The sequence below is a fragment of the Ranitomeya imitator genome, chromosome 1 (genome assembly GCF_032444005.1).
Source record: "Ranitomeya imitator isolate aRanImi1 chromosome 1, aRanImi1.pri, whole genome shotgun sequence".
In the NCBI taxonomy this organism is placed as follows: domain Eukaryota; kingdom Metazoa; phylum Chordata; class Amphibia; order Anura; family Dendrobatidae; genus Ranitomeya; species Ranitomeya imitator.
Window position 1 is genome coordinate 450,377,128 of NC_091282.1, and position 288,358 is coordinate 450,665,485.

The following is a 288,358-nucleotide window of genomic DNA, read 5'->3' on the forward strand; positions in this document are numbered from 1 at the left end:
CCCACGATCATGTGAAGGGGTCCCGGTGGGCGGATTTCCAGCACTATTGCCTGAAATGCATGTTAAATGCCGCTCTCAGTGTTTGACAGTGGCATTTACCGGGTTAATAGCAGCGAGTGGATCACGATTCCACCCCCGGCTGTTCCGGGCCCATGTCAGTTGTTCAAAACAACCGACATGTATCGGGAAAGTGGTTGGCTCACCGCCGGAGCCCACATCAAAGGGGTTAAAATTGCAAAACAAATGTGTGTGTAAGTATACCACAAAAGTAATTTAGTGATCAAAGTGCGAGTGCATTTACGGTAAGTCCAATTTTTATTATTCATTGCACTACCCCTATTGGCTCTAGTTGTAGAGGGAATTTCAGTATTACCTTTCAAGGTGAAATTCCCCAGAAGCATCCCTTCACCCCAGGCTCACGGTGCTAGCGTGGATGTCACTGCAGCTCAGCCCAGCTGGGAATGAAGCCCAGTGACCGGTGGTAACCTCTATTACGTCACCCCCCGGTCACTGACACTGCGTTCCCAGCAGCTCATTCACCAGTGGTTCTCAGCCTGAACGGTCACATCTTTGCACCGTCCAGGTTGAAAACGAATTATCCCCCAGACATGGATTAAGATGTGGGACAGAATGACGGTCAGTTATAGTATATTATTGTTTTTTATAACAGGAGATCGAGGGCTTTGGTGGAATTAGGCGAGGTCGTAAGTATGGTTTAACCCCTTTCTGACATCAGACGTACTATCCCGTCGAGGTGACCTGGGCAAATATGACCATCGATGGGATAGTACATCATATGTGATCAGCCACGCTCACGGGGGGGGGAGGGGGGAGTCACGGACCGCTCCCGGAACTTTAACCCCTGGAACACTGTGAGCAAACAAGATCACAGCATTCCGGTGGCATATAGTATCGTGCAGGGAGGGGACTCCATGGGTTCTTCCCTGAGACCCTCAGAACAACGCGATGTGATCGCGTTGTTCCGAGGGTCTCCTTCCTGCAGGCTCCCGAATCCAAGATGGCCACGGGGTCTTTCTGGGCCCTGCAGGGAGGTGGCTTCTCAGTGCCTGCTGAGAGCAGGCACCGGCAAGCCTCCTGCACTGCCTGTCAGATCGTTGATCTGACACAGTGCTCTGCAAAGTGTCAGATCAGCAATCTGACACTATATAGTGATGTCCCACCCTGGTACAATGTAAAAAAGTAAAAAAAAAAAAAAAAAAATAACATGTGTAAAAATATATATTTTTAAATTCATAAAGAAAAAATTATAATAATAAAAACATTTCTTTATGTAAATAAAAAAATAAATAAAAGTACACATATTTGCCCTTGACCGTAATGACCCGACCTATAAAACTTTCCCACTAGTTAACCCCTTCAGTGAACACTGTAAAAAAAATAAATTAAAAACGAAGCAAAACACAATGCTTTGTCATCATCCCGCAGAACAAAAAGTAGGATAACACATGATCAAAAAGACAGATATACCATATATACTCGAGTATAAGCCAAGATTTTCAGCCCATTTTTTGGGGCTGAAAGACCCCCTCTCGGCTTATACTCAAATCATACCCAGGGTTCGGCAGGGAAGGAGTGGGGGCTGTCTAATTATACTCACCTGCTCCTGGCGCGGTCCCTGGCTCCCCAGCTTCTTCCTGTACTGAGCGGTCACATGGTACCGCTCATTACAGTAATGAATATGTGGCTCCACCTCCCATAGGGGTGGAGCCGCATATTCATTACTGTAATGAGCGGTAACGGTGACCGATCAGTACAGGAAGAAGCTGCAGCGCTTGGGAAGCAGGGACTGCAACGCACCAGAAGCAGGTGAGTATAACGGGGAGCGCAGCGCTGCGCGATATTCACCTGCTCCCCGTTCCGGGCGCCGCGCCGTCTCTATGGAGCATCTTATGGGGCCATTATTAAAGGGACACTGTCACCTGAATTTGGAGGGAACAATCTTCAGCCATGGAGGCGGGGTTTTTGATTCACCCTTTCCTTACCCGCTGGCTGCATGCTGGCTGCAATATTGGATTGAAGTTCATTCTCTGTCCTCCATAGTACACGCCTGCGCAAGGCAAGATTACCTTGTGCAGGCATGTACTACGGAGGACAGAGAATGAACTTCAATCCAATATTGCAGCCAGCGGGTAAGGGTGAATCAAAAACCCCGCCTCCATGGCTGAAGATTGTTCCCTCCAAATTCAGGTGACAGTGTCCCTTTAACCTTTATGCAGGATTATATGGGGCATATTTTAATATGGAGCATCTTATGGGGCCATCAAAAACTTTATCGAGCACTATACGGGGCAAGTGTCTGTATGGGGCCATAATCAACGTTTGTACAGCTCTATATGGGGCAAATATCTTTATGGAGCATCTTATGGGGCCATAATCAACGTTTGTGGAGCATTATATGGGGCAAGTGTGTATGGAGCATCTTATGGTGTCATAATCAAGGTTTGTGCAGCACTATATGGGGAAAATATCTTTATGGAGCATCTCTTGGGGCATAATCAACATTTGTGCAGCATTATATTGGGCAAATGTGTCTATGGAGCATCTTATGGGGCCATTATTAACCTTTATGCAGGATTGTATGGGGCATATTTTAATATAGAGCATCTTATGGGACCATCATGAACTGTATGGAGCATTATATGAGGCTCCTGATTCAATATGGATATTCAAAAACACTTAGCCTACTGATGTCTCAATTAACTTTACTTTTATTGGTATCTATTTTTTCTTTTGACATTTACCGGTAGCTGCTGCATTTCCCATCCTAGGCTTATACTCGAGTTATTAAGTTTTCCCAGTTTTTTGTGGCAAAATTAGGGGGTCGGCTTATACTCGGGTCAGCTTATACTCGAGTATATACGGTAAACATGGTACCGCTGAAAACGTCATCTTGTCTTGCAAAAAAAGCAAGTCGCCAGAAAGCATCAGCAACAAAAAATAAGTTATAGCTCTCAGAATAAAGCGATGCAAAAACAATTTTTTTTTATATAAAAGTTTTTATTGTATAAAAGTGCCAAAACATAAAAAAGATATGAGGTATCGCTGTAATCGTACTGACCCGAAGAATAAAACTGCCTTATCAATTTTACCACATGCAGAACGGTATAAACGCCCTCCCACCAAAAGAAATTAATGAATTGCTGGTTTTTGTTCATTATGCCTCCCAAAAATCGAACAAAAAGAGATAAAAAAATGTCATGTGCCCGAAAATGGTACCAATAAAACTTGTCCTGCAAAAAAAAAGACCTCACATGACTCTGTGGACCAAAATATGGAAAAATGATAGCTCTCAAAATGTGGTGATTGCAATAAAAAGCGTCTTTTAGCGTGTGACTGCTGCCAAACAGAAAAACCCGCAATAAATAGTAAATTAAACCCCCTTTTTTCACCCCTAGTTTGGGAAAAATAATAAAATAAAAAAAGGATTTCCATTTTCCCATTAGGGTTAGGGCTAAAGCTAGGGTTAGGGCTAAAGTTAGGGTTGGGGCTAGAGTTAGGCTTAGGGTTTGGATTAGGGTAAGGGTTTTGGATTAGGGTTGTGTCAGGGTTAGAGGTGTGGTTAGGGTTATGGTTGGGATTAGGGGTGTATTGGGGTTAAGGTTGTGGTTAGAGTGTGGCTATGGTTAGGGTTGGGATTAGGGGTGTGTTGGGGTTAGGGTTGGAGTTATAATTGGGGGGTTTCCACTGTTTAGGCACATCAGAGGGTCTCCAAACGCGACATGGCGTCCGATCTCAATTACAGCCAATTTTGCATTGAAAACGTAAAACGGCACTCCTTCCCTTCCGAGCTCTCCCATGCGCCCAAACAGCGGTTTACCCCCACATATGGGGTATTGGCGTACTCAGGACAATTTGCACAAGTTTTGAGGTCCAATTTCTCCTGTTACTCTCGGTAAAATGATCCCAGAGGGCACAAACAACGCCTAACAATCAAAGTATACCGACATACAGCGGCCACTTGTACACCGCTAGGGCAAGCATTCGGTGTCTTTGCACTCTGTGTATTGCCTCCTTCAGCATGGTGGCCTTTCTGAGGCGACATGGCAGCGCACTGACCAGCTCGGTGTCCGCACCATATTGGACATGCGGGACACGGTATACTGGGTCCCTGACAGTGTACTGGCGCCTGTGGTAGAATTCCCCTCAGGCTGCCCCCATATGTGAGCCATGACAGGACTATTCGTCAGGCCTCCTGCTGCAGTAAGCGTTCCCTGAGGCGCTCTCGTACTACTCAGTGAGAGGAGGAGGCGACGACATGCTGCGCAGACAGAAGCCGAGGGACGGGACACACGCAGCACCGGGAATGGGGCGGGGAGAAGCCCAGTGCTCGCTGCCTCTGCTGTGCTCGCTGCCTCTGTGTGCTGGGGGCCGGCCTCGCTTTCATTACGCGAGATTTCAGCTTGGCGCCGTGACCCCCATGTGAGAGCAGCAGCTCCTAGTAAACACTCCCAGAGCCGCTCAGACATGGCTGCCCGCCGCTTCCAGCACTGGCACTAATAATAATAGCAGCAGCAGCAGCAGGCTGGTGCCAGTAGTGCGCGGCGCCCCTCTCCTCTGCAGCGCCTGCTCCGTCCGTGCAGCCTGCGCTGCTCCTTTGTTGTGGTGCTGTGCCTGTCATTGCCAACTCTGATGCATTAGCCAGTGACATTACTCCGAAGAGCAGGCACGGGGACCGTCCAGAGAGGTGATTTCTGTCTATTTCATCCCACAGCCCGGCGAGTGTGTGAAAGATGTGGATCCAGGTGAGGACCATTGACGGAACAGAGACCCGCACCATCGATGACCTCTCCAGGCTCACCAAGATTGAGGGGTTAAGGTTAAAGATCCAGGAGAGTTTTAACGTGACCCCAGATCGCCAGCGACTCTTCTACCGGGGCAAACAGGTAAACAATGGCAGGCGGTAGCACATGCCACCGTGCACCGACATCGCTACGTGCACTCATTGCATTACACATAAAGTGGATTCCAAGTGCAAGGAATACGCCAACTTTGTAAAATATCACATGGTTTCACGCACTGATATTGTGGGCGACTGGCACTAAGGATGGAGGGCATGTGGGCATGCAGTACATCCGTGGACATGGAATAAACACTCATACCCAATCGCTGGACGCTGTGCGTCTATACCCTTACTCCCTCACAAGATCCTCAATATACTGCTACAACTCATTGATACACCCTCATTCGATACCCACAATATAGTGCTGCAACTCATTGATACACCCTCATTCGATACCCACAATATAGTGCTGCAACTCATTGATACACCCTCACTCGATCCCCACAATATACTGCTACAAGTCATCGATACCCCCTCACAAGATCCTCAGAATATACTGCTACAACTCTTCGACACCCCCTCACTCGATCCCCACAATATACTGCTACAACTCTTCGACACCCCCTCACTCGATCCCCACAATATACTGCTACAACTAATCGATACCCCCCTCGATCCCCACAATATACTGCTACAACTAATCAATACAACCCTCACTCGATCCCCACAATATACTGCTACAAGTCACTAATACCCCCTCACAAGATCCTCACAATATACTGCTACAAGTCATCGATACCCCCTCACAAGATCCTCAGAATATACTGCTACAACTCATCGACACCCCCTCTCGATCCCCACAATATACTGCTACGACTCATCAACACCCCCTCACTCGATCCCCACAATATACTGCTACAAGTCACCAATACCCCCTCACAAGATCCTCACAATATACTGCTACAAGTCATCGATACCCCCTCACAAGATCCTCAGAATATACTGCTACAACTCATCGACACCCCCTCACTCGATCCCCACAATATACTGCTACAACTCATCGACACCCCCTCACTCGATCCCCACAATATACTGCTGCGACTCATCAACACCCTCTCACTCGATCCCCACAATATACTGCTACAAGTCATCGATACCCCCTCACAAGATCCTCAGAATATACTGCTACAACTCTTCGACACCCCCTCACTCGATCCCCACAATATACTGCTACAACTAATCGATACCCCCCTCAATCCCCACAATATACTGCTACAACTAATCGATACCCCCCTCAATCCCCACAATATACTGCTACAACTAATCGATACCCCCCTCGATCCCCACAATATACTGCTACAACAAATCGATACAACCCTCACTCGATCCCCACAATATACTGCTACAAGTCACCAATACCCCCTCACAAGATCCTCACAATATACTGCTACAAGTCATCGATACCCCCTCACAAAGATCCTCACAGTATACTGCTACAAGTCATCTGTATCCCTCACTCGATCCCCACAATATACTGCTACAACCCATTGATGGATTGAAACTTATGCTACAATACAAACTTTAAGCTGGTTGTGCACTCCCTTAAATAAACCCTATTTACCTAGGCCAGAGAAACCTTTCACCCTGCATTCCTTCACTGTAAAGTAGGCGGACAGTGCATTAACCCTTGCCTCCCTGACACCTGTGCCTTGTTCACCATTTATCGTTGAGTTCCCCATGTTATTTGAGAGACCATGCATTTATCCTAGCTTACATATGTGGCTAGGATGCCAATATGTATCATTTTCGCGTAGTAAAAGTAGGACTTCCTTCACTGATGATGCAGATTAAAATATATCATTGCTCATCCCCTCTTTTTGCATTGTTTTCGTAACTATAGACAAAAAAAAAAAATTGCATCCTCGTTTCAACGTATGCAATGGATTTTATTCAGGCTGTATCAGACATCTTTGCCGAATTCCTAGGTTACTGAGCTTTGTTAACGCCTTGTCTGTGACATTATTTTTTTTTTCCTACTTCTCTTTTGTATTTCTATTTTCTTGGCTTTTAAATTGATTCAATAACGAGAATTAACCTCCATCAGTGAATGCTAGATGTCTACTGTTCTACTTCCTTCTGGAAAGGCCTAGAAGCCGTAACTTGGCATGCAGACACACAAGTACTTTCCTAGCGGACAGCTAGAGGCCTGTAAAGCATTCACTTTTGTGTCTCTGATTTGTAGTTTCGTTGGCTAAGGCTACAAAGGTAGTCACCGTGGAACATAAGAAGTCATATTCATTTAAACGTAGTCTTATTAACACAGGCTAATTAGCTATTAAAGTACCCCATCCGTAGTGTTCGCATGGCATCGGTGTTTGAGGCTGCCCACTCATGCCACAGTCAATTACAAAGAAAGCTACACGGAAGGGGGCGGCTGTGAAGTAAAAGTCTGATTGCTCAAACCTTGAACTAGCGGTTTTAGGTTACTTAGTAAACATTACTATTAAGTGTTATTATTTTATTTGCTCTCAATTAACATTTCTGGATATTCTATGACTAAAGTCTCAGTTTATATTGTGTCTATGTTTGTATAACATAAAGATACATCCGTAAAAGCTTGGAAATCACACATTGTTACAATGTGATTTCAGACATTCAATAAATACTGCATTGCTAACTACCATTATACAATAATCTTGTGTCGGAACCTTCAGTTTTAAGATTAACCCCTCTGGATTTTTGTTTCGGTGGCTAAACCAGAAGGCAGTACTCTGCCCACAAGCTGCAGAAGCCACTAAGCTGTGGCTGCCTCCGCCATGTGACTCGCTTTATGAACAATGCGTGCTGGAAATGTCAGCAAGGCCCTATGCGTAATGCCAGTGTACGGATGCCATGTTTAACTGCTAATGATCCAGTTTCCTATCCTACTAGTGGATTCACTATGAAATTTGCTAGAAATCTTACTTGATGGCCTGATAAAGTAAAAGAAAGCAACAAACTTCTTTTTAGTAATGTTAATACGACTTGATAAATGTTAATTTTATGCGTCAAGGATGATTAATGTCAATGGTTGTCAGTTAACCACAACAGATTTTTTTGAAATAGTGGGAAATGGTCTACTTCTAATTTTAATGTCTGTAAGAATTGATCAGTTTTTGTTTTTAACGTATTTCACGTGGCTTTGCATTGTTCGGAGAGCGCGGTCCATCAATGGTAATTGTACAGGGCACGATGCTTATTGTATTCATCTTATCTCTCCCGTCAGTAAAGGTTTTTTTTTTAAATTCCTTTCCAATGTGCCCAATTAATGAGAAGCATCTGGCATAGTATGGTTTGCCGCCTCCTCGCATTTGAGCATGTTATGGTTCTGTAATCACTATACTGCTCAGTATTTGGTTACTTTGACTTTGTTCTGACACATGTAAAACAGTAGTTGGATTTTTATAAGTTTTCAGGTTTATTAGAGTGAAGAGTTTTTTTGTGGAAAATCCAAGTTTTAAATGTTAAATAATTTGCCGTATATTAGTTTATAGACCCTGAAATGTTAAATTGTGTTTTTGAAAATTAGTTTGACTGTACTATGTTACTTAGATATACTGTTCTTTTCTGTAATCCTCATGGGTGTGGTTTGACTTCTCTGTAGGCCTACAAGCCTCAGAAAAAATGGTTAAAAATTATCATGAGGTTGACAGCCACACATCTTGGCTTGGGATGAGAGTGGAGTTTCTTTTTAATGGAATTTGTCAGCAGGATTTCACCTCCCAAACTATATTCTGTATTCATGTAGCTCTTCCAAAGGCAAGTCCAGCTGTACCTTTACATGACCAATCCATTCCTCCATCACTGAGAAATCAGACATGCAAATGAGGCTGTAGATTTGAAACCTCTGTCACTGCGACTCTATTCCTTGCCTAGCACCACCTCCTCCTGCTGGACTGTCTGCCTCTATGCTGTATTAAGCCACGTGCACACGTTGCGGAAAGTGGTGCGGATTTTTCCAGACAGATTTTGGTGAATCCGCAGGTAAACCACACTGCAGATTTACCACGATTTGTTTGCGTATTTTGTGCGGATTCCACCTGCGGATTCCTATTATGGAGCAGGTGTAAACTACTGCGGAATCCGCACAAAGAATTGGCATGCTGCGGAATAAACAACGCTTATTTTTTATTTGCAGCATGTGCACTGCGGATTTTGTTTTCCATAGGTTTACATGGTACTGTAAACTCAGGGAAAACTGTTGCGAATCCGCAGGGGCCAATCCGCTGCGCATCCGCAGCAAAATCTACAACGTGTGCACATTCCCTTAAGCAAAGGTGCTGTCACTCAAGCAGAAGGCAGAGAATAGAGCTGCAGTGACAGAGGCTTTAGTTTCACATCTTTGTTTAGTCTGTTCCTCAGTTTTCTTATATAATCATGTAAATGTATTGCTGGATTTATCTTTTATATGTGCATGTAGCTCTCAATAATAATTTTGGGGTATAAAATCCTGCTGACAGATACTCTGCTGAGATGATGTTTGATCAATAATTAAATAAGTATATTTACTCTAAGCTTTTAATCTATGATTTAACCCCTTCTCACTGCCATTGATGAGGCTTCACACGCTGAGCCCGCATCTTTCACCACGCATGATGACTGATTTAATTAGTCATCATGTGCCTTTAGCAGTCGCAGGTGGAGCGGTGCTCTGCCTATGGCTGTTAACCTGTTAAATCCTGTTGCCAATAATTGACAGTGGGCTTTAACACGTTCTGGTCAGAAGCGTGTCATCCATCGGCACATTGAGAAGTGGTCGCGGGACACTGATGGGTTGTCATAACAGTCGAGGGTCTGCTGATGAACTCCGTGTGGGTTATTACGATCCTCCTGTGAATGCCAGCATTACGGTAATAGATTGAGATTTTTGATATCAGTGCTGAAGAACTGCTACAGTGAAATAAATAATTATTTAATCCCTTGCTGATTTTGTAAATTTACCCACTGACAAAGACATGAGCAGTCCATAATTTTAAGGGTAGGTTAATTTTATCATTGAGAGAACATCAAAAATAAAATCCAGAAAATCACATTGTATAAGTTATATACATTTGCATTTTGCAGTGAGAAATAAGTATTTGATCCCCTACCAACCATTAAGAGTTCTGGCTTCTACAGACCAGTTAGATGCTGCTAATCAACTCGTTACCTGCATTAGACAGCTGCCCTACATAGTCACCTTTATGAAAGACTCCTGTCCAGAATCTCAATGAGCCAGGCACTAATCTTTACAACATTGGCAAGACCAAATAGCTTTATAAGGATGTCTGGGACAAGATCCTAGACCTGCACCATGCTGGAGTGGGCTACAAAACCATAAGTAAGACGCTGTGTGAGAAAGACAACTGTTGGTGCAATAGTAAGAAAATAGAAGAAATATAAAATGGCTGTCAATCGACATCGATCTGGGGCACCATGCAAAATCTCACCTTTGTATCCTTGATCATGAGGAAGGTGAGAGCTCAGCCTAAAACTACATGGAGGAGCTTGTTAATGATATCAAGGCAGCTGGGACCACAGTCACTAAGAAAACCATTGCTAACATATTACACCGTAAAGGTTTAACATCCTGCAGTGCCCGCAAGGTCCCCACTACTCAAGGAGGCACATGTGCAGGCCTCTCTGAAGTTTGCCAATGAACACGTGAGTGATTGGGAGAATGCGGTGGTTAGTTGAGACAAAAATTAAAGTATTTGGCATTAACTCCACTCGCCGTGTTTGGAGGAAGAGAAATGCTGCCTATGACCCAAAGAACACCATCCCCACTGTCAAGCATGGCAGTGGAAACATGTTGTGGGGGTGTTTCTCTGCTAAGGACACAGGACTACTTCACCGCATCAATGTGAGAATGGATGGAGCCATGTATCGTAACATCCTGAGTGACAACCTCCTTCCCTCTGTCAGGTCATTAAAAATGGGTCGTGGCTGAGTCTTCCAGCAAGACAATCACCCAAAACATACTGCAAAAACAACAAAGGAGTGGCTTAAAAAGAAGCACATTAAGGTCATGGCGTGGCCTTGCCAGTCTCCAGACCTTAATCCCATAGAAAACTTATGGAGGGTGTTGAAGTTCCGAGTTGCCACGCGTCAGCCTCAAAATCTTAATGATTTAGAAATGATCTGAAAAGAGGAGTGGACCAAAATTCCTCCTGACATGTGCGCAAACCTCATCATCAACTGCAAAAACGTCTGACTGCTGTGCTTGCCAACAAGGGTTTTACCACCAAGTATTAAGTTTGCCAGAGGGATCAACTACTTATTTATCACTGCAAAATGCAAATAAACTTATTCAATGTGATTTTCTGGATTTTATTTGTGATATTCTATCTCTCAATGTTAAAATTAACCTACCCTTAAAATTATAGACTGTTCATGTCTTTGTCGGGGTAAACTCACAAAATCAGCAAGGGATCAGATAATTTCCTTCACTGTATGTATAGTACAGGCTATCGGATGATCGCCGTTTCAAACCTCCTAGGGGGACTATTAACCCCTTCCCGACCTGTGACACAGCGTATGCGTCATGAAAGTCGGTGCCAATCCGACCTGTGACGCATATGCTGTGTCACAAAATCATCGCGTCCCTGCAGATCGGGTGAAAGGGTTAACTCCCATTTCACCCGATCTGCAGGGACAGGGGGAGTGGTAGTTTGGCCCAGGGGGGTGGCTTCACCCCCCCCGTGGCTACGATCGCTCTGATTGGCAGTTTCACTTTCAACAGCCAATCATAGCGATTTGTAATATTTCACCTATTATAACTGGTGAAATATTACAATCCAGCCATGGCCGATGCTGCAATATCATCGGCCATGGCTGGAAACACTAATGTGCCCCCACCCCACCGATCGCCCCCCCGATCTGTCCTTTACACTGCTCCGCTCCCCCCGTCCTCCTGTCCGCTCCCCCCATGCTCTTGTCCGCTCACCCCCGTGCTCCAATCCCACCCCCGTGCTCCAACCACCCCCCCCCTGCACTCCGATCCACCCCCCCTGCAGTCCGTTCCACCCCCCGTGCTCCGATCCGACCCCCCCCCCCCGTGCTCCGATCCACCCCCCGTGCTCCGATCCACACACCCCCCCCCCCCCGTGCTCCCCCTCACCCCATCATGCTTACCGAGCCTCCCGTGGTCCGTCCGTCTTCTTTCCTGGGCGCCGCCATCTTCCAAAATGGCGGGCGCAAGTGCATTTTGATCACTGCGATAGGTTTGATCAAAATAAAAAAAATACTGAATGACCCCCCCCCCCCTTTGTCACCCCCATAGGTAGGGACAATAATAAAATAAAGATTTTTTTTTTCTTCCACTAAGGATGGGGCAAGAACTAGGGTTAGGGTGTCGGTATGTGCACACATATTCTGGTCCTCTGCGGATTTTTCCGCTGCGGATTTGATAAATCCGCAGTGCTAAATCACTGCGGATTTATGGCAGATTTACCGCGGATTTTCTGCGCATTTCGCTGCGGTTTTACAACTGCGATTTTCTATTGGAGCAGTTGTAAAACCGCTGCGGAATCTGCAGAAAGAAGTGACATGCTGCGGAATGTAAACCGCTGCGGTTCCGTGCAGTTTTTCTGCAGCATGTGTACAGCGATTTTTGTTTCCCATAGGTTTACATTGAACTGTAAACTCATGGGAAACTGCTGCGGATCCGCAGCGTTTTCCGCAACGTGTGCACATACCTTTAGAATTAGGCCATGTGCACACGGTGCGGATTTGGCTGTGGATCCGCAGCGGATTGGCCGCTGTGGATTCGCTGCAGTGTTCCATCAGGTTTACAGTACCATGTAAACCTATGGAAAACCAAATCCGCTGTGCCTATGGTGCGGAAAATACCACGCGGAAACGCTGCGTTGTATTTTCCGCAGCATGTCAATTCTTTGTGCGGATTCCGCAGCGTTTTACACTTGTTCCTCAATAGGAATCCGTAGGTGAAATCCGCACAAAAAACACTGGAAATCCACGTTAAATCCGCAGGTAAAACGCAGGGCCTTTTACCCGCGGATTTTTCAAAAATGATGCTGAAAAATCTCACACGAATCCGCAACGTGGGCACATAGCCTTAGGGTTAGGGTTGGAATTAGGGTTGTGGTTAGGGTTATGGCTACAGTTGGGATTAGAGTTAGGGGTGTGTTGGGGTTAGTGTTGGAGGTAGAATTGAGGGGTTTCCACTGTTTAGGCACATCAGGGGTCTCCAAACGCAACATGGCGCCACCATTGATTCCAGCCAATCTTGTATTCAAAAAGTCAAATGGTGCTCCCTCACTTCCGAGCCCCGACGTGTGCCCAAACAGTGGTTTACCGCCACATATAGGGTACCAGCATACTCAGGACAAACTGCGCAACAATTACTGGGGTCCAATTTCTCCTGTTACCCTTGTGAAAATAAAAAAAATGCTTGCTAAAACATCATTTTTGAGGAAAGAAAAATGATTTTTTATTTTCACGGCTCTGCGTTGTAAACGTCTGTGAAGCACTTGGGGGTTCAAAGTGCTCACCACATATCTAGATAAGTTCCTCGGGGGTCTAGTTTCTAAAATGGGGTCACTTGTGGGGGGTTTCTACTGTTTAGGCACACCAGGGGCTCTGCAAACGCAACGTGACACCCGCAGACCATTCCATCAAAGTCTGCATTTCAAAACGTCACTACTTCCCTTCTGAGCCCCGACGTGTGCCCAAACAGTGGTTTACCCCCACACATGGGGTATCAGCGTACTCAGAAGAAACTGGACAACAACTTTTGGGGTCCAATTTCTCCTGTTACCCTTGGGAAAATAAAAAATTGCAGGCTAAAAGATCATTTTTGAGAAAATAATTTTTTATTTTCATGGCTCTGCATTATAAACTTCTGTGAAGCACTTGGGGGTTCAAAGTCCTCACCACACATCTAGATTAGTTCCTTTGGGGGTCTAGTTTCCAAAATGGGGTCATTTGTGGGGGATCTCCAATGTTTAGGCACACAGGGGCTCTCAAACGTGACATGGTGTCCGCTAATGATTGGAGCTAATTTTCCATTTAAAAAGCCAAATGGCGTGCCTTCCCTTCCGAGCCCTGCCGTGCGCCCAAACAGTGGTTTACCCCCACATATGGGGTATCAGCATACTCAGGACAAACTGGACAACAACATTTGGGGTCCAATTTCTCCTATTACCCTTGGCAAAATAGGAAATTCCAGGCTAAAAAATCATTTTTGAGGAAAGAAAAGTTATTTTTTATTTTCATGGCTCTGCGTTATAAACTTCTGTGAAGCACCTGGGGGTTTAAAGTGCTCAATATGCATCTAGATAAGTTCCTTGGGGGGGTCTAGTTTCCAAAATGGGGTCACTTGTGGGGGAGCTCCAATGTTTAGGCACACAGGGGCTCTCCAAACGCGACATGGTGTCCGCTAACAATTGGAGCTAATTTTCCATTCAAAAAGTCAAATGGCGCGCCTTCCCTTCCGAGCCCTGCCGTGTGCCCAAACAGTGGTTTACCCCCACATATGAGGTATCTGCGTACTCGGGAGAAATTGCTCAACAAATCTTAGGATCCATTTTATCTAATTGCCCATGTGAAAATGAAAAAATTGAGGCGAAAAGAAATTTGTTGTGAAAAAAAAAAGTACTTTTTCATTTTTACAGATCAATTTGTGAAGCACCTGAGGGTTTAAAGTGCTCACTATGCATCTAGATAAGTTCCTTGGGGTGTCTAGTTTCCAAAATGGGGTCACTTGTGGGGGAGCTCCAATTTTTAGGCACACGGGGGCTCTCCAAACGTGTCAATTTTTCATTCAAAAAGTCAAATGGCGCTCCTTCCCTTCCAAGCCCTGCCGTGCGCCCAAACAGTGGTTTACCCCCACATATGAGGGATCAGCGTACTCAGGACAAATTGGACAACAACTTTCGTGGTTCAGTTTCTCCTTTTACCATTGTGAAATCAAAAAAATTGTTGCTAAAGATAATTTTTGTGACTAAAAAGTTAAATGTTCATTTTTTTCCTTCCATGTTGCTTCTGCTGCTGTGAAGCACCTGAAGGGTTAATAAACTTCTTGAATGTGGTTTTGTGCACCTTGAGGGGTGCAGTTTTTAGAATGGTATCACTTTTGGGTATTTTCAGCCATATAGACCCCGTAAACTGACTTCAAATGTGAGGTGGTCCCTAAAAAAATGGTTTTGTAAATTTCGTTGTAAAAATGAGAAATCGCTGGTCAAATTTTAACCCTTATAACTTCCTAGCAAAGAAAAATTTTGTTTCCAAAATTGTGCTGATGTAAAGTAGACGTGTGGGAAATGTTATTTATTAACTATTTTGTGTCACATAACTCTCTGGTTTAACAGAATAAAAATTCAAATTGTGAAAATTTCGAAATTTTCAAAATTTTCGCCAAATTTCCGTTTTTATCACAAATAAACGCATAATTTATTGACCTAAATTTACCACTAACATGAAGCCCAATATGTCACGAAAAAACAATCTCAGAACCGCTAGGATCCATTGAAGAGTTCCTGAGTTATTACCTCATAAAGGGACACTGGTCAGAATTGGAAAAAACGGCAAGGTCTTTAAGGTCAAAATAGGCTGGGTCATGAAGGGGTTAAATAAAGTAAAAAAAGAGAGTTTTTAAAAATATGAAAGTAAACAAAAACACAAGTTCAAATCTTTTTTTACCCATTGAAAAATACAATTAAAAAAATACACATTTGATATTGCTGCGTCCAGAAATGTCCAATCTATCAAAACCTAAAATAAATTGATCGGTAAACGGCATAACTAGAAAAAAATTATTTATTTTCTGGTCCCCCCAACATTTCAATAAAATGCAATATCGGGATTAAAACATTGTATCTACCCCCAAATGGTATGAGTAAAAATGTCAGCTCAGGATGCAAAAACTGAGCCCTCACTCAGCCCCAGATCCCGAAAAATGAAAATGTTAAGAGTCTAAGAAAGTGGCGACAAGCAAAAAAAAATTTCGTACAAATTTCCAAATTTTTTTTTTCACCACTGAAATAATAATGAAAATATACATGTTTGTTATCTGTGCAATTGCACTCTTTTTTTTTTTTTTTCAATTTCACTGCACTCCATTTTTTCCCTGTTTTTACGTACAATATATGGTAAAATCAATAGTGTCATTCAAAAGTTCAACTCGTCCTGCAAAAAAAAACAAACCATCATGATAAAAAAAAGTTATGGCTCCTGGAGGAAGGGGAGGAAAAAATGGAAAATGGCCGGGGGTGAAGTGGTTAAAATGCTTTTTGATGTTTAGCTGTCTTCATTGACTTGCAGACTCCATTCCCCTGTGTGTGTGGTACAGAGAAGGAATATGCAGCCCTTCACTTGCTCCCTGATATCGGCTGCAGACAGATAATGAGTAATGTTCATAGAATTAGAATATTCTGGAATGGTAAAGGCCCCGTCACACATAGCGAGATCGCTAGCGAGATCGCTGCTGAGTCACAAGTTTTGTGACGCAACAGCGATCTCAGTAGCGATCTCGCTATGTGTGACACGTACCAGCGATCAGGCCCCTGCTGTGAGATCGCTGGTCGTGTCGGAATGGCCTGGGCCATTTTTTGATCGTTGAGGTCCCGCTGACATCGCTGAATCGGCGTGTGTGACGCCGATTCAGCGATGTCTTCGCTGGTAACCAGGGTAAACATCGGGTTACTAAGCGCAGGGCCGCGCTTAGTAACCCGATGTTTACCCTGGTTACCATCGTTAAAGTAAAAAAAACAAACGCTACATACTTACCTACCGCTGTCTGTCCCCGGCGCTGTGCTTCTCTGCTCTGGCTGTGAGCACAGCGGCCGGAAAGCAGAGCGGTGACGTCACTGCTCTGCTTTCCGGCTGCCTGCCGCTCACAGCCAGACCAGAGAAGCACAGCGCCGGGGACAGACAGCGGTAGGTAAGTATGTAGCGTTTGTTTTTTTTACTTTAACGATGGTAACCAGGGTAAACATCGGGTTACTAAGCGCGGCCCTGCGCTTAGTAACCCGATATTTACCCTGGTTACCGGGGACCTCGGGATCGTTGGTCGCTGGAGAGCTGTCTGTGTGACAGCTCTTCAGCGACCAAACAGCGACGCTGCAGCGATCCGGATCGTTGTCGGTATCGCTGCAGCGTCGCTAAAGTATGACGGTACCTTAAGTTCTTGATGTTACCCACAGAGGGAACTTACCAACTAACAAGGCCTGTAGTCTCTACACTTTTGGGTATGTTCAGACAGTTGTTTTTTGAGGAGGAAAAATAAAAATTTTTTTTTTTTTAAAGAAAATCTATGGCAGAACTACTTGTGGTTTTTAATGTAATTTTCAGTATTAGGCCACATGTTGAGTGTTTAGTCAGTTTTTACCTCAGTATCTGTAAGCCAATACCAGGAGAGTGTGATAAATACAGAAGTGGTGATGTGTTTCTATTGGGACAGATTGACACTACCACCGTATAACGTGGCCGAGTGCTAAAAGCCTCACGAAACACTCAACGTGTGCATAAAACCTTTTTTTATGCAAGTTTGAATACATTTTATTGTCACATGTTGTTTTTTTTTTTAATATAAAGTCTTTTGACTTCAATTTGTAGTGACGTGTATCGAATATCTTCTCTATAGGCTCATACTCACATGCAAGAAATGTGGATGAGTCGCACACGTGAATACCCGGCACTCAGAAGCGGAGCGTGCGGCTGCCTGTATTGCTATGCAGCCGCCCGCTCCGATCTGAGTGCCGGGTATTGACGTGCGCGACTCATCCGAGTTTATCGCATGTGAGTATGAGCCCTTAGCCTTGTCACCTGCTGAGGAGCAGTTAGCGATCTGAGCAATGTTCCATCAAAGGTGGGCAACGACCTTATGACTAATAATAAGTATAGCAGATGGTTACTTCCAATTCAGTTTACTAGGATCAGCGTATTGGAGTAAAAGTAAAACATAACCTTTAATGAAAATCATTAAAAGTGGTAAGACACTTCTTATGCAGTATGTTAGCGTGGGTACAAACGTATAGAACCTGTTGCCATGGTTTGAATTAAAATACAGCCGCATTTGGTGATATATTAACCAAGCATGCAATACTATAGTTCCTACGTTTGCACGTAGGTGGATTTCGCACATGATTATGCTATAACTGGTGCGTACTGGCACAGTGTCTTAGGTATTGTTGCCTTTGGATAACAGCACGGTTATCCTACTACAGAAGATAGGACTGGGAGTCCTCCAGGTCCCACACGGACCACACATTTTTTATGTGTGTGTATACCAATGTGTCTGTTGTTTGTCCTTGCACGTGCACTTTAGTTAGTCATGAAATTTTAATGATTTTCATTAAAGGTTATGTTTTACTTTTACTCCAATATGCTGATCCAACGGCCTTAACACCAAGCAAATCCCATCCACCTGTCTCATTCTAATTACTGGGACGCTGAACGCTATCCAAGCATTGGGCACGTGATGTCATTCTACACCAAACCATATGAAAGTTAGCATCCACACTATTTTGTGGCCAAATCTGCAAAATTGTGCAACAATTAAAAATATTTACCAAGCACTTTTTATTTACATGGCCAAAGGGTTTTCATTTGCTTCTCTGGGGCTGTTCAGCTACTGCTTCGTTGAAGACGGAACCACAGGCAAAACACCCGACGTTTCAGACCCCAGACTAGAATGCTAAATATAGTCTTCAGACCATAGCCCTTAAATTTATCAGGCTTATTAGAAAAAAAATGGAGGTGGGCAAAGTCACAAATTGTGACATCACTGTAAATCTCCAGTACATGACATACCCCATTTAATACTTTGGCGTACTTGATTTTCTCATCTAATATCACCAGTACGTGGTATCACTTATCTAATACACCCATTACATGCCATTCTCTCTCTATTTATGCCAGTTTGATTTCATATAATATTTCCCTAATTCATCCAGTACATGCTATTCTTTATATATCTGTCAAGGAGTTACCGCGACAGAGCAGTACCAGAAGACCGCAGCGTCTGACAGCTTCTGCTTCTTCGCTGAGAAGAAGCACTTCTCCTGTGTATTAAAGGTGTTTTGTTTTCTTTCAGCTGGACAGGGGTTAATAGGCCATGTGGAAATTCCTGCTTTCAGCTGTGCTCGGTTAACCACTCCTCTCTCCTATAAAAGCTAGGCCTTCTGGTCAGATCTTTGTCTGAGATAGCACTTGCTTGATAGACCTGGAGTAGAGAGGAGCTGGTGTTTGGAGAGCTGTAGGAATTTATTGTGCGACAGTTGTATGGTTTGTTCGCTTGGAAAATTCCTCATCCTTACCTGCTTTATTTACCTTCCCCATCCTTCACACCCTGGTGGATACCTTTTTTATTTGTGAGAGCATATTTTGTGTGAGTGGAGTTTTCTTTTACCCCTGTCTTTGTTCCCCTGTTAGTCGGGTTGGTGTACTGTTGTACACGGTAGCACCTCTCTTCCCCGGGTGGGGAGGGGGACAGACGCGGGGCGGCAGGAGACAGGGCGAGGGCGGAGGCCCTGGTATCCTCGCCATCTGAGGTATCCCGGGGAACAGGGCGATTTAGGGTGCCCCCTAGAGTTAGGGCCAGGAAAGGTGCCCCTGGTCCCAGTTTACCCGCCAGTCCAATCGTGACAATATCACTAGTATGACATTTCCCATCCAATAGAACTCTGCATATGACACCCCCCTTCTCAGGGGCGGATTATCAGAGGGTCAATATGGGCGGTAGCCCAGGGCCCAGTGGTCTGGGGGGGCCCTGGGCTGCCGCACAGATTGACCCTCCACTAATCGTCTGTGATTGAATGCCCACCGCCGGGCCGGCATGTATGTGCCCCCGGATCTGGTGGGCAGAGAGAGGGGGCCCGCATTGGGCCCCTTCTCATCTGCTCACCGGGCCCTTTCCGGCGCTGCGGCGGTTTCCTATTGATGTGCGGGCGCGCGCCCGCACATCAATAGTTAACAACAACAGCCGCCAGCCAATTGGAGGCTGGCAGCTGATGTCGGCCGCAGCGCACACGTCGCCGGCGTCTGACGTCATTGTCAGTCGCCGGCGAGTGTGCGCTGCTGGAAGGAGCTCGCCACCTGGAGCGCGGACATGTGAGGAGACTGTTTTTTTTTTTTTTGTTTGTTTTTTTGATAAGCTAACGGTTACGGTGGACACACTGGGGGGCAATGCTGGAGGACACACTGGGGCAATGCTGGAGGACACACTGGGGCAATGCTGGAGGACACACTGGGGGCAATACTGGAGACACTGGGGCAGATTGCTGGAGGACACACTGGGGGCAATACTGGAGACACTGGGGCAGATTGCTGGAGGACACACTGGGGGCAATACTGGAGACACTGGAGCAGATTGCTGGAGGACACACTGGGGGCAATACTGGAGACACTGGGGCAGATTGCTGGAGACACTGGGGCAGATTGCTGGAGACACTGGGGCAGATTGCTGGATACACTGGGGCAATATGCTGGACACACTGGGGGTAGTATGCTGGACACACTGGGGGTAATATGCTGGACACACTGGGGGTAATATGCTGAACACACGGGGGTAATATGCTGAACACACTGGGGCAGATTGCTGGACACTGTGTGGGGCAATGCTGGACATACTGTGGCAGATTGCTGGACACACTGGGGGTAATATGCTGGACACACTGGGGGTAATATGCTGGACACACTGGGGGTAATATGCTGGACACACTGGGGGTAATATGCTGGACACACTGGGGCAGATTGCTGGACACACTGGGGCAGATTGCTGGACACTGTCTGGGGGCAATGCTGGACACTGGGGCACATTGCTGGACACACTGGGGGCAATATGCTGGAGTCAGACACTGGGACAGATTGCTGGACACACTGGGGCAGATTGCTGGACACACTGGGGCAGATTGCTGGACACACTGTCTGGGGGCAATGCTGGACACTGGGGCAGATTGCTGGACACACTGTCTGGGGGCAGTGCTGGACACACTGGGGCAATATGCTGGACACACTGGGGGTAATATTCTGGACACACTGGGGCAGATTGCTGGACACACTGGGGGTAATATGCTGGACACACTGGGGGTAATATGCTGGACACACTGGGGGTAATATGCTGGACACACTGGGGGTAATATGCTGGATACACTGGGGCAGATTGCTGGACGCTGTCTGGGGGCAATGCTGGACATACTGTGGCAGATTGCTGGACACACTGGGGGCAATACTGGAGACACTGGGACAGATTGCTGGACACACTGTCTGGGGGCAATGCTGGACACACTGGAGCAATATGCTGGACATACTGGGGCAGATTGCTGGACACACTGGGGGTAATATGCTGGACACACTGGGGCAGATTGCTGGACACACTGGGGGCAGGACTGGAGGCATGGGCAGAATGTAGACACGTGGCATGATTGGAGACACGGGGCAGGATTGGATCATGGGGCAGGATGGATACGATGGAGACAGATGGGGCAGGATGGGGAGATCATATGGTGTAGAATGGATAGTCATGAGTGCAGGATGGGAGAACATATGGCTGGAGCCAGGAATGAGACACACGGGGCCAGGGTGGGGAATATTATTACCATAGGGGCTAATTAAGGGATATTATTACTGCAGTGATGTATTTATTTTATTTTTTTGAGTATACTGTTTTAAATGGGGGGGGGGGGGGGGGTCCTGTTACTGTGCAGAGTGACACTGTCGCCTTTTTTTCTTCGTGTTGTAATGTAGAAGTTGTGAAAAATTAAGTAATGTGTTCTGCAAGCGGAGCGCGAGATAACTGTGTTATTTCCTGCAGAAACGAGTCCTGGCTAGAAAAAATGATGGCGGTCTTTGCTGGATGAAAGATGAAGGACTTCACCTAGAGACGTCACTGGTGAGTCAGTGTTACCTATACACTGACACTATACACTGTATACTATATACAGAGCTCCTGTGTACTATGTCACCAGTGATCACTGTATTCCATATACATTATATACAGAGCTCCTGTGTATAATACCACCAGTGATCTCTGTATTACCTCTACACAGACACTGCATACTAAGTACAGATCTCCTGTGAATACTGGCACTTATAGTGTTATAGTATTGTGTTTGTTTGTTTTTTGTTTTCTTTTTTATTACTGATCAGTATTGTAGTATTCAGTCACTATGTGGTGGTAATATGTGGTCTGGAAATGGTGTTGTGGTATTTGTCCCTTGTATGTGCAATTTGGTCACCAAATGGTAATATGTGGTCTTGACATGGTGCGGTGGTATTTGTTCCTTGTATGTGATATTATTCGATCACTGTGGTTGTAATTTGTGGTCTGGTCATGGTGCGGTGGTATTTGTTCCTTGTATGTGATATTATTCGATCACTGTGGTTGTAATTTGTGGTCTGGTCATGGTGCGGTGGTATTTGTTCCTTGTATGTGATATTATTGGTCAAAATATACCTAAATTGTATTGCAGATTTTAACAAATATTTAATAGGTTACAGTAGAGTAGGGCCCGGCCATTTTTCTGGAATAATCTGGCTCAGGTATGGCACATGACCCCCGTCACATGACCCCCGTCACATGACCCGGGGGGCCCACAGTGTCTGAACAGCCCGGGGCCCTGGCTACCCTTAATCCACCCCTGCCCCTTCTAATACCACCAGTTCATAACATCCCGAATATAATGCCTCCACGTACATGACATGCCCCATTAAAAGCTCCCTCAATATGACATTCGCCAACAATACTACAATGTACAAAATGCCCTGTTAAATATCTCATTATGTGACATCCATTTAATACCTCATAATACATGATACCTTCCATCTACCCTTGTTTCGTCTTATCATCCAGATTTGATACAGTAGACCAGTCCTCATGAGTCTGTGGGTAATCTTCTCCATTTGCTATTCTCTGGTCAGGGTACATTGATACATTGCAGATTAAGCATTTCTGAATTCCTACTAATGCCATTGACTGTTTCACTTTCAAGACCTAGGTCAGATTGTTTTATTTTATTTTTTTAAAGCTACCATGCAGCCACATGTGCTGTTTAGGGTGCAAGTCTGGATTGGAACTACTCAGTGAGAGCTCGCATGCTGCACGTACAAACAGCTTAGGGTGCTTTTTTATCTACTATACAGTTTTTGTTTTTTTTTTAAACAAAAGTGTAAAATGAATGGCACAGTGAACTGCCAAGTCAGTCAAGTAAAGGGAGGTGGGGATGGGCAGGGAATGGAGGCAGAGGTTTGGGAAGTGCTTTGATAATCTAAGTGCACTTAAAGGGGTTTTCCCACAAACAAAAGTTCATTAAAGGGATCTTGTCACCAGTATTGTCATATAACTAAAACTATGACCTTACTCAACGCCTGTACTGCATTCCATAATGCTTATAGAACCCCCAAAAATCCTGTATGGAAATTGAGTCTGGTCCAATGGGCCTATCCATCTCCCCTACTGCTCCTCACCGTCCTCCCTTAATTGACGTGGAAGATGCCTCGTGTGATCCACATTGCCAAGTAAAGTCTTGCGCCTGCACACAGAAATTGCGGCTTCTCACTATGCTTTGCTCTACTGCGGGTAGAGCCGAAAACAAAGTGCGCATACGCCAGCAGTAGAGCAAAGCATAGTGCACAGGCGGCAAGATTTCGTCTGGCAATGTGGATGATGCGAGGCGCATTCAACGTCAATTAAAGAACGACGAGCAGCAGCCGTGGGAGGGATGGAGAGGCCTTAACTCACACCTGTTGGACCAGACATACCCGATTTCCATACAGTGCGGGAGAACTCAAAAAAGGTTTTGGAGGTTTATACAGCTGAACTCGAGGAGGTTATGTAAGCTTTTATGGAATGCAGCACAAGTGCTGAATAAGGTCACAGTTTTATTTGTTACATGACAAAGCTGGTGGCAGGTTCCCTTTAATCAGTAAATCTTGGGATGTTAATAAGTTCCATAATTGAATGTGTTAAAATGTTCCTGTCCTAAGATAATCGTATAAATGTGCCCCTACTGTGTAATGGCTGTGTCTGACCGTACAGGGACATGGTCTGATCATACCACATCTCCTGGGCAGGGGAAGAAGGGAAAAAGACAGTATACAGATATTACAGCACAGGATCGCAAATTATTCTCTTTGAAGTGAAACATTGTTTGACCCCTTTCTGCCATTGGACGTACTATTCAGTCCATGTGGGGTGGGCCCTAATTCCCAATGACGGAATAGTGCGTCCAGGGCGATCAGCCGCGCTCACGGGTGGAGCGCAGCCGGGTGTCAGCTGACTATCGCAGCTGACATCCGGCACTATGTGACAGGAGCGGTCACGGACCACCCCCGGCACACTGCGATCAAACATGATCGCAGTGTTCTGGCGGTATAAGGATGCATCGCGCAGGGAGGGGGCTCCCTGCGGGCTTCCCTGAGACCCCCGGAGCAACGCGATCGCGTTGCTCCGAGGGTCTCCTACCTCCTTCCTCCCTGCAGCACGCCCAGATCCAAAATGGCCGCGGCATCCAGGTCCTGCAGGGAGGTGGCTTCACAGCGCCTGCTCTGAGCAGGTGCCGGGAAGCCTCCCTGCTGTGCACGTCAGATTGCTTATCTGACACAGTGCACAGCAAAGTGTCAGATCAGCGATCTTACACTATAACATGATGCTTTATGAGAGGCCTTATTTTTTGCGTGCTGAGCTGACGTTTTTAATCATACCAATTTGGTGCGGATAGGTTCTTTTGATCGCCCGTTGCCTGCGGTGACCCAAAAAACGTAATTATGTCGTTTTGATTTTTTATTTTTTTTATTTTTGCCATGCCTCAATAGCATCCATGGCTAGAAGCTGGCTCAAATTGATTGGCTCTGCTACAGTAGTAGAATTACAGCATTGCTATGAGCGCCGACCACAAGGTGGCGCTCACAGAAATCCGGCATCAACAACGATAGAGGTCTCAAGGAGAAGGCCGATGACCCCCGATCATGTGACAGGTGCACGCATTTCCGGCCTGATGGCCGGAAGCGCTTGTTAAATGCTGCTGTCAGTTTGACAGCAGCATTTAACTAGTTAAATAGGTGCGGGTGGATCGCGATTCCACCTGCACCTATTGTGGTCACATGTCAGCTGTTCAAAACAGCTGACATATCCTGGCTTTGATGCGGACTCACCGCCAGAGCCCACATCAAAGCAGGGTACTGCCATCGGACGTACTACTCTGTCCAATGGCAGAAAGGGATTAAGGGTAAGTTAATGTTAACACTGCGAGATAGAAAATCAAAAATAAAACCCAAAAAATCACCGTTCTGGCTCCTACAGACCAGTTAGACGCTGCATCGATACCTGCATTAAAGACAGCTGTCTTACATAGCCACTGTTATATATATTTATTATACTTGTTATAATATGTTATAATAATAATTTTTTTTTTTTTAAATATCGAAATGACTTGAAAAAATACCAGCTCCAGTTACAAGGGAAATGTATGATGTACAATAACAAATTGTGTTGTGGTACTGTGTTAGCCAGAAAAATCGATGTGAATACTTTTCTGCCCAATGATGACAAAAGTATTCTAGGAGTGATACCTTTTATTGGCTAACCAACTGGCTAAGGGAAATGTATAGCAGAGTTGTCTGGCTTTCCCAAGACCCAGGAGCTCCTGTTCCCAAAACTATAGACAGCCATCACAAGACCACCTTGTACGGAGGAGGTAGCGCCTCTTATTACTTCATATTGTTTAGTTGAGCCTTCTTTATGGGGACTCCGGCTGTCTTCGACACCGGATTCCCACTCTAGCAGCTATTCTGTTGTGTATAGTTGTGCTCCTATGAAATGATGTTATAGAATGCCACTGCAGAGTAGGAGTGGTATTGTCCGAATGTACTGTATATTGGCAGTCCGGAAGCAGTTAAAGTAAAGGGGATGTCCAGCATAAATGAAAAGTCTGTAGTCTCTTTGCGAGTGCAGACTTTTGAATCCACCCAGCGCACGCACTGTTCGCTTCCAGGATTCGCTGTTTTTTGAGTCAGAAACAGTGGTGATGTGTGCGATATGGATACTCCAGGACAAAAGCTGTCTAGTGGGTGCGGCCTCGCCCATACAAATGTATGGAGCTAGGGCGCTGTTGTCCATTGCATGCATCATTAGTGAATGGATCTGTTGGGGATTTTATCTGAATCATGTATTTCAGAAATTTAGATGGAAACCTCAATAATTGCTCAGTATAAATGTGAACAGATACAAAATGTACTGTACCCCAGAATAGCACATGTAATTTTTCATTATTTTCTTCCACTTTGCTTTTTTACATGTGAAGCTCCTGAGTGCGTTTTTTTTTTTTTAAATATATATTTTTTTAACCCCTCTCTGACATCTGACGTACTATCCTGGGCTTGTCTGACCATGGACAGGGTAGTGCGTCATCGCGATCGGCTGCGCACACCAATCGTGATACTCACAGCTGACACCCGGCACTAGGTGCCAGGAGAAGTCACAAACCGCTCTCGGCACTTTGACCCCTTCATGACCCAGCCTATTTTGACCTTAATGACCTGGCCATTTTTTGCAATTCTGACCAGTGTCCCTTTAGGCCGGAATCACACTACAGCGAGATACGGCTGAGTCTCGCTGGTTAAAACCAAGCTCTGGCACCTGCACTCCGGAATGGAGCGTGCAGCTCCATGTATTGCTACGCGGCTGCATGCTCCGCTCTGGAGTGCCGGTGCCAGAGCTTCGTTTTAACCAGCGAGACTCGGCCGTATCTCGCTGTGTGTGATCCCGACCTCATGAGGTAATAACTTAGGAACGCTTCAACGGATCATAGCGATTCTGAGATTGTTTTTTTCGTGACATATTGGGCTTCATGTAAATTTAGGTCAATAATTTTAGCGTTTATTTGTGAAAAAAACGGAAATTTGACGAAAATTTCACAATTTTCAAATTTTGATTTTTTTATTCTGTTAAACCAGAGAGTTATGTGACACAAAATAGTTAATAAATAACATTACCCACATGACTACTTTACATCAGCACAATTTTGGAAACAAATGTTTTTTTGCTAGGAAGTTTAAGGGTTAAAATTTGACCAGCAATTTCTCATTTTTAGGCTATGTGCACACGTCAGGATTTTATGCGGAAATTTCCTGAGCAAAAGCGGAGATTTTCCTCATAAAATCCGCACGCGATTTTCTCGTAGTTTTGACGCGTTTTTTGTACGGATTTTGTGCGGATTTTTCGTGTTTTTTTTCCGGTGCTTCCCAATTCAATAACATAGTGGGAAATCCGCCAAAAATCTGCAAAATTAATGAAGATGCTGCGTATTTTTCCTCATGCGTTTTTTTTCGCGGAAAAATCCGCAACATGTGCACAAAAATAGCGGAATGCATTTTAAATGATGGGATGCATAATGGATGCGTTTTTTATGCGTTTTTGCCACGGAATGCCGCCGAAAAATCATGCAAAAAATGCGAAAAATCCGCTAATAATCCGGAACGTGTGCACATATCCTTACAGCAAAATTTACAAAACCATTTTTTTTTCGGGACCACCTCACATTTGAAGTCAGTTTGAGGGGTCTGTATGGCTGAAAATACCAAAAGTGACACCATTCTAAAAACGCACCCCTCAAGGTGCCCAAAACCACATTCAAGAAGTTTATTAACCCTTCAGGTGTTTCACAGCAGGAGAAGCAACATGGAAGGAAAAAATGAACATTTAACATTTTAGTCACAAAAATGATCTTTTAGCAACAATTTTTTTTATTTTACCAAGGGTAAAAGGAGAAACTGGACCCCGAAAGTTGTGGTCCAATTTTTCATGAGTACGCCGATACCCCATATGTGGGGGGGAACCACTGTTTGGGCGCACGACAGGGCTCAGAAGGGAAGTAGCGCCATTTGACTTTTTGAATGAAAAGTTAGCTCCAATCTTTAGCGGACACCATGTCGTGTTTGGAGAGCCCCTGTGTGCCTAAAGATAGGAGCTCCTTCAGAAGTGACCCCATTTTGGAAACTAGAACCCCCAAGGAACTTATCTAGATGCATGGTGAGCACTTTAAACCCCCAGGTGCTTCACAAATTGATCCGTATAAATGAAAAAGTACTTTTTTTTTTTTACACAAAAATTGTTTTTAGCCTCATTTTTTTCATTTTTCACATAGGCAACAGGACAAAATGGATCGTGAAATTTGTTGGGCAATTTCTCCTGAGTACACCGATACCTCACATGTGGGGGGGAACCACTGTTTAAGCGCACGACAGGACTCGGAAAGGAAGGAGCGCCATTTGACTTTTTGAATGAAAAATTCACTCCAATCATTAGCAGACACCATGTCGCGTTTGGAGAGCCCGTGTGTGCCTAAACATTGGAGCTCTCCCACAAGGGACCCCATTTTGGAAACTAGACCCCTCCAGGAACTTATCTAGATGTGTGGTGACCACTCTGAACCCCCAAGTGCTTCACAGAAGTTTATCACGCAGAGACGTGAAAATAAAAAATATTTTTTCTTTCCTCAAAAATTATTTTTTAGCCCGCAATTTTTTATTTTTACAAGGGTAACAGGAGAAATTGGACCCCAAAATTTGTTATCCAGTTTGTCCTGAATACGCTGATACCCCATATGTGGGGGTAAACCACTATTATTATTATTATTATTATTATACATTTTTATAGCACCATTTATTTCATGGCGCTTTACATGTGAACGGGGCAAATATAGACAAGTACAATAAACAGGAGTAAAACAAGGCATACACAAGTACAGGAGGAGAGAGGACCCTGCCCGTGAGGGCTCACAGTCTACAAGGGATGGGTGAGGAAACACTAGGAGAGGGTAAAGCTGGTCTTGCGGCGGTTCAGTAGACTGGGGATCACTGCAGGTTGTAGGCTTGTCGGAAGAGGTGGGCCTTCAGGTTCCTTTTGAAGGTTTCTGTGGTAGGCGAGAGTCTGATGTGTTGGGGTAGAGCGTTCCAGAGAATAGGGGAAGCACGGGAGAAGTCTTGGATGCAGTTGTGGGTGAAAGAGACGTGAGAGGAATAGAGCAGGAAATCATGAGATGATCGAAAGTTGCGTGTAGGTAGGTAACGGGAGACCATATCACAGATGTATGGAGGAGTCAGGTTGTGAATGGCTTTGTATGTCATTGTTAGTGTTTTGAACTGCAGCCTCTGGGCAATAGGAAGCCAGTGAAGGGCCTGGCAGAGAGGAGAGGCTGGGGAGTAACTGTGAGACAGGTGGATTAGTCGGGCAGCAGAGTGTAGGATGGATTGGAGTGGTGCCAGAGTGCTAGAGGGGAGGCCAGAGAGTAGGAGGTTGCAGTAGTCGAGGCGGGAGATAAGGGCATGTACTAGTGTTTTTGTGGTTTCATGGTCAAGGAATGCACGGATCCGGGAAATGTTTTTGAGTTGGAATCGGCAAGATGAGGCAAGGGCTTGGATATGTGGCTTGAAAGAGAGGGTAGAGTCAAGGATCACCCCGAGGCACCGAACGTGTGGGACCGGGGAAAGTGAGCAGCCATTGACATTGATGGATAGGTCGGGTGGAGGGGTAGAGTGAGGTGGGGGAAAGATGATGAATTCTGTTTTGTCCATGTTCAGTTTTAGAAAACGAGCAGAAAAGAAAGATGAAATAGCAGACAGACATTGTGGTATTTTGGCCAGTAAGGAAGTGAGGTCGGGTCCAGATAGGTAGATCTGCGTGTCATCAGCGTAGAGATGATATTGTAAACCGTGGGATTCTATGAGCTGTCCCAGGCCGAAGGTGTAGATGGAGAAGAGTAGGGGTCCTAGAACTGAGCCTTGGGGAACACCGACAGACAGGGGGCGAGATGAGGAGGTGGTGTGGGAGAGGGACACTGAATGTCCGGTCTGTTAGATATGATGAGATACAGTATAGGGCCAAGTCTGTGATGCCAAGAGATGAGAGAATCTTTAACAGGAGGGAGTGGTCCACAGTGTTGAAGGGAGAAGACAGATCCAGGAGGAGGAGGACAGAGTAATGTCGCTTGCTCTTGGCGGTTAGTAGGTCATTGGTCACTTTAGTCAGGGCAGTTTCAGTTGAGTGATGTGGTCGGAAGCCAGATTGTAACCGGTCAAAGAGGGAGCAGGAGGAGAGATGGGAGGACAATTCAAGATGGACATGCTGTTCCAGTAGTTTTGAGGCATAAGGGAGAAGGGATATCGGGCAATAGCTGGACACGGAGGATGGGTCGAGGGAGGTTTTTTGAGGATAGGTGTGATTAATGCGTGTTTGAAGGATGAGGGGAAGACACCATTTGTAAGTGAGAGGTTGAAGAGGTGTGTTAAGGTTGGGATGAAGACTTTTGTGAGGTTAGGGATGAGGTGGGACGGGAGCGGGTCAAGCGTGCAAGTGGTGAGATGTGATCTTGACAGAAAGATGGAGAGCTGATCGTTTGTCATGGTGGAGAAGCTGGCTTTGGAACAGGGCTGAGAAGTCAAGAGGAGGGGCATTGGGGGCTGCGGGCCAAAGCTTTGTCTGGTGTTATCAATCTTCTGCTTAAAGAAGGAGGCAAATTCTTCAGCCGAAATGAGAGGGGAGGGAGGAGATGCTGGGGGACGGAGTAGAGAATTGAAATTGTTGAAGAGCTGTTTATGGTTGTGAGTCAGGGAGGATATGAGAGAAGTGAAGTAAGTTTATTTTGCGGCAGTAAGCGTTGACTTGAAGCTGGCGAGGGACTGCTTGTATGCAGTGAAGTGCTCAGCAGAATGAGATCTCTTCCATCGCCGTTCAGTGATCCTGGAAGCCCGTCTCAGTTCTTTGGTCAGGCTGGTTAGCCAGGGCCGCCTATTGATTCTGCGAGTTTTGCTGTGCATGAGCGGGGCAGCCAAATCGAGTGTTGCTGTTATTGTGGTGTTATAAAAAGTGGCAGCAGCATCTGTCATGGAAGGAAGCTATGTCTGTAAGAGGGAGAAGGGACTCAGAGAGTGAGTGTAGATTGAGGTGTTTGAGATTTCTGCAAGGGTGAATGAGTTTGTGGAGTGGAGGTTTCGCACTAGGAGGGGAGAAGGAAGAAAATGTCAGTAGGTTGTGGTCAGACGGGGAGCGGTGAGTTGGTGAGATTAGTAAGGGAACAGATATTGAAGTCACCCATGATGATAGTGGGGATGTCGGCTGAGAGGAAATGAAGTAGCCAGGTGGGGAAGTGGTCAAGAAAGGTGGAGATGGCTAGTTCTGGGGGGCGGTAGATGACAGCCAGCTGGAGGTTGGAGGGGGAGTAACATAGTAACATAGTTAGTAAGGCCGAAAAAAGACATTTGTCCATCCAGTTCAGCCTATATTCCATCATAATAAATCCCCAGATCTACGTCCTTCTACAGAACCTAATAATTGTATGATTGAGTAGATGCGGACGGAGTGCACCTCGACCGAGGGAAGAGTAGCGGAGGGTGGTAGTGAAATTGGAGTAAAGGAGCAGGTGTCAGACAGGAGCAAGCCAACCCTTCCACCACGTTTGTTGCTGGGGCGAGAGGTGTGAGAGAGGTGGAATCCACCATAGGAAAGCACAGCTGGAGAGGCTGAGTCAGAGTCAGAGGGGATGAGCCAGGTTTCAGTGATGCCGAGGAAGGTGAATTTGTTATTGATAAAGAGGTCGTGGATAAATTACAGTTTATTGCAGACAGAGCGTGCGTTCCATAGAGCTCCATGTATGGGGATTGGGGGAGTGGGGGCTGGATGAATGGGTATGAGGTTACTGTGGTTGCGAAGACGTGTAGAGGATTGTGGCAGGGGGTTAGAAATGAGTGTGGGGATGTGTTGGGGAAGGCCAGGATTTGGGGATATGTCACCAGCAATGAGGAGCAGCAGACAGAGCATTAGAAGGTGTGAGGTGGATAGGACATGATGTGGCCGTGTGTGTCTGGAGAAAAAGGACTGTATGTGGAGGAACAGTTCTGTGGAGGAGGTGAGGTGGCTGGGGAGGATGGAGGAAGAAATGACTAGTTCCTTACTGGGTGGAGGGATTACAGGAGATAGGAAGAAATAAAGTAGTATGGGGGTGAATGTTAAAAGAAACCGAAACATTATAGTAGTTTTCTGTTCTTTTACCTCCCAGTCAATTCCAGTCCAATTCTAGTCTAATTCATAGTAATTCAAAATCTGTAAGTTAAAAGATGGAATTTCAAAGATGGTCAGACACGTCTGGTCAGACTCATGGCTATGAATTTATGTGCACCTAAGGGCTCACAGCTGAGAGGGGATGTGGGTGTGGGTGTCCACAGCACATGGTCACAGTTAGGGTATGTGCACACGTCAAGATTTCTTGCAGAAATTTTCCTAACAAAAACCGGACATTTCTGCCAGAAATCCGCATGCGTTTTTACCGCGTTTTTACCGCGTTTTTTAGGCTACGTTCACATTAGCGTTGTGCTGTGCACCGTCGGGCACAGCCGCGACAACGCATGCGTCATGCGCCCCTATATTTAACATGGGGGCGCATGGACATGCGTTGTCTTGCGTTTTGTGACGCATGCGTCATTTTGGAGCAACTGTCAGGACGCAGAGGACGCTGCATGATGCAGTTTTTTCTGCGCCAAAAATCATGCAAAAAATGAACACATGCGTCACAAAACCCTGCGTATTGCATGCGTTGTGCGTTGTCGCCGACGCTGCGCCGCACAACGCAAATGTGAACGTAGCCTTATGCGTTTTTGATGCGTTTTTGGTGCGTTTTTTGTGCGTTTTTTGCCAAATGCATAGAGTTGCGGGAAAAACGCAGAAAATCCGCAAAAATAATGAACATGCTCATTTTTTTACTGCCATGCGTTTCTTTCACGGAAAAAAACGCATCCATGTGCACAAAACATGCAGAATGCATTCTAAATGATAGAATGCATAATGTATGCGTTTTTAATGAGTTTTTATAGCATTTTTAGCGCGACAAAAACGCGAAAAAACCTGAACGTGTGCACATAGCCTCAAGCCAGGTCATAAAGAGGGGGTGGGGTAGAGTGACCACTCAGCTATGCAAGGGAGATTTTTGCGGTGAAGTACATATGGATAGAAAAGAATGGGTAAGCAAAGCATGCCAGATGGCAATTACATGCACTTCATATAGAAAGACATAGCAGGAAAAGCTGAGTAGATGAGCAGCATACCAGGTGGGAATTATTTGGGCACACGTCGGAGCTTGGAAGGGAAGTAGTGACGTTTTGAAATGCAGACTATGATGGAATGGTCTGCGGGCGTCACGTTGCGTTTGCAGAGCCCCTGATGTGCCTAAACAGTAGAAACCCCCACAAGGGACCCCATTTTGGAAACCAGACCCCCCAAGGAACTTATCTAGATGTGTGGTGAACACTTTCAACCCCCAAGTGCTTCACAGAAGTTTATAACGCAGAGCCGTGAAAATAAAAAATCATTTTTCATTCCTCAAAAATGATTTTTTAGCCCACAATTTTTTAATTTCACAAGGGTAGCAGGAGAAATTTGACCCCAAAAGTTATTGTCCAGTTTGTCCTGAGTATGCTGTTACCCCATATGTGGGGGTAAACCACTGTTTGGGCACACGTCGGGGTTCGGAAGGGAGGGAGCACCAGTTGACTTTATGAACGCAAGATTGGCTGGAATCAATAGTGGCGCCATGTCGCCATTTCTGTCTAGAAATTTTTCTGGGCTCTTTTTTTTTTTTAACCATTCGTATTATTTGTCTCTTGGATTTGTCATCAATTTTCCTCCTGCGGCCACGTCCAGGGAGGTTGGCTACAATCCTATGGATCTTAAATTTATGAATAATACGTGCAACTGTAGTCACAGGAATATCAAGCTGCTTGGAGATGGTCTTATAATTTTTACCTTTAACATGTTTGTCTATAATTTTCTTTCTAATCTCCTGAGAAAACTCTTTCCTTCGCTTCCTCTGGTCCATGTTGTGTGATACACACCATGTCACCAAACAGCAAAATGAGTATCTATAGCCCTATATACAGGCCCACTCACTGATTCCAAGACTGTAGACATCTGTGATGCTAATTAGTGGACACAGTGTGATTTACATGTCCCTTTTGTCACATCATTTTCAGCGGCACTATCATTTCTGTCCAGGCCTATTTCATGAGTTTTATTTATTTATTTTTTTAATTCTGTGTAAGCATGGTTGAAAAGCAATGTCTGACTTTCATTTGTTCATTTTCATAGCTTTTTAATTTATTATTACTTTTGTCAGATACAAGTTATTTCTGTTACCATTGTGGGTTTTTCTGTCATTAAACGAGGGGTACCAACAGTTTTGACCACGTGTTTATATAGGGGTATCGGCGTACTCAGGACAAATTGCACAACATTTGGGGTCGAATTTCTCCTGTTACCCTTGGGAAAATGAAAAATTGGGGGCAAAAAGATCACTTTTGTGGAAAAACTGACTTTTTTTTTATGGCTATACGTTATAAACTTCTGTGAAGCACTTGGGGGGTTCAAAGTGCTCACCACACATCTAGATAAGTCACTTGTGGGGGTTTCCACTGTTTAGGCATATCAGGGGCTCTCCAAAAGCAACATGGCATCCAATCTCTGTTCCAGCCAATTTTGCATTGAAAAGTCAAACGGCGCTCCTTCCCTTCCGTGCTCTGCCATGCGACCAAACAGTAGTTTACCTGCACATATTGAGTATCACTGTACTTAGTACAAATTGCACAACAACTTTTGGGGTCCAATTTCTCCTGTTACCCTTGGTAAAATAAAAAAAAAAATTGGTCTGAATTAAAGGGAACCTGTCAGCAGATTTTGCTATTCTGTAGTGCTGCAGATAAGCCCCCGATCCGACCTGAAAGAGAAGAAAAACAAATTTTATTATACTCACCCGGTGGTGGTCCGGTCCGATGGGTGTCGCAGTTCCGGGTCCGGCGCCTCCCATCTTCTTGCGATGCCGCCCTTCTGCTTCTTCATCGCTCCCCGGCATCGGCGCTCCTGTGCAGGCGTAATTCTCTGCCCTTTTGAGGCCAGATTAAAGTACTGCAGTGCGCAGGCGCCGGGAAAGGTCAGAGATGCCCAGCGCCTGCGCACTGCAATACTTTCCTCTGCCCTCAACAGGTCAGAGAAGTACGCCTGCGTAGGAGCGCCGATGCCGGGGAGCGATGAAGAAGCAGGAGAGCGGCATCGCAAGAAGATGAGAGGCGCCGGACCTGGACCTGCGACACCCATCGGACCGGACCGCCCCCCCATTCCCGGGTGAGTATAATATAACTTATTTTTCTTCACTTGCAGGTCGAACCATTATAGAATGCTGTAGATAAGCCCTGAGAGGCAGTGGCCGCATATTACAGTGGCAAAAATCTGCTGACAGGTTCCCTTTAAATTTTTGGTGAAAAAAAGTTAAATGTTCATTTTTTTTTTTTTTTTTAAACATTGCAAAAATTCCTGTGAAGCACCTGAAGTGGTAATAAACATCTTGAATGTGGTTTTGAGCACCTTGAGGAGAGCAGTTTGTGTCACTGTTGGCTATTTTCTGTCATATAGGTCCCTCAAAGTGTCTTCAAATGAGATGTGGTCCCAAAAAAAAATGATGTAAAAATGAGAAATCGCTGTTTAACTTTTAACCGTTATAACTTGCTAACAAAAAAAATTTTGGTTTCAAAATTGTGCAGATGTAAAGTAGACATGTGGGAAATGTTACTTATTAAGTACAGTGTATTGTGTGACACATCTCTGAGATTTAAGGGCATGAAAATTCAAAGTTGGAAAATTGTGAAATTTTCGCCAAACTTCAGTTTTTTTTCACAAATAATCTTAAAGGGAACCTGTCACCCCGAAAATCGCGGGTGAGGTAAGCCCACCGGCATCAGGGGCTTATCTACAGCATTCTGTAATGCTGTAGATAAGCCCCCGATGTTACCTGAAAGAGGAGAAAAAGACGTTAGATTATACTCACCCGGAGGCGGTCCCGCTGCTGGACCTGTCGGATGGGTGTCTCTGGTCCGCTGCGGCGCCTCCCATCTTCATTCCAAGATGTCCTCTTCTGATCTTCAGCCACGGCTCCGGCGCAGGTGTACTTTGTCTGCCCTGTTTTTTATTTTTCTGTCAATATGGCCATGTGAGGGCGTGTTTTTTGTGGGACAAGTTGTATTTTTGAATGATACCTTTGATTTTACCATATAGTGTACTGGAAAAAATTCCAAGTGTGCTGAAATTGCAAAAAAAAAAAAATGCAATTCCACAATTGTTTTTTGGAGTTTTTTTCACCATGTTCATTAAATGCTAAAACTGACCTGCCACTATGATTCTACATGTCATTACGAGTTTGCAGATACCAAACTTGCATAGGTTCCTTGAGTGGTTGAAAAAAATTTCAAAGTTTGTTAAAAAAAACAAAGCAAAAGAAACACAATTTTCCGGAAGCTTGGTTAGGTCTTATTTTTTTGGGCACCGAGCTGATGTTTTTATTGATAATATTTTGGGGTAGATACGATGTTTTGATCGCCTTTTATTGCAATGTTGCAGCGACCAAAAAAAACCAATTCTGGAGTTTAGATTTTTTTTGCTTATTACGCAGTTTACCGATCCGATTAATTCTTTTTATATTTTGATAGATCGGATGTTTCTGAACGCAACAATACAAAACGTATATTTTTTTATTTTTTTTTTTATTTTGAATGGGGCAGAAGGAGGTGAGTTGAACTTTTCATATTTATTTTTTTTTATACTTTTTACTTGCTTCAATAGTCTCCTTAGAAGACTTGAAGCTGGAATCAGAAGCTCATGCTTCACATAGCAGGGCTTCAGCCCTGCTATGCGTAGCAGAAATGCTAATCTGCTATGAACGCCGGCCACTGTGCGGCACTTAGAGCAGATCGTCAATGACAAGCTCTGGGGTCTTCTGCAGACCCCTGATTGTCATGCCAATCCACTGCCGCCGCACGATCATGCGACATGGGCTCTGACAGGCTGGGTTAGTGAGGCAGTTCTGCGGCATTTAACATAAAAGCTGAGGGTGGATCGCGATTCCTCCCACGGCTGTTAGGGGCACATGACAGCTAATCAAATCAGCTGTCATGTGCTGGAAAAGATGCAGGCTCAGTGCCGCAGCCCGCATCAAAGGGGAATACACGACATATGACGTGAAAAATAGGATTTGTAAATTTTGTTGGCATAATGAAATATTACTGCTAATTTTGTAACCCTTCTAACAAAAAATGATTCAATATGATTCTGACATAAAGAAGTCATGTAGTACATGTTTATTTTTTGCATTGAGTATTTGTTTTGAGGGCATAAACTTCAAAAATTGCACATTTTTCTAATTTTTTGACATTTTCATTAACACAAATCATATCGACCTAAATTTACTACTATGATGAAGTACATTGTGTCACGAAAAGACAATCTCAGAATCACTGGGATATATAAAAGATTTCCAGACTTATTACCACATAAAGTGACACTGGTGAGAATTAAAAAATTTGGCCTGGTCATGAAGGTGAAAACGGGCTTGGGGGGTGAAGGGAGTTAAAAAAATCAGCTGGCTAGTTTTGTTTTTATTACTTGATCTTATTGTAATAATAGATTGAATGACTATCAATGTATCATCAGAAAATGACCTGTTTAAATCAGATCTTTGTGTTAAATGTTTTTGGCATTTTTTTCATATCACTTTATGTATTAATACAATATGAAATCTTGCAATCACATTAGCCAGTAGAACTATTTTAAACTAATACTTTCCGAGAATGTCTTGGCAATCTCATTATCGTCATAGATAGCATTAAAATGACAGAATAAAAATGTTTAAATGCCCTCCAACTTTATGAAGGTCACAGCGTGTAAAAAAAAAAAAAATCGCTAAAAACTAGGTAAAAAATAAATTAAACATAAATAATGCTTCTTTAAATCCAAATCACTGCTAGAGTTAATGTGACATTATTATTATTATTATTATTATTATTATTATTATTATTATTATTATTATTATTGCGCCATTTATTCCATGGGCCTTTTCATGTGAATAAAGTTAAACCCTCAACCCCATGCTAGAAAAAAACTTAAAATGAGCCTCATCAGGAATCGAGGTGGGGGGTTAAATAACCTGGTCATGAACTGGGTAAATATGCTGACTACAGAGGCACTGTTAATCAAACTTTGAACCTGTCCAGGAAATGTCATGATGGGTACAATAAAAGAGGTGCTTCAGTTGCAACCAGTTTGGGAGATAAATGGGGCACCAAAAATCCAGGCAAAGGTTGATTTTCCAACTGATATTTAACTTCAAAGGAAAAAAGCCGCTAGAAATTATCTTTTGTATTACCATAGCAGAAAAGTAAATCTATGAAGTCTGTGATCTAAGTCCTCCACTAATTTCTGAAGAAAAAAAGGCTTGAAGGGATTTTTGCTCATATTTATGCTTTTTCCTGCTGACGTTTTGGAGGAATAGGTGACCTTGTCAGGGGAAGCCGTGGGGGATACATATTTCCTGTTCAGTAAAAAAAAATTTTCTCTACTCATGTAGTACTCAGAAGTTTCTTTACTGGAAATCTAACTCGAAGTATACAATATCTTCAAAGGGCTACTAGCTAGAGCATTGGCCATTTGCTTTGAATGTTGTCAGAAATTTCTATTTTCTTACTGATTTTTGGTTTCCCTCCTGTGGACTCGCGAACAGGCCATGTATACATAGCATAGGAAAGGCTGCTATGTGCGTAATGTAGAGGAGTTCAAGGATTCCCAACAGCATGCAGTGCGAGATCAGAAACTCGAGTACTAATATAGAAGAAATGCCTTGGGCCTCATTCACACATCAGTATTTCATCATTGTTTTTATGCCAAAATCAGGAGTGTCTCCAAAACACAGAACAGGTGTCAATCTATCAATTAGAGTAGGTGCACACGATCAGTAAATGCTGCGGGTTAGACCCTGCGTACTTGCGCAGCGTCCAGATGTTACAGCATAGTGGATGAGATTACTCTGCGTCCATAGACACCCGCGGATCACGGCAGCGAGCGCTTTGGGTGCAGCGATCATGCTCTGTGTCCAAAGCGCTGCCAATTCCCAAACATGTGCATGACATACCTTTAGTTTTTCTTTGTAAGGTAAACTTCTGGCTTTGAAATACAAACACTGATGGAAAATACTGGCATGTGAATGAGGCTTTAAGCTTTGTTCACACAACTGTATAAAAAATTATCAGTTTCATCCAGAAAAGCTGGGATGATTTTTTTTTTCTCTCACTTGTCATCCCTTTGCCGCTCATATGCAATGTGTTTTTATACATCAGCAGTTATTAACCCCTCTGTGACCTTAGACGTACTATCCCCTGGGCCTATCTGACTCTGGACGGGATAGTACGTCATAGCGATCGGCAGCGCTCACGGGGGGAGCGCCGCCGATCGCGGCCGGGTGTCAGCTGCTTATCGCAGCTGACATCCGGCACTATGTGCCAGGAGCGGTCACGGACCGCCCCCGGCACATTAACCCCCGGCACACCGCGATCAAAGATGATCGCGATGTGCCGGCGGTACAGGGAAGCACCGCGCAGGGAGGGGGCTCCCTGCGGGCTTCCTTGAGCCCCCCGCAGCAACGCGATGTGATCGCGTTGCTGCGAGGGTCTTACCTCCTTCCCTCCCTGCTCCAGGCCCGGATCCAAGATGGCCGCGGATCCGGGTCCTGCAGGGAGGGAGTTGGCTTACCAAGTGCCTGCTCAGAGCAGGCACTTGGTAACGCTCCACTGCTCTCAGACAGATCGGTGATCTGTCAGAGTGCTGTGCAAACTGGCAGATCACCGATCTGTATTGTCCCCCCCTGGGACAAAGTAAAAAAGTAAAAAAAAAAATTTCCAAATGTGTAAAAAAAAATTAAAAAAATATTCCTAAATAATGAAAAAACAAACAAATATTATTCCCATACATTTCTTCATCTAAATAAAAAAAAAAACAATAAAAGTACACATATTTAGTATCGCCGCGTCCGTAACGACCCGACCTCTAAAACTGGCCCACTAGTTAACCCCTTCAGTAAACACCGTAAGAAAAAAAAAAAAAAGAGGCAAAAAACAACGCTTTATTATCATACCGCCGAACAAAAAGTGGAATAACACGCGATCAAAAAGACAGATATAAATAACCATGGTACCGCTGAAAACGTCATCTTGTCCTGCAAAAAACGAACCGCCATACAGCATCATCAGCAAAAAAATAAATAAGTTATAGTCCTGAGAATAAAGCGATGCAAAAATAATTATTTTTTCTGTAAAATAGTTTTTATCGTATAAAAGCGCCAAAACATTAAAAAATGATATAAATGAGGTGTTGCTGTAATCGTACTGAACCAAAGAATAAAACTGCTTTATCAATTTTACCAAATGCGGAACGGTATAAACGCCTCCCCCAAAAGAAATTCATGAATAGCTGGTTTTTGGTCATTCTTCCTCACAAAAATCGGAATAAAAAGCGATCAAAAAATGTCACGTGCCCGAAAATGTTACCAATAAAAATGTCAACTCGTCCCGCAAAAAACAAGACCTCACATGACTCTGTGGACCAAAATATGGAAAAATTATAGCTCTCAAAATGTGGTAACGCAAAAAATATTTTTTGCAATAAAAAGCGTCTTTCAGTGTGTGACGGCTGCCAATCATAAAAACCCGCTAAAAAACTCGCTATAAAAGTAAATCAAACCCCCCCTTCATCACCCCCTTAGTTAGGGAAAAGTAAAAAAAATGTATTTATTTCCATTTTCCCATTAGGGTTAGGGCTAGGGTTGGGGCTACAGTTAGGGTTGGGGCTAAAGTTAGGGTTAGGGTTTAGATTACATTTACAGTTGGGATTAGGGTTAGGGGTGTGTCAGGGTTAGAGGTGTGGTTAGGGTTACCGTTGGAATTAGGGTTAGGGGTGTGTTTGGATTAGGGTTTCAGTTATAATTGGGGGGTTTCCACTGTTTAGGCACATCAGGGGCTCTCAAAACGCAACATGGCGTCCGATCTCAATTCCAGCCAATTCTGCGTTGAAAAAGTAAAACAGTGCTCCTTCCCTTCCGAGCTCTCCCGTGTGCCCAAACGGGTTTACCCCAACATATGGGGTATCAGCGTACTCAGGACAAATAGGAAAACAACTTTTGGGGTCCAATTTCTCCTGTTACCCTTGGGAAAAAACAAAACTGGGGGCTAAAAAATAATTTTTGTGGGAAAAAAAAGATTTTTTATTTTCACGGCTCTGCGTTATAAACTGTAGTGAAACACTTGGGGGTTCAAAGTTCTCACAACACATCTAGATAAGTTCATTGAGGGGTCTAGTTTCCAATATGGGGTCACTTGTGGGGGGTTTCTACTGTTTAGGTACATTAGGGGCTCTGCAAACGCAATGTGACGCCTGCAGACCAATCCATCTAAGTCTGCATTCCAAATGATGCTGCTTCCCTTCCGAGCCCTCCCATGCGCCCAAACGGTGGTTCCCCCCCACATATCGGGTATCAGCGTACTCAGGACAAATTGGACAACAACATTTAGGGTCCAATTTCTCCTGCTACCCTTGGAAAAATACAAAAGTGGGGGCTAAAATATAATTTTTGTGGAAAAAAAATATTTTTTATTTGCACGGCTCTGCGTTATAAACTGTAGTGAAATACTTGGGGGTTCAAAGCTCTCAACACATCTAGATGAGTTCCTTAGGGGGTCTACTTTCCAAAATGGTGTCACTTGTGGGGGGTTTCTACTTTTTAGGTACATTAGGGGCTCTGCAAACGCAATGTGACGCCTGCAGACCATTCCATCTAATTCTGCATTCCAAATTGCGCTCCTTCCCTTCCGAGCCCTCCCATGCGCCCAAACGGTGGTTTTCCCCCCCCCCCCCCACATATGGGGTATTAGGACAAATTGGACAACAACTTTTGGGGTCCAATTTCTCCTGTTACCCTAGGGAAAATACAAAACTGGGGGCTAAAAAATAATTTTTGTGGGAAAAAATTTTTGTTTTATTTTTATGGCTCTGCATTATAAACTTCTGTGAAGCCCTTGGTGGGTCAAAGTGCTCACCACACATCTAGATAAGTTTCTTAGGGGGTCTACTTTCCAAAATGGTGTCACTTGTGGGGGGTTTCAATGTTTAGGCACATCAGTGGCTCTTCAAACGCAACATGGCGTCCCATCTCAATTCCTGTCAATTTTGCATTGAAAAGTCAAAACACAGAGACTTAAATGGGCGAGTCTCCCCTGATTTATGGGAAAAACTAGTGCATGCGCTGATTGTTTTATTTTCTTGTTTCCATGCAGACTCGCTGTTTGAATTAAGTCGCCCGTCTGCCCTGAACCATTGAATAACATTGGTCCTGGTGTAGTTGGTTTTATTATGGACAGCACTCGGACCAATAATGCAATCTAGTGAATGAGTCCTTGGATGAATAATATTTTCTCTATAAAAACCGAGCATTCTTTTTATACTGGCTTTTTCTGATGTAAACTGCACAGAATTGGTTTATTACCCACAGATATCCTCGCATGACAGATTAGAAAACAGAGAACATGCCATGCTGCTCTGATCAGAGGCAATTATGTCCAGGAAGTTCACCTAGTTACAATGGCAAAGGTCAAAGCAAAAGAGAGGATGGTTTTTCGGGATTTCTTGCTTCAGCTCCTATTTCAGGCTTTAAGCTCACATTTCTCCGAAATACATTTATGGTTTAAGTGAGTTCTAAAAAGGCAGATAACGTATTGAGATAATCAAGTCTGTATTTGTTTTAAAAGTTTTCCTTTTTTATCTGCTATTTTAATTGTCTTCTGTATTTACGGTAGTTGTTTGTGAACATGTCTACTTCTTGTGGCCTATTGTTAGCCTTCTGGAATTTTAAATGAAGCCACACAAATGTGTCTAATTTTAAATATTTTGTGTCATCACAATATAAAAAAAAAATTAAGTTCATAGCTTTTTTTTTTTTTGTATGGAAGAAAATGTGTACTGTACAAATTTAGAATGCATAATACGCATATCAGTGCATCGGTATTTTAATTAAAAAATTTTTTCATCAGGGCCAGGACCTGGCACAGTAATTTATGATCTAATAAGATCTTTTATTTGCCTGTTTTCCTGGTGTTCCCTGATTGTTACTGCAGATGGCTGTACATGCAGCAGTCTCAGTAAAGGTATAAAAGAAAACTATTAGCATCCTAATGGTTTAATGCACTGTTGTTTTGCTCCAAGCTGACAAGTATTGTCTGGAAGATCTCTAGAAGCCATAGCAAGATCTGTTAGGCTAACATTTTATTAGCACTACCAAATTTATGTTTGTGGTTGTAGGTACTTTTTAGTGTGTTATGTATTCTTAAATCCTTTGTTACACTCAGAGCTGGCATTGTCATTAGTTATGAGGAATGTGCTCGGCTAAGGTATTATCCGAGTATGCTCATGTGCTGGCTGAGTGACTTCAGTCTGCTTGAATAATATGTTCAAGTGTCTGCGACTGCATGCCTCGTGACTGTTCAACAGCCGCAACACATGGAGGGATTGCCTAACAGCATCAAGACATGCAAGTGCGGGGACTCGAATATATTATTCGCGCTTGCCAAAGTCACGCGGTTTGCACATGAGCATGCTGACCCATCACTAATTGTCATTTTTAAATGTCTTTGTCAGTGACTATGCTAAACTGTTCTACCGGTAGTGTAAAAATTATGAAAATGTTGTAAGGGTTAATCAGTTTACTGTATTGTTGGAGATTTGTAAGATATGTAATATATGATCTGGCCCGTAGAGGGCGGCGTAAAGGCTGCAGTTGCAGTGCGGGGGATTGGCAGTTGGTGACATTTGCTAGGAGTTCAAGGAGAGAGTGATGCTGGGTATCATTGAAAAAAGATCTGGATTTGTATTTGGTAACTCTGGGATGCATTGTTCGGCTTGACGTGAGCCGACTTGGTGAGGACAACCAAAGACACAGCATCTTGATCTAGCCGGCCACGTGAGGCCTTTTTTCTAAGGACTTAGGCTACGTTCACATTAGCGTTTTGCGGGGCTGCGTCGGGCGCAGCCGCGGCAACGCATGCGCCCCTATATTTAACCCCTTAAGCCCCGAGGGTGGTTTGCACGTTAATGACCGGGCCAATTTTTACAATTCTGACCACTGTCCCTTTATGAGGTTATAACTCTGGAACGCTTCAACGGATCTTGGCGATTCTGACATTGTTTTCTCGTGACATATTGTACTTCATTTTAGTAGTAACATTTATTCGATATAACTTGCGTTTATTTGTGAAAAAAACGGAAATTTGGCGAAAATTTTGAAAATTTCGCAATTTTCCAACTTTAAATTTTTATGCCCTTAAATCACAGAGATATGTCACGCAAAATACTTAATAAGTAACATTTCCCACATGTCTCCTTTACATCAGCACAATTTTGGAACCAAAATTTTTTTTTGTTAGGGAGTTATAAGGGTTCAAAGTTGACCAGCAATTTCTCATTTTTACAACACCATTTTTTTTTAGGGACCACATCTCATTTGATGTCATTTTGAGGGGTCTATATGATAGAAAATACCCAAGTGTGACACCATTCTAAAAACTGCACCCCTCAAGGTGCTCAAAACCACATTCAAGAAGTTTATTAACCCTTCAGGGGTTTCACAGGAATTTTTGGAATGTTTAAATAAAAATGAATATTTAACTTTTTTTCACACAAAATTTATTTCAGCTCCAATTTGTTTTATTTTACCAAGGATAACAGGATAAAATGGATGCCAAACATTGTTGTACAATCTGTACTGAGTACGCTGATACCCCATATGGGGGGGTAAACCACTGTTTGGGCGCATGGCAGAGCTCGGAAGGGAAGGAGCGCCATTTGACTTTTAAATGCAAAATTGACAGGAATTGAGATGGGACACCATGTTGCGTTTGGAGAGCCACTGATGTGCCTAAACATTGAAACCCCCCACAAGTGACACCATTTTGGAAAGTAGACACCCTAAGGAACTTATCTAGATGTGTGGTGACCACTTTGACCCACCAATTGCTTCACAGAAGTTTATAATGCAGAGCCGTAAAAATAAAAAATCTTATTTTTTCACAAAAATGATCTTTTCGCCCCCAATTTTTTATTTTCCCAAGGGTAAGAGAAGAAATTAGACCACAAAAGTTGTTGTGCAATTTGTCCTGAGTGCGACGATACCCCATATGTGGGGGTAAACCACTTTTTGGGTGCATAGCAGAGCTCGGAAGGGAAGGAGCGCCATTTGACTTTTCAATGCAAAATTGACTGGAATTAAGATGGGACGCCATGTTGGTTTGGAGAGCCCCTGATGTGCCTAAACATTAAAAACCCCCACAAGTGACACCATTTTGGAAACTAGACCCTCTAAGGAACTTATCTAGATGTGTTTTGAGAGCTTTGAACCCCCAAGTGTTTCACTACAGTTTATAACGCAGAGCCGTTAAAATAAATTTATTTTTTTTTCGCAAAAATTTTTTAGCCCCCAGTTTTGTATTTTCACAAGGGTAACATAATAAATTGGACCCCAAAAGTTGTTGTCCAATTTGTCCTGAGTACGCTGATACCCCATATGTGGGGGGGAACCACTGTTTGGGCTCATGGCAGAGCTCGGAAGGGAAGGAGCGCCATTTGGAATGCAGACTTAGATGGATTGGTCTGCAGGCGTCACGTTGCATTTGCAGAGCCCCTGATGTACCCAAACAGTAGAAACCACCCACAAGTGACCCCATATTGGAAACTAGACCTCCCATGGAACTTATCTAGATGTGTTGTGAAAACTTTGAACCCCCAAGTGTTTCACTACAGTTTACAACGCAGAGCCGTGAAAATAAAAATCCTTTTTTTTCCCACAAAAATGATTTTTAGCCCCCCAAATTTTTATTTTCCCAAGGATAACAAGAGAACTTGGACCCAAAAAGTTGTTGTCCAATTTGTCTCGAGTACGCTGATACCCCATATGTTGGGGTAAACCCCTGTTTGGGCGCACGGGAGAGCTCGGAAGTGAAGGAGCACTGTTTTACTTTTTCAATGCAGAATTGGCTGGAATTGAGATCGGACGCCATGTCGCGTTTGGAGAGCCCCTGATGTGTCTAAACAGTGGAAACCCCCCAATTATAAATGAAACCCTAATCCAAACGCACCACTAACCCTAATCTCAACTGTAACCCTAACCACACACCTAACCCAGACACACCCCTAATTCTAATCCCAACCCTAATCCCAACCGTAAATGTAATCCAAACCCTAACCCTAGCCCCAACCCTAGCCCTAACCCTAACCCTAACCGGAAAATGGAAATAAATACCTTTTTTTTAATTTTATTATTTTTCCCTAAGGCTAGGTTCACATTGCGTTAGGGAAATCCGTTTAGCACTAGCGGATTGCGCTAACACAATGTCTTTTTAGGTGTCGTGTTTAGTGGTCGCGTTAACGTCCCCGCTCTGGAAGATCGGGGATCGGACCTCGGGCGCGCCGCGGACGCTGCAAGCAGCGTCTGAGGCGCGCCACAAAAGAATGGCACCTTGCTAGCGCGAGCCGAAAATGGCACGCTCTAGCGATGCGCTACACCTGAAAATCACATTGCTGTCAATGGTTGTGCTAACGGACCCGTTGCACGGCGTTAATTGTGACATTTTCGCCGTGCAACGCTGTCCGTTAGCGTTAACCCATTAACGCAATGTGAACCTAGCCTAACTAAGGGGGTGATGAAGGGGGGTTTGATTTACTTTTATAGCGAGTTTTTTAGCGGATTTTTATGATTGGCAGCCGTCACACACTAAAAGACGCTTTTTATAGCAAAAAAGTTTTTGCGTCTCCACATTTTGAGACCTATAATTTTTCCATATTTTGGTCCACAGAGTCATGTGAGGTCTTGTTTTTTGCGGGACGAGTTGACGTTTTTATCGGTTACATTTTCGGACACGTGACAGTTTTTGATCGCTTTTTATTCCGATTTTTTTGTGAGGCAGAATGACCAAAAACCAGCTATTCATGAATTTCTTTTGGGGGAGGCGTTTATACCGTTCCGCGTTTGGTAAAATTGATGAAGCAGTTTTATTCTTCGGGTCAGTACGATTACAGCGACACCTCATTTATATCATTTTTTTTATGTTTTGGCGCTTTTATACGATAAAAGCTATTTTATAGAAAAAATAATTATTTTGGCATCGCTTTATTCAGAGGACTATAACTTTTTTATTTTTTTGGTTATGATGCTATATGGCGGCTCGTTTTTTGCGGGACAAGATGACGTTTTCAGAGGTAACATGGTTATTTATATCCGTCTTTTTGATCGCGTGTTATTCCACTCTTTGTTCAGCGTTATGATAATAAAGCGTTGTTTTTTGGCTCGTTTTTTTTTTTTTTTTCTTACGGTGTTCACTGAAGGGGTTAACTAGTGGGCCAGTTTTATAGGTCGGGTCGTTACGGACGCGGCGATACTAAATATGTGTACTTTTATTGTTTTTTTGTTTTTTTTTATGTAAAGAAATGTATTTATGGGAATAATATTTTTTTTTTTCTGCTTTATTTAGGAATTTTTTTTTTATTTTTTTTTTTACAAGTGTGGAAATTTTTTTTTTTTACTTTTTCACTTTGTCCCAGGGGGGGACATCACAGATCACCGATCTGACAGTGTGCACAGCACTCTATCAGATCGGTGATCTGACATACAGCCGGGCAGGATTAGAGCTGCAGCTGCAGCCTGATCCTGACCCGGAAGTGCTCCCTGCAGGACCCGGATGCAGCCCGGCGGCCATTTTGGATCCGGGGACTGCAGGGAGAAGACGCTCGGTACACAGTGAGCACATCACCGTGTACCGATCGTCTCAGGGAAGCCCGCAGGGAGCCCCCTCCCTGCGCGATGCTTCCCTGCACCGCCGGCACACCGCGATCATCTTTGATCGCGGTGTGCCGGGGGTTAATGTGCCGGGAGCGGTCCGTGACCGCTCCTGGCACATAGTGCCGGATGTCAGCTGCGATAGGCAGCTGACACCCGGCCGCGATCGGCCGCGCTCCCCCCGTGAGCGCGGCCGATCGCATATGACGTACTATCCCGTCCATGGGAATTAAGTCCCAGGTCACCTGGACGGGATAGTACGTCATATGGGATTAAGGGGTTAACATGGGGGGGTGGGGGGGGGGGGCGCATGGACATGTGTTGTCTTGCGTTTTGTGACGCATGCGGTTTTTTGGCGCAACAGAAAACGCATGATGCAGTTTTTTCTGCACCAAAAATCATGAAAAAATGAACGAATGCGTCACAAAAAGCTTTGTTTTGCATGCATTGTGCGTTGCGTCGCCGACGCAGCACCGCAAAATGCTAATGTGAACGTAGCCTTAGAGAAGCCCTGCGTTGGTGAGATAAGCATGCTCTAAAAGCTTCCAAGTTAGCGTTTCTGATTATTCAGGACTCGGCCTAGCAAGGACCCTTCTATTTTAGTTTTGGGATGTACTGGTACCAACTTACATGTGAATATGTATGCGCATGTATAAATAACTATAGAGGTCTGGTTAGTTAGGAGAAAAGGCCTTTTCAGTAAGAGACACTTCAAAAACTGCTCCGAATATGGGAGTAGTAAGTACTGGCACAACACTGTAGTTTTATGGATTTATGCATAGAAAGGGTTAATCACATGTATTTAACATATATAACTGCTCATTCTGTTAACTGTACTTGTGTAAACCCCTAATCGGTTTTATTTAGAATTAGGCTGTTGAGTCCTCTTCCGTCCCTGGCTTCCTGGATTGAGGAATCCAAGTAAATGACACGCAGCACAAAGGTTGTGTGTTCATAAACAGGGGTAGCCCCGGAGCACGCCTGCCTCACTGGGCGCTGCCCCTTCTTTATATAGTAAGAAGTTAGGCATTTACAGACATGCGCACAAGCGCTCATATTTCATAATCACTTACAAAGCAAATCTATACTAGTGAAAAGTTACAATATCTGGTATGTGGGTGAAAGGCTACAATATCAAGGAGAAATGCGCGCGTGATTACTTCTATAAAAGGAAATGTCAAGTTTGCTGTGCAGAAGCAGATTTCATCTGGGAGACAAAATGGATCCTTTGGTTCAGTCTGGTCTCCACAATTCCCCCCTTTGACATATTCTTTTATTATTTGTCATAAATTTTTGCATGAAGCTTGTGCATTTTCTTCTTTATGCGGCAGTATACTAAAATATAAAAGAAAATTAGTACGGCAATAATAAACTTTATACTCTTGCATCTATTACACAAAATTTATTTGTGCATACTGAGATACCCTTGAGTACAATCTTGAATAACACATATATGATTACAATAATCATAACTATATGTATTATGCTCTGCATAATCCCGGCAACCCACCCACCGATCCCTCTGAACCAGTTGGCTGGGTTAAGAAAAGAAAAGGTATCTGACCACCAGCTATCCTTATTCTGGTCATTGTCTTTGTCATACTGATCTCTGAGTCGTTGTACGTCCTTTAATTTGAATGTCATACTCCTAGTACTATTCGGGTCTATATAATGACAGCAGGTGGGTCCAATGATTTGACACATACCCCCTTGTGAGGCAGTTAGGTAATCCAATACCAGGGTATGTTGGTTGACGACTATTATAAGCTGATTCTGTACAGCTACACTAGTGTTTAGTATATCTAATATATCCCAGATCTGATCATCTAGATAATCCGTGGCTCTAACTAATTTATCCCACATCTGTGTTAACATAGGATAAATAAAAATGGTACTAGCAATTTTGTTGGGAATTCCCATTTGTACTATATGTGGCCTCCCCGAGGGACGTGGTGAGTTATCTGCAGCTCTTTTATATAGTGTGTGCTTGGGTACGGCTTGCATATTCACTTGTTTATTTGAAATTATGAAAGTAGCTGGGGTTAGGCGTCCTAATGTACAAGTACCCTTTATACCTACGGGAAGCCATTTATATGCTCCTTCTCCGCATATCCAAAATGTACCCTCAGGCAGATCCCATAGAGCTGAGTGCTGCAATACCAATCTGTGAGCCAAATCCACAAAACTAGATACATTTTGAAGCATACACCAAGAGGGTTTTTGTCCCAAGGGGCTACAGTACCCGGCTGCGGGATTACCACATACATGCATTCCGTTGACATACTCATCAGATTCATTACAAACCAGGTTCCCCGGCTTACTTGTACAACTGTTATCATCACCTTGGGGGAACAACTCAGAATGTTCCCATTTTCTATTATGTATGTATCTTTCCAATACTACAGGTTTGAAAGCATCAGAGGGAGGGGCGGTTGTACTGAAACTGAGCTGTAGATTTTCTGTGGGGACCTGTCCTAAATTAGTTAATCCAGTCTTATTCCTAGGGACCCAGGCTCCACCCTTATAGGCCAAATATTGTAGATGTGTACTACTCCCTGAGAGATTACCCTGCCACCAAGGAAATTCTACCCATCCCACAATTGGTATGGCGATTGTAGTATTCCATAGCCTAGTATTACCAGTTTGGTTGTTGGCCAGGTTGTCTGAACAATTAGGCCAAGCGAATATTTCTTCTGCTGATACGGGAACTGCTAGAAAAGGTATACTTGTGGCTGATACCGGCGAATGGGTACAGATCCAACAATCTGTCAGGGTTTGTGTATTGTTTAACAAGTCGTGCACTAATTTTCTATGATGTTGTACGAATCTATTGTTCAAAGGGGCTAAAGAATTTAGTCTTTCCCATGCCTTCGTTGTGGTTAACATTATTAACATCAATATCATGAGTTTTATACTGCTTTTTTGCAATGGCTTGCATGTATCCATGATGCCTTTCCTTCAAGCTTGACTGATGTAGGTGTTGTCAACAGGACTTGGAAGGGTCCGTCAAATCTTGGTTCAAGAGCCTTTCTGGTGTGTCTTTTTATATAGACTTGATCACCTGGTTCCAACTTGTGACTTCCTTCAGTGTTGTCAGGATCTGGAAGGGAAGCAAAAACTTGTGCATGCACCTTAGTTAATTGTTTCTGAAGATTTTGCACATAGGAAGTCAGTGATTCAATATTTAACACAAGTTGCTGTGGAAAATAACATCCTAAATTGGCAGTCCTGCCAAACAAAATTTCATATGGAGACAGTTTAGTCTTACCCCTTGGGGTATTGCGTATTGAGTAAAGGGCCAGTGGAAGGCATTCTGTCCAAGGCTTTCCTGTTTCAGCCATGGCTTTCTGTATTTTTAATTTTAAAGTTCCATTCATGCGTTCTACCTTACCAGAACTTTGAGGATGATACGGAGTGTGTAACTGACTTTCAACACCCAACATTTTTAGTACATTTTGAAATATTTCTCCAGTGAAATGAGTACCCCTATCTGACTCGATCACTTCAGGGAGACCATAACGGGGCACCAGTTCGGTAACTAGCTTTACAGCAGTGTTTTTAGCTGAAGCCTTCCGAACTGGATAGGCCTCTGGCCACCCCGAGAACATGTCCACACACACCAACACATACTCATACCCATTACTCTTTGGCAGCTGGATAAAGTCTATCTGCAACCGTTGAAACGGGTAGAGAGGTCGGACGTGTTGCTTCATAGGGGTCTTTGCTGTCTGTCCGGGATTATGTGTCAGGCATATAGCGCATGCAGCACAATAGTCTCTTGCGTAGTTGCCAAAACCTGGAGCCAACCAGACTTGCTTTGCCAGTAGTGTCATTGCATTTGCAGACACATGCGTAGGGTGATGTAATCCACCAACTACTATCGGGTACCAGGCTCTAGGTAGACATATTAGTCCATTTTTCTTCCAAATTCCCTCTTCTTCTGCCCCTTCCTTTTTCCACCTGTCCCTCTCCTCTTCTCCTGCATCTTCCTGTGCTTGTCTCAGTCTATCTTCAGTATTTTCTGTGAGGTTTACAGTATGGACCTGTTGTAAGGGTTTGACTGCTGCTGCTTTGGCTGCTTTATCAGCCCTATCATTTCCCCTAGATTCCCTAGTGTCGAGTCTCACATGTGCAGCTACCTTGATTACTGCTACTTCTTTTGTTTCTTGTGCAGCCTCTAAGATCTGTTTGATCAGAGAAGCATGTTTTACAGGTTGTCCTGACGCTGTCATGTAACCTCTAGCTCTCCAGATTACTCCAAAATCAAACACAATACCATGTGCATACCTAGAATCAGTGTATATATTAGCTGTCTGATTCTCAGCTATTTTTAGAGCTTCAATCAATGCTGTAAGTTCTGCTTCTTGTGCAGATTGTTTCGGTGGAAGCGGTTCTGCTTTGAGAGTTTCAGATTCTGACACAACTGCATACCCTGTATGGAAGTTACCTGTGTCATCTGCAAACCTACTACCATCTATAAACAGCTCTAAATCTGGATTTTGAAGTGGTGTTTCGGATACATTGGGTAAGCCTACCGTTTCTTATAAAATGAGCTCTGTACAATCATGTGTGTCTGTAGGGAAAAAATTTGTGTGTGTATCAGTATCCTTATTCCCCCCTTCAGACTCGAGAGGTAGCAGTGTAGCTAAATTGAGAGTCTGAAGCCTTGCAAATGTGATAGTGGAGGGTAGCAGCAAAGAACACTGAAGCCGCAAATGTCTGGCCATGGAGATGTGTTTTGGTTGGACCTGGTTTAATATCCCATAAACATCATGTGTAGTTTGAACTGAGTGGATGCTCTAGGACAATTTCTGATGCTTTGTCCAACAATAGTGAGACAGCAACAACTACACGTACACAGGTTGGCGCTGCTCTAGCTACGGGATCTAACCTTGCTGAAAGATATGCAATTGGTCTTTGTTTCCCTGCATGCTTCTGGGTAAGAACTCCTGTAGCATGGGAATCAACTTCTGCAGCCATAAGCTGAAATGGTTTGGTGTAGTCTGGTAGCCCTAACGCTGGAGCTGAAACAAGGGCATCTTTTAATTGTTGGAACGAAATCTGACCTTCTTTTGTCAACAAATAAGGTTCACTTTTTACACAGTCATACAGTGGTTGCATTAGTTGACTGGCATGTATAATCCATTGTCTACAATGAGACACTATTCCTAAAAATGCTCGTAGCTGTTTATGATTTCTAGGCTCATTCATCTGTCTTATTGCTTCAGTTCTTTGAGGTGTAAGATGCTTTTTACCTTGAGAAATGCAATGACCTAGAAAGACCACTTTGGTCTGACAAACTTGTAGCTTTTGTCTATTCACTTTACACCCTTCTTTTTCTAGGAAACATAGTAAACTCACAGTGGACCTTTCTGCAGTTTCTAGATCTGGGCAGCAAAGTAGTAGGTCATCCACATACTGCAAAATTACTACCTGTGGTTCGGGTTCAAACCTCTGAAGGACTGTTTGTAGGGCATTTGAATAAAGAGTAGGGGAGTGTATCATTCCCTGTGGAAGGCGTGTCCACGCCAACTGTTTGCCCTTAAATGTAAATGCAAACAAATGCCAACTGTCTTGGTGTAAAGGAACCGAGAAAAATGCATTTGAAAGATCTATTACAGTAAACACTTGAGAACTGGCTGGTATCTGTGATAGTAACGTATGAGGATTGGGTACAACTGGGGTGATTGGATCTAGAACTTTGTTTATTTCTCTTAGATCATGTACCATACGATATTTGGGCATAGAACCCTTATCAAGAGTTCTCTTCTTGACTGGATACAGAGGAGTGTTAGCAGGTGATTGTATCTCTACCAAAACCCCTTTCTCTCTATATCCCTCTATCTGTTTTGTAATCGCTAGTTCCTGCTGGGCACTCACAGGGTATTGTCTGAGCTGTGGGAGAACAGTTCCTGGTTGCACAGATAGTTTTACAGGAGAGATATGCAATAATCCCACATCAGTGTCACCCTGTGCCCACAGTGTTTCTGGGACTGTTGAGAGGTCTAGATCTGTGGTGTACTCTTTTTCTTCAGTATAATCCTCAAAAGCCTGAATTCTGACATATTGTTCTAATGTTTCCGCATCATCAGGGATAGTCAGCATGACTGTGCCATCTTCCCTAAAATTGATGTTAGCTTCTAATTTCTTCAAGACATCAGTTCCCAACAAACATGTTGGGGCACCTCTGGCATACAAAAATCTGGATGCAAAACATTTAGGTCCTAAGGAGACCTCTAGGGGCACAGTGTATGGTAGTGTTTGAATTACCCCATCATAACCCTCAGCAAAAGTTGTTTGTTGTGAAATATCTTCCGGGTTTGGAAGAAAATCTTGATTCAAAATTGAGGAAGTTGCACCTGTATCTATCAAGAATGGAATCTCTCTCCCCCCTACATTCACCTGTATTATAGGTCTTCTAGCTGGTAGGGAAGTTTGTAACACATTGAGTCAATCTGAATCTGGTATGGGACCATCCACTATGGATGTCTGTTGGATGTCTCAGGGCTTATTCTTTGGTACAAATTTTCCTGATTTTATGTCTGCCTGCTTCTTTCTACATTCTCTCTGGAAATGTCCTGGTTTCTTGCAGTAATGACAGGGAAAATTATGTCTTGCCCTTCCACCTGTTGTGTTTGCTTGCGCTATTCTGACAGGCTTATGATTTTCTCTTAAATCCAACTCTATCCCTACGGCTTTTTGCCTGGCCAAGTGTGGGTCTTCCAAGGTTCTCCAATCAGGAGTTGCAGCCTTAAGTTTTTCCTTTACTTTTGGAGACAATCCATCTATAAAGGTTTTTGTAATTAACCTCATCATTCCTGGAGCGGTTAGATCTATTCCTTCATCTCTAAAATTATTCTCTACCCCTAGATAATATTCATCTACCGATTGTCCAGGTCTCTGAGCCACCACTCCCGTTGTTCCTCTCTGCCTCTGTTTCTGCCTCATGAAAACTATTAAATGGTCTACAAATTGTGTTCCTGATTCTATCGTTTGTAAGGCACCTTGTCCCGCTTGTCCCTCTTGTAGCTCCTGTCCCACCTGTGGCCTGTGTCCCTGTAGATGTGTTAGCAGTTCCTGGAAGAGACCAGGAGTCATTTTCATTCTACATAATTCCTCTCCATCTGCCCAGACTCCTGCATGAGTCTGCATAATTTGCTGTATATACTGTGCGAATCTAACTGGGTACTGGGTAGGATCTGGTGCATTATGTAGAAGAGACATTCCTTCAGCGGGGGACCAAGGGAAGTATTGTCAGGTTTGGTGATATCTAGTTGCCATTGCTCCATCTACACCAGTTTCTCTGAAGGGTTTCGGTACTATCCTAACAGGAGCTAACAATTGATGACCTCTGGGGGCCCCACAGGCAGAACATTCAGTTCTCCAGTCTGGATTCTGCTGGCCACAATTTTTGCACACCCATCCTTCCACCCCATTTAACCCAGGATATAAATTTGGTTTGGTTTGTCCTCCTTCAGAAGGTACAAATGGTTGAACATTCGGATCTAGGTAAGGAGGAGGAACTGAATGAGTCGTGGCACAACATTTTCCCGTACCCATACTCCATTTGGAAGTGTCTGGATCATACTTCCAATTCTCCTCTTTAGCTGTTTTTGAGACCTTTATCATACAGTGTATGATTTCTTCCCACCCATTGTCTTTGATAATTCCACCTCGTTCTTTACTCAGTCTTTCCCATTCAGTGCTAAACATAAGTGCTTCTGAAATTCCCAATTTTTCTCTTACCCTTCTGATCTGCCTTCTGACTGTCTTTCCACATCTTTCCTGTATGATATCTTTTGCTTCTACTTGTCCTAAGACGGATTTTGTCTGTTTATTTCCCATTTTTCTTTTCAATAATAGCTACACTTATCCTAGGTGACGTTTGGACAATCACCTCACTAGAGTGATGTCTCGTTGTCTTCTTTCCTAGGGAGCTAAGATATTGAAGGGCTGATTTGCTCCGTTCTTTCTAATGTGCAGAATAAACTTGATTCCTACAATGCACGCAAACAGGATCAGCAACACCAAACAGATCACCAAACTCACCGTCTCTGTTATCATACTTGTCCCAGGCTCATGGACTCGTGTCCTGGGCTCATTCTATCAAACTCTTATCCAAAAATGAAGGAACAAGTTTCTCAAAGAGAGTCAAGCATGGGCGGAGGTCTCCCCGAAAGGACGCAACCACATGACCCAGTTAGGCTGACTTCACTAATAAGACTTGTCCTAACAATTTCGGCTTATTGTTCTACGTACTTTTATCCTTCTTTCATAACATGCCACAACCTTCACACTTGTTCACACACTGCCAGGGACAGGACTCATAAATCTATACAATATGGTAACCCGAGTTTTATAGGTATCTACTCACTACTAGACTAACCCAGCGTGACACGGCTCGTAGAGATCTTTCGGATAATACAGGGCAGATAAAAGAGAACTAATAATGTCTCTTACCTGGCCAGGTTTTTCAATTCATTTGCCGTCCATTATCCCAGATCTCCGTTGTCCGTATCCGTAGGTGAATCTCGAGTAGACACTCTCGCCTCGGGTCCCTGTTTCGGGCGCCAAGAAATGTTGAGTCCTCTTCCGTCCCTGGCTTCCTGGATTGAGGAATCCAAGTAAATGACACGCAGCACAAAGGTTGTGTGTTCATAAACAGGGGTAGCCCCGGAGCACGCCTGCCTCACTGGGTGCTGTCCCTTCTTTATATAGTAAGAAGTTAGGCATTTACAGACATGCGCACAAGCGCTCATATTTCATAATCACTTACAAAGCAAATCTATACTAGTGAAAAGTTACAATATCTGGTATGTGGGTGAAAGGCTACAATATCAAGGAGAAATGCGCGCGTGATTACTTCTATAAAAGGAAATGTCAAGTTTGCTGTGCAGAAGCAGATTTCATCTGGGAGACAAAATGGATCCTTTGGTTCAGTCTGGTCTCCACAAGGCTATGTGCCCACACTGCAGAAATGCTGCGGAAATGTTTGCAGCATTTCCGCAACTCCCTGCTGTGGGTAAAACGTATTCGCATGCGTTTTCCCGCGAAACACAAGCGTTTTGTAAGCGTTTTTAGCTTGCAGAATGGTTGCGCTTTACAAGTGATTTGAAGCATCGCTTGGAAAAGTGATTGACAGGTTGGACCCACAAGCATAGAGCTTGACAAGTGTGCCTGTGCAGCATCAATAGTAAAAGAATGTTAAAAATAATAGTAATAACAAATAATAATAATATGGTTATTCTCACCTTCCGATGGCCCCCGATCTCCTCAGCGGCGCTCCCGGTACTTTCCGTTCCCAGGGATGCTTTGTGACGTCACGGTGGCGTGACCGCGACATCATCCCAGGTGATTTGCACAAAGCATCCCTGGGAACGGAAGCCGCCGCGTGCACCGCTGAGAGTCGGGAGGACTTCGGGGGCCATCAGGAGGTAAGTATATCCCTATTTTTTATTTAAATTCTTATTTTTTTACGGGAATATTGTACCCAGGGCCTGTAGGAGAGTCTCCTCTCCTGCAGACCTGGGTACCATCCGCACATGAAGCGCTCACTTTACGCATGGTGGGCATAGCCACATGCGTAAAGTGAGCATTTCAATGCAATGCTATGGCTGCGGAATCGCCGCTGTTCGGCAGAAATAATGAACATGCTGTGGATTTTACCGTTATGCGATTCCGAATCTCACAGGATTGCATGGAAATGCGTTTTTTAAGCAATTCCGCTGCGGCAAGAAACGCATAAAAAATGCAACGTGGGCACACAGCCTTACTGCTGTCATTGTATTTGTTACTTATACACTGTTTGCCTACCGTACTTGTCCTTTGCTTTTTTTCTTTTTATAAACTGGTTAGTAAATATTGATGTTATCTAATCTTTGTGTGTGTCTGCTGATTTCTGCTGTACCTCTCATCCTGTGGCCGTCCTTCGCCCATGTTACCATATTAGAGCAGATTATTGAAGGTTTATCCATTATGTTGCTTGCTGTATGTGTATTTGAGTTTTTGGAATTTTTTAACCCTCAATCAGAAATATACAGTGAACAAGTTTGTGTGTATTGTATTAAAGGGATTGTCCCATTTTCCTCAAAAGAATTTTGATAAGGCAGGGTTGGGTTGAAATGGCAAAATAAAGTATTCTTACTGGCTTTATCCCTCATCATCCCAGTGCAGACCACTTTGACGGTGTTCCTGCACTTGTAAAGAGCCAGCCAACCCACCTGATCTAATAGTATGGGTGGCACTAATGGAGAATAAGCCGGCATGGTGCACTCTACGTGTCTGTGTGACATGCCTTATCCGTGTGCATTTATTTATAATTTTTCATTCTGTAATTTATTGGAACAGTGACCTGGTGTTTGTAAGTGTGATTGCTCTTTTTTTTCTGTGATGGATTCTTTTTCAGCTCTGCTCACATGGCATGTCTAGATTTGTGCCATAATGTATGCAAAATTCCAAATATAGTAAATGCATCAATTGCTGGTTGTCCACTCTCAACTCATCTAAACACAACCCACTTTTCTCACTATTCCTAAAAGGTGGCGAGAGGGGTAGAGGAGTCTCAAATTTTTGTACAAAAATAGTGTGCTAAAAATTTAGACTTTTTTTCACGAGAAAAGTGGAGTGAAGATCTTGAAAAACTTCTTCCATAAAACTTGTTATTGTACTTGTGTTATCAAGTGTCTCACTCTTCAGTTGTCAGTGAGGTTCCAGTAACTCTGCAGCTTGTGTATGCTCGTCACAGGAAAGTATTTCTTCTGTCTACTTGTTATCATTGCAGCATGTGAAGGGGCTTGGATGACTACCTCACTAGGGTAGGTAACTGCCCTAAGGGAACCTGTCACCAGGTTTACCCCATATAAATTACGGTCAGCATCTTTCAGCCCTCTGTTACAACATTCTGGAAAACTGTATATATCCCTAATTCACTCTGCAAGGCACACGAGAGCTTTTATTATACTCACAGATGGTGCAGTCTGGTCAGATGGGTGTTTCTGGTTTTGATCCGGCACCTCCTCTCTTTGTACGATTGCCTCCCTGCTTCATGCGGATGACTCATCCAATGTCATCCACAGTGTCCCCCATTGTGCCCCCCATTGTGCTCCTGCGCATTCATACTACCCTCTGCCTTGCTGAGGCAGATTAAGGTACTGTAGTGTGCATGCGCTGGCTTTACCTACGGGTCATCAGCGCTCTTTGGCCTTTCCCTGCGCATGCACACTACAGTATTTTGATTTTGAAGGGCAGAGAAAAGTATGCCTGCGCAGGAGCATGATAGGGAACACTGTGTGGTTGGTGCAGGACACCACATGAAGCAGGGAAAGAGAACAGCGATCATCAGAAGAGAAGAGGCGCTGGATCAAGACCAGTGACGCCAGTCGGACTGGGTCATGTCTTAGGATATAATAAAAGCTCTTTTTTGTGCTTTGCAGAGCAGATTGGGGACATATCTACAGCATACTAAAATGCTGTGACAGTGGGCTGAAAGATGCTGGGACTACTTTATATGGGGACAGCCAGGTTCCGTTTAACTATGTAAATAAGCAAGCTTCTTTCATATATAATACAAATTACTTAGTGACACAGAAAACTCTGCCAACCCATTATATTATGATATATAATTTTATTTTTATTTATTTGGTCTACTGGACAAACTCCTTCAACAAGTGAGATTGGCTAAAACTACTGCTATGTTTTTGTTTTTGCTGTGGTTCTTAAGTATCTCACTTTCCGTCTGTGAAAAGTCAACTTATTGCAGCATTATTATGTTAAAGGAAGAGGAAAGGGAAGGCCTTATCTGTCAAAGAACAAAGACGTTGCCTCTTTGTGAGTAGGATATAGTCCAGACATATAAAATATTACTTCCTGCAAAATGCTAATACTAGTAAAGTGGACTATGAAATAATTTCTAAATCATATTTAACTCTATTAGATTGTTTGTTATAACTAATGGCGTAAATGGCTGTTAAAGATTTCTGTAGAGTAAATGCCTTATTTTTAATAACTCTATTGTGTATCACACATATCACAATGTTGTGCCCAATATCTGGATATATGTAGACACATACATTGTGTTAAATCACAAACTTGATTCATTGATATTAAAACTTCATTTTTTAGCTTAATGCGTCAACCTAAAGTTACCAGAACCAAATGAGCTCACTTTCATAAAGATTTGCTGCTATAATATGAACATATATTACATACAAGACACATCCATTTACAGTTGCGTAATATGTTTTCAAATTAGCAACATGAAAACTTCAATAGTATTTTTGTGGGCATATTATTATAGTTATGACCTATAAACATACAGCATAATATCTTTTTTTTGTTGTTGCTCCAATTAAGGTCTTTTTTACAGAAAATTACAGCAATTTTACATAAAGCTTAGTCTAGCAATCCATAATATTTATTCTTGTAGCAAAAAGGGGAATAATATGTGACTTAAAAAAAAAATGAACAAAAGTTACATTTTCTTAGAGCTTTCTGGGCTTACTGAAGTCATTGTCATGTACCGGTAATTTATTAGGGAATTCTGAATTATTAAAGAGCGGCCACTGTTAAGAGTTCTGGAGGTTCAGTCATATATTGCATTACATAGACTGCCCAGTCATTTAAATAGGTAATCTGTAATGCTGAAAAGAATTAAACTTAAGAAATACAGTACCACACCAGTTTGCAGGCAGGTTTTGTGATGTTGATAAAGCACATTTCACTTGAAAAGAGCACAGTTGCACTACCAGACTTAAATCTTTGTGGCATTCTTTCTGGAAGAAAGTACCATAACCATATTTATCTAATCCTGTGATGGCACTGGAGAGAAATCAAACTGTTAATATGACGATTCCTCACAAACTATAGCTGTTATAAACAAGCAGTGCTTGTCCAAAACTCTGAACACCTTTAAGCATCCTGTGTGAATTCTCCAAGAGCTCCTAGTTACCAGGATATATACATTGCCTTTTCAGAGAAGAAAATGAGAGCTCTAGTGCCAAGTATTAGAGGGCGCAATCCTAAAAGTCATCATCAACCCTTTAACGTGCCTTGCCACGTGACTTGGCCAAACCAGAAATTCTACTTTCAAACACATGTTTTGGGTTTTTGGCCACTCATTAGTGCAAAGCAGGAGTTCTAGTTTGACTGAGTGAGAGGCCCCTTAACAGGGGATCTAAGGGGTAAGGTTTCTCCTTGTGAAGAGTGCCAAGTTCGCTATAGTGGGACTTAAAGTCCTTATACAATAAGCTTCTTCATAGATGAAGAGAAGAACCCTAGTACCACCTATTGGTAGTCCTAAAAGTTAATATCACTGGCCTTGCCACAGCTAACTCCAATAGGGCAGCGCAGTGGAAAGCACTGCAGCCTTGCAGCGCTGAGGTCCTGGGTTCTAATCCCACCCAGGACAACATCTGCAAAGTGTTTGTATGTTCTCTCCGTGTTTGCGTGGGTTTCCTCCGGGCACTCCGGTTTCCTCCCACATTCCAAAGACATACTGATAGGGATTCTAGATTGTGAGCCCCATCGGGGACAGTGATGATAATGTGTGCAAACTGTAAAGCGCTGCGGAATATGTTAGCACTATATAAAAATAAAGATTATTAGGTGGCACTAGGGTCCTTCTCTTGCTCTGAAGAGGCTATTTTCACATTTTGCCAAAAGAGCATTGATGGCCTATAAGTATCCTTTGGATGACTAGTTATCAGCTTTTTGGCTATCTGGGATATTGAAGGGGTTCATGCCTACTTCCTTGATGGTCTAGTGTAGTGGAAAGATCAAAGTCTGCTTCCCTAGTGGTCTAAGATGGTGTTTCCTTCCTTGGGGGTTTAGGGTAGTAAATTGGGTTAATACTTCTGCTATTATTTTACACTAGAACCACCTCCTAGTTGGATACCTCCTTTACATCCACATCCCCCAAGTTAGTGGCTCCTGTCTCTCCAACCTAACTGCAGGAGATCAATAAAACTTGCCAGTTAATAAAAGTATGGTAATTATGGGTGTAGTAAATCTTACTGTCGTTTGTTATACTCACAGAGTGGTAAAGTTACTAGAATACAGTATAACACATAGTACTCAACTGGTTAGCTCTGATTTGTCGTGCTGGTAAAAAATAATGGATCATGAGCCTTTCTGAATTATTGCCAGATTAAAAAAATTTAAGTACCGTATATACTCATATTAAGTAGAACCGTAAAACGCTTTCCTATGGGAAGCATAACTGGTCACTGTTTCTATTTTACTTTCATGAAGAGTAGCGAGAATGTAAAATGTTGTCCTTTTATCATTTACAGCTTGAAGATGGCCATACCCTTTTTGACTACAATGTGGGCTTGAATGACATCGTACAACTCTTAATCCGTTCTCAGTCTGACGATGCAACTCCTTCCACAAAGAAAAAGGATGCAGATGGCAAAGCCCATCAAAATTCTGCAAATAAGCACAAATCACGTGTCAGTTCTAATGCTACTCAGCCATCTACTTCCGCCCGAGCCTTCCTCATTGACCCAGGCATTGGTATTTATAAGGTTTGTATTTGCTTTGTCTACTTTGCATTTGCTTAAAGTTGTAGCTAATAGCTAATGTTGCACGTTTCTGATTTTTACCTTTTTTTTTTTTTTTAAATAATATAGGCAACCACTTTAATTCATTCATAAAAGCATTTCTACAAATGCATAAATTAACTACACTCAACAGACATTGGCTCTTTACCAATTATAATCAAGATACAAGTGCTAGTTTTGTGTTTAGCGCTGTATATCAAAGCCTCGGTCTTTTGAATGAAATATATTTCCTTTCTAAGTAGCTTATTGTGCCTCATATGGCTGATGAGTCTCAGGGAATCTTTGCCAGACTGCAGTGAGTGTATGTGCTCACTACGTTTGCAAGGGACGGATAATTTTGCCAAAATAAAATTTATTGCAGTCACATATAATCGCATACACTATGTATTTACTGTGCCAAGTAAAAAACTAATGGACACTATGGAAGTACCCCTCAAATTAACGTGGTCCTTACAATACATATAACCACATTTACCAGTGTATCCCACAAGATACTACTCTTACTATCGGTCTTTTTATGGCAATATCTGTTAGCTATGGGTCACATTCTATCATGTACCAATATTTATTATTGAGCTCACAGATTGATTTTAGCGATAATATTTTTTATTTTCATTCAACTTTTTGCTTGCTCATTATTCCACTTTTTGTTCTGTGATGTGATGAGAAGGCACTTTTTTTACTCAGTTCTTAATTTTTTTTTTACGGTTCTCAATGCAGGGGTTAACTAGTCAGACAGATTTATAGATGGGGTCTTCTGGATGTAGCGATACCAAATATATGTACTTTGTTTATTTTTGCTTTTACATTAACTCCTTCCCAACATGCGCAGTTTATATGTGGTGCCATGATCACGCTGGCTCACTCTGAGCACCGCTGCGTTCGAGTGCGAATGTCAGCTCTATGTGAGAGCTGACCATCTGCAGCAACGCCCACAGTTGGTGCTAACATTGATCACGAGTGTTTAACCTCTGTGATGCAGCTGTCAATAATGACAGTGATATCGTGGGGCATCGCAGATGGAGGGAGCTCCTTCTGTGCTTTCATTAGCACAATGCTATGCGTCAATGGTCTCCATGGTGACCCTGAGCCCAAAGATGGCCGCAGGGTCACCCAGGGACGGTGGCCTGTTAGTTCATGCTGAAAGCACAGCCTGACATGCCTCCTCCCTGCATGTCAGATGCTTATCTAATGCTCTGTAATGCGAAAGCATTGCAGATTATTAGATCACTGATCTATCAGTATAAGGTTAATATTTTATAGAAACTTGATTTCAGCTCACCCAGTTGCTCTATGCTCATCCACCTGGGGCTCAGACACCGGCCTCGCCCTGGCCTCACATCAAGGATAATAGAAAAATTGGAGTCCAGTTCAACATGACTGGATTCTCCTTTTCTTTATATTTTTCAAAAGAAAATATAGTGCATACAAAAGAAAAATTTACATGGTCGACATGACCCAGTGGACAAGTTTCGACTGCACTAAGCAGTCTTACTCAAGACTCTCCCTGTTGAGGGCAGAGCAAAGTACTGCGGTGCGCAGGCGCCGGAAAGGTCAGAGAGGCCCCGTCGCCTGCGCACTGCTGTACTTTGCTCTTCCCTCAACAGGGCAGACAAAGTACGCCTGTGTCGGAGCCGCGGCATGAAGACCAGAAGAGGACATCATGAAATGAAGATGGGAGGCGCCGCAGCGGACCTGAGACACCCATTTGACCGGACCGCAGCGGGACCGCCCCTGGTGAGTATAATCTAACCTCTTTTTCTCCTCTTTAAGGTTACATCGAGGGCTTATCTAGAGCATTACAGAATGCTGTAGATAAGCCCCTGATGACGGTGAGCTTACCTCACCATCGATTTTGGGGGTGACAGGTTCCCTTTAATGAGATGATGAACACAGACAGATATTTATATATGTAGATTGTTAATACAAAAAATTGGTTTTATAAGTAGAGGCCAAAAAATGCCTTAGCAAAATAAAATTTTGCTGTTATAAAACTTCCTTAAACATAACATTGGGGGTGATAATGTCAGATACTTTTGATTGTAAGTATCGCTTACGCAAACATCTATATTTTTGAAGCTTCGCACTCTTGTAATGCCACGTACAACTGGCCGTGTGAGAATACTGGTTTTGGTAGATACAGGCCAGCTGTTTGAAGCGTTTGCCTTTGTGCTTCATTAATAGACAGTGCAAATGCCACTTTTACTGGGAATTGCTTTCTGCTCACGTGGAAAGGCATAGTTGGATTGGAAGGTGTGAGGTTAAAGCAGCTTTGTGGTAGTGTGCTTTGGGGTAGTGTGGTTCCACCTGCAGGTCATTTTTACTTACTGCAGGGTTATGAAAATTAATGTTTAAACTGCATTTTGTGATCACATTGTGAATATGTTGTTTGTTTGGCTATTTTCTTGCTGAAGGGGGCAAGTTTACCTTTCAAATGGTGTATCATACAAAGTAATCACCGAAAGAGTGTTTAGAAATTATATATAAGGATTCTGCACTCCCAAATCCAAATCCCCCTCCCTTCTGATCACCACAGTGTGCCTAAACCACATTTATAGTCCACATATTTGGCATTTCTGTAGCGATGAGACCCACCTAATTTACAGGTGCATGTATCCAAAAGCATGAGCTGGTGACTGCAACGTGCGGGCACCATAGTGGCAGTTTGCAATTTTCACTCAGCAACATCCACTGCTGCTTGTTTCTGAGTTTTGCACTATGACTCAGAAGTACTTTTCGGCCACATATGGGGTGTTGGTGTACTCAAGAGAAATTGTACAAAAAATTTTGGGTTCCATTTTCCCATATTAAACTTGTGAAAATAAAAAAAATTGGGGCTAAAAAGATTTTTGTTGGGAAAAAAAGTGATTTTTTTTTTTTTTCCCATTTTCATGGCTCAAAACTATTAACTTCTATGAAGCACCTGAGGGTTTAAGGTACTGACCACATAGCTAGATAAATTCCCTGAAGGGTCTATTTTCTAAAATGGGGTCACTTGTGGGGGATTTCCACTTTTTAAGCACACCAGAGGCTCTCCAAACGCAACATGACGTCCACTAATGATTCCAGCAAATTTTGCATTTAGAATGGCAAATGGTACTCCTTCTCTTCCGAGCTCTGCTTTGTTCCCAAACAGGGGTTTTCTTCCACATTTCAACACATTTTAGGGCCCATTTTTTCCTGTTGCGTTTGTGAAAAAAATGGGTCTAAAGTAAAAAAAAAGTTAACCGTTTCAAGACCACCCACAGTACATAATCATTGGCGCTTGCTGGGCTTTGTGCAGCACTGACGTTTATGAGCGGTCAGTGGTCTTGCAAGGTCTGCGATTCCTGTGCAGAGCGGTAGCTCTGACATGTAACATCATCGGGACCTGATTAATCAGGTCCCGATGATGTTAACTCTTTGCTATCTTCTAGATTTAGAAGATAGCAGAGGGAAACACCTGCTCTACTCACCTCTCTCATACCCCTGTGATGAGATCTGATCACATCACAGGGGATCCCGCGTTGTCTCGACAGCCGGAGGTCACTTGATGACTTTCGGATCTACCTGATGCAGTGGCTTGTTAAACATAGCCAGCAGCTGAGTTTAACTAGCGATCTGTCAGGTGTCATACATTGCAATATATGAGTATTTCATTGTATGAGACCTGTGATCGGAGAAATAAACATTGAAGTCCCATACAGGCACTAAGTAAAAAAGTTAAAAAAATGTTTTAAAACTATTTTTAAAAAAATCATAAAATAAAAAAAGAAGAAAAAATATTAAACCAATAAATGCATATATTTATATGTAAAAACAAATAAAGTACACACATTTGGCATCGCAGCATCCGGAATGAGCCAATTTATAAAACTGTCATACTAGTTAACTCCTTCAGTGCACACCGCAAAAAATCAAAAACCTTTGCTTTTTCATCATGCCGCCAAACAAAAAGTAGAATAAAACGCGATCAAAAAGTAAAATCAAAATAAATATGGTACGGATGAAAATGTCATCTTGTCCCGCAAAAAACAAGCTGTCATACAGCTCCAACAGCGGAAAAATAAAAGTTTATAGCTCTCAGAATAAAGCGATGCAAAAACAATTATTTTTTCTATAAAATAGTTTTTATTGTGAAAAAGCAGCAAAACTATATAAATATGGTATCGCTGTAATAGTTCTGACCCGAAGAATAAAACTGCCTTGTTAATTTTACCAGAAGCGAAACGGCAGTACAAAAAAAAGCAACTAAAAAACAATTCCTGAATTGCTGGTTTTTGTTCATTCTGTGTTCTAAAAATTGGAATTGTGATAGAAAGCGATCAAAAAATGTCTTGTCCCCAAAAATAGTACCAATAAAAACGTCAACTTGTCATGCAAAAAATAAGTAGTCACATGACTGTCAGCCGAAATACGGAAAAATGATGGCTCTCAAAATGTGATGATGCAAAAACTTGTTTTTTGCAATAAAAAGTGTCTTTCAATGTGTGACAGCAGTCAAACATAAAAACCTCGATATACATCTGGTATCGCTGTAATTGCACCGACCAGAAGAATAAAGGCGCCTAATCACTTATACCGCACAAAGAATGGTGTAAAAACATAAATCCAATTCTTCACCTGCTGTTGATTCGTTCATTTTGCCTCACAAAGGCTCGGCGCACATTTAACCTGCACTCTGCACTGAGTGCCTGCATAGAGGTTTCCGTATAAATCTCTGAAATACGTGATTCAGATGGAGCATTCAGAGAAAAATTCCCTATAATGAGGCAGATGGAGGTACTGTGGATACCGACTGACCTGTGATCCGGCGATGTCAATCTTTTTAGTCATACTTGAAAGCGCTGTCCGCCAGTTTCGTGCACCTCTGAAAAGAACACCGCTGAACATAGGCCAGACGGAGTCAAAAGTAACTGCTTCCTCATTATAGTGAATGGATCCCTCGAGGTTTCATCTGAATCGCGTCACTCACACAACCACAAAGTAAGGGGTCAGCGTAGAGCTCCGGATAAATGTGATCCCAAACATTATGTAAAATGTTCCCAATAAAAGGTTCAACTCAATCCACAAAAAAAGAAAGTTCTCACTCGGGTCCGTCATCTGTTAACGGAAATATAGGGGCTTCTACGTTACTGGTAGTATAAAGGCTCTGGAAAATTCATCAAATTCTGCACTCCCAAATTCAAATGCCCGCTCTCTTCTGAGCCCCAGTGTGCTTAATCCACATTTAGCATCCACATGTTTGGCATGTTTGTAGCTATGACAGCCCGCCTAATTTACAGGTTCGTGTCTCCAGAAGCATGGGCTGCGTGTAACGTACTGGTCATGGTCACTACAGCGTACTGGTCACTACAACGGCAGTTTGCAATTTTCACTCAGCAACATCTACAGTCATGGCCAAAAGTATTGACACCCCTGTAATTCTGTCAGATAATACTCATTTTCACCCTGAAAATGATTGCAAACACAAATTATTTGGTATTATCTTCATTTAATTTGTCTTAAATGAAAAAACACAAAAAGAATTGTCCTAAAGCCAAATTGGGTATAATTCCACACCAAACATAAAAAAAGGGGGTGGACAAAAGTATTGGCACTGTTCGAAAAATCATGTGATGCTTCTCTAATTTGTGTAATTAACAGCACCTGTAATTTACCTGTGGCACCTAACAGGTGTTGGCAATAACTAAATCACACTTGCAGCCAGTTGACATGGATTAAAGTTGACTCAATCTCTGTCCTGTGTCCTTCTGTGTACCACATTGAGCATGGAGAAAAGAAAGAAGTCCAAAGAACTGTCTGAGGACTTGAGAAACCAAATTGTGAGGAAGCATAAGCAATCTCAAGGCTACAAGTCCATCTCCAAAGACCTGAATGTTCCTGTGTCTACCGTGCGCAGTGTAATCAAGAAGTTTAAAGCCCATGGCACAGTGACTAACCTCCCTAGATGTGGACAGAAAAGAAAAATTGATAAGAGATTTCAACGCAAGATTGTGCAGATGTTGGATAAAGAACCTTGACTAGCATCCAAACAAGTTCAAGCTGCCCTGCAGTCCGAGGGTACAACAGTGTCAACCCGTACTATCCGTCGGCGTGTGAATGAAAAGGGACTGTATGGTAGGAGACCCAGGAAGACCCCACTTCTTACCCCGAGACATAAAAAATCCAGGCTGGAGTTTTCCAAAACTTACCTGAAAAAGCCTAAAACGTTTTGGAAGAATGTTCTTCGGTCAGATGAGACAAAAGCAGAGCTTTTTGGGCAAAGGCATCAACATAGAGTTTACAGGAGAAAAAAAGAGGCATTCAAAGAAAAGAACACGGTCCCTACAGTCAAACATGGCGGAGGTTCCCTGATGTTTTGGGGTTGCTTTGCTGCCTCTGGCACTGGACTGCTTGACCGTGTGCATGAAGACTACCAACAAATTTTGCAGCATAATGTAGGGCCAAGTGTGAGAAAGCTGGGTCTCCCTCAGAGGTCATGGGTCTTCCAGCAGGACAATGACCCAAAACACATGTCAAAAAGCACTAGAAAATGGTTTGAGGGAAAGCACTGGAGGCTTCTAAGGTGGCCAGCATTGAGTCCAGACCTGAATCCCATAGAACACCTGTGGAGAGATCTAAAACTGGCAGTTTGGAGAAGGCACCCTTCAAATATCAGGGACCTGGTGCAGTTTGCCAAAGAAGAATGGTCTAAAATTCCAGCAGAGCATTGTAAAAAACTCATTGATGGTGAACGGAAGCATTTGGTTGCAGTTTTTTTGGCTAAAGGTTGTGCAACCAAGTATTAGGCTGAGGGTGCCAATACTTCTGTCTGGCCCATTTTTGGAGTTTTGTGTGAAATGATCAATGTTTTGCTTTTTGCTTAATTCTCTTTTGTTTTTTTCATTTAAGACAAATTAAATGAAGATAATACAAATAATTTGTGTTTGCAATCATTTTCAGGAAGAAAATGAGTATTATCTGCAGGGGTGTCAATACTTTTGGCCATGACTGTACTGCTGCTTGTTTCTGGAAAACACTTATGGGGCTTTGGTCATATAGGGGTGGGATATATATAGTATGATGGCCCAACATGTAATCCTCCATATATAGTGTGATAGTTCCACCTGTAATCCCTCATACAGCTCTGCGCATAACATAATGGCCTCACACATGTAATCCCCCATGTATAGCATGATGGCCCCACACCTGTAATCCCCCATATATAGTACGATGGCCACACAACTGTAATCCGCTATATATAGTGTGATGGCCCCACACCTGTAATCCTCCATATATTGTATGATGGTTCCACCTGTAACCCCCATATGTAGTATGATGGCCCCACACCTGTAATCCCCCATGTATAGCATGATAGGCCCCACAAAGTACTGATTGATATATGTGAAGAAACCAGATTGTATCTTAATTACCCAGACAGCAGCTACCTTTTTGCAAACCAATAAGAACTGACTTTTCATTTGTATATTGGCTTGTGCATTTAAGTGTTTGTCTGGTGGTTCAAGAAGACAGCTTGCAAACTGATACCATTTAACATACAGTGTAAGTCTGTAATAGTGACTTGTACATTGTGTGTGTGTGTGTCTATCTTTGTTTATTGATGTGTGCTGATATGCAAATTGTACATTGAATTCCAGAACTAGCTGGGTGACTTCTAAAGCAGAGAAGGAAAGACTGTGCAAATAGATTGAGTGGTCAAGTAGTACTAGGTAATCTCATCACCATTGTTTGCCATATCTTGATGTTGAACTAAAGGACAGTGGGTAATTCTAAAAATAGCTTACATGCCTTGGGTATAAAAAGACTGGGAGATCACATCCTGGGAGACTGAAGTAACACAGAGCTACCAGCCAGACATTCTGCAAGCCACCCCAACAGACAAGAGAACGGACTGCAGCCAATTCATCATGGCACCATCATGAGGGACACTGACCTATGATTCTATAGAAAACAACCTAGGGGTTTTCAGCTCCGGTTGGAAGGACACAGATCTGCTCCAGTGACCATCTCTGAACCATGGATATGTTTGGAGAAAGCCAGGTTTGGGACCTGCTGAACACCTGGTTCCATGGAGATGGTTAGATAAGCCAGGTGGTGACTCTCGTGTCAACTGGCTTTGGACCTTGTATGGACTCTATGGACAGTTCTTGGTCATCTCCCTATGCTTGTCATTACCCCTTCTCTGTGCGTTCATCCACAGATGGAGTAGCGACCCTGGGAGCTCATGGCATCATGTCATACTGGAAACTCATGGAGATGCAGTGATATTTTATATGCGCCCATGTACCCATACAATTCCAGGCATGTTGGGAATGCTCTGTTTGCTATTGTGTGCTGTGGTTCAATAAAGTATTGCCACCCTGTTTTGCCTTAACCCTGTGTTGTCTGTGTAGTGTATTGCCCGCAGGGAGATAGAGCGGGCGTTCAGTGGTATGAGCCATGGTCCATGCAGTCTTGCTAAAGACAGCCGGGCCAGCGGACAAGAGCACCCACTGACCCTGCTTCTCCGTAACAATATATATAACAAAAAAAATACTCTCCTCTCTTCATTGCCTGCTGCACCAGTTGGGCTGCGGCTGCAGCGTTACTAGGACCGCGGGTGGAAGAGCAGAGTGCAAGCTCTCTGCCGATAGACAGCTCAGGCACATAACAAGGTCAGCGCATTCCTGGCTGCAGCCACATGTGTGTCGCAGCGTTTAGCTGCGTGCGCTTTTAATGAGGTCACCTTTTAACCCTTATAATTTCCTAACAAAAACAAATTGTTTCCAAAATTGTTCTGATGTAAAGTAGACATATGGAAAAATGTTACTAACTATTTTGTGTGACATAACTCTGATTTAACGGCATAACATTTAGAAAATTGCCGAAGTTTTGATATTACACGTCATATTGATCAAATTTTACCAGTATCATGAAGTCCAATATGTCACAAGAAAGCAGTTTCGGAATCAGTGGGATCCGTTAAAGCTTTCCAGAGTCATACTACCGTATATAAAGTGACACTGGTCAGAATTGTAAAATTTGGCCTGCTGAGAAATTAAGAAAAAAAAAAAAAAGCTTTCCTGTTCTTGGCAGATATTTCTAATCTTCAATAATCTTTGCAGAAATCAATAATAGAAGGGAATGTAAGAAACTTTGTAATATATCTTATCAAAGAATTCAGCTTCTTTTTATGAGCCGCTACTTACACCCCCACACCTCATGAACTTGCCATCCACTTTGAAAAAGCGGTTCAGTTTCGTCTCAATCAAGATAAAGTGGACTGCCAGCACATTGAGGTATCAATTACACAACTACTATATTCAATAGAGCTGGGAGAGTGAGTGAGGAGCAGAGGGAGACCCAAAGATCTGGCTGAGTATTCTAACAAGTCTTTTACCTCACCATTGAGCTGAATTCACATTTACACAGATCAGTATAAAGAGCAGGAATCCCTAATGGATGTACACACGACAACTTATTCTGAAAAGCTCTCTGAATCTAAAGTTAAAGTTGATTTCTGTTAGTATATGTCACATTATTTACCTCCATTTGTAAAGAATATACATTCATCATGGGTACATTGTTATTACTAATTCTTTATAATCTGCATCATTTAGAGCATTTTGTAATTTTAAGGTACCATATGCCCTTCATGGCACTGGTGTTACAAAGGTTAGATTCTACCATACGTGCGAGTGTGATGACCTGAGAAAAATTGGTGCTTTCTTTTCCCCCCCCCAGGTGTCATTTTAGTTTGCTCCCATTTCTTTCTCTTCCGTGGTTTTTTTCACTGAAGAGGTGTGCTTGCTTTCAAGCCAATGAATAAACCGTGACCTTCCAAGGATTTTATTTTTTATCATTCTGCAGTACATCTATGAGAAATGGATGCAGAAGGGAAGCAATGCAGAAGCCTTCCGATTTGCAACCTTGTCTCAGAGATTTAAATGGCCCAGTCAGATCTGCGAATCAGATCAGAATAGGACATGTTAGGAGTCATTTTAATTGATGTGTGAATACATCCATTCTACTCTATGGGTGCTGTCTGAGAAAAAATTGGATGTGTGAATGTAGCCCAATTGTCGAGAGTTATTTGTTACACTCTATAATTAAGGGTCATGATGTAAAATGCAATCTAATATGTTACCCCTTTTTTATATGTATAATTGTTTGTTATAAAGTCCATCATCATTAAAATGTCATTTCTAAGCTGAACACCTGTTAATGTGTCTATGAGGGCACGAGAATAATGTGGAAAAAGAGACTTCATTTTCTGAATGCAAGCCAGGCTGCGAGAGACTCCCTAAAGATGGCGGAAGCCGTTGCCTAAGAAGCATGCTGATGTGCAGAAAGCCGTTAGCGAGATTTGAAAACCGAGAATGAGAATACACAAAGGATTGCCGAGTCCAAAAGTGTCAGACGCGTTACACATGGAAGACAGCAGCGGCTAATGTAGCATGCTGACGTTTTCTACAGTTTGGTAAATGTGAAAATAATGAACCGAGCTAACAAAGGTTTTTCACACGAGGGAGAGGAAATGGCATAAAGCAGTCGCTGATGCTGAGCTAAAATTTTACGTCTTTCAGTTTTTATTCGGCAAATCCTTGAAACTGGTCCCCTTCTGATAAGGAGCGCCTGTCAATAATAGGGGAACAGTAAGTAATCTTCAGCAAATACCGGGAACAGTGATTCCGGACTGCGGCAGCGTTTCAATGACACTACTCGCCTCATAGTCTTTATACAGGTCTCATTTAGCATTCAGTTGCCATGGGGATTTTACTGATAACGAACTCGCATTTGTTCTGAACTTCTTACAGAAGCAAGCGGTCGTGTCCTTATTTCTTTGAACCATTTTAAGGTCTTGGGATTTTAGTCCTTTTGTGAAGGGGACCGTGTAACATTTTGTTTTATGTAATATTGAATGCCCAGTCATTTGTAACTGCACAGACTGGGCTTAGAGCATCTTGTCTTCGGCAGCGGCCTGCTTCTCCCCGCCATTCTAGGTGGAGCTAATGTTTGTGATACATGTGCATGGTCCGTGTTCAGCGCTCCCGTGTCTTGCCTGTAGAAGCGGCTATGCTATCATTCATTCCTGGTTGGCTCACGTAGTGAGAACCTAATACCTGCTGCTGATCGACCAGCTTTTTCCATATGCGCAGTATAAGCGGGAAAGTTGAGTATGCAGCTCACTTATAGTCCACATTTCAGGCTTACCGTATGCACATAGCTTTGCAACTAATACATTGAAAGGACTTTGAGGTATCCATGATGTGTGGGGTCTCTCTATCGAGTCACCGAGAGGCTTTCCCTATTACGGTATGTTCATACAGCATCTTTATCCTGAAGTGCCTTTACAGTCATTTTGTAGGGGCTTTTTTTTCTTCTTATAAATGTCACATATTTTAAATAGTTGCCGGACTGCAAGTGGAATAGCCAGGTCACTTCTTTTAGCTGCTTTAGTAAAATAATACAGTGTCTGCGCCTCCAATGCACCTAGTCTAATTTGCACACAACTTCAAGCCTTGATTTGTTTTGTTTTTTTAGCACATCACATTACTAAAATAAAGGTATCCTTTTTATTTTAGGACCTATATAGCCATACAATTAATTTTATTAGTACAGTCTTCCTGTCAAATTCCCTTTAATCTTTTAGCATGTGTCCAGCACTTCCAGCAAGGAGACTGATACACACTCCCTGGCAGAAGTTATGTCGCGTATCCATGTCATGTAAATAAAAGCTTATAACCGGACGTTAAATTCATCCACTGGTTGTATAAATTATTCTTTTGAAAGCTGAAACCCTCCAATCATCTGCCACTGATTGGCTGCAGCCATGAAATTTTCATCAGACGGAATTGTGAAGGTAGCAGCCTATCAGTAGCCGCCGATAGTTTTTAGCCCTCAAACCATTTCCCATGACTTCCAGATTACACTGCTCTGGTCCTTTTGGAATGCACTTGTCCGGAAGGTGTGTGTGTGTTTTTATTTTCTTTATCTGGGTTACTTTAGTATTTTGTAAGGTGTTCTCCAGTAGTGAACAACCCATTTAACTACACTACGGGAATTGATGTAAAAAAAAAAATTAAATCTTTATGAAAAATCACCTGTATAAAAAATTGTTCACTTTTCCTTATAATGTTAAGGGCCTGCCATCACTTGGCATTTACAGTCGTGCCATGGATCCATGTTTGAACCTATTAGCAATGTGAGGGAGATTTTATTCCGATTATACTGCCAGAATATTCTGTGGAACCATTGATTCCTGCAGTTGAATAGAGTCTGCTGTCTGTAACCGAGCACAGAAATGTGCATGCTTTTTGAATGCAAATTTCTAAAATAATCCTAGTGCATCTAGTTTGATTTCTCACACAGCTCTGACAAATACTGTCCGTGGCAGCCTGTCCTAAAGGTAAAAATTACAGGAAACAGAGTTGCAAAATGAAATGCCTGCAGGCATCCCCGACAAGCCGAAATCTGATGTAATATAAGCCATCTGCATTTTTTTTTTTCGTTTTACCCTGTTGTAGACGAGTGCAGCCCTTTGTTCAATTTTTTTCTACCACTTCTGGCGGCAAGAGGGCTGAATACAGTTGGGTTCAATAGTTATGTTAGAGGAAAAATATTGTGAAAAAAAAAATGATATGCATGTTCTTTGTTCACCATGCAACCTTCATGTTTCCTTGTAAATCAGACCCAGCTATTTAATATATTTTCAGCTATAAATTTGACTTCTGACTTTTTTTTTTTTTTTTTAAATATCTGAGCTATGTACTATAGGTCCTGTAGAACATAACTTAAGACCAGAAATATTTGGACACTGACAAGTTTTGGCATTTTAGCTGTTTACCAAAACCATATTAATAGATACAGTTAAATAATATTATGGGCTTCAACTGCAGACTTAGCTTCAGTTTAAGGCTATTCACATCCTAATTGGAGTAACTTATTAGGAATTACAACTCTTTATTATGTAACTCCCTGTTTTTCAAGGGACCAGAGGTAATTGGACAATTATCTCAAAAGCACTTCAATTGGCTAATTGGGATTTTCCCTCATTAGTCCATCATTAGTTAAGTGGGTAAAGAATCTGGAGCTGTTTCCAGGTGTGGCATTTGCAAGCTGTTGCTGTGAACCCACAACATTATCAAAGGAGCTCTCAATGGAAGAGGAACAGACTATATTAATTAGGCTAAAAAACAAAATTCCTTACAGAGAGATAACCGAAACATTCTGCAAAAAAGAGCACACTGGTGAGCTTAGGAACTCAAAAAGGCCTGGACATCAACGAAAGACGACAGGTGTGGATGATTGCACAATCTGTTGCATGGTCAAGAAAGACCCCTTCGCAACATCCAAAGTGAAGAACACTCTGCAGGAAGTAGGTTTTACAGTATCAAAGTCTACTACAAAGCGAGAACTAAATGAGAACAAATCAATAATAAGCCAGATTAGACTTGCCAAAAAAAATATCTAAAGATGACAGTCCAGTTCTGAAAAAAGGATTCCTTGGACAGATGAAACTAAGATCAAACTGTACCAGAATGATGGAAACAAGAAAGTGTGGAGAAGGCTTGGAACTACTCATGATCCAAAGCACCACCACATCTTTTGTAAAACATGGTGGAGGCAGGGTGATAGTTAGTATAGGCTTGCATGGCTTCTAGTGGCACTGGATCACTAGTGTTTGATGATGTAACTGAAGACCGAAGCAACCGGATGAATTCTGAAGTGTACAGGACTATACTTTCTGCTCAGATTCAGCCAAGTGCTGCAAAGTTGATTAGATGGCACTTCACAGTATGGATGGAAAATGACCCAAAGCATACTGCGAAAGCAACCCAGGAGTTTACGGCAAGGAAATGGAATATTCTGCAAGAGTCAAGAGGGAAGCCCAATGATTGGTGACGTTCATGGCTTCCAGACTTTAGGCAATGCTTGCCTGCAAAGGATTCTCTACAAAGTATTAGAAATTAACATTTTATTTATGATAGTGAGGCAATCCCTGCATGTGTTGCGACTGTGGAACAGCCGCGAGACATGCAGGCGGGGGCCCCGTTCTAACATATTTTTCGAGCACGACAAAGACAGTCGGTTAGCACCTTAGCATGCTCTAATAACACCTTCTTCGAGCATGTTTGCTCATCACTACTGTCAGCCAAACAATGGTTCGGCTGAGATCTATTTCATCCAGCACCCCCATACAAAGGAGCGCTTGCATTGCTGAATGCAATCTCTGAGAGCTGCTGCCAAACATCTCTGGAGGTTAATTTTGTCTTAAGGTACCGTCACACATAACGATATCGTTAACGATATCGTTGCTTTTTGTGACGTAGCAACAATATCATTAACGAAATCGTTATGCATGACAGCGACCAACGATCAGGCCTCTGCTGGGAGATCGTTGGTCGCTGAGGAAAGTCCAGGACTTTATTTCGTCGCTGGTTCTCCCGCTGACATCGCTAAATCGGCGTGTGTGACACCGATTCAGCGATGTCTTCACTGGTACCCAGGGTAAACATCGGGTTACTAAGCGCAGGGCCGCGCTTAGTAACCCGATGTTTACCCTGGTTACCATTGTAAAAGTAAAAAAAAAAACACTACATACTTACATTCCAGTGTCTGGTCACGTCCCTCGCCTTCAGCTTCCCGCACTGACTGTGAGCGCCGGCCGACCGTAAAGCAAAGCACAGCGGTGACGTCACCGCTGTGCTTTACGGCCGGCGCTCAGTCAGTGCGGGAAGCTGAAGGCGAGGGACGTGACCAGACACCGGAATGTAAGTATGTAGTGTTTTTTTTTTTTTTTTTTTTTACTTTTACAATGGTAACCAGGGTAAACATCGGGTTACTAAGCGCGGCCCTGCGCTTAGTAACCCGATGTTTACCCTGGTTACCCGGGGACTTCGCCATTGTTGGTCGCTGGAGAGCTGTCTGTGTGACAGCTCTCCAGCGACCAAACAGCGACGCTGCAGCGATCGACATCGTTGTCTAGATCGCTGCAGCGTCACTTAATGTGACGGTACCTTTAAGGAATTGTAGGATCATCAGTCTGACATGCCAGGTCCCCCAAATCATCTGTGGTGGGGCCTGTGACATTGGGGTATTGGCCAAGCTCGTTAATGTTGGCAGATTTGGCTGATGTTTGTCTAATTTGCATGGAGGGTTTTAGGCTGCTTTAAATGGAAATTATGATGTAAATCCGCTGTGTGACAGATAACAGTGGTAAACGAGATCCATTCACTTTAAATGGTGTCCTTCAATTTTGTTGTGGTTTCTGCATGCATAGCTAGTCTTTCTATCAAATCTACCAAGACTGTTGACAGAATCTTTTGAAAGTCTAAGCAGAACCTGACATGGCAGCATTTGCGTGCATTATTTTCACTTTATTTTTTGTTCACTTCTAGATCAACGAGCTAGTTGACGTTCGTGATGTAACTATTGGATCTTGGTTTGAAGCACACGTTGAAAATGTTACCAGAGCCACAAAGGGACACAAAAATGGCAAGGCTCATGTTAAAGGTGGACACTCTTGGAAAGGGACCAATGGAAGTTTAAGTCCAGAACATTCCAGAGAGAACGCTAATGTTGCAGATACTACCCCTTCTACTTCTTACTCAGACTATGTGGATGATGAAGATGTAACTTATTTTATAAAATATGACGAGTAAGTCGTGTGCTGTTTAAAAATATCTGAACTGTTATATAAAAAAAATAATAATTGGTTCTCTTTGCTTTTCTTAGTGAATTCCATAAAAGGGGTTCTCCAAGAATATAAAATAGCCCTTGTAAAGTACCGTACCATAATTCAAACAGCAGCCCATGCTAGTCACACCTCAGGACGGGTTTCAGTCAGAGGAAATGCAGGTATCGAGACGTGTCTCAACTGTGACAGAGGAGTTGTTTCTTAAGCATATGTAGCTCCGTGAGTCAAGGAGATGGGCTATTACATAAATTGAGTTAAATAAATCTTCTCGACTGACTGTGCAAGTTGGACTGAGGCTGGAGAATAAGGCTATATTCACACTTAGCGGTTTTTACCGCGGAACCGCCGCGATTTTGATGCTGCGGGTCCGCAGCAGTTTCCATAGCGTTTACAGTAACATGTAAACCCTATGGAAACCGCAAACCGCTGTGCACATGCTGCGGGAAAAACCGCGCGGGAACGCAGCGGTTTACAACCCGCAGCATGTCACTTCTTTGTGCAGAATCGCTGCGATTCTGCACCCATAGGAATACATTGAACCGCTTACTTCCCGCATGGGGCTGTGCCCACGTTGCGGGAAGTAAGCGGATAATGTGCGGGTGGTACCCGGGGTGGAGGAGAGGAGACTCTCCTCCAGGCCCTGGGAACCATATTTGGGGTTAAAAAATAAAAAATCTGGTTATACTCACCCTCTGATGTCCGGAGCTCCTGGGCGCTGCATGCGGCCGTCCGGTCAGAGTTGCTGTGCGACCAGGACCTGCGGTGACGTCGCGGTCACATGACCGTGACGTCACGAAGGGTCCTTCTCCCACAGCATCTTAGGAACCGGACCGCCGGGTGCAGCGCCCAGGAGATCCGGACATCAGGGGGTGAGTATAACCAATTTTTATTATTTTTAACATTACTATTGATGCTGCATATTGCTGCATATGCAGCATCAATAGTATAGGCGGAAACCCGCAGCGGAAAACGCGGAACAAACCGCGATAAATCTGCAGGGAGAACCGCAGTTGTTTTGCCCTGCAGATTTATCAAATCCGCTGCGGGAGAACCCGCAGGGACCCGACGCAAGGTGTGAACATAGCCTAAATCCTTTCTGTTCAGTCAGCTGAGTAGAAGATTTATTTCTTCTGATTTCACAGATCTTTTCAGCTCACAGAGGTACGTGTGCTTATGATATACAGCTCCATGTCCGTTGAGACACAGCAATTGGGAATAGTTTATTCAGATTGCTGCCAGGAGGGGGGGCTACATCCATGGCCCCTTCCTAGGCTATTAATATTGGCTGGCAGCTGTCTTCCTAGCCTTTGCTGGTTATTATAGGAATTTTTGGGGGGTCCCCCAATTTAATAGCTATTAAAGACTAAGTATACAGCTGTGAGCTGATATTAATAGCCTGGGAAGCTCTATGAGTGTTACCCTCCCCCCTTCCTAGGCTATAATCATCGGCCTCCAGCCATCGGCTTTCCCTCTTCTGGTTACAAAAAAATTACACTGGAGCCCACACCATTTTTTTTTTCAGAAAAATTATCTTTTAATAATTAAATACCGTATATACTCGAGTATAAGCCGACCCGAGTATAAGCCGACCCCCCTAATTTTGCCACAAAAAAACTGGGAATACTTATTGACTCGAGTATTAGCCTAGGGTAGGAAATGCAGCAGCTACCGGTGAATTTCAAAAATAAAAATAGATGCTCCATACCGTTCATTATGGCCCCATAGATGCTCCATATAAAGCTGTGCCATATATAATGCTCTGCACCGTTCATTATGGCCCCATAGATGCTCCGTATAAAGCTGTGCCATATATAATGCTCTGCACCGTTCATTATGGCCCCATAGATGCTCCGTATAAAGCTGTGCCATATAGAATGCTCTGCACCGTTGATTATTGCCACATAGATGCTCCATAGAAAGCTGTGCAATATATAATGCTCTGCACCGTTCATTATGGCCCCATAGATGCTCCATATAAAGCTGTGCCATATAGAATGCTCTCCACCGTTCATTATTGCCCCATAGATGCTCCATAGAAAGCTGTGCCATATATAATGCTCTGCACCGTTCATTATGGCCCCATAGATGCTCCGTATAAAGCTGTGCCATATAGAATGCTCTGCACCGTTGATTATTGCCACATAGATGCTCCATAGAAAGCTGTGCAATATATAATGCTCTGCACCGTTCATTATGGCCCCATAGATGCTCCATATAAAGCTGTGCCATATAGAATGCTCTCCACCATTCATTATTGCCCCATAGATGCTCCATAGAAAGCTGTGCCATATATAATGCTCTGCACCGTTCATTATGGCCCCATAGATGCTCCATAGAAAGCTGTGCCATATAGAATGTTCTCCACCGTTCATTATTGCCCCATAGATGCTCCATAGAAAGCTGTGCCATATAGAATGCTCTGCACCGTTCATTATGGCCCCATAGATGCTCCATATAAAGCTGTGCCATATAGAATGCTCTGCACCGTTCATTATGGCCCCATAGATGCTCCATAGAAAGCTGTGCCCCACATATAATGCTCTGCACCGTTCATTATGGCCCCATAGATGCTCCATAGAAAGCTGTGCAATATATAATGCTGCTGCTATAAAAAAAAAAAAAAATCACATACTCACCTCTCTTCGCTCAGGACGCCGGCGCATTCAATATTTACCTGCTCCTCGTGCGGCTCCGTCTCCAGCACTGACGCTCAGCAGAGGGCGCGCACTGACTACGTCACCGTGCCCTCTGACATGAGCGTCACAGCCAGAGGACGCTAGAGACGGAGCCGCAACGGAACGAGGAGCAGGTAAATATCGTGCAGCGCTCCCCTGCCTGTATACTTACCTGCTCCCGGCGCGGTCCCTGCAGTCCCTGCTTCTTCCACCGCTGCATCTTCTTCCTGTATGGAGCGGTCACAGTTACCGATCATTACAGAAATTAATATGCGTCTCCACCTCTATGGGAGGTGGAGCCGTATATTCATGACTGTAATGAGCGGTACCATGTGACCGCTCAGTACAGGAAGAATCTGCAGCGCTGGAAGAAGCAGGGAAGGCGCCGGAGCAGGTAAGTATAACTACACAGCCCCCACTCCCCCTCCCCTGCCGACCCCTGGGTATGACTCGAGTATAAGCAGAGAGGGGGACTTTCAGCCCCCAAAAAATGGGCTGAAAATCTTGGCTTATACTCGAGTATATACAGTACATGTACAGTAAGCTGCACACAAACTATACTAATAGTATAAGTCACTGACATCTCTATATCTATTCTATGTGTGTGTATATGGTATGAAATCTATCTATTCTGTCCTATCTGATCCCGCTGTGATTTTACTGTACGCAACTGCTGAATTACTGTTTTTTCAAACGACGTTAGTGTGTAAAAATCGGACAGGACTCTCATGCCCCCGCATCCATTGACTTCTATTGCCGAATGCGATCCGATTTCCAATTACAATCGCATCATGGTGCTTTTTTTTTTTTCCTCCAGTACGATCATGATCCGATCCGAGCTTGAAAAAAACGCAGAGAACACACAATGATAGAATAACATTGGTCCCAATGCAATCCGATTTTTAATCGGATTGTATTCGTCCGATTTCATCGCAAGTGAGAAGAGTGTTTACCTGCAGCCAAAGTGGTCATCTGCAGGTAAAAACTATTCTAAACATATTCCGCAGTCTACCTAGATGTTTGGCTTCCCTGCAGCCCTTTGCTTACAGCCAACTTGGTAGCTCTGGGGTCAGTCATCAGTAAGACAACTGTAATTGCACACTCTGGTCTTTGACTGCTCAGATTCCCAATTACCGCCCTCTTGACTTGAAGCCAGGTGCTACTTAGGCATCTTTCACACTTCCGTCTTTCAGCTCCCGTCACAATCCGTCATTTTTTGAGACATTTTCCCATAGACTTGTATTAGCGACGGATTATGACGGATGGCCATCCGTTTCATCCGTCTTTCACTGGATCCTGCATAAAAAAACTTTTTTTCTGCACGTCGGAAAATCGGTCAGCGACGCATCCTGCGCTGCCCGTCACTGGCTACAATGGAAGCCTATTGGCGCAGGATGCGTCGCTGACTGTGAAAAGCAGGAATCCAGCGACGGGTCCCGCCTTTTCAAAGAGAGCATGGGTGGAAGAATTTCCCATCAGGGAAATTCTCTCTCGCTCGCTCTTTCTCTTTTTACTAACAAGATAGAATGTGAAAAATAATAATAAAAAATTGCAATATCCTCACGTACCGGAGTCCCGTGCAGCGTCGCCGATGCTCCCGGCAGCTAGCGTTACTTCCTAGTAGGTGAGAATACTGTGATTTTTTTTTTTAAACCTGGTTTGTGTTGTGTACGTGTTTTTATAGCGGTTTTCCGCTGCAAAGACGCATACACAACAGGTGCACATAGCCTCGACGGGTCCGTCAGAAAGACGGGCCCAGTGCACACGTTTTCCACAATCTGCACAGGATCCATCATTTCAACGTCTTGACGGATCCTGTGCAGATTTGGAAAACGGAAGTGTGAAAGAAGCCTTATGGTATCTTTGTTACTGATTATTTATAAGCACTATATGCACAACTAAATTTTTTATTTTGTAAATCTGGTTGCTTGCTACAATTGTAGATAAATACTATGAACTGGTTAAGCTTTAGGGTATGTGCACACGTTGCGGATTTGTCTACGGATCCGCAGCAGATTTAACGCCGCGGAATCGCAGCAGTTTTCCATGCGTTGTACAGTACCATGTAAACCTATGGAAAACCAAATCTGCAGTGCACATGCTGTGGAAAATACCGCGCGGAAACGCTGCGGTTTATTTTCCGCAGCATTTCAATTCTTTGTGCGGATTCCGCAGCGTTTTGCACCTATTCCTTTATAGGAATCCGCAGATTTAAAAACGCAGGTGAAATCCGCACAAAAACCGTGGTAAATCACAGGGCGTTTTACCTGCGGATTTTTCTGAATCTGCACAAAAAAATCCACACATGAATCCGCAACGTTTGCACATACCCTTAAGCTCTATTTTTTATTGCCATTATTGTAATAAAAACCTGTACAGAACGGTTTCCATGGTAATGTAAAAGAATCTGTAGTAAAGTACTCCAAAATTGGGCAGCAGCACAGAAGTAGCTCGAAAAGAAACCATGTTGCATTAGTTTGCTAGGGCTACAGCAGGCTCATACAATGTCGTAAAAAAGCAAGAGACCATTTAACTGCAGTAACGTGAGGAAATAGAACATTAGGGGGCTCAGCCCTCCTAAGCTGTCTATATAGGCATGTAGGTCATAGGATGTGGACTAACATGATACTTTAATGTATGCAATCCGATGTCTTGTTCCAGAGAAATTCACGTTTTTCTTAAATGTAAATGAGCTGTTGAGAACTCTGGGCCCAACACTGATCTGCATGAACATCTGCCTCCAGAACTTATTTTTAATACCCCCAGTGTGAGGCCTGTAGCTAGGACAGGGCAGTAGAACTGAACTTTGTCTCCTTACAAAACATTTGCTGCAGCTCACAGCTGAGCTGTTTTGCAACTATATTGCAGCAGCGGCTACCTGTGAGATGGAATCTGAAGCACTGAGAAGAACCTGCAGATGTCCGCTATAATCACACACAGATTTGAAGTGAGATAGGCTAGGTTCACATTGCGTTAATGGGTGTCCGCTAGCAGGCTCCGTTACATGGAGCAATTGTCGCAATTAGCGCACCCATTGACTGCAATGTGCTAACGGATCTCTAGCGCATTCCATTTTTGGCATGCGCTAGCGATGTCACGTTAGTTTCGGACGAACCGCGGACGCTGTTTGCAGCGTCCGAGGTCCATTCCTCGCTAGCGCAGATTGGGTATCTGCGTTGGCGGGATCGCCAAACGCTATCCCTTTTGGGACATTGCATTAGCGCAGTCCGCTAGCGTACGCGCTAAACGGATTGCCCTAACGCAATGTGAACCTAGCCATACAGAGAGCGGCCATTACCCATCACACTTGTAATGCCCCTTTTATTTAAAATTAGCTATGTAGGCAAATTCTCAGGGAGATCAGTATTCGGCCCATAGATCTTAACAGATCATTTACATGTAAGAAATACGTGGATTTCTCTGGAATGAGACATCGGACCGCAGATATCAAGGCATCATTTTATTCAGCTTCCTATGACCTACCTGCCAATATAAATGGATTAGGATAGTTGTGTGTACTGACAGATTTCCTTTAAGAGTACTATTCTATCTCCTCTCACAGTTTTGTCTAATGTGCCTTACTCTATTTCCTGATCATAAATGGTCGCTTGTATGTTATGTTAGGCAGGGTTCACATTGCGTCAATGGCAATGCGCTGACTGCATCCGTTACACAGCGGCACTAACGCTATGTAACGGATGCGTTAGCGCACCCATTGACTGCCATTATGTAGCGCATCGCTAACGCATGTCATAATCGGCATGCATTAGCGATGTGCTGTCATTCTGTGCCTGACCCTCGGACGCAGTCTGCAGCGTTTCCGGGTCCATCACCGATAGCGTAGGTGGACCATCTGCACTATTGCGATTGCATAACGCTTTCTTTAAAAGGCACTAGCGTTGGTGGAGCCCATTTAACGCATGCAATGAACGGACTGCACTAACGCAATATGAACCCAGCCTTACAATTTAGCTGCAGTATCTTTTTTTACTACATTGTATAAGCATGCTGTAGCCCTAGCATACTAATGCAACATGTTATTTTCCAGGTCCCGAAAAAAGACTGCATGTGTAAAGATTTCTTGTAACGTTGGTCCGTGACGCTCTAGCACTTGGTTTATTTAATAAAAACCTGATGAAGGGTCTGTGACATGCAGTGTTTTTTGGATCTATAAAATAAAATTGAGTTGTTTTAAGGCAAACTTGCTGTCTGCTGTCCCGCCTCCTCTTGAGACGTTCTAAAATGTGATGTGGCCAGCACTACTGGCATGTGCACCTTCAAAATACATACCCCATATGAGCTGGGCTGCCTGAACTAGTGTACACATTAGATAAACTAGTGATTTTAAATTAACGTTACATATTTATTTTTACGAGAAAATGTACTAATTATACCTCATTGTTTGAGGATAGTTTGGTACAGCCTCAATCAATTACTACATATGTGAAGTGCTTTCAATGGAAAGTAACTAATGACTGAGCCATTACGGTCATCATTGCCATAATGACGTTCATCCGGTATATACTAAATCAGGATATTTATAATGCCCCTGTGGAGATTCTGCTCACTTTACACCTGAGCCTGCAATCCAAGATCAGGAGGATATCCCCCGGATAGTTCACAAACACGATCTGAGAGTTATAGATTTTTAGATGGCATTTAAAAGGTATTGCATGCATGTAAATAAGGGAAGCAGCTACTCTGATTTATATCTGTCATATCAAAATTATTTCTAAGAAAATTACTTGCCAACTATCCATTTACGTTATACGTTGCCCATGTGATACGCCCTAACTTACCACATTTGAATCATTAATGGCAATATATAGCTACATCTTCATAGCCAAAATTGTAAACAGGCCCCCCTAATCAAATGCGCACAACATCAACCCCCGTAAAAAAAAAAAAAAAAAAAAATCACACCACCTAAATAAATACAGCCAACAGATCTTGCACCAAAACCCCTAAAATATGTGACCACAGACTAGACCCCCTCAATAAGTAGCTGAAATGAGACTTTACTTCCCATAACACAGACCTCAGCTGAGTCTTCCAGACTAGACACTTTTCATACCCCAACACCAGGGATTGGTCATATTATACAGAAGGTCAGTGCCCTAGAGATTTGCTCACACTTCCGGTAATGTACTCTTTTTCTGGGAATCCCAGACGAGTTGTAAGTGTGCCAATACAGAGATTTATGACCAGTTATCCTTAAATCTTTAGGTCATTTGAAATGTAGTTCTAATTTTTTTTTACACGTTCATTCACCTATAGGAAAAATGTAAATTTCTCTGGAATAAGACATCAGATCGCAGATATCAATGTATCAGTCGATTCAGCTTCCTATGACCTATATGCTAATATAGATGGCTTGAAGGGTTGATCCTACTGACGTCAATTTCTAAAAATCTTTTGTCTTAGTTATCCTGAAAATGGAATCGTAGAAATTGAGACCAGCAATATGCGGCCCAGGGCGAGAACTACTTTGAAGTGGAGTGATCTGAAAGTTGGTGCTGTGGTTATGGTGAACTACAATATTGAAACGCCAGAGGAACGTGGTTTCTGGTTTGATGCAGAAATAACAGACTTAAAAGAAAATTCAAGAACTAATAAAGAAGTGTTTGTGAAAATTTTGTTGGGGTAAGTTATGACTGTGAAAATGGAGTTTGCATCAACTATATAGAGGACTAGCTGAAGAGCCCGGCGTTGCCTGGGCATAGTAAATATCTGTGGTTAGTTATAGCACCTCACATCTCTTATTTTCCCATCATGCCTCTCATTTTCTCCCTTACACCTCTCATTTTCTCCCTCACTCCTCTCATTCCCCCCTAACACTTGTCATTTCAACCTCACATCTGTCATTTTCCGATCACTCCACTATTTTCCCTCACTCCTCTCATTTTGCACTCACACCTTTTCATTTTCACCTCACACCCCTCATTTTCACTTCCGTATATACATGTTTGTCATCTCCCTTATATATAGTATACACCTGTATGTCATCTCCCCTGTAAATAGTATATACCTGCTGTATGTCATCTCCTCCTGTATATTGTGTATATACCCATGTGTCATCTCCTCCTGTATATAGTATATACCTGTATGTCATCTCTTCTGTATATACTATATACCTGTATGTCATCTCCTGTATATAGTATATACCTGTATGTCATCTCCCCTGTATATAGTATATACCTGCTGTATGTCATCTTCTCTATATACCTGTGTCATCTCCTCTTTTATATAGTATATACCTGTATGTCATCTCCTCCTGTTTATAGTATGTACCTGTAAGTCATCTCCTCCTGTATATAGTATATACCTGTGTATCTGCTCCTGTATATAGTATATACCTGTGTCCTCTCCTCCTGTATATAGTATATACCTGTATGTCATCTCCTCCTGTATATACTATATACCTGTGTCATCTCCCCTGTATATAGTATGTACCTGTATGTCATCTCCCCTGTATATAGTATATACCAGGTTGTCATCTCCTGTATATAGTATATACCTGTATGTCATCTCCTCCTGTATATAGTATATACTAGGTTGTCATCTCCTATATATAGTATATACCTGTATGTCATCTCCCCTGTATATAGTATATACGTGTGTGTCATCTCCTCCTGTATATAGTATATGCCTGTGTCATCTCCTCCTGTATATCGTATATACCTGTGTCATCTCCTCCTGTATATAGTATATACGTGTGTCATCTCCTCCTGTATATAGTATATACCTGTGTCATCTGCTCCTGTATATAGTTTATACCTGTGTCATCTCCTCCTGTATATAGTATATACCTGTGTGTCATCTCCTCCTGTATATAGTATATACCTGTTTGTCATCTCTCCTGTATATAGTATATACCTGTGTGTCATCTCCTCCTGTATATAGTATATATCTGTTTGTCATCTCCTCCTGTATTAGACCTCGTTCACACGTTATTTGGTCAGTATTTTTACCTCAGTATTTGTAAGCTAAATTGGCAGCCTGATAAATCCCCAGCCAACAGGAAGCCCTCCCTCCTGGCAGTATATAGTAGCTCACACATGCACATACAGTGGGGCAAAAAAGTATTTAGTCAGTCAGCAATAGTGCAAGTTCCACCACTTAAAAAGATGAGAGGCGTCTGTAATTTACATCATAGGTAGACCTCAACTCTGGGAGACAAACTGAGAAAAAAAAATCCAGAAAATCACATTGTCTGTTTTTTTAACATTTTATTTGCATATTATGGTGGAAAATAAGTATTTGGTCAGAAACAAAATTTCATCTCAATACTTTGTAATATATCCTTTGTTGGCAATGACAGAGGTCAAACGTTTTCTGTAAGTCTTCACAAGGTTGCCACACACTGTTGTTGGTATGTTGGCCCATTCCTCCATGCAGATCTCCTCTAGAGCAGTGATGTTTGTGGCTTTTCGCTTGGCAACACGGACTTTCAACTCCCTCCAAATGTTTTCTATAGGGTTGAGATCTGGAGACTGGCTAGGCCACTCCAGGACCTTGAAATGCTTCTTACGAAGCCACTCCTTTGTTGCCCTGGCGGTGTGCTTTGGATCATTGTCATGTTGAAAGACCCAGCCACGTTTCATCTTCAATGCCCTTGCTGATGGAAGGAGGTTGGCACTCAAAATCTCACGATACATGGCCCCATTCATTCTTTCATGTACCCGGATCAGTCGTCCTGGCCCCTTTGCAGAGAAACAGCCCCAAAGCATGATGTTTCCACCACCATGCTTTACAGTAGGTATGGTGTTTGATGGATGCAACTCAGTATTCTTTTTCCTCCAAACACGACAAGTTGTGTTTCTACCAAACAGTTCCAGTTTGGTTTCATCAGACCATAGGACATTCTCCCAAAACTCCTCTGGATCATCCAAATGCTCTCTAGCAAACTTCAGACGGGCCCGGACATGTACTGGCTTAAGCAGTGGGACACGTCTGGCACTGCAGGATCTGAGTCGATGGTGGCGTAGTGTGTTACTTATGGTAGGCCTTGTTACATTGGTCCCAGCTCTCTGCAGTTCATTCACTAGGTTCCCCCGCGTGGTTCTGGGATTTTTGCTCACCGTTCTTGTGATCATTCTGACCCCACGGGGTGGGATTTTGCGTGGAGCCCCAGATCGAGGGAGATTATCAGTGGTCTTGTATGTCTTCCATTTTCCAATTATTGCTCCCACTGTTGATTTCTTCACTCCAAGCTGGTTGGCTATTGCAGATTCAGTCTTCCCAGCCTGGTGCAGGGCTACAATTTTGTTTCTGGTGTCCTTTGACAGCTCTTTGGTCTTCACCATAGTGGAGTTTGGAGTCAGACTGTTTGAGGGTGTGCACAGGTGTCTTTTTATACTGATAACAAGTTTAAACAGGTGCCATTACTACAGGTAATGAGTGGAGGAAAGAGGAGACTCTTAAAGAAGAAGTTACAGGTCTGTGAGAGCCAGATATCTTGATTGTTTGTTTCTGACCAAATACTTATTTTCCACCATAATATGCAAATAAAATGTTAAAAAAACAGACAATGTGATTTTCTGGATTTTTTTTTTCTCAGTTTGTCTCCCATAGTTGAGGTCTACCTATGATGTAAATTACAGACACCTCTCATCTTTTTAAGTGGTGGAACTTGCACTATTGCTGACTGACTAAATACTTTTTTGCCCCACTGTAATAGACAGGTCATGTGACTGACAGCTGCCGTATTTCCTATATGGTACATTTGTTGCTCTTGTAGTTTGTCTGCTTATTAATCAGATTTTTATTTTTGAAGGATAATACCAGACTTGTGTGTGTTTTAGGGCGAGTTTCATGTGTCAAGTTGTGTGTGTTGAGTTGCATGTGGCGACATGCATGTAGCGACTTTTTGTGTGTTGTTGCATGTGACAGGTTAATGTAGCAAGTTGTGTGCAGCAAGTTTTGCGCATGGCGAGTTTTGTGCGTGGCGAGTTTTATGTGTGGTGCGTGTTGAGTATGTGCAAGTTTTGTGTGAGGCAACTTTTGCATGTGTTGCAACTTCTGTGCATGTGGCAATTTTTCCGCGTGTGCAAGTTTTGCGTGTGGCGAGTTTTCCATGAGGTGAGTTTTGCACGTGTGGCGAGTTTTACGTGAGCCTAGTTTTGCATGTGGCGAGTTTTGCGCGTGGTGAGTTTTGAGCGGCGACTTTTGTGTTTCGACTTTTATGTAGCGAGGTTGGTGTATGTGTGGTGAAATGTGTGCTGAGGGTGGTATATGTGTTCAAGCACGTGGTAGTTTGTGGCGCATTTTGGTGAGTGTCCCATGTCGGGGCCCCACCTTAGCAACTGTACAGTATATATTCTTTGGCGCCATCACTCTCATTCTTTAAGTCCCCCTTGTTCACATCTGGCAGCTGTCAATTTGCCTCCAACACTTTTCCTTTCACTTTTCCCCATTATGTAGATAGGGGCAAAATTGTTTGGTGAATTGGAAAGCGCGGGGTTAAAATTTCACCTCACAACATAGCCTATGACGCTCTCAGGGTCCAGACGTGTGACTGTGCAAAATTTTGTGGCTGTAGCTGCGACGGTGCAGATGCCAATCCCGGACATACACACACACACATTCAGCTTTATATATTAGATGAGTCAATCACCATGTGCACATTCACCAAAGTTGCAATAAATGGGCTGCTTGGGATATATATTATTCATGAGGAGGAACGAATAGATTCTAAACAAATTTAATTAATTTAGAATTTCACCAAATTTGCGAATTCTTGCTAAACCAAATTTTTTGAAAATGTCATTTATGTGAATGCATCAAAATGATGGCAAGCATTGCTGCTGGATTTACATTTATCATAAAGGGGATTAAAAAGAAATCCTACTCTCCTATATTTGCAGTTGTAGATTCCCTTGCTGGTTTTCGTAGTTTCCAATGCTTGAAAGGCCGTGACATGTTCTTTGTCATCAGTAACTGAGTAGCTCCATGAAGTTACATGAGTCGGTGCATGTAATGACGTCAGATCATCAAACTCAGTGATACATCGTTGGATTCATAGTCTTTCTCACGCTGCTCTCAGATGAGGTAGCAAAAACCTGCTGACAGATTACTTTAAAAAAAAAAAACAAATAAAAAAAATCTGTTTCCAGACACATGTTTTGGGGTGTTAAAATTCCCAGAGGAGCATTACATAGCCTATAAGTCTCCTTACGCTTCCTTGGCACGCTTCGCAAGGAGAAATGTTCCCTCTTAGACCCATAGTAACTTGCCAAGACTAAAAAAAAGGTAACACCTAATCAACAAAAAAAAACTATAATTGGGACAGACGTGGCTGAGGTAAATACATTTATCTTTATAGATGTTCTCCGTAGAAGAAATAGAAATTACTGACTTAAATTGTAGGTTTGTGTGGATATTGGTTAATGGTAGAGGGACTCCAAATTGAGAGAAAAACTTTCATCAGATTTTTCATTAGCTATAGCTTAAGCTTCTAATTGATTTATATTTGTGTATTTGTTTCAGTGGCTCTGTGAATGCAATTAATGACTGTAAAGTTATTTTTCCTGATGAGATCTACAAGATAGAGAAGCCTGGAGCATATCCTCTGTCATCTGGAGATGGAGATTTTAAAAGTAAGTCAATAAAAAGGTCTATGATGTTCTTTCGGTCGTTAAAGGGAACTTGTCATTAGTCATACTGCCTGAACCAAGAGCAGGATGAATCGGCAAGATGAGCGCCAGCTATGTTTCCCTCTAAACTACTGCAGCGTTTCAAAGAAAGCATAGGTTGAAAAGACCTGAATAATCCGATGACCTCTCCATCTGGCTACTCTGCACCTCGCTCCAGTTAATTGACAGGTCTCCATGTACACATATGGGAGAGACCTGTCAAGGCGGTGTGGCAAGAAACCAGCAGAGGGCTGCACCAGATGAGTTATGTCTCTCCCTAGATTTCCCAGCCTGCTTTTCAAACTTTTTTTTAAAGACTGCAGAGTTGGCTGCAATGACTCAGCCAGGCTATAATTTATGCTGCTCATTTTTTTGGCAACATGAATCTAGTGACAGGTTCCTTTTAACCCCTTTCTGCCATCGGACAGGATAGTATGTCAGCTGGCAGTATCCCCCGCTTTGAGTTGGGCTCCGGCAGTGAGCCCCGCATCAAAGCCCGAGACATGTCAGCTGTTTTGAACAGCTGACATGTGCTTGCAATTGGCGCGGGTGGAATCACGATCCGCCCGCACCTATTAACTAGTTAAGTGCCGCCGTCAAACTCTTTGACACTGGCATTTAACAAGCGCATCCGGCCGGAAATGCGTGCACTGGTGACCCCCGTCACATGATTGGGGGTCATCGGTGCCTCGGCATAACAGCCAGAGGTCTCCAGCAGACCGCTATGGTTGTTGATGCCAGATTACTATGAGCACCACCCTGTGGTCGGCGCTCATAGCAATGCTGTAATTCTACTACATAGAGGTGATCTGAGCATCGCCTCTATGTAGCAGAGCCGATCGAGTTATGGCAGCTTCTAGCCTCCCATGGAGGCTATTGAAGCATGCCAAAAAAAAAAAAAGTTTTAGAAAATATGAAAAAAATATAAAACAAAGTTTAAATCGCCCCATTCAAAATAAAAAAATAAAAATCAAACATACACATATTTGGAATCGCTGCATTCAGAATCGCCCGATCTATCAATAAAAAAAGGATTAACCTGATCGCTAAATAGTGTAGTGAGAAAAAAAGTCAAAGCGTCAGTTATGTTTTTTTTGGTCGCCGCGATATTGCATTAAAATGCAATAACAGGCAATCAAAAGATTGTATACACACCAAAATGGTATAATTAAAAATGTCAGCTAGGCACACAAGAAATAAGCCCTCATCCAACCCCAGTGAGCGTTTGTTTTTTTTTTAAGCAAAGTTTGGAATTTTTTTTCACCATTTAGATAAAAAGAACCTAGACATGTTTGGTATCTGCGAACTCGTAATGACCTGGAGAATCATAATATCGGGTCAGTTTTAGCATTTAGTGAACCTAGCAAAAAAAAAAAAAGCCAAACAACGAACAAGTTTGGGATTGCACTTTTTTTTTTGCAATTTCACTGCACTTGAAATTATTTTCCCGTTTTATAGTACACGACGTGGTAAAACCAATGGTGTCATTCAAAAGCACAACTCGTCCCGCAAAAAATAAGCCCTCACATGGCCATATTGACGGAAAAATAAAAAAAAGTATGGCTCTGGGAAGAAGGGGAGCGAAAAACAAAAACACAAAACCGAAAAAAGCTCCAGGGGCTGTTAAGTGGTTAAAATTGATGCGCACATGAACATACCAAACATACATTTTGCAAAAAAGAAAACCAACACTTTCACGCTGACAATTGCAATCATTTTCTGTTGTATGCGTCTCGTTTTTTCCTTCTTCACATAAATCTATTGAATTGTAATTTCATTGAAGAGCTAAAGTCACTAACCAAACAGTGAAGTTTACCTGATTATTTTACTATTTTTAAAGGGAAGAGTGGTCCAGAATGTAAACATTGCAAGGCAGACCCCAATGCAGAATGCCGTTTTTGCTCATGTTATTTATGTGGAGGAAAGCAGGATGCACATATGCAACTTTTATGTGATGAATGCAATATGGCTTACCACATATACTGCCTAAATCCTCCGCTGTCCAAAATTCCTGAAGATGAAGACTGGCAAGTTCTTTGTTTCATGCTATTTTAATTCTATCCTGTTTAAAGAGAGCCTCTTGAAATTGTATATTGGTGGGAGTGAAATGTGCCTGCTCCTTACACATGTATGGAAGAGATGTTTGTAACTTTGTATTAGTATGGAGGACACAATAGCTATTGCCAAGTTGGGAGCATTTATGGATATTGGTTCACAGTCTATATAGAAGAATATCGTCCTTATTTTAATGTCCATAATGATGTATATAGCTATGCGTTGTTCTTGATTGAAGCTAATTTGTGAGGCTTATGTGACATAGAAATTGATCTGAAATGAGGAATAGAATGGAAACATCAGATTGGCAAGGATGAGGGCTCCAAAGCTCATGTTTCCTTTTATGTTGGGGTCATGGAATGTACTTGTAATTAAAATAGATAGTGGATAAATATAGTTAAAACAGATAATTTGTCTACTTAAACATTTTTTTGCATTTTTTTTTTAATCTCACAAGACAAATCTACTTTCAGGTATTGTCCTTCTTGCAAAAATGATTCAACCGAGGTGGTGAAAGCTGGAGAAAAACTGAAGCAAAGTAAAAAGAAGGCAAAGATGCCATCGGCAAGCACCGAAAGCCAAAGAGACTGGGGCAAGGTAATGTATACTTAAAACAAGCCATCGCCTATCTACAGGGACCCGCACCATTCAGCAGATCAGGGAACTTTTATCCCAGATGGGGAACGCTAATCTCTGCTGCAAAATAGTGAGGCAGGTGGCCGCTCTGTTTATTTCCTATGGGCCTGCTGGAAAAGCCAAGCACAGAACTCCGCAGTCCTATAGGGAAAGAATGGAGCATAGATCACACATGTGGTGCATCCCAATCAATCAACAAGTGATAGCTTGTTTTAATCAGACAACCCCTTTAAAGGCCTGTTTTCTAACCTGACCTATTTCATTCAATAGACTTATTGCGTAATGTAGCTAGTTAGCTGGGAAGAAGTGTGTTGTATATTCAGTTTGTTACATTTACATATGTTATGTGCTTTTAAAGGGGTTGTCCCATGAACAAAGTATACTTTAAAGGGGTTACTCTGAAAACATCTTCACTATCCATTTGTTTGCCCCCAATAAAACTACACCTATTCTCGATTCCTCAATTCAACGCTGTTCCATCTGTGTCGGCACTGGCTCTCCTTGGGATCATGTGACATTGTCATACGTTATACTCCCCCTGCCTTCAGAAGTATTGCATAAATATGGAGGAAGTGAGAGGAGCAGCTCACTTCCTCTGGGTGTATGTGATTGGTTTGAATGCGGGGAGAGTGAAGCCAGTGCTGACCACAGATATCGTGTGACAATGTCCCGTGATCCCCAGGAGAGCCAGTGCCAAAACAGCTGTAACCGTATGGGAAGTGAGTACAGGTGTTATTATTTTATGGGGGGGAGGGGGGCAAACATAGGGATTGAGAAGGGGTTGTCCGAAAAGTGGCCAACCCCTTTAATTAATACTTCTTTTTAAAAAAAATTCCACAATTGCATGTGTTTAAAAAATAAATAAATAAAAAAATGTCCCTGTGCTGAGATAATCTTATAAATGTGCCCCTGCTGTGTGCTGTTTAATGGCTGATCATGCAGGGACATGGTCTGATCATACCACAGCTCCTGGGCAGGGGAGGAGGCAAATGAGTATACATACATTACAGCACAGGATCACAGCTGATTCTTTCTGTGAGGTAAAACATTTCTCTGCCGTTTAAATACATGTTTTCCTGGACATCCCTCCTGAGGGCACTGCCAGAAGGTAGTCCTTCTTATCCTTGATAGAGACAGGAACACAGAAGAGGTTAAATAGCCCCTTCCCACCATCACCTGCCAGTATTTTTCCTGTCCCTATCAAGGACAGACGCGGAAGATGAGCTCTCCACAACTGAACATCTTAATGTGGGTGTGGGGGTTCCATACCTTCCCTCCCCTAGTAAAAGAGCCATGCTGATACCTCTAAAGAGGTCTCTCAGCATTCCAGCCGAGCCGTGTGCTCTTGGCAACCGCCGTTTTCCTCTTCAGAGGGCTCTGTGCTCCTGCTGCCAAGTCCAGGGAGTGTTTGAGCCGGATCGGAGGAACACGTGGCAGCGCGTACTCCAGGACATACTTCTGGGTGGATGCGTGCCAAATAAGACTCGCGTGGCCGGCGTGCGCTCTTGTGTGACCAGAGCGTTCGAAGTTTTGTGCTCTGGCAGGGAGTCACGAGGCCGGCGCGCACTCCTGAATAACAGTTCTGGAAGTACCAGCGGCCCTTTTGTCCCAGGAGCAAATGATGCATGGGGGAGGGTGCTTTATCAGCGTGCGTTTCAGCGGTACTGGGTCCAATCATCAGGATTGGAAGCAAATGGGGCTCAGAAGGATCTGATGACTCAGATGATCTGAAACCAGGTGAGACAAACAATTTAAAGGTCAGGGGGTTATCCATGGCCAGCAATCCTACCTTACCATGGAAGAGCAGAATGCTAGCCGTTCAGATATCAAGTCCGTAAAACCATCCCTAGATCACACGAGTAGGCTCTAAACAGTGGCACCTTACCTTCCTGGTCCAAGCATAGTCTATATAGTTTTTATATTGTTTCCCTAGGACAAGGAAACACATAATGATCCACCTTGGCAAAAATGTTCATTTTCTGGGAAAGCACAACAAAAACTTCTGTGAGAATTGTATTGCTAAAATACTTAAGGACGAGCAAGCCACATTCCTAACAGACATGAAAGCTATAATTAGGGGAGAAGTGCAGAGTACTATTACTGCCCTTATTCAACCTTATGGAAATTGAATCAAGTGAAAATCCCACAGCATTATTACCTGAGGAAAGGAAGAAATACTTATTTTCAGCGGAGAATACAGATGCACTCTTACAAGCCCTTAGGTGTACCATAAAAATTGAATACCCCTCTGAGCCATTGACAGTCCAAGATTTAATGTTTGGTGGCCTAACAAAGCATGAAGTAGGAAGCAGCACAGAGATCTGCTGCTGAGATTTATAGCTTTTATTTTGATCTCTGCTCTGAAACGCTTATCTATCACACCAGGACAAAGGATCAATGATCTGAGTGTACTGGCTGGCAGAATGACCTGGGGAACCTGTGGCTTTGGTAAGCACTCAAATTCAAGATGGCGCCGATGCCAAGGCAGAAGCTGCACAAGCTAATACAGCCCTTGCAAAGAGGTTTGAAGTGGCTGCTAAATTGGAGCGATTTGCTCGCTTGGAGAGTGAGGCTGCTAATATGCTGCAAGCTGCCAGCATGCTAAGTAACCCTGCTGATGATGAACTTTCAGAGAAGGAGGGAGAGGAACAACTGCGCCCAGCAGAACCTGCAGCGTCTGACAAGCAGGGGGAAAACTCTATGCAGCAAGCTGAGGCGAATGGAGATTCACCAGAACCCACTATTAAAGATGTATTTGCAATGGTATCCTTTTGCAAAGCCGCATTAAGTACCATGACTCAGAAAATGGGTGGCCTTAAAGAGGACATTTCTAATATCAAATCAGATCTTAAAGCAGTAACAGGAAGGACAAGTGCAGTGGAAGAGAGAGTGGGCACAAAAGAGGATGAAGATGTCAATGTAAGGAAGATCCAGGCGAGGTCAGTCCAGCGTATTTCTGAATTAATTGCTAAAACAGAAGACTTTGAAAATTGCGTGAGGTGGAATAAATAGAGAATAATAGGGATTCCTGGAAAAAAAAAAAGGATCTCCCTCTGAATTCACTGAAAACTGGCTTAAGAACAAATTTGACACAGAAGTCCTGTCTGCACTGTCTGCCATGTTTGCAGTGGAGAGAGCCCACCGGATCCCTTCGAGACCCCTGCCACCGGGTCACCTTACATGATCCTAGCAGTAATGTCTAGCGCAATTGAGATTATAAGCTGAAATATCAGGGGTCTTTCAGATTGGACAAAACGAGCAGCGATCCTTCAATATATTCAATCACAAAATCCTTCTGTAGTGTGTTTGCAAGAAACACACCTCACAAAAGAGAGGCTTTATTCTACGAGGAAATGATGGATTCAAGCAAGTTATTATTATTATTCATTTATATAGCACCATTAATTCCATGGTGCTGTACATGAGGGGTTACATACAGGGTTATAGATATCGATTACAGTAAGCAAGTTTATACTCACAGACTGGTACAGAGGGGAGAGGACCCTGTCCTTGTGGACTTACATTCTACCACTCCATCTTCTCTTTTTTTTTTTTTATCAGATAGATTTTTATTATCCGCAAAGAATAAACAATCAGAATATTTCTCATGACAATGTTTCATTAAACATTTACAGATAACTTTTTCCCCCCCGACCAAGAGCCCCCCCACCCCGCCCAACCCCAGAGACCTCAGCCAGAGCCACCCCACTTCCCATCATCATACAAACATTTGAATAAACATCCGTTATATTTCCATTGAATACTAGGTTCCCTATATTCTCATTTATCATCCTAATTCAAGTCCATCCACGGTTGCCACAGCTTGTGGAAGATGTCCAGCTTATTCCTTTTGGTGTAGATACTTTTCTCCAAAGTAAGTATATGCTCCGCTTGCTTAAGAAAGTCTCTTCTTGTTGGAGGTTCCTCTCTAATCCAAAATTTGGCGATCAATTTCCTAGCAATGAATAACAATCGTGCAATAGCTATTTTAAACATGTTGTCCGTAACAATTTCCTCCACATATCCCAATATGCAAGTCAGTGGAACCCTAGGGACAGAACATCCATACCCCAGTTCAATACGATTTAAAACAACTATCCAGAAGGAGGACAGTCTAGGGCACTGCCACATCATATGCAATATCCCCGCCTGGGATTGTGAGCACCGAGGGCATTCCGAGTTCTGCCTAAGCCCAGCCTTGAACAACCTGTCAGGGGTTCTATAGGCCCTATGAATTACGAATAACTGTGATAGCCTGCCAGGTTCACTCATTGATATCTTGGGCACATATTCTAGGACCGACTCCCATCTATCATTGTCAATTATTCCCAATTCAGCTTCCCATTTCCCTTTGGCTCAGATGGGATATTTTTCCAGGAAAGAAAAAAGTAGAAACCCATATATTTCTGAAATCGCCTCCTTCATGCAGCTATTCTTAGGGATATAGTCGATCATGAGATCAATCTGTACCACTATGGCTCCCCTTTTATTCTGTGCCTGATAAGCATGAGAGATACGATTATACTGGAACACTTCAGACCGTGGCAACTGAAATTCTTCCTGCAACTCCTCAAATGTTTTAAGTCTGCCCTGACTTATCAGCTGTCCCAGCTGTTTAATACCTGCTGCAGACCAAAAGTGAAAACCCTCCCTCTGCCTAAATTCCGGTAGATAAATGTTGTCCCAAATAGGCGAGAATCTGGTGAACCCACTCACTTCCCTAATGAGTTTGACTTTTTCCCATACTCTGTGAATTAATTTGATAGTGCACCCCTGTGAACCCATTTGTTTGAATTGTCCTCCCTCCAAACTGTCACTCAAAACGTCTGCCTGTAGTAAGAACCTCAAGCTATTAGGTATTTGCACACTCCCTGCCTCCCCCCCCCCCCATCCTTTGAGATGTTGACACTGTGCTGCTAAGAAGTATAGCCATGGATTAGGAAGTGCAAGACCCCCCTCTGTTTTGGCCCTCTGAAGTATCTCCTGTTTAAACCTAGGACTCTTTCCTCCCCATATTAATTCCCCAAACAAAGAACTCCATCTTCTCTTAATATTCTAGGAGAGTCTCTATAATGGTTCACGCTTCTTTATCATTTAACATAATTAAAGTAGATATAGATGCAGAAGGACGATTTGTATATTTCACCAGTAAGCTATTTGATACAGTAATATCCATATAGTTTCCGCCTACGTCCTGCCTCCATATTCTGGTAAGGTTATGCAAAACATATTCGCTTTATCTGCGTCTAATCAGGGGACTCTGTTCTTGATTATTGGGGTTGTTAACAACATTATGGACTCCAATTGGGATAAAGGGAAATATGACCCTATTAGGAAAGAAGAGAGCATAACACCTTTTGGGTCCTTCATTGAAGAGGTTGTGCTGGTAGATTTATGGAGAAATAGATTTCCTGATACCTATCAATACTCGTGTTATTCAACAACACATAACTCCTTGTCACGCATAGGCGCTGGGGAATATGGCTATGGATTGCCTGATGGGAGATATTCAATACTTGCCTAGAGTTATCTTGGATCACAGTCCTCTTCGGGGTTTCACTCATATTGGGCACAATCTCCCCTAGACTCTGGAGATTAAATCAGTTCTGGCTATAAATCATAAGCGTAGAAAAAGTGGCTGTAGACCTCAAACAGTTTTTCTTTCCCCCATGACGGCACCACGGAGAGAGAGGGATCCGCCCTCAGGGACAGGAAACCTACAGGTGAAAAAAGGCGGTACCTCTCTCACACATCAGTTCGGTTTCTTGTCCCTGACTGGGAACCTGCAGCATACCTGGAAAAGTCGTTGTGGGTAGCAACCTCGTGGGCAGAGAGAGCTGGAGCTTCTGTTGAACAGATATGTAGAGCAGCCACTTGGTCGTCTCCCTCTACGTTCTTTAATCAATACCGGCTAGACCTAACCTCTACTTCAGACCTCACCTTTGGCAGAAGGATTCTGGAGGCAGTGGTCCCCCCAATGTACATTCTATGAAATTCTCTCCATGGTGCCGTCATGGGGGGAAAGAGAAAATCGTAGTTACTTACCGATAGCGGTATTTCTCTGATCCCATGATAGCACCCGTACATTCCCTCCCTTCACGTGTGGGTGTGCACACTAGATTTATCTATTAATATTTAGTCACGCGGTGCCTCTTATAAGCTTAGAATTAAGATTAAAATATTTTTGTTTAACCATTTAAATTACAGCTGAAGTTCTGTTAACGCTCTGTAAACCATCTGATGTGGGAGAGAGGTACCGCCTTTTTTCACCTGTAGGTTTCCTGTCACTGAGGGCGGATCGATCCCTCTCTCTCCATGGTGCCGTCATGGATCAGAGAAATACCGTTATCGGTAAGTAACTACGATTTTTCAAATTAATAATGGGGCAGCATCTATTCCAACGGTCGGGGAGTCTATGAAGGCCTACCTGAGAGGGATATTTATTAGAGAAATAACTAGGAGCAAAATGAAAACTAAAACAGCAGAACAGGCAGGATTTCAAGAACTCGGGCCGACTGAAGTTAACGTGATAGATGATCCTACACCTGGTGCTCAAAGTAGGCTTAAAACAGCCCAGTCCCTGGCTACACGGACGTTATTGCAAAAAGCTGAGAGGAAAGGAGCCTTTCAAGGAATCACCTTTTTGTGAAGAAGGTGAAAGAGAAGGGCACTTATTGTCTCTTGGGGATTGAGCAGAGAGATTCTGGAGGTTCTGCTTTAATTTTATGAGACACTATGCTCTTCAAAGGTTAGTCAATATAGGGAAAAAAAAAGTTATTCAGCTCACCATTAAATTAATTTCCCTGGCTTTGGGTGTGGACTCCAGGATGGTGCTCGGAAAAAGCGGCTGTGGTAATCAAACAAGAGTTCCAGCCACAGACATCCATAATCAGGTTATTGAGCGGACATTAAAAAAATCATTTTATTACAAAACATTCAAAACGAAAAAGAAAAAAAATGATAGATGTAAAGACATGAGTTCAATAGTGATGAGCAAGTATACTCGTTGCTCGGGATTTCCCGAGCACACTCGGGTGGTCTCCGAGTATTTGTTAGTGTTTGGAGATTCAGTTTTCATCGCCGCAGCTGAATGATTTACAGCTACTACCCTGCCTGAGTACATGTGGGGGTTGCCTGTTGCTAGGGAATCCCCACATGTATTCAAGCTGGCTAGAAGCTGTAAATCATTCAGCTGCGGCGATGAAAACTAAATCTCCGAGCAGTCATAAATACTTGGAGGACACCCGAGCGTGCTCGGGAAAACCCGGGCAACGAGTATATTCGCTCATCACTAGAGTTCAATAATAATACATTATATCCGTTCTTTTATGCAGTCCAGAAGGAACTCTGGAATTAAACTTGAAAATGAATTGCGCTTCTTTAAAATGCAATACACTGATAAGAACTTCCTCTAATGCATGATCATAAAAAAAGTCCAGACAACCTTTGTGGACAGATGAAAAATATGAAGCTCCTGATAAACTTCTTCTGGTATTTGTGGCATCATATATAGTACAGACCAAAGGTTTAGACACACCTTCTCATTTAAAGATTTTTCTGTATTTTCATGGCTAGGAAAATTGTAAAATCACACTGAAGGCATCAAAACTATGAATTAATACATGTGGAAGTATATACTTAACCAAAAAGTGTGAAACAACTGCAAATATGTCTTATATTCTTGGTTCTTCAAAGTAGCCACCATTTGCTTTGATGACTGCTTTGCACACTCTTGGCATTCTCTTGATGAGCTTCAAGAGGTAGTCACCGGAAATGGTCTTCACACAATCTTGAAGGAGTTCCCAGAAATGCTTAGCACTTGTTGGCCCTTTTGCCTTCACTCTGCGGTTCAGCTCACCCCAAACCATCTCGATTGGGTTCAGGTCTGGTGACCACCCCATTACTCTCCTTCTTGGTCAAATAGCTCTTACTCAGCATGGAGGTGTGTTTGGGGTCATTGTCCTGTTAAAAAATAAATGATGGTCCAACTAAACGCAAACCAGACGTAATAGCATGCTGCTGCAAGATGCTATGGTAGCCATGCTGGTTCAGTATGCCTTCAATTTTGAATAAATCCCCAACAGTGTCACCAGTAAAGCACCCCCACACCATCACACCTCCTCCTTCATGCTTCACGGTGGGAACCTGGCATGTAGAGTCCATCCGTTCACCTTTTCTGCATCGCACAAAGACACGGTGGTTGGAACCAAAGATCTCAAATTTGGACTCATCAGACCAAAGCACAGATTTCCACTGGTCTAATGTCCATTCCTTGTGTTCTTTAGCCCAAACAAGTCTCTTCTCCTTATTGTCTGTCCTTAGCAGTGGTTTCGTAGCAGCTATTTTACCATGATGGCCTGCTGCAGAAAGTCTGCTCTTAACAAGTGTTGTAGAGATGTGTCTGCTGCTAGAACTCTGTGTGGCATTGACCTGGTCTCTAATCTGAGCTCCTGTTAATCTGTAATTTCTGAGTCTGGTGACTCGGATAAACTTATCGTCAGAAGCAGAGGTGACTTTTAGTCTTCCTTTCCTGGGCAGCTCTCATGTGAGCCAGTTTCTTTGTAGCGCTTGATGGTTTTTGCAGCTGCACTTGGGGACACTTTCAAAGTTTTCCCAATTTTTCGGACTGACTGACCTTCATTTCTTAAAGTAATGATGGCCACTCGTTTTTCTTTACTTAGCTGCTTTTTTCTTGCCATAATACAAATTCTAACAGTCTATTCAGTAGGACTATCAGCTGTGTATCCACCAGACTTCTGCTCAACACAACTGATGGTCTCAGCCCCATTTATAAGGCAAGAAATCCCACTTATTAAACCTGACAGGGCACACCTGTAAAGTGAAAACTATTTCCGGTGTCTACCCCTTGAAGCTCATCAAGAGAATGCCAAGAGTGTGCAAAGCAGTCATCAAAGCAAAAGGTGGCCACTTTGAAGAACCTAGAAAATAAGACATGTTTTCAGTTGTTTCACACTTTTTTGTTAAGTATATAATTCCACATGTGTTAATTCATAGTTTTGATGCCTTCAGTGTGAATTTACAATTTTCATAGTCATGAAAATACAGAAAAATCTTTAAATGAGACTTAAATGAAACTTTTGGTCTGTACTGTATATGTTCCGCAATTCTAGTCCTGAGAGATCGTGTAGTGCATCCGACATATTGAAGACTGCACTGTGCGCACGTAATAACATAAACCACGTAAGTTGTACTGCAATTAATAAACGTGCGGTTCTTGTGTGTATCAGGAGCAGCTGTGGCTTTGATTTCATTGAATTGTCCATATCTCGACACAAGCCACACTGACGTTTACCGCATTTATATGAACCAGACAGGGATAACCAGTTGCGTTTTGTTTTTAACCTTTTGCCTTATTGTGTGATCAGAAGGTGATATCATGTTACCAATAGTAATGACTCTCCTGGATACAAAATTTACACCTTTGTCCAACAGCTTTTTCAAGATGTCATCAGCATGTAACACAGGAAGGTATTTTTAATCACATCAATTACTTGATGAAAATTATTACTATATGTGGTTGAAGAGGTTAAATTAGGCAAATTCTTGCATGCAGTTTTTTTCTGCTGTAAGTATTCTGATCTGCTCTACTTTTACGATCAGCCTTAATCCTTGCCTTTTCTAGCACACTGGTTGAATAGCCACGGTTTTTAAATCTGCGGTCAATAGCAGCCCATTCCTTAAAAAAATCTTCTTTATTAGTACAACATCTTTTAGCTCGAATATACTCTCCTGATCCACTGATCAGATATGGTTATGATTAAGAACACTTTCGTTTGAAATGCTTAATCCGTCACTCACCATTTTATCAGCATGTTTTTAAAGGCATTGTAATAAAATGAATAACCTTATTTTGGATGTCTGTTGCTGGAACTCTTTTGTTTGATCTTCAAAGGTTAGACCTCCATAAGAAAAAATGTTGAATTTCTTAGAAATGGCCAGTTTGCCCACATAAAGCTCCAGGCGTAGATGGCCTCCCTGCGAAGGTGTATAAACGTTTTATCAAGGTATTACTCCCAAATTTTTTACAGCTATACAGCCATTCTCTTGCAGCAAGTTAATTAAAAAAATGGCATGGTGTGAACTCCAACTCTGTGGTGGGCAGGTTAAATCTTATTAAGATGGTATTGATGCCTCGGATTTTATATATTCTACATAATGCTCCCATTTGGCTCCCGCTATCTAGATTCGATACGATAAACACGCTTTTCAGAGATTTGATCTGGCATAAAGGGCAGTCCAAAATAAGACTAGAAACTTTGCAAAGACCAAAAGACGACGGTGGCCTGGCACTGCCCAATGAATGGTTATTTTTTCTGGTGGCTCAATGCCAACATTTGAAAGGATGGAAAGAAAATTACAGTCTGTAAAATTATTCAAAACACTGTGTGACTTTTGTGGAAAGTTTAGAAGCAGGCAGGTTTGAGGGTCTCTCAGTATACCCTACATTGGACTTAATTTCCAAGGTTTGGCTTAAAATAAAAAAAAATAAGAAAGGTCGAACACTTATCAATGTACACACCTATTTGGAGTAATGACTTACTCTCAGAATTTGCCAAACTTAGTTCGGGACATGGAAGAATATGGGTATACAGTACGTTAACCAGATGGTCGGCAATGAGAGACTTACGGTAAATCCTTTGACGATCTACAAAAAGAGTTCCATCTACCTGATAGTTGCTTCAACTTTCAACTGAAACACGCCTATAGAGCCCAATGTTAAGTGAAAGATGTTAAAACTCAGAGAGATGTGGTATTGGACACTGTTTGCTCAGAGGGAGCCACGGAGGGGGCAATATCTAGTGTCTATAATGACCTTCTCTTTGTCTCCCTTAAGAAATTCCCTCTGTTGGTTAAACAGACAGAGATTGGTGTTATTTTCAGATGATGAGTGGGCTTCGGTGCTGGAATACATACCTAATCTTTCACTTAGTGAGCCCAAATGACTCTCGCATATCTGTCATTCACAGAGTATACAGATCACCTGAAATGATGTTTAAAATAGGTCTGCGCCCAACAGGAAGTAGGAATATTGTACATGTTATGGTCATGCCCGCGTCTGCACTCATTGGGGAGCAGTTTTGGGGCATATAGAATTAGCCTATGGGTGCGTGGTGACTAATAATCCTCTCACCTGCATACTGGGATATGTAGATGAACTATGTACTGTTGAGAATGGGAAACCTGCCATAGCTCGATTACTATATATGGCTAGAAAACTGATTGCTAAAATCTGGATTTCTGCAACTCTCCCGACAGGCAGATAGTTTATTAATCAAGCTGAGTCCCTCATATCATTGGAAAAAGGGATATACCTCAAAAGTGATAGAAGTAAATATTTTGATAAATTATGGGGTCCCTGGCTTGGAGGTAACCAGCGATCAGCATCTATAGGATCTTGTTAGATGTGTATCAGTTACTATGGAATCACTACACATTGTGTTTACAAATGCCAATCGGCTGTGTGCGGTTTGACTGTCCTGACTTATTCTGTTTTGTATGGTCATATAATCTGATATGGTGTCCTGAATACCAAAATGTTAGGAGGTGGAGGTTTTCAAGGTATGGGGGAGGGGGGGTTTAAACATCTTGGTTGAGAATGTTATTTGTATATGTGTAACTGTTATAAAATTAATTAAAATTTACCTGATTAAAAAAAAAAGTCAGCAGAAATAGTTTTTCCGGTAAATAATCACAGCCATGATCCTGGAAGAATGGGAAAAAGCTTAGCCCAAGAGCTTTTAAATCTCACCTTTCCTTTGACGCAGAAAGACATCAAAGTATGGGAAGAGATCCCAAAGATCGACACACTGGTAGCCAGAGTTGCTAGGAAAACAGTTATTCCTTTTGAAGATTTTTCTAGTCTTAAGCATCCAATGGATAAAAGATCAGAAGACCGCCTTAAAAAAAAATTGGGAATCCTCCTAGGCCATCATTAACACAAATATAGCTGCCACTTTGGTGGCCAGGTCAATAAGTCTTATGTAGAGGAGTTGGAAAATCACAAAGAGTAAAACCCCTAGATACGAAATTTTGAGATCACTACCCTTACTGAAGATGGCAAACAATATCATGGCAGATGCCTCTGCGGAGTTCCTTCAGTTTGCCGTAAGAAACAGTGCTCGGTCCAGTGCTGTAAGACGGACTCTATGGCTGAGAATGTAGTCAGGAGATACCCACTCAAAAATTGAACTATGCTCCATTTCAGGCCTACATGTGTTTGGGCCAGTCCTGGATAAGTTGCTAGAGAAGGCTTCAGATACTAAAAAAGGGTTCCCTGAAGAAAGACCGAGGAAGATGCCTTCCTTTTGGCAAGCTTGCACTCATCCCATGCAAGACTATAGAGGGAGGGAAATCGGGTAAGTGGAGCTACCCCAAATGTGGTAGAGGAAGAGGGGCAGATAATGGCGTCGGGGTGGGGGAGGGGGGCTTCAATACTTCCTTGGGGGCTGGCAAGAAATATCCAGGAATCAATGGATACTACAAACAGTCTTTCAGGGGTGCAGAATAGATTTCACTCATATGCCTCCCAAAATATTCTGCCTAACATCTGCCCAGTCTCCAGGGGTCCATCAAAGACTCCTTAAAGATGTAAAAGAACTCAGTCTTAGAAGTGGTGGTTCATGTGCCCCGGTCCCAACTATATCAGGGCCATTATTTGTCTGCTCTCCCTAAAGAAAGCCAATCCTCAATTTAAAACCGCTAAATCAGCATGTTCTTTACAAACAATTCAAGAGGGAATCATTTAAATCAATCTTACCCCTGATAAAGAAAGATTCAGTGATGAACATTTTAAGGTACCTTCACACTCAGCGACGCTGCAGCGATACCGACAACGATGTCGATCGCTGCAGCGTCGCTGTTTGGTCGCTGGAGAGCTGTCACACAGACAGCTCTCCAGCGACCAACGATCCCGAGGTCCCTGGGTAACCAGGGTAAACATCGGGTTACTAAGCGCATGGCCGCGCTTAGTAACCCGATGTTTACCCTGGTTACCAGCGTAAAAGTAAAAAAAACAAACAGTACATACTTACCTACCGCTGTCTGTCCCCGGCGCTCTGCTTCTCTGCACTCCTTCTGCACTGGCTGTGAGCACAGCGGCCGGAAAGCAGAGCGGTGACGTCACCGCTCTGCTTTCCGGCTGACCGACGCTCACAGCCAGTGCAGGAGGAGTGCAGAGAAGCAGAGCGCCGGGGACAGACAGCGGTAGGTAAGTATGTAGTGGTTGTTTTTTTTTACTTTTATGCTGGTAACCAGGGTAAACATCGGGTTACTAAGCGCGGCCCTGCGCTTAGTAACCCGATGTTTACCCTGGTTACCAGTGAAGATATCGCTGGATCGGTGTCACACACGCCGATCCAGCGATGTCTGCAGGGAGTCCAGCGACGAAATAAAGTTCTGGACTTTCCTCAGCGACCAACGATCTCCCAGCAGGGGCCTGATCGTTGGTCGCTGTCACACAGAACGATTTCCTTAACGATATCGTTGCTACATCACAAAAAGCAACGATATCGTTATGTGTGAAGGTACCTTTAGCCGTAAAGAGTGCCTACTATCACGTACCCATACATTTTTTTTTTTTTATATAAAAAATTCCTCAGGTTTGCAATATAGGATCAGGGGAAAATTCAGAATCTTCAGTTTTGTGGCCTTCCATTTCGTCTCTCCTCCGCAACCCCTAATCTTTACAAAGCTTGTGGTAGAGGTAATGGCTTTTCTGAGGAAAAAAGACATCCTAATCGGTCCATACTTAAATAATAATAATAATAATCTTTATTTTTATATAGCGCTAACATATTACGCAGCGCTTTACAGTTTGCACACATTATCATCGCTGTCCCCGATGGGGCTCACAATCTTAATTCCCTATCAGTATGTCTTTGGAATGTGGGAGGAAACCGGAGTGCCCGGAGGAAACCCACGCAAACACGGAGAGAACATACAAACTCTTTGCAGATGTTGTCCAAGGTGGGATTAGAACCCAGGACTCCAGCGCTGCAAGGCTGCTGTGCTATCCACTGCGCCACCGTGCTGCCCATACTTAGATGATCTACTATTAATAGCGGACTCGCCAGATCAGATGAACTCTCGTCTAACAACAACTATTGCAGTTCTGAAGTGTTTGTGATGGTTGCTAAATCTAAAAAAAAATCAAACCAGAAAAGAGGAAAATCTTCCTGGGGGTGCTTCTGGATTCAGAACAACAATACTCCTTTCTGCCTCTGCACAAACAGGAAACAATCAGGAAAGAGATCCAGAGGAGAAAGTGAATATCGATCATGAAAGCAATGAGGAGCCTGGGTTTAATTACCCCATGTATATCCAGCATACAGTGGAGTCTATTCCATTCAAGGGTCCTACAGTGAGAAGTTTTATCAGCCTGGACGGCAAAACAGCCATGCTGGACAGCAGGATGAGATTATCAGGAGAAGCAAAGGAGTTTCTGTCCTGTGGACCATTCCAACAAATCTCAAAAACGGAAGACCCAAGATCATCTCACCATTCGTTAACATCACAACAGATGCAGGCCACAGTCGTTGGGGGGCTCACATAGAAAGTTGTTATCTTCGAGAGATAAGGCCCGCATTAATACGTGACAAGTCTTCAAATTACAGGCAGCTCAGGGCAGTGAGGGAAGCGTTATGAAGAAGTTAAGCACACCGAAAAGATCAGCATATCATGATATTTTTGGACAATTTAAATATAGTATCCTTCCTTCTTCATCAGGTAGGACCAAGACACCATCATCTCCATTTGGTATCAGAAAAAATATTTTCTTAGGCAGAAGAGTCAGGTCAGTCACTGCAGTGCACCTGAAAATATCAAGAAATCAGTTGGCAGATTTCCTAAGCAGGGAACTAATTCAACCCACAGAGTGGTCCCTAAACAAGAAGGTTTTTTTGCACCAATTGACTTATTTGCCTCCAGAAAAAAACAAAGACGCTTTCTTCAGTAATCCCAAGAGACAATCCAATTGGGGTAGACACCTTGTCCCAGAGCTAGGATATGAAACTGGCTTTACGCCACTCGCTTTAATTCCGAGAGTGTTAAGGGAAAGATGGGCTACGGTGATTTTAATAGATGCCTACTAGCCAAAGAGAAGCTGGTTTTCCCTGTTGAGACAGATATCTTTAGTAGATCTGGTACGTCTGCCAATAAGACAGGACCTTCTGTTTCAGGGTCCACTATACCATCAAGATCTGGGGATGCTACACTGATCGGCCTGGATTGTGAGAGGGAGATCCTGAGATTAAAAGGACTGGGGAGTGAGTCATATCTACAATTCAGAACAGCAGGAAGCCAGTGACTTCAGGTATCTATCTCTAGATCTGGAAAAAGTTTTGTTCTCCAAAGTAAAAGTCCAGTTTCCATCACTTCAGGCCAAGATATTCCTGACATATTAGACTTTCTTCAGTTAGGGTTCAACAAAAGACTAAGACGCAGTACTTTAAAGGTGCAGATATCAGCCCTAAGATCATTCTTTGACTATCCACTGGCCAATCATCCTTCAGTAGTGCGTTTCATTAAGGCTATCCATCGGCTTAAACCTACAATAAGGTGCTCTGTGCCTCCATGGGTCCTCAGTCTAGTTATAAACGCCTTATACAAGCCTTTAGACCAGGCAGACTTCAAATCCATATCCCTTAAGACCGTCTTCCTTGTGGCAATAACGACAGCATGACGCATGGGCGAAACTTGGGCCCTTTCTATTAAAGATTCATACTTAAAAATCCAGGATGCTTTTCTCATTCGGAGGTTGGATACAGCATTCCTCTCTAAGGTGATCAATGATTTCCACAGGAGCCAGGAAATTATCTTGCCTTCCTTCTGTCAAAATTATAGCAAACAGAAGAAGCTTTTATTCTACTCTTTGGATGTAAGCAGAAAGTCCTACAATACCTGAGGGTCACAGAAGATTTGAGAATCAACTCAAATCTCTTCATCCAATTTGAGTGAAGAAACAAGGGAAAGAAGGCCTCGAAATCTACGCTCGCTAGGGGGATAAAAACAACAATCAACTTACCATAGATCGCGGTAGGAAGATCTTTGCTAGAAAACATCAGAGCTCGCTCAACAAGAGCAATATCTACTTCATGGGCAGAACGAGCAGGAGCTTCTGTTAGATCAAATCGGCAGGGCAGCGACCTGGTCAAATTTAAATACTTTTTGCAGACATTACAATTTGGACGTTCTGTCAGACCAAAAGATGACCTTTGGGAGAAAAGTCCTCCAAGAAGTTATCCCGCCCTAAAAGGAGTTATTTGGTATTGCTCCTGGTGGTTCTGTCAGGAGGGACGTCCTGAAAAGTAGGAATTAATCCTACTGGTAATTATGTTTCCAGGAGTCCATCATGACAACACCCCTTTTATTTTCTATCTGCTATGTGAGGTAAACGAATGTAGAAGGAAATTCAATAAACACATTGTTGCATCCATCCTGGTGTGATACTAGCAAAATCACTGGAGGGTGGTGGTGGGGAGGGTCTATATAGCCTCTTCTTTGTTCCGGTCCCTATCAAGGTTAAGCAAGGATACCTCCTGGTGGTGCTGTCATGATGGACTCCTGGAAACATTATTACCGGTAGGACCTATTCCTACTTTTCTTCCCAGAAAGAATCAGCTGCAATCCTGTGCTGTAATTTCTGCATACTTCCCTGCCCTGGAGCTGTGGTATGATCAGACCATGTTCCTGCACGACCATTACACAGCACACAGCAATGGTACATTTATAAGATTATCTCAGCACACGGACATTTTATTTAAACACATCCAATTGTGGAAGTTATTATTCCAAGATTTATCGATTAAATGTACTTTGGTCGTGGGACAACTCATTTAAATAAATCCTTTATTTGTGAAGAAAGAAAGCTGTGCTCATCATGGGTACATATTGGGCACATTTGACGATATTGTATTGTCTGATGCTATCCATTCATCATAATTAGGGTTGATTGAATAGCTGCGGAGAATAGCTTATCTGAATAGCGTTAACGCTTCCCGAATAGCTACATCAATAACCTGAATACATGCAGCGTACCAGCTGATCGGCGCTGCATGTGTCACAGCTGTGTATGTGCACATGTTGCGGAGTTTGCTGCGGATCCCCAGCGGTTTTGACACTGTGGATTCGCAGCTGTTTTCCATGAGTTTACAGTACCATGTAAACCTATGGAAAACCAAATCTGCAGTGCACATGCTGTGGAAAAAAACGTGCGGAATTGCTGCGTTGTTTATTCCGCAGCATGTTTATTCTTTGTGCGGATTCCGCAGCGGTTTACACCTGCTCCATTATAGGAATCCGCATGTGGAATCCGCACAAAAAACGCATAAAATCCAAGGTAAATCCGCATTGCTTTTTACCTGCGGATTTCTCTAAGCAGGTGTGGAAAAATCCGCAGAGGTTCTATCTACGTGTGCACATACCCTGACAGTCACAACACATGCCCGGAGAGCCTGTTTGTTGGGCTCAGTCATCGCTCTGAGTATACAGAATGGCTGCTGCAACTGCGCTCCCAGCCATGACTGACAGCCGGAACCAAAGCAGAGCTAGTGTCAGTCAGGGCTAGAAGCATGGTTACAGCTGCCACTCTGTATTCTTACAGCGATGACCGAACAGGGGCCACTGCCCGGGAGAATAAACTTATGGTAATTTTCTCCGCACAGCATTCGGCTACATGCAGGCACGGACTGGCTGGTAACGCTTTTAACATGCAGATTAACCCCATATCTGCAGGTCAATGGCATTTTTCCTGGTGACCGGTTCCCTTTAAACAAACCTATTTCATTAGCCAGGAGATTAAATAGATTGTAATTTTGTATCCAGTTAAAACAGTCACCCCCCCCCCCCCCCCCCCCCAAATGTGATCAAATAATCCCGTAGTTTACCAACCTGAGTTTGATTTTTAGAATGTATTTTTATAGATCTAATATCAATAACATAAAATAATGTCAGATTCCAGTTCATACAGCAAATGTAGCACATTAATTAAGAGTATACAAAAAAAAATTGGACAACGTGCTATAATAGTAAAGACTTAAACCCCGATTCACCAAGACCAGTGAGAGCGGCGTTTTAGGCAGATGATTCATAATGAATCAGGCAAGGCGCATATTGGCATGCACCTTGCCCCAAATCTTATTTCAATCCTAGTTGGCGTAAGATTTGCGGCATAGCGAATGCTGACACTTGTCAAAAATTTGAATTGCAGGGGTCACCACTCCCCCATCCTGGCTCAGCTCCACCCACTTTGTCAGAGCTTTGCATGGGTGCTGCCTTTCTCGGTGACATACAACACCTAATCTACTATGTGGTATGGTTTTTTTTACCTGTGTCCTCCTGTAATAGGACAGAGCAACAGTTCAGACTTTGCAGTGGAAAACACTTTGGGTGGTATGCAATGGCTTACTTTTAACTCATTCCAGGCAGACTCTTTTCTTTTGTAATTTATTTAGTATAACATCTGCTGGTTTCTTAACAGCAGTAATTGTGAGTGCTATGCACTGAGAATATAGAAAAAAGTGACAAAATCAAAAATAAGAATTTGTGAAATTACCAAAATGTCAGATAGTTTAGTTTCAAGTTGGACACACAAGTATCAGGCTTTTCAAACAGGTAATGTTCAGTGGTTGGGTTACACAGGAGTGGACACAGACCGAAGAGGGGCCTTGTGCAAGAACAGTATATGGGCACTGCACATTCAATACATCATCATAATACACAATTCCAGCTCCTTTGGAGGAGGAAGTGGGTCCCCTTTCTCTTGGGCTCCTATGCAGCTGTCCAGGTTGCCCCAATGATATGTCCATCATTGGGATTATGCCTGCAATCTAAACGCCATGGACATCATATTGTAAAAAATGTAAATATTCATACCTAGAGGCTCACAGGAAGACCCACATAGTTGAGGGTCATATGACGTGGCTCCCAGATACAACTAAGAGCATATAATTGATAATGTAAATGTACTAAAATTACGTAACCTATGCTAACCCATCCTTTCTTGTTTCTTCAGGGAATGGCCTGTGTTGGTCGTACTAAAGAGTGTACCATTGTCCCATCAAATCATTATGGTCCGATCCCTGGTGTTCCGGTGGGTGCCCTGTGGAAATTCAGAGTTCAGGTATTTCCTGTTATAGGCTATAGTATATGGACTGAGACTTACCGTATATACTCGAGTATAAGCCGAGATTTTCAGCCCATTTTTTTAGGCTGAAAGTGCACCTCTTGGTTTATACTCGAGTCATTGTCCCAGGCGGTCAGAGGGGAAGTGGCGGCTGTCACATACTCACCTGCTCCCGGCGCGGTCTCTGCATCTTCGATGGTCTCCGGGCACCGTCAGCTCTTCCTGTGTTCAGCAGTCACGTGGTACCACTCATGAAAGTAATGAATATGGATGCGACTCCACCCAGCATCGCAATATTCACCTGTAACCGTTCCACCGCCGGGTGCCGCTCCGTCTTCCATGTCCTCTGGCTGTGACGTTCAGGTCAGAGGACGCGCAGCAGTGGAACGGGGACAGTTGAATATCGCAAGTGCCGGGGGCCTGAGCGATGAGAGGTGAGTATGCCATTTTTTGTTTCTATGGAGCATCTTATGAGGCCATAATCAACCTTTATGCAGCATTGTATGGGGCAAATGTTTCTATGGAGCATCTTATGTGGCCATTACTAACCTTTATGCAGCATTGTATGGGGCGTATTTTGTATGGAGCATTATATGGGGCTCCTGATTCAATATGGATATTCTAAAACACTTAACCTACTGATATCTCAATTAATTTTACTTTTATTGGTATCTATTTTTATTTTTAAAATTTACCTAGTAGCTGCTGCATTTCCCACCCTATGCTTATACTCGAGTCATTACGTTTTCGCAGTTTTTTTGTGGCAAAATTAGGGGTCTTGGCTGATACTCGGATCGGCTTATACTCAAGTATATACGATATATTATTTTTAATATAAATTGCATTCACTATATAAGGGTAGGATACCAGAATCTTGAATCCTACAATTATTTGCTCTTGAAGTAAACTGTTCCTGAATGTTAAAAACAAACAGGTACGATTGTGCTGTATGAGGAACTAGTGCCAAAGCACGGTTAATTTTAAGGTAGAAAACATAGACACGTCTTTGTTCTATAAAAGATCATCAGGGAGTAATGCATTATATTCTCACTATATCAGTTTATTTTCTCTATTAACGAGTGCCTTGGGGTTCAGGTTTCGAAAAAAAAGTTATTGTAAAAGCATGATCTTATATTACTATTTGTGTGGCCTCTATTAAATTTATTATTTCATTTTCAGAGGAAGTTGACCATGGAATGTTGGTAGCAAAAAGGTGGAGGTATTAAAAATCCTCATTCTGGAGGCATTAAGAATGTTGTATGCATATGTATTTGTTTTGAGGACCCTAGGATCTGTACATCGACATTGTGTAGATGTACTTCAGTTCTTTAGAGCTGCACTATATAGGTGCCTATTCATTACCAGTATAGAGAAATACAGCAAGCAAAAAACACAACTTCAATCTGCCACAGATCAGGAGCTGATATTCTGGTAGCCCGCTCCTGTATATAGGCTGCCAACATGTGACCACTGTAGCCAGTGATCTCCGCAGTCACATGCTGTACCTCTAGTAGGTAGAATGGCTTGGGGAAAAAAAAGAGTAGCAGCGTTACAATGAGTTTGTATGTCTGGGTAAGGATAGAGGAAAAGGCAGCTGGAATAATGTCGATACTCACATAACAGTTTGTGGAAGGAAAGGAAAAACGCTAATCAAGCGTGTATAGCAATGGATGGATGATTGCAGTCTATGCTCAGGTCCTTCTGGAATTAGGGTTCCAGCTTCGCCGGGGGTTGTTACATAGAGAGAGAATAAGGTGTGGCTAGTTCTGTTACTAACAATTGAGAATCATGTACAGAGGTGCTCAACATCTGGAGAGAAAGCTCAGGATAACCCAGCACTGTCAATCACCAGTGAGGGAGGTGGGGCATGGAAGATCTGTGGGTGGAACAGCGCCACTGAGCATCTGAGTGAAGATGTGGAATTTTGTAGGCTGTTTTAGCTGACAGACTCCCTTTAAAATGGAACGCTACTTTCAACAAACTTTGTGTAAATTAATAATACATTACAAATAAAAGAAAGTTTGCAATGTGTCTTACTTGAGAAATCAGTATCCTTCACCACTCTGTCACTTCTTCCCTTCCACCTGCCTTCTAAACGTATCCACAGCGCAATAGTAGCTAATGACCCTCTTGTACAGAAGGGAGACGTCAGGTGTGAAGTAACATATCCCATTGTACTTTATCAAAATGGGGAAGAGGAGTGAGGAGCAAGGAAGAGAACAGGGGGAGGGAGACAGAAAAACATCATCCAGAGCTCTGTAGCAAGTGTTTTACCCTCACATCAGAGATTGATTCAGATCAAAACAGCTCAGCTCTTCAATATAATGTCGTCCATGTTGCTGAAGCTTGTCTATATGAGCTAAAAAGTGAATAAAGAACATGGCTTCCCCTCGCTGTGCTGTCTTTGGAAGAAGTTGCTGCAATTTGTCTCTTTCACCCAAATGAAAATGTTACAGGTCTCTGAAAATGGCGACCAAAGCTAAAAATGTTTGCTCTTTATCTACTTTTAGGACCTGTGTGAAAATCTGATTTGGTTTCCGAACAAATTTAAGCAGAAATATGGAAAATTCTGAAGGGTTCCCAAACTTTTAAGCACCACTGTCAAACTATAACTGTTTTCAAATGTTACATTTTCAGGTCAGTGAAGCTGGAGTTCATCGTCCTCACGTTGGTGGAATTCATGGGCGCAGCAATGATGGTGCATACTCTCTGGTATTAGCTGGTGGATTTGAAGATGAAGTGGTGTGTGTTTTGCATTTCTGGATTAAAATCATGGAGATGAATATCAGCAGAATATTGAATTATTTCATATTTTTGTTCCCTTTTTAGGACCGAGGGGATGAGTTTACTTACACTGGAAGTGGTGGCCGTGATCTTTCTGGCAACAAAAGAATTGGAGAGCACTCTTTTGATCAAACGCTGACTCATATGAACAGGTTAGAAACTTTCAGGAGCTTATAGTTGTGTTATTTGGTTTGCATTTCTCCAATACTATGGATAACTATATCTAATACACCTTCGTAAACGTCGATTTTAATTGTATGTTTTTTGCTAGTTTTAGTTTAGGGCTTGTTTACAGTTCATTTTATGGCTATATTGTTTGCCAAGTGATAAGGATGAAAAGCGTAGGACTATTTCTGTTCCTTTGTAAATCTCTATTCATTCATAGCCACACGAGTGAATGTTGACTACTTAAGGTACCTTCACACTAAACGATATATCGCTAGCGATCCGTGACGTTGCCGCGTCCTCGCTAGCGATATTGTTCAGTTTGACAGGCAGCAGCGATCAGAATCCTGCTGTGATGTCGTTGGTCGGGGCTAGAAGGCCAGAACTTTATTTGGTCGCTGGCTCTCCTGCTGACATCGCTGAATCGGCGTGTGTGACACCGATTCAGCGATGTCTTCGCTGGTAACCAGGGTAAACATCGGGTTACTAAGCGCAGGGCCGCGCTTAGTAACCCGATGTTTACCCTGGTTACCATCCTAAAAGTAAAAAAAAAACAAACGCTTCAAATTACCTTCAGCTGTCTGTCCTCCGGCGCTGTGCTTTCCTGCACTCACTGTGAGCACAGCGGCCGGAAAGCAGAGCGGTGACGTCACCGCTCTGCTTTCCGGCCGCTGTGCTCACAGCCAGTACAGAGAAGCAGAGCGCCGGGGACAGACAGCGGAAGGTAAGTATGAAGTGTTTGTTTTTTTTTACTTTTAGGATGGTAACCAGGGTAAACATCGGGTTACTAAGCGCGGCCCTGCGCTTAGTAACCCGATGTTTACCCTGGTTACCGGCATCGTTGGTCGCTGGAGAGCTGTCTGTGTGACAGCTCTCCAGCGACGAAACAGCGACCCGGATCGTTGTCTGGATCGCTGCAGCGTCGTTTAGTGTGAAGGTACCTTTAGCCTGGCCATATACAGAAGATAACTGTTGGCCGAATGTTCGTTTGACAGGCTGACGTCACTTTCCCATACACGTATGAGCTTGGCTTGAGCAAGGAGAGAGGAGTAAGCCACTGCCAGACACCTCTTCCGACTGCTTATCTCCCCCGAAAATTAAAATGATGTGCAATAGAAAATCTAACAGCCCCATCACTGTCGTCCATAACATCATCTGTCAGGATAGTCAGGAGGTTCTTTACACGTCAGTGAGATGTCTTGTTCCACTGAATCCCTTCAGCTAATATACATGATGGCCTTTGGAACATCGTAATGACAGTGTCTTGTATAACATCGCTAGTTCCTTTAAAGCCCATAATCGTGGAGCCTGTGGCCTTGACAAAGACAATAGTTCATTGTTAAACATCAGTCAGGGTATTTTCACATGTTGCGCATTTGCCATGAAAAAAAACTGCGTTTCGCTGTACCAGCATAGTGTGGATGACATTTCAAAAATCTCATTCAATCTCCATTTTTATTTTTTTAAGCAGTTTCAAATCTACAGCATATCGGATATTTGAGTGTTTTTGCAGCACTTTGCATTCAAATTAATGGGGGAAAAAAACATTAAAAATGCAGGTTTTTTTTCTGCAAACACTCAGCTGTAGGAGATTTTTCAGCTGCAAGTACGGAGTGTGCATGTACCATTACTCACCTGGGTTGATCTAATTTACTTTACATTATATTACTTTAGGTTTATCTTTAATTCCTTGTATGCTGTAATGAGAGGTGTTCATTTTTTTTCTGTGTACTTTTTGTTTGCTGTGCAATAGTTTCACTTTACACAATTGAGAGGTATTAAAATGAGAAAAGTGCTGTGAAACTGAGGTAAGTTCACAGTGTATGATAGCACTGGGTGTGTGTTTATGGCGAGGGTGCACCATCAATTTTGGTTGCAGGGCAATATTACATTTTTCTTACTGTGAGGTCAACAGAAATATTACAATACTAGAGCACACATATACTTCAATAAATACTCCTTCAGCAGGAATTAGGCTGAATGACAACACATATAAATGTAATCCGTTTTGCCTAAAGTATTGCATCTGAATGCAAATAAGTGAATTGTATTGTACATTGAATCCCCGTCTCACTGGATTTTGTTATCTTACATGCTACTAGGTAAAACTGCAAACGGACTTTACACTTTTTATGTTATACTTTATGGCACAGCTTTCTCCCCATAAAAGAAGACCTTTCACCAGTTTTAGCTTATCAAAATTGCAACATCATTCTATATTGGCTGCACAGTTGAATGAAATATAGGGTCCGATTCATCAAAGTGTTAATGTCATGAACAATTTGATATTTTCACACTTGTCCCAGCCAGCTATCCCAAAATGGCATGTGTGAAAGAGAGGGTGTGGCAGAGTATGCCCACTGGATTCATCATAACTTACTTCCATGTATCTTATCCCAGAAATGTTACTCCAGTACCTGACTTGAGTAGCATTTCTGATGAGGTGTATTCTCTCTTCCCTGATCTCTGCAGCGGCAGTGTAGTATAGATCAGAGTGGTGTCATTACAAACACTTCCACATTTTCTATCATGGCAGTCAGTATGGGGGAGGGAGAATATATAGCAGAGCGGAGTGTGATTGCAGATACTTTCAGAACTCTTCTCATGATATTATCAGTGGGGTGAGAGGAGAGCTGCAGTTGCAGATATGTTTGTAATGACATCTAGCTCTGCTGTCGTCTCTCTCCCCACACACTGACTGTTGTGAGAGGAGATCTGTTTATAATCACACTCATCTCTGATCTATAATACACAGTAGCTGCAAAGATTAGGTCTGAGAGCAGGGCTTATTTTTTATTATACCTTACAAGATGGCTTATAATTGGTCCATGCCATGCAAGGTATACAGTACGCTCCCCAACGCCCAGTTGGGCTCATAATAAATTATATCCTAATCTTTACAAGCCAAAATCTCCACAACAGAAAAGAGAAATTAGAAAAAAATACTAGTTTTTTTTCTTAGCTCAGCCACTATTCTGTGATGTGGACAGTTTATCATGGTCAAAATCGTGAAAGGTCCTTTTTTAACCATTAGTCTAAATGTTCTTTCTGTTTATATATCAAGACCCCATTTATGTTTATATAGTCTTTCACCAGAGTTTGAGGTCTGTAGCAATTTAGTATCAATATACGTAAGTCTGTTTTTATTCCAATAAGTCTGTTTTAACCAGTAACACACAATTTCATTTGAAAGAATTCATGCAGGCAACAATGGCCATAACTTTGTGCTTACAAAGTATATATTTTGCATTGGACGAGACAGTCACGTTGTGTGATATTATTGTCTATCAAGGGACATGCAGACAACCATCACTGACTGCATTCACAAATCCTAATTTAAATAGTAGCATTTAACGTAAAAGCATTAACTACAACCTATATTACAAATATTGCACTGTGTAAATTCTGGTGATTACTTTTATATCCTTGTGGGTAGCACTCTGGTGAAATATACATGGTATACTGTACTCAAAACTTTGCAATCAACAAGTTTTCACTGGAAATAATCTGCTCGATTACAGAAACCAGTTGAACCTTGTATCTTGTATATATGTAATTTATGAGTGATAGGCTTAACACTTCCCGTACCGTAACTATAGTTTATGGTATTCAATAAGTAGATAAATGGTACCCTTTTCAAGGTATATTTTAGTTACATTTTACGTCCCTCGGATCAACCCGCCTAAGTCGTCTATATGGTATTGTAAGTGTGAAAACTTTAATAAGATGCCTTTATATCTGCGATCTTCTGTCTTATTCCAGAGAAATTCTTATAAGTAAATGAGCTGTTAAGATCTATGGTCCGGAAACTGATCTGCATGAGACTCTGCCATCATAGATTATTGTAAATGGAAAGGGGCTGTTACCAGTATAAGACATATTTAAAATATGCTCTGGAGGCAGATTCTCATGCAGATCCGTGCCCGGCCCATAGATCTTACCAGCTCATTTCCATATTAAGAAAAGCGTGGATTTCACTGGAATAAGATATTGGATCGCAGATATCAAGATATCATTTACTCAACCTTCTAGGACCTTTATGCACATATAGATGGCTTAGGAGGGTTCATCCTAGTGACAGATTCCCTTTAAAGGTAAACTGCCACCCCAAGTAGCGACGTTTACCAGCAGATAAAGGGTTAATCTGCAGGTAAATCATGTTTAAACCCTGGTTAGCCAGGATACTGGAAGAGCTTCTATAGAATAAAAACTACATTTTGTTCTTCCCACTGTTGCTGGCTTTCAGTCAGTTAGCGTGGCTGCAATCGTTCCCCAGCACACTGACTGACAGCAAGCTTTGCAGTGTGTGTGTTCAGGGCAGTCAGTAAAAGCGCTGGGGAGTGGTTACAGCCACGCTAACTATATTGGACAATGACTAATCTCTCCCTGCACACCCTGATGACTGGATGTGAGCTGCTGCTGGTACAACATACCGTAACTTTTTTTTTTTCTTCCATCACACCTCCAGTAAGTTAGCCATGGGTTTAACCTGTACTTGCAGATTTACCATATATCTGCAGGTAAATGGTATTGCTCAAGGTGCCATGGCTCATTTTGTTTTTGCATTAGGCACTTGAACTAAAGATTACAATGACTGATGTGCTTTCACCTTGTATAATCTTGTAGGGCCCTGGCCCTAAACTGTGATGCAGCCTTGAATGATAAAGATGGAGCAGAGTCTAAAAATTGGAGAGCTGGAAAACCTGTCCGAGTTGTGCGGAGCTCCAAAGGTCGTAGGATCAGCAAATACGCCCCTGAAGATGGCAACAGATACGATGGCATTTACAAGGTCTTCCACATCGGAGGAATAACTTCCTTATTTAGGCTTCTTGTTAGATATTCTGTTTATTGTAATAATGAAACTAAAGGAAACAAATTGAATAGTGCTGAATAGGTAGTTTGTTTTTTTTTTCATTTAGGTGGTGAAATATTGGCCTGAAATAGGCAAGTGTGGGTTCCTGGTTTGGCGCTATCTCTTACGAAGGGATGATATGGAACCTGCTCCATGGACACCAGAAGGCACAGAACGTTCGAAGAAACTTGGACTAACCTTGCAGGTAAGAAATGCAGTGTGTGCCGCTAAGATCCTGAGGGAATTGCCTTGTGTAGTTACAGCTCATCTATGCTAAACATGTTAGTAATTTCTGGCTACAATGTATGGGCACTAAAAATCACGTTTTTAATCCTTTTGCATTTCATGTAGTTTCCAGAAGGATATTTGGAGGCAATGGCTAACAAAGAGAAAAAAGATAAGGTTAAGAAGCAGCCTGTGAAATCTGAGCCAAGTAGTCCAGGTAGCCCCATCAGTCAGACTCCCCAAAGCGGTGCTGGGGACCAGAACAAAGAAGAAAATACAGATCAACACAGCCTTTCTACCCGAAGCAGCTCCAGACACAGCAGCACTCAAAGCAATGGAAGCCAGAAAAGACCTACTGAGGATGGTAAAAAAAAAAAAAAAATCTAGAAGCAACATTCTAAAATAATTATGGAGAAACAAGTTGTCTTTCACCCAGTAACATTTTAGCTTCAGATCTATCTCAAGCATACAGTGGATGATATAGTTGTTATACATTTATACTTACTACGATATGTTAGTTAAAGAAATCCCTCGATGATCTTCAACAATTAGCAACAGCCAACATACAGGGCCCGATTCCTCAAAGCTTTTATGCCAATATTCTAGCATAAAACGCGGAATTTGCATCTAAATGTTGTGACTTTTATCTTTTTCATGACCGTTTCTTCCTGTTTCGCCGAAATGAGAAGGACACCTCAACTGGTCTAATTCGTGACGATCTGTGGCGTTCTGTACTCCAAAAATCTCATTCCATTCTCCTACTGGAGTGTGATTTCTGGCGTGGCACACGCCACTCATCAGATGCTCCAGATTCATGAAGAGTCGTGCACCTCTTCATGAATTAGGAGTATCACTCCAGCATGTCCCCTCATCTAGACCCTCGTGGATAACTATATTCAAACCCCATCTAATATTAGAGCTTACATCCTGTCTCAGTCTCACAGCTTTTACAGTTAAGCACATACTGTTTCACCAGTGACTAAAATAGTACTCAACACAGCTGTTTTTCTTATTGTAGATGATGTAGAAGAGGTTGTACCACCCAAATTGATTAGGCGTTCAGAAGAAGGAGGTGAAGCATTTCAGCTCACTGAACAACAGCATTGGCTCATTAAAGAGGATTCCCTTAACCAGAAGCTTTGGGACGAAGTTCTTTCCTCTATCAAGGAAGGTCCAGTAAGTGTAAAACTTGGAAAACGTCTTTGTTTCAGGCGACTCTTATGGCTGTACAGATGTTGCCCCTGTAAACGAAATCAAATGTTTAATCAGCAATTTGAAAACACCAGAGTACCTGGCCTTTAGCAGTTGTCAGCCGCATCATGTCCACCACGTTTGACCTTACCCTAACTACATTTATAATCTATCAGTATGGTATTAATTAATAATACATTGATACTGGAGGTTTGCCCCCAAATAAGTCATTAAAGCATTAACACAAGATTCACTGTTTTCCCTCAAATGACATAATCATGCAAGTCTACTTTTTCCACATGCTTTCCTCTCTAAGGGCTTGCTCAAAAGTGTGTACAACATGGCCAAGTGCTATGCGATAAAACATTGCATAGGTCTCGGACTAGTTATTCTATGGCAGTGCTTAGATCTTGCAATTATTTTGTCATGCCGATACGGCATGAGAAAACAATCACAACATGCCGTGGGTGCATGTGAGAATCGGATCACACTCGCCTATACAAGTCCATGGGTGCGTGCATGAAACATCAGACTGCACACAGATGTCACCCGAGAGCAATGGGATTACGGCACATGTCCGCAGTGGAGGAGAGGGAGAAACTACTTTATCATGCGAGCAGATCGGAGCACTAACAGTTCTCCTCGCAGCAGAGTTTGAGCCAAGTGTCATTGGTATCCCGCATTGTGTGCTACACGCTATAATGTGACCCCGGATTAATAGTGAGTATGGCTTTCTGAAATTGGCTATGGAGCAAAGTTCCCTTCTAGTTGAGGGGTATTTGGAGGCAAAACTTGCATCAAAGAATGTAAAATAGTTGTGTTATCATTTGCTATAGACGTTTGCTATTGAGACATATTAAACAAAAATTCTAATTAATTTTCTAGAATTTTCTGAAGAGAGTTGAACAAACATTCATGTGTATCTGCTGTCAAGAGTTGGTGTTTCAACCTGTCACAACGGCATGCCTCCACAATGTGTGCAAAGTGAGTGATCTTTATATTTCTTTTATATGTGTAACCAGAACATGTTGGTAGTACGTTGTGGTTGACTCATTCAAAGAAAAAGGTGTACTAAAATATCTCTTAAGTAGGAAGCCGAAGAGCTGTATGAGGTAGTAGCTAGCTATGATGGTAATTTACCCCTTACTTGCCAAGGAAATAGCGACTGTGGCATCTAGGCCCATTAATATCCCCCAATGACGGCAGTTGGCAAATGCTTAAAAATGCTAGACCTAAAGAGAGCTTTACAGCAAAATATACTTCCACAAAGTGTAAGGAGCCCTGTGTCAGATTACTTAGAGTAATAGTCGTTTTAATTTTTATTGCATAAATCATTAGTACACATGAAAAGAAACAACTTTGTGATATGTTTAGTGATGAGCGAGTATACTCATTGCTCGGGTTTTCCGAGCATGCTCAGGTGTTCTCTGAGTATTTTGGGCGTGCTCGGAGATTGTGTTTGTGTCCCCGCAGCTGCATGATTTGCGGCTGCTAGGCAGCCTGTATATATGTGGGGGTTGCCTGTTTGTTAGGGAATCCCCACATGTATTCAGCATGTCTAGCAGCCGCACACATGGCCATATTGACGGAAAAATAAAAAAGTTATGGCTCTGGGAAGGAGGGGAGCGAAAAACGAACACGGAAAAACAGAAAATCCCAAGGTCATGAAGGGGTTAAACTCTAGGGTAAAATCTGTATTTAGTGAAGACAGATTGCATTTATGAGATTGGAGATGGCAGTTGCTCCTCATAAGATTCTATGAAGACGGGAGGGGGAGAAGGGATTTGCTCTGCCTCAAGATTCTCCTTAGAGGAGTAAGACGCTAATCAGAAACAACTGCCATCTCAGTAATGTAGTAATGTAAGATTAGAATCTGTCTTCACTAAATCCAGATTTTACCCGAGAATTGAGAATTTTGAAAATTGATGATCTCTTGGCAGAGAAAGTATCGAATTTCTCTAAAAAGATATGTTACAAAGTTTCGTATTTTCATGTGCAGTATTGATTTATGACATAAAAATTAAAACATTGTGTATGGTTACACTTTACTGGTAGCTTTTTTTAATTATAAAAATGGAATACAGGGAATTTGAACTTCATATATATATTTTTAATATTTAGACCTTTTTTTTATTTTTTTTTTATACATTTGTTGGTTCCCTTTGGGGTACTTGAACCTGTATTCCACATGATCAAAGGTTCAATACACTGCTAAAAACACAATGGACTGCAATACCAAAATAATGCACTCTTCTATTGAAGGGAGTATGACAGCGGGATTTACTCCCACAAAATGTTACTTGTGCTGTATCGACCCTGTAATGATGTTTGTAGCTATCTCTTTATTATAAATGTATTTATTTGCTTCAAAATTGAAGTTTATTGTTGGCGCTTCTGTCCCCTGACCAGACCGGGAGCGTGGTCGCTCGAGTCATCCCTCTGTGTCTCCTCCCTGTTCTCTCTGCGCACTCTGGTTTATCAATCATGCTGGGGAGCATTGTGCCCCTGATGTACAGAGATTAGTGACTACTCTGGGGACAGAAGGACCGAGATTAAACTTCAATTATGCAGCAAATAAACTGCTCAAAAAAATAAAGAACACTTAAACAACAGAATATAACTCCAAGTAAATCAAACTTCTCTGAAATCAAACTGTCCACTTAGGAAGCAACGCTGTTTGACAATTAATTTCACATGCTGTTGTGCAAATGGAATAGACAACAGATGGAAATTATTGGCAATTATCAAGACACACTCCATAAAAGAGTGCTTCTGCAAGTGGGGACCACAGACCACATCTCAGTACCAATGTTTTTTGGCTGATGTTTTGGTCACTTTTGAATGTTGGTTGTGCTTTCACGCTCATGGTAGCATGAGACGGACCCTACAACCCACACAAGTGGCTCAGGTAGTGCAGCTCATCCAAGATGGCTCATCAATGCGAGCTGTGGCAAGAATGTTTGCTGTGTCTGTCAGCGTAGTGTCCAGAGGCTGGAGGCGCTACCAGGAGACAGGCCAGTACACCAGGAGACTTAGAGGGGGCCGTAGGAGGGCAACATCCCCGCAGCAGGACCGCTACCTCAGCCTTTGTGCAAGGAGGAACAGGAGGAGCACTGCCAGAGCCCTGCAAAATGACCTCCAGCAGGCGACAAATTTGCATGTGTCTGCACGAAGGGTTAGAAACCGACTCCATGACGATGTCTGAGTGCCCGACGTCCGCAGATGGGGGTTGTGCTCACAGCCCAACATCATGCAGGACACTTGGCATTTGCCACAGAACACCAGGATTGGCAAATTCACCACTGGCGCCCTGTGCTCTTCACAGATGAAAGCAGGTTCACACCGAGCACATATGACAGACGTGACAGTCTGGAGATGCCGTGGAGAGCGATCTGCTGCCTACAACATCCTTCAGCATGACCGGATTGGCAGTGGGTCAGTAATGTGGGGTGGCATTTCTTTGAAGGTCCACACAGCCCTCCATGTGCTGCCAGAGGTAGCCTGACTGCCACTATATACCAAGATGAGATCCTCAGACTGCTTGTGAGACCATATGTTGGTGCGGTTGGCCCTGGGTTCCTCCTAATGCGGGACAATGCGAGACCTTGTGGCTGGAGTGTGTCAGCAGTTCCAGCAAGATGAAGGCATTGAAGCTATGGACTGGCCCGCCCGTTCCCCAGACCTGAATCTGATTGAACACATCTGGGACATCATGTCTCTCACCATCCATCAACGTCACGCTGCACCACAGACTGTCCAGGAGTTGGCAAATGCTTTAGTCCAGGTCTGGGAGGTTATCCCTCAGGAGACCACCCTCCGCCTCATCAGGAGCATGCCCAGGTGTTGTAGGGAGATCATACAGGCACGTGGAGGCTACACACACTACTGAACATCATTTCCATGTCTTGAGGCATTTCCACTGAAGTTGGATCAGCCTGTAACTTAATTTTCCACTTTGATTTTGAGCATCATTCCAACTCCAGACCGCCATGGGATATTAGTTGTGATTTACGTTGATCATTTTTAGGTTTTATTGTTCTCAACAGATTTCACTATGCAATGAATAAAGATTTACAAATGGAATATTTCATTCAGTGATATCTAGGATGTGGGATTTTAGTGTTCCCTTTATTTTTTTGAGCAGTGTATTTAAACACATGTATAATAAGGCTATTGTTACAATCGTCAGGGGGTCTATACAGTACTTCCAAAACTTTATGGTGCTAAATCTTGCTGTCATGTTATCCTTAATAGATAACTAAAAACACAATAGACTTCAATACCGAAGTATTACAGGGTATTGTACCTCTGATCGAGTGATTGCAAGTTCAAGTACCCTAAAGGGAACCAACGCACTTAAAATAAAAAAAAAAAAAGTGTGTTCAAATCACCCATCTGACATTTTTGTTAACCCCTTTCTGACATCAGACGTAATAATCCGTCCATATGCCCTGGGCCAATTTGACCTGGTATGGATTATTACGTCATTTCAATCCCCCGCTCACACGGGTGACTCTGACACCTTGCACGAAGTAACAGGAGCCGTCACGCACCGCTCCCGGCACTTTAACCTTCACAATGCTGCCTGCGATCGCAACATTCCGGAAGCCGGCAGAGAGGTGACAGCCCCTCTGCCTTTCGATCAGAGACCCTGCAGCGTGAAGCAGGGGTCCCAATCGTTGCCATGTCGACATCCGGGTCAACAGAGCTAGGAAACGTTCTAATCATGTGCAGTGCATGATCAGCAACTCTCCCTGTCAGTGTAGAGCTGACAGTTTATACAGCATGGGGATCACCATGCTGTTCGAACAATCAGCCTGAAAAAAATGATTTTCCCATAGTGGGACAAAGTAAAAAAAAAAAAAAAAAAAGTTAAAACTTTTTTTAACCCCTTCATGACCCAGCCTATTTTGACCTTAAAGACCTTGCCGTTTTTTGCAATTCTGACCAGTGTCCCTTTATGAGGTAATATCTCAGGAACGCTTCAACGGATCCTAGCGGTTCTTAGATTGTTTTTTCGTGACATATTGGGCTTCATGTTAGTGGTAAATTTAGGTCAATAAATTCTGCGTTTATTTGTGATAAAAACGGAAATTTGTCGAAAATTTTGAAAATTTCGCAATTTTCACATTTTTAATTTTTATTCTGTTAAACCAGAGAGATATGTGACACAAAATAGTTAATAAATAACATTTCCCACATGTTTACTTTACATCAGCACAATTTTGGAAACAAAATTTTTTTTTGTTAGGAAGTTATAAGGGTTAAAATTTGACCAGCGATTTGTCATTTTTACAACGAAATTTACAAAACCTTTTTTTTTAGGGACCACCTCACATTTGAAGTCAGTTTGAGGGGTCTATATGGCTGAAAATACCCAAAAGTGACACCATTCTAAAAACTGCACCCCTCAAGGTACTCAAAACCACATTCAAGAAGTTTATTAACCCTTCAGGTGCTTCACAGCAGCAGAAGCAACATGGAAGGAAAAAATGAACATTTAACTTTTTAGTCACAAAAATTATCTTTTAGCAACAATTTTTTTTTATTTTCCCAATGGTAAAAGGAGAAACTGAACCACGAAAGTTGTTGTCCAATTTGTCCTGAGTACGCTGATACCTCATATGTGGGGGTAAACCACTGTTTGGGCACACGGCAGGGCTTGGAAGGGAAGGAGCGCCATTTGACTTTTTGAATCAAAAATTGGCTCCACTCTTTAGCGGACACCATGTCACGTTTGGAGAGCCCCCGTGTGCCTAAAAATTGGAGCTCCCCCACAAGTGACCCCATTTTGGAAACAAGACGCCCCAAGGAACTTATCTAGATGCATAGTGAGCACTTTGAACCCCCAGGTGCTTCACAAATTGATCCGTAAAAATGAAAAAGTACTTTTTTTTTCACAAAAAAATTATTTTAGCCTCAATTTTTTCATTTTCACATGGGCAACAGGATAAAATGGATCCTAAAATGTGTTGGGCAATTTCTCCTGAGTACACCAATACCTCACATGTGGGGGTAAACCACTGTTTGGGCACATGGAAAGGCTCGGAAGGGAAGGAGCGCCATTTGACTTTTTGAATGAAAAATTATTTCCATCGTTAGCGGACACTATGTCGCGTTTGGATAGCTCCTGTGTGCCTAAACATTGGCGCTCCCCCACAAGTGACCCCATTTTGGAAACTAGACCCCCCAAGGAACTTATTTAGATGCCTAGTGAGCACTTTAAACCCTCAGGTGCTTCACAAATTGATCTGTAAAAATGAAAAAGTACTTTTTTTTCACAAAAAAATTCTTTTCGCCTCAATTTTTTCATTTTCACATGGGCAGTAGGATAAAATGGATCATAAAATTTGTTGGGCAATTTCTCCCGAGTACGCCGATACCTCATATGTGGGGGTAAACCACTGTTTGGGCGCACGGCAGGGCTCGGAAGGGATGGCACGCCATTTGGCTTTTTAAATGGAAAATTAGCTCCAATCATTAGCGGACACCATGTCAGGTTTGGAGAGCCCCTGTGTGCCTAAACATTGGAGATCCCCCAGAAATGACCCCATTTTGGAAACTAGACCCCCAAAGGAACTAATCTAGATGTGTGGTGAGGACTTTGAACCCCCAAGTGCTTCACAGAAGTTTATAACGCAGAGCCATGAAAATTAAAAAAAAAAATTATTTTCTCAAAAATGATCTTTTAGCCTGCAATTTTTTATTTTCCCAAGGGTAACAGGAGAAATTTGACCCCAATATTTGATGTCCAGTTTCTCCTGAGTACGGTGATACCCCATATGTGGGGGTAAACTACTGTTTGGGCACATGCCGGGGCTCGGAATTGAAGTAGTGACGTTTTGAAATGCAGACTTTGATGGAATGCTCTGCGGGCGTCACGTTGCGTTTGCAGAGCCCCTGATGTGCCTAAACAGTAGAAACCCCCCACAAGTGACCCCATTTTGGAAACTAGACCCCGAAAGGAACTTATCTAGATGTGTGGTGAGCACTTTGAACCCCCAAGTGCTTCATAGAAGTTTATAATGCAGAGCCGTGAAAATAATAAATACGTTTTCTTTCCTCAAAAATAATTATTTAGCCCAGAATTTTTTATTTTCCCAAGGGTTACAGGAGAAATTGGACCCCAAAAGTTGTTGTCCAGTTTCTCCTGAGTACGCTGATACCCCATGTGTGGGGGTAAACCACTGTTTGGGCACACGTCGGGGCTCAGAAGGGAAGTAGTGACTTTTGAAATGCAGACTTTGATGGAATGGTCTGCGGGCGTCACATTGCGTTTGCAGAGCCCCTCGTGTGCCTAAACAGTAGAAACCCCCCACAAGTGACCCCATTTTAGAAACTAGACCCCCCAAGGAACTTATCTAGATATGTGGTGAGCACTTTGAACCCCCAAGTGCTTCACAGACGTTTACAACGCAGAGCCGTGAAAATAAAAAATAATTTTTCTTTCCTCAAAAATTTTGTTTTAGCAAGCATTTTTTTAGATTCACAAGGGTAACAGGAGAAATTGGACCCCAGTAATTGTTGCGCAGTTTATCCTGAGTATGCTGGTACCCCATATGTGGGGGTAAACCACTGTTTGGGCACACGTCAGGGCTCGGAAGTGAGGGAGCACCATTTGACTTTTTGAATACGAGATTGGCTGGAATCAATGGTGGCGCCATGTTGCGTTTGGAGACCCCTGATGTGCCTAAACAGTGGTAACCCCTCAATTCTACCTCCAACACTAACCCCCCCACACCCCTAACCCTAATCTCAACTGTAGCCATAACCCTAATCACAACCCTAACCACAACCCTAATTCCAACCCTAACCCTAAGGCTATTTGCCCACGTTGCGGATTCGTGTGAGATATTTCCGCACCATTTTTGAAAAATCCGCGGGTAAAAGGCACTGCGTTTTACCTGCGGATTTTCCGCGGATTTCCAGTGTTTTTTGTGCGGATTTCACCTGCGGATTCCTATTGAGGAACAGGTGTAAAACGCTGCGGAATCCGTACAAAGAATTGACATGCTGCGGAAAATACAACGCAGCATTTCCGCGCGGTATTTTCCGCACCATGGGCACAGCGGATTTGGTTTTTCATATGTTTACATGGTACTGTAAACCTGATGGAACACTGCTGCGAATCCGCAGCGGCCAATCCGCAGCCAAATCCGCACCGTGTGCACATAGCCTAATTCTAAAGGTATGTGCACATGCTGCGGAAAAGCAGCAGTTTCCCATGAGTTTACAGTTCAATGTAAACCTACGGGAAACAAAAATCGCTGCACACATGCTGCGGAAAAACTGCACGGAAACGCAGCGGTTTACATTCCGCAGCATGTCACTTCTTTGTGCGGATTCCGCAGCGGTTTTACAACTGCTTCAATAGAAAATCGCAATTGTAAAACCGCAGTGAAATGTGCAGAAAAAACGCGGTAAATCCGCCATAAATCCGCAGCGGTTTAGCACTGCGGATTTATCAAATCCGCAGCGGAAAAATCTGCAGAGGACCAGAATACGTGTGCACATACCGAAACCCTAGCCCTAACCCTACCCCTAACCCTACCCCTAACCCTACCACTAACCCTACCCCTAACCCTACCCCTAACCCTAACCCTATTCTAACATTAGTGGAAAAAAAAAATTTTCTTTATTTTTTTATTGTCCCTACCTATGGGGGTGACAAAGGGGGGGGGGGGTCATTTATTATTTTTTTTATTTTGATCCCTGAGATATAATCTATCTCAGTGATTAAAATGCACTTTGGAACGAATCTGACGGCCGGCAGATTCGGCGGGCGCACTGCACATGCGCCCGCCATTTTGGAAGATGGCGGCGCCCAGGGACGGGACCCCGGCAGGATCGGTAAGTATGATGGGGTGGGGGGGGGGACCACGGGGGGGGGGGGGGGATCGGAGCGCGGCAGGCGTGGAACGGAGCACGGGGGGGCTGGAACGGAGCACGGGGGGGCTGGAACGGAGCACGGGGGGGTGGATCGGAGTGCAGGGGGGGTGATTTGAGCACGGGGGGGGGGGTGATTGGAGCACGGGGGTGAGCGGACAAGAGCACGGGGGGGAGCGGAGCACTGGACGGAAGGGAGCCGGAGCAGTGTACCGGTCAGATCGGGGAGCTGGGGGTGCGATCGGTGGGGTGGGGGCACACTAGTATTTCCAGCCATGGCCGATGATATTGCAGCATCGGCCATGGCTGGATTGTAATATTTCACCCGTTATAAGGGGTGAAATATTACAAATCGCTCTGATTGGCAGGTTCACTTTCAACAGCCAATCAGAGCGATCGTAGCCACGAGGGGGTGAAGCCACCCCCCCTGGGCTAAACTACCACTCCCCCTGTCCCTGCAGATCGGGTGAAATGGGAGTTAACCCTTTCACCCGGCCTGCAGGGACGCGATCTTTCCATGACGCCACATAGGCGTCATGGGTCGGATTGGCACCGACTTTCATGACGCCTACGTGGCGTCATGGGTCGGGAAGGGGTTAAAATACCTGCAAAAATATATATAACATAATAATAAAAACACCATAATTTTTTTTTTTTTTTTAAACTAGGCAAAAAACTAGGCAAAAACAATGCTTTATTATCATACCGACGAACAAAAGTGGAATAAAACACGATCAAAAAGATGGATTTAAATAAACATTGTACCGCTGAAAGCGTCATCTTGTCAGCAAAAAAAAAACAAGCTGCCACGCAACTCCATCAGTGGAAAAATAAAGTTATAGCTGTCAGAGTAAAGCGATACAAAAATTATTATTTCGTATATAAAAGTTTTTGTGTAAAAGCGCCAAAGCATAAAAAAAAAATATGAATGAGGCATCGCTGTAATTGTGCTGACATGAAGAATAAGCCTGCCTTATCATTTTTACCACACATGGAACGGCATAGCCCCCCTCCCCCCCCCCCCCCCCCAAAAAAAAATAAAACTGCTGGTTTTTGTCCATTCTGCCTCCCAAAAATCAAATAGAAAGCGTTCAAAAAAGTAATGTGCCTGAAAATGGTACCATGAAAAACATCCACTCGTCTCACAAAAATCAAGCCCTCACATGACTCTGTGGGCCAAAATATGGAAATATGATAGTTCTCAAAATATGGTGATGCAAAGACTATTTTTTGCACTTCGAGTGTCTTCAGTGTGTGACAGCAGCCAAACATAAACCCGATATAAATCTGGTATCGCTGTAATCACACCGACCAGAAGAATAAAGTCGCCGTATCACTTACACCGCACGAGGAACGGCATAAAAAAAAATAACATCAATTCTTCACCTGCTATTGATTTTTTTCATTCTGCCTCCCAAAAATCGCAGTAAGGCTTGGCTCACATTTCACCTGCGCTGAGCGCTTACACTGGGGTTTCCGTGTAAATCTCTGAAATACGTGATTCAGACTTAACCTTGGTGGAAGATTCCCTATAATGAAGCAGTGTCCATCTTTTAAGGATTATTTTAACGTGCCATCAGCCACAGTTTTGTGCGCTTCTGAAAAGAACACATCTGAACAGAGGCCAGACGGAGTCCAGAGTAACTCTGATGCCTCATTATAGTGAATGGATCCCTTGGAGGTTTCATCTGAATAACGTCCGAGATTTAGACGGAAACCCCAAAGTAAGTGGTCAGTATAGAGCGCTGGATAACTGTGATCCCTAACATTATGTAAAATGGTCCCAATAAAAGTTTCAACTCAATCCTAAAAAGCCTTCACTGTTATCTGTTAACAGAAATATAGAGGGCTTCAGCAAATTCTCCGCTCCCAAATCCAAATGCCCCACTCCCTTGTGAGCCCAACCGTGTAGCTAAACCACATGTTGCTTCCACGTTTGGCATTTCTGAGGCGATGAGCCCACCTAACTTATAGGTGCATGCCTCCAGAAGTACGGGCTGGGCATAACGTACTAGTCACTACAACGTCAATTTTCACTCGGCAACATTCATTACTGCTCGTTTCTGGAAACTACCCAAGGAGTCAAAATAGTCACTACACCTGTAGATAAATTCCCCAGGGGGTATAGTTTCTAGAATGGTGTCACTTGAGGGGTGGAGTGATTCTGCTCTTCTAACAATTAGGGGCTCTGTATATGGAGTCTGCAAACTGTTCATCTGCGCTCTAGGAGGCAAATAACGCTCCGTTCCTCCCGAGTCTCTCCTTATGGCTAAGGTATTGCCACGTTCAGTAGAAAATGTGGGATGAATTTTGGTGCCAGTTTTACCCACTTCTTGGGTGAAAATGTAAAATCTGTGGCTAAAACAAAATTTTGTTGGGAAAAATGTGCTTTTCCAGTGGGTCATGGCACCAGCAAACCATAACCGTTAAATCTGGCGCTCGTTGCCTTCTGAACTTTGCACTGTGCCTGAAAAATATTTCCCGATTACATGTAGGTTATTGGCGCACTCAGGAAAAAATGGACCTCAGGTTGTTGTAAAAAAAAATCCTATTGGCCCTTAGAAAAAGTAAAAACTTGTGGCTAAAACCGCATTTTAGTGGTAAAAATGTAATTTATTCTTTCTTCACCACTCAGTGGTATAAAATTCTGTGAGCCCTCAAACCGTTCCAGCAAAATCTCCAATGTGGCGCCTCTTTCCTTCTGTGCTTTGCACTGTGCCTCATGCTTTTCTGTGCTTTGTACTGTGCACATATGGGGTATCATTGTACTCAGAAGAGATTGCACAACAAGCTGTATGGTTCAATTTCTCCTGTTACCCTTATGAAAATGTAAAATTTGGGGCCCAAAAAAAACATTTCTGTGGGGAAAATGTGATGTTATTATTTTCACATCTCAACGTTATAAACGTCTGTGAAGCACATGGAAGTTCAAGGTGCTCACCAGGCATCTAAGTACATTCCTTGAGGGGTTTAGTTTCCAAAATGGGGTCAGTTGTGGGGGGTTTCCTCTGTTTTGGCAGATCAGGAGCTGTCCAAATGGAACATGACCTCTGCTAATGATTCCTGTAAATTCTACATTTAAAAAAATCAAAGGGCGCTCCTTCCCTTCTAAACTCTGCCGTGTGCCCAAACAGTAATTTTCTCCCTCATATTGGGTATCTGCGTACTCAGGAGAAACTTCACAACAAATTTTATGGTGCAATTTCTCCTGTTACCATTATGAAAATGCAATATTTCGTGCTAAAAACATATTTGTGGGGAAAATTAGAATTTTTTTTTTTTCTGGCTTAACATTATAAACTTCTGTGAAGCACCTTCTCCCCACACATCTAGATCAGTTCCCCGATTGGTCTAGTTTCCAAAATGGGGTCACTTGTGGGTGATTTTCACTTTTTAGGCACATCAGAGGCTCTCCAAACATGACATGACGTCCACCAATTGTTCCAGCAAATTTTGCATTCAAAAAGTCAAATGGCGCTCCTTCCCTGCCAAGCTCTGCTCTGCCCTAAAACAGTGGTTTTCTCTTCCACATGGACTATCGGCATTCTCAGGAGATGTTGCATGATAAATTTTGGGGTCCATTTTTCCTGTTGCCCTTGTCAAAATAATAAAAAATTGGATCTGAAGTCATTTTTTTATGAAAAAAAAGTTAAATGTTCATTTTTTTTCACATTCCAAAAAATTCCAGTGAAGCACCTGAAGGGTAAATAAACTTCTTGAATGTGGTTTTGAGCACCTAGAGGCGTGCAGTTTTTAGAATGGTGTCAATTTTGGGTATTTTCTGTCATATACGCCCCTCTTAGTCACTTTAAATGTGATGTTGTCCCTTAAAAAAATTGTTTTGTAAATGTTGTAAAAATGAGAAATCGTTGGTCAACTTTTAACCCTTATAACTTCCTAACAAAAATAATGTTGGTTCCAAAATTGTGCTGATGTAAAGAAGACATGTGGGAAATGTTATTTATTAACTATTTTGTGTGATATCTCTTTGAATTAAGGGCATGAAAATTCAAAGTTGAAAAATTGTGAAATTTTCAAAATTTTTGTCAAATTTCCATTTTTTCCCCACAAATAAACGCAAGTCATATCAAAGAAATTTTACCACTAACATGAAGTACTGTATTTCACGACAGAACAGTGTTAGAATCAGATCTGTTGAAGCGTTCCAGAGTCATTACCTCATAAAGGGACAGTGGTCAGAATTGTAAAAATTGGCCCGGTCATTAACGTGCAAACCACCTTCGGGGGTAAAGGGGTTAATTTAAAAAAGCACAGAACATTAAGTAATCTATTCCAGTGTTTCTCAACTCAGTCTTCTGGTTCCCTCAACAGATAATGATTTCAGAATATCTTATTGAGCAAGGACCTGGAAATCCTGAAAACATGACCTGTTAGGGGTAGTATAAAAAAATTAGTATAAGGCTGCCATCACTCTAGCAGTATTTGGTCAGTATCTTAAATCAGTATTTGTAAGCCAAAACCAGGAGTGGGTGATAAATTCAGAAGTCGTGCATATGTTTCTATTATACTTTTCCTCTAATTGTTCCACTCCTGGTTTTGGCTTACAAATACTGATGTAAAATACTGACCAAATACTGCTAGTGTGACGGCAGCCTTAAAGGGAACCTGTCACCCCCGTTTTTTCAGATTGAGATATAAATACTGTTAAATAGGGCCTGTGCTGTGCGTTACTATAGTGTATGTAGTGTACCCTGATTCCCCATGTATGCTGAGAAATACATTACCAAAGTCGCCGTTTTCGCCTGTCAATCAGGCTGGTCAGGTCGGGTGGGCGTGTTCACAGCGCTCTTTTCTTCCCCAGCTTTCCGTTGGTGGCGTAGTGGTGTGCGCATGTCCAAGTTCCGAATTCCCTGCGCGCACGTGAAGACACAGCGCGCGATCTGCGCTGTCATCCCTTTCATCGGTGGGGGCGGCCGTCTTCCTGGGGCCACGCGTGCGCAGATAGAGTGCTCTGCTGCATGGGGCTTCAGGAAAATGGCCGCGGGATGCCGCGCGTGCGCAGAAGAGATCGCGGCAGCCATTTTCCCAAAGCCGAGTTTGCATCTGAAAAAACGGGGTGACAGGTTCCCTTTAATGTAACAGTTCTGACTTGTAACTTTTACTATAGAATGATCTCCATAGTAACAATACCAAAATAATAATGGAATTACTGTTTAATTTTCCATTCTACCCTCCTTTTCAATGCATTCTATAGTACTATAAATGGTGCCATGGTTTTCTGTTATTTGTGCAACTAATGGTTAATCTGTTGCTCTCTAGAGCTGCCTGCAGCGCTCATTCCGAGCTGAGGTTTACACTTGTCCAGCATGCCGCTATGACCTTGGAAAGACTTACAGTATGGTTCCAAATAAGGTCCTGCAGACTCTCCTTGACCAGTTTTTTCCTGGTTACAGCAAAGGCCGATGATTTGTTATGCATCCAGAGCATCTCTCTTTTTGACTTTTTATAAACAAAAATAGACATTCTTCTCAAATCACAAAAAAGAACGTGGACCAACAGGCACCATGGATCTCAAGCGCTACCTTTCTCCATGTCACCATGTCTTCAGCTCTCGGCGGTTTCAATATCCAAGGTAGTTTGCCTGCTAAGGCCACTGATTTGAAAGAACTTGTGCAGCATCCTTGCGATTACACCTGCTATTTTCTTGTTTTCATCTAACTACCTCAAGACAGAGACGAAAACATGGAGACGAAGAGATGAAACAATTGGTTATCTGATGTTCAGCAACACACTGCCTTCAGAAGTTGTGCCTGGTCCATTAGTAATCTTCGCTCCGGTGCCGAGAGGAGTCCACAGTGCGTTGCAGGGCAAAGGCTTGTCGTCACCTTTCAGTGTACACGAACAGCACTTAGTTACAACCAGATGTTAGACTAAAGAGCAGCAGATTCTTTGTAATCTTTTCCTTTCTTCCCAGTTACTGTTTTTTTACCCTCCTTTATTCTTCAGCAGAGCTGCTTATTTGTACATTACCGTGAGCTTCTTTCTGCTTCATAATTTTTACATTATGCAGTTTGACTACTAACTACTAATGAGAACAATATATATGCATTGTTGCTACATTAGTGTAACGTGATCTGTGTTTTAACTTTTTTTTTATTATTTGCTCTTAGAGTTAATCGCAACACTGTAGTGATTTTTCTTTTCTATACATTGTCACTTTTGTATTAGTTTACAAGCTGTATGCTGTAGTAGAGCCTTGTATCAGTGGTAATACAATCTGCAGAGCATTGATGATTATAGCTTGGCGAGGGTCTGAAATAGCTTCCTATTGTGATCTCAAATTTTATACACAGTATATTCCCTAAAATATACCTTATTAAATATTTTATGATTCAGACCCGTTGCTTATGTTTTTGGCTGACTGTTCTATGTCCTCTAACTTTTCTATGTATTTTTTTCTAAATAATGTTCCATTTTATATCATTTTTTTTATTATATAAGATTGTTTTTAATTGCTGACATAAAGTGGCTTGTGTCTCGTGTTTCTTCTGTTGATTAGTACTTAAGAACCAAAACCCTATATGGTAATTTATCCAGTTCTCTGATCATGTTTCTTAAGGTCCCCAAAACACCATAAAAAAAAACATTTTTTTCTCACTTTTGCCCATTCTGAGTTTTTGTCACACAAAAGGTGAAAACTTCACAGTGTGGCTGAGTAACCCATTTCTTGACCACCCTGTTTTTCAACTGTCTGGTGTAGGTTTAAAGTCTGCTGTGGCATCTTTTGATGTTGCTGTATTAATGCTCCAGTATTGCTGACAGCCAACAATCTGACCTACTTGTGAGAGGCAGCCGAGAAGACAGATACATATAATAACCACTTCTGTTTTCTCTCCCAGGATGTATGAGCACTATATAGTGAATAGAAGCATCAACATTAGTGATTTTTCTTTTTACTCCGTTGGTATGGCATATCTGCTGAGCTTAGCAAACCCTGATCAGTTCTGCAAGCTTGTTTTGCATTAACTGTGGCCTGTTACTACATATTGGTAGAAAATGCTTTTTATCTTCAGTGGTCTTTTATGATCTCTTCAGAGTCAAATAAATATATATATATATATATATATATATATATATATATATATATATATATATATATATATATATATATATAGTGGGGCAAAAAAGTATTTAGTCAGTCAGCAATAGTGTAAGTTCCACCACTTAAAAAGATGAGAAGCGTCTGTAATTTACATCATAGGTAGACCTCAACTATGGGAGACAAACTGAGAAAACAAAATCCAGAAAATCACATTGTCTGTTTTTTTAACATTTTATTTGCATATTATGGTGGAAAATAAGTATTTGGTCAGAAACAAACAATCAAGATTTCAGGCTCTCACAGACCTGTAACTTCTTCTTTAAGAGTCTCCTCTTTCCTCCACTCATTACCTGTAGTAATGGCACCTGTTTAAACTTGTTATCAGTATAAAAAGACACCTGTGCACACCCTCAAACAGTCTGACTCCAAACTCCACTATGGTGAAGACCAACGAGCTGTCAAAGAAACAAAATTGTAGCCCTGCACCAGGCTGGGAAGACTGAATCTGCAATAGCCAACCAGCTTGGAGTGAAAAAATCAACAGTGGGAGCAATAATTAGAAAATGGAAGACATACAAGACCACTGATATTCTCCCTCGATCTGGGGCTCCACGCAAAATCCCACTCCGTGGGGTCAGAATGATCACAAGAACGGTGAGCAAAAATCCCAGAACCACGCGGGGGGACCTAGTGAATGAACTGCAGAGAGCTGGCACAAATGTAACAAGGCCTTACCATAAGTAACACACTACGCCACCATGGACTCAGATCCTGCAGTGCCAGACGTGTCCCACTGCTTAAGCCAGTACATGTCTCGGCCCGTCTGAAGTTTGCTAGAGAGCATTTGGATGATCCAGATGGAGTTTTGGGAGAATGTCCTATGGTCTGATGAAAGCAAACTGGAACTGTTTGGTATAAACACAACTTGTCGTGTTTGGAGGAAAAAGAATACTGAGTTGCATCCATCAAACACCATACCTACTGTAAAGCATGGTGGTGGAAGCATCATGCTTTGGGGCTGTTTCTCTGCAAAGGGGCCAGGACGACTGATCCCGGTACATGAAAGAATGAATGGGGCCATGTATCGTGAGATTTTGAGTGCTAACCTCCTTCCATCAGCAAGGGCATTGAAGATGAAACGTGGCTGGGTCTTTCAACATGACAATGATCCAAAGCACACCGCCAGGGCAACGAAGGAGTGGCTTCGTAAGAAGCATTTCAAGGTCCTGGAGTGGCCTAGCCAGTCTCCAGATCTCAACCCTATAGAAAACCTTTGGAGGGAGTTGAAAGTCCGTGTTGCCAAGCGAAAAGCCAAAAACATCACTGCTCTAGAGGAGATCTGCATGGAGGAATGGGCCAACATACCAACAACAGTGTGTGGCAACCTTGTGAAGACTTACAGAAAACGTTTGACCTCTGTCATTGCCAACAAAGGATATATTACAAAGTATTGAGATGAAATTTTGTTTCTGACCAAATACTTATTTTCCACCATAATATGCAAATAAAATGTTAAAAAAAACAGACAATGTGATTTTCTGGATTTTTTTTTTCTCAGTTTGTCTCCCATAGTTGAGGTCTACCTATGATGTAAATTACAGACGCCTCTCATCTTTTTAAGTGGTGGAACTTGCACTATTGCTGACTGACTAAATACTTTTTTGCCCCACTGTATGTATATATATATATATATATATATATATAAATGAAAAATGTACTAATGCATTGTATTTTTATTAATAATGAATCATAAATTACATTATGACGTGGACAGATGATATACAAAGCGAAGCATACCATGCTAAAAGAAAAAAAATAGCTAAATTTCAACAGGTTACTTAATGTGAAATGAATAGCATACAAAAATAAAAACTGAAATGCCAAAAATTACTTTTTTCTAAATTTGTGAAAAAAAACACCTTTATATGAATTACACAGTAATTTATATGTACCTACCGAAACTTGGAGAATTAGGGTACCGTCACACAGTGGCATTTTGATCGCTACGACGGCACGATTTGTGACGTTCGAGCGATATATCCGTGACGTTCCAGCGATCTCGCTGTGTCTGACACGCTCCTGCGATCAGGGACCCCGCTGAGAATCGTACGTCGTAGCAGATCGTTTGAAACTTTCTTTCGTCGTCTAGTGTCCCGCTGTGGCGGCATGATCGCATGGTGTAACAAAGGTGTGCACGATATTGTATACGATGTGCACATAGTAACCAACGGCTTCTACATCGCACATACGTCATGAAATAATCGCTCCAGCGTCGTACATTGCAAAGTGTGACAGCAGTCTACGACGCTGGAGCGATATTGTTACGACGCTGGAGCGTCACGGATCGTGCCGTCGTAGCGATCAAAATGTCACTGTGTGACGGTACCCTTAAACAAGAGTACTTACAGCCACATCAGTGTTAAAATGTAGAGGCTTCTTTACTTTTCCGTTTGCTAGAGTGCTGCGGTTCTCATTTTAATATTCGTTAATAGGACTGATTTGTCAGTGCACCTTGCTGCTTTATTGAAGTATATGTAGGTAATCCAATTATTACCCGGAAATTGAAGTAGAAATGTTACAGCTAAATATATGATATTGTTATTACATCACAAGATTGTGTGAATTGCGAAGCTAACGAAAGGCACATGTGATTTGGCAAGTGCAACTTAATGAACACGAACAAAGATTTTTGAATCCCAGATAACTAAATTATCACCACAGTCTACTATAGACCATGTGGAGACACAAGGGCAATGTTAACACACCCTTTTGTCAATTTAAACTGTAACTAAACTTTGGGGGGGGAGAGGGGGGGAATAGATTTTTATTTAAGCCCTTAAATATGCTGCAGTTCGGTGGGGTATTCAGGTTCTGCTGGAATTGTCCAGCTTATGTAACAGAAGCATGCACACCTCATGTCTAAGTGCACTCACAAAACAGACTAAGGTTTGAATAGAAAGTCTGTGACTTTGCTCTGTGCGTCTATGAATTTCTATTTAATTCTGTTCAGTATGCCCAACCTCAGTCAGCAGTTGTGCGCGCCCGCCTCCCGAGCTGTGCGCGCCCGCCTCCCGAGCTTTGCGCTCCTGTGCAGTCTTTTGAACCGTCAATAGGGGACTTAGGACCTGGAGCCTCACCGATCTATAAGATATTTAATGGCCTACAAAATATTAAGTTGTGCTGGAGCATCAGATCCGTTTTTCTGATATGTGAAAAATTGATTTTTATATATATTTTTTCCAATGTGCTGGTTCCTCTTTTTTTTGTCCGTGTGTCAATTTAGCAATTCTTGAAAGCATCTACTTTTGTCATATGAGTAAAAAAAATTCTCAGCTTCTACCAGTTAAACAGTAAAATATGGACAGCATTTGGATGGCATTCTTATGCTGTGTCCCCTCTTTGCTTTTTATGATCTGAACAATAAGGTAACACTTTATTTTTTTGCTGACTTTATTTCTGGCTTTTGTGCATCTTTATAAATAGTCTTCATTAAAACATTTCTACCATTATATTGCTGCAGCGTGTCTGTAAGTCCTTTATCTAGCTGACTGCTTTCCAAAAAGATTACAAGTTTGTTAGAGCTCCTGATAACCCCTTATCCGAGCATGTTCAGTCATCTGCACCTACTATGAAGAGAATGAGCGGAGAGTTATCATAGCATGCTTGAGTGCTAATAGAGCATCTTCGGCATGCTCGAACACTATGTTCGAGTTGCCGTGGCTGCATGTCCCGCAGCTGTATTACAGCCGCCACACAGGCAGGGATTGTCTAAGAAACGGAATCCCTGCATGTGTTGCAGCTGTTGAACAGCCATGAGACATGCTGCCAAGGTGACTTGAACATAAAGTATCTTCGGGGTACTCGAATACTAGTAGTACTTGAACGTCCTCCGATAACACCTTATTCGAGCATGTTTGCTCATCAATAGCAGGACGTGACACACGGATGTGTGAATGTGGCCCAACAGTGTGATTCACAGACTGGTCGCAGGTCTTCTATGATGACGGTCTGTAAACCATTATCTATTGCAGGGGTCCCCAACCTTTCTTACCTTGAGAGCCACAATTCGCTATGAAAGTTGGTTGAGAGCCACAATGCATACGCGGTCGGAAATGGCGGACACAACGCTGCAAAAAACGTTACGTTTTTGCAGCCGACGGTCCGCCGTAACACGACGCAACCGTCGCACGACGGTTGCGACATGTGGCAAAGGCTACTTTCACACTAGCGTCGGATTCCGCTAGTGTGAAAGTAACCTAATACGCGATTCAGCACTGGATATTGGGGGGTGATGAGATTATATGAAATGCAGACGTCTTGTCTGTGATCCCGGAATCCTACAGGACAGGTAATGTCATTATATTTACATCCAACGAAACTACAGGTGACCCTGCGCCATAAACTAATATTGTGCGACTGGCGGTCATGTGACAGGCTCCAGAGATAATGAGGCTCCCTGCACATTTGGAGGCCAGCGCACATAATATGGAGTCCAGGAGCATGTGAAGTATCGGTATCTGAATGTCACACAGACCCGGACATTGCAGCGAATAATGGTGCAGGAACCCGGCCAGTCCAGTACAAAGTCTTGCGAGATTTGTGAAGGCTCGCGAGACTTTGTGCGACTAACAGATCACAGTGACCCGCTCCACTGCGCAGGAGTGAATGCAGTCGCTGACGCAGGACGGGGCAGGTATTGCAAGCGGCAGGGCGGGTATTGCAAGCGGCGGGGCGGCTCCTTTCCCCACCTAGCAGGAGCAGGTGGCGGGCGGGTATTATACGCAGCAGAGCGGGTATTAAAGCCGGCGTGGCAGCTCCTTTCCCCACATAGCAGGTGGCGGGCGGGTATTATACGCAGCAGGGCGGGTATTACAGCCGGCGGGGCGGCTCCTTTCCCCACATAGCAGGAGCAGGTGGCGGGCGGGTATTATACGCAGCGGGGCGGGTATTACAGCCGGCGGGGCGGCTCCTTTCCCCACATAGCAGGTGGCGGGCAGGTATTATACGCAGCAGGGCGGGTATTACAGCCGGCGGGGCGGCTCCTTGGGGACTTTTTTCAGTGACCGTCGGCGAGCCACATGCCTGCAGCAGGCGAGCCACATGTGGCTCGCGAGCTACGGGTTGGGGACCCCTGATCTATTGTATCATGACAAACAGATTGGTGAATGTGGCTTTAACCACAGAAAAAAAAATGGAGTGCTATACAATTCATTAAAATATCAAATTTTTAGTCAAACAATATACCAGTTATTTTAACCCCTTTCTGACATTAGACGTACTATCCCGTCGAGGTGGGGTGGGCCCCTATGACCACCGACGGGATAGTACGTCATACGCGGTCGGCTGCGCTCACGCGGCCGGGTGTCAGCTGCCTATCGCAGCTGACATCCGGCACTATGTGCCAGGAGCGGTCACGGACCGCTCCCGGCACATTAACCCCCGGCACACCGCGATCAAACGTGATCGCGATGTGCCTGGCGGTACAGGGAAGCATCTCGCAGGGAGTGGGCTCCCTGCGGGCTTCCCTGAGCCCCCCGCAGCAACGCGATGTTATCGCGTTGCTGCGAGGGTCTCCCTACCTCCCTCCCTGTAGCAGGCCCGGATCCAAGATGGCTGCGGCATCCGGGTCCTGCAGGGAGGGAGGTGGCTTCACAGAGCCTGCTCAGAGCAGGCACTGTGAAGCCTGCAGTGCTCTGAGACAGATCGGTGATCTGACAGAGTGCTGTGCAAACTGTCAGATCACCGATCTGTGATGTGTCCCCCTGGGACAAAGTAAAAAAAAATTTTTCCAAATGTGTAAAACAAAAATAAAAAAAAATATTCCTAAATAATGAAAAAAAAGACAGATATAAATAAACATGGTACCACTGAAAACGTCATCTTGTCCCGCAAAAAACGAGCCGCCATACATCATCATCAGCAAAAAAATAAAAAAGTTATAGTTCTGAGAATAAAGCGATGCAAAAATAATTATTTTTTCTATAAAATAGTTTTTATCGTATAAAAGCGCCAAAACATAAAAAAAATGATATAAACGAGGTGTCGCTGTAATCGTACTGACCCGAAGAATAAAACTGCTTTATCAATTTTACCAAACGTGGAACGGTATAAACGCCTCCCCCAAAAGAAATTCATGAATAGCTGGTTTTTGGTCATTCTGCCTCACAAAAATCGGAATAAAAAGCGATCAAAAAATGTCACGTGCCCGAAAACGTTAACAATAGAAACGTCAACTCGTCCCGCAAAAAACAAGACCTCAGATGACTCTGTGGACCAAAAGATGGAAAAATTATAGCTCTCAAAATGTGGTAACGCAAAAAATATTTTTTGCAATAAAAAGCGTCTTTCAGTGTGTGACGGCTGCCAATCATAAAAATCCGCTAAAAAACCCGCTATAAAAGTAAATTAAACCCCCCTTCAGCACCCCCTTAGTTAGGGAAAAATTTTAAAAATGTATTTATTTCCATTTTCCCATTAGGGTTAGGGCTAGGGTTAGGGTTGGGGCTAGGGTTAAGGCTACAGTTAGGGTTGGGGCTAAAGTTAGGGTTAGGGTTGGGGCTAAAGTTAGGGTTGGGGCTAAAGTTACGGTTAGGGTTTAGATTACATTTACAGTTGGGATTAGGGTTAGGGTGTGTCAGGGTTAGAGGTGTGGTTAGGGTTACTGTTGGAATTAGGGTTAGGGGTGTGTTTGGATAAGGGTTTCAGTTATAATTGGGGGGTTTCCACTGTTTAGGCACATCAGGGGCTCTCAAAACGCAACATGGCGTCCGATCTCAATTCCAGCCAATTCTGCGTTGAAAAAGTAAAACAGTGCTTCTTCCCTCCCGAGCTCTCCCGTGTGCCCAAACAGGGGTTTACCCCAACATATGGGGTATCAGCGTACTCAGGACAAATAGGACAACAACTTTTGGGGTCCAATTTCTGCTGTTACCCTTGGTAAAATACAAAACTGGGGGCTAAAAAATAATTTTTGTGGGGAAAAAAAAAAAGATTTTTTATTTTCACGGCTCTGCGTTATAAACTGTAGTGAAACACTTGGGGGTTCAAAGTTCTCACAACACATCTAGATAAGTTCCCTGGGGGGGTCTAGTTTCCAATATGGGGTCACTTGTGGGGGGTTTCTACTGTTTAGGTACATTAGGGGGGGCTCTGCAAACGCAATGTGACGCCTGCAGACCATTCCATCTAAGTCTGCATTCCAAATGGCACTTCTTCCCTTCCGAGCCCTCCCATGCGACCAAACGGTGGTCCAACCCCCACATATGGGGTATCAGCGTACTCAGGACAAATTGGACAACAACTTTTAGGGTCGAATTTCTCCTCTAACCCTCGGGAAAATACAAAACTGGGGGCTAAAAAATATTTTTTGGGGGAAAGTTTTTTTATTTTTTTTATTTTCACGGCTCTGCGTTACAAACTGTAGTGAAACACTTGGGGGTTCAAAGCTCTCACAACACATCTAGATGAGTTCCTTAGGGGGTCTAGATTCCAAAATGGTGTAACTTGTGGGGGGTTTCCCCCCCACATATGGGGTATCAGCGCACTCAGGACAAATTGCACAACAAATTTTGGGGTCCAATTTCTCCTGTTACCCTCGGGAAAATACAAAACTGGGGGCTAAAAAATAATTTTTGTGGGAAAAAATTTTTGTTTTATTTTTACGGCTCTGCATTATAAACTTCTGTAAAGCCCTTGGTGAGTCAAAGCGCTCACCACACATCTAGATAAGTTCCTTAGGGGGTCTACTTTCCAAAATGGTGTCACTTGTGGGGGGTTTCTACTGTTTAGGTACATTAGGGGCTCTGCAAATGCAATGTGACACCTGCAGACCATTCCATCTAAGTCTGCATTCCAAATGGCGCTCCTTCCCTTCCGAGCCCTCCCATGCGCCCAAACAGTGGTTCCCCCCACATCTGGTGTATCATCGCACTCAGGACAAATTGGACAACAAATTTTGGGGTCCAATTTCTCCTGTTACCCTCGGGAAAATACAAAACTGGAGACTAAAAAAATAATTTTTGTGGGCAACAATTTTTGTTTTATTTTTACGGCTCTGCATTATAAACTTCTGTGAAGCCCTTGGTGGGTCAAAGCACTCAAAACATCTAGATAAGTTCCTTAGGTGGTCTACTTTCCAAAATAGTGTCACTTGTGGGGGGTTTCAATGTTTAGGCACATCAGTGGCTCTCCAAACACAACATCTCAATTCCTGTCAATTTTGCATTGAAAAGTCAAACGGTGCTACTTCCCTTCCGAGCTCTCCCATGCGCCCAAACAGTGGTTTACCCCCACATATGGGGTATCAGCGTACTCAGGACAAATTGTACAACAACTGGTTGGGGTCCAATTTCTTCTCTTACCCTTGGGAAAATAAAAAATTGGGGGTGAAAAGATAATTTTTGTGAAAAAATGATTTTTTTATTTTTACGGTTCTGCATTATAAACTTCTGTGAAGCACTTGGTGGGTCAAAGTGCTCACCACACCTCTAGATAAGTTCCTTAGGGGATCTACTTTCCAAAATGGTGTCACTTGTGGAGGGTTTCAATGTTTAGGCACATCAGGGGCTCTCCAAATGCAACATGGTGTCCCATTTCGATTCCAGTCAATTTTGCATTGAAAAGTCAAATGGTGCTCCTTCGCTTCCGAGCTCTGTCATGCACCCAAACAGTGGTTTACCCCCACATATGGGGTATCGGTGTGCTCAGGACAAATTGTACAACAACTTTTGGGGTCCATTTTCTCCTGTTACCCTTGGTAAAATAAAACAAATTGGAGCTGAAGTAAATTTTTTGTGAAAAAAAGTTAAATGTTCATTTTTTTTTTTAAACATTCCAAAAATTCCTGTGAAGCACCAGAAGGGTTAATAAACTTCTTGAATATGGTTCTGAGCACCATGAGGGGTGCAGTTTTTAGAATGGTGTCACACTTGGGTATTTTCTATCATATAGACCCCTCAAAATGACTTCAAATGAGATGTGGTCCCTAAAAAAAAATGGTGTTGTAAAAATGAGAAATTGCTGGTCAACTTTTAACCCTTATAACTCCTGAACAAAAAAAAAATTTTGGTTCCAAAATTGTGCTGATGTAAAGTAGACATGTGGGAAATGTTACTTATTAAGTATTTTGTGTGACATATCTCTGTGATTTAATTGGATAAAAATTCAAAGTTGGAAAATTGCGAAATTTTCATAATTTTCGCCAAATTTTCGTTTTTTTCACAAATAAGCGCTGGTACTATCAAAGAATTTTTACCACTATCATGAAGTACAATCTGTCACGAGCAAACAGTATCAGAATCACTGGGATCCGTTGAAGCGTTCCAGAGTTATAACCTCATAAAAGGACAGTGGTCAGAATTGTAAAAATTGGCCCGGTCATTAACGTGCAAACCACCCTTGGGGGTAAAGGGGTTAATAACTGGAACAAGGACAGAAACCTAATATCAACCCTAGTCCTGAGCATGAATGACAACGTGTAGACAGTCACAATGGACATTAATTGATTAACCCCTAGCTCTACCATGCCATGATTAAGAGTCATCATCTACTTAAATAGAATAACATGATATAAGTAACAGTCACCAATTACTACAATTCAACTCACAAAAGAGGAAATAAGTATCTGATGAAAGAGGATGTAACCTCCAATTTTATAGCTGTATAATAGGCTTAATATATAAAAACTATACTACTAGCTGACGTTCCAGTGTCAGTCAATGTCGCACAGGGCCAAGCACAATTCAGTAGGGAAAAAGCTGCCTCGAAATGCGCATCTGGATTGTGACTGTCTACACGTTGTCATTCATGCTCAGGACCAGGGTTGATATTAGGTTTCTGTCCTTGTTGTTATTATTAAAAATAACTTTGTTATATTTAGTATGAATAAAAATTTGATATTTTAATGAATTGTATAGCACTCTATTTTTTTCTGTGGTTGATACATGACAGGAGTTTGCAATTACTATTTATCCATTAATGTTCCCAGCCTTTTCTTACAAATGTATTTTCTGTGAGTTCATTATTAATTTGGCTTTAGTGATAGCAGGAGAAGAAGGGGAGGTGGTGGTACACAAATCTGCATTGGAAAGAGCAGAAATTATCTCAGAGGGCACAGAAAAAAGACCATAGACAAGTATGAAAGCATATGGAGTGGAAAGTACAGTACTGGAGTTGTGCTGATATAACTGTAAGTAAATGCGGCAGCATCCGTGATTCACATAAGCCTCACATCCAGCCTATACTACTGGGGAAGATATTCAGACAAAATTGTAGTGCAATTTTTTTTAATTAAAATAAATTCATTCAAAAAATTGTTAACTTTACAGTGTCACCTCAAACAGCAGAAGAAAAAAAAATCTGTTCTAGCTTTCAATCCCATAAGCTATTTTTTTTTTCTATACTCGTGTCTGGATAGATCCATACAAAATGAAAATAGTTATACCTTAGGGTACCGTCACACAGTGGCATTTTGATCGCTACGACGGCACGATTTGTGACGTTCCAGCGATCTCGCTGTGTCTGACACGCTCCTGCGATCAGGGACCCCGCTGAGAATCGTACGTCGTAGCAGATCGTTTGAAACTTTCTTTCGTCGTCTAGTGTCCCGCTGTGGCGGCATGATCGCATGGTGTAACAAAGGTGTGCACGATATTGTATACGATGTGTGCATAGTAACCAACGGCTTCTACATCGCACATACGTCATGAAATTATCGCTCCAGCGTCGTACATTGCAAAGTGTGACAGCAGTCTACGACGCTGGAGCGATATTGTTACGATGCTGGAGCGTCACGGATTGTGCCGTCGTAGCGATCAAAATGCCACTGTGTGACGGTACCCTTACTTCACTGATGGAAGCCTGTTTAAATAGGTGGCTGTTGTTTCACACATCAATTTGTTTTTTTTGCACTGCTTGTTATTTTTACAGGTACAAATGCTTCTCACTAAATTAGAATATCATCAAAACGTTAATTTCAGTTCTTCAATCAAAAAAAGTGAAACTCATATAGAGTCATTACAGAGTTATCTATTTCAAGTGTTTATTTCTGTTAATGTTTACTGAGATAATGACTTTTGGGTTTTCTTTGGCTGTAAGCCATAATTATCAACATAAACAGAAATAAACACTTGAAATAAATCACTCTGTTTGTAATGACTCTATATGAGTTTCACTCTTTGTATTGAAGAACTGAAATAAATTGACTTTTTGATTATCTAATTTAGTGAGATGCACTTGTAGATCAGACACATTACAAACTGTGCCCTTTCACATGTCCTAACAAAGAAAAGCATTTCCGTATGAGAGTCGTTTTGTTTTTTTATTCTTAATGTGAAGAAATAAAGGAATATCTTTTAAGTCTTGCATACTAATATGTAATAATAGCTGATGGTCATTAGAAGATTTTATTTTTCAAAAACCTGACCTGCACATCCAAACATAGACTCAGTGTGAACAGGTGCTGAACCTAGAAGCGCCAACTCGTATATAGTTAAGTAAATAAGGCAGCACACTGCAGCGCTAGAACATACAAACTTGAAATGCGAAATTTGAACTGCATTACTGCACTAGAAATATGAAAAATGAGAGCGTTTAGCGCATAAAAATGGCCAATTTTATGTGTACCTGGTAGCCCCTTTACGGCATCTCTCTTATACCAGGTCCTACGCTTGCCTTACCTCGCTGAGAATAAACGTCTCCATCTGAATGGGTACATGTGAAACCTTCCTAGACTAAAATTCTCTCTTTCTATGGAGGGGTATTGGACCTGCTGTAATTAAAACACCTGTAGGCTAGGAGGCGGAGTGCACGATCAGAAGGCTAGAGAATACATTTTGAGTATACGAGTTGGCGACTCTAGGTTCAGCACCTGTTCACACTGAGTCTATGTTTGGATGTGCAGGTCAGGTTTTTGAAATGTATTCTCTAGCCTTCTGATCGTGCACTCCGCCTCCTAGCCTACAGGTGTTTTAATTACAGCAGGTCCAATACCCCTCCATAGAGAGAGAATTTTAGTCTAGGAAGAGGTTTCACATGTACCCATTCAGATGGAGACGTTTATTCTCAGCGAGGTAAGGCAAGCGTAGGACCTGGTATAAGAGAGATGCCGTAAAGGGGCTATCAGGTACACATAAAATTGGCCATTTTTATGCGCTAAACGCTCTCATTTTTCATATTTCTAGTGCAGTAATGCAGTTCAAATTTCGCATTTCAAGTTTGTATGTTCTAGCGCTGCAGTGTGCTGCCTTATTTACTTAACTGGTCATTAGAAGATTGGCACAGAATATGTGGATCGATGGCTGTGGATTAAACATCAAGAACGTTGTGCTATAAGTGAACTTTTCCATCTTAATCTTGTGACGTGTTTATAAAGATGTTTAACTTTGCAATTAGGAGGTAAATGAACAATAAAAATTTGTGTGGTTATGTACGTAGCCTTTAACCCCTTCATGACCTTGGGATTTTCCGTTTTTCCGTGTTCATTTTTCACTCCCCTCGTTCCCAGAGCCATAACTTTTTTATTTTTCTGTCAATATGGCCATGTGTGAGGGCTTATTTTTTGCGGGACTAGTTGTACTTTTGAACATCATTGGTTTTACCATGACGTGTACTAGAAAATGGGAAAAAAAATTCCAAGTGCGGTGAAAGTGCAAAAAAAAAGTGCAATCCCATGCGTGTTTTTTGTTTGGCTTTTTTTGCTAGGTTCACTAAATGCTAAAACTGACCTGTCATCATGATTCTCCAAGTCAGTACGAGTTCATAGACACCTAACATGACTAGGTTATTTTTTTATCTAAGTGGTGAAAAAAAATTCTAAACTTTGCTAAAAAAAAATAAAAAAATTGCGCTATTTTCCCATACCCGTAGCGTCTCTATTTTTCATGATCTGGGGTCGGGTGAGGGCTTATTTTTTGCGTGCCGAGCTGACGTTTTTAGCGATACCATTTTGATGCAGATACATTTTTGTGATCGCCCTTTATTTTTTCAAATTTTTTCTCGCTATGCCGATTAGTGATCAGGTTAATACTTTTTTTATTCATAGGGCGATTCTGAACGCGGCGATACCAAATATGTGTATATTTTATTAATGGGGTGAAAGGGGGGGTGATTTAAACTTTTATATATTTTTTTTATTTATTTCATATTTTATTAAACATTTTTTTACTTTTGCCATGCTTCAATAGCCTCCATGGGAGGCTAGAAGCAGGTATAGCCTGATCGGCGCAGCTACATAGAAGCGATCATCAAACTATCCCGTCTGAGCTCAGAAAAGTGTTAAAGGGAATGTGTCATTGAAATTAAAAGCTTGATTTAATGTTGAGGTGTATGTACTAAAGTTAAGCAACACTGTGCCAACCGAGGCTAGAGACATACTAATATTTTTAAAATCTGTCCGATTTTGTTCCTAAAAAGTTGGACAAGTGTCATGTGTTTTTCATGCGAGTACAATCCAATTTTTAACACCTAGCATCTTATTTACATGTGAATGCAATTTTAACATGAACTTTTTCATAGAGCAATTCTCTATGTAATTTACAGTTTTCCAAGGACATATTCTTTGATAGAGAGATATATACACTGCTCAAAAAAAAGGGAATACTTAAACAACATAACATAACTATAATATAAGTAAATCAAACTTCTGTGAAATCAAACTGTCCACTTAGGAAGCAACACTGATTGACAATCAGTTTCACATGCTGTTGTGCAAATGGAATATACAACAGATGGAAATTATTGGCAATTATCAAGACCCAATAAAGGAGTAGTTCTGCAGGTGGGGACCACAGACCACATCTCAGTACCAATGCTTTCTGGCTGATGTTTTGGTTAGTTTTGAATCTTGGTTGTGCTTTCACACTTGTGGTAGCATGAGACGGACTCTACAACCCATACAAGTGGCTCAGGTAGTGCAGCTCATCCAGGATGGCACATCAATGTGAGCTGTTGCAAGAAGGTTTGCTGTGTCTGTCAGCGTAGAGTCCAGAGGTTGGAGGCGCTACCAGGAGACAGGCCAGTACACCAGGAGATAAGAGGGGGCCGTAGGAGGGCAACAACCCCGCTGCAGGACCGCTACCTCAGCCTTTGTGCAAGGAGGAACAGGAGGAGCACTGCCAGATCTTTACAAAATGACCTCCAGCAGGCCACAAATATGCATGTGTCTGCACAAAGGGTTAGAAACCTACTCCATGAGGAGGATCTGAGTTCCTGACATCCACAGATGGGGGTTATGCTCACAGCCCAACACCGTGCAGGACGCTTGGCATTTGCCACAGAACACCAGGATTGGCAAATTCGCCACTGGCACCCTGTGCTCGTCACAGATGAAGGCAGGTTCACACTGAGCACATGTGACAGAGTCTGGAGATGCCGTGGAGAGCGATCTGCTACCTGCAACATCTTCCAGCATAACCGGTTTGGCAGTGGGTCAGTGATGGTGTGGGGTGGCATTTCTTTGAAGGAGATGTGCTCACCAGAGGTAGCCTGACTGCCATTAGGTACCGAGATGAGATCCTCAGACCCCTTGTGAGACCATATGCTGGTGCGGTTGGCCCTGGGTTCCTTCTAATGCAGGACATTGCCAGACCTCATGTGGCTGGAGTGTGTCAGCAGTTCCTGCAAGATGAAGGCATTGACGCTATGGACTGGCCCGCCCGTTCCCCAGACCTGAGTCCGATTCAGCACATCTGGGACATCATGTCTTGCTCCATCCACCAACATCACGTTGCACCACAGACTGTCCAGGAGTTGGCGGATGCTTTAGTCCAGGTCTGGGAGGAGATCCCTCAGGAGACATCCACCACCTCATCAGGAGCACGCCCAGGCGTTGTATAGTAGGGAGGTCATACAGGCACGTGGAGGCCACACACAATACTGAAGTCTTTTCCTTGTCATGAGGCATTTCCACTGAAGTTGGATCAGCCTGTAATTTGATTTTCCATTTTGATTTTGAGCATCATTCAAAATCCAGACCTCCATGGGATATTCATTTTGACTTACATTGATAATTATGTTTTATTGTTCTGAACACATTCCACTATGCTGGGGACTGATGTTTATAGCCACTGAACAGGGTAATACCCATGGAGCTTCCCAGGATATTAATATCGGCTCACAGTTGTATACTTCGCTGTTACTGGTTATTATCATGGGGGACTAAAAAAAAAAAAAATTATGTAGGGTCTCTCAATAATTATTAATCAGTAAAGGCTAGGGATACAGCTGCGGGCTGATATTAATAGCCTAGGAAGGGGCCATGAATTTTGGCCCCATCCCAGACTGAAAACATCAGCTCTCGGTCACTCCAGAATTGGTGTATCCATAAGATGTGCCAATTCTGGCACTTAGCCTCGCTTTTCCCACTTGGCCCACAGTGGGGGAGGGGGTTGATGTCACCTTTGTATAGTCATGTGACCTCAAGCCCAAGGGTTAGTAATGGAGAGGCCCCCATTACTAGCCCCAAAGCGATGGTATAAAAAAATACACTCTGAGTAAAGTCCTTTATTTTAAATAATGACACAGTCTCCTTTAACATTTACCAAAACCACGTGTATTCACGTCAATGCCCAATCCACTGAAGCCAATGTCTCCTGTAACAGAATTATAATAATAACTATATTCCTCAAGAAGATAATCCATTTGTTTTGTGACATGTCTAGTTCTGCTACATCTAGATGGCAGTCTGCATTGTTGCGTGATGCGACTATACAGCCTGCCATCCAGCTGAGACTGAACTGTGCGTGCTTGCTCACTGTCTTGTGATGAACTCCTTTTACCTCACTGACGTCACTACGAGCATGAGAATGTCCTCACGCTTGCAGTGCCATTCATAAACGTCCTGGGAGTTCCCAGCCAATGAGCGGAGTCTATTCTACACAAGTCACTTGATTTGGTGTATTTTTGTATGTGTTTTTGGTAAATGTAGATTCATTAAAGGAGTCTGTGTCATTATTTCAATTAAAGGACTTAATTCATGGTGTGTGTATTTTATATATATATATATATATATATCATTATGGGGTTAGTATAGATGCCTTTCCATTACTAACCTCTGGGCTTGATGTTGCCTGAAAATACAAAGATGACCTCAACCCACTCACTTCTCACCCCACTTTCCACTGCACCATGGCAAGTGGGATGAGCAAGGCTAAGTGCTAGAATTGGTGCATCCTATGGATGCGCATTTTCTGGGATGGCTGAAAGCTGATGTTTTTAGTCTGGGAGAGGGCCAATATTCATGGCCCCTTCCTAGGCTATATCAGCCCGCAGCTGTCTGCCTAGCCTTTGTTGGTTATTATTTATAGGGGAACCCTATGTCATTTTTTTTTCAGGGAGGGGGTCCCCCATTTTAATGAGTAAAGGCCAATTATACAGTCATGGACAAAAATTTTGAGAATGAGACAAATATTAATTTTTCCAAAGTTTACTGCTTCATTTTTTCTAATGGCAATTTGCATATACTCCTGAATGTCAGAGTGATCAGCTTAACAGCAATTACTGTACTTGCAAAGTCAATATTTTACCAGAAAATGAACTTTAACCCCCAAAACATTTCAACATCATTGCAGTCCTGCCTTAAAAGGAGCAGCTAACATCGTTTTAGTGATTGATCCATTAACACAGGTGTGGGTGTTGATGAGGACAGGGCTGGCGATCAATCAGTCATGATTAAGTAAGAATGACATCACTGGACACTTTAAAAGGAGGCTGGTGCTTGGTATCATTGTTTCTCTTTAGTTAACCATGGTTATCTCTAAAGAAACACGTGCAGCCATCATTGCACTGCACAAAAATGGCCTAACAGGGAAGAGTATCGCAGCTACAAAGATTGCACCTCAGTCAACAATCTATCGCATCATCAAGAACTTCAAGGAGAGAGCTTCCATTGTTGTCAAAAAGGCTCCAGGGCGCCCAAGAAAGACCAGCAAGCGCCAGGACCGTATCTTAAAACTGTTTCAGCTGCGGGATCGGACTACCAGCAGTGCCGGGCTTGCTAAGGAATGGCAGCAGGCTGGTGTGAGTGCTTCTGCACGCACTGTGAGGCGGAGACTCTTTGAGCAACGCCTGGTTTCAAGGAGGGCAGCAAAGAAGCCACTTCTCTCCAGAAAAAACATCAGGGACCGACTGATATTCTGCAAAAGGTACAGGGAGTGGACTGCTGAGGACTGGGGCAAAGTCATTTTCTCTGATGAATCCCCTTTTCGATTGTTTGGGACATCTGGAAAACAGCTTATTCAGAGAACAAGAGGTGAGCGCTACCACCAGTCTTGTCTCATGCCAACTGTAAAGCATCCTGAAACCATTCATGTGTGGGATTGCTTCTCAGCCAAGGGAATCGGCTCACTCACAGTCTTGTCTAAAAACACAGCCATGAATAAAGAATGGTACCAGAATGTCCTCCAAGAGCAACTTCTCCCAACCGTCCAAGAGCAGTTTGGCGCCCAACAATGCCTTTTCCAGCATGATGGAGCACCTTGCCATAAAGCAAAGGTGATAACTAAATGGCTCATGGAACAAAACATAGAGATTTTGGGTCCATGGCCTGGAAACTCCCCAGATCTTAATCCCATTGAGAACTTGTGGTCAATCATCAAGAGACGTGTGGACAAACAAAAACCAACAAATTCTGGCAAAATGCAAGCATTGATTATGCAAGAATGGACTGCTATCAGTCAGGATTTGGTCCAGAAGTTGATTGAGAGCATGCCAGGGAGAATTGCAGAGGTCTTGAAGAAGAAGGGTCAACACTGCAAATATTGACTTGCTGCATTAACTCATTCTGTCAATATAACCTATTGGTACTCATAATATGATTTCAATTATATTTCTGTATGTGATATAAACATCAGACAAACACTAATAAAAACCAGAGGGCAGCAGATCATGTGAAAATATAATTTTGGTGTCGTTCTCAAAACTTTTGGCCATGACTGTACAGTTGTGAGCTGATTTTAATTGCCTGGGAAGCTCCATGGGTATTATGCCCTTACCTGGTTATAAACATCTGCCCCCAGCTGTCAGCTTTCACTCTGCTGGTTAAAAAATTGTTGGGGATCTCACTCCATTTTTTTCAGAAAATAATTTAGTAAGTAAAAAAAATACATGTACAGTAAGCTACACAAGTGTTGTACAAATTATATGTGTCATTGAAATCTTTATATTTATCTATTCTATTTTGTCAGGTCGCACTGTGATTTTACCGTATGCGGCAGATGAATTGCCTGCTTTTCATAGAACTCCCCTCCAGTCAGCGCTCACACATGGTTAATGGCAGCGCTAATGGACCACGTTATGCCGCGGTGTAACGCACTCCATTAATGCTGCTATTAACCCTGTGTGACCAACTTTTTTACTATTGATGCCTATGCAGCATCAATAGTAAAAAGATCTAATGTTAAAAATAATTTAAAAAAAATAAAAAAATCATCATATACTCACCTTCCGGCGTCTTTCCCGCTCCTCGCGACGCTTCGGTGACTGGCCAACGGAAGGTGAGTATATAACTATTTTTTTTTAATTTTTTTTTTTAACATGGATATGATGCCCACATTGCTATACATTACGCGGGCTGTGCAATATACTATGCGGGCTGTGCAATATACTACACGGGCTGTGCAATATACTACACGGGCTGGGCAATATACTACACGCGCTGGGCAATATACTACGCGGGCTATGCAATATACTACACAACCTGTGCAATATACTACGCGGGCTGTGCAATATGCTACGCGGGCTGTGCAGTATGCTACGTGACTGGGCAATATACTACGTGGCTGGGCAATATACTACGTGGCTGGGCAATATACTACGTGACTGGGCAATATAGTATGTGACTGGGCAATATACTACGTGACTGGGCAATATAATACGTGACTGGGCAATATACTACGTGACTGGGCAATATAGTATGTGACTGGGCAATATAGTATGTGATTGGGCAATATACTACGTGGCTGGCCAATATACTATGTGACTCGGCAATATACTACGTGACTGGGCAATATAGTACGTGACTGGGCAATATACTACGTGGCTGGCCAATATGCTACGTGACTGGGCAATATAGTACGTGACTGGGCAATATACTACGTGGCTGGGCAATATACTACGTGACTGGGCAATATACTACGTGGCTGGCCAATATACTACGTGACTGGGCAATATACTACGTGACTGGGCAATATAGTACGTGACTGGCCAATATACTACGTGGCTGGCCAATATATTACGTGGCTGGGCAATATACTACGTGGCTGGGCAATATAGTACGTGGCTGGGCAATATACTACGTGGGCTGTGCAATATATTACGTGGACATGCATAGTCTAGAATACCCGATGCGTTAGAATCGGGCCACTATCTGGTATATCTATATTTATGCTTTTTAAAATACAAAAAATGTTCCATAACTGATACCTGTCGTGCTGATGTTTATACACAAGTGGCGTACACTGAAGAAGCTATGGCTTTTTGGCATTGATGGTCTAAAAATATTTTTGGGGGAACTGCAGCAGGTTTGCGGTTTGGAAAGTTAAATTGCACTGGCTTTTTAATACATCATCCAATTGTGTTTATTTACTTGTGTAGGATAGGATTCCAGCAGTAGTACAGTAGCTATAGAAAAGAATGAAGTCAGATATGTGGCTGTGTGCAGTAGCAGCAACTGCTTACTATAGAATATGATGGGATAGGCAAGAACCAGTTGTTTGTAGGGCCAGTATTGGAAGCAGTACAGTGTAGATATAGAGCACAATGGACAGAAAGGAGACGTGCCTGACTTCCTGCCTATTGGTAGCGGCAGCAGAGTATACAGTATGATGGACAGGCAGGAGATGTATGGCTGAGTAGCGCCGGTAGCATCTCAGTATATATATAACTTGATAGGTAGAAAATGTCTGGCTGGGTTGGTGAGTCAGCACTGACTGCAGCAGAACAATATAGAATACAATGAGCAAGGAGGCAGATACAATGGCCAATCTATTAATTGTCTTCAGCCGTAGGTGAAACGCACTGATCCATACATGACTCATTTTGACAAGTGTTAGGTTTTCCAAACTTGTGGAGGAAAATCTGGACCTGGCTTTTCAGGCAGCGCGTCGCTGCTGATAAAACAACTGGTCCTTCATGACATATATACTGTAGTGGAGGCGGCTTCTGCAGCAGCTACTGGTTGTAGTGCTGCCACAAGCTGGGAAGCATTAACTATGTAGGGAATATGCAATGCTCAAAAAAATAAAAGGGAACATTTAAACAACACAATGTAACTTGGCAAGTCAATTACACTTGTGTGAAACCAACCTGTCCAGTTATGGAGCTGCACCAATTGTGAATCAATTTTTCGTGCTGCTGTGCAAATAGAACACACCAGGTAGAGCTTATAGTCAATTAGCAAGACAACCCCTGTAAAGCTGTGGTTCTGTATGGGAGCACAGACCATTTCTCTGTTCTCATCCTTTTTGGCTGTTGTTTTGGTCACTTACATTTTATCATTGCTCTCACCCCTAGAGGTACAGTAGCATGAGGTAGGAGTTGCTCAGGTAGTACAGCTCATCCAGGATGGCACAGGCTGTGGCAAGAAGTGTTGCTGAGTCTGTCAGCAAAGTGTCCAGAGCATGCAGCAGATCCCAGGAGATGTGGAGGGGGGTGTATGAAGTCAACAACCCAGCAGAACCGCTACCTCATCCATGTGTCTGCGCAAACTGTCAGAAACAGGCTCAATGAGGGTGGTATGAGGGCCTGACGTCCACAAGTGGATATTGTGCTCACAGCCCAACAGCGTGCAGGGCGATTGGCATTTACATTTTGAGCAGTGTAGTTTATCCAGTTAAAGGGAATCGGTCAGGTCATTTTTGCGTACCCTACTAATAGTATCCTGAAATAGGGCTAGTCAAATATGTGTTAATGCCAAGTGAATATTCACCCCTCTGCACCAGTGTCAGTGATTCAGACAGACTGCCATATGCGCTAGAATTGCATAGCAATCTTCAGACTGGCCATCTGCTCTCCTGACCTGAGCATGACAGCTGTATGGAAATACTTGCTGTCATAGTCAGGACAGGCGAGCAGACAGCCTGTCCAAGGATTGCGATGCGATTCTCGGTCATACAGCAGTCTGACTGAATCATTGACACCTTTTAGGCAAAGTAATGACTATTGTATAGCCATGTTTTTACATCCTCGCTAACTATACACCTGTCAGTCCTCAAGCATGCAGGTTACCAAGCTCACCAGTCTGATTAATATCCTCTCATTGTTTCCCTTTCTGCTCAACGCTGTAACAGTTGGTTGTTATAGAAAACGTCATCATCAATTTCACACTGATTATCGTCCTCACTCCCTGGCTGTGCCTGGAATAACAAGATTTCTCCTCCACATTCGCCTCCTGCTGCCATTTTTCCACATTCTGTACCTGAGGGTCCACATCATCCCCAAGGGTGGCATGATGTCATGGTTGATGTCACAGTTGTCCCTACTGCCAAATTTAGTAATATCCTTGAGAAGCAAACCACTCTAAGGCTGGGGTCACACTTGCGAGTGTGATGCGAGAAACTCGTGCGAGTGTCTCGCATCAATACCCGGCGCTGCCGCTGGCACTTGGGGCCGGAGTGTGCGGCTGCATAGAAATACCTACAGCTCCACACTCCGGTCCCAAGAGCCGATGGCAGGTAGTAGATTTCAAAGTAACGCAAGTTCCAATTTCACTACTGCTTAAAATAAAGTGTTCAATTCTAATGTTGGACTAGAGGGTCTGTCTCATAATCGCAAATCTAGTTCATCTCAGATGTTTGATGAGGTTGAGCTCAAGTTCTGTGTTGGCCACTCAAATTTTACTACACCAAACACACCCAACCAACCATGCCTTCATGCACTGGAGAAAAGCCATCCTGGTACAAGGACTGATCTTCCCCCAAATCGTTCCACAAATTGGAAGCATACAGTTATCCAAAATGTATTTATGTGCTTAAGAATTATGATTTCCCTTCACTGGAACAAATTGGAAAAACAATCTTACTATTATTCTTCCTCAACAAAACTTTACAGTTGGCACAATGCCATCAGGCAGGTAACATTCTCCTCGGAAACCCAGACTTTTTGTCCATCAGAATCAGACACATGATTTAAGTTTAACAATGACTGACATATTGGATATACATAAAATATATATGGTCCTAGAATGTATGATCATGAAATGAGAGCGCAACCGCGACTCCACCAAGCATTTTCAACCTACAAAAGATCAGGAGTATACTCTCATGAGGTATAAATATAGAAAAAATATATATATATAGAGCCAAACAGTCTACAAATAGTAATTTTCAAAAGTGAATATTTATTAGACAATGAGAGCGCAACCGCGACTCCACCAAGCATTTTCAACCTACAAAAGATCAGGAGTATACTCTCATGAGGTATAAATATAGAAAAAATATATATATAGAGAGCCAAACAGTCTACAAATAGTAATTTTCAAAAGTGAATATTTATTAGACAATGAGAGCGCAACCGCGACTCCACCAAGCATTTTCAACCTACAAAAGATCAGGAGTATACTCTCATGAGGTATAAATATAGAAAAAAAAATATATATAGAGCCAAACAGTCTACAAATAGTAATTTTCAAAAGTGAATATTTATTAGACAAATAAATATTAACTTTTGAAAATTACTATTTGTAGACTGTTTGGCTCTATATATATATATTTTTCTATATTTATACCTCATGAGAGTATACTCCTGATCAGACACATGATTTGTAACAATGCTTCTGTATCCAGTGGCTGTATGCTTTACAACACTCCATCTGACTGGTGCCATTGTGCTTGATGATGAAAGGCTTGCATGCAGCTGCTTGTTTGGTCATTGAAACCTATTGTGATGGTGTGATATGTTATGTGGGTATCATTTTGTGTATATTTATATTTTACTGATTATCATGGTGTTTCTCTTGTAGGATGAGTTATTTGCCAATTGATGAATTGTTATTTGCCATCTGATATCAGCCCCCATAGTCCTGTACTGTTCTCTCCACAAGGTCAGTGAATAATGTTGTTTGCTAATATGCTAATGACATGTTGACCTAGCTTGTTGAAACAATGAGCCCCTGGGACCCACCCCCCTAACCTGTGAATGAGGTGAGGGACTTGTAAATATCAGAGAGGTGACACACAGATCAGTCTTGTGTGGAATGATGATGTGAAAACAGCATTTCACAGAGAAGCGGAAGCATATGGACTATTTTTTATCCTCTATCTGCTGGATTATTGGACTCTCATCTCCTTGGACATTTATCCGGTTACTGAACTGCATTCGGCTTCTGGACTATCTTATCCTTTGTGTGGTGGATCGTATATGGGCCTTTTGTGTTTTTGCCTAAATAAAGCTTTTGCAATTGTTCACAATTCTCTTGCTCTGTTGATTGTGTGGTATCGGAGAAGGACCCTGTGACAACTGGTGGCAAGCGGTGGGGTCAACAGAGTGTAACCCAATAGAGAACCACCCACAGAGTGAGTACAGAAATTGGACTATCCAGTTTACAGGAGAGAGCCAGAGACCTGGGCCTGAACTACCAGGGACTGACTAAAGAGGCCTTAATTGACCTACTGGTGGGTGCCAGCCCGGCCACCTCCTCCCATATGTCTGAAGGACGAGCACTGGAGACGAGGACCCCCACCCCAAAAAGTCAGTGGGTGATGTGGTATGAAGAAGAGATGGCGGTTCTGGGGCCAGGCATCTCAGGAGTACAAGGAGGAGGCTGCCCGCCGGGCACAGCGGAGACAGGAAGCAATGGAGCTTAAAAGAGGGAGTAACGGAATGTGGAATGTAAACCCAATGATCCTGGAGCCTGTACGGATCACCTGGACAGAGTTTAAGCCATTTGATGAGGCAATTCACCATTGCCCAGGAATTTCCATTGTCCTGGCAGGGGTGTCTGCAAATATATACAGCGATCTTTGGTATGTTTGGATTATAATTTTGGAGAAAAACTGTGTTGGATTGGAGTTATGGGAGGACTTCCTGCAGATATCATCCTTGGAAATGACATTGGGGAGTTACAAAGTCATTTTGTGGGAGCTGAAGGTCCGTGGGCCTCCCACTCTTCTGAAAGAACAATTGGAGGGAGATATCGCAGATACCAGAACGCCCATCATTTCCTACGTTCTACAGTTCAGAGACTGTCTCGCACAGCTAGCTACCTTGGCTAATGACATCACGGAACGGCTCAGTCCAGTCAGAAAGCCTGGTATGACCATAAAGCCAGGACCCGGGAATTTATGGACAAGTGCTCATGATTATTGCAACCCCTGCCACTGTACAAGGAACTATAAACAGTGGAGCAAAGTGGACTAAAGTGAGCAGGCCAGAGGTCTGTGTAGACCTCATAGCATGCTCACTTATGAGGATGGAGGGGTTGTGATGGTGTGATATGTTATGTGGGTATCATTTTGTGTATATTTATATTTTACTGATTATCATGGTGTTCTCTTGTAGGATGAGTTATTTGCCAATTGAATTGTTGTTATTTGCCATCTGATATCAGCCCCCATAGTCTTGTGTGGAATGATGATGTGAAAACAGCACATCAGAGAGAAGTGGAAGCATATGGACTATGTTTTATCCTCTGCTGGATTATTGGACTCTCATCTCCTTGGACATTTATCCGGTTACTGAACTGCATTCGGCTTCTGGACTATCTTATCCTTTGTGTGATGGATCGTATATGGACCTTTCGTGTTTTTGCTTTAATAAAGCTTTTGAAATTGTTCACTATTCTCTTGCTCTGTTGATTGTGTGGTATCGGAGAAGGACCCTGTGACACCTATACCATGAGGCTCCTAGAGAACAATATTTGTGCTGCTATTAATTGCAGAGTTCTAAACATCTTCTGGTATATTAAGTCAGCAAAGCCTTAGTAACTAGTGATGAGCAAGCACGCTCGAGTGCTAATAGAGCATCTTCAGCATGCTCTACTACTGTACTTGAGTCGCTGTTTGACAGCCACAACACATGCAGGGATTGGCTAACAAACAGGCAATCCATGCATGTGTTGCATCTGTCAAACAGCCACAGTAACCCCAGCATAGTATTAGAGCACGCTCAATATGCTCTATTAGTACTCGAGCACGCTCATTCATCACTATCGGTAACACCTCAAAATGTTTGTGCACTTACAATTGCCTGTTTTGCCCTTCTACCCAGTGAATTACTTTTTTCCCATTATGTCTAGGACATCACATGATTATTATTTCTTTATAGAACACCATTGATTCCATGGTGCTGTACATGTGAAGAGGTTACATGTAAAATACAAATTAATTAAAATGAACGAACTAACAATGACAGCCTGGTACAGAGGGTGATAGGACCCTGCCCGTGTGGGTCTACAGTGTTTAAAAACAGACTAGCTGAATCCTTCCAAGCTATATATAGAAACGGTAAGGCTACTTTCATACTTCCGTCGGTACGGGCCCATCCCAATGCGTCGGGCCGACGTTGTGAAATAACTGCAAGACGTGGGCAGCGGATGCAGTTTTTCAACGCAGCCGCTGCCCATTCTGCAGTCCGGGAAAGAGGGGGTGGAGTTTTGGCCGCGCATGCACGGTCTAAAATGGCGGACACGTCGCACAAAAAAAGTTACATTGAACTTTTTTTGTGTGTCGCGTCCGCCAAAACACGACGGATCCGTCGCACGACGGATGCGACGTGTGCCCATCCATCGCTAATACAAGTCTAAGGGCAAAAAACGCATCCTGCAAGCACATTTGCAGGATCCGTTTTTTGCCCATAACGACGGATTGCGACGGAGGACAAAAGACGGAAGTGTGAAAGTAGCCTAAGTCTCTTTACCCTGTGTGAATCATCATTAAAACTACAATCCTACATCACTGAAAAGTCCCTGGCCAGTCCAGCTCCATCTCTTCTTCAACAACTGACCCTGCTGCTCCCACTTTGACTTTTATCACTGTTCCTTGTTTCCTTTTGTCAGTGATGTAGAATTGTAGTTCTTATGCGGACTAATGCAGGGAAGATAGACTTCCTGTTTCTGTATAGAGCTTAAAAAGATTCAGATCGTCTGGTTTTAATCATGTGATGTCATAGACCTAATGGGAAAACAGAAGAATTAAGTGGGTAGAAAGGTAAAATGAGCAATTGTAAGTATACAGTGCCATATAATGTTATGATTGCAATATATTAAGAGGATTAGAACTCTTAATATTCTTGCCTTGCCTTGCGCAGGCGTGTACTATGGAGGACAGAGAATGAACTTCAATCCAATATTGCAGCCAGCATGCAGCCAGCGGGTAAGGAAAGGGTGAATCAAACACCCAAAAACCCCGCCTCCATGGCTGAAGATTGTTCCCTCCAAATTCAGGTGACAGTGTCCCTTTAAAGAAGCACTCCCATCAAACTCCCACTGTAACTTGATGTGGTCTACTACTTAGACCATAGTGAGAGCATCCTCTTACTACCTCACACACGGTAGCTGTTATTAAATCAGAATATCAAGTAGGATCACATCTTTCTGCACATGGTTGTAACACTTTCTACTGCATGTTGTCACAGGCATCTGTCATTCTAGGATAGGTTTTACATTTTAATTTTACAGCTGTGACAAAAGTTTTGTGACCGACAATTTATGTTTATGAAGTTTCCCTCCCTTCAATTTTGCTTAAGAACACTGCCATGGTTATAGAAGGTATCTAAACATCCTCAAAGAGCAACTTCTCCCAACAATCTAGAAGCAAATTGGTGATGAGAAATGCTGTTTCTATCTTGGTCATCATATTATGTGTGCCTTGTGACATCATGTAGTTCGGTAAACAAAACATTGACATTTTGGTCCCATGGCCTGAAACTTCCGAGATCTCAATCCCATTGACAATCTGTAATCAATCCGTAAAGTGTGGGTGTACACAAAAAAACCCCACAAAATTGTGATAAACTCCAAGCACTGACTTGGCATGAATGTGTGGTCACTAGTGATGAGCGAACGTGCTCTGCTAAGGTGTTATCCGAGCATGCTCAGGTGCTAACAGAGTGACTTTGGCATGCTCGAAAAATAAGCAGGGGCAGGGACTCTAACATGTCTTGGGGCTATTCGACAGCTGCAACACATGCAGAGATTGCCCATTTATTAGGCTATCCTTGCATGTGTTACAACTGTCGAACAGCCGTGAGATATGCGGGCACATGAAGAAAATTTGTTCTCTAAGAGTCAAATAGCACTCCTTCCCCCTCCTGAGTCTTGCCATGTGGCTGGGAAGTATTGCCACATTCAGAAAAAATTGTGTGACAAATTTTGGTGCCATTTTTATCCCTTTGCTATTTGGGGCAAAAAAAAAATTTTTTGTGGTAAAAAATAATTACATTTTTTTCCTTCACTGCCCAATGTTATAAAATTCTATCACACACCTGTGGTGTCAATATGATCACTGCACCCTAAATGAATTCATTGAGATGTTTAGTTTGTAAAATGGGGTCACTTATGGGGGGATGCTATTTTGTATCTCAGGTGCTCTTCCAATGGGTCATTGCACCCACAAATCATAACAGCAACATCTGCAGTATGTTGCATAGTTTGGTCGCAGAAGAAACTTGTGAAAGTACATTATATCGGGTAATTCAACTTATATCTTCACAGAACATGAGGTACATGCATCATCTTCTTAATACAGCATAACAGGAAGTCTGGTTTCACTTTCTCTCTGGTGAAAGGTCCTTCAAAGTACAACAAGTATATGCATTAAATTCAACTAAGCATATAACAGTAACAACATCGCCATCTACTGTCAGAAAAGTGTAAACTCCTCCTGCACACAAATATGTTTGTATCTGTTGCATATCTGCCAACACCCTTTCTCAACAGTAAGGACTTAGTCAGTTAAGCCTAATTTCTTCATCAGTGTCCGATGTCTTTCAGCATTCAATGCCTTTGTGAAAATATCTGCTGTCATATCTTCAGTTGGGCAGTTCTCTAAATTTCGGATTCCTTGTTCCTGGTGATCTCACAAGAAGTTAAACTTCACATCACTGTGTTTAGTTCTTGGATTAATTATTTCCATCTGAGCAAGAACTAGACATCCTCGATTGTCCTCAGTACAACAATTGGGACCAACAAAGATGTATAAGTCTGTTAGCAGTTGTCTTAAAGGGAACCTGTCACCCCCCCCCAGCGTTTTTTAGCTAATAGAGCCACCTTATGCAGCAGTAATGCTGCATTCTGTCAAGGTGGCTCTTTTAGTTCCGGTCCCTGGCAACGCTACAATAGTCACTTTTATAATGTGCCCCTCATACCTTGAATTTGTCAGGGGGCGCACCACAGACATCACTCAGGGCCTCTGTGCGCCAGGCGCTGCCTCCTCTTCCTTCCTTAGCATCCCCGGCACCTGCGCTGTAAGTTCGAAGGGCAGCGCAGCTGTGCATGCCCGAAAAAAAAAAACCTTACAGCGCAGGGAACGCTAATGAAGGAAGAGGAGGCGGTGCCTGGCGCAGAGGCCCTGAGTGACAGCTGTGGTGCGTCTGTGTCGGGGGGAAAGACCTGCCCCCCCTGACAAATTCAAGGTACGAGGGGCACATTATAAAAGCGGGTATTGCAGCGTTGGCAGAGACCAGAACTAAAAGAGCCACCTTGACAGAATGCAGTGTTAGTGCTGCACAAGGCGGCTCTGTTAGTTAAAAACACCTGGGGGGGGGGACAGGTTCCCTTCTTGACTGGCATGTGCTGTGGCGACACATTATGCTTCTGTCGATGACAGTGTTACTAAAAATTGTTTTTTACTAGTCCAACTAATTGGTTCCCCTGAGAGCAAGAAAAGATAGCCACTGGTAGATTTCCTGTCAATTAGATCTCCAGCCCAGTCTGCATCAACGTATCTGGTTAAAATGCATTTCTCACTTGCAGGTAGTTTCAGTTTAAGGCCGGAGTCACACTACAGCGAGATACGGCCGAGTCTCGCAGGTTAAAAACAAGCTCTGGCACCTACACTCCGGAGCGGAGCGTGCGGCTCCATGTATTGCTGTGTGGCTGTACGTTCCACTCTGGAGTGCCGGTGCCAGAGCTTGGTTTTAACCTGCGAGACTCGGCCGTATCTCGCTGTGTGTGATCCTGGCCTAACACTTCTAGTCCCTTTCAAATAACGGATTACTCTTCACTGCATTCTAATTCATTTTGATTGGCTTTGACACCTTCCTGCTCAAAATTCCCACTGCTGCTGCAATGTCTGGCCTTGCAGCAGCTGCAAAATCTAATAGTTTTCCCATTTCCTTTCTGTATTGTTCATTATTCGGTAACAGATTCTGTTCACTATTTATTTCCTTCAGATAATTGGTTTCCATTGAAGACTTTACTGGTTTTGCATCTTTCAATCCAAATGTTTCAATTATGTCTTGAATCATGTGATTTTGATTAAGAAGAAAACTCCAGTCTTCTTCTCTTTCTATCTGTATTCCTAGGTACGGTTTCACATTTCCCAAATCTTTGATCTTGAATGTGTTGATCCAAAAGTTTTCACTATATCCACTTTATCCCTCTCTATTTCAAAACAAACTAAAATATCATCCACATATATCAGCAAATAGATCCATCTGTCTGTCAGTCTCTTTTTATATAGGCAAGTATCTTCTTTGCTTCTTTGAAAATGTTCATTTATGAGTACTTCTGTGATTTTATCATTCCATGCTTTACCGGCTTGTTTTAAACCATACATACTTTTCTGTAGTTTACAGACCATGTTTGGTTTCCTTTTATCCTTGAATCCTGGGGTTTTTCCATGTAAATGTCTTCTGTTAAGTCTCCATTCAGAAATGCTGCCTTTACATCCTGATATTTCAACTGCATTTGTTGCTGCAACTGCAAAGTTCTGATTGTGGTGTGCTTGACAACTGGAGCAAATGCCTCATCACATTTCGGAGAATAGCCTTTAGCTACAAGTCGTGCTTGGTATCGATCAGCTGTGCCATCTGATTAGTATTTTACTTTAAAGGGAACCTGTCACCCCCAAAATCGAAGATGAGCTAAGCCTACAAGCATCAGGGGCTTATCTACAGCATTCTGGAATGCTGTAGATAAGCCCCCGATGTATCCTGAAAGATGAGAAAATGAGGATAGATTATACTCACCCAGGGGCGGTCATGCTGCAGTCCGATAGGCATCACGGTGCGGTCCGGGGCCTACCATCTTCTTACGATGACGTCCTCTTCTTGTATTCACGCTGCGGCTCCGGCGCAGGCGTACTTTGTCTGCCCTGTTGAGGGCAGGGCAAAGTACTGCAGTGCTCAGGCGCTGGGAAAGGTCAGAGAGACCCGGCGCCTGCGCACTGCAGTACTTTGCTCTGCCCTCAACAGGGCAGACAAAGTACGCCTGCGCCGGAGCCGCAGCGTGAATACAAGAGGACATCGTAGTAAGAAGATGGGAGGCCCCGGACCGCGAAGCCCATCGTACCGGGACCGCCCCTGGGTGAGTATAATCTAACCTCTTTTTCTCATTTTTCAGGATACATTGGGGGCTTATCTACAGCATTGCAGAATGCTGTAGATAAGCCCCTGATGCTGGTGGGCTTAGCTCACCTTTGATTTTGGGGGTGACAGGTTCCCTTTAAAAACCCATTTACATCCTATAGCCTTTTTTTCTTTTGGTTGTTCTGTCAGTGTCCATGTCTTTGAATCATGCATGGATTTTATTTCTGTTTCTGCAGCCTTAATCCATTTGTTGGCCTCTTCTTCTGAAAGTTGAGATATGTCCTCCCAAGATGTAGGTTCATAAATGTTATTTGTACTTGCCTTGTATGAAAGACGTTGAGGTGGTCTTCCCTTGTTTTCTCTTATTGAGCATCTTGGTTCTGTGTCTGTATAGAGTTGTATGTCTTGACTTTCAGTTTTTTAATTTTAATAAATTTCCACTTCTTTCTCATCAGATGTTCCCACAGTTATATCACTTTCGTTTCTCTCATTTTTCATTTCTAGTGATGTCATTATGTCATCATTTAGATCTTCAATGAATGTTACACTGTTACTCACTGTCAATTGTCACTATATGTAACAACTATTCCTTCAATGGCTCTGTTTTGAAGTTTGGAGCGTTTTTCTTCTGGAATAAACACAAACTTTGCAACCAAGAACTCTTAAATGATTCACACTTGGTTTCTTACCTTGCCACAGTTCATGTTAGTTTTTTTTTTTTTTTCAGTTTTCTTGAAACAAAGTCTGTTTTGCAGATAAACACAAACAAATTATCTGCGCTGGATCCTCTTACTCCGTAACCTCACAGAATAGGTGTCTGTGAACTATTAAAATTGGGGTAGTGAAAAAAAAATATATATATACCCACTTTATGTCAATAAAATAGAAACCAAACTAGTTGGTATGCGTCAATGCATGAACCCCTATGTGGAAAAACAAAATCGGTAATAGTAGTATTTAGAAATGCACTCGATATTTGTAGCACGGACCAGGTACAGGAACGTCCGGTATTACCTTATGATATGTACCCAATAGTGTCCGGAACTTTCATTGATGGATCTTTCTGTGCAGTCCCAGTGTCCTTTATAGTAGAGTCCACGGGTATGCGTTCGCGTGGGTGTGTTGCAGGTGCTGCCCCGGCCGGTGGCAAGAGCACCATGCAGTCACCCACTTCACAGGACGGAGGAGCGCTAGTAGATTCAGCCGCTAGGTACACTGCAGATGCAGGACCTTACGTGACGTCACGATCACGTGGTAACACACGTGACTGGCTACGGATAGCGCAGTAAGTCCACTTTTCCTTTCCAGGGGCAGCACCTGCAACACACCCACGAGAACGCATACCCGTGGACTCTACTATAAAGGAAACTGGGACTGCACAGAAAGATCCATCAATGAAAGTTCCGGACACTATTGGGTACATATCATAAGGTAATACCGGACGTTCCTGTACTAATGAGGAGTGAGCTATTTGTGCACTATTACCTGGTCCGTGCTACAAATATCGAGTGCATTTCTAAATACTACTATTACCGATTTTGTTTTTCCGCATAGGGGTTCATGCATTGACGCATACCAACTAGTTTGGTTTCTATTTTATTGACATAAAGTGGGTATATATATATTTTTTTTTCACTACCCCTATTTTAATAGTTCACAGACATCTATTCTGTGAGGTTACGGAGTAAGAGGATCCAGCGCAGATAATTTGTTTATGTGTTTAGTACAGTTATAGATACAGGAGAGTGGCTCTGTATTTTTTCTGCTGCATGACTCTGTGAAATCTGAAGCACTACTGGTACCTTTGTTCTTGTTTTGCAGATAAGTAGCGGTTATTGCTGCTTCACCCCAGTATTTCTCTGGTAGTTTGGAGTCTATTAGCATACATCTTATCATTTCAGTTAGAGTTCTGTTTTTTCTTTATGCTACCCCGTTCTGTTCAGGTGTGTATGGAACAGTCTTGATGCTCTATTCTATTCTGTCTTAAGTAGTTTTCTATTTGGTGTCCTGTAAATTCACCTCCATTACCACTTCTGATGATGATTGGCTTCCTCTGAAACTTGTTATTTGACTTTGTCACAGTCTTCTAATGTTTCAAAAACTTCACTTTTGTTCTTTATCAAGTACGTGAGTTTGTATCTTGAGGAGTCATCTATGAAGGTCACCATATATCTATAGCCTCCTGATATGGTCAATTTCATGGGTCCACATAATCAGTGTGTACCAAGTCAAGTGGTCTTGTTTTTGTCTCACTCTCTTTGGATATAGACACTCTTGTAGCTTTGGATTTTATACAACATTCACATTTTACGGTAATTGAGCAATCAGATATCAATAGGTATTTTGTCAAATTCTTCTTTTGCAATAACATTATACTCTCAGGATGTCTGTGTCCTAGACATCGATGCCACATGTGAATACAATTCTTGTGATCATGTGTACATACAGTCATGGCCAAAAGTATTGACACCCCTGCAATTCTGTCAGATAATACTCAGTTTCTTCCTGAAAATGATTGCAATCACAAATTCTTTGGTATAATTATCTTCATTTAATTTGTCTTAAATGAAAAAACACAAAAGAGAATGAAGCAAAAAGCAAAACATTGATCATTTCACACAAAACTCCAAAAATGGGCCAGACAAAAGTATTGGCACCCTCGGCCTAATACTTTGTTGCACAACCTTAGCCAAAATAACTGCAACCAACCGCTTCCGGTAACCATCAATGAGTTTCTTACAATGCTCTGCTGGAATTTTAGACCATTTTTCTTTGGCAAACTGCTCCAGGTCCCTGATATTTGAAGGGTGCCTTCTCCAAACTGCCATTTTTAGATCTCTCCACAGGTGTTCTATGGAATTCAGGTCTGGACTCATTGCTGGCCACCTTAGAAGTCTCCAGTGCTTTCTCTCAAACCATTTTCTAGTGCTTTTTGAAGTGTGTTTTGGGTCATTGTCCTGCTGGAAGACTCATGACCTCTGAGGGAGACCCAGCTTTCTCACACTGGGCCCTACATTATGCTACAAAATTTGTTGGTAGTCTTCAGACTTCATAACGCCATGCACATGGTCAAGCAGTCCAGTGCCAGAGGCAGCAAAGCAACCCCAAAACATCAGGGAACCTCCGCCATGTTTGACTGTAGGGACCGTGTTCTTCTCTTTGAATGCCTCTTTTTTTCTCCTGTAAACTCTATGTTGATGCCTTTGCCCAAAAAGCTCTACTTTTGTCTCATCTGACCAGAGAGCATTCTTCCAAAACGTTTTAGGCTTTTTCGGGTAAGTTTTGGCAAACTCCAGCCTGGCTTTTTATGTCTCAGGGTAAGAAGTGGGGTCTTCCTGGGTCTCCTACCATACAGTCCCTTTTCATTCAGACGCCGATGGATAGTACGGGTTGACACTGTTGTACCCTCGGACTGCAAGGCAGCTTGAACTTGTTTGGATGTTAGTCTAGGTTCTTTATCCAACATCCGCACAATCTTGCGTTGAAATCTCTTGACAATTTTTCTTTTCCATCCACATCTAGGGAGGTTAGCCACAGTGCCATGGGCTTTAAACTTCTTGATGACACTGCGCACAGTAGACACAGGAACATTCAGGTCTTTGCAGATGGACTTGTAGCCTTGAGATTGCTCATGCTTCCTCACAATTTGGTTTTTCAAGTCCTCAGACAGTTCTTTGGTCTTCTTTCTTTTCTCCATGCTCAATGTGGTACACACAAGGACACAGGTTGAGTCAACTTTAATCCATGTCAACTGGCTGCAAGTGTGATTTAGTTATTGCCAACACCTGTTAGGTGCCATAGGTAAGTTACAGGTGCTGTTAATTACACAAATTAGAGAAGCATCACATGATTTTTCAAACGGTGCCAATACTTTTGTCCACCCCCTTTTTTATATTTAGTTTGGAATTATATCCAATTTGGCTTTAGGACAATTCTTTTTGTGTTTTTTTCATTTAAGACAAATTAAATGAAGATAATAATACCAAAGAATTTGTGATTGCAATCGTTTTCAGGAAGAAACTGAGTATTATCTGACAGAATTGCAGGGGTGTTAATACTTTTGGCCATGACTAACTTCATCTGTTCCTTTAATGTGTCTAGATGATGTAATTGTTCACCTGCATTGACAATTATTACCTTACCTCCGATAGGATTGTACAATTATCATCTTTGAATTTTACAGTAAGACCTTTGGCTGTCAGACACTTTACGAATAACAATCCTCCTTTGCCACCTGGTCCATATGCAAAGCTTCCTTTAATTGTGAGCAGCGAGCATTTCAGAGTCGACAAAGAAAAGGGATGGTTACGCGGATTAGGTAATCATCGCCGTTCACATGATTGATTCCTCCAAGTTTTGGAGAACGACAGATGTCAGACATCCATGCTCACTCTGTTATGTGCAGACACTGAGTGGAACACAGACAGGCATGTTGTAGCTAGTATTCAACTACTGCCCTCATAGCCTTGCCAACATATACAATGTTGAATTCCAGCATGTGTGCAGGTCAGAAAGTACTGAACCACTAAGTTCAGCACATGGTCCAGGCCTGGTCCGTGTGCAAGGTTTCCAAGCTTTAGAGCCACCACCAGGTTACGGCCATTATCACACAAGTCCATGCCTGGTTGTAGGTTCAGTGGAGATAGCCACAGGTCTGTCTGGTCTGTTATACCTTTCCACAATCCTGCAGTGGTGTGCCATTTGTCACCTAAACAAATTAGTTTCAGCAGAGCATGTTGCTGCTTCACCAAGGCAGTGCTTCCAGGTTGCGACCGATATGGGCTATAGTTCAGAGTTGGAGGATGAGGAGGGGGAAACCTTGATGGAACTTGGGCCCAGAATTCTAGGCATCTGTAACATATGTATAGTCCCAGAGCCAGACTCCGTTTCGGCCACCAAAAGGTTCACCAAGTGTGCAGTCGGTGAAATGTGGAGTCTCTGGCCAAAAGCACTTGCACATGTATCAGTGGTTAAGTGGACCTTTCTAGTAACTGCATTGGTCAGGGCACGGGTGATGTTCTGTAACACGTGCTGCTGTAACGTGGGGACGGCTTTCCGGTCAAAATAGTGGCGGCTGGGGACAAATACCGGGAACAGCTACAGCCACAAGTTTGTGGAAAGCCTCAGTATCCACAAACCTAAAATGGCAAGATTTCTTTGGAAAGCAGTCTGGAAACATGGCAGTTTAGGGTTTGGGCCTGTGGGTGGGTGCCTGGGAATTTACACCTGGGGTAGAGACGCTGTGCTGGGACAAGAAAGTGGATGTGGTTGCTGATGGTGCTTTGTGCACTGACAGGTGCAGGTCAGGAAGCATCTGCACCATGGACAAGGGATTGGCAAGAACATAGAACAGGGTGGAGGGTTGGGGGACAGAGGCAGTGTTGTTACCCACAGATTGTAGACCCAGGCGTTCGACCCACCTAAAATCGGGTGATTGGATGACATGTGCCTGAGCATGTTTGTGGTGGTTAGGCTCCTTCCGAGCTTGGAATGACAAGTTGCAAATTACAGTTATCTTGTCTTCTGCACAAAACCCCAGACACCTAAACCTAGGCCTGAGATTTGGCTGCAGGTGGGTGCTCTGGGGAACACTTGACCACCTTCTGCCTCTGGACATCCCACTGCCTCTTTCTGCCTGTTGCAGATCCCTCCTCCTCTGCATGCCACCTTTGGTCAGTGACCCATGTCCTCACTCTGGTCCTCCTTCTGACTTGATGACTGTTGCCAACAAGTCATCTTAAGTCAACATCATCCACCTCAAGAGACACTAATTGCCGTTCACCACTGTTGTCTTCAGACCATTGCTGCTCAAGTTTTTGGGCAACAACACACACCCCATCTCCTCATGTCCCTCTTGAAACATGCAAAGTGGGAGGCCAGAATCAATGTGTGGAAACGTAAAGATCTCCTTGGTGTGTCCGAGTGTGGGATCACTTGTCTCCTGGGAGTCAACATGGTGGGAGGAAGGAGGATCAGGGGAGGATCATGCGGTCCAGACTATTGGTTAGTGAGACTGGACTTTATGGAAGACAGCGTGGTGCTGCGAAACATACTGGAAGTATTATCTGCAATCCAACTAAGCACCTCTTTGCACTGCTCTGGCTTCAAGAGTGGTGCCCTGCACATAACTACAAAGTGAGACAAGGAGCCAAGTCTCGTGGATGAGTACGTTTGTTGTGCTCCCAGAGCATCCAGTTTCACATGTCCCATGGCCTTGGCATGCACCATCAGCAGCACGTCCACTTTAAATTATGTAAGCAACCAAGAACTTTATTAGAAAATAGAATCTATTTGAATTAGCCCTGAAAATGACTGATTGCGTTAAAGTCCTTGGTGCTGCTATGTTGAACAATGAACCCTGACTAAATACCTCTAAAGGCCCCTTCACATTTAGCGACGCTGCAGCGATACCGACAACGATCCGAATCGCTGCAGCGTCGCTGTTTGGTCGCTGGAGAGCTGTCACACAGACCGCTCTCCAGCGACCAACGATGCCGGTAACCAGGGTAAACATCGGGTAACTAAGCGCAGGGCCGCGCTTAGTAACCCGATGTTTACCCTGGTTACCATGCTAAAAGTAAAAAAAAAAAAAACAAACAGTACATACTTACCTACAGCTGTCTGTCCTCCAGCGCTGCGCTCTGCTTCTCTGCTCTCCTCCTGTACTGGCTGGGAGCCGGAAAGCAGAGCGGTGACGTCACCGCTCTGCTTTCCGGCTCACAGCCAGTACAGGAGGAGTGCAGAGCGCAGCGCTGGAGGACAGACAGCTGTAGGTAAGTATGTACTGTTTGTTTTTTTTACTTTTAGCATGGTAACCAGGGTAAACATCGGGTTACTAAGCGCGGCCCTGCGCTTAGTTACCCGATGTTTACCCTGGTTACCAGTGAAGACATCGCTGGATCGGTGTCACACACGCCGATCCAGCGATGTCTCCAGGGAGTCCAGCGACGAAATAAAGTTCTGGACTTTATTCAGCGACCAACGATCTCCCAGCAGGGGCCTGATCGTTGGTCGCTGTCACACATAACGATTTCATTAACGATATCGTTGCTACGTCACAAATAGCAACGATATCGTTAACAATATCGTTATGTGTGAAGGTACCTTTATACACTATCCTTACCACAGCAACTAATCCTACCTCAATTGCAACTAAGAGCGGTATTCTAGAATATAATCCATTTGAATTTGCATTGAAAAGGGATGTTTGTTTAATGTTGCTCCAACAAATACTGTAATGCTATAAAAATACACTAATTTCTGCAGCAGAAAATCTCTCTACACCATTTCGGAGTACAATGCTAAGAACATGGAGTCACCGGTCTTCTATAAAAATTCAATTGTGTTAAGTTCAGCTCCTTATTGCAAATTATTTACCATGAAAATGTGCAAAGAACGTGAATTTTTGAAATAAGTCATTTTTATTGGAAAGCTAAAATATTAAGAGAAATTAAAACATGCAAAACAAAAAAATGGGGTGCACACCCAAGACCAAGTACAAAATGTAAACATCTAACAACATCATAAATATTCAATTTGATATCTCCATATGAATAATATTTAGCATTACATCAGTTCTCTATGGTTTGATCCGGTGTTGAAATTTGCTATACCTTTTTGCATGCACGGTTAGAATGAGGATTCCCATTAGAGTTGAGGGTCTCTTGAAACTTCATTTGTTTCATCACCTTGTCTCAGATTTTAAGTTTAAAGGGATTTAAACATAGACAGCCAATGGCACGGTTTGTAGAAGAGCAGCCATTTTTTTCCCTCATCTGGTGCAGCTCTCTTTATTGGATCAAGACGATTAGTGACCCTTCATAGCACAAGAGTAAAAAAAATAAATAAATAAAAGGGAGCCATTTGGAATGAACCTCGCATCATAGAGTTGCTGCATCTTATGTCAGAGGCATCTATATGGACCAGCATTTGTAGCATGGTTCTACATAGCTTAAGTCAATCTAACTCCCCCCTTCATTTTCTACATTTTTCCTAAAGGTTATTGAACATAATTCTAATAAGTAGCTCTACAATGTTAACTACAAATTATCTTTCAGTTTCTGAACCACGAGTATAACATTAAACCCATTTTTACACACACGAGTCCCATGTAAGAAGTACAGACAAGCATAGGTCACGGTCCATATACAGATTAGCAATTACCTGACCATCTATGGTCTTCTGACCAGATTTAGAATTACATAAGCTGTTCAAGGAATAGTTTCAGTGGAGAAAAGCAAAATAATCTTGTAGTTAGGATGCATTTTAATGGCAAATCTTCTTACAACTAAATATATGAAAAGGTGAAAAATAAATCGACTTACCTAAAACAAACACCCCTAATAAGATATAACCTTTATTAAATATGCAAAGATAAAAAGAATCCTCAAAAGGGTTTTTTCCTTTAAATAAATTGCCTCACAGCCCGGGCCAAAGGAGATACTGAGAAAAACAGGTTATCAAATCAATAAATATACTCTGCTCTCCAACTAATTAGTAAACAAATAATGGAATACTAGAAAGGACCCCTAATAATATACGTATATAGAGATATGCCCAGTAATAAGCCTCAAATGAATATTTGTTTACTAATTGGTTGGAGAAATGTTACAAAGCAAGCTTTCAAGATTTCCCAGGTCTCTTCCTTTGACATATCACCCTGTCTGTGGAAGAGACCCCTGAAGTCTTGAAAGTTTGCTTTGCAACATTTATTTTCTTGTTTTCCATTAAAATGTGCTACAAAGCAAGCTTTCAAGACTTCTTAGGCCACTTCAACAGATATTGTACCGTGCCTGAGGAAGAAACCGATAAAAAGTCTCAAAAGCTTGCTTTGTAACATTTTAATTTGTTAGCCATCAAAAAGATAACTACAAGATTAATTTGCTTTTCCCACTGAGCACAGTACCAAACCTTTTTTGTTTTAAACTATAAGCTGTTCAGTCATGAGTGCACAGGTTGTAGACTATGAAAGCATTTGCCTGTGGTACATTTGCCCGGACCACTCTGGAGGACAACATATCTGCTTCTACAGAACAAATGGACCAACACATGAATATAAAGAGAAATTACACTGCTCAAAAAAAATAAAAGGGAACACAAACAGAATTTAACTCCAAGTAAATCAAACTTCTGTGAAATCAAACTGTCCACTTAGGAAGCAACACTGTTTGACAATCAATTTCACATGCTGTTGTGCAAATGGAATAGACAACAGATGGAACTTACTGGCAATCATCAAGACACAACAATGGAGTGGTTCTGCAGGTGGGGACCACATCTCCGTACCAATGCCTTCGGGCTGATGTTTTAGTCACTTTTGAATTTTGGTTGTGCTTTCACACTCGTGGTAGCATGAGACGGATTCTACAACCCACACAAGTGGCTCAGGTAATGCAGCTCATCCAGGATGGCACATCAATGCGAGCTGTGGCAAGAAGCTTTGCTGTGTGCAGCGTAGTGACCAGAGGCTGTAGGCGCTACCAGGAGACAGGCCAGCACACCAGGAGACGTGGAGGGGGCTGTAGGAGGGCAACAACCCAGCAGCAGGACTGCTACCTCAGCCTTTGTGCAAGGAGGAACAGGAGGAGCACTGCCAGAGCCCTGCAAAATGACCTCCAGCAGGCCACAAATGTGCATGTGTCTGCACAAACGGTTCGAAACCGACTCAAGGATTGTCTGAGTGCCCGACTTCCACAGATGGGGGTTGTGCTCACAGCCCAACACCGTGCAGGACACTTGGCATTTGCCACAGAACACCAGGATTGGCAAATTTGCCACTGACGCCCTGTGCTATTCACAGATGAAAGCAGGTTCACACTGAGCACATGTGACAGACGTGACAGAGTCTGGAAATGCCGTGAAGAGTGATCTGCTGCCTGCCACATCCTTCAGCAAGACCGGTTTGGCAGTGGGTCAGTAATGGTGTGGAGTGCCATTTTTTTTGGAGGGCCACACAGCCCTCCATGTGCTCGCCAGAGGTAGCCTGACTGCCATTAGGTACCGACATGAGATCCTCAGACCCCTTGTGAGACCATATGCTGGTGCGGTTGGCCCTGGGTTCCTCCTAATGCAGGACAATGCCAGACCTCATGTGGCTGGAGTGTCAGCAGTTACTGCAAGATGAAGGCATTGAAGCTAGCCCACCCGTTCCCCAGACCTGAATCCGATTGAACACTTCTGAGACATCATGTCTCGCACCATCCACCAACATCACATTGCACGACAGACTGTCCAGGAGTTGGCGGATGCTTTAGTCCAGGTCTGGGAGGAGATCCCTCAGGAGACCATCCGCCGCCTCATCAGGAGCATGCCCAGGCATTGTAGGGAGGTCATACAGGCACGTGGAGGCCACACACACTACTGAGCATCATTTCTTTGTCTTGAGGCATTTCCACTGAAGTTGGATCAGCCTGTACCTTCATTTTCCACTTTGATTTTAAGCATCATTCCAATTCCATATCTCCGTGGGATATTAGTTATGATTTACATTGATTATTTGTAGGTTTTATTGTTCAACACATTCCACTATGTAATGAATAAAGATTTACAACTGGAATATTTCATTCAGTGATCTCTAGGATGTGGGATTTTAGTGTTCCCTTTATTTTTTTGAGCGGTGTATATTGAATGCACTGAAGGAAGGAAGGTAAACCTGATGGCATCCTCACAAAAGACTGACAAAAATTCAAGTGGAAATCTTAATGCAATAAATAATGTGCATTTATTCCATTTCTACTAATAGAGCAGGAAACAAAAAATGCAAAATGCCATTTACTGAATGATTATTTATAGTACAAGTAAGAAAAAAAGTTTCAAACATAACAGAGAGAGAACAGCGTCATTTTCAAAGTCCAATTTTTCCACTTAACTGCACATTGTGTAAGCATCAGTGATGTTCTTGCTTCCACAGGGTTTCAGGGAGGATAGTCATTCAATAGCATTCAGAACATCAGTATTAAAATATTTACACACTGCTTCTCTTATGGGATGCGAGTAAAACTGTTGCAGTTTGCAGGGCTGAATGGTAGTGTTGTACTGACAGTTGCACAAAATGGATGAGTGTAAAGTTACGACGAGGCTCTTTTCTGTTCACTGAAAGGAGATTCATACACCTCCATGGGAGGACAAGTGCACATCAAATGTTGGTCACCATAGATGTCATCAATCCGAGCAATTGTGGGCCAGAATTTACTTTCCGGTTTGACAAAAGGCTGGAATGAAGAAAAATAGCAGGTTGTCAGAAAACCAGCAACTGTAGAACGACTAATTAAATGCTATAACACCCACCTATCACTTAAAAAAAAAAAAAAAAAACATGCAAGAAAAAGGATAAGGTTTTAAAATCATTCCATACCAAGGGGAATGCCGCTACATCCCGGGAGTATGGGCGGTCCCAATCAGACGATGTAATGCAAGATAGAGTGTGGGGAGACATCTAGGGGAAAAAAAAAATCAATGTTGCTTCAAGTAAAGCACATTTACAAAGAATAATCTAAAGAAAACAGAAACAAAAACAAATATGGCACTTTTTATTGTTCAAAAATATACCAAGATATACCCAAGGTTTAGACAGCCAAACAAAATAGAACTTTTCTTGGTAAGTACCGTATATACTCGAGTATAAGCCAACCCGAGTATAAGCCGACCCCCCTAATTTTGCCACAAAAAACTGGGAAAACTTATTGACTCGAGTATAAGCCTAGGGTGGAAATGCAGCATTTACCGGTGAATTTCAAAAATAAAAATAGATAATTATTTCCCCATAGCTGTGCCATATAGTGCTCTGCACCGTTCATATTTCCCCATAGCTGTGCCCCATACTGTGCTCTGCACCGTTCATTTTGTCCCATAGCTGTGCCCCATATAGTGCTCTGCACCTTTCATTATTGCCCCATATCTGTGCCCCATATATGCTCTGCATCGTTCATTATTGTCCCATATCTGTGCCCTATATGCTCTGCACCGTTCATATTGCCCCATATCTGTGCCCTATATGCTCTTCACCGTTCATATTGCCCCATATCTGTGCCCCATGTATGCTCTGCACCGTTCATTATTGTCCCATATCTGTGCCCCATATATGCTCTGCACCGTTCATTTTGTCCCATAGCTCTGCCCCATACTGTGCTCTGCACCGTTCATACTGCCCCATAGCTGTGCCCCATACTGTGCTCGGCACCGTTCATTATTGTCCCATATCTGTGCCCCATATAGTGCTCGGCACCGTTCATTATTGTCCCATATCTGTGCCCCATATAGTGCTCTGCACCGTTCATTTTGTCCCATATCTGTGCCTCATACAGTGCTCTGCACCGTTCATTTTGTCCCATAGCTCTGCCCCATATATGCTCTGCACCGTTCATTGTTGTCCCATATCTGTGCCCCATATATGCTCTGCACCATTCATTTTGTCCCATAGCTCTGCCCCATACAGTGCTCTGCACCGTTCATTTTATCCCATAGCTGAGCCCCATATAGTGCTCTGCACCGTTCATTATTGCCCCATATCTGTGCCCCATACTGTGCTCGGCACCGTTCATTGTTGCCCCATATCTGTGCCCCATATATGCTCTGCATCGTTCATTATTGTCCCATATCTGTGCCCTATATGCTCTGCACCGGTTCATATTGCCCCATATCTGTGCCCTATATGCTCTGCACCGTTCATATTGCCCCATATCTGTGCCCCATATATGCTCTGCACCGTTCATTATTGCCCCATATCTGTGCCCCATATAATGCTCGGCACCGTTCATTATTGTCCCATATCTGTGCCCCATATATGCTCTGCACCGTTCATTATTGTCCCATATCTGTGCCCCATACAGTGCTCTGCACCGTTCATTTTGCCCCATAGCTGTGCCCCATATAGTGCTCGGCACCGTTCATTTTGTCCCATAGATGCTCCACATAAATCTGTGCCGCTGCTGCTGCAATAAAAAAAAAAAAAAAAAACACATACTCACCTCTCTTGCTTGCAGATCCTGACGCTCACTCTGCCTGTCACAGCTGTCTTCGGTGCCGCAGCCTCTTTCTCTATCAGCGGTGACCGGCACCGCTGATTAGAGAAATGAATACGCGGCTCCACCCCTATGGGAGGTGGAGCCGCCTATTCATTTTTCTAATGAGCGGTCCCACGTGACCGCTGAAGAGGGGAAGAACTGCAGCACCGAAGACCGTGGGACGGCAGGGACAGCGCCAGGATCGCCGGGACTAGGTAAGTATGCCTCAGCGCCCTCACCCGCCGACCCTGCCACCCACCTTGACTCGAGTATAAGCCGAGAGGGGCACTTTCAGCCCAAAAATTTGGGCTGAAAATCTCGGCTTATACTCGAGTATATACGGTAATAATACCCTGGTGGTGAAAGGAAGTGGAGGGAGGCAATATTGCTAATTTTCATGCATTAGTGTGTAGTAAGGAGGCAAAGATCTGTTAGTACATCTCTGGAACATGCTTGACCTAAAAAAAACAAAAAAAACAAAAAAAAAAAATCCACCACCTTACACCAGCATTTTTTTCTCTTAATTTTACCTTTAAAGGATTAATTCTGGAGTCCATTCTACCTTCCGCAATATCAGCAATTTCCTGTTTTATATTGATCATGGCATCACAAAACCGGTCCAACTCTGCTTTGTCCTCAGATTCAGTTGGCTCAATCATAAGAGTGCCAGCCACGGGCCAGGACATGGTTGGAGCATGGAAACCTAAAATCAATGACGTGACGAGAGTGGGTCACAAATTTTATAAAAACAAAATTAAAAATTACACACAAGTCATTTTACCAGAAATGTATGGAGGGATTTTATAGCACAGTGCTTGATATGCATGAAGTGTTTAATCGATGCCAGGCAATGGCTGCTTAATCTTAAGGCCGCATGGACACAATTAAAATTAGTTCAATGTTCGAGCCCTTTCAAACGTGCGTCATCACTGATCCATGCTGATCCAGCACATGCTCACTCATTTTCTAATCAATTTCAGAGCCACCATGTAAAAAGGAGTCAACTATAATGAAGGCAAAATTAGGGTGAGACTTCATTAACACGATCGATACAATAGGCAGAATATAGTTACCATAGTCTTGCAACCTTTTTGCAATATCTACAGCTTCTATGTTAGCGGACTTCTTAAATGGTCTTACATCAAGGATAAATTCGTGGGCCACATATCCTGAAAGTCATATGAAGTCTAGTTAGTTAGCTGCTACAAGTCAAACCTTTACGGGGCTACATTTTTCATACACGAAATATAGCATTACATAATGTTGTGATGAACATCTAAGATGTTGACAATGAGATGTAGAAATGAAGATATTTCACACTTGCCTCTAGAACCTCGAAATAAGATTTTGTAGTGCTTTTCCAGCCTTTTTGACATGTAATTAGCATTCAATATGGCAATTTCCGTAGAATGTTTAAGTCCTTTGGCACCCATCATCTGTAGAAAATACAACAAAATTAAGAATTCAAACTTTTGATAAATGTAAGTTGTGGATAACTGTATAGAAGGGTATAACAAACTTTAGTTACTGTACTAAAGATAAATATATATCTGCACACTAACCTTGATGTAAGCCCATGAAATGGGCAAAATTGCACTTGAACCCCATGGGGCTGCACTTATAGTGCCCAACGGCTTGGCATCATTGTCCTGCTGCAAAGGTATTACTGGGTGGCTGGGTAGATATGGGGCAAGATGCTTCTTTCTGCCAAATGATTGGGAAAATTGTTCATTAACAAGACATGTGAATAATGATTTACAACTGGTAACAGATCAGATCTTTCAGAAAGTATAAATCTGAAGACCGCACATTTTGTAACCATTTACAAACTAAAACCGGGAATACATGCATAACATAAAATGGAAGATATTAGTGATTGTTATGGATATATTAGACAAGTGCATAGTAGCTACCCCATAATGATATATTGTACCCAAAATTCAACTGCTCGCAACAATGCAAAAAATAAAATAAAAAAAAATGTAATATAGATTACTCACACTCCTATAGGTCCCATTCCTGGACCCCCACCACCATGAGGTATACAGAATGTCTTGTGAAGGTTTAAGTGCGACACATCAGAGCCATAGTCTCCAGGACGGCACAACCCAACCTAATTGTAAAAGCAGAAACACGTATGTTTAGCTAGTGATCATTCCATTTGCTAAATTGTGCGGAGCTTCAGATAAATGAAAGACGAACAAAAACCCTAACAGTTTGTAGACAAAAGCGGTGTCCAACTAGCCTTTACTTGTTTTGGCTACAATATGAACATGACACCACTCGTTATAACTTTCCAGGTAAAATCAAGTTACAGAAATCAATAATCTTTGAGCAAATCTAGCATTCTGAAATGGTGAACTACATACTCACCTGGGCATTCATGTTTGCTCCATCCAAATACACCTGACCACCATGTTTGTGTATTAAATCACATACATCACTTATATCCTCCTCAAAAACCCCATTGGTTGAAGGATAGGTGATCATTATAGCAGCCAGGTTGTCCTTATGTTTGTCTACCTATAAATGGGGGAAAAAAAACAAAAAAACAAAAATATATAGGACAGATGTTTCACGTTAGGTCGAAAAGGATTCAAGAAACGCATATTTAAAGAGACAACAAGTGACTTCACTTTCATCTAGTCTTGTAGAGCTAAGAACATGCAATATCTCTGAAAGTGGAGCTCTGGCAATACCAATATAACTGCATAAAACACAGTCTAACCACACATACAACATATAAAAATACTACATTTAGACTATTCAGCATTTCTTATCCTGGATCAACTTAACTAGGTTCTCAAGAACATTCAGGATCTAATTTCATGCCAAACGTAAATGTGGCGCCCCAGGGTTCTGGTCGTCACAGTAACATTGCTTTCCCCACGGGGAGAGTGATGTTACGCTTGGAGGCAAGGAAGGATAACTGTCACCAGGTAAACACAAGCATACAACATGTTCACACTCCAGGCCACAAGGGGGAGCTTTTGATCCTATTCATAGGTAACTATGAATATCTATTATCTATATATTGTGGTCTTGGAGGGACAGCGAGTTAGTTAGTGCCAGACAGCAGACTGGAGCAGTCTGAGGCAGGAAGAACGCATGAGGGGCCGTGTAGCCACGACAGAGTGCTGCAGCTCCTGGACAGAGACAACACTGAAAGCAGAACATATTGCAGTGAGCGTGTAGGAGAGAGAAGCACAGGCGAGGACACCAGTGGAGCAGAGCAGTGAGCAGCTACCTCCCTGGTAAGCGCAGACACAGGTAGCCGGACCACCGAGGTTGTAAGGGACGCTAAGACTTACATCAGATACTGGCAAGACAGCTGAACTGCAAGTTACCTGTCCGCCACACACACCTGAGACACAGTAACACAGAGTCCAGGGCATGCTAGAGTCCCTGTAAAAAGGCTCGAGTTACCTGTCATGCAGGTATTGTCCTATCCTATATAGGGGACAGAAGATCTGTGAGGACCTTATCTGAAGCCATAGGCAGTAAGGGACTACAACACCACCATGCTAGAGGGAAGGCTCTTAATCTCCACCTGGAAAAGGGGACTCCCAACTTGCCTCCAAGCCGGCCAGACTGCCTATCCTGTGATCTGGTACCCTGGACTGTGGCTGCCTGAAGTCTGCAGTAAACCAGGTAAAGAGACTGCAAACCTGTGTCCTCGTTCCTTACTGCATCATTCACCACCATCTTCCATCTACACACCAGGAGCCCTGGGGATACACTTCACCTTTATTCAATTTCCCCTTTTACATGGGCGCCCAGGGCCACGGACCGGGTCGCCACGTGACATCCCCCTGTGAACACCGGACCCAGTACCGGGTACCCCACAGCCCTGGCGGGTGACTCAAACATACATGCAATTTATATTCAAATTGTAAATTTACTGTGTAGGTAGAATTTAGATTATAGATAACCAGGAGTAACATTTCTGGATTTTTATAGTACAGTGAACAGTGCTTGGAGCAATTTGCCTCAGAACTTTGTATAAGCACTTAGTGTTGAGAAACCCTGCACTAAGGCCACATTCACTCCTTCAGTGTTTTACATCTACAATTTTCACCCACGCTGGGTGTTGGCATACAAATACGGATGTAAAAATACTGAACATATGAATGTGGCATTAGAGATAAAGAGTTCCAATCAGGAATTCCCAAAGAAGCTGTCATGATGTCAAAACAAACGAAGATAGATGTCAGCAACAGTGAAAGGAGAGTTTACTCAATGGGAAGCAACAATATTGATGGTTACAAATTATGGGCTTCTACAGAAGTAGATGCTTATTATACATCAAGGAGCCTACACATGCAACAAAACTGTACATGGCCTCCTCCTCCTTATGGTAAAATCTTCACAGTGATACCCTGCACTAACCCCGATCATAAGAGAGCACAAATTGCAATATAACAGCTTGTTGGTTAAGAATTAGTCTTCGTCTTAATGCCTCTAGTGTGGCAAGCCAGTGTCCGAAAAAAGTCTATTTGCTTCCTTTAGTTCAAGCAAGTCCTCCCCTGGACCTTTTCACGTACGGAAATTTGCCACTACACCGTGAGAAGAGCAGAGGTTATTGTTCACACTCATGAATGGTGGTACCTTCAAGCAGTTGGTCTTCTCCCCCTCCACCCTATAAACAATTGCAGCACAGCTGATTTACATGGTCAAGGCAAAAGCAGATTTCCTTGGGATAGCACATCAATTAGCAAGTGCCAACTACTCCCACTTGCTAGTCTTTAATGCAGACATTTTCTACTGAGCCCTTATCTTCTTGCCAGACAGCTAGTCTGCATATACCCATCTCTACAGAAAGAAACCCAGGCTTCTCTGAACACACCCAAGGTGCAATCATTCAGCATCAGGTTTGCTCGTGTGCAAGTACCCTAGCAAATGTAAACCAGCAGAAACTGTAGCGCATAAGCTACCGTTCCTACACTTGATGGGTTCAAGACCCACTGTCCTAGAGCATGGTTTCTCACGCACCTAGTAGCCTTTTCTAGTTTCCTACAGTGACACGTAGCTGAAAATATTGAGGAGAAAAGATGGCTGTGTATAGTGGGGTAAAGAAGACAGAGAGCTAAGCGAACAATGAATAATAAAAGGGTAGAGATGGTGTTAAATCACTATGACTCATGCAGTTGAATAAATTTGACTCATCTTAATGAAAATCTAATCTATCACAGTAAAAAGATGCTCCATATTTAGCAGAGTGCATGATTCAGACTGTCTAGTCTCAGTTTACAACACTCAATAGCTTACTTTGCACCAAAATGAAGATTCACACATTTTTTATTTAATGTTACATCTCAAGAAAAGCAAATGAGAAAAAAAAAATTAACAACCAGATCACAGAAGCATAAAAGTTACAACAAATTCTTACCATAGCTTTTAAGTGTACTACATCAATGCTTCCATCTTTGTCCACTTCTACTGGTTGTATTTTCATTCCCGCCATTTGAGCACTTGCTGGATTGGTTCCATGAGCAGATTTGGGGATTAGACAGACCTACAATAGCAGAGTGCAGAATTTAGCATAAAATCTTAGCAGTATAAATCACCACAAAATACACTTTACTAATTGTCATGGTGCCATGTCATACTTACTGTTCTATGAGGTTCACCCTTTGCACTTAAGTAAGCCTTGATAGCAGCCAATCCAGCATATTCACCCTGTGCCCCACTGATTAGAAAAAAAAATAAAAAATTCTACGTAACCATTTTTTCAGATACACTAAAACAGCTGTTGAAATTTGTACTGGTAACTGCGGCAAACATGATTTTTACCTGTTTGGCTGAAAGGAGATTTTGTCATATCCTGTTATTTCACACAAGTCCTTCTCAAGCTCCTTAAACAGCTGTTGATATCCCTGTGCCTGGTCTAAGGGCACAAATGGATGAATGTTGGCGAATTCAGCCCAAGTAATTGGCTGCAGGAAAAAGAAAAGTTTTCAAAATTAAGTGTTACAAAAATGCACAAACCTGTACACTAATCAGACTCGGGCAAAACCGGTTACACGGTCACTAGACTGTGCATAATGTTAACCTCAAGGAAACTGCAGATTCATTCATGCCTGCAAATGATTCAACAGATGTGACTTTCTCCTGGGATGAAATTTACAATGAAATACGCTAAACATTTCTGCTGCAGCTTTAAAAAAATAAATAAAAAAAACACAGCTACATACAGCCAATATTTAGTCAATGTTAACGGATTTATTTGACAGATTATGCAAAAATGTGTTTTTTGTTCATTACCAATTTTTTTTTTTTAAAGGCCAAGTCTATAGAAGCTTTGGTCTCATCTTACAAAATCCAACCCAGAGACTGAAGGGGCAACAGTGCTGATTTAAAGCTGGAGTCATTAATTTTTGCCTGCGCAGCGGCACTCCTGGCCACCCGACTGTTCATGGAGCAGCAGGTAGAGAGCTAAAAAGTCACGAAATGCAGATACATTTAAAAAAAAATACTAAAAAAAAATAAATATAAATCGGAGGAGTGACAATAGGTACATCATGACAATTTAGTCCAGGAAACAAACCCATTTGCGTGAGGAAAAAAAAAAAAAAAAGCTCCATTACCATAAGGCTAGGTTCACATTGCGTTAGCATATCCGCTAAACGGATTGCACTAACGGATTGCGCTAACGCAATGTCCAAAAAGGGATTGCGTTTGGCGATCCCGCTAGCGCAGATGCCCGATCCGCTAGCGAGGAACAGACCCTGAATGCTGCAAGCAGCGTTCGCGGTCCATCCGAAACTAACGGCACATCGCAGACGCATGCCAAAAATGGCATACGTTTGCGATGCGCTCGGGGTTCGTTAGCACATTGCAGTCAATGGGTGCGCTAACGGATCCGTTACATGGCGTTAATTGCGACAATTTTGCCATGTAACGGAGTCCGCTAGCGGACACCCATTAACGCAATGTGAACCTACCCTAAATCACACAGATTAACTGGCGTAAAGTTCACTGTGATAATGGTATCTATTAAGGACACGATGGAGTAGTGAAACCTGTGACCAGGCTTGGCTGCACACTGACCAGGACTATATGACTTCTGCTTCCTTGAAACCCCAAAACAAAAGGAAAAATTCAGAGGTCTATAGTAACGGGGAAAAATAAGTCAAAAGTTAAATAGAGCGCTAATCCAAGTGACAAACAAGTATTAAAAATATAAAATGAATAAAGTATAAAACAGATATTCACAGAGTATGGGAAAAAGTCAAACTCATTAGGGAAGTGAGTGGGTTCACCAGATTCTCGCCTATTTGGGACAACATTTATCTACCGGAATTTAGGCAGAGGGAGGGTTTTCACTTTTGGTCTGCAGCAGGTATTAAATGGCTGGGGCAGCTGATAAGTCAGGGCAGACTTAAAACATTTGAGGAGTTGCAGGAAGAATTTCAGTTGCCACGGTCTGAATTGTTCCAGTATAATCGTATCTCTCATGCTTATCAGGCACAGAATAAAAGGGGAGCCATAGTGGTACAGATTGATCTCATGATCGACTATATCCTTAAGAATAGCTGCACGAAGGGGGCGATTTCAGAAATATATGGGTTTCTACTTTTTTCTTTCCTGGAAAAATATCCCATCTGAGCCAAAGGGAAATGGGAAGCTGAATTGGGAATAATTGACAATGATAGATGGGAGTCGGTCCTAGAATATGTGCCCAAGATATCAATGAGTGAACCAGGCAGGCTATCACAGTTATTCGTAATCCATAGGGCCTATAGAACCCCTGACAGGTTGTTCAAGGCTGGGCTTAGGCAGAACTCGGACTGCCCTCGGTGCTCACAATCCCAGGCGGGGATATTGCATATGATGTGGCAGTGCCCTAGACTGTCCTCCTTCTGGATAGTTGTTTTAAATCGTATTGAACTGGTGTATGGATGTTCTGTCCCTAGGGTTCCACTGACTTGCATATTGGGATATGTGGAGGAAATTGTTACGGACAACATGTTTAAAATAGCTATTGCACGATTGTTATTCATTGCTAGGAAATTGATCGCCAAATTTTGGATTAGAGAGGAACCTCCAACAAGAAGAGACTTTCTTAAGCAAGCGGAGCATATACTTACTTTGGAGAAAAGTATCTACACCAAAAGGAATAAGCTGGACATCTTCCACAAGCTGTGGCAACCGTGGATGGACTTGAATTAGGATGATAAATGAGAATATAGGGTACCTAGTATTCAATGGAAATATAACGGATGTTTATTCAAATGGTTGTATGATGATGGGAAGTGGGGTGGCTCTGGCTGAGGTCTCGGGTTGGGCAGGGTGGGGGGGCTCTGGGTCGGGGGGGAAAAAGTTATCTGTAAATGTTTAATGAAACATTGCCATGAGAAATATTCTGATTGTTTATTCTTTGCGGATAATAAAAATCTATCTGATAAAAAAAAAAAAGTATAAAACAGATATATTGCTGCTAGGTGTCAAAAGAAAATATATAATATTGCTATCCATATGGGTTATATAGCATACTCCTATAGCGCTGGTGTAGTAATTTAGGGGGAAAGATTATGGGATATTTTTGTGAAGTGTAATGATTTGGTATAGTCCATTAACCCACAGATGAGAACGTATGTAAACATCACTATATCACCACCCCCTGAAGAGGCCAGACGCAAAACACGCGTTGGGGCTCATTTTCCACACAATCGGGTAGTATATACAGAGCATTTACCATACCATACTCTTCCATATATCACGCAATCTTATGATACTTGATTAAATGCCATCATGTCCCTATCATTGATTGGATCCTATGTGACTTTTACTAACTTAAGGTGTTGATGTGGTTATCTCTGCTTGCCATTTGTGCCATATAATGGACGGTGTCCTTTTTGTACAGCTTACCACTTTGAGGATTGCATCCCTTATTTATTACTATTAAAATACTTCTATACTAAGCATTACTGGTCCCATGATGAATTTGCACTTTACAATTTATTGATACGATATACATGTGTATAAGCAGAGTTTTTCAGCACACTTGTTTGTGCTGAAAATGCCCACCTCGGCTTATACACGAGTCATTGTCCCAGCTTATGGTGGGGTTTGAATGGCGGGGTCACAGGAGGCAGGAGCTGGCAGCTGCGGCTAAAGCTGTGCCCGCTGCTAAAGATAAATGAATATTCACTGCACTGGCAACGAATATTCATTTCTCTTATAGCATGCACAGTTACAGTCGCATGCCATCAGCAGCTGCCAGGCTCTAACAGGTGCCCGCTCATTAGTGTAATGAATATTCACCACTCCCATAGGTGTGGAGAGAGGCGAATATTCATTACCTTAATGAACGGGGACATGTGATCGCCCCCAGCAGCTGCTGGAACGAGATGCTGTGAGGGTGCAAAGGGAAATCAAGTAGGATGTTTTTTTTTTTTTCTTATGCTTTTCTCATGGGGGCCATACATACAAGGATGGGAAAATAAGGAGCCATGCAGACAAGGATGGGAATAAGGAGCCATGCAGACAAGGATGGGAATAAAGAGCCATGCATACAAGGATGGGAATAAGGGGCCATGCATACAAGGATGGGAATAAGGGGCCATGCAGACAAGGATGGGAATAAGGGGCCATGCAGACAAGGATGGGAATAAGGGGCCATGCAGACAAGGATGGGAATAAGGAGCCATGCAGACAAGGATGGGAATAAGGGGCCATGCAGACAAGGATGGGAATAAGGAGCCATGCATCCGAGGATGGGAATAAGGGGCCATGCAGACAAGGATGGGAATAAGGAGCTATGCAGACAAGGATGGGAATAAGGAGCCATGAATACAAGAATGGGAATAAGGAGCCATGCATCCGAGGATGGGAATAAGGGGCCATGCAGACAAGGATGGGAATAAGGAGCCATGAATACAAGGATGGGAATAAGGAGCCATGAATACAAGGATGGGAATAAGGAGCCATGCAGACAAGGATGGGAATAAGGAGCCATGCAGACAAGGATGGGAATAAGGAGCCATGCAGACAAGGATGGGAATAAGGAGCCATGCAGACAAGGATGGGAATAAGGAGCCATGCAGACAAGGATGGGAATAAGGAGCCATGCAGACAAGGATGGGAATAAGGAGCCATGCAGACAAGGATGGGAATAAGGAGTCATGCAGACAAGGATGGGAATAAGGAGTCATGCAGACAAGGATGGGAATAAGGAGTCATGCAGACAAGGATAGGAATAAGGAGACATGCAGACAAGGATAGGAATAAGGAGACATGCAGACAAGGATGGGAATAAAGAGCCATGCAGACAAGGATGGGAATAAGGAGCCATGCAGACAAGGATGGGAATAAGAAGCCATGCAGACAAGGATGGGAATAAGGAGCCACAAATACAAGGATGGGAATAAGGAGCCATGCAGACAAGGATGGGAATAAGGAGCCATGCAGACAAGGATGGGAATAAGGAGCCATGCAGACAAGGATGGGGATAAGGAGCCATGCACACAAGGATGGGATTAGGGGACAATGCATACCCGGCTTATACTCAAGTCTTCCCAGTTTTTCGAGGCAAAATTATGTGCCTCGGCTTCTACTCAGGTCGACTTCTACACGAATATATGGTATATAAAGCAATTAGCCGCTTTAACTATTGTACAGTACAAAAAATATGATTTCTGGCATGAGGATTCTCTTGCATTTAGGTGGTTCTTAGAATTTCTCCAAATAAATTTAGTCTAGTTCTACTTGGTTTGATGTGGTACTGTGGCATCTTATTTTCTCCTTTGTTTCCTAAACGTTTATTGGAAAGCATTTGTTTTATTTTTTTTTATAGAAATTCTAGTAAAGCTTGTATATTTTATATTTTAGCAAAAAAAAAAAAAAAGGGAAGAAGCCAGCACTGCTTATGGTCAGAACGCAATAACTGAAGTGCAATTGCACATAAATTCTAACTGTATTTCAAATATGAGACATTTAGCAAACAATTGATCAATTCTTTGAGCTACCCCGCCACTTCACGGCAATCTCATAATGGGGCAGTCCTAATCTTCGTATTTTATTTACGTTGTGCCATTATGGCTTCCTGAATGTATATAAAAAAAAAAAGGACCACATTAAATGCGAACTGTACCTGGAGCATTATCAGAATCACTCCCTTGGTGCCAGGAAAGGCAAGCGCAGGTAAAGGCCGATCAGGTCCAGTGCGGACATTTCAGATCTGGCTTCCACACTGCCAAACCCGCACCAAAGATGAAGGGTGAGACAGGCTGAGACACAGGTGCACAATTAACTTGAGCCTGAGGCGGGGCAGGGCTGCTGTGTAATGTGGTCTTTATAAAAAAAAAAAAAAAAAAAAAAAAGACCACATTACACAGCAGCCCTGCCCCGCCTCAGGCTCAAGTTAATTGTGCACCTGTGTCTCAGCCTGTCTCACCCTTCATCTTTGGTGCGGGTTTGGCAGTGTGGAAGCCAGATCTGAAATGTCCGCACTGGACCTGATCGGCCTTTACCTGCGCTTGCCTTTCCTGGCACCAAGGGAGTGATTCTGAAAATGCTCCAGGTACAGTTCGCATTTAATGTGGTCCTTTTTTTTTTTTTATACATTCAGGAAGCCATAATGGCACAACGTAAATAAAATACGAAGATTAGGACTGCCCCATTATGAGATTGCCGTGAAGTGGCGGGGTAGCTCAAAGAATTGATCAATTGTTTGCTAAATGTCTCATATTTGAAATACAGTTAGAATTTATGTGCAATTGCACTTCAGTTATTGCGTTCTGACCATAAGCAGTGCTGGCTTCTTCCCTTTTTTTTTGTTTTATATTTTACACGCTCCCTACATTGCTTTTATCAGATCTGAATTACAGGAGTAGGATATATAACCCATATGGATAGATCTATTAAATACATTTTCTTTTGATACCCAGCAGCAATTTAGCCGTTTTATATTTATTCATTATTATTTTTTTTTTTTAATACTGGTTTGTCACTTGGATTAGCACCCGCTTTTCTTCTGGTTGTTTTCCCCTACCCTTGTACACCAAATTCTTGGCCAATATAGCCTTGATTTATTTTTCACCTTTACTATTGAACTCTATAGTGAACCGATTGGGAATACTGCATGAAAAACCAATATAGCCCAGTTTACACATGCACCCACAGTGGGAGAACTCTTCTCACATAGGAGTTCATATCGGTCACCACATTTATAAAACACTGATATTTGGATGTGCATCATTACTTGCATTTTTGGTATTTAATAGGCCTCCTTGAGTAGAGGAGGGAGTGCCAAGACTAAAAAATAAGAATTAAATCTAAATTTACCGTAAGCTCAGAGGAACTGTTGAGTTTCATTGTGCAGGACCCCAGAGGAATCATACTATGTACAAGTGAGATATCCTTGTTTTCTAAACGCTTCATGTAGCGAACAAGATTTGTTTCTGAATGGTAGCTTAAAACAAAAAGAAAGCAATGTTAGAACAATATTTAATACATCTCAATATTAAATTAGGAGACACAAAACTGTATATAACAGTATATGTACCTGTGCTTGACCTTCTAGAGAAACTATAATACACAAACACGATTGGTAGTTACCTTCAAGGTGGAAAAACAGTAATGGATCCGTCTAGGGCGCATAAACCAAAACTGGAGTGGCCAGTATGCAGGGACTTTCGGGTAGAAAGATAATAGTGAATTCGTCTAGGGTACGTGTAACAGGACTGAAATAATCGATGTGCCGGGACTAGAGTAGGGAAAACAATGGCAATGTTACAATAAATAAGTAAATAAAATCATACGAGTAATAACTAAAACCCCGGGCAGTAAACAGCCTCATATAGATAGTGCGTGTATATATATGGTCTTACGAGCGGTGCCTCCGATATATAGTAGGGATCGAGTACCTGACTTATGGTAAGCCCCGGGGAGGAAGTTAGAAAAAATAGCACTAAAAGAAATCCGCAACTTGTAGGTAATAGTCGCACTGTAGAAACGTTGCACTTAGCTCATTTGAGCGTAACAGTGTTAAAGTTAGGAGCGTTGTACTTAGCTCAATGAAGCGATGTGGTTGAAGTGTCCTCAGGCGGTAGATGGGAGGAATTACATATCTGCCCGGGAGGTGTGCTGCGCGCGGGTCTGGCCCTATGGCTGCGCTTTATAGACGATATTTTTTTTTTATTTGGGAAGGGAAGGATGAGGATTTGAAACAATTTTTAATGGATTTGAATAAAAATGAATTTTATTTAGTATTTACTGCCAACATTAGTAAAGACAGGGTACAGTTTTTAGATCTTAACATCACAATTAACGAGGGCCAACTGCAAACGTGCACATATGTGAAACCCACCGACTAACAGTTATATCTCCATGGGCAGCTGCCACCTACCAAGGTGGTTACTTAATATTCCCCGGAGCCAATTCATACGCGCTAACCGCAATTGCACATATACTGCGGATTATGAGAAGGAAGCGGATGTATTGATCCAAAAATTCTCAAATAAGGGATATGATCAGGAATCCCTACTTACGATCAAAAGGGACGTGCAAAAAATTCCCAGAACAACACACCTGGAGGAACATAATAACCATAAGAGTAGAATAAATAATGAAAGCTTTTTTCCTGATCAACAAAATCAAATTGCAATACCAATCATCACCCAATATAATTCAAATGTGTGTATACTGAAGAAAATTGTCAATAAGCATTGGGGCCTCTTACAAGAGGACAAAATAATAGGAGATTCTCTGCCAAAATATCCTCGCTTTGTTTTCAGGAAAGCACGTAATTTAGGTGCCATTGTTGCCCCCACGGTACGTAACCCCAAACCCGCAGGTAATAGTAAGGGCCCTTTTAAACAAATAATTCAGGGCTTTTTTCCTTGCAATAAATGCAGCATGTGTAAATCAATTAAACCAACTAAGCAAAAACGGGTTATATCAAAAGCGGGTAAAGAAACCCGTATTACAGATTTTATAACTTGTAAAACACAAGGGGTCATTTACGTTTTGGAATGCCCCTGTGGGAAACAATACGTAGGGCGCACTAAACGCCCCCTATACATAAGGATCAATGAGCACCTCAGAAATATACGTAATAGATACGATGCACATCCCCTATCTAAACACTTTCTCATGTACCATGAAGGATCTGTACAGGGCATCAAGGTCACGGGAATAAAAGTAGTTCAACAGGACTGGCGTAATGGGGACTTTATTAAGCAAATGTCTCGGGAGGAAACTAGATATATATTTGAACTTGACACATTAAAACCAAGGGGTCTGAATAATGAGGTGGAACTCTTTGCTTTTAACTGAACCAATGGGAGAAGAGACCATCGCTATAAATAGCCAGCACGCGCAGGGGGAGCCTACCCTGATAAAGGAAACCGAAGTTTTTTCCGAAACGCGTTGGTTTGGCTCCCACAGCGCACCGTAGCATCATCCAGGGCACCACGTGACTCCTCAGCACGTGACCCGAACGTCACCGCAGGTCCTGCACAGCATCGTACAGGACTTCACACAGGCCGCGCGAGCGCCCGTCACCGGCCGGGACGGCGCCTGCAATAGCCGCCTGAGGACACTTCAACCACATCGCTTCATTGAGCTAAGTACAACGCTCCTAACTTTAACACTGTTACGCTCAAATGAGCTAAGTGCAACGTTTCTACAGTGCGACTATTACCTACAAGTTGCGGATTTCTTTTAGTGCTATTTTTTCTAACTTCCTCCCCGGGGCTTACCATAAGTCAGGTACTCGATCCCTACTATATATCGGAGGCACCGCTCGTAAGATCATATATATACGCACTATCTATATGAGGCTGTTTACTGCCCAGGGTTTTAGTTATTACTCGTATGATTTTATTTACTTATTTATTGTAACATTGCCATTGTTTTCCCTACTCTAGTCCCGGCACATCGATTATTTCAGTCCTGTTACACGTACCCTAGACGAATTCACTATTATCCTTCTACCCGAAAGTCCCTGCATACTGGCCACTCCAGTTTTGGTTTATGCGCCCTAGACGGATCCATTACTGTTTTTCCACCTTGAAGGTAACTACCAATCGTGTTTGTGTATTATAGTTTCTCTATAAGGTCAAGCGCAGGTACATATACTGTTATATACAGTTTTGTGTCTCGTAAGTTTTCCCCCCTTCTCCTCGGTGTGGTGAGGAGCAGTACCCGCAGCTACCTTTATCCATCTCACAAGCGCCGCTAGTGTATACATTACTGCAATATTAAATTAGCTTTAATTTTGAAGACACCTCACCTGTTAAACACTGGATGCATGAGAAATTTGCTTGTTCTTTTGAAAGCAGTATCCAAAATGCCTCTGTTTTCCTCTCCCATGCCTTCGGCCACCAGCTCCTGTGGTAGAAACCCCAAAACACTTGAAAAAGGGACAAAAGCAGTCAAAACAGATATCCACTGGGATTGTAACTACAGCAGCACATAAATCAAACCAGATACTCAAGGTGCCACCTGCACACTGCGCAAGCGCAGCATATTTTATCAGAGCTAGGGTGGATCAAAAAGATTTGTGCTGTCCCAGTCAGACATGGCATTCTTCACTTCTGTGGCCTGCATTCTCGGCACCTTTTACCCTATCTAGGTCTCATTCAACATCATAGTTCCTACTAACCACAGAAGGAGTCCAGGTCATCAGACCAAAAGAGGTCACAGAAGACATGTCCTGTTGAATGCAACGGAGTACCGGGCTGGATCTTTTTTGCTCAACTCTAAATCAGAGTTCAGCATTTTTTTCGAAGATGAAATTCTAGAAACTTGTATAGTTTTACACTGGAAATATCCAATTAATTAAAAGTTTTACCCACCGAATAAAGTAAGCTGTTGTATGGCCTGAAGTTTGACAATTTCCATCTAAATATTTATAGGCAATATGGTATTTTACTTACTGCTGAGGATTCACAGCCAAACACCCACAGTAGGTCATCCAGATCCTTCTCCTTTACAGTTTCATCAATAGATACGCTAAGCTGGCAAAAAAAAATTTTTTTTCGTTTACATACAAAAGGTTGATAACCCTTCAATCACTATGTCGTACTTACAAAAGTCATTGGGTTTGGTACATCTATACAAGCTGCAATGACCTGTTCATAGTTTAAACAGAAACTGAACAATGTTCAGAGCAATAATAAGAAGCACACAGGTTGTGTCCAAATAGGGTTTTTTTTTTTTTGTTTTTTTTTTTGTTTTTTTTAACATACATACACACACTAACTAACTACTTGATTTAGACCAGTTTTTTTTAACTTCTACCCATGTATCCAAAGACTACTTACTGAACCATCACTGTACATGCGGAGGTTTATCTGACGTTGTGCAGCTCGATCCAGAACCTCTTTGACTGGACAACCACAATGAAGCTTCACTGTATCAAAGAACAAGTCGTTGTGTAACTGGTGCCCTGCTCTCTTCAGACCTGAGCAAGAGAGTAGAAGAAATTAAAAATTAACAAGAACTATAGATAGATGCAAATTTATTTAAAGAAAAAAAAATGCTAATTTCTTATTTAACAGTCTATTTTAATGTCTATTTGAGAAGAATATAAACCCTGTACAATACAAAATCTTTATGTTTAGGACTCTAGTCATGTAGTTCGTGTGGTCAGGACCAGGACCGGTACGGGCACAAGCACTAGGTACAGGGACAGACATAGAATGTTAGAGTTGGAAGGGACCTCCAGGGTCATCGTGTCCAACCCCCTGCTCAATGCAGGATTCACTAAATCTTCTCAGACAGATGTCTGTCCAGCCTCAATTTGAAGACTTCCATTGAAGAAGAACTCCCCATCTTTTTTTTTATAGAATCATTGGTGGAACCTGTGCAGCTGCACAGGGGCCCAAAAGCTTAGGGTTCCACGGTCATCCTAAAATAAGGGTACCGTCACACAGTGCAATTTTGATCGCTACGACGGCACGATTCGTGACGTTCGAGCGATATAGTTACGAGATCGCAGTGTCTGACACGCTCCTGCGATCAGGGACCCCGCTGAGAATCGTACGTCGTAGCAGATCGTTTGAAACTTTCTTTCGTCGTCTAGTGTCCCGCTGTGGCGGCATGATTGCATGGTGTAACATATATCGTATACGATGTGCGCATAGTAACCAACGGCTTCTACATCGCACATACGTCATGAAATTATCGCTCCAGCGTCGTAGATTGCAAAGTGTGACAGCGGTCTACGACGCTGGAGCGATATTGTTACGACGCTGGAGCGTCACGGATCGTACCGTCGTAGCGATGAAAATTGCACTGTGTGACGGTACCCTAAGTGTCCTTCTAGCAATTAGATTGCACACAAGGACATGAGATAAGTTTCATAATTCACAGTTACTGGTGGATAAGAAATAATTACGGTAGGGGCTTTACTCTGAACTACAGAATAAGAGGAGGCCCAATGTATAGCTCTAGCACAGGGACCCCGTCACCCTGACTAGGTGCATTTCAGTTGTGTAGCAGAGACTCTAATCCGCTACATATGATTTGGAATAGCGCTGGGAAAATATTACACAATATTTTAATAAATTAATATTTTACATGCCAAGATTAAAAAAAAAAAAACGCACACGGGAATACTTTGTTACCTTCTGCAAGTATTAGTGTAGCATTGTGAACTCTACGTGCAATATGCTTGAGGCCATTTGGACCATGGTAAACACAGAACATTGCAGCCATGTTTGCCAGCAAAGCCTAAAAGAAGGTCACATTAAAATAAAAGGAAGCATTAAGCATATGGCAAAATACAAAATGAAAACCATTGTAGATGCTCTTAAAGGGTATTCTAGCAGAAGTATTTGCCCTCATTAACTGCATAGATGAAGGTTTATTCAGTTGGGGGTCCAACCACTCGGACCTCAGCTGCAAGGCAAAGGTCATTTTAGAATGGAGCAGTGATAAAGAATTTGCCCTCTTGTTCAGTTCAAAATCTATGACTGATGTAAACAGCCAAGCAACCACCTGGCAAACCGGAGGTTTTTAGCAGTCACTCATCTATGTAGCATTTATAGCCCATCTAATGAGGAGCGGATAAGTGCTTCTCGCTGAGATACCCCTTTACGTAGCTTTTAAAACATGCAAGCAGCCCTCAGCTTCATAAATTTGCATATAAGCTGTGAAAAAAAAAAAAAAATTTAAGCCATTGCTAAGGATTTAAACATCATAAATATAGGCGATCCATTACCTCTATTGCAGCATAGTTTGTTTTTTAGGTTTTTTTGGTAGAGATTTTAGTCCCACAAGGACACCACAAAGTACACAGCCTATGTTCTAGGGAAACATACCTGTGCAGTACATATGTTGCTGGTGGCTTTATCCCTTCTGATGTGCTGTTCTCTAGTTTGTAAAGCCAGGCGATAAACTTCCTTTCCAGCAGCATCTCTAAAAACAACATTTACACAAATGGAAAATTTTGAAAAAAAAAATATAAAAAATAAGCCACATAAACCCCGATAACTTCACTCATTTGATAGCAGAAAACTAATGGCTGAACCAGCAACAAAAATCAAAGCCACTGCAGTCAGTGACAGTCAAATGAACAGAACCTGATGTTTGACATGCAGGCAATTGTTTTTTGTGGTCTCAAATTTGGCATCGTTTCTCCAAACAGTAGACCGATTATTTTTATCAATTATCACTGGCATTTAGGCGCTCTGCCAAGTTTGATTTTGCTGACACTACTTACCTAGTCACTCCAACCATTCTGCCAGGCATCATCCGAACCAGGTTCTCCTTCACTGCAAAGAAGGCTGCATGTGGTCCACCATAGCATAGGGGTACACCGAATCTCTGAGAGCTGCCAAGAGCAATGTCTACGCCAAACTCACCAGGTGGCCTCAAGATGCACAGTGCCAGGAGGTCAGTGGCACAGCAAGCCAAGGTCTTAAATGAAGAAAAACTGACTGTCAGAATTGAAATTTAGATGCACATAACTAAAATAGCAGTAAGTTTAAGACCACTGAGACAAAAAGCTCAATCCTGATAACATTTATTTCCATGTACACAAATGCACTGGAAGCACCGCAAATTCAATTCTAAAAGAAAAAAACAAAAAACAAAACAGTAGTGTCTACCAGGGCTGTGGAGTCAGAGTCCGAGTCCATTTTGGTGGAGTCAGTATAAAATGGACCGACTGAAAATAAACAAATTGTGTACAGTAGTACAATGCAGGATGTGCTTTAAAAGTCCTATTAATGTCTGTTCCTGATCTAAGGATCTGGGCTTCTAGTTGAGATGAATCTGTGCTGCACTTTATGTACATGCTCAGTAGTGACGCAGAGCTGTGGGGTCGGAGTCAGGGAAATTGAGAAGTCGGAGTTGGTGGCTTGGCTCACCGACTCCACAGCCCTGGTATCTACATTTTCATTTACAAGCTCGAATATTTCCAGTATAATCTGAAGTTTTGGACTTGCATTCAGGCAAAGCTTATACTACTCTCCTGTGCTGGTGCCGTTCCTGCCATTTCTCCTGAGGCTTCTGTGTTGTTGGGACAAGCGATCCCCACCTCATGTTGAATTGAGCATGAAGAGGAAATCCGATCAGCTGCAGCTTAGATTTGTGCGAAGGCGGAGAAGGTGAAGCCAGAGCCGATTGGGTGCCAGCGTCATGTGTCATAATGACCACATAAGAGCCCTGGGACCGCAGAAATGGCGTCAGCATGGGAGGGGAGTATAGGTTTTATTATTTTATAACGGTCAAACATTTTGACTGAGAAGGGGGTGTCCTAGTAGTGTATAGCCCCTTTAATATTGGATTTAAAAAACACTGTTGCACTCAGGATCAACTGCATGAATTGTCCTCCATCTATTCATATTCAATTGCCATTATACTTTTGACAGACACCATGCACCTAAAATTCTACATCAGAGCAACAGGTAGTAGAAAGGAATAGATAAGCATGTTATTATATCTTGCAAGTCTCCAGAAACATGCTCTTCCTTCGAAAACTAGTCAGCTTCGAGATGAAGACCTGGCTCAGATGAAATTTTGGCAACCAAGCCATATTTTCAACCCTTTTACTCACCGCAGATACACACATTTAACAAACCTAGTTCAAAATGGACCTCACAGTACAGAGGAGACAGTCGGGTGGCCAGGAAACCAAAAATGTAGAAACAGAGGGCAATATTTGTTCACTGCAAGCCTATCACATCGCAATCCTTTGGCTAGACAGCTGATATTAGATACTCACTGTCGACCCTTTAGTATGAGGGCCCTGGTGCAAAGAAAAAAAAATAAAAAATTTGGACCTGGGCATTCACCTGCATATTGGGCAGCCATATGAACCCTTGTAGGATTTTAGAAGCTATAAAAGCAATACCTGTTCCTTCACCCATGTAATAATGTCCCCCATCCTGAGCCCCTTCCAGTAATAATGACCCCTATTTAGGCCCCTTCCATTCTTCTCCAGCACATTTGAAAAAAGAAAAAACAATTTTCACCTTCCCCTACATCCTCTTCTGTAGCCTGCACAGGAGCTGGCAGCTGACTTTGACAGCACATGAAGTCACTTCCAAGTTGATGTCAACGTCAGCGCCGCCTTCTGTTTGGCCAGTGGCTTGTATAGCAGCACAGTGAGCCGATGAGTCTCTGCATTGCATTTTGCCTGAATGCAAGTCCAAAAGCCGCAAATCCAGGTGCAATCTGTCAGCATCCACACACACACACACACACACACCTCCCTCCAGCAGAGGCCTGGTTGTGGTTGCACCCTCTGCAACAGCAATAGTTACACCCGTGGTGAACAAAAGACACTCCTAATAGCCCCCCTATCTAGCTTTTGCTATTCAATCATCTCTTAACATTTGGGCTTACCCCATTTTGGTGAGCTCGGTCAACCAGCTGCGTGAAGTCTTCTATCTTTCCATCAGTGTCTGGATATTGAAAAAGAACACCACTGATATCTTTCCCACTAAAGTCCATCTCATGTGGCAACATCAGCTCCGTTGTGACACCAATATAGCTTCAAACAGAATGAAAGTGTTATGGAGCAATAAAGCTAGCTGGTAAAAGTAAAAATACTGGTGCAAGCAAAGTTGGGGGGTGAAACATGTCAAATCAACTTTTTTGGAGGTTTCAAATGTTAATGTGCTGAACAAGTTACCTTTATTCTCCGAGTCAGCATGATTTATGGCAATACCAAATTTATATAGTTTTATTTAGGTTTTACTACTTTGGCACAATTTTTTTTTCAGTCATTATTTCAATGGAGCTGTATGAGGTCTTATTTTTTGGGAAACAAGATGTTTCCAGTGGCACCACATTTTTCTAATATACAAAAAGAAACCATTCTGGATTTTACATAAAAATTATTTTTAATTTACTTTAAAATATTTATTCTGCAGCCAAACAATGACAATGTCCAATTTAGGCTATGTTCACACGTTGCATTTTTGCAGTTTTTTAATGCAAATTTTAAGCTGCGTTTTACAGTAGCAGCAAAAGCTATGAGACTTCAGAAATACCATGCATTGGTTTTTTCTTGACCACTCTGGAAAAACGGTGTGTTTTTTGAACACTGCAGCATGTCACTGTTTTTCACCCACAGAAAGCAATGAACAAGTGCAAAAAATGCAGCAAAGAAACACTGCCACATCAGTATGTGAAACCCAATTTATTTTTGTGATTTTTAAGATTTAAAACCATGTTTTGGTCTCCTCACATTAACATGGCAGTTATGATTAGTACAGTTTAAGTTAGTGATATATGTAAAGTAAACATTGGCTGACCAAGGTGTGAAATTGAACAATACCGAACCAACTCAAGGGCTGACCCAAGTGAGAAAGTAAACAGTACTACAAACTCAATGCTCTGTCAATGTCTTAGGTAAACTATTCTAGACCAATTCAACTCCCCCATCCCCCGCTGTTACATTTGTAATTGAGCATTTTTTCATTAACTTTTTTGTTCACGGTAGTCAGTTTCTTCAGACAATCTTTTTCCACTAAATAAATTTGATGAAATTTCCATTTTTCCCCAAAAAATAGTTTTACATAGGTCTTCCATTGGTGCCCCAACACCTTCAGGATCCCAATGTTCATGTTTCTGTGGTATGTGTGCACGTCACTTTTATCAATGTGATAGTGTTCACTTTTTCTAGCACCTTTTCTCTTTTTGATTGGTTGACTGTTAATCTCACCAGCATAGGGATATCTAGGAGCTTTAGGGATAGCCACCGAGGAGCGGGGGTGCCATACTCTTATATTGCATACGGTGCCAACCTCCGCTGACAGGCAGATTGTAAGGATAGATTTCTTGGTGCAGGGCGTTTTTAGTATGCACGGTTGATTGCACGGTAAACGTTTGTTTTTTAATAATATTTAATAAAAGGTATATTTTATTTATTTCATGTAGGGTCATTTTCGTTAGCCCAGTTGAGTCACAATCCCTACCAGTTATTGTTTTTTATTAATTATTCTGTGTTAGAAGCAAAGCTGAATTTTGGGGTCCTGAAAAATGCAGCAAAAACTCAATGTATGAACATAGCCTTATGGAGGTTTTTGGTTTAGGTTTTACTGGTCAGAAAAAAAACAAAAACAGACGGAAAAAAAAAAAAAAAACTTTTTTTGGGACCCATATTACAAGACAGGACTTATTTTGTTACAGTGGCATGTAAAAGTTTGGGCACCCCTGGTCGAAATGGAGAAGGAGAAGAAGTGTTCTCCGATAACTTAGGCTAAGGTCTGAAAGCATGGTCAGTGAGGGTTATAGCTTGTTCATCATTGTTAGGAAAGGCCAGGTGATGCAAATTTCCCAGCTTTATAAAGACCAAGCCTCTAACCTTGTGCCAAAAACCAGCAGCCAAGGGTTCTTCTATGCAGCTGCCTAGCACTCTGAAAATGAAAATGGTGGAGGCCCACAACGCACGAGAAGACTACAAGTGAAAGAGCAACTTGAAAATGGTTTGCTCAATTCTTAATTACATTTTGAAGTAACGGTTAACAGGAACAGTGGAGGTCAAATAAGGTCTAGAAGACCTTGCAAAATGTCATTGAGAGTTGCTCATAAGATTGCTAGAGGCAAATCAGAACCAGCGCTTAACTGCAAAAGACCTACAGAAATATTTAGCAGACTCTGGAGTTGTGGTACATTGTTCTACTGTTCAAAGACACCTGCACAAATATGGGCTTCTTGGAAAAATCATCTGAAGATGACCTCTCCATCCTCACCATAAAATTCAGCATCAGAAGTGTGCAAAGGACCATCTAAACAAGTCTGATACATCTTGGGAAAAAAAGTAAAAAATCTTGTGGACCAATGAGCATAAAGATAGACTGTTTTGGCCACAATGAAAAAAAAAAAAAACAACAAAAAACAGAGTTTCAGGAAAAGAACATCTCGCCAATCATGCTTTGGGGTGGTGTCGCTGTCAATGGCATGGGGAACATTTTACGGGTAGAGGGAAGAATGGATTCAATGAAATTTCAACAAATTCTGGAAGAAAAAAATATCATCTGTAAAAAAGCTGAAATTGAAAAGAGGATGGCTTCTACAAATGGATAATGATCCTAAACACATCAAAATCCACACAATAGCCAACCTCGAAAGGTGCAAGCAGAAGGTTTTACAATGGCCCTCAGTCCCCTGATCTGAAAAATGTTGAAAATCTGTGGCTAGACCTCAAAAAACGCATTGAATGCAAGGTGGCCCAGAAATTTCACAGAACTGGAAGAATTTTCCAAGGAAGAATGTTTGAAAATCCCTCAGGGGATGCTACTAGGTACTAAGCATGTAGGTTGCTTAAACTTTTCAAAAATTACAAAAAAGAAAATTGGCCCATGGAAATGTACAAGAGAAGTCTGTATTTTAGGCAAAAAAAAAAAAAGAAAGAAAAAGTGTCATCTTTAACTTTAGGCCTTGTAGGGTTCATGTAATCTTCAACTTAACGGTTCACAAGAACAGTCATTTTGACCAAGGGTTGCCTTAACTTTACAAGTCACTGTATATGGACTCACAGAATAAAAAGAAGTTTCCTTTCAGTAAATGAGTGCACAGCTGTAGCCTCTAAAGGGGGCGTTCTGGCTACACTGCCAGAGCCAGTGAGCTCACCGAATGGCTGTCGCGCTGCATCCTAATACCAAGCACTGTAGCCAATGCCAGATACCACGAGCATCAGAGGGTCGCCGATGGAAGCAGAATATAATGCAGCTTGTTTCTTTATAATAAACTGCAGCTGGGGACATTAAATGTACTGAAAGACTGAAAGAACCCCATTATGAGGTCATTTATACCACATGGTAAGAGAATGAATGTATGTATGTATGTATGTATGTATGTATGTATGTATGTATGTATGTATGTATGTATGTATGTATGTATGTATGTGTATGTGTATATATAATTTTTTTTGTTTTTCTTCAAAAGAAAAAAAACTTACTTTGCTCTTGTCTGAACCACAGCTATGCTTTGAGGATGGCAACGGCTGTCAACATAGAATTTTCTCCTCTTGTTTTGCCTAAATAAAATGTGCAAAGAAATGTCTCTAATGATATGGACAATAACTGGTGCTAAAAAAATGTCGATACCAATGAAGTGTTAAGAGCAACAACATAATGAGGCGTCTGACCTGTGACACAATTGCATTGCTTCAGCTGCTGCCGTTCCTTCATCCAGCAAAGATGCATTCGCCACATCCATCCCAGTGATATCACATACCATGGTTTGATAATTCAGCAAGCTCTCAAGCCTGCCCTGGGACACTTCTGGTTGATATGGTGTATACTGTGTTACCCTAAAAAAAATAAGAAAGGGGAGGTTTAGTTTTTTTAATCCATGAAGCCAGATTCTTGGTTTACACTGCATGCACACTTTGGTAATTTGTATTTTTGATGACTAGCTTTATTATTGAACTACAGTGCTGTTGGTGGATCCACACAAGGCTAATAAAACTGAAAAAGTAAGTAAAAAAAATTAGTGAGGTTTTGTCTTAGTTGGAATAGGTGTGTAGAATTATTGGGCAATTAATAGTGTGTAGAATTATGTAACTAAATGGGAAAAAAAGTAAATTGTTCAATAGCATTCATTTATATGAACATGTCAGAAATGTGTCAGTGACCGATATAATGCTTCCATCCATTTAGCCTGTCAGCTTCTTAATCTGGTGACCAACATTTTTGGGGGGGCAACACCAACCACAGCGTCTCAGACCATGTAGAGAAGGGTGTACTGTTTTGTTTTGTGCTGTCCAGTCATCCTCTGCAGATCTTGCAGGGAGGCATAATCTCAATTCCATCATTATGCTGGTGTATAGTATTGGTTTTCCTTTGCTGCCATCTACTGGCATTCGTTATAATAGGTTTTTATGTATTGTAGCTGTAATTTCCTCCATTTTTGGTTTCATCACACCTTGGTCTTTCTGGTCTGTGCCATCTTGGCAGAGACATGCATCAGAACTGGGGAGGATTTTACTGTTACCACTATCCTCCATATACTACCTCATTCTTTCATCTTCCCTAGATATCCCAACCTCATTTGTCAAGGTACAGGTCATTAACTACCTAAAAGTTAATCTACTGAATCTTCCTTCCTGAATTAAACTAAATGCAGATGGTCAGACAAGAGGAGAGGATAGCGAGCAACCTACCATTGCAAGGCATGTTGCCACTTACTACTGACAAGGTAACATCCAGCATCAACCTGCAATTTAGGCTACAGCTAGCTGAATCTCTAGAGACTAAACAGCACCATTTTGTCCCGATCTATCACAGCCATACAAACCAGAAATCTTACTTTCCCCAAGGGCACCACAAGGTAATCCAGCAACAGCCACTGGGAGATCAGACACGTCTGACAAATGCATGAGTCGCCAGGAGCTAATAGAGCATCAGTCTCTCTCAGTCTGAGGACCGTGCAGAGAACTAGAGCCTAGAAGTCTACCTTTTGATCTGTAATCCAAGATCTTAACCTCACCAGAAAGGAACAACGGGATTTGTGTGTTAACTGGTTAGGTCCAGAATCAGCAGAGTGCTTTAAGATATTAAGAGCAGTTCATGGAGGCCATTCAGACACAGATCTTGCAGCGGCATGGGAATGACAGAAATTTATAGTAGCTCCAAAGCCATAGAATATGCGTTATATAGGAGAGTGCAAACTTTCCCAAAGATAAGTAAAAACGACAACTGAGAACGTCAGGATCTGACAGACCTTCTAAATGAAATCAAATTGGCGAAGTTTGACTCGCGTCTGTCAGGACATAGTTACAGTTATATGAAAAAGTTTGGGCACCCCTATTAATCTTAAGCTTAAAGTTTTATAAAAATTGTTTTTTTTTGCAACAGCTATTTCAGTTTCATACATTTCTAATAACTGTTGGACACAGTAATGTTTCTGCCTTGAAATGAGGTTTATTGTACGAACAGAAAATGTGCAATCTGCATTCAAACAAAATTTGACAGGTGCATAAGTATGGGCACCCTTTTCATTTTCTTGTTTTAAATACTGCTACCTACTTTTTACTGACTTACTAAAGCACTTTTTTTGGTTTTCTAACCTCATTGAGCTTTGAACTTCATAGCCAGGTGTATGCAATCATGAGAAAAGCTACTTAAAGTGACCACTTGCAAGTTGTTCTCCTGTTTGAATCTCCTCTGAAGAGTGGCATCATGGGCTCCTCAAAACAACTGTCTAATGATCTGAAAACAAAGATTATTCAACATAGTTGTTCAGGGGAAGGATACAAAAAGCTGTCTCAGAGATCTAACCTGTCAATTTCCACGGTGAGGAGCATAGTAAGGAAATGGAAGAACACAGGTACAGTTCTTGTTAAGGCCAGAAGTGGCAGGCCAAGAAAAACATCAGAAAGGCAGAGAAGAAGAATGGTGAGATCAGTCAAGGACAATCCTCAGACCACCTCCAGAGAGCTGCAGCATCAACTTGCTGCAGATGGTGGCACTGTGCATCGGTCAACTATACAACGCACTTTGCACAAGGAGAAGCTGTATGGGAGAGTGATGCGAAAGAAGCCGTTTCTGCAAGCACACCACAAACAGTCGGCTGAGGTATGCAAAAGCACATTTGGAGAAGCCAATTTCTTTTTGGAAGAAGGTCCCGTGGACTGATGAAACCAAGATTGAGTTGTTTGGTCATACAAAAAGGCGTTATGCATGGCGGCCAAAAAACACAGCATTCCAAGAAAACCACTTGCTACCCACAGTAAAATTTGGTGGAGGTTCCATCATGCTTTGGGGCTGTGTGGCCAATGCCGGCATCGGGAATCTTGTTAAAGTTGAGGGACGCATGGATTCCTCTCAGTATCAGCAGATTCTTGACAATAATGTTCATGAATCAGTGACAAAGTTGAAGTTACGCAGGGGATGGATCTTTCAGCAAGACAATGATCCAAAACACCGCTCCAAATCTACTCAGGCATTCATGCAGAGGAACAATTACACTGTTCTGGAATGGCCATCCCAGTCCCCAGACCTGAATATCATTGAAAATCTGTGTGATCATTTGAAGAGGGCTGTCCATGCACGGCGACCATCAAACTTAACTGAACAGGAATTGTTTTGTAAAGGGGAATGGTCAAAAATACCTTCATCCAGGATCCAAGAACTTATTAAAAGCTACAGAAAGCGACTAGAGGCTGTTATTTTTGCAAAAGGAGGAATGCAGATTGCACATTTTCTGTTAGTACAATAAACCTCATTTCAAGGCAGAAACATTACTGTGTCCAACAGTTATTAGATATAGGAAACTGAAATAGCTGTTGCAAAAAAAAAAAAACAATTTTTATAAAACATTAAGCTTAAGATTAATAGGAGTGCCCAAACTTTTTCATATAACTGTACCTCGACACTGCTCATGGTGTGAATCTAGTAGTGTCCATATGGTCATACAATATGCATGAAGGAAAAAAAACAAAAAAAAAGTGGGTGGGGGTGGGTAGAGCAAGGCTCACAGAGATGAGAGCATAATGTGTCCTTTCCTCCCTTTTCCAAGATTAGTCAGTGACCAAGCTCAAAAGAACTATCCCAGCTTCCACGTTAGTAAACTCCATCATCATCATCATCATCCAAAAAGGTATAAACTTTCAAATGTAGAGCTTTAAGGGGTTTTCCCCCCACAAAGGTTCATTTTAAAATCAATAGATCTTTGAATAAGGACTTCCAAAATTGGATGTGTTAAAATATCGTAGTTACTTACCGATAACGGTATTTCTCTGATCCCATGACGGCACTAACGAGAGAGAGAGGGATCCGCCCTCAGGGACAGGGAACCCACAGGTTAAAAAGGTGGGACCTCTCCTCCACCTCAGTTGGTTTACAGAGCCTTGCAGGGAATTTCTGCTGTAACTTAATTGGTTATTTTTACACAACAAATCATAACTATATAACTTATATAAGCTCCTATATATATATATATATATATATATATATATATATATACAGTGGGGCAAAAAAGTATTTAGTCAGTCAGCAATAGTGCAAGTTCCACCACTTAAAAAGATGGGAGGTGTCTGTAATTTACATCATAGGTAGACCTCAACTATGGGAGACAAACTGAGAAAAAAAAAATCCAGAAAATCACATTGTCTGTTTTTTTTAACATTTTATTTGCATATAATGGTGGAAAATAAGTATTTGGTCAGAAACAAACAATCAAGATTTCTGGCTCTCACAGACCTGTAACTTCTTCTTTAAGAGTCTCCTCTTTCCTCCACTCATTACCTGTAGTAATGGCACCTGTTTAAACTTGTTATCAGTATAAAAAGACACCTGTGCACACCCTCAAACAGTCTGACTCCAAACTCCACTATGGTGAAGACCAAAGAGCTGTCAAAGGACACCAGAAACAAAATTGTAGCCCTGCACCAGGCTGGGAAGACTGAATCTGCAATAGCCAACCAGCTTGGAGTGAAGAAATCAACAGTGGGAGCAATAATTAGAAAATGGAAGACATACAAGACCACTGATAATCTCCCTCGATCTGGGGCTCCACGCAAAATCCCACCCCGTGGGGTCAGAATGATCACAAGAACGGTGAGCAAAAATCCCAGAACCACGCGGGGGGACCTAGTGAATGAACTGCAGAGAGCTGGGACCAATGTAACAAGGCCTACCATAAGTAACACACTATGCCACCATGGACTCAGATCCTGCAGTGCCAGACGTGTCCCACTGCTTAAGCCAGTACATGTCCGGGCCCGTCTGAAGTTTGCTAGAGAGCATTTGGATGATCCAGAGGAGTTTTGGGAGAATGTCCTATGGTCTGATGAAACCAAACTGGAACTGTTTGGTAGAAACACAACTTGTCGTGTTTGGAGGAAAAAGTATACTGAGTTGCATCCATCAAACACCATACCTACTGTAAAGCATGGTGGTGGAAACATCATGCTTTGGGGCTGATTCTCTGCAAAGGGGCCAGGACGACTGATCCGGGTACATGAAAGAATGAATGGGGCCATGTATCGTGAGATTTTTAGTGCAAACCTCCTTCCATCAGCAAGGGCATTGAAGATGAAATGTGGCTGGGTCCTTCAACATGACAATGATCCACAGCACACCGCCAGGGCAACGAAGGAGTGGCTTCGTAAGAAGCATTTCAAGGTCCTGGAGTGGCCTAGCCAGTCTCCAGATCTTAACCCTATAGAAAACCTTTGGAGGGAGTTGAAAGTCCGTGTTGCCAAGCGAAAAGCCAAAAACATCACTGCTCTAGAGGGGATCTGCATGGAGGAATGGGCCAACATACCAACAACAGTGTGTGGCAACCTTGTGAAGACTTACAGAAAACGTTTGACCTCTGTCATTGCCAACAAAGGATATATTACAAAGTATTGAGATGAAATTTTGTTTCTGACCAAATACTTATTTTCCACCATAATATGCAAATAAAATGTTAAAAAAACAGACAATGTGATTTTCCGGATTTTTTTTTCTCAGTTTGTCTCCCATAGTTGAGGTCTATCTATGATGTAAATTACAGACGCCTCTCATCTTTTTAAGTGGTGGAACTTGCACTATTGCTGACTGACTAAATACTTTTTTGCCCCACTGTATGTATGTATGTATGTATGTATGTATGTATGTATGTATGTATGTATGTATATATATATATATATATATATATATATATATATTTATTTATTTATTTTTATTTGCACACCTCGTGACTTAAATTATTAGTAGTGTGGACACCCATACGTGAAGGGAGGGAATATACAGGTGCCGTCATGGGATCAGAGAAATACCGTTATCGGTAAGTAACTACGATATTCTCTTACCCCATGACGGCACTAACGAGAGAATTTCAAAGAATGAAAGTTTTAGGGTGGGACTACTGCCTCAAGAACTCTCCTACCAAAAGTTAAGTCTGAGGGAGAAGATAGATTAAGCTGATAGTGCTTGAAGAATGTAGAGGGGGAAGACCAAGTGGCTGCTCTACATATTTGATCTATTGATGCTCCACCACGTTCAGCCCAAGAGGTTGCCACCGACCTGGTTGAATGAGCCTTAACTGTGTCCGGAGCCTGTTCTCCGGAAGAGGTATATGACATCTTGATGGCATCTCTTACCCACCTTGCCAACGTAGCTTTCGATGCCTTGTGACCCTTATTTGGTCCCTGAAAACAGACAAACAGAGCCCTCCCTTTCCTACACTCCCTTGTGGCTGATAGATAGTGTGTTAGACATCTCTTTACATCTAGTGTGTGTAGAGCCTCCTCTTTTTTGTTTTTTGGATTGGGGCAAAAAGATGGTAACGCCATCTCTTGATCTGTGGAATTTTGACGCCACTTTGGGAAGGTAAGAAGGGTCAGTTTTAAGGATTACTCTGTCATCTAATATTTGGGTTAGAGGTGGGTAAGCTGATAAGGCCTGCAGATCACTAATCCTGCGAGCTGAGGTTAGAGCCACCAATAAACAGGTTTTCCAAGATATTATTTTCAGTGAAGCCTGAGATAAAGGTTCGAACGGTGCCTTAGTTAGTGCTGAAAGGACTAAGTTCAGATCCCAGGGAGGAGCGGTGAGATGTATAACTGGTCTGGACCTAGTAGATGCTCTAATAAACCTTTTTACCCAGTGATTCCCCGCCAAATCCTGGTTGTAAAGGGCACCCAATGCTGCAATCTGAACTTTCAGAGTGTTTGTTGCTAGGCCTTTCTCTAATCCTTTTTGAAGAAATTCTAGAATTTCCTGGATTGGCATCTGATCTGATAGGGTAACTGCTGACGTGGAGAGGAACTTTTTCCAGACTTTGCCGTATGCTCTGGTAGTTATAGGTTTTCTACTGGCCAGCAGGGTAGAAATTAGATTTGAAGAAAACCCCCTTTTTGTTAACAGTTCCCTTTCAAAAGCCAGGCCGTCATGTGCAAACTTTATATTTGAGGGTGATTCACTGGCCCTTGATGCAGAAGGTCTGGGATATCTGGGAGTACCCATGGATCCGCTATGGACATTAGGCGTAGCCATGGGAACCATACTCTTTTCGGCCAGAACGGGGCTATTAATATCACTTTGGCTCTGTCCTCCCTGATTTTCTTCAAGACTAAGGGAAATAGAGCTATCGGAGGAAACACATAAGCTAGATGGAATTTCCATGGCATTAACAACGCGTCTATAGCCACTGGACTCCCCCGAGGATCTATCGAGCAGAAGGCCTCAGTTTTCCGATTTTGATTGTTTGCAAATAGATCTATATCCGGGGCCCCCCAAAGATCCACTATGCGTTTGAATATTTTTGTATTTAACTCCCATTCCCCCTGTTTTAATTGGGTTCTGCTTAGAAAATCTGCAGTTTGATTTTCTGACCCTTTTATGTGAAGGGCTGTCAGGGAGGACAAGTTGGCTTCTGCTTGCGACATGATGAAATTTGTCACTTTCATTAGGGATTGAGACCTCGTTCCTCCCTGATGATTTAAATATGCTACTACCACCCTGTTGTCCGTCAGTACTCTCACGTGGTGGGAACGGAGGGATGTTAAAAAATGATTGATGGCGTACTGAACTGCTAAAAGCTCTTTCATGTTTGAAGTAAGGTCTTTTTCTTCCCCTGACCAAGGACCTTGGGCAATTTGCCTGTTTAGGTGGGCCCCCCACCCCCAAGGACTTGCGTCTGTGGTTAGGATTATCGAGACCGGCCACACCCATGGAACCCCCCCTCCTGAGATTGGACGGATTTGTCCACCAGGCTAAGGAAGTTTTTGTTCAAGAGGATATTTTTAATTGCTTCTCTAAATTTCCTCCTGCGTGGGATACCGCTTCTAGTATTTCCCACTGGAGATCTCTCGAGTGGCTCTGAGCCCACTGGACCGCTGGGATACAAGATGTCATTGACCCCAGTATGGACATGGCTCTCCTTAGAGTGATCAGAGGAGAGACATTCAACTGCTTCACTAGATGTATCATGTTGGATACTTTTTCTTCCGGCACTTCGACGACACTCTTGCTTTGTTGAGTCTATTACTATCCCTAAGTACAACTGTACTTGAGACGGGATAAGCCTGGATTTTTCCAGGTTCAAAAACCATCCTAGATTCGATAGGGCTACCATCACTGTTTAGTTGCTGGCTGCAATGTAGAGAGGAACTGCCCATCACTAGGAGGTCGTCCAGATAAGGCACAATCAATATGTTTTGTTCCCTTATATGGGCCATTACTTCCGCCATTAATTTTGTAAATACCCTCGGGGCAATGGCTAGACCAAACGGAAGAGCCCTGTATTGGTAATGTTTCAGTTCCCCTTGTATCATTACTGCAACCCTGAGATATTTCCGGAACTCCGGATGGATTGGCACATGATAGTATGCGTCCTTTAAGTCTATAACAGTCATGAAACAAAACGGGATAAGGGATCTGACACATGATTTTATTGTTTCCATTTTGAATTTTTCTATTACCAGGTATCTGTTTAGTTGTTTCAAATTTATAATTACTCTGAAAGTTCCGTCCGGCTTTGTTCGAAGAAAGAGTGGAGAATAAAAACCCCTCGTCTCTTCCTGTTGCGGAACTTCCTGTATGACTTTCTTTTCCAGAAGACTGAGAACTTCCCTCTGGATACTCAGCTGCTCGATCTCCGACTTTCTTTGTGGTGTGACCACAAACTGATTGTGTGGCATTGTGTGAAAAATTAGTCTTAGGCCCGTCTTTATGATGTTTAGAGTCCAGGCACTTCCAGAAATTTTTTCCCAGGTTGGAAGAAAGTGGGTCAGTCTCCCTCCTACCTGGGGCACACCCTCATTGTGGCTGTTTTTTATTATCCGGTTTGTTGAACATGAAACCTCCTCTTTTGAATTTTCTGTCTTCCCACCCCTCCTTTTGGTTTTTTGGGGGGCGTCTTTGTGTGAACCTCCTCCCTCGAAAGGGCCGCCTATAAGACTGATTTAGGAATCCTGGAAAGGCTTTCTTTTTATCCACCGCTTTTTCGAGGACATTGTCTAGGGTGGGACCGAACAAATATTCACCTTTACACGGTATGGAACACAACTTGGCTTTAGTTTGCAGGTCCCCCGGCCAGCACTTCAGCCATAGTGCTCTCCTAGCCGCATTTGAGAAAGAAGCTGATCTTGCCGTCAGCCTAAGGCTACGTTCAGACTAGCGTTGTGCGCCGCTGCGTCGGCGACGCACAACGCACCGAAAAACGCGGCAAAATGCACGCAAAAACGCTGCGTTTTGCGACGCGTGCATCGTTTTTTGCTGAAAATCGGACGCAAGAAAAATGCAACTTGTTGCGTTTTCTTGGTCCGACGCTTGCGGCAAAAAAGACGCATTTGTCGCAAAACGCAACAAGCAAAAACGCATGCGTCCCCCATGTTAAACATAGGGGCGCATGACGCTAGTGTGAACGTACCCCCGAGTCTATTGAGGCATCTGCTAAATACGCAGCGGCACCTCTCATCGCTGACACGGAGTCCAGTATAGACTCTCTCGGGGTTTTATTTTTTAATTGAGTTTCTAAATGATCCAGCCAGACCATTAGCGCTCTAGCTGTACACGTAGCAGCTATACCGGGTTTTAGCCCCCCGCTGGCGGCCTCCCAGGACCCTTTTAGGAAGACATCGGCCTTTTTATCCATAGGATCCTTGAGGGTCCCCATATCCTCAAAAGGCAGGGCGAACTTTTTAGAGGCTTTCGCGATGGCGACGTCTAATTTTGGCGCCTTTCCCCATGAGGCGCAGGCTGGGTCATCAAATGGATATTTCCTTTTGGGTGTTAACAGTACTTTTTTGTCTGGTCTTTTCCACTCCTTTTTTATTAGGGCTTGTATTTTTTCGTTTAAATGGGAATACTCTGTACTTCTTTTGTTCCAGGCCACTAAACATTAGATCTTGTACGGATTTTTTTGAACGAGTGTCCGCCAGACCCATTGTCGCCCTAACCATTTTTACCAGCGCATCCGTTTCATCTATTGGGAAACAGTTGCGGCCGCTTTCTGAAGATGCGGAGGAGGATGCTGAAGCTGTAGAGCTATCTGAATCCTCACTCGTGCTATCTCCCTCGCTGGAGCTGTAATCTGGAGTTTTTGCTTTACGTTTTCTTTTACGGTTTTTTACGCTTTTAAGTGCGTCTGCCACTTGGGTTTTAATTAAGTCTTTTAATTCAGATGTGAAACTCGGCTTCTCCTCATTAATGGTGTTCCTAATACATAACGCACAGAGTTTTTTAACCCATGAATCTGGCAAATCTGCTGAACAAAGTGGGCACACTTTATGTTTACTTTTACCTTGGCATTTCTTTCCCTAGGAAACAATAAACCCCTATTAGAATATACACTTTCACGGAGGTCACTTACCCTCCTAATGTGAGGAAGATACCGGTTGTGGCTTTGAGGATGCCTCCTCCACTTGAACCACCGTCTCCCTCCTGGATCCACCAGAGCCTCTGCTGCGCTGGGATCCTGAGCTGCTGCGCTGCGTAGGTTTCCGTGACGAATGGCGCTCCTTCGGATTCTTTGTCACAGGGGCCTGTGAAATTTCTTCCACCGACTGCTCTATTCCACTCATGGTGGTAATCACTGAGCAGCGGTATGCCCCTTTCCTTCCGGATATATACTGACAGAGCGGCGCCAGGTAACTTCCGGTTTACCCAGAGGTGCCCTGCGCCGCCCCGGAAGTGACCCCCGCGCCTGCGCAGTAAGACGCTGAACCTCGCGCGCGCCCACTAGTTACCGGCTCACAGGAGGGACGGAGCTTCCGCAGCCGCTGCTGCTCTCTGCGATCTGCCGCTTGTCGGTGACCGGCGTCACCACCCCCTGTGCGCCTCATGGACCGGCGGAGGAAACCTCCAGGTAGCCGCTGCTACCTATTACCGATCGACTCCTTGAAAAGGGAAGAGGCAGGCTGTCTTCTCCTCTTCACTGCCTCCCCTCCGCGCATATGCACGAGGCCCGCCGACCCCGGAACGCGCCTTCAGGGAGGAATCCACCTGAGACCGTGGCAGGGCCCCCCGCTGCCTGAACTCGGCCCGATGGTCCCTGGACTCCTGGATGGTGAGCTGTGGGATCCCCGTCGGGGACAGGAAACCGAACTGAGGTGGAGGAGAGGTCCCGCCTTTTTAACCTGTGGGTTTCCTGTCCCTGAGGGCGGATCCCTCTCTCTCTCTCTCTCTCGTTAGTGCCGTCGGGGTAAGAGAAATAAAGTTAATGTGCCGAAATAATCTTATAAATTTGCCCCTGCTATGTGCGGTGTCCGTGTCTGACCATACAGGGACATGGTCTGCACATACCAGAGCTTCTGTTAGGGGAGAAAGTATTATAAAAGAAAAAAAACAAACAAAACACCCACATTCAGTTGTGGAAATTAATTTCAAGATGTATGTGACGGGGTGTACGGCAGAGCAAGAAGGGACAACAGGCCAAGGGATGATTCCACAGATTTATCATCAAGAACGCTGGAACAACACATGCAGGTAGATCTACAGAGTCCACAATTAGTCCAACGTAACAGGTTCGGGGGCACCTCCCTATAATCCTTGTGCCAGGTAACAAAGCAATAGTCCACACGAGTCCAAGGGATCCCAAAACAATCCCACGAACGACGAGATATGTCCTCAGCTCAAGTCTCGCCCCGTTCGCTTCCGCAGTCCCAGATGGACATGGGGTCTTGCCTCAGCTAAGAATCCCCACTCCTACTCCTTCAAGGATCAACTCACATCTGATCTCAAAATAAGAATGGATTGTCTGAGCTCCTGGGATCCGCCCATGAAGGGGGGGTAGGGGTCACACCTTCTATTCAATGGTTGGTTCCACCAGAAGATTCTAGACTGGTGGGCTCCACGTAGTCTATGTAGTATGTACATTTGACTAGCCACCTGCTGTGAGGAAGAATGGCTATTCCTCCACTAGTGATTTTGACAAAGCTTAATTACATTAGAGCTGAGGGCTGCAAGTAATGGGGGAAGGAGACATATTGTTACAGGTGAACTCCTAGCACAAGAAAATACATAAATTACAGCTAATAGAAACCAGAGAACAGTTACATACATCATATGGCATATTATTCAAATACAGGACAGGGCAAAAGTACATATCATGACAATGTATTGATTGAAAAACTTTGTGAATAGGAGAAGGGACATAGTATCTGTGGTGAAGATGGATGTTCCTCTCACTGCACCCTCCTTCGCTAAACCAAATGCGCTCTGTCTCCTAAAGTAATGGACAGCAACCTTATGTACACTATAGACTATAGACAAGAGACCTCACACACTTAAGGTACCTTCACACATAACATAACGATATTGTTAAGGATATCGTTGCTATTTGTGACGTAGCAACGATATCGTTAATGAAATCGTTATGTGTGACAGCGACCAACGATCAGGCCCCTGCTGGGAGATCGTTGGTCGCTGAATAAAGTCCAGAACTTTATTTCGTCGCTGGATCTCCCGTGGACATCGCTGGATCGGCGTGTGTGACACCGATCCAGCGATGTCTTCACTGGTAACCAGGGTAAACATCGGGTAACTAAGCGCAGGGCCGCGCTTAGTAACCCGATGTTTACCCTGGTTACCATGCTAAAAGTAAAAAAAAAAAACAAACACTACATACTTACCTACAGCCGTCTGTCCTCCAGCGCTGTGCTCTGCACTCCTCCTGTACTGGCTGTGAGCCGGAAAGCAGAGCGGTGACGTCACCGCTAGAGTTGAGCGACCTTGACCTTTTTAGAGTCGAGCCGGGTTTCGCGAAACCCGACTATCTCAAAAGTCGGGTCGAGTGAAATCGGCCGATTATGACGTAAAGTCGGGATCGACCGAAACACGAAACCCAATGCAAGTCAATGGGGCAGCATAGTCGGCAGTGAGTGGGGGCCAGGAAAACACCTAGAGTGCCCATTTTAATGTCAAAACCATCCATTCTTCTTAATGAAGCTTGTCAAGCGTAATTTACCTTATAATAATTGGAAGGCATTTGAAATTGGGGGTCATTTGGCTAAAGTTGTGGTGGGTAGGGCTGGTTCAAGTAATTAGTGGGCCCAGGAAATCTGGACCACGTCACGGCAGTGGAGCAGGGAGAGGCAAGTATTTCAACTTTGCAAGTGCTGTGAACCTGAGCAAGCAGGGGGGGCCCCACTCGTTGGCATTGGCACTGGCACAGGGCCCCTCAAAGTACAGCGGTGTGTTTGCACGGCGGGGGCGCCTCCCACCGGCAGCAACACTTTTGCGTACTATGAGAGGCCCTGTGCCAGTGACGTCGCCAACTAGTATTCCTCCCCCCACCTGATGAAGGAACCTGCACCTTCCTCTTTGTCCCCGTGTAAGGTGGTATGGTATGCGGGAAGAGCAACCTGATTTTCAGCAGGGTCACAATGTTGTTGTGTAGCGTGCATGGGGAATGTTGCGTTATGGGTCAATGTACCAGCAGACTCATCTATCACTGGCTGGGCAATGGGCAGGATGAGGAGGAAACACAGATATAGGCCCAAAGAATAAAGTTGGCTAAATGCAGTTCAAAATTGGTAACACAGGAATAACCAGGGGGCATTGCAGTGGAGGACAACTGGAATGAGAGGCTGACACAGAGTAGGCCCAAATCAGTAAGTAGTCGAAATGCAGTTCAAAATTGGCAACCGTAGTAAACAGGCGGCACAGCTTTGTTCAGTGGAGGAGAACAGCAAGTAGTGGCAGACACCGATAGTAGGCCCCAACCCAACTAGTAGGCCAAATGCAGTCTAACATTAACAACTACTTAACGAGCGCCTGAAAACGGAATTTCAGGACAGGAAACCAGGAGAACAGCAAGGAGCGGCAGACACTGTTAGTAGGCCCCAAACCAACTAGTACGCCAAATGCAGTTGTTCCATTTAACCACAATTTAACGAGAGCCTGAGATAGAAGCTCAGGAAAGGCAACCTGGAGAACACCTTGGAGTGGAACACACCATCTCTCTCCACCCCATACCCATTTTGTAGGCCTAATGCAGTGTAGTTTTCTACAACTACTAAACGAGAGTCGGAAGACCGAAGCAATGGCAAGGAAACCTGGGGAACACCTTGGAGTGTAACACACCCTCTCTCTACACCACGGAAGGGCTGATTCTTAGGAAGGAAGGCTGTCGGAAAGAAGCAGGGCGCGTCCGAGGGTGATTATATTCTTATTAGGTATATACTCACCCTCGGACGCGCCCTGCTTCTTTATTTGTAATGAATGTTTATTTGCAATGTGGTTTTGACTTACTCTATTTTTTTGGTAAATAATGATTTTATTATTTTCATTGTTTTGCATCTTCTTGGCAATAATATAAAGAAGACGCGACAGGACAACTCGGTGGATGCCATATCTGTGTTTTAAATTGAAAAAACCTTTCAGTTAACTACTTGCAGGAGAAAGTTATTGTAGCTGGTGGCCATTTTTAGTACTGTACCAGATTTTTGTTGTATGTGTTTGTTTTTAATGTTAAAATGTCTGCATTTGATATCTCTCCAGTATTTTCTTTTTTATAAGCAAAATACTTATTTTTATATTTTCTGATGTTGGTTCCAGGGGAACACGGGCAGCAGTAGACAGGTCAGTGGAGGCCTAGTGGAAGGAGTGACCGCAGACAGGCTTCGAAGGCCTAACATAAGAAAAATGTCAATACAATGGTATTGACAGTGCCAGGCATTGAAGGATGTCAGCACATAGACTAAACATTGGTGGAGCTGTGAGAGAAAATTTTGCAAGTCGTAGAGCACTGTTTGACCTGGGGGGGGGTGGGGGGGGGGACTGTCTTGTGGCCGGCGGTACAGGCCCAGGGCCCCTCATATTACAACGGTGTGTCTGACGTTGGGTGCGCACCACCACCGCCAGACACTTTATTGTACTATGAGGGACCTAGTGGCAGTGCCGTCGACCAAAAGCGGGCACACCCACCTCTTCAGACAAACAGTACTCTCACGGGTGCTGGCGCCAAGTGGCGATACCACGGCCCCGTGTGGGGACTTTGGCCATTTAGGGAGGTGTTAACATGTCGGATGCTGGACAATCAGGTGCTGCAAATTACGAGATTGGAAAAGTCGTTCAGAATAGTCCACAGGCAAGACCTTTACATAGGAAAGCTAGGTGTCAGCCGGGCAAGGTGGGGCAAGAGATTTCGAAATCCAGTTGTGGTTCATTTTAATGAAGGTTAGATCATCTACATTTTGGGTAGCCAGACGAGTCCTTTTTTCTGTTAGTATTGAACCTGCAGCACTGAATACTCTTTCTGATAGGACACTAGCTGCCGGGCAAGCAAGCTCCTGCAATGCATATTCTGCCAATTCTGGCCAGGTGTCTAATTTTGATGCCCAGTAATCAAATGGGAATGACGGTTGAGGGAGAACGTCGGTAAGGGATGAAAAATAGTTAGTAACCATACTGGACAAATGTGGTCTCCTGTCACTTTGAATTGATGCTGCAGTACCTGTCCTGTCTGCGGTCATGGCAAAATCACTCCACAACCTGGTCAGAAAACCCCTCTGGCCAACGCCACTTCTGATTTCTGCCCCTCTAACACCTCTGGTCTGCTGGCCCCTGCAGCTCGTGTTAGAACGATCACGGGCGCTGTGTGCAGGGAATGCCAGAAGCAAACGGTCAATAAGAGTTGATTGTTTGGTTGCTAATATTAGTTCCAAGTTCTGATGTGGCATTATATTTTGCAATTTGCCTTTATAGCGAGGATCAAGGAGGCAGGCCAACCAGTAATCGTCATCGTTCATTTTTGTTATGCGTGTGTCCCTTTTGAGGATACGTAAGGCATAATCCGCCATGTGGCCCAAAGTTCCAGTTCTCAAATCTGCGGTTGTGCTTGGTTGAGGGGCAGTTTCAGGCAAATCCACGTCACTTGTGTCCCTCCAAAAACCAGAACCCGGCCTTGCCGCGCCAACAATTTCCACTGGCCCCAGAAAAGCTTCCTCATTAAAAATATAATCATCCCCATCATCCTCCTCGTCCTCCTCCTCCTCTTCGCCCGCTACCTCGTCCTGTACACTGCCCTGGCCAGACAATGGCTGACTGTCATCAAGGCTTTCCTCTTCCTCAGCTGCAGACGCCTGATCCTTTATGTGCGTCAAACTTTGCATCAGCAGACGCATTAGGGGGATGCTCATGCTTATTATGGCGTTGTCTGCACTAACCAGCCGTGTGCATTCCTCAAAACACTGAAGGACTTGACACATGTCTTGAATCTTCGACCACTGCACACCTGACAACTCCATGTCTGCCATCCTACTGCCTGCCCGTGTATGTGTATCCTCCCACAAAAACATAACAGCCCGCCTCTGTTCACACAGTCTCTGAAGCATGTGCAGTGTTGAGTTCCACCTTGTTGCAACGTCTATGATTAGGCGATGCTGGGGAAGGTTCAAAGAACGCTGATAGGTCTGCATACGGCTGGAGTGTACGGGCGAACGGCGGATATGTGAGCAAAGTCCACGCACTTTGAGGAGCAGGTCGGATAACCCCGGATAACTTTTCAGGAAGCACTGCACCACCAGGTTTAAGGTGTGAGCCAGGCAAGGAATGTGTTTCAGTTGGGAAAGGGAGATGGCAGCCATGAAATTCCTTCCGTTATCACTCACTACCTTGCCTGCCTCAAGATCTACAGTGCCCAGCCACGACTGCGTTTCTTTCTGCAAGAACTCGGACAGAACTTCAGCGGTGTGTGTTGTCGCCCAAACACTTCATAGCCAATACAGCCTGCTGACGTATGCCAGTAGCTGCCCCATAATGGGAGACCTGGTGTGCAACAGTGGCAGCTGCGGATGGAGTGGTTGTGCGACTTCGGTCTGTGGACGAGGTCTCGCTTCTGCAGGAGGATGAGGAGGAGGAGGAGGGGGTGCGAACGGCTACAGCCAACTGTTTCCTAGACCGTGGGCTAGGCAGAACTGTCCCAAACTTGCTGTCCCCTGTGGACCCTGCATCCACCACATTTACCCAGTGTGCCGTGATGGACACGTAACGTCCCTGGCCATGCCTACTGGTCCATGCATCTGTTGTCAGGTGCACCTTTGTGCTCACAGATTGCCTGAGTGCATGGACGATGCGCTCTTTAACATGCTGGTGGAGGGCTGGGATGGCTTTTCTGGAAAAAAAAGTGTCGACTGGGTAGCTCGTAGCGTGGTACAGCGTAGTCCATCAGGGCTTTGAAAGCTTCGCTTTCAACTAACCGGTAGGGCATCATCTCTAACGAGATTAGTCTAGCTATGTGGGCGTTCAAACCCTGTGTACGCGGATGCGAGGCTAAGTACTTCCTTTTTCTAACCATAGTCTCATGTAGGGTGAGCTGGACTGGAGAGCTGGAGATCGTGGAACTAGCGGGGGTGCCGGTGGACATGGCAGACTGAGAGACGGTGGGAGATGGTATTGTTGCCGCCGGTGCCCTAGATGCAGTGTTTCCTACTACGAAACTGGTGATTCCCTGACCCTGACTGCTTTGGCCTGGCAAAGAAACCTGCACAGATACTGCAGGTGGTGCAGAAAATGTTGGCCCTACACTGCCGGAAGGGATGTTGCGTTGATGACTAGCTTCATTGGCCGAGGGTGCTACAACCTTAAGGGACGTTTGGTAGTTAGTCCAAGCTTGCAAATGCATGGTGGTTAAATGTCTATGCATGCAACTTGTATTGAGACGTTTCAGATTCTGCCCTCTGCTTAAGGTAGTTGAACATTTTTGACAGATGACTTTGCGCTGATCAATTGGATGTTGTTTAAAAAAATGCCAGACTGCACTCTTTCTAGCATCGGATACCTTTTCAGGCATTGCAGACTGAGCTTTAACCGGATGGCCACGCTGTCCTCCAACAGGTTTTGGCTTTGCCATGCGTTTTGGGCAAGATACGGGCCCGGCAGATGGAACCTGTTGCGATGTTGATGCCTGCTGCGGCCCCTCCTCCTCCGCTTCAGAACTGCTGCCGCCTGCACCCTGTTCCCCCAATGGCTGCCAATCGGGGTCAAGAACTGGGTCATCTATTACCTCTTCTTGTAGCTCGTGTGCAACTTCGTCTGTGTCACCGTGTCGGTCGGTGGTATAGCGTTCGTGATGGGGCAACATAGTCTCATCAGGGTCTGATTCTTGATCAGCACCCTGCGAGGGCAATGTTGTGGTCTGAGTCAAAGGACCAGCATAGTAGTCTGGCTGTGGCTGTGCATCAGTGCACTCCATGTCAGATTCAACTTGTAATGGGCATGGACTGTTAGCTGCTTCACTTTCTAAGCCAGGGACGGTATGTGTAAAGAGCTCCATGGAGTAACCCGTTGTGTCGCCTGCTGCATTCTTCTCTGTTGTTGTTTTTGCTGAAGAGGACAAGGAAGCGACTTGTCCCTGACCGGGAACATCCACTAACGACGCGCTGCTTTTACTTTTAGGCCGGGATCACACATGCGAGAAACACGTCCGTGTCTCGCATGTGAAATCCAAGCTCTGCCGCCGGCACTCCAGAGCGGAGCGTGCGGCCGCATAGCAACACATGGAGCCGCACGCTCCGCTCCACAGTGCCAGAGCTTGGATTTCACATGCGAGACACGGACGTGTTTCTCGCATGTGTGATCCCGGCCTTACCAGTTTCACGAGAGGAGGCAAAAGAGCTAGAGGCTGAGTCAGCAAGATAAGCCAAAACTTGCTCTTGCTGCTCCGGCTTTAAAAGCGGTTTTCCTACTCCCAGAAAAGGGAGCGTTCGAGGCCTTGTGTAGCCAGACGACGAACCTGGCTCCACAGCTCCAGACTTAGGTGCAATATTTTTTTTCCCACGACCACCTGATGCTCCACCACTACCACTACCCTCATTACCAGCTGACAATGAACGCCCCCGGCCACGACCTCTTCCACCAGACTTCCTCATTGTTTTAAAAACGTTACCAAACTAACGGTATTTGTTGCTGTCACACAACTTACACGGTGAGCTATAACTTCAGTATGATTTAGCTACCCCTTTACAGGTGGGTGAGACCACAACGAAAATCAGGCACAATGTTACACACTCTGTTGTTGGTGGCAACAAATGAGAGAGATGCCACACACGCAGGACTGTCACTGAAGCGCAAATGTAAATATTAATCTCCCACTGATTTGTTTTTTGTTTTTGTTTTTTAAAAGGGAGACTTTAGAAAGAAAAAAAAATAATAAAAAAAAATGATTTTTTAAGGAAGAATTTATAAACCAAATAAAATGAAATGATTGTTTCAGGGAGAATTTAGAAAACAAATAAAAAAAAATTGGCTTTGTAGGGCCCACTGAGTGAGAGAGGACACACAGGAGTCAGGAGTGGCACACAAGCCCAGAGGCCAATATTTTTCTCCCACTGATTGATGTAGTGATTTTTTCAGGTAGATTTTGGAACCAAATCAAGCAAAAAAATAAATAGGCTTTCTATGGCCCACTGAGTGAGAGATGACACAGACAGGGATGGCACTCTAGCAGAAATGCCAATCTTAATCTCCCACCAAAAAAAAAAAAAAAAAAAAAAAAAAAAAAAAGGAACTGTCCTTCAATTACTATCTCCCTGCAGTAATCTCAGCCAGGTATGGCAGGCAGCAATAAGGAGTGGACTGATGCACAAATTAAATAAAAAGTGTGGACAAACAAACAAGATAGCTGTGCAGAAAGGAAGGAACAAGAGGATTTGTGCTTTGAAAAAAATCAGTTGGTTTGCACAGCGGCGTACACACAGCAATGCAGCTATCAGGGAGCCTTCTAGGGCAGCCCAATGAGCTACAGCGCTGAGGAAAAAAAAAAAAATGTAGCTTCCACTGTCCCTGCACACCGAAGGTGGTGTTGGGCTGTGGAAATTGCTACAGCACAAGCGGTTTGGTGGTTAATGGACCCTGCCCAACGCTATCCCTGCTTCTGACGAAGCGGCAGCAACCTCTCCCTAAGCTCAGATCAGCAGCAGTAACATGGCGGTCGGCGGGAACGCCCCTTTATAGCCCCTGTGACGCCGCGGACAGCAAGCCAATCACTGCAATGCCCTTCTCTAAGATGGTGGGGACCAGGACCTATGTCATCACGCTGCCCACACTCTGCATTTACCTTCATTGGCTGAGAAATGGCGCTTTTCGCGTCATTGAAACGCGACTTTGGCGCGAAAGTCGCGTACCGCATGGCCGACCCCGCACAGGGGGTCGGATCGGGTTTCATGAAACCCGACTTTGCCAAAAGTCGGCGACTTTTGAAAATGAACGACCCGTTTCGCTCAACCCTAGTCACCGCTCTGCTTTCCGGCTCACAGCCAGTACAGGAGGAGAGCAGAGCGCAGCGCTGGAGGACAGACGGCTGTAGGTAAGTATGTAGTGTTTTTTTTTTTTTACTTTTAGCATGGTAACCAGGGTAAACATCGGGTTACTAAGCGCGGCCCTGCGCTTAGTTACCCGATGTTTACCCTGGTTTCCGGCATCGTTGGTCGCTGGAGAGCGGTCTGTGTGACAGCTCTCCAGCGACCAAACAGCGATGCTGCAGCGATCCGGATCGTTGTCGGTATCGCTGCAGCGTCGCTTAATGTGAAGGGGCCATTAGAGGAAACCAGGTTCCCCATGTCCTCCAACCCAGCAGCACTCATATGCATTACTAAATCCCCTGCCTAATCATGCCTTTATACACTTAGTCACTTAAAACTATGTTAAAAATATATACTATACACTACCGTTCAAAAGTTTAGGGTTACTTAGAAATGTCCTTATTTTTGAAAGAAAAGCACAGTAGCCAACATTAAATGATTCAGAAATACACTATACATTGTTAATAGGGTAAATGATTATTCTAGCTGTAAACGTCTGGTTTGTAATGCAATATCTTCATAGGTGTATAGAGACCCATTTCCAACAACCATGACTCCTGTGTTCTTATGGTACTTTGTGCTAACTGTGTAAGAAGGCTAATGGATGGTTAGAATACCCTTGTGCAAGTATGTTAGCACAGCTGAAAACAGTTTGGCTGATTAGGGAACCTATAAACCTGACCTTCCTTTGAGCTAGTTGAGAATCTGGAGCATTACATTTGTTGGTTCCATTAAACTCTCAAAATGGCCAGAAAAAAAAAACAAAAAACTAACTTTCAAGATTTGTACAAGGTAAAATGGATTTTGAATATGGAAGTCTATCACTCCATTTTGCAACGCCATGCCATACCCTGTGGACAGCGCTTAATTGGAGCCAATTTCACCCTACAACAGGACTACATTGTCCTACAACAGGACAATGACCCAAAGTACACCTACAAATTATGCAAGAACTATTTAGGGAAGAAGCAGGCAGCTGGTATTCTATGTGTAATGGAGTGGCCATCAGTCACCAGATCTCAACCCCATTGAGTTGTTGTGGGAGCAGCTTGACCGTATGGTACCCAAAAAGTGCCCATCAAGCCAAACCAACTTGTGGGAGGGGCTTCTGGATGCATGGGGTGAAATTTCTCCAGATTAACGCAGCAAATTAAATGCTAGAATGCCAAAAGGTCTGCAATGCTGTAATTGCCGCAAAGGGAGCATTCGTTGACGAAAGCAAAAGTTTGAAGGAGAAAATCATAAAAAAAAAAAAAAAAAAAATTTCCTTCTTTCTTTCAACCTTGTCAATGTCTGGACTAGATATTCAATGTATTTGGCAACTCATTTGATTAATAAAAGTATGAGCTTTCATGGAAAACATAAAATTGTCTGGGGGACCCTAAACTTTTGAACCGTAAAAAAAAAAAAAAAAAAAAAAATATAATATATAATATATATATATATATATATATATATATATATATATATATATATATATATATATATATATATATATATATATATATATATATATATATATATACACACACATACTATTGAACCCGTTCTACGCCTGGGTGGTGGGCATTTATATTGGTATAGGGTCCCCATCCTGTCATGTGCTGCTCCCATCCTGCGCCCCCGTTTTAAATCAGCGATGGCAACAGACACTGTGGCGGTATTGAGGCGAAAGTGGCTACCTTGCTCCACAGACGTGTGTTATATATTCTTTAGAAAGTTACTTGGAAGCTTTGCTGAAGTATTGTATAGTGTAAATATTCTTACACATGCTCCTGATATCTGTAACAAAATCATTAATGTGGGCGGAAATGCCACGACATCATGAGAGGGTGGGATTGTGATGAAGTAATCGGTGCCTGCTGTTGTGAATTCTGTGGCAGAGCTCCCTCCTGTGGTCACAAGTGGTACTTCGGCTGATTCTCTCTGTGAGCTTCTGTTAGTGGAGGAGAGTGGTACTGCGGCTTCTGAGTTTCCTTCCTCAGGTGATGTGGTGAAGTCGTTAGGTGCTGCTCTATTTAACTCCACCTAGTGCTTTGATCCTGGCCTCCAGTCAATGTTCTAGTATTGGACCTGTTTCCTCCTGGATCGTTCCTGTGGCCTGCTGCTCTGCATAGCTAAGTTCCACTTTGCTATTTTGTTTGCTGTTTTTTCTGTCCAGCTTGCTTATTTTGTTTTTTCTTGCTTGCTGGAAGCTCTGGGACGCAGAGGGTGTACCTCCATGCCGTTAGTTCGGTACGGAGGGTCTTTTTGCCCCCTTTGCGTGGTTGTTTGTAGGGTTTTGTGTTGACCGCAAAGTTACCTTTCCTATCCTCGCTCTGTTCAGTAAGTCGGGCCTCACTTTGCTAAATCTATATCATCTCTACGTTTGTCTTTTCATCTTAACTCACAGTCATATGTGGGGGCTGCCTTTTCCTTTGGGGTATTTCTCTGAGGCAAGGTAGGCTTATTTTCTATCTTCAGGCTAGCTAGTTTCTCAGGCTGTGCCGAGTTGCATAGGGAGCGTTAGGCGCAATCCACGGCTGCCTCTAGTGTGGTTGAAGAGGATTAGGGATTGCGGTCAGCAGAGTTCCCACGTCTCAGAGCTCGTTCTATGTTTTTGGGTTATTGTCAGGTCACTGTATGTGCTCTGACTTCTATGTCCATTGTGGTACTGAATTACCAGATCATAACAGCCTGCGCACTCCGTGCTGCAGTGTCTCTTCAGATGTATGTAAGTAACATCATGAGGGCGGGATCGTGTCTACAGTGTCCCCACGCCCCCTGATTACAGCTCAAATGTCCCCTGCTCCCGGAATCGGCGCATGCGCAGTCCGCGTTTTCTGGCGCCATTTTCCTGAAGACACTGCAGTATCCAAGAAAATGGCACCCGAAAGCACTGACTGCGCAGGCGCCGATTCCAGGAGCAGGGGACATTAATGCGCCAGAATTAGGGGGCATAAGTAATTGCTGTGGCATGACCTGCTGCAACATCATGAAGGCGGGATCATGTACACAGTGTCCCCACGCCCCCTGATTGCGGGAGCAGAGGAACATTTATGGGCCGGAATCAGGGGGCGTGGGGACACTGGGAGTGGAAATTAAGTGATATGGGCGGGATTGTGACAGATTTCGGCGCCAGCGCAGTCTGCGCTTTCCGGTGCCATTTTTTCTTGAATACGGACACTGTCTATAATCTAACGCTAGGAGCGTCGCGCTTGCACAGTCTAGAAAGGCTTCGGACAGAGTGACGCTCGTACTAAAATATATATATTATTTTTTTAATTTTTTTTTTTTCTATTTATTTTACACACACACACACACACTAGATGGTGGCCCGATTCTAACGCATAGGGTATTCTAGAATATGTATGTGGTTGATTTATGAAGATTCCAGAATACTGCAATGAATACACAGGACTCGGCTGGACGGTCGCAACCAATTAGCAAAGCGTGGTTCAAATCCCACGCCAATTCGCAGCCGGAGTGCGCCTGTCGCTGATTGTTCGCGGCCAGCCACGTAGTATATAACAGTCCACGCAGTATATAGCAATGTGGGCACCATATCCCTGTTTAAAAAAAAAAAACAAATTAAAATAAAAAGCCTCCGGATCCAACCCAGGCCTTTCCCGCTCCTCGCGCACTGCTCCAGTCCCAAGCGGCAATAACACGTGATGATTTAGTGTTCTCACGAGACCGCTAGGTCATCTCCGGTCATTGCCGCAATGCATTCCGAGGACCGGAGCGGCACTCATAGGCAGCATCAATAGTAATAAGTTGGTCACACAGAACTTTAATGGCAGTGTTAACGGACTGCGTTTCACCGCATTATGTTGCGGTGTAAGGCAGTCCGGTTAACGCTATGTGGGCGCTGACTGCAGGGGAGGAGAGTGGGGCCAATTCGCGGCCGGACTGTGCCCATCGCTGATCGGCCTTGGGCTGCGACCAATCAGCGACGCGGGATTTCCGTGACAGACAGACGGAAGTGACTCAGACTAGTGTAATATTATAATATATATGTATACACACACTTTCTTTTTTCCCCCTCTTCATTCATTGACAGCTTCCTGTAAATCTTGTGCGTGTGTCTCTATTTGGCAGCATCCTAAGATGGGTGTACAATTCTCACGTTTAAAGATGCACTGCACATGACCCATAAGTGCACAGGAGATTGCTCAGTGCACCTCTGAAGCCTGGAGAAGGGGAAAAAAAAAAAAAAAAAAAAAAAAAAAAAAAAAGGGGGACCATTATGCATCCTTTATGGGCAAGGTATTTTGCCAATGACCACGCAGCGCCAGCTCCCCCTTCTTTCTTTCCTTTAGAGTAGAACACCCAGAAATACCTAAAAACAAAAATAGAGTTATGTTTAAGTCGAGTGCCAAGCATAATTATGTATCTCTGACATTCTCATCATTGGTCCCAATCTGACCAAGAATCTGGTGGGAGCGCCCATGAAATTCCAAAGAGAGCCAGTCGCCATTATTGCAGAGATCGAACAAATGTTCCACAATTTAATTGAGCAACAGGATAAGTCCTCTAGGGTTTTTTTTTTTTTATGGCACCAGGACAACCACAGGAAAAAAAAAAAAAATGGTTGAATACAGCATGAAGGAACGTGTTCGGAAACAGTCTTTCTCCTGCAGTCGCTACAGATGGCCTACATAGGACTGCTTTAGATTAAAAGTATGGAAGGACACCCAGCAGTTTGCCCAAAAGAACTTGTATGTGAACGACGGCCTCAAATCAATGCCCAGAGCAGAAGAAACAGATCTGCTTAAATGGATGCATTGTATGCTTTCAAAAGCTCACAGATTACATAAAATTGAATTCTGCAGCATGATCATTAGTGCTGTTGTAAAAAAGGCCTTTCACACCATTGGAGGCAGAGACTTTAATCTAGGTTCAGACAGTCCACCAACGCAGATTCTGGGCTTAAAAATTGAGCTTGAAGGACTCCTTCAGCGTTTAGGTTCGTAAATGGTTTTTCTGCTCAACTATGTTTAGGGTTCTGTCAGTGGCAAATAGTCTATATCAGTGGTCCCCAACTCCAGGCCTCGAGGGCCGCCAACAGTGCAGGTTTTCAGGATTTCCTTAGTATTGCACAGGGGTTGGAATCATCACCTGTGCAGATGATCACATTACCACCGATGCAATACTAAAGAAATCCTGAAAACCTGCACTGTTGGCGGCCCTCGAGGCCTGGAGTTGGGGACCCCTGGTCTATATGATCCACTCGGATTTGTAGCATCCTTTGCTATACAAGGCAAGCTCCCGTTAAGATGTGAGTCGGCTCACAAGGGCGGTATAATTGAAGATAAATGTAATTGTACCCACTCCTGAATAATCTTTGTACTTGTTATTACTCGATTTGGTCTTTATATAGTTAATGTTGTTAACTGGCAACAAGATGTTGTTTGAACATGGTTAAGAGACGGATATGTCTACGATGTGAAAAGGAAAGTTTTGATGAAAGCGAAAGACAGGAAGAGGAAACGTGGCCATCTTGGGCAGAGTCTGCAGGAATGATGAGTGTGTAAGGTGGTGCTGGAGAAGAATATGGTGACATCCTCTCGTGACAGCATCTGACTGAGTAAAGAGCAGCAGCAGACTGAAGATGAACTGATCTCCAAACCTGTCCGAATCCATACACACACACACACACACACTGGGTATGGAAAGTATTCAGACCCTATAATAATCTTTATTTTTATATAGCGCTAACATATTCCGCAGAGCTTTACAGTTTTGCACACATTATCATCGCTGTCCCCAATGGGGCTCACAATCTAAATTCCCTATCAGTAGGTCTTTGGAATGTGGGAGAAAACCAGAGAACCTGAAGGAAACCCACGCAAACATGGGGAGAACATACTAACTCCTTGCAGATGTTGTCCTTGATGAGATTTGAAACCAGAACTCCTGCGCTTGCAAGGCTGCAGTGCTATCCACTGAGCCACCGTGCTGCCCCTTTAAATTATTGCACTGTTTAATTGCAGCCATTTGGTAAATTAAAAAAAGTTCATTTTTTTATCATTGATGTACACTCTGCATGCCATCTTGACTAAAAAAACAAAAAAAAAAAACCGAAATGTAGAAATTTTTGCAAATTTATTAAAAAAAAAAATCTGAAATATCACATGGTCATAAGTATTCAGACCCTTTTTTCCAGACACATGTTTAAGTCACATGCTGTGAAATACTGACCAAATACTAAAAAAGTGGCCCAAACCTGAGCATACCATACCAAGATATGAACTCTGCAGCTAATACAGCCACTTAGACTCCATACAGAGCGAACTAGCCAGTCACGTGGATGAAAGATTTCTACACAGACTGCAAAATTGGTTCTGAATTACATATAAATATGCAAGCATTTTGTCTGGTTGTGTATCAGTAACCCCATTGAACAGAACAGGAAGTCTTCTAAACGTGAACAATGGCGGTATGTCCCGCTCCAAGCTAATCCCGCTGACCTTGCCACCAGGTCAGTGTCTGCAGGTGCTTTCGCAAATTCTTCTTCGTTGACAGGAATGGAAGTTCCTACTGGAACAGTGCAAAGAGACTACCAATGAAAAGTTTCAGTCTTCGAGATGTGGACATTGTTCCAGAGATTACTCATGACTAGAGATGAGCCAATATCTTTGGCTCTCTCCTTATTCTGCAAGCACTTACCGAATAAGCTGCATCGGGAACCCGGCTAACTGGAGCGCTCCAATAATCAGCTGTTCCACTGTCACAACACATGTATGAGCAAGCTGGCAGATCCAGTGACCGACAGGAGGCAAATCAAGGGTTAACAGGTTTTAATAAAACAAGGACTTACTCCACATAGGGAGATCTGGAAAATTGGAGGTAAAATGAGGGCAGAATAGGGAATACAGGAGTTTGGTTGGGGAGAAATCAACAGAGATAAAAAAAAATCGTTCTCAATGAAGTCACTTATGCATCGGGCATCCTCCTGACGGGAACGGTTTCGGAGTAAAGAATGGCATCAACAGCAGTCGGCATGAGGTAGTTAAGGTGTGGTGCTGAAAAAGGAGAAGATACAATCCTGGCTGGCAACGCTGAATTTCCAGAGGAGTCCTTAATAATGAGACTCCAGTGGCCAGTGATGTATAGGACACAGTCTGGTAAAATTAAGTGAAGCTCGACGAGTATGCACCGGGGATTCAGGGAGCGGTACCTGGTCTGTGTCTCAGTCTCAGGTGGCACCTGTGCAGCGCTGACCGTTAAAGAGCGATTTGCACCTAGATATCTGGGAGCCAACCGGCACACGGCGGGCTTCTCGTCAGAGTCCCTGCGGTAGATTTTCCTCACGGTCGGGAGCGCGTCTCCGCAGCTAACAGTCCATGCAGCAGGAGCTCTTCTCAGGTGCACGCTCTACCTTCCCGCCAACTCTCCCTATACCTGCACACTGCGCTCACTGCTTAGCCATGCCCCCTGTCAGCCCATACACAGATCAATCCGGTTCCCTAAAGTTGCCCCCGGACAGCAGAGGAGACAGTCCCGGACCTGGTACAAGAAAGGCACCCCCAGCCTGGTTTCTCTTACACCCCCCCCCCCCCTCTCCTTTCACTCACCATTCCACGAGCAAGAATTCTTGTAATAAGCGTTTACTTTCTTCCATTTCCTGAATGACCTGCTGCCAAATAAATTGATCTTGATTGTATCGGTTGGTGGGGGGGTGGGGTGGGGTATTCCGGCTGTTGTACATTCAGTGCGTCGCAGGTTAGAAGGAGTAAAAATCTTGGGTAGTAGAGTCAGGTAGAACGGGCGAAGACAGGGATGTGCCCAAATCAGGTGGTACAGCCAATTCAGGAGCAAGTCTAGAAATTTTTCTTCATCAGAATCGACAACTACAGGTGCCCTGTTCAGGGGTATTTGGTGACTCTTCTACTTGATCAAGATCCTTTGAGAGGCATGGACGTAGCATGTTCCAATGTACCACTCGAGGGGGGGGGGGATGGGGAGAGTCTTTACCTTCAAGCTGAATCTCAAACAGGACCTCCAGAGCGGATTCTTCTCTTTACCTGGTAAAGGTTCTCCTCCCACCGATACTCCAACTTGCCTCGAGGATGTTTATCTCGGACTAGCACACGATCTCCGACCTTGAGAGCTGTCCCTTGTAGATGAGCCATCTCCGGATGCTCCAGTTCCCAAAACTTGGTCTGCACAAGTCAATGTAGTGTTTGCAAACGGTGACGATGTTCTCGGACCCAGGTAGACACCCCCATCTGTGGGTTGTCCTCCTCTGGGTCCAACTCCAGCTCAGCTATCTTTCCCCAGTCGGCAGAATAACAGGGTGAAGGGTGTGTACCCAGTGGTACCATGTACTCGATTGTACACCCAAACCATTTCAGCGACAAACTCAGGCCAGCGTACTTTTCTGTCTTCCTCCAATGTCCTCAGCATCTGGATCAAAGTTCGATTTAACTGTTCATAGGCTCCATTTTCCTGGGGGTTCAGGGGGTTTCGCTAACTCATAGCTCTTAGGCTACGTTCACATTAGCGTTTCGCTAATGTGCGTCGCTGTTGCATCGGCGACGCAGCGGCGACGCGCCCCTATGTTTAACATGGGGGACGCGTGCGTTTTTTTGTTGCGTTTTCCGACACGTGCGTCGTTTCCGACGCTAGCGTCGGACGCAAGAAAATGCAACAAGTTGCATTTTTTGTGCGTCCGATTTTTGTCAAAAAACGACGCACGCGTCGCAAAACGCAGTGTTTTTGCGCGCGTTTTTTTGTGTGTCGTGCGTTGCGTCGCCGACGCAGCGGCGCGCAACGCTAATGTGAACGTAGCCTTACACTGTCGACAGGCTTCCTTCACAGCGGCTTTCAATCAGGGATGATAAACTACTTTTTGTAGCCAGTGAAATGTCTTCTTGTCCAAAGTGAGTCCCTCTTTTGTGAGCCTCAGTGGCCACCTTGTGGAGCAATGTTTCGGGGAGCAGCACTTGCCAAGTTATCCCCAGCACTCGACTTAGCTGAATCTGTCAATACAACAAGTCATTTCGCAGTTGTAGTCTTTCCCACTGTCAAAGGATCTACAGAGTTCCTGAAGACAGGGCGGCTCTCTCCTTTATGGGGAAGCCGTTTCAAAGGCCATCCACTGTCTTATTTGAGCGAGTTCTCCATCTTCCTGTTGCAGTCGTACCCATTCGTCACGTGATCTCCCCAGGGTGCAGTCTTGGAGTGCTGTTTGTACCTGTTCTTGCGTAGCCGCCATCGTCCTGGCGGAGTGCCGGAATGCAGGGATTTCTTCAGCTTCCAGTTCTTCATCTCTGTTGGGGCCAGGACATTCATGTGTCACTCTGGATAAGGCGTCTGCGTGAGTGTTCATAGCTCCTTTCTGATAGGCGATTTAATACCGATATTTTGCCATCCGGGTCACCCAACGCTGCTCCAGAGCCCCTAATTTCGCACTCTCCATGTGGGCTAAAGGATTCTTCTCAGTGCACACTAGAACTTCGGACCCAGACAGATATTCAGCAAACTTCAGTCATGGCCCACACCACGCCAGCAATTCTAGTTTAAACGAAATCCGGACAATTACAGTTCTTTTAGAGTCGTGGAGAGACTGACTTGCGTAAGGGATTACACGCTCTTTTTTGCCCAGTATTTGAGACAGAACAGCTCCTAATCCTTGTAGACTTCCATTAGTGTGGAGGGTAAATGATATGGAAAAATCTGCGTAGGCTAGTACAGGTGCCTCAGTTAGTGCCCTCTCTAGGGCTCAAAATACCTCCTCCTGAAGTTCTCCCCATGGAATGGTCCTGTTCTTTGCACCCGACGGTATTCCTATCAACAATTCTAATAAGAGGATGACAATGCTAGTGAAACTTTTTACAAATAGTGGGCAGTATCCTGTGAGCTCTAAGAAAGCCCAAACGTCTTTTACAGTCTTTGGAGTGGGCCAATCCTGTACTGCTGCAATTTTCACGGGACAGCCTCACTCCCTTTGAAGAGATGACATGTCCTAGATATTCAACTTGCATACGAAAGAGATGACACTTTCGAGGCTTCACCTTCAGACCATGTTTCTGTCGACGACTCCGTACTTATTCCAGCCTCTGTTGATGTTCTTTAAATCTCTCAGACATCTTTCCATTAATCGATGAATAGGTCATAGGGGCATTAGCCAAGCTGAACAGCATCCGGCTGAATTTAAACAACCCCATATGCAATATGGAGGCCGTCTATGCTGGTATCAGTTCTTCGGGCATGCCCAGGATCTGTGCTACTTCACTTTTGGGTGTAAGCTTGATATTGTCGTGTCCAAGATTAACACATAGCACTGGTACATTTCCGTCCTGGACAGTGACTAGCGCCCATGCAACGAGGAGCCCTGGAGGTTGCGGTTCCATAAAAGTGAGCTCCATCTGAACTTTGACCCCTTCCAGGGAGGGTACATCCTCGGATGGGCAGAGTGAGCATGGTTTGACCTGGTGGCAAGATAACGTTGACTGTGGCTGGGCGATCGCTTTTCCCAAAGATTTTCCATCGCTCGAGGTCTCTTTGGCCTGAGCCACCCTGATCAGTTGTTGAAACACCCTCCTTTGCGGAGTGCGAGGGCTCCACTGCTTCAAGAACACGTCTGTCGGTAGGTGATAAGAAGATTTGAGTTCTTTTAGCACATTCATCCCTAGAGTCATAGTTGTGCCATTGCCAGAGTCTCCTGCAGTCAACCCGACTCCTTTCTGACTCAATTACCACACACAGTGATCTGTATCCACACCACCCCTGCAACTGGGATGGGCAACTGATTAGCAGCAGTTAATTTCATCACTGGGAACCATTTAGGCTGCATCATCTCAGATAAGAGTCTTCTGAAGTATGATTCCGGCATGGTGGTTACTTGAGAACCGATGTCAACTAAACAGCGAACGGCCCGACCATCCATTTCGGCCCATACGAGGGGACACGAGGAAACTAAACTTGTGGGACTTTTAGCTCTCCTTACCGGCTGTTCAGGCTCCAGCCACGGAGCCCCCTAGATTAACGGTCGACGTTGAAGGGGTTGCCCCTGCCGGACACAGCCCCAGGCCAGGTGTCCAGGTTCTCCACAATTGTAACAAGTGGGTTGCTCTTCTCTGCGAGTAGGTCTCGTCTCCCGCCGAGGCCCCTGACTAGTTCTCTTGGGGGGGGGGGGGGTGCGATGGTGCTGAGGGTGGGTTGCCTCTTGGAGTCAGACAAGTCTTCCCATATATCCTGAGTCCCTTCAGCAGTTCTCTCACCCAACTTGGTTTGGTTGCCAGCACTAGAGACACCTCCCCGCTTCAGACCTTCCCTGTGGTGGCTGTCATCCCCTGCTCGCATGAGCGCACCTCGGCCCCAGCTTCCAGAAAGGTCATGTGCGGATTCACCCGTAAGCGCTTTTGCAAGGCCTGTTTCAACAGTGAATCCCTCAAGCCTGCCACTAACTGATCTCACAGTACTATATCAGAGGGCCCTACACCTACACCATCACGATTCACAATTACAGTATGAATCTCTTGTAGTGCGTTCATGTACTCAGTCACGGTATCCTCCTCCCTTTGTATATGGCTAAATAACATGTACAATTCTCCCACGTCAGTAGGGTCTCCGTGCATCTCCTCCAGTATTCGTAGAACCTTGCTGAAGGTATCCCATTCAGTGAGGCCGGAGCATGACAGTGCTCCTCGCCTCCCCATCTAAAGCTTTCACCGCAACCTCTTCCTCCAATGTCGGGGTCATGGGGTTTATTCTCAACATACCCCTGACCGGCTCAGTCCAGTCCCACAACAGAGTGTTGCTGCCAATGAATTTGGGAAGGTTACTCAACATTTCCCCTAGGGATATGCTGGACCTGGGGGCAACCTCAACCGCTTGGTCTGCCGCCTCTATGCCCATAGACTGCATCCTGCTGACTACGCCAAGTGTGAGCAGGCTAGCAGATGCAGTGACAGACAAGAGGCAGATCAAGGGTTAACAGGTTTTAATAAAACAAGGACTTACTCCACACAGGAAGATCGGGAAAACGTAAGGTAAAAAGGCAGGCAGAACAGGAAAAAAAAAAAAAGTGAGATAAATGCGGGCAGAATAGGGAATACAGGGGTTTGGTTGGGAAGAAATCAATAGAGACAAAAGAAAATCGTTCTCAATGAAGTCACTTATCTATCGGAATCTTCCTGACAGGAACGGTTCCAGAGTAAATAATTGCACCAACAGCCTTCGGCACGCAGTGGTTCTGGTGTGTTGCTGAAGAAGGGCGGCACAGTGGTGCAGTGGTTAGCACTGCAGCTTTGCAGCGCTGGAGTCCTGGGTTCAAACCCCACCAAGGACAACATCTGCAAAGAGTTTGTATGTTCTCTCCGTGTTTGCATGGGTTTCCTCCGGGCACTCCGGTTTCCTCCCACATTCCAAAGACATACTGATAGGGAATTTAGATTGGGAGCCCCATCAGGGACAGTGATGATAATGTGTGCAAAATGTAAAGTGCTGCGGGATGTTAGCGCTATATAAAAATAAAGATTATTATTATTCTAAGAAGGCAATGTTACGTTCCTGGCTGGCAACGCTGAGTCTTTGAAATGTCCCGTGGAGTCCTCAATAAAGAGACTCTGGTAGCCGGAGATGTATAGGCCACAGTCCGTTAAAATTATGCAAAGCTCGACGAGTATGCACCAGGGATTCAGGGAGCGGTACCTGGTCCCTGTCTCAGTCTGTCAGGTGGCACCCACGCAGCACTGACTGGTAAAGAGCGATTGGCACCTAAAGGTCTGGGAGCCAAGTGACACACGGCAAGCTGCTTGTCAGAGTCCCTGCGGTAGAATTTTCCTTACGGCAGTCTCAGGAGCTCTTCTTAGCTGCACGCTCTGCCTTCCCACCAACACTCCCTGGTAATGCTTAGCCATGCCCCGTCAGCCCTTACATAGATCGAGCCGGTTCCCTAAACGTTCCCCCGGACAGCAGAGAAGACAGCCCCAACAGTTCCAGACTCGGCACAAGAAAGGCACCCCAGCCTGGTTGCTCTTCTTACACATACATGGTGAGCCCAACAAACAGGCTCTCCATGCATGTGTTGTGCCTGTCACACAGCCGCGACATGCAACTGGGGCACCGAACAGCTGATTATCGGGAGCGCTCCTGTTAGCCGGGTTCCCCATGCAGCATATTCGACAAGTGCTATAGCTTTCCAAATAAGGAAGGAGTTGAAGATATTTGCTCATCTCTAGTCATGACAGATCACAGGGGATAAGATGCTGCAATGCTGTCCAGTTTCCAGGACTGAACAAACCCTGCAGAACTGATTCGAAGGAGAGAAGTTCCAGGAGAGAATTAACTAACCAGTGCTCTGGATCAAGTGACTGCGACGAAGCCAGAACTTCAAAAGGAGAGAAGATTTGGCACCAAGGGATGTGACAGTTGCTCCTACTGCAGCTCAGGCAGCCGGGACAGTTGCCTGCAGCAGTGTTTATATTCAATCAGCAGTCAGGAACCGAAGAGGCCGTGAGGACATCCAGTCAGAGACCCAAGCATGGCCTGGTGCTTGGAGGAGACTTACAGGTACCCGGTGTGGGCAGAGGGAGGCCAGACGGGGCCCAGCTGATTCTAGAGTAACCAAAGAGCTGATCGACTCATGTGGTTAGTGAGATGGAACAGTGGCCCTTGTAACTGTTCACGCCAATACAGCACTTGTTGTTACCTCCATGCCAGACAGGAGCTGACCCATAAATCCTGGACTGCCATTAAATACATATTTCATGTTGTGCATTAACACATGTATCTCTGTATATATACAGTGGGGCAAAAAAGTATTTAGTCAGTCAGTCAGCAATAGTGCAAGTTCCACCACTTAAAAAGATGAGAGGCGTCTGTAATTTACATCATAGGTAGACCTCAACTATGGGAGACAAACTGAGAAAAAAAAAAATCCAGAAAATCACATTGTCTGTGTTTTTTTAACATTTTATTTGCATATTATGGTGGAAAATAAGTATTTGGTCAGAAACAAAATTTCATCTCAATACTTTGTAATATATCCTTTGTTGGCAATGACAGAGGTCAAACGTTTTCTGTAAGTCTTCACAAGGTTGCCACACACTGTTGGTATGTTGGCCCACTCTTCCATGCAGATCTCCTCTAGAGCAGTGATGTTTTTGGCTTTTCGCTTGGCAACACGGACTTTCAACTCCCTCCAAAGGTTTTCTATTGGGTTGAGATCTGGAGACTCCAGGACCTTGAAATGCTTCTTACGAAGCCACTCCTTCGTTGCCCTGGCGGTGTGCTTTGGATCATTGTCATGTTGAAAGACCCAGCCACGTTTCATCTTCAATGCCCTTGCTGATGGAAGGAGGTTTGCACTCAAAATCTCACGATACATGGCCCCATTCATTCTTTCATGTACCCGGATCAGTCGTCCTGGCCCCTTTGCAGAGAAACAGCCCCAAAGCATGATGTTTCCACCACCATGCTTTACAGTAGGTATGGTGTTTGATGGATGCAACTCAGTATTCTTTTTCCTCCAAACACGACAAGTTGTGTTTCTACCAAACAGTTCCAGTTTGGTTTCATCAGACCATAGGACATTCTCCCAAAACTCCTCTGGATCATCCAAATGCTCTCTAGCAAACTTCAGACGGGCCCGGACATGTACTGGCTTAAGCAGTGGGACACGTCTGGCACTGCAGGATCTGAGTCCATGGTGGCGTAGTGTGTTACTTATGGTAGGCCTTGTTACATTGGTCCCAGCTCTCTGCAGTTCATTCACTAGGTCCCCCCGCATGGTTCTGGGATTTTTGCTCACCGTTCTTGTGATCATTCTGACCCCACGGGGTGGGATTTTGCGTGGAGCCCCAGATCGAGGGAGATTATCAGTGGTCTTGTATGTCTTCCATTTTCTAATTATTGCTCCCACTGTTGATTTCTTCACTCCAAGCTGGTTGGCTATTGCAGATTCAGTCTTCCCAGCCTGGTGCAGGGCTACAATTTTGTTTCTGGTGTCCTCTGACAGCTCTTTGGTCTTCACCATAGTGGAGTTTGGAGTCAGACTGTTTGAGGGTGTGCACAGGTGTCTTTTTATACTGATAACAAGTTTAAACAGGTGCCATTACTACAGGTAATGAGTGGAGGAAAGAGGAGACTCTTAAAGAAGAAGTTACAGGTCTGTGAGAGCCAGAAATCTTGATTGTTTGTTTCTGACCAAATACTTATTTTCCACCATAATATGCAAATAAAATGTTAAAAAAAACAGACAATGTGATTTTCTGGATTTTTTTTTCTCAGTTTGTCTCCCATAGTTGAGGTCTACTTATGATGTAAATTACAGACGCCTCCCATCTTTTTAAGTGGTGGAACTTGCACTATTGCTGACTGACTAAATACTTTTTTGCCCCACTGTAAGTGAATAGTATTTTGTTCATGTGATTTACTTGTGATAATCTTTGATTAACCCTGTTAAGTAAATAAGGTAGCTGCAAATTGTTGATCCCTGCCTGGTGTATTGGCTGCATTCGCACCACCCTCATTACCAAATCTGAAGGAGAAAGTTGGCTTGGGCCGTCAGCGATTTCAATGCTTCTCTAGACTGAAAGCTTGTTCACGCCATCGCAAGGTTATCGCAATAATGGTAATAATATTGATTGTTGTAATTGGAGCATGTGTCAAGTTTCTCTATGGAAAGCATTACTCTGAGTCCAGCAAAGTGTTTCCCAAGTAACTGGATGTATATGTAAAAAGTGACGTGTTCTTTAAAAAAAAAAAAAAAAAAAATTATATATATATATATATATGGGTCAGTGATAATTTAATCAAGGCCGGGTTGAAGGATGTAGAAAATAATCCCCTGGTTATTTCTGGTAGCCACCATATAACCATCCTACTGATACGGCCTCACTATGAACAGATCAAACATCAAAAGGCAGACTTTTCACAGAAGGAATTTCAATAGAACTTTCAGATCACTTAAGTCCATCTGGAACCTGAACCTTGAAGTATTGTAGACAGTTTGTCCTAGTACGGCTCCTTCAGTTCGAAGACAGGTCATCTATTGGATTATTCCAGGAATTTACTTTTAGACATTGGTTTAACTCATTCATGCGTTGCGGTCATTGCATTTAGGGGTTTTTTTGTTTTTTTTTCAGGTTGAGGTATACTTTAGTGAACTTCAAGAAAACATCTCCATTCAAGACTTAATGTAGGGATATACAAGGATTACAGATGGAGTGTGTAGACCAAGAAACCTTGGCAGTTACTACTAAAAGGGAATCTGTCATCTATAAACTGCGGCCACCGCCATTAGGGGCTTATCAGCCATCAGGGGCCACAGTTTACAGCGGCAAAATGAGGTGACAGATTCCCTTTAAAAATTCTATTATGCTGGTGTATAGTATTTGCTGCCATCTAATAGTCATTGGTAAGTTTTCATATATTGTAGCTGTAGTTTCCCCATCATGTCTCACCAACTCATCCTATCTAGTTTCCTCAGATCCTGTTCTTTAGTCAGTGCCATCTTGGCAGAGACGTGCATCAGAGCAGGAGGGAAAATATTTCAGTTACCGCAATCCTTGTTCTACCTCATCTTCACTAGGCATCTCAACCTCAATTTGTCAAAGTACAGTGAAACTACCTAAAAGTTTGTCCACTGCCTCTTCCATCCTAGATAACTACATGCAGCCGGTCAAGAAAGAGGAAGATGATAGCGAGTAACCCATCTGCCATTGCTTATACGCATCTGTATCAGTGGCAGAATAAGTTTTCCTTCACCAAGTCTTCCATGTAAGACGAGCCCACAAATTCTCAATAGGGTTTTGGGCAGGTGAGGAAGGGGCCTTGTCATTACGGGATTTACTGGTTAGCCAAGGAGTACTTCAATGTAGGAGATTAAGCATTGTCTAGTATAAAAAAATAAATAAATAAAATAATAATATAGAATTAGACCCATTGGTAATTCGGTTTCTAGGAACCTTCCACGACAGCATAGGAGGATGTCTCCATACCTTAATTGGGGACAGGAAGCACAAAGGGGGAGGGGGACCACAGCCTGGAGCACTTTCCGGCCAAAGATTAGATCCCGATTGGACCAGAAGTTCAACCTATAATGCTTGGTAAATGTGTATAATGAAGACCACGTTGCAGCCCTGCTCTGTAGATGTGCCAGCCCTTTCAGCCCAGGAGACCAAGGTGGATCTGGTAGAGTGAGCATTTAAACCCACAGGAGCCGTCATGTTCTGGGCCAGATAAGCTTCAGTTATGGCCTTTATCCAGTTCGCAACTGTACTTTTTGATACCCTCTAGCCTTTGTTTCGGCCAACAAATGGACAAAAAGATTTGTCAATTCTGAAGAGATTGGATTGTTCCAGGTAGTGTGGGATTATATGTCGGACATCCAAGGTGTGAAATTTTTCTTCTTTTGAATTCGCCGGGTTTTGGCAGAAGGATGGGAGGACTGTCCTGTGATTGGTGAAACTCCGTTACCACCTTTGGAAGAAAAGATGATCAGGACAAAATATAATGGAGTCATCTCTGATGCTTAAGTACAGTTCTCTGACCGATAGAGCTTGTAACTCCCCTACACGCTTTGCTTTAGATATGGCCACCATGAACCCTGCCTTGCATGAGAGGAGCTGAGGAGTATACAAAGATAGGGGTTCAAATGGAGGACCCATTAGGCCTTTGAGGACCAAGTTTAAGTCTCATGATGGGACGACAACCTGTCTTTCGGGATGAATTCTAAGGCTATGTGCACATGTTGCAGATTAGGCTTAGGAATTTCTGGTGCGGATTCTGCCGCTCCTGGCAGAAAACACACCTGCAGAATTGTCGCGTTTGTGCGGTTCCGCAGCGTTTGTGCGTTTTTGCTGCGGTTTTCTTGCGGATTTGCCCCCTGCAGTTTTCTATAATGGAATGGGTACAAAAACGCTGTAGATTCACAAAAAAGTAGTGACATGCTACTTTTAAACCGCAGCGTTTCCGCAACGGATTTTCTGCAAAGTGTGCACAGCATTTTTTTTTTTATTGATTTACATTGTACTGTAAATCAATTGTGGATCTGCAGCGTTTCTACACTGCAAAAAACGCTGTGGATCCGCAACGTGTGCACATACCCTAAGGGCTGAAATCAAGAATCTTTACCCACCTATGGTTGGCTAGATCCTGATAAAAAAAAAAAAAAAAAGCAGAAACCTAAACCTTTAGTGTACTTGGTTTAAGGCCCAATTCTAGCCCCTTTTGCAAAAAGTCTTGTATTTCAGATATGTTTGGGTGGAAGGGATCAGGTGTATTTGGGTGACACCATGAGGAGAACTTCTTCCGTACCTAATTATAGATGGCGTTAGTAACAGGTTCTTGATTTTTGCAAAGGTAGAAATTACTGATTCGGAGTCCCTTAGCTCGTAATACTTGGGCCTCAGTAACCAAGCAGCCAGGTTCAACCTTCAGGGATTTGGGTGACAAAGAGGACCATGCATAAGAAGGTTATCCAACAGTGGTAAGTGAATCTGTCCATCCACCTGGAGCTCTATGATAGATTGAACCAGCTCCTCTTTGGCCATACTGGGGCTACCAGGATAGTTGGTATCTGGTCGTCCCGAATTTTTCAAAGGGTCCTTTCAAGCAATGGTATCAGAGGGAAGACATATGCTAGCTGAAAGTTCCATGTGTGGGCAAAGGCTTCCACTCCCTGAGAAAAGGGTCCCTGGGATTTAGGGAGAAGTAAGCCTTGATTTGCATAGACTGGGGAGCACATAGAGAGCAGCACGAAAAGGTGGTCTGTGCCAGATCCCCCCTAGCATCACTCCCCCTTAGTGATGCATTAATTGGAAGACCCCCAGCCGGCCAGTGGGCACTAGAGGGGAGGGGTCCTACGGCCACTCCTACAGGGGTTAAATCCAGGTGTCCGGCCGAGAACTTTCTCTTTCACTCTCAGCAGGACACCTGGAAGCTTTTGTCTGTCCCTGCTGTGATGTCGGACCCCCTTCTTGTTGAGGCCCTGCTGAAGAGAGCGGTGCAGGAAGGCGAGTTCTGGCTTCAGGCCGTTTTCATAGGCAGCAGGGCTCACCTCCCTGGGCCCTCTCCTGACCCCCTGCTCACTGTTCCCTTATCCGGTCCAGAAAATTTGTCCTCCCTCCCCCCCTGCGTCTCCGGGTCCCCCCCCCCCCAGGCCTAGGTCACCCCCGCTGCGTGCCAGCACGCCGGCTCCCGACGGGTTGGAGGTCGGAGCTGTACAGAGCCATGTGCGAAGGCTCTCTGCTGCCGGCTGTTCTCCCTTACCCCTCCGCCATCGGGCCCAGCTCACCTCCAATACCTTCGGGAGCACCAGCACCCTGTGGTCCGTCGTTTGGCCCGGCCCCGATCGCTGGGCAGGGGCCCCTCTCTGCGCCGGTGCCGGGCCCCTCGGCTGTAGATGGTCTGGGGGCCTCTCGAGGGCGGCGGGGTAGAGCCGGGCGTCGCACCCGTCGGAGGGTGGCCGGCATCTCCTCGCCGGCTCTGGTCCGGACTCCGGTGGGGGCAGAGGGCGGCGATGGGCAGCCGGCGCCGGTGGCTCCGTCCCGGCTGTGCGGGGCTACATCCGGCGGCGGACGGTGTCGCCCCCTTCCCCGGCCGCTCCGGAGAGGCCAGTGGTGGCGCCGGGTGGCAGGCGATCCGCCCGCTTACCCCGCGCCCCGGAGCGGCTCCAGGTCGGGGAGAGGAGGGCCTCGCCGCCTCGCAGCTGCAGGCGTCTTCCGGAGGCCTTGGACACCGCTCGGAGTGCTGGGAGGCTCCGCCCAGCCACTTCCGGTCCCCGCCCACCCACTTCCGGTCGCGGCAGATCAGCGCTGACCACAGCGCTGGCCAGTCCTCGGTTGCCTTCCCTGCGGGCACATATACGCCGCCCGCAGGGGGTAACCTTGGGGGTTGGTTTTAACCCCTCACTTTCCCCACAGTGCGCTGATCGGTCGAAATCGACCGATCAGCGTGCTGATTTGTCACCTGGTCTGACCTCCAGCCTACCCCCGGCAGACGCAGCCCTGATGCCTGTACGGGGGTATCAGGGGTCAGGCCGGAGAGGTCACAGGGCGGCTGAAGAGCGCGTTGTTCGGTCCCATGGGACCGAGCAAGGCGCTCAACAGCCGCGCAGCGGGAATCACGGCGACATCGCAGTAAACGCACCAAGCACAAACACATTATCACCTCCCCCGACTGCCCAAAACCTAAATAAAAATTATCCGGTAACCGCCGCCCCGTCAAATCCCAGCAATGGGGAGGAATATGGTTACCTCCTGACGCCCCCCCTTCCGATTAGCGTTACAGGACCAGCTACGGCCAATTATCCCCCTCTGTCTACTGATAGAATCCCCCCCATTGCACCGCATAATAACGGCGAACAAAGGCGTAGACGCCGCACGTCCTCCCAATCTTCCTCTGATAACTCCCATCGCCGTTCCCACTACTCCTCTAAACGCCCCTCCCGTCACCGTCGCAGACGCAGCTCCCATAGGAGCCGCCGCAGATCCCGGGCCACAGGATGGCCGTCATCAGCAACATCCGAGGGGTCCGAGGTGTCGCTAAGTCCGGATAAGAGTCATCGTGCACGTGGCAAGTACTCTAAATCGCGGGCACCCTCTAGGGCTTTCAGCTGGGGAGGACAATCCCCCACGGCTTCCAGCCACAACAACCACCACGCAGCGGGAGCCAGAGTTTCCCCGTCCTGCGACATCACCCCGTCAACATCTGCGGGGGTTCCTCCAGGATCGGTGTACACTCGTCCAGAATCACGCAGCGGTGAGTGTTCCAAGGGTAGCGAATCAGCCAGGGAAGAACAATCCCCCGCGGCTTCCAGCCACGACAACTGCAATGCAGTCGCTGAAGACAGAGCCATTAATCCGCCACTACGTGGTAGTAATCGGGCTCCAACGCATGATACTCAGTGCATCGGACAGCACATCGGCCACTCCCTCGCTGTAGCGGGAGCCAGAGTTTCCCCGTCCTGCGACAGCACCCCGTCAACATCTGCGGGGGTTCCTCCAGGATCGGAGCACACTCGTCCAGAGTCACACAGCGGTGAGTGTGCCAAGGGTAACGAGGAAATCTTACGTTACAGGGTTAACATAAAGGAAATGGAGCTAACTTCAGCGGTAAAGGAGTTACGCCTACAACTATCACATCCAAACGGATAAGTGGTGAACAAAGATCTGGATCAAAAATAGCTTTAACTATAGATCAGGAAACTAGACAGAAAATCAGGAGCAACGATTATATTGACATATGGTCGCTGTTATCAGCGGACCAACAAACGGTGGATAAAGCTAACGATAGGGTTTTCGATAGGGGGAGATCAAAAATCGGATTAACCATGAATAATTGGCTCCAGGCCTTCGTAGTATTGGGCTGTATTATGGGTGGCCCCCTGGCTAAAGCTTTACCCCAATAAGGAAGCGGCTCAGCAACTGCAATCAGGCTTCTCCGACGGGTTCTTTATTCCCTTTAGGCTAACAAGAACGCCAACCCTATCCGATAACCTAAAATCGGCTCGCGAATTCCCAAAATTCTTAGACAAAAATTGGGAAGGAGGTAGAATTGGGTAGAATAGCAGGCCCCTTTAAGTCGCTCCCCTTCAAAAACATTAAAATTTCTCCGTTAGGCATCATACCAAAAAAGGAACCCGGTAAATACCGTTTAATCCATCATTTTCACCCAAAGGGCGATTCGGTTAACGATGCTATTTCCCCAGAAAAAGCTTCTGTCTCGTATGTGTCTTTTGATACAGCGGTAGAGCTAGTCCGGGCAGCCGGACCAGGCACCCTGCTAGCCAAATACGACATTGAATCGGCATTCCGTTTGCTACCCATGCACCCCGAATGTTTCCACCTTCTGGGCTGCAAAGTGGACCAACACTATTACTTCGACATGTGCCTCCCGATGGGATGTTCCATCTCGTGTCACTATTTCGAGCTGTTCAGCACCTTCCTAGATTGGGTAGTTCAGTACGAAACGGGCAGTAAATCCCTAATTCACTACCTCGACGATTTCCTGTTCGTCGGCCCCAGGCCTACGGCCACACCACTCTGAACACGCCCGATCTCGTCTGATCTCGGAAGCTTGATTTTAATCTCTGCTCCGATTTACAAGAAAAATTCAAATCTATCTCACTCAAATTCGGCGTGCCATTGTCACAAAAAAAAAAAAAAAAAAAAAAACACGGGGGGACCATGTAATGTATTGCCCTTCTTGGGCATCGAAATAGATACCAACAGGATGGTGTTCCGCTTACCAGAGGATAGAATAAAAAAAAAAATCCAACAAATGTCGAAAGGCTTCCACGTTAAGAAGGTAACCCTACAGCAAATGCAGGCGTTATCGGGTTTACTGACGTTCGCCTGCCGCGTAATGCCGGCCGGCAGAGCATTCTCACGCAGACTATCTATGGCAACAAAAGGCGCTTCTCAGCACGGCCATAGAATTAGGCTCACTCGTTCGCTAAAAGCAGATCTGCTAGTATGGCAGACGTTCCTACAATCGTACAACGGTCACACGTGCGTCATGGTTAGAGAGATCACAAGCAAAGAATTAGGGCTGACATTAGGGTGGAACAAAACAGAGGGTTTTGCAACAATCTATAAAAAACAATGGTGCCAATCTGGTTGGCCAGAGAATTGGACGACAACAAAGTGGGGGCAAGACCCGGCCCTACGGGAATTGTTTGCGGTAGTAGCAGCGATGGAGATATAGGCCGATCAGTTGAGAAACATGAACATTCGTTTCCAAACTAAAAATACGAAAACAGCGAAGAGTTTAAATCACATGTCTTCTTCATCCTTGCCCATACTCGCTCTCTTGCGCCGGCTAGCGATGATATGCCTTGAAAACAATATCTGGTGTAGAGCCACCGTGGTGGCGGAAGTAGATAATATCATTAACCCATTGTTGTTTTCCAATTGGCAGGCTTTCAGAATCCAGCAGCCCAACGCGCAACCCCTGGGTATCCGGTGTCCACTGTCCCTGTGGGATACAGTGGCCAATCATTGATGCCCTTAATCCGGGCCTAGCAGGTGTATGGTAAGGCTTGGGAGGAGTGGCGCACACTAATTCAGCCAGTTCAGCTGATGGCTGAGTGGTTAAGCTCTTTCACTGAAGAGTGGGAAACATGGGTTCTATCCCCAGTAAAAGTAAATTTCTTCTTTATTTATTGGTAGGCCAGTCGACGAATGCGACGGAGCACGAAGCGCGGTTACAAGCGAATTTTTATTACGGATGAGGGAAGGCTGGGCGTCGGGTACCTCGGCACAACGGAAATTATCGGGGCTAGCATTTTTCTTTCAACTATTGGGATGGGTAGACGTAACTAAGTCCTTCTGCATAAGACAAGCCATAAAAGGTGGGAAAAGGCTTCAGCCAAGCCAGGAATGTCGCCGCCCCATTTCACTGAGACTATTGCAGGAACTGATTGCTGCGTCGGAAGGAGGCCTAATTAATGAGGGCATAGTTATATGCAGCGACGCCCTGCGCATATATGCAGCGACGCCCTGCGCATCAGGGTTCGAAAGTCCAAATGCGATCCCACCGGTAGGAGCACATGGGTCCTAGTTAACTCTACAGATGGCCCAGCTTGTCCGCTAAAAATGGTTAGAAGATACGCCGGGATAAGACACGCTGGTAGATTTTTTTCTTCACTCATAAAGACATGTCCCCTCTGACCAAGTACCAATTCCAGGCGATGTTCAAGCTATGCTTGGGAAAAACCGGCGCTAATCCAAAGGAGTACGGAACACATTCGTTCCGCATAGGGGCGGCCACAGCGGCAGCTAAGGCAGGAGTGTCAGAGGCCGAGGCGCAGAGAATGGGTCGCTGGAAGTCCGCATACTTCGCCAGATACATAAGACCCGACTTGCTTAATTAACATGTGTTGTCTCTTACAGGGGTTGAAGTTTGGGTTGTAGGAAATTCCTACGTTTACTGGGCCAAGGAGAGGGCCAAACTGCGGCCAGGAGGAACAAATCTTTACCTCCCGGGCATAAAAGTTAACTGGAGGGGTATCAGAGGCCTCCAGTGGAAACAGGTGTTCAAGGAGATGGTTGGCATAGCAAGGAGGGCGGAAAGCCCTGTGGTAATGGTGGTACACACGGGTGGCAATGACCTTGGCAAACAAAAGGTGGCCGAATTGTACAAATGGTTGACAACGGATATGGATACAAAAGGTGGCCGAATTGTACAAATGGGTGACAACGGATATGGATTGGTTCAGCTGTCTTTACAGGAACATGATACTGGTGTGGTCGGATATAACACCACGGGCCGTCTGGCGAAGAGCAAGAGATAAAAGAGCCATAGAACTGACAAGGGGTAAATTCAATGCTCGGATTGGAAAATATGTGAGAGGAAGAGGCGGTATCGTGATTCGTCACCTCCCGTTACAAGGGGATAACACGCCACAACTAAGACCGGACGGAGTTCACCTAACGGACATTGGCCTCGATATTTTTCTGTCTGGTTTACAGGATGGGGTTGAACAGGCCCTAACATCGAGGGGTGGGGTCGGAGTCCCGCGTAGATAATACACGGGATCCTCCGTGGCGGAAAAAGCGGAGGAGGGCAAAGGTCGTAACCGCTCGTTGGGCCAATTCCCCTGTCGATCACGGACAGGAGCTCGGCGCGAGCCGCTCGTTACGATATGTAATTGCCCTTTCTCTGCTTATTTAATTAATAAACTGTGACCGACCTGTTCAACCCACCTAGGACTGTGTGTTTCATTACGGGATTGATGGGAGGGGGGAAGGCACTGGTTACGACACCCAGGTCTCCACAGTCTGGCAGACGCGGTACTGAATAAGGTGCGCGTCTCTGACTGGGGAGCACATAGAGAGCAGCACGAAAAGGTGGTCTGTGCCAGATCCCCCCTAGCATCACTCCCCCTTAGTGATGCATTAATTGGAAGACCCCCAGCCGGCCAGTGGGCACTAGAGGGGAGGGGTCCTACGGCCACTCCTACAGGGGTTAAATCCAGGTGTCCGGCCGAGAACTTTCTCTTTCACTCTCGGCAGGACTTATTCAGTACCGCGTCTGCCATTCTGGCTCGAGGCCAGTATAAATCGACCTCTGGTAGGCCCCATTTGTCAACATGCTGAAAACCTCCTTCAGACTCCACTCTCCTGGCTGAATGTCTCGGCGGATTAGAAAGTCTGTGCAGATTTGCAGACCCTTTCAGGTGTACTGCTGTCAAGGAGAGAAGATGCTTTTCGGCCCAGCAGAAAATTCGGCCTGAGAACCCTCTCAGCCTGTTGAATCTCATGCTTCCCTGATGCCAGAGATGGGCTACAGTAGTTATTGTCTGAGAAAACTCTTATGTTGTGCCCCGACATCAGACTGTCTGCTGCTAGAAGAGCCTTCTCCACCGCCCTTAGCTCCCTGAAGTTGGAGGATTTGACACTTATTTGCTGACTCCAGAGACTCTGGAAAGGAATGTGAGACCACAGACCCCCAGCCTCTTCTGCTGGCATCTATTACTGTTACCAGGGAGGATTGTATCCAGTCTATGCCTCTGTGTAGGTTTGCATTTACTCTCCCTGTCGTTAGGATCCTCTTGTTTAACGAGTTGGGATCCCCATTCCAGAATGTGTGTCTGTAGCATACTGGAGCATGCTTGAGCCCAAGACAGACTGGATGCAGGCAGTCTTTGACACTAGGAGAGACAAAGCCATCCATAGGGTAGGTGACCTGTCTTTTGAAGTTCAAGATCCTTTGCTATCCGATTTGGCGATAATACTCTGGTAAAAAGGATCTGACTCACTGAATCTAGCAGGACTCCAAAAACCCTTATTGAATGCTGGAGTTGGGACTTTTTTTAGGTTGGGGATCCAACCCAGGACCTGTAGGATGTCTAGGGATCTGGACACATGGTCCCTGAGGACCTCCACGGAAGGACCAATAATCAGATTGTCCAGCTAGGGCACGAAGGAGATACCTAGTCTTCGTATGTGTGCTACAGCTTCTGCCATGATCCTGGAGAAGATCCTTGGGGCAGAGGAGATCCCAAAGGGAAGCACATTGTATTGAAAATGCGATATTCTCTGATTCAACCGAACCGCAAACCTTAGGTACTTCCTGTGTTGAGGATCTATGGGAACGTGGCAGTAGGCGTCTTTGATCTATAGTCGCCATAAAGGAGTCTGGACCTATCAGAGGGATGGCTGATTTCATTGACTCCATCTTGAATTTGCAGTGATGTAATGATTGAGAGCCTTTAGGTTTATGCGGGCTTGTCCCGTGGGTTTTTTTACCATGAAAATACGGAATAATGACCTCTTCCCTGTTCGTTCACTAGAACTGGGGACATTGCCCTTGAGACCAACCGCTCCTGAAGCCCTGACATCATTAGGGCTTGAGCCTCCCGAGATGGCGGGGAGGTGACTCAAGATCCGGGAAGGGGGGCCTCGAATTCTAATAGAAGTTAGTCTCTGATGACGTTTAGGACCCAGTGGCTGGTGGAAATGGACAGCCAATTGAGGACGAACCTTGAGAGCTTCCCACCACCGGATCAGATTCATTGTTTTTATTGCTGTGACTGCTGGGGGATAAGAATATTCTTGGGTTTCCCTTTGGCATAGCTCCATCTCCCGGATTTCCCATTCCCCCTGGATTGGGAGGGTTGAGATTGGGATGGCCAAAAAAAAAAACAAACAAAAAAAAAAAAAAAAACACGCTTCCTGGGTGGTCTTTGTTCAGGAAGGGCCTTCTTTCTATCCATAGCCTTCTCCAGGATTTCATCCAGTGCTGGCCTGAACACATACTCGCCCTTAAAGGGAATGGAACAGTTTTATTTTGAGGTTACATCTCCGCTCCACATCTTGAGCCAGAGTGCCCTTCTGGCAGAGTTAGCCTGGACCAAAGATCTGGCAGCAATACAAATTGACTCCATAGAGAAGTCAGCCAGGAATCCAGTCGCCTTCTGAAGCATGGGCAGCAAGTCTAATAGATCTCCTCTAGAGGTACCCTGGGAGATGTGGTTCTCCAACTCACCCAGCCAATGGAAAAGAGACCTGGCTATGCAGGTGGATGCAATATTAGACCTGAGAGCAGAGGTGGAGGTTTCCCCATGATTTTCTTAGAAGACTCAATCTTCTTATCCATGGGATCTCTCAGCTGGGAGGAGTCTTCAAAGGGTAGGGCGGTCTTTTTTGCCACCTGAATGTCCACCTTGGGGATACCCCATTTAATCAGATCTTCATCAAGGGGAAATCTGTTTGAAGTCTGAAGGGGTGGTTAACCGTTTCTCTGGAAGCTCCCATTCCCGATCATATCCACAATACTCTTATGTACGGGAAAGCCGATCTATCTGTCCATTTTTAAGCCACTAAATAACTCATCCTGTATGGATTGAGGGACAAGTTCCTCCTCTAGCCCCATAGTGCTCCGCACTGCGTTCACCAACTCTTCAATATGTTCTGAAGAGAAAAAAAAAAAAAAATGATATCTCCTGACCTTCGAGTTCCTATGGGGGTACGGACACTTCCCACCCACCTGAGGACAACTCCTAAGAGATGTCTGACTCCAAGTCCTCCACCTGAAACTTTTTATGGAGCGATGGACCAAGTGAGGAGGTGGCGGGGGAGGTGTAACTGTGGCTAATGAGGTTTGAACCTCTTGTTTGACAAGCGTACGTATCTCCTCAATTAGCGAGGGGTGCTCCGCTTTGACCACCTTATCTGTACAAGATTGGCATAGCTTTTTCTCCCATCTCAAGGGCAGCTTTAGATTACAGATAGCACATTTGCTTCTAGTGGAGGTTTTATGGGTAGACTTGACTCCCTAAAATAAAAAGGGAGAGAAATATAAGTAGGGGAGCCTATTATAGCCATACTCTCCATTAGAACCCTTCCCCCACACTTACTGGGGCTGGGGGTGTGCTGAGCTCTGCAGGTGCAGGGCAGGACGTATTCTCCATGCTGACAGGGGATCAGTCTTACCTGGAGATGTCTTCTGGCAGGTTTATATAGCTCATAAAACACTGCCTATCAGCGCTGGCAAGATGCCTCCCCCTCCCAGGTCTGCAGCAGGCATCAGACTCTTCAGTGTCCCTAGCACGCCGCTCGACATTCCAGGGCCCACTCAGGGCTTAGACCGGAAGTGACACGCGTTCATGCTGAAACGCAGGACCCGGAAGTGACACGCCTATGACAAGACTTCCGGGTCACCAAATGGCACGCACAGGAGGGAGGGGGAGATGCCGGAGGGCTCGAGGAGGCCTCCAGGAAGGGGGATCTCACTGGCTTGCTTTACCCTCCCAAAGGGACGCAGGTGGGCCAGGAACGGTCCCAGAAGCCACCCGAAGGGGAGACGGGAGCAGAACGGAGGAGGAAGGCAGAGCCCACGACCACTGCTGCCCAAAGAGATCTAACAAGCTCATCTTAAATACCAGCCCATAGCAGTGCCACACCTCCACTTTGCCGACATTTGAGTTGAAGTGAAAGTCTGTGCTTGTTACCGATCCAGCCACAAGCCTATCGTCCAGACAAGAGTCGCTCATCTCTTCAGCCCATAAAAACCATTTGAAAAACATAACATAGATATTTCTTGGTCCATTCTTGACGTTTTAACTTGTGTGTCTTATTCAGTGGTGGTCAGGTTTATCTAGGCTGTCTCACAGCGCTGAACATCTTACTTCTGTGTACTCCATGGAGGCTGTAGTTTTGGAATATGACATCACTGGATGATAAGGTGTTCCTGATTGCTTCAGGTGTGATTATTCTCAAATATTTGGTACTTCATGTGCTTTTAGGGCATTTTTTTTTTTTATATTGATGGTGCTGTGATCACGCCACAATAACTTAGCAATTTCAAGAGTCCTGTATCCCTTTAAGAATTTTCACAGTTAGTTACTGTATATATTAGAGTACAAGCTGAGTTTTTCAGTATTTTTTTGTGCTGAAAACACCACCCTCACCTGGCTAATGCAGCTAAGTCCTGTGCCCGCTGCCAAAGAAATGAATATTCACATTCATTTCTCTGTAATAGCAAGCACAGGGGTCACAGCTGCCGGCTTCCTGCAGCGGCCGATCAAGCACATGCGCTCGCTACTTAAGAGAAATTAATATTCACTTCTCTCCACTTTCACGAGCGTGGAGGTCAGTGAATGTTCATTCCCTTTAGTACCAGCACACGTGAAAGGAAGCCGGCAGCTGACACTGTGCACATTGCAAAATAGCAATGAATACTCACTATTCTCCATGCACAGTCCTGGCGTGGAGAGCAGTATTTCGGCAGCTGTGCTCCGCTTGTAAGCAGCGCATGACATCCCTGCCATGTGCTGCTTACAAGCATAGATCAGCTGCTGGCATCAGAACAAGACGCTGCGAGGGAGCGCAGGAAGGCAAGTAGGATGGTTTATTTTTTTATTATGCTTTTCTGACGGGGCCCCATGCACACCAGGATAGGGATGAGGGGGACAATGCCGACTTATACTTGAGCCAATAAGTTTTCCCAGTTTTCTGTTTCTTTTTTTAAATGGTAAAATTAAGTTCCTCGGCTTCTACAGTAATTGTTTTTTGGCATATTATGTAACTCTCCCTCATTACACATCTATTGATGTGTTTCAAACCAATAACTAGTCAAGTTTATACAGCTTGCAGGTGGAAAATATGCATAAAAATTGGTGAAGATACTCACTTACTGGTACGAAATAATTCTGCATAGTTAGCCATCTTTTGGTAGAACATTAGGTTTTAAGACGTTGATATGACAGGAGGTCTTATTTACAGGAACATGAAGTTCACATTCATTGTATGCTCGCTCAAACATTAATAAAACAAGTGTTCTTTCACCATTTGGGTCACTCAGAAGCACATTTATGTACAAGTTGCAAAATGACCTGAAGCCACTGCAGATTTGTAACATTATGAAATGTAAGTTGTACTGACTGGATCACTTTGCATATGTCACACTGTCTGTCCTGCGGGGGTGACAGAGTTATACTAACAAAGACTTAGATTTTTCCTTTCCTCAGGGCTATTGTCATAAATGTTCTTCTCACGTTCCCGGAATTTGTTGTCCCAGTATCTAAGGAGACCAGATTCCAATTGGCATTTTTTGGAGTAGCTGCCAACAACCTCTGCACTCAACATTAACACTTTACAAACACGCTTTCTCTGATAAAAATTCATGCCAGAATGGATGCTTTAAGCCATTAGAAAAGGACTTCTAAAATGCTTATTTTGTCAACAGGAGATAAAACTTTCACATATACAGCCTCATCGGGTCTCAGATAAAATGTAATCATTTATGCAGTTTGTGTTAGGGGTGTACAGATAAAGAGGGCCTGGTGCAAGAACAGTATATGGGCTCTTGCAGAAGCGGCTTGCTACTTTTGAGGTGAAGTAGGCTCCTTCACATCCTGGGCCTGTGTGTGGCTGCATCAATTGCATATCTGCCCATAGTTTGTATGGTTAAATCTGGTGACCAACAAAAATAAATAAAAAATGCCCTAGCCCACAAATCACCCAGGAGTGCGCCTCTTTCTGCACCCATTCTGTTGACAGACAGCAGCAATGGGTGGGTATAGCCATTTTGTTTTTTTTCCAAAATAATAGAAAATCCCTTCAAATAATATGAAGCATTTACAAAGCCATTATTGTGTAGAACCAAAATTCAATATCATACTTTGCACAAGTTGCTTATTGGAGACAGCAAACAATATAAGATTTCTACAAATACAGTGGGGCAAAAAAGTATTTAGTCAGTCAGCAATAGTGCAAGTTCCACCACTTAAAAAGATGAGAGGCGTCTGTAATTTACATCATAGGTAGACCTCAACTATGGGAGACAAACTGAGAAAAAAAAAATCCAGAAAATCACATTGTCTGTTTTTTTAACATTTTATTTGCATATTATGGTGGAAAATAAGTATTTGGTCAGAAACAAAATTTCATCTCAATACTTTGTAATATATCCTTTGTTGGCAATGACAGAGGTCAAACGTTTTCTGTAAGTCTTCACAAGGTTGCCACACACTGTTGGTATGTTGGCCCACTCTTCCATGCAGATCTCCTCTAGAGCAGTGATGTTTTTGGCTTTTCGCTTGGCAACATGGACTTTCAACTCACTCCAAAGGTTTTCTATAGGGTTGAGATCTGGAGACTGGCTAGGCCACTCCAGGACCTTGAAATGCTTCTTACGAAGCCACTCCTTCGTTGCCCTGGCGGCGTGCTTTGGATCATTGTCATGTTGAAAGACCCAGCCACGTTTCATCTTCAATGCCCTTGCCGATGGAAGGAGGTTTGCACTCAAAATCTCACGATACATGGCCCCATCCATTCTTTCATGTACCCGGATCAGTCGTGCTGGCCCCTTTGCAGAGAAACAGCCCCAAAGCATGATGTTTCCACCACCATGCTTTACAGTAGGTATGGTGTTTGATGGATGCAACTCAGTATTCCCTTTCCTCCAAACACGACAAGTTGTGTTTCTACCAAACAGTTCCAGTTTGGTTTCATCAGACCATAGGACATTCTCCCAAAACTCCTCTGGATCATCCAAATGCTCTCTAGCAAACTTCAGACGGGCCCGGACATGTACTGGCTTAAGCAGTGGGACACGTCTGGCACTGCAGAATCTGAGTCCATGGTGGCGTAGTGTGTTACTTATGGTAGGCCTTGTTACATTGGTCCCAGCTCTCTGCAGTTCATTCACTAGGTCCCCCCGCATGGTTCTGGGATTTTTGCTCACCGTTCTTGTGATCATTCTGACCCCACGGGGTGGGATTTTGCGTGGAGCCCCAGATCGAGGGAGATTATCAGTGGTCTTGTATGTCTTCCATTTTCTAATTATTGCTCCCACTGTTGATTTCTTCACTCCAAGCTGGTTGGCTATTGCAGATTCAGTCTTCCCAGCCTGGTGCAGGGCTACAATTTTGTTTCTGGTGTCCTCTGACAGCTCTTTGGTCTTCACCATAGTGGAGTTTGGAGTCAGACTGTTTGAGGGTGTGCACAGGTGTCTTTTTATACTGATAACAAGTTTAAACAGGTGCCATTACTACAGGTAATGAGTGGAGGAAAGAGGAGACTCTTAAAGAAGAAGTTACAGGTCTGTGAGAGCCAGAAATCTTGATTGTTTGTTTCTGACCAAATACTTATTTTCCACCATAATATGCAAATAAATTGTTAAAAAAAACAGACAATGTGATTTTCTGGATTTTTTTTTCTCAGTTTGTCTCCCATAGTTGAGGTCTACCTATGATGTAAATTACAGACGCCTCTCATCTTTTTAAGTGGTGGAACTTGCACTATTGCTGACTGACTAAATACTTTTTTGCCCCACTGTATATAATATAGATATTTTTTATCTGTCATTGTTGTGCCAAATATCAGATTACTGATGGCTGCCTGGTTTACATCCTACATGAAGACTACCAGAATAAGCAATAAAAAAAAAAAAAAAAAAAAAAAAGGAATTCACAAATTAAGGGCTCATCAATAAGATAATGACCAAGCAACCTAGCGGCTGTTTCTGCTACTCCACCCTCTCCCATTTACACAATGTTGGGTTTGTAAAATTAATGAAGAACCCCTTGTCAATCAAAAGGGGTCAGACCCCCATTGATGGCATTCAGAACGGATTAAGCCACAGAGCAATACTGGGAAATATTCATGTTTGCTGATATGAATAGATTGAAAGCATGCAAAATGAGACCTTCAAAGTTGAAGGACAAAATTAAGTAGCTTGCTCTGGGCGTGCACAGGACGTTTGTGAAGAGTCAAAATACAATAAGTGATATATGTTACAATACAGTGTGCAATCCTGGTAATTTTAGCATGCAGCACACCACAGGCAATGTAAGAATGGGATTTTTTTTGTATTTATTTTTTTAAATAAAGTATCTTTATTGAAGTTTTCCAACAAGTTTTTTTATATATATATATATATATATATATATATATATATATATATATATATATATATATGAACATCTTAACATCTTACCCGTTTCTGGTAAACACAGAACTAAGAACAAGAATTCCCATAAAAAAAAAAAAAAAACGTGAGCCCAATCTCGGCGGGAGCCCTGGTTCATCCATCTAGACAGCCCAAAAGCTGTTCAAATTTATTAATATTGCCTTTTTTTGTACACACCTTTTTACAGACTTATAAACCAGTTTATTTTCTTGATATATCCCTTTTTTGTTGGGCTCTCAGTATCCAGTGTTGCGCTAATAGTTTCCTTGCGAAACACAGCATTCGTGCTATAGCCATTTTACCCGGCTCAGTTGTCTGTAGATCTTCTACATAACCCAGCACAAACTAAGGCTGCCGTCACACTAGCAGTATTTGGTCAGTATTTTACATCAGTATTTGTAAGCCAAAACCAGGAGTAGAACAATCAGAGGAAAAGTAGAATAGAAACATATGCATCACTTCTGCATTTATCACCCACTCCTGGTTTTGGCTTACAAATACTGATGTAAAATACTGACCAAATACTGCTAGTGTGACGGCAGCCTAAGGGCGTAGTTTGCAATACCGCCTTAAACACCAGTCTCATTAATCCTAGTACTTTACTCCAGTATCTCTCCAGTTTAGGACGACAGTAATGTAAGTTTTTGCCCAAAAATTCACTTGGGAGGATTTCCCATTCTAGTTTGTCAATTACAAAATTCACTTTACTTTCTGGGGAAGCAATCATGCACAAGAACAGTCGTTTAGAAAATAAGTCACTATACAACCGGTAAATTCATTGAATAAGGTTGCCGACAGATACATATTGTTTTCAGGTTTATTAAATATTTGCGTACGACAGTCCACAAGGTGTCAGCAGACTCAATATGAAGGAACACATGCATTTAATAGTCATCATTACTGAAAATTATTGTACAACAGTAAGGAGGTAAAGAATGGCATACATACCAGCCTGCATTTTCCAGCAAGTTTCTCAAGATGGCTTGGGGCGCTGAACAGTTATAGTACCCCATGCCAATATATGACCGCCAAATTTTGTTTTTTCTCGCAATGTTCTGTAGCGTTTCAAGAATTTCATTTTCACCTGCATTTACCAAACAAAGATTAGATCAATAATTTTTTACTAGAAAAATTCAGAAATTATATAATAAATTTAAAAAAAAAGCTGTAACACACGTACATTATTCATATCAGTGTACACACCTTTAAATTGTTTATAACATAGGTATTGCCAATAAAACACTACTAAAGTGTCTTTCAAATAGGTATCTGTAACAATGCATTATAAGCAGCAGCTTATATGGGTAATCTCAAGATCTTCTAGCTAGAAGTTTGAAGATAACTTCCAGATCGCTGGGGTCTGACCGCTGTGACACCCCATGCAACGCGGCAATAGCTATGGGCAAGATACTTGTCTCTTGCACCACAGCATCTTACATGTACGTGGAGGTCTTGGCTTCGGGGGACTTGAGCTGTGAGGGCGCTACGCCAGTGCAGGCCAAATGGAAGCGATAATGGTGGTTTGCCAAGACCTGACGTTAACCAGTTCATGAAAGGAGACCAGTTGTTCTAAAACGATAGTTCTCACACAATGTTTAATAAAGTATGTACACAAGATAGTCGGTACACAAGTTCTCAAGCGTTAATACAGAGCATCTCAATGCAGTCTGGTTACTTCGTCGTCTCATATTCCTGCCTCCGCTGGTCTCATTTCCTTCACCACCATCCAGCTTAGCACCACAGTACAGTGTGTAAAAATCATTTCCTCCTCCCACAGTTATGTGTCTTACTCTCCTGGTAGATGAGAGGGGTTTGTCAATATGGCCAGACTCCCTTTCAAGCTCTGACCCTTTGAGAACACACTTTGTCTCACATTCTATTCAGTCTGACCTGTTAGCTTTAAAGAGTTGAAAGCTACTCTGCTGTGTGGCTAGGCGCAGCTTCTCCAGATCCTTTTTACTTGGTCACTCTGCTCTTTGGTCAGTCATCTGACGGACCTGGCACTGTGCTCTATTAATCAGGATCACTATATATATCTCTGTCCCAAGCTTTTACCACAGAACACCTACTATATCCGGCGTTGAGCACTCAGACCAAATGTCTGCTCTAGCAGCAAAGCTAGGCCCGGCCAAGGTCACTACCAGGAAGTCCTCTCTGGTCCTGCTACATAGCCCCACCCTCTCTGGGCTAGTCCCAAAATTTAACTACCATAGGTCTTTCCATAGTCACTGTCTATTGCTGGGCAGAACTCAGCTTCCTAACAGTACAGTTCAAAACTTTACAATACACCATATCACAACAGCACATGACATACACAACACAGCACAGCACTGATGTCTTCAAGGGAGGCTATGGCAATATGGCCATCTACTTACACCCACTGCTCCATTCGTTCTTATGGGAATGCTGAAAATTAGCCTAATGCAGCAGTGGTGAAGGGCATGATCGACCAAGGCTCCATTCACGTAGGGTTTTTACTTATTCTTGGGTGGGTTAGTAAAGAGAAACAACAGCAACAATACATTCTATATTAGTGGGGGTCCAAATGGTGGAACTCCTAGTGATTGAGAAGATTTCCCCTGGCCCATGGATAATGGCTCATTGCCAAACTTTAGACAACCCCCTATAACTGCATATCAATGTTCAAGAGTTGAACAGTAACCCTTCATCCTGAAATTTTCATTAGGCACCCTAAAAAGCAAGTCACTATCACAATGTCTACAATACACATAAATATAACCTAAATACATGACAGTTTCTAGAAGCAGCTGTCATGAACACTTTCCTCTCCAAGCAGAGATAACACGAACAGGAATAGATCCAGCAGGAAAGAAAAAGAACCTGATACTGTTCAATGTCACCATGCGATAAAGGCCCCTTCACATTAAGCGACGCTGCAGCGATACCGACAACGATCCGGATCGCTGCAACGTCGCTGTTTGGTCGCTGGAGAGCTGTCACACAGACCGCTCTCCAGCGACCAACGATGCCGGTAACCAGGGTAAACATCGGGTAACTAAGCGCAGTAAAAAAAACAAACAGTACATACTTACCTACCGCTGTCTGTCCTCCAGCGCTGTGCTCTGCTCTCCTCCTGTACTGGCTGTGAGCACAGCGGCCGGAAAGCAGAGCGGTGACGTCACCGCTCTGCTTTCCGGCTGACCGACGCTCACAGCCAGTGCAGGAGGAGAGCAGAGCACAGCGCCGGGGACAGACAGCGGTAGGCAAGTATGTACTGTTTGTTTTTTTTTTACTTTTAGGATGGTAACCAGGGTAAACATCGGGTTACTAAGCGCGGCCCTGCGCTTAGTTACCCGATGTTTACCTTGGTTACCAGTGAAGACATCGCTGGATCGGTGTCACACACGCCGATCCAGCGATGTCAGCAGGGAGTCCAGCGACGAAATAAAGTTCTGGACTTTCTTCAGCGACCAACGATCTCCCAGCAGGGGCCTGATCGTTGGTCGCTGTCACACATAACAATTTTATTAACGATATCGTTGCTACGTCACAAAAAGCAACGATATCGTTAACAATATCGTTATGTGTGAAGGTACCTTAACTGTCATAACAAATTTATCAGACTCCTTTGACCAGTTTTGAACTTCTCCTGTGCAAACTAACAAGTGCCACTGGCTCAGTTTGTGGAGTTGGCAGGTTTACCATGACAATTATGTTAGAAAAAAAAAAAAAAATAATGATGTATGTTTTGCACAATGAGTGAAAATGAATTTGACAAGTGTGGTCTCCAATGTAATGCTGTCAAAGTAAAAATGGTTTCAATCTTAGCATTAAAGAGGTTGTCCACTACTCTGATAACATGGTGATTGAGAATAGGGTTATCCAAGTAAAAAAGCGTAGTTACTCACCGATAATGGTGTTTCTCCGAGCCCATGACAGCACTACCAGAGAGAGGGGATCCGCCCTTCAGGGACAGGAAACCTACAGGATAAAAGGGCGGTACCTCTCCCCTGCATCAGTTTGGTTTACAGAGCATCGGAGGCCCTCCAGGTTAGTCACAACAACAAAAAAATATACAACTTAATCATATTGCTTAACAGGTGAACACCGTGTCTATATAGAAAAAACACTTCATACAAAATAATGTGCTCACCGCACACGTGATGACGGGGGAGGGGGGGGGGGAATAAGCAGGTGCCGTCATGGGCTCTGAGAAACACAGTTATCGGTGAGTAACTATGCTTTTCTCAGTCGCCCATGACAGCACTACCAGAGAGAATTGCAGAGATCATTGCTTAGGGAGGGACCACAGCCTGCAAGACCCTTCTTCCGAAGGTTAGGTCAGATGAAGAGGCTAGGTCTAAGCGGTAGTGTCTGAAAAAGGTTGAAGGTGATGACCAGGTGGCCACCTTACAAATTTGATCTAATGGTACCTCCGACCTTTCGGCCAAGGAGGTCGCCATAGCCCTTGTGGAGTGGGCCTTCAGTCCCTGTAGAACGGCGTTCCCGGTGGATGAGTACGCCAAGGCTATTGCGTCTGTTACCCATCGAGCTATAGTGCCCTTAGAAGCTTTGAGTCCTTTTCTGGGCCCCTGGAAGCAGATAAAAAGAGACCCTTCCTTCCTATGCTGCTGGGTGATTTTAATGTACTGTACTAGACACCTTTTTACATCTAGTGTGTGGAATTTCTCTTCCTTCTTTTTTCTAGGGTCTGGACAGAAGGAAGGATTATTTCCTGAGATCTATGGAATGTGGACACAACTTTTGGTAAATAGGCAGGGTCTGTTTTTAGTATAACCTTATCATCCAGGATTTGTGTAAAGGGAGGGTTTGCAGACAGGGCTTGGAGGTCACTTATCCTACGGGCCAATGTCAGGGCTATTAGGAGGGCCGTTTTAAGTGAAAGAATCCTAAGGGGTACTGATTCTATAGGCTCAAACGGGGATTCTGTTATAGCTGACAAGACTAAGTTCAAATCCCAGGTTGGTAATCTACATATAGTTATAGGTTTAGACCTTGCGGCTGCTCTGACAAACCGTATTACCCAAGAGTTGGCAGCTATGTTTTCACAGTATAATGCTCCTAGAGCTGCTATCTGTACTTTTAAAGGTACCGTATTTTCCGCTTTGTAAGACGCACTTTATTTCCCCCAAATTTGGGGGGGAAATGGGGGGGGTGTCTTACAAAGCGGATATACCACTTACAGGCTGGGATGAGGGGGTGTCAGCTGCCGCTGTCAACTCGCCTGCCACCGCTGCTGCCCCGGGTGATGCTGGAGGCTCCGATGCTGCGGGTGGCTCTGGCGACATTTTGTGAAAGACCAGAGCCCCCTGGCACTTAATCCATGCGTTCCTGTATGACTGACTCCGGGAAAATGGCCGCCGGAATCTCGGGAGATGAGATTTCAGCGCTGAGATCTCATCTCCCGAGATTCCGGCGGCCATTTTCCCGGAGTCAGTCATACAGGAACGCATGGAAGAAGTGCCAGGGGGCTCTGGTCTTTCACAAAATGTCGCCAGAGCCCCCCGCAGCACCGGAGACAGCCCTTCAGACCCCCTCATCCCAGCCTGCAGCACCGGAGCCCCCCTGCAGACCCTGTCATCCCAGCCTGCAGCACAGGAGCCCCCTGCAGCACAGAAGCCCCCCTGCAGACCCCCCTCATCCCAGCCTGCAGCAATGCTCCACTCCTGCCTCCAGCAACGACCCTGATCCACCGCAGCCACAACCCCTGGTAAGTAATAAGACGCATGCATTATAAGACGCCCCACCAATTTATTAAAAAGAGTTTTTTTCCTATTTTTCTCCTCAAATTTTGGGGTGCGTCTTATAATCCGGAGCGTCTTACAAAGCGAAAAATACGGTACTTACTGAAAGGCCTAGGTCTAACCCCTTTTGGAGAAATTCTAATATTTCAGCAACTGGAACCCTGTCTTGCAACCTTACCCCAGAGGAGGGCAAAAAATTTTTCCAGGTTTTGCCATATATTTTTGTGGTCACAGGTTTTCTACTTTTCATTAGTGTAGATACTAGTTTATCAGAAAAACCTCTTTCCCTCAATAGTGACCTCTCAAATTCCACGCTGTCAGATGGAGATTCTCTGACTGAGGGTGGAACACAGGTCCCTGAAATAGGAGGTCCGGAAGATCCAGAAGAACCCAGGGATCGGTGATTGATAGCATCCTCAGCCATGAGAACCAGGCTCTCTTTGGCCAGAAGGGGGCTATTAGGATGAGTCTGAATCTGTCCTGCCTGATTTTCCGAAGGACTGCTGGAAATAGAATGGTAGGGGGAAATGCATACGCAAGGGTCTGTGTCCAGGGAATTGTGAATGCATCTATAGCCTGATGGTTCCTCCTGGAATCTAGGGAGCAGAAAGTTTCTACTTATCTGTTGTGCACATTGGCAAAGAGGTCCATTTCAGGGATTCCCCACAGATCTGTAATTTTGTTGAAGATGCCCTGATTTAGAGACCATTCCCCCTGCTTTAGTTGGGTACGACTCAGAAGTCCGCTTTCTGGTTTTCTACACCTTTATATGTAGGGCCGATAGGGATAGAAAGTGGTTTTGTACCAAGCTGAAAATTTCGGAGGTGGTTTCCATTAGTGTTTGAGACCTGGTCCCCCCCAGTGGTTTAAGTAGGCTAATACTGCTCTGTTGTCCGAAAATACTCGGACATGATGGCCTTGTAGCTTGTCTAGGAAGTATAATGCTTGACTTACGGCCCTCCGTACTTTTTGATTTGAGGAAGACCTGAGCTCCTGACTTATCCATATCCCCTGAGCGACTGTTGTCCAGGTGAGCCCCCCCACCCTGTGGGACTTGCGTCTGTGGTAACTATCTGAGACACCTCCATCACCCAGGGAATCCCTTTTGATAAGTTGCTGGGATTTAACCACCAGCTAGAGAATGAATAGTAGGCAAACTTAGAGTCATGCGACCCTCTAACCATCCCCCTAGTAGTTTCTGGTTCCTTAAAATGTCCCACTGGAGAGGTCTTGTGTGGAGCGGTGCCCACTGAACTGCTAGAAGGCAAGCAGAGAGGGACCCTAGTAATTACATCGCCTTTCTTAGAGTTATGATAGGGTTTGCACGCGCTTCTGACACTAGATGGATTATCTTTTGTTTTTTTCTGGACTGGAAGGCGACACTTGAGAAATTGAGTCCAAGGTGAGACCCAAAAATTCTTGAACCCTGGTTGGTTCCAGCTCCCGAGGGGAGTTACCGAAAAGGAACCCCCTGTCCTTTCTTTTCCAGTCATCCCATCAGTTTTGTTCCCTTGGCGGTCTTCTCCTAAAAAACTTCCTACTCCGAAAGGGCCGCTTATTATACGTTGGGGCCAGGATGGGAAACCCTTTTTTTGTCACCTGCTTTTTGCAGGATATCGTCCAGAGTCTCTCCAAAAAGAAACTTGCCCTCACATGGGATTGAACAAAGTTTTTGCTTAGTTTGTAAGTTCCCTGGCCAGCTCTTTAGCCATAAGGTTCTACGCGCTGAATTTGAAAGAGCTGCAGATTTAGACGCTAATTTAATTGAGTCGGCCGATGAATCTGCCAAAAATGCCACAGCTCCTCTAATCATAGGGATAGACTCTATAATTTTATTTCTCAGGACCCCATCCCTAAGCTGTTTCTCTAGGTTATCAACCCAGATCATTAAGGATTGTGACGTGCAGGCAGCCGCTATTGTTGGTCTTAAGCATCCTCCTGCTGACTCCCAGGCCCCTTTAAGAAAAGTATCTGCTCTTTTATCAAGAGGATCTTTCAGGGTTCCCATATCCTCGAATTGTAATGCGAACTTTGAGGCCTTAGCTACCGCAACGTTGAGTTTGGGGGCTTTATCCCATGAGACAGAAGCCTCCTCTTCAAAGGGATATTTTCTATAAATAGAGGGAACCGATGCATTTTTCCTTTCAGGTTTTTCCCACTCCTTTTTAATTAACGCTTGTATGTTTTCATTAAGGGGAAACACCTTACGCTTTTTTTGGCATAGCCCTCCAAACAATGTCCTGCACAGTTTTGTCAGGACGAGGGTCCAATACCCCCATTGTTGATCTTACTGCCTTTACGAGGCCGTCGACCTCATCTAAGGGGAAGCAATGGCGACCTCCACTCATTATCTGAAGAAGAGAAGAAGGAATCCTGTGTATCTGAGATTTTACTCTCAGAGCTGGAAGAGTCAGAATTCCTATAAGGAATAGGTTGTTTCCTACCAGCTCTCTTTTCACCTTTAAGGGAGTCAAACACAGTCTCGACCTCTGATTTAATTACGGATCGTAACTCAGAAGCAAAGTTTGGGGTCTCCTCACAGAGGACTCGTTCTATACAGGAGTCACAAAGCTTCTTATCCCAAGACTGTGGTAGAGCTTTCTCGCATAAAGGGCAGGTTCTGTGTTTTGTCTTCCCAGTTTTCTTCCTTGCCCAAGATAAATGGAGAAGGGGGAACCCCAATTACAAAAAAAAAAAAAGAAGAGCTTTCACAAAGATCACTCACCAATCTGACGCAGCCACAGGTACCGGTTCTGGAGGAGGGGCAGGATCCTGAGGTGTGTGATCCGTGGGTGGTAGCTGGTTTACCACGCTAGAATTCTTGCTATGCTGCATGGAATGGCTACAAGACCGAGAACTCCAGTTGTCCGCAGAAGTTCGCTTTTTCTGTGCGTCCGACTTCTGCCGCTGATGATGGCGCTGCTGCGGTGGCTGGAGCTGCTGATCGTTGTCTTCCATGGTACTACCCTGGGACGGCATGCAGCAAGGAGCTTCCATGTGCACCTTCTTTTAAAGATGGGCGCTTATTACCGGCCCCTCCCCCCGTGGCTGCATTATTGAGGAAGCATTTTTTTTTTCTCTGCACTTCACTTGCCATGCGCGTGCAGTCAGCGACCCGGAAATGAAGAACTCTGGTTCTGGGGCAGCGCCATCTTGGTGCAGTCAGTCACCGCGCCGCCCCTGAACCGGAAGCTCTCCTATCACTTCCGTTGCGGCGCCATCTTGGAAAATCCAGGCGTCCTTTGCACAGCAGAGTGCTGAAGCCCCTAACTCCTATCCGGAGTGGCGCCTGTGCTTCCCCCCCACTCACGCTTCCAGACCCATCGGTCGTAGCGGCCTCGGATACCGGACCAGCCGTGCCAGGGGCCTCCCCGCTGCCAGAACCCGGACTGGCTGGCTCCGGATTTCTCGTTCAGGTTCCGGTCTTCTTTAACAGGTACCGTCCTAGAAGGTTCCCAGTCAGGGACAGGAAACCAAACTGATGCAGGGGAGAGGAACCGCCCTTTTATCCTGTAGGTTTCCTGTCCCTGAAGGGCGGATCCCCTCTCTGGTAGTGTTGTCATGGGCGACTGAGAAACACCACCTATACTCCCCTTCGGTGCCATGCCACCCATGTCTGGATTGGCACCCTTATGGCTCCCTTCACAGGCTCCTTCTTCATGCAAATCAGACATTCAGAGGACGCGGGAAAGCTGTTGCTGCTTTTACCTTCTCAGTCTGAAGACAGACAGCAAAGCAATCAAGCGACAATGTCATGCAAGCCTTGAGAGCTCCAGTGCCAACACTGCTGGCATGGCACCAGAGGAAAGAATAGGTGTTATTTTACATGGTGATTGAGAAGGGTTTGAGTAGTGGACAGCCCCTTTAATGTTTCCAGCTTCAAGTTCACATTGATTTTTTTTTTTTTTTTTTTGGGGGGGGGGGGGGAATGCACCATAAACATATCATAAGTTTGGACACACTGTTCATGCAATGGTTTTCATTGTACTTATTGGAATGTGCACATTTGACAATGCAGACAGTAGGAAAAGACAAAAACAAAACACAGAGGGACATGTATAGAAACAAGTCAGAATGTGTGTTAACCATTTGAGGAATCCAAGTACCCCTCTTTTACTCTGGTGATAGCTTTACACACCCTAGATTTTAGGGATGGGGTGGGGAATTTAATGGCAGCTTACAGCTAATGTTTCAGGAGGATTGAAACCAATCACCTTGCTCAGTAAGGGGGTTGGGTGGGGAGGTTCCAAATCTTCTCTGCTACGGAGAAGAAATTCACACCCCCAACAGCTAGCAGTATCCAAGCTCCTACAGGAACACCCCTTATGGATCCTGCCAATTGTTTAGGTCAGTCAGCTAGGATTTCATAATGGGAATATGAACTTTTCATACATCCTAGCCACATACCAGTCACATTTTCGAGATCTCTAGAATGGCCCGAACATCTTCCAGGGTCTCGATATGTTCTGGCACCCCAGGGTGAGGAAATATGTAGACTGGCTAGTAGGAGGCAGGTATCAAAGCATTGTTTGGTTTCCAAGTGTAACTGGGCCTGGCTAGATAAAATGGCACCAGAACCACCACCCTATGACCTTGGGAAGTTATGATCTTTCAAAGGTCTTGGAAGATGTAGCTACGAACCTCCAGGGAAGGATAAGGAACCTCCCAGAGCTGGAAACGGGTGTCATCAACCAATGTGATAACGGCTTGTATAAAAAGGTACCGTCACATTAAGAGACGCTGCAGAGATATAGACAACGATGCCGATCGCTGCAGTGTCGCTGTTTCGACGTTGTGTGGTCGCTGAGAGCTGTCACACAGACAGCTCTCCAGCGACCAACGTTGCCGAAGTCCCCTGGTAACCAGGGTAAACATTGGGTTACTAAGCGCAGGGTCGCGCTTAGTAACTCAATATTTACCCTGGTTACCATTGTAAATGTAAAAAAAAACCCACACTACATACTTACATTCCGGTGTCTGTCGCGTCCCCTGCCTTCAGCTTCCCTGCACTGTGTAAGCGCCGGCCGTAAAGCAGAGCGGTGACGTCACCGCTGTGCTCTGCTTTACGGCCGGCCGGCGCTGACAGTGCAGGGAAGCTGACACCGGGGGACGCGACAGACACCGGAAAGTAAGTATGTAGTGTGGTTTTTTTTTTACATTTACAATGGTAACCAGGGTAAATATCGAGTTACTAAGCGCGGCCCTGCGCTTAGTAACCCAATGTTTACCCTGGTTACAAGTGAAGACGCAGCAACGTCACGGATCGCTATCATTATCGTTCTAAAGTCGCTCAGTGTGAAGGTACCTTAAGGCCATGTACTCTCTCGGTTATGCTTGCTGTTCACTTCGAAAATTGGCGGGGGGGGGGGGTTGGGGTGGTATTTGACATGTTTCATCTGCTTATCTCTTTTGAACTGCACATGTATCTGCATATCTGACCATTGTAATTATAGGTGTATTGTCTAGTGTGCCGTTAGGATATTAAATATATAATTTAACCTTGGGCTGCCCCTTTATCTCGATCCACACATCCGTCTTGTCAGTTAAGTTTAATATGCTACCATGGCTGGTTTCTGGCCAGATGTAATCCTTGTTACATATAAGCCTAGTCCGTTAATAGGAACTGGTTACAGTCCTACGGGCTGACCAGGCGGTTTCACTGATGTTAGTGAAAGGGGCCTCAGGGTTGTGAGTGTGGTGCCACATCCCCTCACTCCTCGTGCCTTGCTGGTCCTATGTAGTCAGGGTGTGTGTGTGTGTGTGTGTGTGTGTGTGTGTGTGTGTGTGTGTGTGTGTGTGTGTGTGTGTGTGTGTGTGTGTGTGTGTGTGTGTGTGTGTGTGTGAAACTGTGCTAAGTGGACCTTACGTGTCCCCAGGTCTTGGTCCACTGTGAAGCATGGAGGAGGTGTAGGGCCACTTTACTGAAACCGTTGGCAAATTATTCCAGATTCAAGACACTTACACAGCAGATGGCACTTAGTTTGGAGGTATCTTTTGGATAATTGTCTCACTGTGTGACCAAAAAGGATGATGATGCATGCTGCATCAAACATTGCCTCCATAAATCACCCATCCTCAAAACCAATTGAGAGCTTTGGAAGAGTTTCACCACAGAGTGAAGGCAAAGCAGCCAGCAACTCAACATCCCCTGATGGTTGGAAAGATTCCAGGTGGACACCAGATGAAGCTGCTTGAGAGAATGGGAAGGGGGTGTAAAGAGATCAGAGAAAACGGGTGGGGAGTAAAGGCCCCTTCACATTAAGCGACGCTGCAGCGATACCGACAACGATCCGGATCGCTGCAGCGTCGCTGTTTGGTCGCTGGAGAGCTGTCACACAGACAGCTCTCCAGCGACCAACGATGCCGGTAACCAGGGTAAACATCGGGTAACTAAGCGCAGGGCCGCGCTTAGTAACCCGATGGTTACCATCCTAAAAGTAAAAAAAACAAACAGTACATACTTACCTAACGCTGTCTGTCCTCCAGCGCTGTGCTCTGCACTCCTCCTGTACTGTGTGTGAGCACAGCGGCCGGAAAGCAGAGCGGTGACGTCACCGCTCTGCTTTCCGGCTGACCGACGCTCACAGCCAGTACAGGAGGAGTGCAGAGCACAGCGCTGGAGGACAGACAGAGTTAGGTAAGTATGTACTGTTTGTTTTTTTTACTTTTAGGATGGTAACCAGGGTAAACATCGGGTTACTAAGCGTGGCCCTGCGCTTAGTTACCCGATGTTTACCCTGGTTACCAGTGAAGACATCGCTGGATCGGTGTCACACATGCTGATCCAGCGATGTCCACGGGAGATCCAGCGACGAAATAAAGTTCTGGACTTTCTTCAGCGACCAACGATCTCCCAGCAGGGGCCTGATCGTTGGTCGCTGTTACACAACGATTTTATTAACGATATCGTTGCTACGTCACAAAAAGCAACGATATCGTTAACAATATCGTTATGTGTGAAGGTACCTTAAGGCTATGTGCACATGTTCAGGATTTCTCGCAGAATATTCCTGAGAAAAACCTGAAATTTTCTGCAAGAAATCTGCATGCGTTTTTGATGCATTTTTTTTCCGGACATTTCCCAATGCATTTTGTAGTGGGAAATCCGCAAAATTAATGAACATGCTGCGTTTTTTTACCGCGATGCGTTTTTTCCCTGGAAAAAAAACAAAAAAAAAAAAACACACAAACAAGTGCACAAAACATGCAGAATTCAGTCTAAATGATGGGATGCTTATTATATGCGGTTTTTATCGGGAAAAAACAGTGTGCAGTGTACAGTGTTCCTAAAAGGAATTCATGGTCAATTTGTTGCATGTGTTTCTTTACTTGTTTCCATGTGGATTTACTCCCTTCAGTTCTTATTGGAACCTGTAATAAGAAAACCATTTAATGAACAGGTGTGTCCACACCTTTGAAATGGATATTGTATAGGTGTATTTAGGATGTGCACTATAAGAATTTTAAAATGCCCAGACATGTTACAGAGGACTTTAGGGTTAGACAAAAAAAACAAAAAAAAACAAACACCCACACGCTCAAGTACTCATGGGACCGTAGCCTAAAGTTTGCAGCAGTTTACAGTACTAGTCATGAGGCCAAGTCTCATACAGTAGTGTTCAAAATACCGTATATACTCGAGTATAAGCCGAGATTTTCAGCCCATTTTTTTGGGCTGAAAGTCCCCCTCTCGGCTTATACTCGAGTCATACCCGGGGGTCGGCAGGGGAAGGGGAGCGGGGGATGTGTAATTATACTTACCTCCTCCCGGCGCGGTCCCTGCTTCTTCCAGCGCTGCGATCACATGGCACCGCTCATATACAGTAATGAATATGCGGCTCCACCCCCCATAGAGGTGGAGCCGCATATTCATTACTGTATGAGCGGTGACGCTGCCCGCTCAATACAGGAAGAAGATGCAGCGCCGGGGAAGAAGCAGGGATGCAGCGCCAGGGGAGGGGGAGCGCTGCGCGATAGTCACCTGCTCCTCGGTCCGGGTGTCGCTCTGTCTTCAGCAGTGACGCTCAGGTGAGAGGGCGCGGTGACGTAGTCAGTGCGCGCCCTCTGCTGAACGTCAGTGCCAAAGACGGAGCCGCACGAGGAGCAGGTGACAGTGCCGGGATCCTGAGTGGAGAGGAGAGTATGTGATTTTTCTTTTTTATGGCAGCCACAGCATATGGGACAAGTGACTGTGCAGAGCATCTTATGGGGCCATAACGATTGTGCAACACTATATGGGGCAAGTAGCTGTGCAGAGCATCTTATGGGGCCATGTGCAGCACTATAAGGGGCAAATATCTCTATGGAGCATCTTATGAGGCCCTTATTACCCTTTATGCAGAATTATATGGGACATATTTTAATATGGAGCATCTTATGGGGACATCATAAACTGTATGGAGCATTATATGGGGCTCCTGATTCAATATGGATATTCAAAAACACTTAACCTTCTGATGTCTCAATTAATTTTACTTTTATTGGCATCTATTTTTACTTTTGAAATTTACCGGTAGCTCCTGCATTTTCCACCCTAGGCTTATACTGGAGTCATTAAGTTTTCCCAGTTTTTTGTGGCAAAATTAGGGGGGGGGTGTGGGGGGGGGGGGAGGGGGTAAGTCGGCTTATACTTGAGTATATATGGTAATAGTGTGGAGTTCAATTAGTGAGGTCAATCATTCTGTGAAGAAATGTGCGAATCAGGTGACCCTTATTTAAAAGGGTGAAGCCAGCACATGTTGTACATGCATTTTTCATTGAAAGCCTGAAAAATATGGGTCATTAGAGACACTCAGAAGAACAGCATACTTTGATTAAAAAAAAATGATTGGAGAGGGTAAAAACTTAAGTGCAGAAAATGATAAACCGTTCTATAGTGATGAGCGAGTGTACCCTTTGCTCGGGTTTTCCCCGAGTATTGGTTACTGTTTCCAAGATTAAGTTTATCGCCACAGCTGAATGATTTACAGCTATTAGCCAGGCTGAGTACATGTGGGGGTTGCCTGGTTGCTAGGGAATCCTCACATGTAATCAAGCTGTCTATTAGCGGTAAATCATTCAGCTGCCGCAATGAAAACTCAATCTCCGAACACTAACAAATACTTGGAGGTCACCCGAGCGTGCTTGGGAAAACCCAAGCTACGAGAACACTCCCTCATCACTACTGCAGCTAAAATGATCTCCAATGCTTTAAAATGGAAAGCCAAAACCAGAGAGATGTGGAAGAAAATTAAAGACTACCATTCAAAAGGTAGACACACACACACACACACTTCTGAATCCAGGCCAGGAAGGGGAGCTCAAAAACCTGTTTTAGAGCAGCTTCCCTGGATAAAGATCCTGGTTTGGAGGAGAAGCTAGTTTAGTCTGGATCAGACAGTCTGGAGAATAGACAGGAAAGGAGCAGAGAAGAGATTTCAGGGTTCAAGGTGGCTACAAGTGGGCCTCTGAGGAGCCAAAGCGCAGAAACCGGGTACTGGGAGCCCGAGGCTGTGGTGAGCTACAAGCCCCATAGCAGAACTGGAGGGCATAGGATTACACAGACATTGCCCAATTTAAGCCTGTGGTACAGCAGCACCCTGGAGTCACTGTGCAGAGACCCCAGAAGGAACGGCTCAAGCTGCCTACCATACAGATACCTGTCCTAGGACAGGAGAAAGAACTGAAAGAATTAGGACTTTGTTTGGAACACTTCAGGCAGCAAGGGACTTTAGCAAGCGCAGAGTGGAAGGCTCCCAACTTGACTTGCCAAGGGGATTCCACTTGTTTCCGGGCTGCCTGGACTCCTATGTACCTGTTGCCGGTGCCCTAGACTGGCCTGCCAAGTACAGTAAACCAGGTAAAGACTTTATATAACTTGTGTCCTTTCCTCATTTACCGGCAACCATCATCACTGCCATACACTTTAGGACCCCGCTTCACCTGTGGGAAGTGTACCATCAGTGCAGCAACAACATCCCCCAGAGGACCCCTTTAAAGCAGCATTGGTCCCACTATTAACCGAACACCACAGGTGACATCACGACAGACAAACACTTTTCCCTTAAAAGACCATTACCTTTTACAGGGAGTCCCAGGGCCACTTAACGGGTCACAGCCACCGTGGCATCCCCTTTAATAGCGACCGGACTCAGTACCGAGTACCCTGCCCTGGTGGGCGACTCACATACATTTCAGTGAGTACTGGTGGCCATGTAAGGCAGCCAGGGTGGTAGTTGTGGCAATGGGCTGTAGTGTTCTCACACCCTGGCGCCCCATAGATGAAATACAATGTCCCTTCTGCTGCATGTGCGCAACAGTACACTCGCATTCACTTTCAGAGTCCCCTCGGCTTCTGTCACTCCGGCTACGCATCCTCGAACTCCACAAACCATTTCAGAGACTGCCTTTTTCCAACAGTTCAACTTCACTGAGCAGTAGGGTATCCAACACATATGCAGCACAGTGTGGCATCTCTCCAGCTTCCCCTGCGTTCCCGGCAATCTTTGTTCCCTCTGGCAATTTCTGTCCCGTCCATGCCTTTAGGCTCACCCGCTTGCTACCATTCCCTTGTTCAGCTTCAAAAAGGAGAAGGTGCCAGGCTCGCAGTCTCCGCTTCACCTGCCCCGGTTGTAGACCACGGATCCTTTTCGGGTTGGTTTCTATTCAAGCTGGTGACCGCCTGCACATCACTCAGCCTGGGGACCCTTCCTGCCTCAGCAGCTTTATCCCCACGGCTAGCAGACTGTCTCTTCATTGCTGCATCCTGACTGACCCTAACCAGGAACTGCTTCCCCATATCACACTTCTCCATGCTGCATTACCCTATAGCTCCTCCCAACTGAGACCTAATGCTTACTATGTCCACTCTTAACTCTGATTCTCTGTCAGTAATGTGCCCCACTAATCTAATCCCACAATGGTCCTATGCTTTTCTCTCCCTACTTCTATGCAAAACATATCCATATTACAGAACATAAATACAGCAACATTACACAAATACTCTGTTCCAAATTATGCAAATTGGATTTAAGTGTCGTAAAGATTTAATTGTTTTGTTTTTCAAATAAACTCGTGGATGGTATGGTGTCTCAGGGCTCAATGGATCACTGAAATCAATCTTAAACATGTGATAGTTTTCCAGGTGATTCTAATTAAAGGAAAACTACTTAAAAATGATGTTCCACATTATTAAGCAGGCCACAGGTTTCAAGCAATATGGGAAATAAAAAGGATCTCTCTGCTGCTGAAAAGCATTAAATAGTGCAATGCCTTGGACAAGGTATAAAAACAGTAGGTAATTCACAAAAACTTAAGAATGATCATCATACTGTGAGGAGTTGTGTCTGAAACAGAGCACAGAGTTCATGCAGATAAAGGCATAATGAGGAAGGTTTCTGCCAGACAAATTCATTGGATTAAGAGAGCAGCTGCTAAAATAAAAATTACAAAGCAGCACACAGTTATTTGAAGCTGCTGGTGCCTCTGGAGTCCCTCGAACCTCAAGGTATAGGATCCTTCAAAGGCTTGCTGTGGTGCATAAACCTACTATTCGGCCACCCCTAAACAGTGTTCACAAACAGAAATGGTTGCAGTGGGCCCAGACATACATGAAGACTAATTTCAAACAGTCTTGTTTACTGAGGAGTGTTGAGCAACCCTGGATAGTCCAGATGGATGGAGTTGTAGATGGCCACCATGTCCCAACAAGGCTGCAACGTCAGCAAGGAGGTGGAGGAGTCATGTTTTGGACTGGAATCATGGGGAAACAGCTGGTAGTGCCCTTTAACCCCTTTACCTCCAAGGATGGTTTGCACGTTAATGACCGGGCCAATTTTTACAATTCTGACCACTGTCCCTTTATGAGGTTATAACTCTGGAACGCTTCAACGGATCCCAGTGATTCTGACACTGTTTTCTCGTGACATATTGTACTTCATGATAGTGGTAAAAATTCTTTGATAGTTTTTTTTTTTTTTTTACAAATAAACGCAGGTACTAACTGAAATTTAGCGAAAATTATGAAAATTTTGCAATTTTCCAACTTAATTGAAATTAATTTTAATTAATTCCAATTAAATCACAGAGATATGTCACACAAAATACTTAATAAGTAACATTTCTCACATGTCTACTTTACATCAGCACAATTTTGGAACCAACATTTTTTTTCTGTTAGGGAGTTATAAGGGTTAAAAGTTGTCCAGCAATTTCTCGTTTTTACAACACTTTTTTTAATTTTTTTTTTTAAAGGGACCACATCTCATTTGAAGTCATTTTGAGGGGTCTATAGGATAGAAAATACCCAAGTGTGACACCATTCTAAAAACTGCACCCCTCAAGGTGCTCAAAACCATATTCAAGAAGTTTATTAACCCTTCTGGTGCTTTACAGGAATTTTTGGAATGTTTAAATAAAAATGAACATTTTACTTTTTTTCAAAAAAAATTTACTTCAGCTCCAATTTGTTTTATTTTATTAAGGGTAACAGGAGAAAATGGACCCCAAAAGTTGTTGTACAATTTGTCCGGAGTACGCCGATACCCCATATATGGGGGTAAACCTCTGTTTGGGCGCATGGCAGAGCTCGGAAGCGAAGGAGCGCCATTTGACTTTTCAATGCAAAATTGACTGGAATCGAGATGGGACGCCATGTTGCGTTTGGAGAGCCACTGATGTGCCTAAACATTGAAACCCCCCACAAATGACACCATTTTGGAAAGTAGACCCCCTAAGGAACTTCTCTAGATGTGTCGTGAGCACTTTGACCCACCAAGGGCTTCACAGAAGTTTATAATGCAGAGCCGTGAAAATAAAAAATCCTTTTTTTTCCCCCCCACAAAAATTTTTTAGCCCCCAGTTTTGTATTTTCCCGAGGGCAACAGGAGAAATTGGACCCCAAAATTTGTTGTCCAATTTGTCCTGAGTGCACAGATACCACATATGCGGGGGGGGGGGGGGGGAACCCACTGTTTGGGCGCATGGGAGGGCTCGGAAGGGAAGGAGCTCCATTTGGAATGCAGACTTAGATGGAATGGTCTGCAGGTGTCACATTGCATTTGCAGAGCCCCTAATGTACCTAAACAGTAGAAACCCCCCACGAGTGACACCATTTTGGAAACTAGACCCCCTAAGGAACTCATCTAGATTTGTTGTGAGAGCTTTGAATCCCCAAGTGTTTACTACAGTTTATAACACAGAACCGTGAAAATAAAAAAAAAAATCTTTTTTCGCCCCACAAAAATTATTTTTTAGCCCCCAGTTTTGTATTTTCCCAAGGGTAACAGGAGAAATTGGGCCCCAAAAGTTGTTGTCCTATTTGTCCCGAGTACGCTGATACCCCATATGTTGGGGTAAACCCCTGTTTGGGCACACGGGAGAGCTTGGAAGGGAAGGAGCACTGTTTTACTTTTTCAACGCAGAATTGGCTGGAATTGAGATCGGACGCCATGTCACGTTTGGAGAGCCCCTGATGTGCCTAAACAGTAGAAACCCCCCCCCCCCCCCCAATTATAACTGAAACCCTAATCCAAACACACCCCTAACCCCAACAGTAACCCTAACCACACCTCTAACCCTGACACACCCCTAACCCCAATCCCAACAGTAACCCTAACCACACCTCTAACCCTGACACACCCTTAACCCCAACTGTAAATGTAATCTAAGCCCTAACCGTAACTGTAGCCTTAACCCTAATGGGAAAATGGAAACATTTTTTTAATTTTTCCATAACTAAGGGGGTGATGAAGGGGGGTTTGATTTACTTTTATAGCGGGTTTTTTAGCGGATTTTTATGATTGGCAGCCGTCACACACTGAAAGACGCTTTTTATTGCAAAAAAAAATTTTTGCGTTACCACATTTTGAGAGCTTTTCCATATTTGAGTCCACAGAGTCATGTGAGGTCTTGTTTTTTGAGGGACGAGTTGACGTTTTTATTGGTAGCATGTTCGGGCACGTCACATTTTTTTATCGCTTTTTATTCCGATTTTTGTGAGGCAGAATGACCAAAAACCAGCTATTCATGAATTTCTTTTGGGGGGAGGCGTTTATACTGTTCCGCGTTTGGTAAAATTGATAAAGCAGTTTTATTCTTCGGGTCAGTACGTTTACAGCGATACCTCATTTATATCATTTTTTTTTAATGTTTTGGCGCTTTTATACGATAAAAACTATTTTATAGAAAAAAATTATTTTTGCATCGCTTTATTCTCAGGACTAACTTTTATTTTTTTGCTGATGCTGTATGGCGGCTCGTTTTTTTGCAGGACAAGATGACGTTTTCAGCGGTACCATGGTTATTTATATCTGCCTTTCTGATCGTGTGTTATTCCACTTTTTGTTCGGCGGTATGATAATAAAGCGTTGTTTTTTGCCTCTTTTTTTTCCTTATGGTGTTTACTGAAGGGGTTAACTAGTGGGCCAGTTTCATAGTTTGGGCCATTACGGATGCGGCGATACTAAATGTGTACTTTTTTTTATTTAGATGTAGAAATGTATTTATGGAATTTTTTTTTTTTTTTCTTCATTATTTAGGAATTTTTTTTTTTTTAATTTACTTACACATTTGGAGAAAAAAAAATTATTTGACTTTTTTACTTTGTCCCGGGGGGGGAAGCAGCTTGTACAATTTTTTTTTCTCTCTCTCCAAGAAAGCATGCACCGTGAGACGTAATGTCTATTTAGCAATTTTACATCCAGAACTAGTTTTGCTAAATACTCAGCTTATATTCAAAAGAACTGGTAGCATGTGCAGCATACAAAAGTTATTTTTACCAAAACTCCAAAAATCAGCCCAGTAAATTACATTACTGGAATCAGGATCTGTCCCGACTCCCTATATCATACCACTCAAAGCGAGTGGCAGAAAGCAAATTATACACATTTGTTTTTAATGGTGTTGATTGGAAGCTTCATAAAGCCCCCAACTGTCATAGGAACCCATTAGTTCCCCACGATCACCTTCCTCAGGAAAGCTGCCACCTCCATCATTACCTTCGTAAAAGATACAAGGGGCTGAGGATAGGCAGGACGGTAGACATGTAAACTGGAAATGGATTGATCCCTGATATTCCAGTGCAAACCTCAAACTAGTGGTGGTCTGGGTGCATTGGCATAAGATAGATCTAAAAAATGCATACTAACATGCACATGGCGGAGTCCTTCCCCATCAACTGAATGCTTGATTTTATTGTTTCCATTTTGAATTTTTTGTACCGGACCCATTGATATAGGGTTTTAGGTTTATAAAGGGTAAGATATTTGCCCAAAGGCTTTTTTATGGAGAAATGGGAGGAGTAGTGACCCTGACCCATCTCAGAATTAGGAGCAGTCGATCCAGTACCCATTTCAAAGCGGTTCCTGACATCTGCCCAGAGTCTTTTTGAAGCGGAGAGGAACCCGTTCCCTTCCCCTATGGTCCGCAGGATCCACTGATTGCAGTTTCCTAGAAAACTGCAGACCATTACAGAGTCTCCCTCCTAACTTCCTGGCTTAAAAGATCTCCCTTGTGGGCCAGAAGTAAACTGGGTGAATCTACCTCTGGGCCACCCCCACCTTCCTTTTAAAAAGTTTGGCCTGTGGGACTGATGGGGCCTAAAAAAGGAATCCAATTTTCTTCTGGGAATCCCTTCTTGTCAGGAGGCCCTCTCAAAAACGTCATCTAGCACGGGACCGAAGACATGTGTGCCCGAGAATGGAACGGAGCAGAATTTTTGAATGGCTGTCCCCAAACCACATTTTAAGCCAGATGGCCCGCACCCGGAGTTAGATAGTACATTACTCATAATTGCGAACCTTACAGATTCAGCTGAAGCATCCGCCATAAATTCTGACGCCATTTTCATCATAGGGAGGGACACTAAACCTCTCTAGGGGTGTTAGATTTTAATTGGGAGTTTAGCTCAACTATCCAGATACACATGGACCTGGCTACAGAGGTGGTGGATATATTAGCCTTAATGACGACTGCCGAATACTCCCAACTCCTCCTTAATAGTTCCTTTGCCTTCCTGTCCACAGCAATCCTCAGGCAGGAAGAATCTGCAAGTGGTATTGAGTTCTTTTTTTGCGACCTTGGCGAAAGGGATGTTCACTTTTGGGATTTCGTCTCATACCTTGATTTCCTCCAGATCAAAGGGGAGATGGGCTTAAAGGTCTCTGGGAATGACCAGATGTTTGTGTTTTCCCATTCTTCCAGGATCATTGCCTTAATACAGTATATATGTTAGTTGACCAGGAATAATATTTGAGTCCTCAGCCCCCCAAACATTTCATCCTGAATCGTGAGGCGCCTGAGCCTCCTTGACCTTCATGGTAGCTCTTACAGCCCTCAACAGATCATCCATATTTTCAGAGTATTTTCTCATTTTTCCTCTCCTCCGTAGGCATCTGGGAAATACCTTCTTCCTCCCCTTCAACATCCTCTGACTAGTAGAGGAATCCTCAGAGAAGGCATACTCATATCTCCCATCTGGCTCTCTTATGACGGGAGGAGATATCGCCCACATCTCATAGGAAAGATGCTTGCTAATCTTTCAAGAACTTCACTATACACTCCGAACACAACTGCTTTTTATATGACTCTGCGAGTTTCATATTGCATGTCGAGCATTTTCTCTGTCTTTTCTGAGAAGAGGAGCCTGATCCTAAGGGAGTCCCTCTGTCCTATTTAGAAGATGGGAAATTTATGCTCTTAACTAAAGTGGTTCACACCATGAAATGTATCAAAAAGGACATTATTGGGGTTTTACTTACACTGGCCAAGGACTGCTTGGCTGGTGCTCTGAGCACGCAGGATCAACATCCATGGTTCAGATAGAGTAGTGGTGTGCACAGTTAGTACCCATTTATAGGGTCTTATCTTGTCCAGATGGCCTTCATTTTACCCCTATAGCCTTTTCTTGCATTCCTGCTGGAACACACCAGAAGTCCAGCAGCAGCATGGAGCGGAGAGCCCACTGGAGAGGGAAGCGGCAAAGTCGGGAGCTACATCCTGCTCCGACAGGCTAAGGGACCCCTGCCCAGTGAAGCATCAGACTGAGCCTCTTGCCAGCATGAAGGGAAGAGAGCAGTCCCCTCTGATCTCTTCTGGTAAGTTCTTCAAGCACCTCTTGCTATGCTCTGTCCTGCTAGGGACAGGAAAAAAAACACTGAGGATTAGGTGGAGGGTGGGCTTTTAACCTCTCGTATTTCCTGTCCCTAGAGGATGAGTAGGACTACATCCTGTCATAAAGGACGTCCTGGGGGGGGGGGTTAGAGCGCCTGTGAGGGCTTTCTATTGCCCACAATTCTTTTAGTTTTGACAATTGACCCCTTTTGTAGAGTTGTAGATTGACCAAGAACTCCGAATTCTCAGATTAATCCACAATCAGGAAGTCATCCAAGTAAGAAATAATGGTGTTCCGGACAGAAAAAATAATAAAAATAAAATGTGATAAATGTAAAAAAGGAGGCATACCATCACTGACATGAAGAAATAGTTTTATGGCTGTGGTTATCGATTCCATTTTGAAGGTTGATATTTTATCCATCGGTTCAGGTTCTTAAAGTTGATAATGGTTCTAAATGAACAGTTGTTTTTTTTTTTGTTTTTTTTAAGTTGTATAATAACCCCCCCCACCCCCCTTTGTGTTTTAATAAAATCCCTGTCCTTTATCTGAAGCTTCACACAACGCCTGTTTCTTTGTCAAGCCCAATACCTCTGTCTGTATGGTCAATTGTTCTTCTGATGACCTCCTTGGGGTGTCAGTATGAAGGTCTGATGGGACAATTGTCAAAAATCTCTTTAGACACTTATGTCTAGAATCCAGCTGTTGGAAGAGATTTTCCCAGGCCTGGATGTAGAGGGAAAGCCTTCACCGTGTTAAGGCTGGCAAAACACACCAAATATAATGGAAGATATAAGGTGCGTTCGCAGCCCGGGGTCCACCGTGCAGAGATAAAACCTGCTGCTCTGTAATGGTGGACAGTAATGAGAACACACACGGGTTAACTTCACCCGGTATGTATGGTGGTGAACCCTATTGTGTCACAGGGCTGCAATACCACAGAGTGAACACTAGTGTTTGGTCACAAGACTCTGCCCCAAGGACACGGGGTTAGAGTCCTTATAGACCCACTAGTGCTCGGCGCCGCAACTGCGGTGCCAGGGAGAAAACTAAAGATTTAGCGCACTGAGTGCGCGCAGCACTGCTCTGGCAGATGCCACTAACAACCCTAGCTAGGGACCGGAAAGCGCACTAGCTGCGCACGGCGCTGCACTGGCGGACGCTGCATGAACCTGCCTTGTGCTGGATGGCACAAACTGGCGCTAGTCAGCTCTAACACCCAACAATTTTAGGAAGGGGGATAATTAGGAGCTTTCACCAGATATCAAACACATACACACACAAATTCCGTTTATACTAATGCATGGCCGAGTGGCCATGTGAACCTTTTATAGTTGCGGCCTTTTGGGACCTTGCCAGTGGTCCAATCGGAGCCGCTTGAGGACCTGAGCATGTGACCTCCAATGAGAGGTCATCCCACAGGCATGCTCTGTAGGCAAGAAGCAGGACTTATTCCCTGGAGTCTTCTTGCCGCTGATTAAAATAGCTGGACCTGGGACAGCAGCAGTAACCAGACGCACAGCATCAACTTGCGCAAGACGCTGGGACTGACGTCTCTGCTGAACAGGCTCCTCTGCGGCTAGGAAAGAATGGGAGACTGCAGAGGACATGGTTCAAGATTACCCCTGTGCAGCGTCAGGAACTCTACTCCTAACACACCCTAATTGTAATTTGGAGTCATTGAGAAAGTTTCTTGGATCCTGAAGAGAAACTTCTGAACATAAAACCAGGCTCCCTCATACTCATGGATTCCCCCACTTCCTCCTCTCCCCAGGAGGACATCCTCTATTAGATTTTTCCTCCAAAAGGAACCCTTTCTTGCTTCTGCTGTGAAAAACCAAGGAAAGCCCTTTATCTCCAGCTCTTTCTTCTAGTCTTAAGGTACCTTCACACTGAGCAACTTTAGAACGACAAAGATAGCGATCCGTGACATTGCAGCGTCCTGGATAGTGATATCATTGTGTTTGACACGCAGCAGCGATCAGGATCCTACTGTGACATCGCTGGTCGGAGCTAGAAGGCCAGAACTTTATTTCGTCGCTGGATCACCCTCTGACATCACTGAATCGGCGTGTGTGACGCCGATCCAGCGATGTCTTCACTTGTAACCAGGGTAAACATCAGGTTACTAAGCGCAAGGCCGTGCTTCGTAACCAGATATTTACCCTGGTTACCATTGTAAATGTGAAAAAACCAAAACCACACTACATACTTACATTCCGGTGTCTGTCGCGTCCCCCGACGTCAGCTTCCCTGCACTGTGTAAGCACCGGCCGTAAAGCAGAGCGGTGACGTCACCGCTGTGCTCTGCTTTACGGCCGGCGCTTACACAGTGCAGGGAAGCTGACGTCGGGGGACGCGACAGACACCGGAATGTAAGTATGTAGTGTGGTTTTGGTTTTTTCACATTTACAATGGTAACTGTTATGACCTGGTGGTTAGGAGCACCCGGAATGACCTGATAGTTAAACCTCATACAGGACGAGCTCTGGGATGTGGGAGCTCTGCTGACCGCAAGCCCTAATCCTATCACACACACTAGAAATAGCCGTGGAGCGCTCCTGACCAGACCTAGGCGCCTCGTCACAGCCTAAGAACTATCTAGCCCTAGAGATAGAAAATAAAGCCTACCTTGCCTCAGAGAAATTTCCCAAAGGTAAAGGAAGCCCCCCACATATATTGACTGTGAGTAAAGATGAAAGTCACAAACGCAGAAATGAAACAGGTTTCAGCAAAGGGAGGCCAGACTTACTAAATAGACAGAGGATAGGAAAGGTAACTTTGCGATCAGGACAAAAACCTACAAAAGACCACGCAGAGTATGCAAAAAAGACCTCCGCACCGACTCACGGTGTGGAGGGGCCACTCTGCATCCCAGATCTTCCAGCTAGCAAGACAAAATAATGAAAACCAGCTGGACAAGAAAACAGTGAACAAATAATGACTATCAGGAACTTAGCTTCTGCAGGAGAAGGCAGGTCACCAGAGAGATTCAGGAGCGAACTGAACCAATGCAAAAACATTGACAGCTGGCATGGAGTAACGATCTGAGAGGATTTAAATAGAGCAGTCAACCAAAGGATAAACCACGTCACCTGTGTAAGGAACCTCAGAAGCAGCAGCTTCACTTACAGCCACCAGAGGGAGCCCATAGACAGAACTCGCCGAAGTACCATTCACGACCACAGGAGGGAGTTTGACAACAGAATTCACAACACCCCACATGATGCTCCATACTGTATACTGGCCCCACATGATGCTCCATACTGTATACTGGCCCCACATGATGCTCCTTACTATATACTGGCCGCACATGATGCTCCATACTGTATAATGGCCCCACATGATGCTCCATACTGTATAATGGCCCCACATGATGCTCCATACTGTATAATGGCCCCACATGATGCTCCATACTGTATAATGGCCCCACATGATGCTCCATACTGTATAATGGCCGCACATGATGCTCCTTACTCTATACTGGCCGCACATGATGCTCCTTACTCTATACTGGCCGCACATGATGCTCCATACTGTATACTGGCCCCACATGATGCTCCATACTGTATACTGGCCCCACATGATGCTCCATACTGTATACTGGCCGCACATGATACTTCGTACCGTATAATGGCTGCACATAGCACCTCGCACACACGGCTCCGCTCCATACACACGGCTCTGCTACATCCACACTGTACACCTCCTGACCCCATCCTGCGGCTGCAGCACCATGTTGGCAATCAGCACAGGCAGCCGAGTCCTGCAATCCACGGAGGTCCCGATCATGTGACCGCTGACTCCTCCCCTCCTGTGACTTCATCCCAGGTCCTGTGCACAGAAAGCAGGCAGCCATACGGAAGGGTAAGGGCCCGGGGCATGGCTTACACAAGGGGGCGTGTCGGTCCTGCTGTCTGCGGGATCGGAGCGTCCCGTGCAGGACAGCAGGGCAAAGGTTCAAAACCGGGACAATCCCGTACAATGAGGGATAGTTGGGAGCTATGATTATACCCAGATGAGAACTTAACATTAGGGAAATCTTTGTGAAAATATTAGAAATAAATCAATGCTTACCCATTCTAAGTTGGAGTACCACTGCAAGGAACGCCCCGACGTGCGTTTCGCCCACGTGCTCTCAGGGGGAGTGTATTCCTTACCCCCACCTTACCTCATTAAATATCCCTTGTGCTTTCAAATTGGCTAGTAAGATGCTTTGCATGGGGAGACGTTCCACCATACTCACAGGTGCATCGAGTCCGGCACTCACTCCCGGTGTGCATCGGAGGAAATACCTCCTTGAAGTCATTTGACACACACCGGAAGATTGTAGAGACCTTCGATGCAGGAGCAAAGGGTGAGTGAGTGCGCATACCAGCGCCATTTTTAAGAAGTCCTATGGAGAATACCATATTTCCAATAAGGTAATGGTAAGTGAGAAATTTTTTCTAAGTTAGTCATGAAAGATTTTAAAGAAATACCGCGAGATATCAAACATGACAATCTGAATCCTTTACAAGGCGGGCCCTCAAAGAGTTGAAGGCCCTAGATAATGTAGTAATTAAAGCAGCCGACAAGGGAGGGAATGTTGTGATCTGGCTGGTTGATCAATATGAACGGGAAGTATACAGACAATTAAGAAAAAGATAGCTACTCAATTCTTTCTAATAATCCACTGCAAGAATTTACTGATAAGTTACACCGTATTCTACAGCAGGCGTTAGAAATGGGTATAATTCCCAAAAAAGTATTGGATGGACTAATTGTTAAATTTCCTAAGATTCCAACTTGATATTTGCTCCCCAAAATCCAAAAGGATCCAGTGGACCCACCGGGGTGTCCGATAGTCTCTGGTATGGGAGGGCTGTGTGATCCGGTTTGCAAGTTTATAGACCATTACTTAAAACCACTTGTAGAAACCTTGCCCTACTATGTCAGAGATTCTTCGGACGTCCTGGCGAGAGTTGATGGCATTGCTTTGGAACCTGATGTATGGCTGGTGACCGCAGACGTAGAGTCCCTTTATACCTCTATTGGTCATGAGGATGGGATAAGAGCTGTCTGCTTTTTTCTTGAAATGAGTAATCTGGATCATTTGTTAGTCGAATTAATCTTGGAATTATTAGATTTTGTTTTAAAACACAACTTTTTTACTTTGAAGGATCGTTTTTATTTACAGGAGTGCGGCACTGCCATGGGTGCGGCATGCGCGCCGTCGTATGCTAACCTCTTTCTCGGGTATTGGGAGAGGGAGGTTATCCATTGTGACGGCGTGTGTGCCGCCGACCATGTGCAGTGCTGGCTCCGCTACATTGATGATCTGTTGATTTTTTGGAATGGGTCTAAGATTGACCAGGAAAAATTTGTGATTGGACTCAGAATCCATACAATATCAGACTGACAGAATTGAAAAAAGCGTGATAGATTTTTTGGATATCTTAATATCCATTGATCCGGTTGGAATCATTCAAATGGACATTTTTCGTAAAGAGACATCAGTAAACTCGGTATTACATGCGTCATCCTCACATACACATGCAACAAAAAAAGCCATCCCCATTGGTCAGTATTTAAGGGCAAAACGTACTTGCTCTACTGAGAGTGAATTTGAACTACAGGCCCTAGATTTGAAGGAAAGATTTTTTAGACAGGGGCTATAGCCATAGAATGATTAAACAAGGATATCATAAAGCAAAGAATACTACCAGAGAGAAACTCCTTGTTCCAACTCAGAAAGTCAAAGAGAATGATTTAAAGACCAGATTCATTTCAACCATTAATTGCCGATGGCATTCAATTAGACAAATTCTTACTAAACATTGGCCAGTATTGATGACTGACCCTGTACTTCAAAAGGAGATTTCCCCTGCTCCTTTAATGATGGCCAGACGTAGTAGGAATCTAAGAGATCATTTAGTCAGGAGTCATTACACGGTAAAGACCAAGAATCCTTTTGGTGCCGGTAAGCAAAGATGGGGATGCTTCCCTTGTGGACATTGTCTTGCATGTAATAGGGGTAACATAGAGCTAACTCTTTCTCCTCGGTTGACGGGACTCAGTCCTTTGCGGTCACCAGCTATACATCTTGTAGCACATCATATACTGTGCGGTCTGTCCCTGTTCTAAAGTATATGTAGGACTCACATCAAGAGAACTGCATATCAGGACCAGAGAGCATTTACGGAATATTGTTGCAGCAGAAGGAGGTGGATGACCTTTCAGTATTGAAAATGATACCTAAACATTTTAAGGTATACCATAAGTCTGACCCAAGAGGTTTCAAAGTTAGGGGGAATTGATCTAATGCCACAGTGGATTCTAGGAGGAAATACTAACCAAACTCTAGCCCAACTAGAATCCAGATGGATCGTTGAATTAGGGACCATGTCTCCTAACGGATTGAACAAAAAAAATTAGCTTTGTACCTTTTTTGTAATCTTCTGTTTCTTAGAATGTGTTTTTGTGTGTGTTTTTTATTTTCTTCTTTGTTTCCTTTTATATTAGTAGTAAGATCATCTCGTGCTCTACAGGTGAGACTTCGGACGATTT

The 288,358-nt window shown here is 43.6% G+C and overlaps 2 protein-coding genes across 2 annotated transcripts in view; one reads left to right on the forward strand and one right to left on the reverse strand.

Annotated features, from left to right (window-relative positions):
* Positions 1-4,124: 4,124 nt before the first annotated feature.
* On the forward strand, positions 4,125-137,332 carry UHRF2 (ubiquitin like with PHD and ring finger domains 2). Its single transcript, XM_069764472.1, has 16 exons — positions 4,125-4,904; positions 61,800-62,033; positions 77,432-77,691; positions 85,830-86,048; positions 90,894-91,003; positions 92,880-93,066; positions 93,568-93,691; positions 112,761-112,868; positions 115,509-115,613; positions 115,701-115,807; positions 120,447-120,609; positions 120,740-120,877; positions 121,024-121,261; positions 121,916-122,073; positions 122,974-123,072; positions 136,255-137,332. The coding sequence occupies exons 1-16, from the start codon at positions 4,752-4,754 to the stop codon at positions 136,399-136,401; spliced, it is 2,550 nt and encodes an 849-aa protein (XP_069620573.1). The 5' UTR covers positions 4,125-4,751; the 3' UTR covers positions 136,402-137,332.
* Positions 137,333-175,891: 38,559 nt separating this feature from the next.
* The window catches only part of GLDC (glycine decarboxylase), a 120,250-nt gene continuing 7,783 nt past the window's right edge, over positions 175,892-288,358 (reverse strand). The window contains exons 3-24 of the mRNA XM_069764482.1: positions 259,943-260,078; positions 206,048-206,212; positions 205,859-205,936; positions 202,297-202,444; positions 200,168-200,364; positions 199,767-199,863; positions 199,071-199,176; positions 197,766-197,905; positions 197,379-197,459; positions 196,733-196,830; positions 193,783-193,909; positions 187,288-187,430; positions 187,108-187,183; positions 186,884-187,009; positions 183,868-184,017; positions 183,495-183,607; positions 183,057-183,198; positions 182,819-182,930; positions 182,568-182,663; positions 182,025-182,197; positions 179,847-179,927; positions 175,892-179,703 (exon numbers count right to left, since the gene is read on the reverse strand). Of these exons, the coding sequence (XP_069620583.1) occupies positions 179,560-179,703; positions 179,847-179,927; positions 182,025-182,197; positions 182,568-182,663; positions 182,819-182,930; positions 183,057-183,198; positions 183,495-183,607; positions 183,868-184,017; positions 186,884-187,009; positions 187,108-187,183; positions 187,288-187,430; positions 193,783-193,909; positions 196,733-196,830; positions 197,379-197,459; positions 197,766-197,905; positions 199,071-199,176; positions 199,767-199,863; positions 200,168-200,364; positions 202,297-202,444; positions 205,859-205,936; positions 206,048-206,212; positions 259,943-260,078 (2,729 nt within the window). The 3' untranslated portion in view covers positions 175,892-179,559. The remainder of the gene's footprint in view (positions 179,704-179,846; positions 179,928-182,024; positions 182,198-182,567; positions 182,664-182,818; positions 182,931-183,056; positions 183,199-183,494; positions 183,608-183,867; positions 184,018-186,883; positions 187,010-187,107; positions 187,184-187,287; positions 187,431-193,782; positions 193,910-196,732; positions 196,831-197,378; positions 197,460-197,765; positions 197,906-199,070; positions 199,177-199,766; positions 199,864-200,167; positions 200,365-202,296; positions 202,445-205,858; positions 205,937-206,047; positions 206,213-259,942; positions 260,079-288,358) is intronic.

Excerpts from the sequence above, each read along its gene's own strand:
- UHRF2 (XM_069764472.1), top strand. The coding sequence starts at position 4,752 with ATGTGGATCCAGGTGAGGACCATTGACGGAACAGAGACCCGCACCATC. Across the intron at positions 93,067-93,567 it reads ATTCCTGAAGATGAAGACTG|GTATTGTCCTTCTTGCAAAA; the intron begins GCAAGTTCTTTG and ends ATCTACTTTCAG. Across the intron at positions 123,073-136,254 it reads GCCTCCACAATGTGTGCAAA|AGCTGCCTGCAGCGCTCATT; the intron begins GTGAGTGATCTT and ends GTTGCTCTCTAG.